General features: G+C 31.5%; 25 protein-coding genes, 3 long non-coding RNA genes, 5 other non-coding genes and 4 pseudogenes across 63 annotated transcripts; 24 read left to right on the top strand and 13 right to left on the bottom strand.

Annotated features, from left to right (window-relative positions):
- The first annotated feature begins 9,851 nt into the window (after positions 1-9,851).
- On the top strand, positions 9,852-11,008 carry LOC106799678 (uncharacterized). The gene is made up of 3 exons (XR_001389370.3): positions 9,852-9,935; positions 10,009-10,080; positions 10,799-11,008. It is a non-coding gene; the product is annotated as an uncharacterized lncRNA (long non-coding RNA).
- A 2,500-nt stretch (positions 11,009-13,508) lies between these two features.
- On the top strand, positions 13,509-17,102 carry LOC100803717 (GDP-L-galactose phosphorylase 1-like; annotated as a pseudogene). The gene is made up of 7 exons (XR_001389622.3): positions 13,509-14,200; positions 14,445-14,563; positions 14,938-14,997; positions 15,101-15,343; positions 15,440-15,625; positions 15,756-16,004; positions 16,502-17,102. The product of XR_001389622.3 is annotated as a GDP-L-galactose phosphorylase 1-like (transcript).
- A 9,401-nt stretch (positions 17,103-26,503) lies between these two features.
- LOC100802130 (disease resistance protein RPM1) lies at positions 26,504-30,371 on the top strand. The gene is made up of 2 exons (XM_006586030.4): positions 26,504-29,421; positions 29,995-30,371. The coding sequence occupies exon 1, from the start codon at positions 26,679-26,681 to the stop codon at positions 29,388-29,390; it is 2,712 nt and encodes a 903-aa protein (XP_006586093.1). The 5' UTR covers positions 26,504-26,678; the 3' UTR covers positions 29,391-29,421; positions 29,995-30,371.
- Positions 30,372-42,417: 12,046 nt separating this feature from the next.
- On the bottom strand, positions 42,418-43,235 carry LOC100801057 (glycine-rich protein 5). Its single transcript, XM_003530706.5, has one exon. It carries the CDS (start codon positions 43,131-43,133, stop codon positions 42,615-42,617), a length of 519 nt encoding a protein of 172 aa, XP_003530754.1. The 5' UTR covers positions 43,134-43,235; the 3' UTR covers positions 42,418-42,614.
- A 3,924-nt stretch (positions 43,236-47,159) lies between these two features.
- LOC100800515 (rab3 GTPase-activating protein catalytic subunit) lies at positions 47,160-55,689 on the bottom strand. The gene is made up of 14 exons (XM_041004740.1): positions 55,330-55,689; positions 55,090-55,157; positions 54,185-54,388; positions 53,742-53,839; positions 53,247-53,440; positions 52,950-53,122; positions 51,883-52,227; positions 51,733-51,797; positions 51,320-51,368; positions 51,050-51,206; positions 49,480-49,564; positions 49,326-49,395; positions 48,392-48,532; positions 47,160-47,755 (listed from the first exon to the last, which is right to left on the bottom strand). Exons 1-14 carry the CDS (start codon positions 55,430-55,432, stop codon positions 47,408-47,410), a joined length of 2,100 nt encoding a protein of 699 aa, XP_040860674.1. The 5' UTR covers positions 55,433-55,689; the 3' UTR covers positions 47,160-47,407.
- Positions 55,690-59,908: 4,219 nt separating this feature from the next.
- LOC100792257 (uncharacterized) lies at positions 59,909-64,056 on the top strand. The gene is made up of 9 exons (XM_003532089.5): positions 59,909-60,228; positions 60,964-60,989; positions 61,299-61,380; positions 61,459-61,668; positions 62,561-62,683; positions 62,762-62,819; positions 62,920-62,993; positions 63,410-63,498; positions 63,592-64,056. The coding sequence occupies exons 1-9, from the start codon at positions 60,145-60,147 to the stop codon at positions 63,659-63,661; spliced, it is 816 nt and encodes a 271-aa protein (XP_003532137.1). The 5' UTR covers positions 59,909-60,144; the 3' UTR covers positions 63,662-64,056.
- Positions 64,057-64,226: 170 nt separating this feature from the next.
- LOC100791734 (small heat shock protein, chloroplastic-like) lies at positions 64,227-65,092 on the bottom strand. Its single transcript, NM_001254302.3, has 2 exons — positions 64,822-65,092; positions 64,227-64,724 (listed from the first exon to the last, which is right to left on the bottom strand). The coding sequence occupies exons 1-2, from the start codon at positions 65,033-65,035 to the stop codon at positions 64,258-64,260; spliced, it is 681 nt and encodes a 226-aa protein (NP_001241231.1). The 5' UTR covers positions 65,036-65,092; the 3' UTR covers positions 64,227-64,257.
- Positions 65,093-66,580: 1,488 nt separating this feature from the next.
- Positions 66,581-68,447, bottom strand: LOC100791199 (uncharacterized). Its single transcript, XM_006586028.3, has 4 exons — positions 68,254-68,447; positions 67,877-67,984; positions 67,151-67,215; positions 66,581-67,047 (listed from the first exon to the last, which is right to left on the bottom strand). Exons 1-4 carry the CDS (start codon positions 68,374-68,376, stop codon positions 66,900-66,902), a joined length of 444 nt encoding a protein of 147 aa, XP_006586091.1. The 5' UTR covers positions 68,377-68,447; the 3' UTR covers positions 66,581-66,899.
- A 2,201-nt stretch (positions 68,448-70,648) lies between these two features.
- Positions 70,649-71,131, top strand: LOC102666770 (pentatricopeptide repeat-containing protein At3g62890). The gene is made up of 2 exons (XM_006586510.1): positions 70,649-70,978; positions 71,045-71,131. The coding sequence occupies exons 1-2, from the start codon at positions 70,649-70,651 to the stop codon at positions 71,129-71,131; spliced, it is 417 nt and encodes a 138-aa protein (XP_006586573.1).
- Positions 71,132-73,689: 2,558 nt separating this feature from the next.
- LOC113002428 (U1 spliceosomal RNA) lies at positions 73,690-73,850 on the top strand. The gene has a single exon (XR_003267990.1). It is a non-coding gene; the product is annotated as a U1 spliceosomal RNA (small nuclear RNA).
- Positions 73,851-74,785: 935 nt separating this feature from the next.
- Positions 74,786-74,980, top strand: LOC113002483 (U2 spliceosomal RNA). Its single transcript, XR_003268042.1, has one exon. It is a non-coding gene; the product is annotated as a U2 spliceosomal RNA (small nuclear RNA).
- A 4,481-nt stretch (positions 74,981-79,461) lies between these two features.
- LOC113002501 (U1 spliceosomal RNA) lies at positions 79,462-79,622 on the top strand. Its single transcript, XR_003268056.1, has one exon. It is a non-coding gene; the product is annotated as a U1 spliceosomal RNA (small nuclear RNA).
- Positions 79,623-80,713: 1,091 nt separating this feature from the next.
- Positions 80,714-82,779, top strand: LOC121172734 (uncharacterized). Its single transcript, XR_005886256.1, has 2 exons — positions 80,714-81,107; positions 82,333-82,779. It is a non-coding gene; the product is annotated as an uncharacterized lncRNA (long non-coding RNA).
- LOC113002487 (U2 spliceosomal RNA) lies at positions 81,326-81,520 on the top strand. The gene has a single exon (XR_003268046.1). It is a non-coding gene; the product is annotated as a U2 spliceosomal RNA (small nuclear RNA).
- A 1,940-nt stretch (positions 82,780-84,719) lies between the features above and the next one.
- LOC113002450 (U1 spliceosomal RNA) lies at positions 84,720-84,879 on the top strand. The gene has a single exon (XR_003268012.1). It is a non-coding gene; the product is annotated as a U1 spliceosomal RNA (small nuclear RNA).
- A 7,919-nt stretch (positions 84,880-92,798) lies between these two features.
- Positions 92,799-98,708, bottom strand: LOC100790670 (uncharacterized). Of its 4 annotated transcripts, none has more exons than XM_014779409.2 (9): positions 98,485-98,708; positions 97,198-97,374; positions 96,839-96,951; positions 95,992-96,070; positions 95,696-95,724; positions 94,848-94,941; positions 94,532-94,621; positions 94,212-94,401; positions 92,799-93,290 (listed from the first exon to the last, which is right to left on the bottom strand). In XM_014779409.2, exons 2-9 carry the CDS (start codon positions 97,339-97,341, stop codon positions 93,010-93,012), a joined length of 1,020 nt encoding a protein of 339 aa, XP_014634895.1. In that variant the 5' UTR covers positions 97,342-97,374; positions 98,485-98,708; the 3' UTR covers positions 92,799-93,009. The 4 variants fall into 4 exon arrangements, with proteins under 4 accessions (XP_014634895.1, XP_014634897.1, XP_014634896.1 ...); XM_014779411.3 differs by having other exon boundaries at positions 98,541-98,689; XM_014779410.3 differs by having other exon boundaries at positions 98,478-98,688.
- Positions 98,709-100,039: 1,331 nt separating this feature from the next.
- LOC100790145 (GDSL esterase/lipase At5g55050) lies at positions 100,040-103,835 on the bottom strand. Its single transcript, XM_003532086.5, has 5 exons — positions 103,277-103,835; positions 102,280-102,428; positions 101,568-101,801; positions 100,910-101,156; positions 100,040-100,467 (listed from the first exon to the last, which is right to left on the bottom strand). Exons 1-5 carry the CDS (start codon positions 103,524-103,526, stop codon positions 100,247-100,249), a joined length of 1,101 nt encoding a protein of 366 aa, XP_003532134.1. The 5' UTR covers positions 103,527-103,835; the 3' UTR covers positions 100,040-100,246.
- A 3,957-nt stretch (positions 103,836-107,792) lies between these two features.
- LOC100789612 (probable tetraacyldisaccharide 4'-kinase, mitochondrial) lies at positions 107,793-113,683 on the bottom strand. 2 transcript variants are annotated; one of them, XM_006586027.4, is made up of 9 exons: positions 113,413-113,683; positions 113,160-113,283; positions 111,847-112,080; positions 111,444-111,593; positions 111,073-111,282; positions 110,297-110,356; positions 108,674-108,754; positions 108,367-108,560; positions 107,793-107,943 (listed from the first exon to the last, which is right to left on the bottom strand). In XM_006586027.4, exons 1-8 carry the CDS (start codon positions 113,586-113,588, stop codon positions 108,393-108,395), a joined length of 1,203 nt encoding a protein of 400 aa, XP_006586090.1. In that variant the 5' UTR covers positions 113,589-113,683; the 3' UTR covers positions 107,793-107,943; positions 108,367-108,392. The 2 variants fall into 2 exon arrangements, with proteins under 2 accessions (XP_006586090.1, XP_003532133.2); XM_003532085.5 differs by lacking the exon at positions 107,793-107,943 and having other exon boundaries at positions 108,248-108,560.
- A 2,035-nt stretch (positions 113,684-115,718) lies between these two features.
- LOC100799986 (uncharacterized) lies at positions 115,719-121,224 on the top strand. Of its 3 annotated transcripts, XM_006586025.4 has the most exons (10): positions 115,719-116,327; positions 116,683-116,734; positions 116,874-116,952; positions 117,096-117,141; positions 117,233-117,331; positions 118,510-118,578; positions 118,683-119,016; positions 119,156-119,301; positions 119,403-120,744; positions 120,840-121,224. In XM_006586025.4, the coding sequence occupies exons 1-9, from the start codon at positions 115,917-115,919 to the stop codon at positions 120,738-120,740; spliced, it is 2,574 nt and encodes an 857-aa protein (XP_006586088.1). In that variant the 5' UTR covers positions 115,719-115,916; the 3' UTR covers positions 120,741-120,744; positions 120,840-121,224. The 3 variants fall into 3 exon arrangements, with proteins under 3 accessions (XP_006586088.1, XP_025985559.1, XP_006586087.1); XM_026129774.2 differs by having other exon boundaries at positions 116,883-116,952; positions 119,403-121,224; XM_006586024.4 differs by having other exon boundaries at positions 119,403-121,224.
- Positions 121,225-123,901: 2,677 nt separating this feature from the next.
- On the top strand, positions 123,902-130,197 carry LOC100799455 (uncharacterized). 2 transcript variants are annotated; one of them, XM_014779408.3, is made up of 9 exons: positions 123,902-124,510; positions 124,900-124,951; positions 125,159-125,228; positions 125,372-125,417; positions 125,508-125,606; positions 127,010-127,078; positions 127,185-127,518; positions 127,658-127,803; positions 127,903-130,197. In XM_014779408.3, the coding sequence occupies exons 1-9, from the start codon at positions 124,106-124,108 to the stop codon at positions 129,673-129,675; spliced, it is 2,994 nt and encodes a 997-aa protein (XP_014634894.1). In that variant the 5' UTR covers positions 123,902-124,105; the 3' UTR covers positions 129,676-130,197. The 2 variants fall into 2 exon arrangements, with proteins under 2 accessions (XP_014634894.1, XP_006586089.1); XM_006586026.4 differs by having other exon boundaries at positions 125,150-125,228.
- A 5,169-nt stretch (positions 130,198-135,366) lies between these two features.
- On the top strand, positions 135,367-161,245 carry LOC100798933 (disease resistance protein RPM1). Of its 14 annotated transcripts, XM_041004736.1 has the most exons (7): positions 135,367-135,502; positions 135,862-135,931; positions 136,413-137,397; positions 139,034-139,389; positions 140,010-140,117; positions 141,044-143,041; positions 160,250-161,245. In XM_041004736.1, the coding sequence occupies exons 6-7, from the start codon at positions 141,216-141,218 to the stop codon at positions 161,124-161,126; spliced, it is 2,703 nt and encodes a 900-aa protein (XP_040860670.1). In that variant the 5' UTR covers positions 135,367-135,502; positions 135,862-135,931; positions 136,413-137,397; positions 139,034-139,389; positions 140,010-140,117; positions 141,044-141,215; the 3' UTR covers positions 161,127-161,245. The 14 variants fall into 14 exon arrangements, with proteins under 14 accessions (XP_040860670.1, XP_040860661.1, XP_040860671.1 ...); XM_041004727.1 differs by having other exon boundaries at positions 139,034-139,150; positions 139,222-143,041; XM_041004737.1 differs by lacking the exon at positions 140,010-140,117.
- Positions 150,412-156,911, top strand: LOC106799813 (imidazole glycerol phosphate synthase hisHF, chloroplastic-like; annotated as a pseudogene).
- On the top strand, positions 155,688-180,924 carry LOC102661118 (disease resistance protein RPM1). Of its 8 annotated transcripts, none has more exons than XM_041004718.1 (4): positions 174,474-174,769; positions 175,110-175,219; positions 175,523-180,058; positions 180,637-180,924. In XM_041004718.1, exon 3 carries the CDS (start codon positions 177,328-177,330, stop codon positions 180,037-180,039), a length of 2,712 nt encoding a protein of 903 aa, XP_040860652.1. In that variant the 5' UTR covers positions 174,474-174,769; positions 175,110-175,219; positions 175,523-177,327; the 3' UTR covers positions 180,040-180,058; positions 180,637-180,924. The 8 variants fall into 8 exon arrangements, with proteins under 8 accessions (XP_040860655.1, XP_040860657.1, XP_040860654.1 ...); XM_041004719.1 differs by having other exon boundaries at positions 175,110-175,225; XM_041004721.1 differs by lacking the exons at positions 174,474-174,769; positions 175,110-175,219 and adding an exon at positions 155,688-155,798.
- Positions 165,587-169,294, top strand: LOC102660893 (transcription factor MYB97-like; annotated as a pseudogene).
- Positions 180,925-182,881: 1,957 nt separating the features above from the next.
- On the bottom strand, positions 182,882-186,154 carry LOC121172733 (uncharacterized). Its single transcript, XR_005886254.1, has 2 exons — positions 185,746-186,154; positions 182,882-183,419 (listed from the first exon to the last, which is right to left on the bottom strand). It is a non-coding gene; the product is annotated as an uncharacterized lncRNA (long non-coding RNA).
- Positions 186,155-186,937: 783 nt separating this feature from the next.
- Positions 186,938-190,522, top strand: LOC102661210 (transcription factor MYB120-like; annotated as a pseudogene).
- Positions 190,523-194,524: 4,002 nt separating this feature from the next.
- Positions 194,525-196,223, bottom strand: LOC100788195 (uncharacterized). Its single transcript, XM_003532083.5, has 3 exons — positions 195,809-196,223; positions 195,567-195,637; positions 194,525-195,335 (listed from the first exon to the last, which is right to left on the bottom strand). Exon 3 carries the CDS (start codon positions 195,323-195,325, stop codon positions 194,687-194,689), a length of 639 nt encoding a protein of 212 aa, XP_003532131.1. The 5' UTR covers positions 195,326-195,335; positions 195,567-195,637; positions 195,809-196,223; the 3' UTR covers positions 194,525-194,686.
- A 5,245-nt stretch (positions 196,224-201,468) lies between these two features.
- LOC100797879 (ATP synthase gamma chain, chloroplastic) lies at positions 201,469-203,600 on the bottom strand. The gene has a single exon (XM_014779400.3). It carries the CDS (start codon positions 203,138-203,140, stop codon positions 202,112-202,114), a length of 1,029 nt encoding a protein of 342 aa, XP_014634886.1. The 5' UTR covers positions 203,141-203,600; the 3' UTR covers positions 201,469-202,111.
- Positions 203,601-204,221: 621 nt separating this feature from the next.
- Positions 204,222-209,150, top strand: LOC100786583 (NDUFA12 domain-containing protein). The gene is made up of 9 exons (NM_001255562.2): positions 204,222-204,483; positions 205,488-205,544; positions 205,707-205,759; positions 207,199-207,250; positions 207,449-207,511; positions 207,599-207,658; positions 207,994-208,036; positions 208,683-208,727; positions 208,896-209,150. The coding sequence occupies exons 1-9, from the start codon at positions 204,372-204,374 to the stop codon at positions 208,957-208,959; spliced, it is 549 nt and encodes a 182-aa protein (NP_001242491.2). The 5' UTR covers positions 204,222-204,371; the 3' UTR covers positions 208,960-209,150.
- A 4,301-nt stretch (positions 209,151-213,451) lies between these two features.
- Positions 213,452-217,336, top strand: LOC100787129 (syntaxin-61-like). Its single transcript, NM_001254321.2, is given in 7 exon segments — positions 213,452-213,600; positions 214,151-214,261; positions 215,306-215,419; positions 215,541-215,734; positions 216,419-216,509; positions 216,721-216,786; positions 217,006-217,336. Coding segments are annotated over 7 exon segments (741 nt in total). The 5' UTR covers positions 213,452-213,546; the 3' UTR covers positions 217,117-217,336.
- Positions 217,337-219,291: 1,955 nt separating this feature from the next.
- Positions 219,292-224,655, top strand: LOC100786070 (putative HAUS augmin-like complex subunit 4). 2 transcript variants are annotated; one of them, NM_001255557.2, is made up of 13 exons: positions 219,295-219,519; positions 219,684-219,731; positions 220,505-220,630; positions 220,815-221,138; positions 221,258-221,357; positions 221,482-221,530; positions 222,133-222,226; positions 222,452-222,523; positions 222,602-222,660; positions 223,715-223,783; positions 223,864-223,915; positions 224,072-224,149; positions 224,441-224,655. In NM_001255557.2, exons 1-13 carry the CDS (start codon positions 219,391-219,393, stop codon positions 224,516-224,518), a joined length of 1,278 nt encoding a protein of 425 aa, NP_001242486.2. In that variant the 5' UTR covers positions 219,295-219,390; the 3' UTR covers positions 224,519-224,655. The 2 variants fall into 2 exon arrangements, 1 of the variants encoding a protein (NP_001242486.2); XR_415345.4 differs by lacking the exon at positions 224,441-224,655 and having other exon boundaries at positions 219,292-219,519; positions 223,677-223,783; positions 224,072-224,099.
- A 2,990-nt stretch (positions 224,656-227,645) lies between these two features.
- Positions 227,646-229,370, top strand: LOC100787664 (protein translation factor SUI1 homolog 2). Its single transcript, XM_006586022.4, has 2 exons — positions 227,646-227,803; positions 228,764-229,370. Exons 1-2 carry the CDS (start codon positions 227,715-227,717, stop codon positions 229,146-229,148), a joined length of 474 nt encoding a protein of 157 aa, XP_006586085.1. The 5' UTR covers positions 227,646-227,714; the 3' UTR covers positions 229,149-229,370.
- Positions 229,371-233,041: 3,671 nt separating this feature from the next.
- Positions 233,042-238,603, bottom strand: CDPK-GAMMA (calmodulin-like domain protein kinase isoenzyme gamma). Its single transcript, NM_001248712.2, has 8 exons — positions 237,403-238,603; positions 236,341-236,484; positions 236,041-236,193; positions 235,276-235,388; positions 234,812-234,979; positions 234,149-234,276; positions 233,514-233,634; positions 233,042-233,431 (listed from the first exon to the last, which is right to left on the bottom strand). Exons 1-8 carry the CDS (start codon positions 238,154-238,156, stop codon positions 233,357-233,359), a joined length of 1,656 nt encoding a protein of 551 aa, NP_001235641.2. The 5' UTR covers positions 238,157-238,603; the 3' UTR covers positions 233,042-233,356.
- A 10,148-nt stretch (positions 238,604-248,751) lies between these two features.
- LOC100797332 (NEP1-interacting protein-like 1) lies at positions 248,752-250,956 on the top strand. Its single transcript, XM_006586021.4, has 5 exons — positions 248,752-249,036; positions 249,485-249,636; positions 250,168-250,251; positions 250,352-250,531; positions 250,760-250,956. The coding sequence occupies exons 1-5, from the start codon at positions 248,889-248,891 to the stop codon at positions 250,889-250,891; spliced, it is 696 nt and encodes a 231-aa protein (XP_006586084.1). The 5' UTR covers positions 248,752-248,888; the 3' UTR covers positions 250,892-250,956.
- A 9,506-nt stretch (positions 250,957-260,462) lies between these two features.
- On the top strand, positions 260,463-263,459 carry LOC100785544 (reactive Intermediate Deaminase A, chloroplastic). Its single transcript, XM_003532078.5, has 6 exons — positions 260,463-260,805; positions 261,872-261,987; positions 262,084-262,128; positions 262,358-262,431; positions 262,511-262,560; positions 263,077-263,459. The coding sequence occupies exons 1-6, from the start codon at positions 260,622-260,624 to the stop codon at positions 263,169-263,171; spliced, it is 564 nt and encodes a 187-aa protein (XP_003532126.1). The 5' UTR covers positions 260,463-260,621; the 3' UTR covers positions 263,172-263,459.
- Positions 263,460-264,052: 593 nt separating this feature from the next.
- LOC100796806 (uncharacterized) lies at positions 264,053-277,878 on the bottom strand. Of its 2 annotated transcripts, none has more exons than XM_006586019.4 (13): positions 276,427-277,878; positions 275,208-275,940; positions 273,462-273,957; positions 273,014-273,165; positions 269,634-272,930; positions 269,309-269,521; positions 268,168-268,371; positions 267,870-268,067; positions 267,468-267,626; positions 266,098-266,448; positions 264,981-265,413; positions 264,791-264,887; positions 264,053-264,364 (listed from the first exon to the last, which is right to left on the bottom strand). In XM_006586019.4, exons 1-13 carry the CDS (start codon positions 277,521-277,523, stop codon positions 264,163-264,165), a joined length of 7,632 nt encoding a protein of 2,543 aa, XP_006586082.1. In that variant the 5' UTR covers positions 277,524-277,878; the 3' UTR covers positions 264,053-264,162. The 2 variants fall into 2 exon arrangements, with proteins under 2 accessions (XP_006586082.1, XP_014634885.1); XM_014779399.2 differs by having other exon boundaries at positions 275,208-275,917; positions 276,427-276,558.
- Positions 277,879-282,430: 4,552 nt separating this feature from the next.
- On the bottom strand, positions 282,431-283,210 carry LOC100527564 (uncharacterized). Its single transcript, NM_001251003.2, has one exon. It carries the CDS (start codon positions 283,082-283,084, stop codon positions 282,767-282,769), a length of 318 nt encoding a protein of 105 aa, NP_001237932.1. The 5' UTR covers positions 283,085-283,210; the 3' UTR covers positions 282,431-282,766.
- Positions 283,211-288,358: the final 5,148 nt, after the last annotated feature.

The following is a 288,358-nucleotide window of genomic DNA, read 5'->3' as shown; positions in this document are numbered from 1 at the left end:
TTTCTAGAAAACCTTTTTAGATTAGGATGTTCTTTATTTTGGACCTGGTGAGAATCTCTCTAAGCAGCATATCAAAGCCCCACTTGAATTAGTGGAGTGGTGGTCCCCCGAGACTCAGAGGTTGGGGTCTCTGTTCATGGTCTAGAGGAGTATGAAACACGATATACCACAAGAGCCCTATTTAAGTGGGAACCAACATGATGTTACTTACAATCCACATCAAATTCTTACATATTTTCATCATAAGAGGGAAGTGAAGATATTTCTTATGAAAAAGTTAATTATAGTTTCAAAATATTCATTTATATTGTTGGGTAATTAATGTTCCCACAAACAAAATTACTCATACTCACAAAGGATTGTGAGAACGCAATAAAAATTACGCCGTAAGAAAATTACTAACAACCACGAGAATTTAAGGTGATTTGATACCTCTAGTCTACGCTCATGAAACTATCTCAAAAGTATTTTACTCAATGATTATAAGAAATGATAACACTTTCACACAAAAACACTTTTCTCTCAACAAAGTGACTTTGTTTCACAATCTCTCTTCTCACACATTCTCTCTTCATATGTTGTTTCTCCACTAATTCTCTTCTCTATTTATAGTGAAGATTGTCACCAACTATAATAAATAAGTTCTCTTGAAAGTTGAAACAAAAACAACTTCCAATGCATTCATTCAAATAAACTTAATCTAGTAAAATGCAATCTTCCACTTTGCATTTAACCACCTAAACTTTAGTGATAAAATTTTAATTCTCATTATGCATGCACCTTATCTTTTGGCTTGGAACTCTACAATTCTCCCCCTCAAGCTAAAAGAGAAATATCATTCGATCAATTTGAAAGTGAACAAACTCCCGCTCCAATGGAAGTATCTCCTAACACTTCTACAACATTAGAAAACTTTAATTTCTTCTTCACTTTACTATCATGGTTCCTCTTTAAGGCTTGTCTATCTAAATATCAAAGGTTACTTTTATTTTTCTATCCTCACAACACCAAGTGTCTCCCCTTGTACACCTTGCATCCCCACTTTTAACCAACATACTTGTATCCTTGTGACGTTATCTTCCCCATAGAAATCATATTAACAACAACAGAAGGTACAAACCTCGCATTTGAGAAAGTTCGAATAGCACCATCATGGAACTTCATATTCACGTTCCATATGCCTTCAACCTTCATTTTTCCACCATAAACTAACTTGAAATGACTGAATTCTCCATCAGTTTTCAAAGTATCAAACATCTCTCAATCTTTGCAAATGTGCTTTGAGACAACAGAATTCATCACCCATTTTGTTTTAGCAACGTCATCATTTATTGCCAAAAACACATCATCTTCATCTCCAACACTTTTCACTACATTAGCTTGGGAGTTGGCACTATCTTTGTTCATATCTCTTAATTTCTTCAAATCTTCCTTCATTTGTTTGTACCTCACTTGCACATGATCATTCTCACTGCAATAGTAACATTGTATGTTTCTCTAAAAGTGACGATCACCTCATCCAAATTCGAAGTTGATCTTCCCATAAGCAATGTTTGAACCAAATTTTTGAAGGACCTTGGTAGTGAGGCCAACAACAACAACACCTGCTCCTCATCAGAGAGTTTATCATTTGCATTCAACAATTGACTTACCAATTGACTAAACTTGTTGATTTGGTCATGAAAATCTCCCCTCATCGCCATTTTGAGTTGATACAACTTCATCTTAAAACAAAGATTGGTTAGCAACTTTGACGCATAGGTATTCTCAAGCTTCTTCCACAAGGCCTTCGATATTGTCTCCTTCAACACATTGTGTTTTATCTCAGGAGTAAGGGCTAACCGAATCGTGCTCACAACCCTCCTTTGGATCTTAGTCCACTCGATTTCATTTACAGAAGTTGTCCTTTTATCTTATAATGTCTAATCAAGACCTTGTTGCACCAAAAGGTCTTGAATATAACTTAGCCAAATCATAAATTTTTTTTCCATTAAACAACAGTATCTCGCACTTTTGTGTGCTCTCGGTCATAGCTCTGATACCACTATTGAGTAATCAATGCTCTCACAAATAAAATTACCTACACCCACAAAGGATCGTGAGAACACACCAAAGATTACATCATAAGAAAAATAATAACAAACACAAGAATTTAACGTGGTTTGACACCTATTACCTATGTCCACGGAACCGTCTCAAAAGTATTTCCCTATCTCAAAAATGATTACAAGGTTATAACTCACCCTAAATAGTGTATCACTCTACAAACATGAATACCTTACTTAATGGTTACAAGAAATGATAACACTCTCACACTAAGATACTTTTATCTCAACAAAGTGACTTTGTTTCACAATCTCTCTTTTCACACTCTCTTTTCATGTGTTGTTTCTTCATTAATTTTCTTCTCTATTTATAGTGAAGATTACCACCAACTATAATAAATAAGTTCTTTTGGAAGTTGAAATAGAAACAATTTCCAATGCATCCATTCAAATAAACTTTATCTAATAAAATGTAATATTGTACTTTACATTTAAACCACCTAAATCTTAGTGATAAAATTTCCATTTTCACTATACATGTACCTTATCTTTTAACTTGAAACTCAACATATATGTCACTCAACCGTGGTTAGTAGTAGTAAAAATAAACAGTAATTTTAGCCACTTTATCAATAATAAGTGGGGGACTAAGAGATTAAAATAACAAGATAAAAAATAGAATAGGAGTGACGGGGTCAAATTGGGAGTATATAAATCTAATCACCGTAAGAGACAAGTTTTCTTTGTTTTGGAGGTTTCAAAGAATAATTTTTGTATTTAATTGAATCTAAAACTCAAATAATTGGTTTACATCATGGAAGAAACCCAAGTATATAACATTAGAAATTCAAATTTGTGAAATCATCTTTGACCTCAAAACTAGTCTCATGGTTATGCTTGCAAAGATGTCTCATCGTAGGAAAAAATTGACTTATTAACAAGTTTACCCACCCAAAGTAAACTGGGTTAAGGCATTTACATTTTGGTGAAAAATTATATTAGCTACATAATATTTAACCTAGAGTTTTGTTCTGCTTTTGCCATGGGTTTGGTTCATGCCCCATGCTGTTTTGTTATCTGATTTTCCTTTTAACTATTTTAATGAATATAGGCTTTGGTGTTTAGATTTATTGGTTCAGGTGATGTCAACTTAGTTGGGATTATCCTAACTAGAATAGTCTATTTTTTATTTAAAAAAGAAATATAATATTTAAACATGTTAATAAAATTGAAAAAGGACTTAATCAAACATTAATTTGATTTAACTCAATACAAAAATCATAATTAAGTATTTATACCAATCTTAAATAAATAATAATAATTTGAGGCCGAACTAACTACTAATTTGCATTAACTAATATAATATACAAGATGTTAGTTAATAGCTACATTTAAAAGAAAAAAATCATTCAACAAGGATCTGATGGAATTTCTTTGTAAAGCTTCAAAAATAAATATCAACCTAAACATATATTGTTATCTGGTTCCTTCCTCTTTATCTTCATTCCAAAAAGGAAAACAATAAAAGAATATCTACAAAAGGATTTCCAGGTTAGCAGAAAAAGAAAGGATCTTCTGTCTAAACTAGCAAACTTTAATAAATTGTCATCTAAGCATGGCCAATGACAAGAGCAATGGTTATTTTATTAATTATCATAATTCGTTAACCGTCGCTTTTTCACCTCAAAAGTTTGATGGATGACACGTAGGCTCACCCCTATTAAGGTCAATAAAAGTTATACGTCCACGGGATAGATAACTAACGGATATTTTTTAAAAAAGAAAAGGTTGTAAAATGCACTCCCTCTGTCTCTCACCCTATGTAGTCATTTTTCTCATGTATACAGAATCAATTTTAATTAATGGGATGGATAAGGATTGCAGACTTGATAATAACAAACATAAAGTAGTTTGAAACATGATTAAAAAAACAGTGTAGAGTAGGTGTGTCTTTTTTCTCAAAGAATATCTTCCAATATATTAAATCACGAACTATAATCTCATTTATGATTTTTTAATTAAAGAAATTTTACACATAATAAAAATTGAATATGAATTTTCTTACTAAATAATAGATTATTCTCACTCATATAAATAAAATAAAATTATTGATTAGAATTTTTTTCCATTATGCCATCACCCCAAACGCCACTAAAATGTAATTGAGTTGTGTTAAGATCTACACACACTCAATATAGAAATTTGCATCCCATTCACATTTCAATGAAGTTTGACACAATAAATTAATATCTAAAAACACAATTGATTAATCATTACATTTTAAAAATAGATTGCATTATTAATTAGGATTGTTTTTTTTATCATTACGAATCAAACACTATATGATATCAATGAAATTAAATTGTGATAAGATCTACACAGATAGATGGTGGTATGTCTTAATGCTTTTTCTTCCTCTCTCATATTCATTGTTTCTCGTTTACCTCTCCCAAAATTCTCTCTTTTTCACTATACACTCAAACCTATCTTAGTAAAATTATAATTTTGGATTCATTAATAGTTGGGTCAACATCAAATCTAAAAAACATGTTTGGAACCCATTTTTGCACATCTCCACCTTCGGGATTTACGAAATAATGTTTATGGTGAGAGAAATATCTCTCACATGTAGCTCTCTCTTTTCTCGCATACACCTAAACCTATCTTAGTAAAACTATAATTTCAGACTCGTTAATCATTGGATTGTTGTAAAATTTGAGAAAAAGGTTTGGAACTCATTTTTTTCACATCCCCACCATTCATATATGCGTAATAATGTCTTTGGTAAGAGAAATGTCTCTCGCACGTAGCTCTCTTTTTCCCGCATATACTCAAACCTATCTTAGTAAAACTATGATATCAAACTCGTTAACCATTGAAATGTTGTGAAAATTGAAAACCAGGTTTGAAACTCATGTTTTCACATCCACACCATTGGGATTTGATAAATAATGTCTATGGTGAGAGAAATATCCCTTGCATGAAGATAGTGAAATGGAGGTTCTAATTTCTTCTCCTTCTCTGAAATGCTTGAAAATCCTAGTAGAGCAATCAAAGAAAAAGCTCAAGGAATCTTAATAAGCCGCTATCACTATCGGACTATACATGTGAGTCCACTTAGAAGTAAGAGGTGAGTTTATCACAATTAAGGTTAAAATGAACATGTGTAGAGTTCCTTAGAAGATCAAATTGAGATTTATTTTGGAATGTTTATTGTATTGTGATTCTTTCTTTATAATTATAGTTATGAGATTGTTGTGTTTAACGGGACAATTGATGCCCTTATGCGAATTGGTTAAATAAAATTTGGTGCTCTTGGTGTTTTCATGTTTTTGACGTATGATTTTAATTTCTTTGATTTTGATATGATTATGTTAAATTATTTAAGGGGTTTAATTATATGAATATAACATATTAATATTATTATTGTGTGACATGTATATAATGCATAAGGCATGATAACGTGTTGTCTTAAGTGTGACGAATTATGTGTAAGTGACAAGTTGAGTATGTGTTAAATTGTGAGATCACACATGTGCATTGAAATATTGTGTGCATTAAATTGTGAACTATGAATCGTACAATTACACAACTGTAAGACCCTTTAAAGGCGACGAGTTAAAATTATTTTGAGAACAAATGAGGAGTTGTGTTTTATACAGTTCATAGATAGAGTCTGCACACTAAAATGTTTTCTGAGTTGGACTTGAATCAGGAGGGAGAAGCCCTGACGGACTCTTTGGAGTGTAGGCCTTGGGGGTAAATATACTTGGTTTGAATGTTCCTTGAAGTTTATGCTGATCTCATATGGTTTGAGCGTTCTCACGAAACAGAGTGACCATGATTGGTATCCCTATGATTTTACCTAGTGAGAGTAACTTGACTTACCAGTATGTGGTTTGTCTTGTCATGTATTCCTAGGCACTCGACGTGGTTTTTTCAGTGACATGATATCATATTACATATTTGATTGAGTTTTAGTATATTTGTTGCATAACACTTTGTATTGATCGATATTGATTGATTGAGTGATATTGTGTTTTGATCCTTGAGTACATGAATGATGTGAAAATGTGTGAGACATGTAGTGTTGAGATGTGATGTTACGTGATAAGTGGTGGAATGACATGAGTTGTGTTAAAATAAGTTTCATTTCATTTATATGATATGTAAATCTATATTGTCCTGTTTCTCTCTATTAGTTAGGAATGTGATAACTCACTCCTCGTGTACGGTTTGTGTTTGGATCCTGTGATGATCTTAAACTTTGTGTTTGTGGGACTAGATGGTTATCAGGATAATTATGGAGAATCTCATGATAGAGGACACTGAAACACAAATATTTTGATAGGATGTAATTAACACTGAGACATGAGTTTTTGTATTATTTGTATAATATTTTGAACATGTTACTTTATCTTATTTCGCTGCTTAACTTATTTTCTTTTGTAAAAAAATTGAATAATCTTATTTTGGGCCAGAGATGTTTTCATACCCTTATTTGATAAATTTTTGATTTGGTGATTAACGCGAATGTAAACCTTTTACTCATGCAAGCTCTTTTATGTTTATTGAATAAAATCATTTTAATTAATTTTGTATTTTTATGTATGATATGATATAAATATTTATGTCAGGATAAAAGATATCTGATATTTCATACATTTCCCAAGTTGATTCATGCACTCTTTCAAGAATGATTTTTTATGTTTCGAAAGAGAATGCAGAAAGCAAGTGAGGAAGCAATAACCCACTAAATGTTATTATCTATAAAGAGAAATTCTAGTTCATTCTAAGTGTTATTATCTATAAGAGCAATAACCCACTAAGTATTTGTTTCCTTTTTTAAGTACACTCTCCTTTTATTTTAATTTAAATTTTTTTATTATCATTAATATTCTCTATACCCAAAATATTCCTATACGTTGTTTAATTAGTGTTTCAAAAAATAGTTTCCGGAATGTTGTAAGTACTTTCTAGAATACAAATTGTAATACAAAATTCCAAAAATTACTTTTTGGAAATTAAAAAAATAATAGTTATATCGAATTTAATTTTTAATTTTCTTTCCTTTACAATTTTATTTCTTTTAATTATACATAAATCACAAAAAAGACACAAACACACGTGTTTGAGAGCTTGGAGGATGAAAAAATCCTAATGTTAAACCAAGAAACTAAACAAATAAGAAAGACCAGAATAAAATATTAAATAAGGTATTAAATCAGAAGTCATAAACACAGTGAAAGGGAGGGACTACTTCATCACCTTGGAATGAGCGTATTGTTACGGGAAAGGAGTGTGACACAGTGTGGGAAAAAAATAAGGTTTAAAAAAAAATCATTTAAGTCATAATCAAATTAAAATATAAGAAAGGAGAGTCTACTTAGAAAAAAAATGGCAGTGGATATAATAACATTTGCCTAAAAGAGGCCACCTCACCAATTTTTTTTTTCATAGACTACTAAGCAAGTTAGTTGGCCCAAACATACCCTGAGACCATCCAAGCAAAGGCAACCATGGCTGCAAAAGACCATTTTGATTGGCAAAATGCCGATAAAAAAAAAATAAAGAAAAATGTAAATCTCCTTAATGTATCAGTATAATTCTCCTCTAAATTATCTAAAGAAAAATATTACATCTAAAAAAAAAGAAAAATATTACATAGTTTTTCACCCCTAGAAAATTAGTCCTTTTTTATTTTGATTTCTATAAAAAAAAATCATTTAGTCCTCAGTTTTATAAAAATAATAAAAAATTTTAAGTGTTAAGAAATGATGGGACAAAATTAGGTTATATCTCGTGTCAAGGATTCGTACGTGTACTACATCACCTCTTAATATAACAAAACTATAACATGAACTAAAAGTATATATACTCATTCAAAAACAAAGTATATACTGTTTATATAATTAAAGATTAAAAAAAAGATTACAATTGGTAAAAAAAATAATTACAAGGAATAAAAATAAAAATTTAAGAATATTTATCTAACTCATTTTTAATACTTTTTATTTTGAGTAACTAGGAATATTTGTTAAAAAGTATCTGCATCTAATCAAATTCGTGTGTTGGATTGTGGTAAAACTAAATTCGAATTAATCATATTAATTAGTTTGATTGGATTCTGGTTTTGAAAATTTTCCGGCCAATCTAAACCAAACTAGTCTAATGAAATTGGGTTAAATTATTAATGCCAAAAAAAGTTGGGCTAAATTATGTTTTAAATTATTAGAAATCAAAATAATAATCAATATTTTGAAATTAAGTAAGTATTTATAGTCTTTATCTATGTAGAAAAAATAATTGAATTATTGGATTAATAAAATTTAATAATCATCATTAAATTATTAAATAACACAACTTAAACCCCAAGTAAATAGTATGCACGGTGCTAACTGCTCCACCTAGTTTTCTTCCTTTTAACTCTACTTTCTCCATTTGATTTTTCCCTTGCATTAGTACGAAGGATAATTCCTCTCTAACGAAGAAAGATGGAACTAATTAGGTTGTAAGTTAGGAACAAATTGCTCAAACTAGGTCCCTTTTAGAAACTAATTATGGGGGCTGTTTTGGAACTTTTTACGGGGAGGGGGGGGGGGTCTGTATCTGAAGGGGACTCGCCAGTGGAGTTGGCGAGTTGGACACGTGGCGGCGCCTGGTAGACTCGCCACTGGAGTTGGCGAGTTGCTGTCCATGTGGCGGGTCCCGCCACTCGTACTGGCGAAATACTTTTTTACGAAATTTTTTTTTTTAACTTCAAACGGGTATAACTTTTGATAGGAATGTCCGTTTGAGGTCCATAATATGTCAAAATGCTCGAAATTGAATGAAGAATCCCTTGGAAAATTCCCGAAGGGGATTTGGTCAACTCATTTTCCCAAAAAATGGATTTAAGATTCAACCACCCATTTTTTTTCATCTTAAATCCTATTTTTGAGCTACTTAGAGGCATTTTTTGGGAACTCGCCAATTCCACTGGCGAGTCCACCAGGCGCCGCCACGTGTCCAACTCGCCAACTTCACTGGCGAGTCCCCTTCAGAAACAGACCCCCCTGAAAAAAGTTTCAAAACAGCCCCCTTTTGAGAATTAGTTTTTAAAAGGGACCTAGTTTGAGCAATTTGTCGTAAGTTAGGATCCGTTCGTACCAGTTGATAGAAAGCAAACAAAAAAAAACATTAAAATGATATAGGATTTAGTGGTATTTGTGGTGCGATTTGATACGAGTTTAGGTTAAAATTAATTTGAACGAAACAAAAAAATTAAGTGTCTTGCAGTTTGGACTGATTTTTATTTATGAAATTCAAACTAAATCAAATCAATTTTTTTAATTTAATTTGGTTCATTTGTGATTTATAAAAATTCTGTAAGTATTAAAAATTTGTTATAATTAAATAAAATTTGAATGATAATTAATCTAAGTTACAATGATTAAATTTAGAAAAAAAATAATAAAACAACATTCATAATACTTGCTTTCAATCATAGTTTTAGGATTAAAAAAATTAATACAAAACTCTTTCCTTACCTTTCCCTTCATGGAGGTTCCTAGGCCTCCAACTCTAGGAAATTCACTGAGCCAATCCCAGCTCGTAACAGAAAAATAATAACTAAATCAAATAAATGTCCTTAAATTTAATGTGATTTGCGGTTTTTTGATTTGGTTTTTCATTTCATGTTTGATTTGGTGTGGTTCAATTATAAATATCTCTAATATTAGAACCCACGTTTTTAAACTCTACTTTAATTTAATTTTTTATCTTAATTTAATGAAATTAATAAGGTTTAAACTCTACCTTCTTTCACAGGCAGCCGCGCGTGGTGTGGAAGTTCTGACACAAGATAAAGACAATATAAGCTTTTGCAGTGTCGTGGTTCATAGGAAACAGGTAAAACAGTTACTTTTAACTAATAGTTACTTAGCCATGTGAACCGAGGAAAGAGTCACAAGGCAAATTGCAGGTTGCAGCTATATGTTGGGCACATGCAGGCTCGTGTGGGGTGGGGCAAACATTATCATGCAACAAACATTATGTACGTTCATGTACTATGTACTGCTGTGGTTTAATTTTGTGGCTGGTGGTTGGTACTTGGTATATGTTGTATGTGTCTGCTTATTCACATCTGAAAGTTTGAGTGGTTATATTTGGTCCATGTTTGATTTTATAAAATCAGTTAAAATAAAAGTTAAGGATATATACCTTAAAAAAAAACAGTCAAGGTAATTTTTTAACTAAATATTTATACTTGTTTGGTTTTATGTTCCATTCTCACTTCCTCAAGTCAATTTCTTGTGTCTAATAATTATTGGAGATCTCAGATCCTCTAAAGATATATGAACAAAATAATAAATATAAATAAGAAATTAATAACTTCAACGCCTTAACATATTTTTTAAGATAATATAAAAAGAAATTCTAATAAACTTTGTTGGATCCATCTTACTATATATCTGTTTGAGAAAATTTTGTAAAATTGAGTTAACCATTTAACCCCTTTTAAGAATAACAATTTTGAAACCAAGAATTCACGGTTCACATGTGAACATTCCAAAAGTTACCACTAGCTAGCTAGTAGTGTTTACTTGGAATTGGATATAAATTAATATGATGATGTACACCAAATTGTTTTATATTCACTCCAATGCATATGAATGTTATGTATAAAACATATAAATTTATTAGTTAGACAAGACATATATATGGGACTAACAAGTGACACATAAATTTTCTGGCTATATATGCCACTGCAGAAAGAAAGAAAAAAAAATAAGAGCAGGGAGTAGAGAAGAGCACATGCATGCTCACTCTGATATGAGTATGACCGTGCTGGTGGACCTCATGAACTTTCCACCAGGGCACACACACCACATTCCATTGAGGATAGGTCAAGGGTGCTTCTAGTTGTAACTTTTTTTTATTTTATTATTAATTGTAAGTTGTAACTTATATATTCTCCATTCATCAGGATGTTTCACGTGTTGGGACTGCATATTGTTTTGGGGGTACAAATTCAGTTCATAAAACGTTGAAAGAGTGGCAATGAGGCATGCCTAATTAAAGAAAAAATTTGATTCCTGTAATTGTAATAGAAAAACAAAAAAAATGATATTCATAAAGTAATTATTTAAACCAATTTTATTATGACAATATAATTTTGTAAAATAAAAATTATTTATGCTGAACATTTAAGTTATAATTAAAATATATAATATTAAAAAAATAAACTATTGTTTTTTTTGGCTTTACGTATAATATGATAGTTAATTGGATTAGCTAACATGTGCATGCGTGTACATGTTAGTAGTTTTATATATTACATACATTGTTTAAGAAATTTTTTATTTTTGCCTTAATCTTAAAAACTAATTTATTTATTTTAATTAAAAGATATGATTTTTAAAAAAAGTAAAGGATAATGTAGTAAGATAATTGGGAGACAAAAGAAAATGAAAGTGGTGATTTATTTGTTTTTAATTAAAAATATCAAATTAACTTTTAAGATTGAGATAAAAAATTAAAAAAATTCTAAACTAATCATATAATAAAACTATTTATGTGTTTGGATGCACACATTTTTTTTGCTTCAAGAGGAAAAGATGCATGCACTTATTGGTTAAAACTTAAAACCTAGTTGATTTATGATATCTATATCTTGGTACAAAACTGACCTATTCTTAAAGGGTACAAGCAGCCCTGTTCTTCTGCCCCAATTTGTGGGTTTTTCATCTTTCCGATTATGGCACCAATGGAGGCCACTTTGTGTACTGTCAAACCGCAACGCTGGAGGAAAAAAAAAAGGAAGGAACCATCAAAGAGCAAACCTTATATCTCTCTCTTTATTGTTGTCTTCTTTTCCAACAGAAATCCTAAACCGTGGTTTTTTTTTCTTTTTCAATTGAAGTAATTAACGACATTAATTCGTTCATTAAGTTTATTTCATTCCAAAATTTAATAACAAAAAGCAATTTTAATTATATGTTGGTTTTAAATAAAATAAGACAACAATTCAACTATTGTCTTAGCTTAATACACATCCTTTCTACTACGTAGTATTTTACTAGTTTAATCTCAAAATTCATTTTCTTTTTATTTCAAGATAATGTTTGAATAAAACGTGAATTTTTCCACTGAAATTATTAGTATAGGTTAATTTATTTTTTGATACCATGAAAAAATAAATTTAATGGGTTAATTTAATTCTTATAAGTGATTTTTTTTCTAACTTTAACAATGAATTAATACACACCAAAATCAACTTCTAAATCGTCAAAATCAAGAATTAAATTATTTTTTCAATTTAAAATTAAAAGGTAAAATAATCTAATAATTATTAAATTTTCAAACTAAATCAATATTAAAAACTCATATTAGATTATATCCTTATGTATAATTTTATAGGAACAACTATAGTCATGCACCACATAGAGACATAATTAATATTTAATTCAATAAGTTACAAGACATTCATAGTCTCTAACACATAAATAAAATTATTTTTTTTACTAATAATACCAATTTTAGAAACTAAGTTAATATCTTACTCATAATAATTTACCTAATAAAATATTTGAATGAAAAATTCAAAGTCCCAATTACTCTAAACGTCTCTTTCTATAATAAAAATTAATTAGAAAATGGCAGTTTCATTATTTTTCTTTTTTTTTCTTGACCCTTAATTTTTTTCCCGAATAGTCTTTTTTCAATTAATAAATAGATTGGTGATTTCCTTATAATATTTACCAAATAAAAAATGTTTGAATAAGAAATTCAAATTACCCAATTACTCTAAACGTCTTTTTTCTAGAAAATATTAATTAGAAAAGGCTAAAAACTCTGATCCTTTCTCTTAATTTTTACTATTTATTTTTAGTCTAGATCTTTATCTCTTAAAAAAATTACTTTTAGTCATTTATCTCTTAAAAGATTCAAAATAATCTTTTATTATTTTTTTAAATTTTACTTTGACATTTTATTTATCTCTTAAAAGATTCAAAATAATTATTTAATTATTTAAATATATTCAAAATAATCATTTTATCTTAATGTTATTCAAAGGATAAAATTAAAGATATTTAAATAATTGTAAAATCATTTTAAATCTTTTAAATAAGAATATACGATAAGATATAAAAGTAAAAATTTTAAAAGATAAAAGATATGAACCTTTTAAAAATTAAAGATCAAAATAATTTTTTTAAAGATAAAAGATAATTTTAAAAAATAAAATAAAATGAGAAAAATAATCATTTAGCCATTAAAAAATGACAATTTCATTATGTTCTTTTAATAATAACAATATTTTTTCTTGACTCTTAAACATCTTTTTTTTTTTTTTTTTTTTTTTTTTTTTTTAAAAAAAAACTAGAAAGTTTGTTAAGTGGTAACGTTCCCTTTCCACGAAAGCCACACCATTCCTTTCGATTTTATGATATTTGGGTATATATACGTACCCAATCAAAAGGTACGACCACAACCAAAACTCTCTCCTTTCTTATAAAACAAAACCCTAAACCACCACCATCAACGAAACCTTCCTATCTCATTTTCCCTCCAATTTCCTTCTGGGTTTTGCAATTTGGCCAATTGGGTCCCCAAAGCTGTGACCTTTTCCTCTGATCAACGCGAAGCGGAAGAGAAACACCCAGAGAGAGAAAGAGAAAAAGAAAAGTTGTTGTTTTCTTTTGTTCTTTGGGGGTGTTGGTTTAAAACCCGGGGTTGAAGCATTGCAGACATCACGGCTATTCAAGGAGTTCGCCACTCTCTTTCTCATGCCCGTTGTGTCCGACGCAAGGGTAGTGTGACGGAGAGAAATCCTTCAACGCACGGCGGGCGTGGCGCTCTGCCTTCCGAAGGTGGCAGCCCCTCTGACCTCCTCTTTCTTGCCGGCGGTGGTTCTTCTTATTAGGATTCTGAAGTAGTATTAGCCATTAACATAACAATAGAAGACAGCACCTTCTAAAGTTCTCTATTAGAGGTTTCTTGTTCCTTTTTTGTTCTTCTTCTTTGGTAGTTGTTAGGTTTGGTGAGGGCTAACATGTTGAGCATTAAGAGGGTTCCTACTGTGGTTTCAAATTATCAAAAAGAAGAGACAGGGGAGGCTGCTGCTGCCGGTGGATGTGGTCGTAACTGCCTCAAAAGTTGTTGCATTCAAGGTGGTTTTCTTTGGTTTTGGTTTTGGTTTTTCTGGTTTGAATGTGTGATGCAAGGTTTTAATTTAAATATCGGTCCGCGATCACAATTTTGGCTGCAAATCAAAGATGTGTGATTGTATTTGTCTGCAATGTTAAGGATTGTGTTGAAAATGTGATTGTGACCGCAATTTAAAACCTTGTGTGATGTGTTTGATAGGTTTTGGATTTGGCTCACTTGTGTTTTATGTGGTGTTTTGTGGGACAGATGCGAGGCTGCCTTTGTATGCTTTCAAGAGGGGTGAGAAGGTTGGTGGAAAGGAGTTGCCTTTGCTTGGATGCAAGAAGCACCCTGTGGACTTTCTGGACTCGCTTGTCCTTGGAGAGGTAGTTATGGATTTTTGATGGTTTTGTTTGTGTGTGTAGGTGTGGCATTGTGTTTTGAGTTTTTTAAGGTTTGCTGCTTTAATTTGTGAGTAGGGGTGTCATTATGTCATGTCATGCGATTTGAGTTTTTAAGCCTTGATGTTTTTGTTTGTGAGTAGGCCTGTCATTATGGTATGTGTTTTGAGTTTTTTAAACATTTGATGTTTTAGTATATGTGTAGGTGTGTCATTATGTTATGTGTTGAGTTTATGTAAGACTTGATGTTTTAAATTGTGTGGAAGGATATAATGTCAAGTGTTTTATGTTTTTTTTTTTCTGTGTAGCTGTGCCAAGATTTTTTTTTTTTTTGAGTATTTTGAGTTTTGATTGTGTAGTGGGAAGATCGCATGCAGAGAGGGCTTTTCCGCTATGATGTTACAACATGTGAAACCAAGGTCTGATTTGTGTACCCATTTGGTTTGATTCACTTTCTAGTTGTGATTTTGGTTTTCTTGGGTTTGCATGGATATTGTTTGATGTGTTTTGTTTTGGGTTTAGGTGATTCCTGGGAAGTATGGTTTCATTGCTCAGCTGAATGAGGGTCGCCACCTCAAGAAGAGACCAACTGAGTTCCGTGTTGATAAGGTCCTCCAACCCTTTGATGAAAACAAGTTTAACTTCACTAAAGTTGGGCAAGAAGAGGTCCTGTTTCAGCTTGAGGCTAGCAATGATGGGGAGGCTCAATTCTTTCCCAATGTGCCTATTGATGTTGAGAATTCTCCTAGTTTTGTTGCCATCAATGTAAGTTTCTTGAATTTTTTTCCTCCAGTCTTTGTCATTGAGGGTTAGTAAAATAGGTGTTTATATGATACTTTTCTGTGTACCTTTTTTTAACAGGTGAGTCCTATTGAATATGGGCATGTGCTGCTGATTCCACAGATTTTTGAGTGTTTACCTCAAAGGATTGACCATGCAAGCTTCTTGCTTGCACTTCAAATGGCCGCTGAAGCTAGGAATCCATATTTTAGGTTGGGTTACAACAGCTTGGGTGCATTTGCAACCATTAACCATCTCCACTTTCAGGTACGCATTACCAATCAACTCGAGATCACTGCAATGCAATATTCTTTATGTTGATTATTGGCTTGTTAGAATCCTTATCTAGTGTTCTAGCAGTATTCAAATTGACATTTTTTGATTTTGACGAACTCAGGCATATTACTTGGCTCTGCCTTTTCCAATTGAGAAGGCCCCTACTAAGAAAATTGCCAAGTTAAGCGGTGGAGTGAAAATATCTAAACTGTTAAACTATCCTGTCAGAGGCCTTGTCTTTGAGGGCGGTCATTCTCTAGAGGGTTTAGCAAATGTTGTTTCAGAAGCCTGCATCTGCCTTCAGCTCAACAACATACCTTACAATATACTTATTTCAGACTGTGGAAGGCAAATCTTTCTCTTACCACAGGTAAATTTGGTTTTCAACTCCCCACCCTCCCTAAAATCGAATTCCTTAGTTGCTTAAAATAATTATGTTGGCTTAAATATGTTTCTGGTCCCTATAATTTACCTATTTTATGGATTTAGATTTAATCCCTGTAGAATTTCTTTGTTGGTTTTGGTTCCTATAATTTTGTTTACAATGGTACTTGTTGTGCTGTTCACTGATGGCATGCCAACTATTATCTAATTGGACACAACAAGCGTGATTGATGTTTTGCTTAAATAATAGGGACTAAAATAAATATCTTCCAATATAAGAGGGATCTTTATTTAAAGTTTGTGATTTTATAAGGACTAAACAAACAACATCTGGGACTAAAACTGTAAAGCAAAATTTTATAGGGTCCAAAATAAACAAAAAATCAGTGACTAAAATCATAAAACGGATATATGATAGAGACCAAAACATGTTTAAGCATAAAATGTGTGGCCACTTACTCAAAAATGCAAATGGTCAAACAGTGTTATGCAGAGAAACAAGCCCTTGGAGAAGTGAGTGCCGAGCTTCTGGAGACACAAGTGAATCCTGCTGTGTGGGAAATCAGTGGTCACTTGGTGCTGAAGAGGGAGAAGGACTATGAGGAGGCATCTGAAGCCAATGCTTGCAGGCTTCTTGCTGAGGTCTCCCTCTCTGAAGAGAGGTTCCAAGAAAGTCACTGCTCTTGTTTTTCAAGCCATTGCATCGGTTGAGATGAATGTCAAGCCTCAATTACTTGAGGAAGTTGATGCTGTTAGCCCAAGCACTCAGCGTGCCATGGTGGCTGGTTCACATGAATGCCTTGTTCTCCAGTAACAAGGCTATGATGAACAAATTCGTAGTGATTATGGATATATATTGTGTTATGTTACGTTTCAGTTCTAATACCTGTAGTACCTGGGTTCAGTTACTGGAGTTTGAAGTATTTATTATATGCATGTTTTAAGGACTTAAAAAATTATGTGGTTTGTATTTAATTTATAATGGACTCGCTGTATGGTGCTTGATTGTCCGTCGTGATCTATGTGGAAATACAATTTAATAACTGTTCTTTTGAGCCTTATTCAGTGGTTAGTGTTTGTGGTTGATTAATGTCACATACTCATCACTCTATCTCTTAATTCTCTTCAACCAAACACTTTTAGCAGGAGAACCGTGTCAAGCATAATACTACCTCCATCCGTAAATATAATTTTTTTCATTTTTGTTTGTCTTTTTTTTTAATAGGATTTTGCTAACCAGCATCCTTATAATATTGATTAACGAGCTAAATAGAAATATTTTTATTGAGATGCTTAAAATTATGTTGTCTAGGTAAAAGAGAAATATTTTATCAAAAATAATTTTTTAACCAATATCCTTTTTATAAAAAAAATAATTTGATCTTTTGTATTAATTATTTTTTACTCAAATATTTTTAGTTACTTTATAATAAATATTATGTATTAAAAAATAAATGTATTATCTCTTATAAGGATTAAGTATGAAGATTATGAGTCCTAATACAAATTATGCCAAATTATGAGTCCTAATGTTTTAAAGAGAAATTTTGGTAAAATAATATAAATTGTTATTAAGTTTAATATAAATAATTATATTAGTCAAATTTTATTAAAGGATATGAATTAGTTAAAAGAATCTTATATTTAAAAATGAGATAATATAATATATATTTATTTATAGTTGATCATAATATTGATATAAATTAATTTTGGTCAGAAATCAAGAGCTTGTATAAAGAAAATATTTCTTTGTTTATACACGTTTGTTTAATACATTGAGAGATCTAACATTAATGAAAGAAGGTTCAACTCCTGCTGGCTCTCCAGTGCCACCGCGTCACGCTCCAAAAGGTTCGATCTTTGTGGAAAATTTTCAAATGGGGTGCTCACAAAAAGGAAGCTTTCAACTTCAAGCACCCTTCACAGTCCCACGAAATCATGGGCCTCGCTGCTCTTGCAAGTGGGGTTGTTTGAAGAAGCCGAGGACTTGCTCTTCACGGTGGAAAGTAACGAGATTTTTTATGATCTCGTAAAAGGGTACGTTGCTACGAGAGATTGGGAAAAGGGTGCTTTTATTTATGATGTTATGAAGGGTCGAGAGAAGGTTCCTTCGCGAGGGATTGTTATGATTTTTTGATTGATCTCTTGGTGAAGGTGAAGAGGACGGGTCTTGCATCTAGAGTGGCTTTTGATTTGGTGGATTTGGGTGTCCCATTGACTGGTGATGAGGTGAGAGCATTGGAGAAGGTTATGGTGCTGCTTTGAATTGATGGGAAGATTCAGGAAGCAAGGAATATGGTGAAGAAGGTGTTGGTTCTTAATTCTGAGGTTAGTAGTTTGGTTTATGATGAAATTGCGTCTGGATATTGTGAGAGGAGGGACTTCAAAGATTTGGTTAGTTTCTTTGTTGAGGTGAAGTGTGCCCCTAGTGTGAAGGCTGCTAATAGAGTTGTGAATTCGTTGTGTAGGAGTTATTGTTTCTACTAGAGCTAGAGGGTTTAGTTTTCATCCTGATGAAGTAACCTATGGGATGTTGATTGGTTGGATTGGTTGGAGTTGTCGCGAAGCGAAGATGAGAAATGCGTTGAGTTGTTTGTCAGTTATGCTATCGAAAAGCCTTGTGCCGCATGTGTATACTTATAATGCTCTTATAAGGTTGGTATGCTGGACCACACACGGGACATTGTTGACAAGATGATTGCGAGGGGGGCACTGCCTGATATTTCGACTTTCAGAGTTCTTATAGCAGGGTATTGTAAGTCTAGGCGGTTTGATGAAGTGAAAAAATTGATTCATGAGATGGGGAACTGTGGATTGGTTAAACATTCTTTGATGGAGAATCCGATTTAGAAGGGTTTTCTGATTTTGGGCTTGGACCCTTTTAGTGTGAAGTTGAAACGAGACAATGATGGGAGACTTTAGAAAATGGAGTTCTTTGATGAGGTTGGAAATGGACTTTATTTGGATAGATGTTGATGAGTATGAGAAACACATTACTTTGGATCTTGAAGAATCCATGGTACCCAACTTCAGTTCATTGTTAAGGAAGGAATGTAACAATGGTAACCTGAAAAATGCATTGATTTTGGTGGAAGAAATGCTTTGCTGGGGACAAGAATTGCCATTGCCTGAATCCTTGAACTTAGTGAGACAACTTTGTTCATCTAGGTCACAAACCAAGTCAGTGACCAAGCTGTTGGAGACAATGCCAAAGTCTGCCCATAAACTTGACCCGGAAACTCTCAATTTGGTTGTACAGGCATACAGCAAGAAAGGATTACTGTCCAAAGTGAAAATTATACTGGATGAAATTCTTCGAAATAAATTTCATGTAAAAAATGAGACATATACAGCCATATTAATGCCTTTATGTAAGAAAGGAAACATGAATGACTTTAATTATTACAGGGGTGTTGCTTGTAGAAAGAAATGGTTACCAGGCATGGAGGACTTTAAACATCTTGTCCATGTCTGCTAACAGAAAAAGCTCAAGGAAGCATCACAGTTTCTTGAAATCTTGCTTTTATCATACCTTATAAAAAATCAGACATATGTCATGTATTTCTAGAAGTAATTTCTAGTAGGGGTCTTACAGACACCACACTTGTAGTTTTAAAACAACTGCAACCTTGTTTCATCTTGGATCAAGCTGGTTATAATAATCTTCTAAGGGGCTTATGTAATGAGGGAAAATTTTGTCTAGCCTTTACAGTATTGGATGAAATGCTGGATAGAGATTTGGCACCTTTTTTGGATGTTTCAGTCTTGTTAATCCGTCAATTGTGCAAGGCTCATAGACATGACAAGCAGCAGCCTTCATTTTCTCATGCTGCAGATTGTGCATTGTGGGGAGCATAAGGAAAGCTGACACTCTGTTCCGTAATATGTTGTCTAAAGGGTTAAGTCCAGATGATGAACTGTGTAACATACTTATTCAGGGCCATTGCCAAGCTAATGACTTGAGAAACGTGGGGGAGCTACTTGGCGTTGCAATAAGAAAGGGTTGGGTGCTAACCCTCACAAGTTACAGGAATTTAGTGCGATTGGTTTGTATGAAAGGTAGAGTCCAATTCACGCTGAGCTTAAAGAACCTTATGCTTGCACTATGTCCACTTGATTGGCTTATCATATATAACATTCTTATGTTCTATCTTTTGTCTGCTGGAAACAGTTTGGATGTTAATAAGATACTAACTGAAATTGAAGAGAAGAAAGTTGACTTGATGAAGTTGGTCATAATTTTCTTGTCTATGGTTTCTTGCATTGTAAAGATTTGTCTAGTTCTCTGCATTATCTAACTACCATGATTTCAAAGGGACTCAAACCAAGTAACCGCAGCTTGAGGAAGGTAATAAGCAGCCCGTGTGATGCGGGAGATCTGCAAAAAGCCTTGGAGTTGAGTCAAGAAATGAGATTCAGAGGCTGGATACATGATTCTGCCATTCAAACATCTATTGTTGAAAGCCTTCTTTTGTGTGGTAAGGTACAAGAAGCAGAAACCTTTTTAGAATGGATGGGAGAGGAATCTCTAACTCTACTATCAACTATGATTACCTTATTAAGTTTTTTTGCCAGCATGGAAGACTTGACAAGGCAGTTCATCTTATGAACACAATGCTGAAGAAACATAATATTTCAATTTCCACCAGTTATGATTTTCTCATTCATGGGTTCTGTGCACAAAATAAACTGGACATAGCTTTGAATTTTTATTCCGAGACGTTGAATTGGAATCTCAAACCAATAATTGACACAGTGGAAATGCTTGTCCATAGATTCTGCCACGATGGGAAGACAGAACTAGCAGAACAATACCTAGTGGACATGACTCATGCAGGTGAAACTCTAATCAGAAAAATGTATTGCACTGTAATTAAGAGTTATGACATGGAAAATAATCTTAGGAAGGCATCAGAGCTCATGCAAGCCATGCAGGAAAGTGGCTATTAGCCTGACTTTCAAACACATTGGTCTCTCATAAGCAACTTAAACAGTGCCAAAGCAAAGGACATGATCAAGATTTCTTTCTAAAAGTGGATTTCTTTAAAAGAAATGATTCAAAGAAATAGCCCTTCTATTGCCAAAGGGGTATTTGTTGGTTGTATTTGTAAGTACACTGTATATTGGACTTCATTTTTTTGGGAAAATTAATTAAAGATAAAGGGGATCTGTTTTTCACTGAGTGCATCAATCCAATTGTAAGTTGACTTTATCCTCTTTCTATATTTGGATTGGGGACTTTATGTAAACATCAAATGGTTTTGGAACAAAATGCACACATCTTCTTTTGTTTCTATGTAGTATGTATTAATTCTATAGTTCTTCCTGGAAAATAAAATAAAGTTGTATAGAGCTGAGACATGTTTTGGACTATTCTAAACTTGTATTCTATTCAATATTGAACATGGTATATTCGTATGAGGACATACTGAAATGTCTAAGCTTTTAGATTTGTTCATGACCTCCGAAATTTTCGTTTTAAGAGCTGTTGCATTGACCATGCTCAAAATATGTCTCGAATTTCAGTTCATCCTTGTTTCCACTTCGCCCTCTTTGGCTGCTAATAATTGCGGTTCACTTTCTCTGCTGTTCCTAAGTTCTTCCTCAAAATAATCTATCTATTAGTGTTGTTGTTGCCTATTAGTAATCAATCCATGAAATAAAGAGAATCTTGCTCATTTTCCAAATTATAAGAGTTTGAAGTTATGTTATATTGGTGAAACTTCTCTTACACGCAAATATGAAGATCAAAGGTATGATGATTACACAAACATCACAAATAAAAATAGCAAAAGGCACAAATTTTACATGGCTGACATCTCTTGCTAACATCTACAGAACATCTAAAACATATTTACTATCTCGAATAAGATTACCCGTTATTTGAACAAATTTAAGAAAATCTTCACTATTATAAGTTTTCTTAACAAACTTGAAAAACTTCCAATTACAAGACTTCCTCACTTGGGTGGTGATTGCATCTTCAAGTTAGGTGGTTCTTCTATCTTCATATGATCCCTTTATACAGGGAAGGTCCATGACTTCCTTTATAATTTAGACTTAATGAGTTTTAATTATCCCTTTTCTTCACTTACCCCTCATAATAATGAAGTTTTTCAAGAGTCAAGATACATTCATCACCTCATAAAATGCACCTCTTGGCTTTTCACCTATCTGCCTTAATGTTTGGAAACTAAGATTGATTTTTCCAACATGTGATGGTCTGCAAGGCTAGGGAGAAGGGACCCATGCTCAGATTAGATAGTTCTTCATATGGTACTCCAAGCGGTTGTTGGTGCAAGGGTTTAGTATGACCATTGATTAAGATGGTGGTGATACTTGTAAAGACTCTATTACGTTGGTGTAGGGATTGTTAGGGTGTAGTTGAGCGCAAAGACCTTGCTTAGGAGATCAGGTCTAAGTTCTACTTAGACCAATGATATAAAACGGATAATTTTATTTTCAAAATTATAAAATGGGGGCAAATTTTAAGAAAATATCCATTTAGAGGTAAGTTGAAAAAAAATATCACGTCTTCATTTACAAAAGTCGTCAAACATTGGATCGATTATCTTCTTATTTTTTGCGATTATTTTTTGAAAGTAGTATATTGGTTTATGATTTTAAATTTTTATTTTCAATTAAGTTGAAGGTGTGACTCAATTTGTGACTTATTTTTTTTATTGACTAAGCACGACTTGTTCTTTTTTTAGTGTTTTGTTAATATTTGATAATAGTGTTGTTACCTATTTTTTTTTTTAAATTAGTTTGTTTTACAAAAATTGTGATGCAATTTTTATTTTTTTTTAGAAAATGGTGAATTTATTTTTTCTTTTTGATATTATGAATTATTATTTGTTTTCAAATTTTAACAATTATTTTTTATGAGTAAATTATTTTTTACCTTAATATTTTTGTTAAATCAAATTAATAATACTATCAAGGTCATAAATTATTCTTTTCCTTTATTTTATATTTTATGGCTCTAAATCATCTAAATTCTTACTCTAATAAGAGTCTAATTAATAAGAGGCTGATCTGACCTCTTTTAAGGTGGTCCTAAAGAATTATGCCTACTAATTGTTTGAATTTGAAGTAGGGGCTTCTTATGTTTGTACTCTATCATATTGAGCTGTATACAGTACTCTATTATGGTATTGGGGGTGGAGGGTGGGGGAGGAAATGTGCTCAAGTATGCAGTAGGGTAATTAGTTTCTAATTCGTTTCTAGTTAAAGTAAATAAGTTCTGATAGTGCTCTTTTATGTGAAATATATTAAATTTAAAAATATTAAAAAACCATTTTATGTTGTTTCAGGTCCAAATGGAGAAGAATATGCATGGTATCAATGTACAGTGAGTTTATTTTATCTCTTTGCTTAATTTTTTTTATCATGTCCATTAAACTAGATCTCTTAATCTAGTTTTCCTTGCATTTAAGCATTCTACCATGAAATAGTAGATAGTACTAGAGTGACAACTTCTAGAGAGGCTAAAAGAAGCATAACTAGTAAGCAGAGGTGTTAGATTGGTTATGGGCAAATGCATAACTAATGTGACCTTGAACTTGTAATTGTCAAGTTGTCCAGTCTGTCTAAGTCATTGGTATATAAGATGCCCTCTACTTGTATGTAATTAGTGCTGCTGGTTATATTTGCAATACTAGAAGGGGACCACGATCATCACTTTCCATGTGCATCTAGCCTTCTATTTTTTTAGTCAATGGTTGTCATGAGATTTTATTTCATGGATCTCTTGGAATTTCTTTTGATGTGAAAGAATGAAGATAGTTAGTCATTTGACTTCTTACTTCCTGCAGTATTTGTTTTCTTATCTCATTACTTATGTTTATTGTAAGGTTAATGGGGGACGAGAAGGCCGGCCAATTGCTGCTTACGAACTAGCAAAAGCAGTTGAAGAGCTTGGCGCTGGTGATATACTACTTAATTGCATTGATTGCGATGGTCAATATAATTCTGTATCCTTTAACTATATTTCACTATATTTTCTCTTCATTAAAAGCAGTTTGGTTTTTTCTTTGAACACTACGCCAAATGACATTGTGTAATTCATGTAATTGACCTCACTTAGTGGGATAAGGCTTTTGTCATTTGCTTGTAAGAGTAGTTTTTTTAAATTAATTTTAAAAATTGTTTATTATTTTCAAAATTTTGAATGTTGTCTGGACCATTTTCATCATCAATGAATTTTTTAAAATAAAATGACTTTCTTATTTGCAATATATGGACACTAAAGATGGATAAAAATGACTTTCTCTTTTCTTGAACACTTTTCAAAGGTGTCATGACTCATTACTAGTCCAGTCTTCCCAATTGAGGGGGAGTAAAATAAGATATATGTCCTCTACCTTGACCCTCAACTTGTTATGGGGATTAATTATCACTATGGGTATGTCCTCTATTTGATTCATTCTTAAGGCTGTTTTAATTATTTCTTATGTGCAATGAGATTGGGGTGTCTTGTTGCATTCATGAATTTTTTCTTGTTCTTTGTTATGTTTATGCCTCAATTTTCCTATTTCTGTATGATCTTTTATTCTTCCTCCTATTTGTACTTTCCCTTTTTTTACTCTTATAAACATTTTTCTATTTGAAAAAATGTAAGACCTTTTGGGGTAATTTGATTATATATTTAATAAAATGTTTCTTTTATTCTAATTTCTTTTTACTTTTGTCAATGTTTCAGGTCAAGGAAAAGGATTTGATGAAGATTTGATTAAGTTGATATCAGATGCTGTAAGTATCCCTGTTATCGCAAGTAGCGGTGCTGGTGCTCCTCAACACTTCTCTGAGGTGTTCTATAAAACAAATGCATCAGCAGCACTTGCTGCCGGCATCTTTCACAAGGAAGAGGTATTGCTTCTGTTTTGTTAATTTCTTAATGCTGATGGGAATGATTTTGATTTGTTAACTATGTTATGTTAGGGATCAATTATTGTATTGATTCATTTTCATTTATTATTATCATGTGTGTGTTTGGATAAGTTCTGAAACAAAAAATTTTATGATATGGATTTTTTAGAACTTCTTTGAGAAGATACTGTTTCTTTTCTTGAAAATACCAAAACTTTACTTTTTTAATAACTTGTCTAATTATCTGAAATTATTTTAGGTAATTTTCGGTTTTAAAGAACCCTTTGTCTTTAAAAAATTCCACAAACAAATGGAATCATTTGCTTTGACTTTGAATTACAAAAATGCTATTTTATTTTCACTTTGTTTTGTTGATTTTAAATGTTTGTACAGTAAAGAGTAAAAACAACTTATTATTTCCTGTTTTCACTATTTTCTATACAATTTGTTTTTTTTAAATGAACAAAGTGAAAGCAAGGTGACATTTCAAAAAATGAAAGCAAAACGTTTCCTCAAACCAAACGGATATTTCTGGAGTAATCAGTAGCAGATTTAGAATGTACTTAAGCTGATTTTGATTGATGTTATTCAGGCAGTGAAATTGAGTTTTCTATTAATTGCAGGTGCCTATTCAGTCGGTAAAAGAGCATTTGTTGAAGGAAGGCATAGAAGTTGGAATTTGATCATAAGCATTTAAGTGGTAAAATTTTGAGATGCACTTCATAATAAGCAGCACTATCACTCTGACCATTTGTTAGTACAAAATTGTTTCATGTGTCTCCTGTATGGTATAGTGTGTGATGTTTCTCGTGGGTTTGATATTGGTTATGGTTATTGGTTATGCATATATTTAAGATGACGGGACTGTAGTGAAGATATTTTTAAGGATAAATGTCCAATTTTGTCTTTGAAAATAATAAAATTATTGTACGTTCTGATGTCATATGTCTATGATTCCAGCCAATATATGCAAATGCAGCCAAAGATTTTCAATTTATGAAAACAGTTAATAAAACTCTGGTGTCACGTAGATATTAGTTAGGCTTAGGACTACGCAAACGTAATAATTTCATACTCTACCTATTTAGCAAAAGGACAAGTTGATGCAGTGTATAGGTACTTGTGGTATTCTCTTCCAATCAAAATTATAATTTATTTCAATAATGAACATAATAAAAGTTTCCATTAAAAGTTAACATAGATTATCAAACTAAAACTCTAATTCTGATTAAAGTGCAATACCAAAAATGTGAAATTATATACTACAAGTTTTGGGGGCAAACGAACCTTTAGGGTAATCTTTTTCTAAATTATTTAAGAACTCATAAAATAGAAAAGGAAAAAAAAATAAAAGTCATAAAATGTTTTTAGTTCCTTTCTGAATATTTTAGTTCCTTTCTTCCTAAGTTTTGTCGATTGTAAAATTCTACCCATAAAGTAAACAAAATAATTACATCCATTGGCAAAGAAAAATCTTAGAAAAGTTTTAAAAGATGCTCAGAATTACATGTATTTCCAAAAGCGTGACATTTTTTTTTTCTATTGGTAAATTACAGTCACAATCTCATTGGGTACGCTCCTGCAACTTGCTCCTCACTAATTCTATTATTTGTTTAATTACATTAACAGATCAGCAATAAGACAATCTCATCTTCCTCACTAATTCAATAATTGAACACTAAAGAATGACCAAGGGAAAGTGAATGTCTTCCTCTTGAAAGACACACTTTACTTTCTTCTTATCTCAATCTCAACACATACCAATAGCAGAAACTAGATCTAGACTAAGATGCAGAAATTGCAAGAAATTGCAGTGTCCTTGGCTGTTGATTATTTGCTTCCACCCTTAAAGAAAGCAGTGAATTCAGTCATGGAGGTTCCAAAAGATGCCGCAGACATGAAAGACAAACTTGATGAGATTCAAGCCATGATTCATGATGTGGACAAGATGGCAGCAGCTGAAGAAGGCAACTCACGTGATGGTCTAAAGGCAAAGGTGAAGCAGCTGGTGGAAACATCTTTTTGTATGGAAGATATCGTTGATGAATACATTATCCATGAGGAAAGGCAGCTTGCTCATGATCCCGGATGTGCATCTTTACCTTGTAAGGCAATTGATCTCGTCAAAACTACGGCCTCTCGTCTTCAATTTGCATACTTGAACCAGGACGTGAAATCAGAATTTCGTGGGATCAAGGAGAGGAACAAAAGTGAGGATTGCTCCCAAATTCAATCTCCTGGAGGACCCCAAAACATCACGTTTGACAACCTTCGAATGGCTCCTATGTTTCTTAAGGAGGCTGAGGTGGTGGGCTTTGACAGCCCTAGACACACATTGGAAAGATGGTTGAAAGAGGGGCGGAAAAAGCTCACTGTTATCTCTGTGGTAGGAATGGGAGGAAGTGGAAAAACTACTCTTGCCAAGAAAGTTTTTGACAAAGTCCAGACACACTTCACTCGCCATGTCTGGATCACAGTGTCTCAGTCATATACCATAGAAGGATTGCTGCTCAAGTTTCTGGAAGCAGAAAAAGAAAAGGATCCTTCTCAGAGAGTTTATTCTACAATGGATAAAGCATCGTTGATACATGAGGTGAGAAATCACTTGAGCTGCAATAGTTATGTTGTCGTGTTTGATGACGTGTGGAATGAAAATTTTTGGGAGGAAATGAAATTTGCTTTAGTTGATGTTGAAAATGGAAGTAGGATAATAATCACAACCAGGCACCGTGAGGTTGCAGAGTCTTGTAGGACATCTTCTCTTGTTCAAGTGCATGAGTTGCAACCTTTAACTGATGACAAATCTTTCGAATTGTTTTGTAAAACGGCATTTGGATCTGAATTAGATGGGCATTGTCCAAACAATCTTAAGGACATATCAACTGAAATTGTTAAAAAGTGTGGAGGTTTACCACTAGCTATTGTGGCCACTGGTGGCCTTTTATCTCGTAAAAGTAGAGATGCACGTGAATGGCAAAGATTTAGTGAGAATCTAAGTTCAGAATTAGGAAAGCATCCCAAATTAACTCCCGTGACAAAGATTTTGGGTTTAAGTTATTATGATTTGCCTTACCATCTCAAACCATGCTTCTTGTATTTCGGAATATATCCGGAAGATTATGAAGTTGGGTGTGGGAGATTGATTCGACAATGGGTAGCTGAGGGGTTTGTCAAATCTGATGAAGCGGCACAGACTTTAGAAGAAGTGGCAGAAAAATATTTGAATGAGTTGATCCAAAGAAGTTTGGTTCAAGTATCTTCATTTTCAAGGTTTGGCAAAATTAAAAGTTGTCGTGTTCATGACGTGGTACGTGAAATGATCCGCGAGAAGAATCAAGATTTAAGCGTTTGTCATTCGGCTAGTGAGCGCGGGAACTTGTCCAAAAGTGGGATGATTCGTCGCCTAACAATAGCATCTGGTTCCAACAATTTGACGGGAAGTGTTGAAAGCTCCAACATTCGATCACTTCATGTTTTCAGTGATGAAGAATTGTCAGAATCCTTGGTGAAGAGTATGCCTACAAAGTACAGGTTATTAAGGGTACTTCAATTTGAAGGTGCTCCAATGTATGATTATGTTCCGCCCATTGAAAGTTTGGGGGATTTATCATTTTTGAGGTACTTAAGCTTCAGAAGAAGTTCGAAGATAGTCCATCTTCCAAAATTAATTGGTGAGCTGCACAACCTAGAAACATTGGATCTAAGATACACTGGTGTGCGTAAGATGCCAAGAGAGATCTACAAGCTTAAAAAGTTAAGACACCTGAATGGTTATTATGGGTTTAAAATGGATAGTGGCATTGGAGATCTAACATCCCTACAAACACTACGTGGAGTGGACATAAGCCATAATACAGAAGAAGTAGTAAAAGGGTTGGAAAAACTTACACAATTAAGGGTGTTGGGCTTGAGAGAAGTTGAGCCAAGATTCAAAAGTTTTCTGTGCTCCTTGATAAACAAGATGCAACACCTGGAGAAGTTATATATTACTTCAAGAGATGGTAGTACCTATGGGAAGATGGATTTGCATTTTGATGTATTTGCACCTGTACTTCAGAAGGTTAGTCTTATGGGGCGGTTAAAGAAGTTCCCAAACTGGGTTGCCAAGCTCCAAAATCTTGTTACGTTGTCCTTGTCATTCACCCAGTTGACACATGATCCATTGCCACTACTTAAAGATCTACCAATTTTGACGCACCTTTGTATCCACCATATTGCATACGATGGTGAAGTTTTGCAGTTTCCAAACAGGGGGTTTCCGAACCTAAAGCAAATACTACTGTTACATTTGTTTCCATTGAAATCCATCGTTATTGAAGATGGAGCATTGCCTTCTCTCGAAAAGCTCAAGTTAAAATTTATTCCCCGACTGACAGAGGTGCCTCGTGGTATTGACAAGTTACCAAAGCTTAAGGTTTTCCATTGTGTTGATATGTCAGATGAATTTAAAGAAAGCTTTAATCTCAACAGAGGACAACGTGGTCAATGGATAATAGAATGATAGTGGGAATGAAAAAAGTCCGTCTTTCAAAGTGAGTGTTTTGTTATTCTTATGCTGAATATAAATGTTATTGCAATTGTCAACTCTTTATCCTATCTTTAAATGAAATTTTATTAAGTGGATTTTTTAAGTTTTTTTTTTCTCACAATATTTTTTGTGATCTTCAGGATTATGTTATTGTCAAAAATTTATATAAAATTTTACTTCAATGTAAGAAATTTATTTTTATAATTTTTTTTATTTCACTAAATTATGATATTGTTTGATGTTAAAGGTTATTTATGTATCATATCAATATTATTTTTTATTTTTAAGAAACAGTTTCTTTTAAAAAATATAAATTTTATTTCTAAAAAATTCATTTTTATATAAATTTACTCCCATGAAGAAACAACAAGAAACGATTTCTTCACTTCAAGAAATTTTCATTCAAAATGATATTAGCTTTTAACATATACGTTTTATTTGGTTCCTAAAGTATTTTGTATGCTTTTGCTTCTCATACCCTCTCTTTAATTTGGAGTATATGCATTTTTTTTTGTTTGTTTATTCTGCAAGCTCCTTTTCAAAATTACTCATAATATACGTGTTTTTTAATTGGTAGGCCCTGGGATTTAAGTGTCACGGACTTCTACTTGAATTGGTACTTTAGCAACAACAGCGTTGATATTCATCATGAAAACTGCCTTGGAATTCAGCATTGTTCCTTCAAGTCTCCAAATAAACAGAATATGTGGACCTATCTTAATTTCTTTAGCAAAGTGATAAAACTTCTGAATTAATGGTAGTGATGTAAGACATTTGGCTTTTTGATTCAGTGCCTTCTTAGATACATCATGTTTGCACCATGTTATGAGAATTTCTCTTTCACAGACTGTAATTCATTGAAATTTGTTTTCTATTTCTGAATCAGGAGAAAAACAATTTGTCACTGTGTAACTTTGGATGAGGAGAATTTTTTTTTAATTTTGTTAAAATTTCCTCTGCTAGTGTTTTCTCGTGGATGCTGCCATTCACTACACTAAAATCATTGTAACAATGCAACATTTTTCTAATAGGACTATGATATAGATATTGTTTTTAATTCCAAGATGTCAATCATTTTATTCTATAAAGATGTCTTTGTGGTTATACTCAAATTCTGAAAGAAATAACATTCTCTAGTCTTTATCAATCTTTTAATGATCAATGACTCATTCTACAAATGCTTTTACCAATTCTTAATTATCGTCACTTTTTTATTCTCTTATTTTCAAGTAAACCCTCATTGTAAAAGTCTAACCAGTAATCACCTAAGTTGAAGAGAATTGCAAGCCTTTTAGTTTGGAGTCTCATGGATACAATTTTGGTCCATTCTTTTAAGCACTTTGAAGACAATAGATCCAATGTTGACCATTTTTTGTAAAAATCATATTAATTATATATGTAAATTTTCAATAAAACTAAAATTTTCACAGATGGTTAAAATTATTCTGAAAAGAAAAAAAAAAGGAAACTTAAAATGAAAACATTACTAGGAACTTCATTTATGAGAAAAATTATAGGGTAAATTAATAACAAGAAAATTGTGACTTTTGTAACTGTATGTCATTGCATATAGTTGAACAATTGCTAAAAGTTAGAAACTAACAAGTGCAAACATCCTCTAAAAAAAGTGCAAACATTAATTATTTGAATAGGTATAGTTGGTTATATATACATTCATCATCGATCACCTGAAAACAAAATTTGTACAAATCAATGGGCCATAAATATGATTGTAAATATAAATATGTGGTGATACACACAACTAGCTACGTTTTTTCCTTAAAGACTATAAAAATGACTCAAATTTTTTAAGTTGGATTCTTAAATATGACATTTGAATGTGTCCATATGACTATTTCTAACCATAGTAGGTGAAGAATTAAGGAGAATGATGGAATTTAAGTGCATAGTAATGAGATACACAAAATTTGGTTGGCTTAAGAGTCACTTAGTAGGTTTTGGAGATTAAAGTAACACATTTAATATTAAATTTATTTTCTCTTCTAATGCTTTTTTTTGTGTTAAATTTACTATTAAAGTAACAATTTTGCTTTATTAAACTAGAGGTACTTTTTTTGCCTGTTTCTTTTTTCAGCTTTTATCAAATTAGCTAACATTTATCAAAAATATTGTAATAGTTTCACTTATAAATATAAATATTTTCATTAATTTATTTTAAAAAAAAATAATTAATTGCTTATCTGTTTTCTAAATTAGTATTATTAAAAACAAAGATTAATTGACATACTATATTTTACTTTGTCTAAATTTGTAAATTTTTATATGTAGATGTATTCCTAAATTTAATGTTAAATGTACATCTAAGATGAATTTTTTATATTATTTCTCAAGAAAGAATCGAGTTTTTTTAATATGTGGGGTTATTTTTTAAAAGAATAAAGAAAATTTTAACTATTGCAAAGAAAAGAAGATAATTTAATAACTCTACTATTATATATATATATATATATATATATATATATATATATATATATATATATATATATTATAATATCATGTTGTTTTATAACACTAAAGAATAACTACTTAATTTTTATTTCTAAGATCATGGAAATGATTTCACTTTTACTATTGGAGAGAGTGGTCTAAGTGACTCAACAAAGAGTTAAAAACAATGAATTTGAAAGAAACGAGAAAAAAATGAAATGAGGTGTTTGGTTATATAAAAGTTAAAGTCTCGTTTGTTTAACAATTAAATTTAATTTTTCATATAGTGTATTCATACCAATGAAATTATTAGTTAAAGTATCATCTTTATTATATTTTTTATTAATTAAGGATATAAATATTAGTTAGTTCAGAATATATCTTTCCTATCATTGACGAAGAAGGGTCAAAGGAGAATGACTTTTCAAAAAAGAATTTTTTTGTCAAGAGTTTTTTTTTCTTTTTAAAAAAGGTATTTGAAATTAAATATTAAACAATTGCCATATAATAATAATAATAATAATTAGTAGACTAGTAGTAGTATTAGTATTATTAAATGTAATTAATATGATTATCATACTTTTTTAGTTGTCCTTTAATGAAGAAAAAATTATACAAAAGTAAAAGAAGAATGAATTTGAAAAATAAATTACAGGAGAAAAGGAAATATAGAACATGCTATTTGATTAAATGGACACTAAAGTATTATACTTATTTTACAATTAAAATATTTTTTTAAATTGGACCAGTTATTGAATTACTCTAGACATTAATTTAAGGTTCAATGGTCATTAAACTATTATGTGTAATTAGTCTTAGTATATTAATATATAACAATTTAATAATACATAAAATAATATTAAAGAAGCATAATATCATAACTTTACACAAACTAGAAACTAAAAAATATTTTTAACATTCAAATTACACATGAAATTCCAAATCAAATAAATCATAATACTTTGGTATAAGTTTGAACAACACAACAATTTTTGCTGATAATAACAATTTCACTATCAATTTTTTATATAAAAAATGAACTTTAATTGTAAAATAAATGGGACTTTAGTAATTCCAACTTAATCAAACAACTTCTTCTATATTTTCTTTTTTCCCAATTTATTTTTCAAATCCATTCTTCTTTAACTTTTATCGACATTTTTCTTCATTAAAGGACAAAACTAATTTTTTAATATTATATTAATTAAATTTAATGAAAGGAATAAATATTATTATTATAAGGCAATTTTTTAATAATTTTAAAAAAATATCCTTCACAATTTTTTTTTTAAAAAAAAAGTCAACTCCCTTGACCATCTTTCACCATCGATAGAAACATATCTTCTAATTTAACTAAATTTTATCTTAATTAATAAAAAATGACAAAAATATATTTTTTTAGTAATTACCTTCAAATGAATACACTATGTGAACGTTTTATTTTAATTACTAGTCATTTAAAAAAGGCATATGATAAGTAAAATATGCTATGCTTTTATAACTTAAGGCAAACTCTGCCCTGCAAAAATCTCGCCTATTTTAACCTCTATTTACTTTTAACCATCAATCCCAATATATAGTAAAAAGAAAATTTCTTTCGTGATCTTAGAAAAATAAATAAGTAATTTTTTAGTATTATACAACATGATATTACTATATATATATATATATATATATATATAGTAAATTAAGTTATTAAATTACTTCCTTTTCTTTCAATAGTTAACATCCTTTTTTCTATTAAATATGAACTTGCTAAACTTTAAATGACTCAAATTCTTTCTTAAAAAATCCTTCTTAGATATGCATTCAACATAAATTTAATTTTAGGAATACATAGATAGAGAGAGATAGAGAGAAATTTACAAAGTTAGACAAAGCAAAATTTGGTATGTGAATTAATTTTTGCTTTCAATAATGCTAATCTACAAATCAGATAAGGAGTCAAATATTTAATTTTTTAAAAAATAAATTAATAAAAATATTTAGATTTATAAGTGAAATTATTACAATATTTTTAATAAATGATGTCTTATTATGATAAAAGCTTTAAAAAAACAAAGAAAAGTTCTCTAGTTTGTTTACTTTAATAATAAATTTAACCAAAAAACTATTAAAATAAAAAAATCAATTTAATATTAGATGTATTACTTTAATCATCAAAATCTAAAAAGTGACTCTTAGGCGAACTAATTTTTTTTTGTAACTCATTATATTATGCACTCAAACTCTATCATTCTCCTCAATTCTCCGCTTACTATAAATTCAATAGTTGGACTTGGATACATTCAAGTATCAAATTCAAGAATACAACCTCAAAATCTGAGTTACGTTTATAGATTTTTAAAAATAAAAGTAGCTAGTTAGTTATGTGTTTTCAAAGGCTATGAAGCATGAGGATTTTTTCTTTCACAATGACCAACATTTAAAATCAAGTTTTGGTAAGCACTTAATAGAAGAAAACACAAAATTTGTTATACATTAATAGAGATGTTTTTTTTGTATTGATATATTTTTACAAACTTAAATACCTATATGTTATTTTTTTTCATTTTCAACCGACATTACTACATTTATTTTGTAAAATTCCTTTTTTTAGTTGGCTTTCTGGATATACATGATATATATATATATATATATATATATATATATATATATATATATATATATATATATATATATATATATATATATATAATATGTTGGGCATAGGAAGGCTATGTGTTTGTTTATATGTTAATGTATATTCACTTATTTTTTAGAACTTTGATTAACATACCTAATTTTTAATCAACATTTTTTATTTTTCTTTTATATTTCTCTCTAGCGACTCAACATTCTACCAATTCCTCCTTTTATTCTTCCTAATATAAACTCTCCAAACCTTAAGTCCATGCGCTAGCTAAAGTATCAAGTAACCCTTTGGACCAAATGACCCACTTTTGTCATAAACAAAGTTTTTTTTTTTTGTATAGATCACAAGTATACTATAGTAGAGGCAATCCTATTTGTGCATGGTATGACCACTATGAGTAGTAAATATCTCTATTTGACTGTTTAATGTAACTACATACTAAAGACTCAAACTCAATATCATTTGTTAAGTTGAAACAATCTCGCTATAGTTAATTCACGTGTTCAATGGTTCATACGAGAAAATTGACTTAAGACTATGGAACTTACATATTCTACCCATGAAATTTCAATTGCTAATCTAGTAATTGGAACTTCATTATCATTATTGTTGTCTGAAATCAAAAGTAAAAAATTTAACATTTTTTAACTATTAAAATTTAATCAGAAAAAAAGAGGCTTCCACCTCTTAAATCAACAAATATAACTTCACTCTAGAAGTTAGGAGATGATGTCAAACTTGATTAATGTATAGAAGCTAGCTAAGAGAAAAAATAGGGGTGACATACCTGAAGATTTACAATGATAACTTTACGTCCATTATAAAGTGTTTTTCAAAGGAGAGTTCCACATTTAAGGGGGTGTTTGGTTTGACTGTTTTCTGTTTTCATTTTCACTGAAAATAGAAAATGGTGATGAAAATGTGTTTGGTTGGATTTTTGAAAACATTTTCAATGAAAATGAAAATAGGAAACAACCAGAAAATGAAAACAATAAAATCTCATTTCCAGTGTTTTCAATTGAACACAGGAACCTCATTTTGGGTAAAATGAAAATGTGATAACAAGGAATGCAATTTTAAACAAATCTAAAAATACAAAAAAGACAAGAAGTCAATATATCAAAAAATTTCAGTGTTTTTATTTCCTGAAAACAGAAAACAAGAAGTCAAACCAAACATGTTTTCAGAATTCTAATCTTTTGAAAATGAAAACAATTTTCAGAAAATGAAAACAGAAAATGAAAATACAAATCAAACACACCCTAAGTTATTTGTAAATTGCATTGAGATGTTAGCAAAACAAAACAGTATTTTCAAAAGCTATGGAAAATTGAACATGCATGACTCATATTTATACTCCCTTCAATGTCATTATTGTTGCATCAAATCAAAAGTAACAAATTTAACATTTTTTAACTATTAAAATTTAATCACAAAAAAATAAGAATAGAAAATAAGAGGTCTCCATCTCTTAAATCAACAAACATAACTTCACTCTAGAAGTTAAGATATGATGTCAAACTTTATTAATGTATAGAAGCTAGCTAAGAGAAAAAATAGGGGTGACATACCTGGAGATTTACATTGACAACTTTACGTCCATTATAAAGTGTTTTTCAAAGGAGAGTTGCACACTGAAGTTATTTGTAAATTGCATTGAGATGTTAGCAAAACAAAACAATATTTTCAAAAGCTATGGAAAATTGAACATGCATGACTCATATTTATACTCCCTTCAAAGACATGATATATGCTTTCAATAAACCATACAAATCCATCACAATAAATTCCAATTATGTTGCAAAATTGTCCTCCAAAACAATTAAATACCTAATGAATTTAACCACACATGTCATAATTGCTGAAATTTTACATATAATTATGTTAAAAAGGGTTTAAACTTAGGGATTGTTCATATTGGAAGAGACTAGCAAAAATTATACATCCCTTTCACTTTTCACTTTAATCCAAGAAGTTAGTTTATGAGTACACTTAGAAATTATTAGAGTAGTAAAGTTTTTGCCACAAAACTTGAGTCAATGTCTCAAAATTTAGGCTTAAGACCTAATTTAATCTCGCAAAACCTATTTGTAAGGTGAGTATTTAGGACTACCAAAACTTTATAAGGACTACATTAGTCATGTCTCTAGTCAATGTAGGGTCTCAACCTCTTAAGAGCCAATGTCCAAACAACTTTTTAATACACTTTCTATGCCTAAGGCTATGGGTATGAAGCATGGAGCAAGGCAATGCAGGTTGCCTAATAATAAATCTAGGATAGATTTTGATATCTTTTTAGAATTTGGGTTTATAGCCTAACTCAACTCCCCACAAATCTAGGTTGAAAGGTGAAGACCGGTCAAGCTTTATAGGACTATATCGGGCATATCTGTAGTCTATGTTAGGTATCAATCCCTTAAGAGTTGATATCTTGATGACTATACGTAGTCTACAAAACTTCACTCAATCTTTCTAGTTCCAATAGCTTTGTATATAACATTTTATAAAACATTGGCAACTAATTTTGATAGGTTGTAGTTAAGACAAGTTAGAGGTGACCACAATTAAGAAGACTTCTTACCATAATATGCTTATATATAGTGTTGTTAGAAATAGATTTATTCACCCATTTAATAATAAATAATTAAGTTCCTACAAGTATGGATAAATATATGAGGATAGAAATAAACATATGGACAACAAAGTACTGGAAAAAATAGATGAAAAAGAAAAAGTAAAATAAAATTGTTACAATGATGAGAGAAAAAAATCACATCATTACCTTGTCCCCTAAGCATAACGCTATACCTAGCTATTTGCAATGCTTCTTAGAAGGATTCATCAATTTTGGAGGCAATGCATATCGATCTTACTTATATTATTGTTGTAGTTGTCCATAATAATAATCTCAATCAATATTATGAGCCACAAACTTAAATGATCATGAATGATGACTCGTTTTCTTATTCATGAGTTAAAATAATAACAAACAAAAATAGTCTAAGACATGTGATAGCACTATCCTGAAGGACTAATCTACATGGTGCTCAAGTCTTTTAAGATATAACAAGCCCCTCCCAACATGGTTGGGGGAACAAAACTATAAAGCAAGATTTATTTTTTATATGAACTCAATAACTCAGAGAAAAGGCAAAAAGAAAAAAATGTGGGAGAAACTAGGTCTAACAACTTTTCAAGAATAGATAATTGCAAAGAAAAAATAGTTAATTTCAAAATAAATATCTACTTTTGATAAGGATTATCCCAACATGGTTAGGAGAACAAAACCAGATAACAAGGTTTATTCTTGATATGAGCTCAAAGACAAAAAATGTGGGAGAAAGCCAGCCTTAGAAATTTTTTTCAATAATAGATATTTATAAAGAAAAAATAGTGTGAGACCAAGTCAAAATGATATGGTGAGTCAAAGTCAAAATAAATATTTATTTTGGATAAGAACTAAATTAATTTCTAAAAGATTTTTTCAAATTAATTATAAGAGGGTCATTGACTTGTTTTAATTAACTTTTTGAAAAATTCATACGGTTGGTATAGTAGTATAAAATCTCATTGTGTTCATAAGTAAGAGAACGATCTATTTAGTGTGAGAATCCATGTTCAATTTTTACCATATGCAAAAAAAATAGATCAATGAAAATCATGCCTTGCGAATGAAATTAGTATTGGATCTAATGGATTGGGGACACCCGTGATATCTAATTTAGAACAAAAGAAACTTTTGAAATATTCAATCAAATTAAATATCTATTTTTGTAAGTACTAAATTAACCTTTTAAAATATCTAATCAAAATATACAACACATATATAAGGTAATTGACTTGTTTATAATTTTCAGGTAATAATTGTTAATGATTAATGATATGTATTATATATTTCCTTGAAATTTTTACACAAAAAAAATGATTTTAATTAAAAAATAAATGAGACTTTAATTTACCATCTAACCAAAAATCTTATTATGTATTAATATTAGCTTTTTCTCCAATTTATTGTCTAAATACATTATTTATTTTACTCTCAATGACATTTTTTCCTTCTTCTCACTAAGCAACAAAATGGCAACGTATAATATTTATATTAAGTATATTATTATAAGGTAATTCCTTAAAAATTAATTCAAATGATTTTTTCAAATAGTTAGATCACTTGATCTTCCTTCACCAATGGTTGAAAAATGACCTCTAAATTAACTAACCTTTAATTATTCTAAATTAACAAAAAAAGTTAGTGTGAATTTGCTGCTTTAGTAAGGAATTACCTTAAAATGCAAACATGCTGTCAAAAATTAGTTTTAATTTTTAATGAATGAGATTTTTATTTTTTTCATCTAATCAAAAATCTTATTTTATATTTCATTTTTCTCCAATGTATTTTCCAAATACATTTCCCTTTTACTCCCGTTGGTTGACTTTTTCCTTCCTTCTTCATTAAGGGACAAAACAACAAAAATATAATATTTATTTTAATTATATTTGATTATTAATATTATTGTTATAAGATAATTTTACTCTCATTAACTTTTTTCTTCTTCATTAAGGGACAAAAGGATAAAATATAATTTTAATTTATTTATTTTTATTATGAGATAATTGTTTGAAAATTATTTCAAATACTTTTTCAAAAAAATTAGCTCAATTGATCATCCTTCACCTATGATACAAAGATAACTTCTAATTATAATTGACTAACCTCTATACTTGATAACAAAAAATTGGGGAAAAGTTAATGTTCTATTAGGAATTATGTACATTTTCATTGTACACCATGTGAAAAATTGAGTTTAATTGTAAAGCAAATGAGACTTTTGTTTCCCATTTAACCAAACACTTTATTCAACATTTCCTTTTTTCTCAATTTATTTTTCTTTTACTTTTGTTAAACTTTTCTTTCTTTTTCATTAACTGAAAATTACAAATTACAAATATTTATTTTAATTACATTTATTGTTGATGTTGTTATTTTTAATGTTAATATTATTTCAAAGTAATTATTTAAAAATATTATTTCAAATATTTGTTCGAAGATCGAACTCAATTGATTATCATTCATCAATGATAGAAAAGTAACTTGTGAAATAAGTAAATATCATTCTTAATTAGCGGAAATCCAGGTGTCATTATGTATGTATATTTTCACATATCTATTGTGCTATTATATTTCTTCTTACTAAAATTTATTATTCTTTCAATTTATCTTGTTATGCATTGCATGGGTAATAATTCATAAAGAAATGTAATTGTTATATACACAGACAAATAAAAAGTTATATATATATTAAACTGCACATAAGTGTGTTGACATAAAAGTTAAAGAAAATACATTATTTATCTATAACACTGTTCTGTAATCATTAAGTCTTCCTTCTTTGGGAGACTTACCAATGATTGTATTTTAGGATGATTCTCAGTTATACTATAATGTATAAAAAAAACATTGAATTTGTTATTATTTCTAGCTATTCTGCAAGAGAGCACATCAATGAAATAAAAAGCAATAAAAATTGCATGGTTGTTTACCTTTCAAGGACTACATTGTATGCATTTTCATTAACCTAACACATTTTCATTAACCTAACGCAAGAAGCATTGAAGAGTTAGCCAAAAGCAAGGGGAAGCTGCGCAAAGAGAGAGAGATACACGATGCTTGTTAATTAGTCAATGAATTTTGCAATTAGAAAGAGAAGTATCTACATAGTCGGTGCTGAGTTAATGATTTGCCAATCATATATACTGTTCATTCTAAAAATTTATGATGGTTAGGTGATTTTGATGCCTTCGAATAAATGGTTTCCATAAATATTGTTTCACATTAATAGTTAATACTTTCGCATTTTGCTACTCAATCATTCACGTTGCATGTGCTACCAAAACAAATATTAGTACTAGTTTTGTGCATCAATTTCCTTTGTTTATTTTGCTTCTCGGTAGTCATTCTCTCGAACGCACCATCAACATTTTGTTTTTTTTTTAGTTTTTTTTATTAGTGAAATGGTTTCCATAAGAATTCTATGAGAACTATAATTAGTTTACATATAGAGATTTTATGCTTGAGTTAAGCAAATAAATAAGAGGTACAAATAAAATTCTAAGGTCAATTTTAATTTTATTGTTTATATTTAAGATCTAAATTTTGAAAATAAAAATTTATTTAATGTACTAAAATTTAATATAGTAGTATAATTACAAATTTTAGTTGATAATATATAAATAATAAAAATAGTTTTCCAATTTTTTTCTGTACTGGATTATGCTCCTAGCATTGGTTGCCTTAATTTAATGCTTCCTCCCAATCATTAATCATTGTTTTATATGATTTCTTTTTCTTAATTTTCTTATACAATCTTTTATATGATTTCTTCTTGGTTGGTCAATCCTCCTGTTTGGCCAACGACTTCTGTCACACCAACAACCATCTTTTGATGCCAACGACTTCTGTCACACCAACAACCATCTTTTGATGCTTCCATCCATCGCCTTTACCTGAAGGAATGTCATGGCAAAAACATGAGATGGACATTTTTTTTTACTTTTCAAATTGAGCATGATGTTGATTCTTTGATTTGATTCCTTTTAATTAAAACGAAGGGAAAGTTAATTAACCGTGATTCCGTGCTAATGAGTGATTGAAATTGTGATTAAATATATTCACATGCACAACAAACTATTAAATTGTATAATTTTTTTATAGATAAATGTATCTTTTTAAAATAATTATTATAAAATCAACTAATTAACTTACTGCAGATACATTTCAATTATAGATTATTTTGTAACTTTGTAAAAAAAAGGTATCCCAACACATTTACACTAAATTAATGCAAGTCAACAAAATTATTGTATTCTAGGGAGAAAAAAAAAAAGAAACTTGCCCTAAACTTTTATAATATCCATACATGTATACAAGATTTGTACTTTTCTTTAATCCTATATTTCTTTCTAGTTTTCCTTTTATTAACTTAAATTATTTGTGATACTTTTGGCTTTTCTCTCTTTTATATATTTTCTCTCTCCTTAAGTGTATACATGCATGCATATATAATAAGTGTATAATCATCACTTTTTTAAGAAAAACATATAAAACTTATAAACAACTGTGTTTTTTTATATTATTCCTGATGAATTGAAATTTTACTTCAATAATTTACGTAATAAAAAGTTAAATTTATGATCAACATAAATTACAGAAATATAACTTGTGAAAAAGTGAACACATCATTATTTTCTTTCTACATTTTTTTATGATAACATTAATATGAAATATTTATCAGTTTTATTTATAAATAATCTTTATTAAATAATTTAATTGATTATTTCTTTCAATATTTTTTTTTATGAATAAGACAGTAGCTCTGTTACCAATAACTTTTTAATTTTCTTTCAATATAGACACATGTTCATTAATGAAACTAGGACCAGGAAGTAGAAAGTTTGCAGCTAATTAAGTCAAAGATAAACGTCCATTCAACTATGTTAGCTGTAGTTACAATATTTATTCGTACTACAAGCATGAAACGACATTATCGTTGCTCTGTTTGTTTGTTTGTTTTTTAACTGTGTCCTTTCCCTAGCTTTTCCCTTTTCATCCTTTAATTAATTTCTTTTCTACCTGCTTTTTGCCAAAGAATGTATTGTAGCCAAACATTTCCAGCCAAGAACCGTTTATGTGTTTCAAGTTGTGACGGTTGCAAGTGACTCTTTTTCATTTGAGGACAGATTCAAAAATAAAAGGGTTACCAGATGTTATCATATTTACAGAATCTATGAATTTTCTTTTTATTTTTCCCTTACCAATATTGGTACATGCATGCAATTTTCACCAATGTGTGTACGTCCTTCCTTTATTTAGGAAATAGAAGTAAAAGGGTGTAGTTAGAGAAGAGTGAGGAGAAGGAAAACTAATAACGCTAAACAAGAGTTAATAACATTCAATTTAAGAATTAATTATTTTCACTTGAAACATAAATGCTTGAAACAAACAAGTGAATAAGTACGTGAACATTATGAAAGTTACATGTTATTAATGCTAAACACAAAGAATAGCTGCTTATCTAGAATGTCCTCTTTATATGGAGAGTGCAACAATATTAATGTTTTCATGGAAATCCACCACCAGCTCCAGCTCCAGCTCCAGCTCCAGCTCCACCACCAAATCCTCCACCGGCACCACCGCCGAGTCCACCGCCACCGCCGCCTCCAAACCCTCCACCACCACCTCCTCCAAGTCCGCCACCAGCACCGGCACCACCACCAAACCCGGCTCCTCCTCCAAACCCTGATCCTCCACCAACTCCACCTCCGCTGCCAAATCCTCCACCACCGCCTCCTCCAAACCCTCCTCCGGCTCCACCACCGGCACCGGCACCGGCACCGGCACCAGCACCAGCACCAAACCCTCCTCCTGCACCACCACCCAACCCTCCTCCTGCACCTCCACCCAACCCTCCTCCTCCGCCACCGCCAAAACCGCCTCCACCTCCTCCTCCAAACCCTGGACGATGAAAGAAGTTCTTCTCATCCCTAAACGAACCCTTCTCACTCCCAAGCTTCCTAGCATCAATAACGGTGCAAACAAGGGCACCAAGAAGAGCAAGAAGAAGAAACCTAGAAGCCATCTTGTGGTAGAAAAACCAAGTAATTAACTTGGACAAGATGGTTATTGATGAAGACTAAGAGAAGGAAAGTAGGGTTTATATAGCTAGGCAAAGGGCAAAGGGTACGTAAGGGTTAAAACAACTAAGAGCTACTAAATTATTATGATGTATACGAACATATGCTTTAAATTGGATCATCTTCTTAACCATGCAAACGCGTTGGGGTACATAAATGCTTCCAACTGCCTCTATTTGACAAAAGAGAAACACCTCAACCACTCATATATCTCTAGGGTCCCACTATTCGTTTATCTTCTTTCTCATTCACGTTGCTCAGACTCCTCTTTTGATCTGTTTTTGCATGGGCCTGACCTTGCAACATGCAGCTTTTGAGTTGCAATATTCTTTATATTCAATACAACTCTGACAAATAAATATGAATACATATATAATAATACAATTATATATATATTCATGGGTTTCTAGTGACTTCGTGTGAATTGATGCTTGAAGTCTGAGTTTTTTGTGATTCACATAACTGTAGCGCAAATTTTGAACGGGCCTCTCAAGTCTCAACTAAAAAAATGTTGTTGGGGTTATATGAGATCATGGACCGAACTCAGGATTTACTTTTTTACCAGAAAGAGCGTGGCTTTTAATTTTGTGGCAACCTTTAAAAGAATAACATTTTGAGGGAAAAAATTTAAGATGGCCTTTATTTGGATGTTTGGAATGTCTCTTTAGTTTTTCAATGTGATTTTTATCTTGTTTTGCTCATAGAGTAGGAAAAATGATTATTAATTAAAGTGTTGTTGTTTGACTCGTATGCAGAGAAAAATGATAGTAGTATATTCAAGTTTAAGAAACTTAAAAAAAGAAAAAAGAGGATTGATGGGGTTTGAGTTTCTAAAGTCAACTTGTAAAATGAAAGGGAAGAAATTAAAATAAGTGGAGCTTCATAAATACATTCTGACAACCGATTTTGTAAAGGGAAATATTTTATTCACACTGATCAATATGTTACATAACAACTACGGAGAAAGAAAAATATATATATATAAAAATGATCGATAAGAATTATGACGTGATAAGAAAAAAAAATTAACGAGATGTTAAAATAAAGAGAGATTCATATATTATTATTCTTTTGTAAACCATATTAGTAGGACAATTTCACTGTGTTTTGTTTAGAGAGGAGTCTACTGAATTAATTCAGATCATTGATGATAAAAAAAATAGATTAGATGTTGGTCTTGTTTTTTACACAATTTTTTTTTCTATTTTTATTCCTTTGAGCTATTTGTATAATCAGGGCCTTTAGGAGTTCACTTTAAATAAGAGTTCATTTAATTTGACTTATAAAAAGAAGATAGAAAAATTTTTAAATATGGATTTAGTGTTTGTGTATTGATAATGTAAAATAGTTGTACAATGTTATTTAATAAAAAATTAATGTTTAAATTACTTTAAAATAATTATTTTAAAAGTCAACAAACTTATCATACATACTAGATTATGATTGGATAATATAAAATAGTTGTACAGTCTCGTTTAATAAAAGAAATATTTAAATTACTTTAAAATAATTATTTTAAAAGTCAACAAACTTATTATCCACGTTAAAGTTAAATTATGATCAAATAATTGTAAAAAATCTACTCTCTTGAGTGTAATACTTTTTCTCTATAAATGTATACATAAAAAAAATGTTAGACAACATTATCCTTTATTTTTTTTGCCATTAAGTATAAAAGAGTACTAACAGCAATAAATGGGTAAATTATAAACGAAAATAAATGTCTAATATTTTGACTATGCATAATTTTGAAAACTAAACTTACATGAGCAAAAATTTGTGAGATGGGTCATGACTTGATTTCAGTCTCAAATATAAAAAAAAAAAATATTTCATACTTATTAAAAAAATTAGTTAACCTGGTTAAACTATGTTATTCCCAATTTAAAAAGATCTTTTTTTCCCTAAATGATCTCTTATTAAAACTTGACATGAAATATAAAAAAATATTTGATATTTATTAAATGAAAGGTATTTTGAGAATAATTTTATTAAATAAGACTTTGTTAATTAAAATTTTATTCATATTTGAGAAAAAAAATAAGAAATTTTTGTTGCTTATAAACAGCTTATATTGATTCAAATTGTATAATTGACGGCTTATATTTCTTCTTTTACCTGACACACTTTACTTTTAGAAAATGTTTTTTTTTTAATTCTTATGATTCTTTAAATTCGTGCTTATTATATTGTACTTTAAGGATCAGTTATAATATTTAACTATAAATATTATAAGAATCATATATTTCACTTAAGAAAAATATCACTAAGAAATTTGACTTAATTGCACTGACAATTAAAAACTGTCACTAAAAGCTTAAAAGCTAAAAAACTGTAGGTATTCATCCATTAAGAAAGGCATATATCCTTAATTGTAATTTAAGGTGTATGCTTCATTTGGATTCGTAGGTAAAAGTCATTGACCGATAGCTACGGTTTCTAGCTGACAAAAATATTAGCATTGGTGATGCATTCACTGTAATAGATTTACATTATTCAATCACAATTTATTATAAATTGATATACTTTTAAATTATTATAAAATTAATAATTTTATTATATATAATAATTTATAATTAAATAATAATATAAAATAATATATTTAATATTAACTCATTGGATTTATTCCTAAAAAATAATTTTATTAAATTTGTTCTCTAAAATTTTCAAAATTCTCCGGTTAAGTCTTTTATTTAACTTCATTAAAAAATTTCTATTAAATGTAAGTTATATCCAGCAGCTGTAGACAATGTGGATAAGATTCAAATTGCTACCATCAATGCACCTACTAATTTTTGTTCTCATAATCAAGTTTCACCAATAATAGAGGTAATATGTAAGTTTAATTGTTTGTACTCGATCGTTTTTTTTTACGGAATTGTTTGTAATTGTTAGAGAATAATAGTGTTATAATATACTTTTTTATTTATTTTTTACATGGCACGTACACTTAATGCTAGCTGATGTTGCCATGTTGGAAATGAAAATGTTAATGTTCGAACAGCTATTGCTGTAAACTTTTAACAAAAGTTTTTTTGCAAAGTTAAATAAAATAATTAAAAGGAGAATTTTGAAAATTTCATGAAACAAATATAATAAAATTATTTTTGCAGGAATAAAATCAATTTGGTAAATATTTGGAGCACTAAATTCATATTTATCCTTAAAAAATTCAAACCATGCATGCCACATGTAATGCATTGCATTTTATTCATAATTTATTACTTTTTATTTACATATCTTTCTACCACATGTTTTCTTAGGTATTTTTAATTTTAAAACTTTAATGTTGTTCAAGTGTGACTAATATTTGGATGATTTTATTTTATTTTAAGACTATGATACTCTTTTAAGATTTTTGAATGATATTTATGTATTTGAAACATTTGAATAAATGCTTTAATGATAATATTAGAGGCTTGAATGATTTTTTAAAACATTTGTCTGTTAATTATATTTGTATTTCAATCATTTGAATGTTTTTGATGAAAAAAATGTCACTTATTTTAAAAAAAAAAAAAACAGAAGACTAATTTTTTTAATCTTTTTTACTTTATTTTTATTTTTGACAATTTAATGAGTCAATTCATTAACCTATGATAGACTAGAATCGGACTCAAACTGAATTGGTATTTTCATAACTCACCAAAACTTAAAGGTGAGTCGGACTAGTTCAACCCATGGTAAGTCAACCCTTGTGGGTTAAAGTGACCCATTTTGACAGAGCTATTTGACATTATTAATTAGCTAAATCATAAAAGCTTCTTTAGGATTGTTTATTAATAAAGGGAAGTGATTGGTCATCTTATCTTGATTATCGTAGACACAAGGAGTTGATTATTAGATCTTATCAATAATTATAATTAGTTTATCTAAAAAGGAAGAAAAAACACTTTTGAACCAATGTTTACCATAGAAAACGAAAGCAAGTATTACACCTTGAGAATATGACCATGATGCAAAAGCAGCAATGAAGAACACTATATATTATTATTTTGATTGATCATCCTTGTACAAGCCCTCCCCAACAAGCAAAGCTAAACAAGAAAATGGATTGTAGGAATAATTGGGGTATTTCATAATACATTAAAATTTTCTATTCACAAATTAAGACTTGAAAAAAGAATAAAGGAATCAATTTACAGTTATCTGGATGCAGAAAAGGGGGAGAAAAAAAAAAGTATGTTGCTTATCCTAAATGGGGTGAAACTGAACTTGTCTAAATAACTGTCCTGTCACTTTCCAGAGAGAGAGGTTGCTCAGCAGGGTATAGGTTTCCAGGCTTAGGTGGCTTCTTTGAAAATAAAGATGACTTGCTGTCAAAGAAACTCGAGAAAGAATGTCGAATCTGCGTTTCTTCATCGTTTACCTCGTTTTTACAGACCGGCCTTGTCAACAGTTTATCCTTGCCACCAAAGATATGGCTAAGTCTCTTAAACCGGTGCTTTGGCTCACCAGTAGAAAACCGGCGCTTTGATTCATCAGTAGTCATAGTTGATTCTTCCATGTGCTTCATCTTCAATGCCTCATCTGGATTCAGCAACATTTTCTCCACTGTTTCATACATCTACAAAGAGACATGACCATTATTTTTTTCTTGGATAGAAGTAATTATTAAATAGTTGCAAATGAAACTATCAAGACCCCACCACTAATTATAATTATAGTCTGTCTACATTCCAAAGTAACTATTTTTTTCATCCTCGTGCGGGCACAGGCTGCGTTAATTTAAGTAGCAGAATGAATTCAAACACTAAAAGGGGCAAATTAAATATTCCCAGAAGGTAGGATTGATTAAAGTAAAAGGTACAAAGTGTCACAAAATTTGATCAGTTGTGTTTCCCTTCCTTTATATAGTTAATGGCTTCTTCAAATAGATGGATGAAGCAATAATACTGCAGTTGACTCCACTGGTTAAATTTTGACCATTTAATTAAGGAGCAAATTTTCAGCACTCCCAAGTACCAATTTTCTAACTTCAGAAAATTTTCTTTATTTTTATTTTAAAAGAAATTAAAACAGTAAAAAAATTAACCAAACAAACTCAAGTGTCAGTTTATAGTGGGAGGAGTATGTACTACAGAAGGACTGTAAAAAATTTCTTCCTTAAGGTGAGAATCAATGTTAGAGACGTTTCAAAAGGATATCAGGAGCTACATATAACTTCACAAAGTCACTTTAGTTTTATTGTATTGGTACCCACCTGAACAAGTTCATCGATTTTCTCATTGAATCTGTCACTCTGACACGTGGTAACTATGTACTCCTTGCAATCATTGAACAACTTTGAGAGATCAAGGTCGCCATACAGCATAGTTTCAGCAATTGCAAATCCAAAACTGAGCTGTATATTTAAGACCAGAAATTATGATTAGAAAGGAGTGAGAATGGTACAATCATTGATCAATTATTATTCAGTCATCTACCATTGAAATCTAGTCACAAACTCGAGCTGAAATTCTCTCAATAAACTATAAATAATTGTAAGATCATAAATAATTTCTCGGTTAATCAATTAGCTAACATACTACATAATCTTTTTTAAAAAAAATCAAATGATTAAAAGTTAAGAGCAATTATAATTATAACAGAAATTGATTATAAAGATAAGAGGAAATGGTTTAATCTTCATACAACTCAAATGGGCACATACAAGTTCATGATAAGAAGCGATTCTTACTTTAATCAGCAACCATGTTCTATTAAATGTTTGTCCATTTAACATCGAATAATCAACAGTAAATTAACTCCAGTGGAGACTATATCTTCTTCGATTGACGGAAGGTCCGATGGTATTATTCTTATGTGAGATAACATCCACAGCATATCAATACAATAAGAGGAATAGTGGAATACTCCTTTTCATCCTTTACATGCATATTATATTTTAGGCAGATATGTATGTTTCAAAGGTATGCTTTGCTTGTTTTTCTTTTTTCCTTTTTAAACCGACAAAATAGACTATTTTTGTATTTATAATAACAAATGTGTTATGCATTGGAAATTTTTCAAAAAATAATATTGATGGCAAATACAAGTTATGGTGGGTATTTTTGTCACAGAATAAGAGCATTAGTGGCTGAAAACCAAAGCAACCTATGTGAGATAAAAAGAAGAGAGGGTGAGAAAGAACTTACAAGAGAAACAAACAGCTGTCCAAAAAGCTCTGAAGGCTGGATGTCCTCAAATGCATCTAGAATGTCCTCCCTGCAAATAAATGTAAAATGCCATTCAAGAGAGATGGCTTTAAGGGTAAAATCCCAGTTCACAAAAATGGTTATTTACACTTACACTGCCAAATCCTCATCATAGAGAGGTGCCTGTTTAACAGCTGGAACTGGTTTAGATGTTTCCCACAATTCACGCCACAAATTACCTACCAATATGTAATGGAGAATTCAGCAAAGTTCCCTTATATGATATCAAAAAGACATAATGTGGCAAGTCGCCATAACAATGCCCATGTTTCTTCCAAAATATGCATCATAATTCAACCGAGATAACAGTCAAGATTCATTTATCTGGACAGCTTTTACCCCATATATGATATTCAGTACGGGCATTATATATCTTATTAAATGCTATAAAGATTGAGACGAAACATGCCTACACTTTCAACTTAATGGCTTGCCCAAGAAAGTTAGGAATATAAAACCTGAAGACCTATACAAAGTGCAAACGTCAATTGATTGACGATGAGATTACGAATTCAATAAATATTCTAATCCTACCATTTCACACTTAAACCATACTCAGCCTTCAATTCAGTGAATTTACACAAAAGTTCAGCAGGAACACATTAATGATTAACCACCCATGGTCAATAAAACATCAAACACCTTAGGCTATGGCCCAAAAGCAATCTAACAAGTGCTTTCTATACTAAATCCAATGTTTATAAACCAATCTATCATTCATGATTCAACAATAATTTAGAAATAAGCCAGAGTACACTTTATGGATAACATGGGGGCTGATAAAAAAAAAATGGATAACATGACGATGCATATGATTTAGATCATTGAGCATATCCAAACAAAGAAACTTTGAGAAATAATTTGGAATGATCCAAGAAAAGAAACAAAGGGTTAAAGAAATAATTCACGAAAATAAATGAACTTTAACAGACAAAAATTGTCACAATCCAAATAAATCTAACAATGAGGGTATGAAAAGCATCAAACAACTTTTTTAAAATTTTAAAAATGGGACAAATACTATGTAACAGTTTTTTTATACATCAGGCAATGAAGGCAAAAGGAAGTTCAAGAGAAATTAGTGAACCAGAGAAAACAAATAGGATTTCATAGCCCTAGAGTACTTGAAGAAAACATGGAGAAATAGAATTCCTTTACCATTTAGATAAGGAGCATTATAGAAGAGTTCAAAAGAGACATAACCACATGTCAGTTGTATTCACAAATTCTCAACAGTATCTGGTGATCATATATAATACATATACTTAATTATAGATCCTTATATATGAGAAAGATTAGATTTTTTTTTCTTTTAATACTCTCTTTCACTAGGGTTTTTAAAAGCACAAAATTTCCCTCACTAGCCTGCATTAAACAATTTCTGCCATATATAATGTGGATCTCATGCTTTCCTTCCACACACCTCAGCAAACTACAACCTTTTTTTTGACAAGCCAAGTTAATAAACATTTAAATGTTTGTCATTGTTAAAATATAGCAAAAGTTGTCACAATTGGTTATGAGATACAGGGAATAAATTATTCTTTTCAAGCCAAAATAAAACTGTAGTTTTATCATATGCAAAGGACCAGTTAATATGGATATTGACCACAATATTTTGTTGGATTAATCAATGACCATGGGCAAGAGATTAGTACACCTACCTTCTTTTTGCATTCGCAAACTTAGTTGACCTCTGGTAGACATTGACTCCCCACCATAAGAAGAATCTCTATCCTCAGTACTTCCCTCACTTTCACTCCAATCAGGAGGAGAGTACCATCTCACAAAATCTTCCAAAATGCAACCAGGATTTGCAGCCTAAATCATGAGGCAAAACAGAACTAACTTAGATAGAGCATCACTACATTAGATGCATTCCAAAAGAATTAAGAATATCAGTAAGAAAAGTTCTCTTCAAGGGAAAATCTGACCTTGAAAGCCTGCATATCAGAGAGGAGTTGAGAGCATCCAGCACCAACACTGGTCATACAAGGTAAAGAAAACTATCATGAAATGCCTACCCAATAGTAACTATAAGTCTAGAACCTATTAGATCGTAGATGCAGATAAGCAGTGAAATGAAGCTGTCATTTGCATACCAGACACATGAGATACAAATACATAGTCATCAATATATTGCAAAAATAAAATTTAGTGAATATACAACTAGTCCATCAGCTCAAAATCTAGAAATTGAAGAGGGGCAAAAAAAAGATCAAATTGGACATCACCGATAAGTGCATGTTAGGAAAAGATTCATTTTGGGGAAATAACTGCCTTTTTTCAAAAGCTCTCATGGAAAGCTCACTACAAAAAGCAATTATATCTCAAATAGTTTACATACCTCCCTGTCCGCAGCACAAACTCCTCTGTCTCTTTGATCAGATCTTCTGTAAGCAAGGGTCCCTCCTACATGAAATTGCCACAGACATGACACATCAAGCACTGAAGCAAGTTCAAATAAGTAATTGTATAATACAAATAGCTATCAAACCTGGGTGACAGGAGAGTATGCCGGCTCGCCAGTCTCCAGTAATGTCAAATCTCCAGATGGGCAATCAGCACCAAGTCGGAGAACAAGCTCTCCAGTTCTTAATCTTGCATATAATAAAGGGCCTGTAGGAATTTTGCCCGTGTAGTTTGCTGACTCTAATGCATTTGAATTGGCTTCCATCACCATAGTGTCCAGAGATTCAGTGGCAATAATATGGCGCTTTTTCCGAGAGATGCAACAATTAATTACTTGAAATTGTTGATACAGAAGACATGACTTCAGATCTGGAATGTCATCTGGGGGGATTCCAGGCAAATGTTTTTCTTCGGACCAATGTTTTCTCAGCTGTATAAGTAAAAAAAATAATTCAAAGCACACTCATTTAGCTTAGCAGGTAATAATTAAGAAAGTAATGCATTGACATTACCATATACTACTTTAGTTCAGGTTACAAATTCTAGAACAGAAATTCATGTAGGATCTTTCCATAAACGAGTAGATGTAAAATATAAACTTAGGTAAATAACTTGGCAATTCAGAGGTTTTGTAGAACTCTAAAAGTTCCCGATAATACAGCATATAAGTAGTTTACAGATTTTCTTTTCTTTTTTGGTTCTTTTTAATTATTTGCAAAAGGGAAATGAAGGGAGTAGGAGGAAGGAGACTGATTATACCAAAGTCAAAAATCAGATGATAACAAGGGGGAAAAAACCTACACCAAAAAAATTATAAAAAAGGCCCAAACTTCAAAAAATAAAATTAAACAAGATCAAAACAAAGAGAAAACTATTTTTCTCTTTCTCGATATGGCATCGCATCAGTTTGTATATTTATAGTGGTCAAAATCATACCAAAAAATTGGATAAAAATATTAAATTGATTAAGATAGTACAATCCATCAACAACATCATCCATCTAACTAACAGTTAAATGAGCTAAAGACAATAACTTATATTTTGTAGAAACTGAAAAATGACCTAGAGATTAAATGAAATCTAAAATTCTAGGTTCTTAATAAAAATATTAAATAGTATTAAAACTAGAAATTCTTATTGAGTTAAACATACTTCATCAACAACCCTGGACCAAAAAAGAGACATTTCTCGAAGCGTCTTGAAGTTTCCGATTACTTCAGCTAGCTTAACAACTAGGCTTTCAAGAGGTGCACCATGAATATCTCTTGGCAAAGATGATATGAAAGTTTCCTCTGGATCAGAGTTCCTTTTAAGGAACTCTCCCTCTGCAAATATCTTGCAAAGATTACAAAGGATGTGGAAGATCATCACAGAATAAAGTGCCCAAAAAGTATAAACATAAAGATTGATGTAATTATATCATAAGCAAGCCACCTAAATTTCATATACCTTGATCAAACAATGAATTAATCAAATACACAACTTTCTCATCACTACTAAACTCAGAGGTGAGTTTGTCCTCCTTTTCACGCAACACTAAAGCCTTCACTGAAGAGAGACTTAAGCCTGCCTTCTCTCTGGCAGGTGACGAACCTCTTGATGAAGCTACAAAATCTTTCATCGAGTTTGTTTGCCTTCCAGACCTGGTCAAAAAGCCCAAAATTTTAATAGGCTAGTTGTATCGTTATTCATTAAGCTGAAAATCATTCTGAATAACAAGAACAAGACACTCAAATATTTACACTACTCTTGCTTTAGTCATTATGAAGAAAATTTGAACAGCTATTAGTGTTGGGTTGAAAAAATAATGCATTAACCAATTGAGAGTAAGAAATAGACCTCTCAGTTGCGAGAATTTGGTTAACAGAATCTTGCCTTATTCGATAAAAAGAATCTTTAAGAAATTCATGGAATTGACGGGAAAAAAAGGAGAGGATAACTTACTCAATAGCTATAGCCAACTGCTTCAGGACAGATGATGGAGGAATGGGGTATTTGGTCGCAGCAGTTAAGCCTTCAACCGAGGGAATTGCTTCTGAAGCCTGAATTAATATTTTATATCACACATCATTAAATAAATCAATTTGTGTATTTGAATACAAAAAACATGCTCAATTTACTGGAAAGAGTTCTCGGGAAGTTAACCATGAGATTATTAAGCATGGAGTATTAACTCATCACAAGCATACCATGTACACATCAAATATTTTTCTAGCTTATGAATAATGAAAGTGACACATTCAGAAAGACACTGTTGAAAACTATGCTCATAGCTGACACTTGGCACTCATTATCAGAATTTCTAATATATTGGAAAAACTGCCTGGTTTAGAAACTTTCAATTGGAAGATAAAATCATTGAATTAAAATGTTCCAGAACTTCTTACCTTGGCATCAAGATCATTTTTCACATTGAGGATGTACATATTTTCATCATAAAATGGAGCAGAGGCCATGCTTACATCGCCAACTTTATCTGTTACTTCGACTTCCTTTCTCCCTTTTCGCATGTTGTTTATTCTATCTTGCCAGTCCTGCTTTGTTCCTATATGTGGAGGTCTCCACTTTATATGCTTCAGTTCATCAAGAAACTGAAACATCCCATTACAAAAATAAAATAAAATCAATTTTGCCTAATAAGTACCCAGACATAACACAAACAAATAAGTGATCTTATGCTAATCATCTTTAGACTAAGACACATTTCGGACTGTAAGCACCTGTCTGGTTCAAAACAAAACAAAATTTATTTTTCTCAATAATCATAATAATGTCACTTAATTTTCACTCTATTTCCTGCATTCAAAATTTTGTATAAGAAATGAGTAAACAACTTTTTTTATTAGTGATGAGTAAACAACTTTTCCCCAAGGGAAGTAACATACAAATACTACGGATTTTCATTAGTTTCATAGAGTGACACACATCAAAGCTTAAGAACCTAGTGCACGTGTATATATTTTTTAGCCAAAAAAAACCAAAACTGCATTTCAACCAACAACTATCTCTAAAATAAGCTAATCCAAACAAACACTCGTGATCTAAATTTTCATTTCCACAATTTAGCTTCAATTAAAACCAAACAAATATACTTCCCTTTGATAATTAAAAAAAAATAAAATCAGCACCACAGACAGAAGGGAATATATCAGTACGACATCCCCATAATTCCAAACCGCAAACGCAAATTAGATTCAAATAGTTAAAATTAAATTCAAAATCTATTTTTTTTTTCAATAATACCAATTACTCAAAAAACACACACTACAAGCAAATGAATGCATCTTCAAACCTTCTCACTCCGAGCAGATTCATCGCCCCGCTGCCTCCCAAACTCGTCGTGAAATTGCTTATCAGAATCTTCACCGATCAAAAAACCACGTCAATGCTAATTCCCCAAAAATTCAATAATAAAAAAATCGAAAATTCCGAAACAGAACAGGAAAAAAAAAAAGGAACGAAACGCATTCATTTCCACGCAACGAGAACGAGAGAGAAAAGAAGGGAAAAACACGCAATTACCATTACCCACCTAGATCGATTTTGAAGTCCATGAGAACACGCTCCGCTTTCGCGGCTGCGGAATGGAACGCAGTTCGCGCTTTGGACACGAAGGAGCTCGCGTGAGCCTCCATTTCCTGCACCGGGGGTGCGCACGTTAAGGTACAACAACAACACAACACAACACAAAACACTCTTTTTCTTTTTCTCGGCTAACACAAGAAGAAGAAGAAGAAGGTGCATAGATAGATAGATTATATAGAGAGAATGTGTGTGTAAGTATTTGTAGTGCGAAAGAAACAGAACAAGTCCAAGAATAAGAAGAAAGTGTTGGGTGATGGTGATGACCAGGTAGATGCTGATGCTGATGCTGCTTCAAAAACTTCACCTTTTCTTATGGTGGAAAATAAAATCAAAATGGTCAATGAATTTAATTACAATCAATTTATAATATTATTTTCTCTATATATATCATTGAATTATAACTACTCATATAAGTTAAGTTTATTAGTTTTATAATTTAATTATTTTAATAAAATTTATTAAGCAAATTTAATTAATTAAAATTATAAAAAAAATGCAAATGATGGAAAATATATTATTAAATAATTAAAAATCATACTAAATATAAAATTTTTTAGATAATTATTATTATAAAATCAACAAATTCAACCTGTAATTTATAATTAAATAAAAATGTAAAAATTCTGTATAATTTTAATGTATTTAAATTGAACTCGTGAATTTATTTTTCTTCTAAAACAACTTCTTTGCTTTTGAATGAGTTATAATTATTTTATAATCTTTAAGGATTTCATGTAATTATATTTACAAAATGATGTCAAATTAAATTATAAATTCAAAAAGTCTTATGGTTTTTTTTTACTGTTTTTTTTTTTATAATGAATAATACTAGTATAATATAGTTTACTGTATAGTTCCGGATCAGCACACCAAAAAGTCTCTGACTTTTACTTGCCTATTATTATTTTATTATAATTATAATAAAGTGAAAAACGGATAAACTAGCATTTGTACCGGGCCCATAGAGAAACAAAACATTAAATCAATAATGTAGGATATAATAAATGACATATACGTTCGAGCAAAATATCATACCTTCTATTTTTTTTGTAACATAACCGGGTTTATTTGTGCTTTTTTAAGATTTTTTTTAGAAATAAAAGTTTGGGAAACAAAAGCAGTTTATAATTGTTACTTAGTTGTTGATAATGTTATAATATATTTGTACTGCTATTGGTTTTATAATGTTTCCATTGGTGCAAAAATTTCTAATGAATAATTGAATATGTCACCTACCTAAAGGCTATGTAAATATTATAAAATTTTATGTAAATATTTAGAGTAAGAAAGGAAGCAACAAATTTTGTTGAAGTGGATTCATTAATTTACAAGATTTCAGTCCATGATTCTTAGATCATTTTTTTGCAATATTTGTAATAATTTTAAATTAATTTTTTACTAAGCTTGTCATGAACTAAAACCATAAGTCGTGCTTTTATTGTGTGTCCGGTTTCTGTCAAAAGATACTTTTTTTCTTTCACATTTGTTACTTGCTAGCTATAAATTATGTTGATTAAAATCGTGATTAATAAAATGTTTACAATTTGTGTAACTTGTCAAAATCGTGGTCAGTGACATTTAAATTTAAATAAGTTACAATGTGTTGGGAAGAAATTGTATAGCCTATGGGTATAGAGCCTTCAACCAATGGAATTAATCAAATGACTTTGTCTTAATTGAACAAGTTTTGTTTACCATGACTTAATTGACCAAGTTTAATCTTAGTGTATTATTATTATAAAAAATATTATTATACAGTAATGCATCATTAGAGAGGAATAGAGTATGCCGGTAAATTTACATTTAAAAAAAAATTGACGGATAATTAATAAAATATATCAACCATGAAATTGATTAAGTGATAATAAATTTGAATATTTTAAATAATTTTAAATTCAAGTGTTATAAATAAAAAAAATAATAGAAATTAAAAATTTCATTGATAGTGGACACAATGATGAAAACTAAAAGAAAAAACTCAAGTGACCCATTAAATTTTGTTGGAACTAATGCAAAACACATGATTGACCTTGTGTCAATTTAAATACAACCATTCAAGCAGTGGCGGACCCACGTGTATCCCAGGGTGGGCAGGTGCACCCCTGAATAAAGAAAGAGGCTTATGGTTTCTATGTTAGTGATGATAATTGGTGCACCCCCTCAATAAATTTTTATCTTTTTCTACCCTTCTCCCACACGCTTTTTGTTTCTCTTTCATTATTTTAAATTATTTGTCTCTTTCACTTCTACTTTCACGTTTGTTTTCTAGTGGACAGTTTCTTGTTTTCCTTTTATTATTTTAAATTATTTGTGTCTTCCACTTCTACTTTCACGATTATTCTCTAGTGGGCAGTTTCTTGTTTCTCTTTTATTATTTTAAATTATTTATCTCTTTCACTTCTATTTTCACGTTTTCTAGTGGGCTGTTCGGCTTTTACTTTAAACTCTCCCACATGTTTGCATAGAGGAGTTAGAAAAATAGAGAACTAATGAGGGTTATAAGAGGCTGTAATTCTGCAAGTCTACAAGAGCAAGGAAAATCACAACAACTCAACAAGCAAAGAAAGATTTAGGTATCAGATTACCGATAATTGTTATAACTTATAAACATGTCTCTCAGTCTCTGGTTATGTGTTTTTTCACAAATCTTTTTCTTTTTTTCCCCTTAAGTTTGATATATAAATAATATAATTATATATTAATTATGTTTGATGAATTTATAGATTGACAATGAACTGATCATTCAACCATTTCAAAACATGAAATCACATAGAGGACAACTATAAGGTATGTAATTTATTTGAATAAATACATTAAAATTTTATGATTTTGGTACTTATGTCTTTATCTTTATATGCATAATGATAATTATTATTAATTTATATTATTTGAAAAGTAAATTGCCCCCATTGACTGAGGGTCTTAGATCCGCCACTACATTCAAGTAAGTCAAAAAGTTTAAACAAGTTCACACATTGAAGTAAATTGGTTGAAGTTGACTCTATAGGATCCAATGGTGGTAATGTTATTTATTGTTATTGTGAAAGGAAGAGTGTGAATCAAACTTTAAAGGCAACTAAGAACCCAAGGAATCTATTATACACATGCTCGTTGCCAAAGGTTGCAGAATGTTTGCCTCAATGTGTATCGTTATTTCTCTTGTTTTTGTGTTTTTGTAGTAGTTGGTAAATTATATAGATGATTTTATCAAATTGTTGTAATCGTATTTTTCATAAAGCAAAACTTGATATGAATCAAGTAGACTTAGTAGAATGAAACCAATTGACAATTCAATCGCTAAACATTTTTTACCAACTATCAAAATGGTTCATATTTTTTTACACTTAATGTTAAAAAGGTCCTCAAACATTATACCTTATTGACAAAATACTCTATAACATAAATAATAAAAGATTCGTCACAAAATCTAAGTCACTTTCATCATTATCTATAAAAATAAAACATCACCTTCTTCTTTAACATCTTCATCATTATCTCTATCATGATCCTCCTTCACAAAAAGTCAATCATTACATTTACTACTATTGCATTCTCTTCTTTAACAATAAGACCAACATAATCGAGTGGAATATCAAACAAATAATTCATATTTTTGAGATATTTTTTAACAACTCATTTAGTCACGTTGGTATAGACATTGATCAGATAAAATGATCATTATAATAAAAAGAAATAAAAAAAAGTTATAGATAAATATATATTTAAAATGAAACAAAATATACGTCGAAAACTATTAAATAGGTTTTTTTTTTACCAAGAATGATTGTTTTTCATTTTCAAACAACAACAAAAAAAGCATTGTCATTGTTTGTATAGAAGTCATCATTGTTGATTTTTTGTCTAAGAGAATGAGAAAAGGCAAAATATGCAAGCATATTAGTGCCAACTTAATCCCTCTTACTTGGCAAGCATGTTTCATCCACCTTCCAGAGGTGTCAACAACGACATACCCCATGTGCACTCAAGTTAACTCAAAGGCTAAAAATTAACGACATGATTGAATTATCGCAACATTTGTATATTTTGATATTAGATTGATGATTTCAATCTATTGGAGATGGAATTATTTGAATCTTCTAGGGATCAAATAAATTTATTATAATGGTAAATGATAATTCTCTAGTCTCAAACAAAAAATTATTGTGTTTTAATTTCAAATATAAGAAAATCTTAATTATTAATATTTTTATTTAATAACTATCTCCAAAATGTCTTTTATTTAATAAGATAAAAAAATTTATACTTAATATTAAATTCCAATGAATAATGGTTTAAAAAATGTTCAATTTTTAATTGGGACTCACTTTTAATCAAAATAACTAATTATTATTTTTTAAATATGAAAACTAATTACTTGTGAAATATATATAATTTTTTTATAATTGAGATCGGAGAGAATAATATATAATTTTTTTACATTATCATCCGTATATAAATTACTTTATTATATTTTATTGAATACTTAAAAGCTGAAATGTTCTGAATATAAATAAAATCACCTCACAAGTTACCACTGCAAAAGAAAATTGAAGTCATCGAAGGTTAGACCCCAGAAATCAAAGAAAGGGGCTTGCCAATTATTCCGTGGTTTGCCACGTGGCAAAATCCGATTGGCTATAGCGTCGTGGCTGCACAGGGGGTTTCTGGTACCCAGCAGAGACTGCACAAGAACATTTTCGGTGCAAGTTTCAATTTTTTTCGGTTAGGAATTTGCTTTGAACGGAACAAGAATCCAATAGAAATGAAGAAGATGTGGGTTTCGGATCATAGGTTGTTTCTTCTCTGCATTCTTTGTGGCCTCTGTTTTTGTCTGCAGTTCACAACGGTATCTTTCAATTTCACCTGCTTCACACACTGACCATGTCATCATAAAAAAAAAAAAAATCATTCTTTTATGTGTTTTTTTCAATTTTCTCAAATTATTGAAACTACCCATTTTTTTTTCTAGTGAGGATTTTGCTGAATTCAATCATGGGCTGTTTGGATTGTGTGAATTTGGATTTTGATTATTTTTGGCATAGAGTGGAAATCCAAGTATTTGAGGATTTTTGGTTCATTGTCTGCACAAATCAGTAGGTTATTGTGTGATTTTTCTACTTGAGGAATATTGCATGCTGTATTTCTTTTTCTCATTATGTGGTTACCTCCTTTTTCTTCCCTGAAAGTTTCATTTTGTTGCCATGGGCTGTTATGATTGCTTGAATTTGGATTGCCATAGAATGGAATTGTGAATGTGTAAGGACTTGGTTCATTTTCTGGAGCAATCAATAGCTTAATTTGTGAATTTTTCTATTTTAGAAATATGAGGAGAAGTTCTTATTATCTAGCTACCTCCTTTTTCGATGTTAATATTGATCTGTATGATTTTTCAATGAAAAACCACAGAGCTAGTAACTCTTTAAATTAGTTTTGTGTGCTTTTTTTATTTATTTTGGAATTATCTTCTGCTACAAGGTTAGGTCCTTGCTTTGTTTGTTTTTGGTTCGAAACTTCTGCACCTATTTTTTTCTAATTTTCATGACAGTATAAAATTAAACCTTCAGTTGTTTATTTGTTACAGGGTCATGCAGGTTCAAATGCTGGAAGGTGAGTGAGTTTTAAAGTTTGATTGGAGGTATTTTGAACTAGGAGAACATTTTTAGTTTGCATTTTAGAGTTAATTGCTTCACTTATTGGTTATCCAATTGTTAGTAAGAGCGAGGAAATAAATAACTTAAAATGGTGTTTGACACTGTGACTTGTACATGATAAACTCCTATCATTTGTTTCATGTGAGCAATTGATATGCTTTGTTTATTTGTTTCCTTCTTTTACTTTCTTTTAGTCTATGTTTTCTTCCTTTCGTGCTCTTTGTTCCAGGAATTGATGTGGCTAATATATAATGTCAATGTTCAGAACTTTGAATCAGGAGGGTGGTGATCATCAAATACATTGCTCTAGAGAAAGAAGTAGAACAGCTTGGAAGATCATTCAAGAGGTATTAGAATATATCCAAGCAAATAACTCTCTCAATGATATTAGTGTGCATTCTCTTGATATATAATTTTTGCTGCAGTATTTGATGCCATTTGTGGAGAAAGAAAAATACCACATCTCAAAAAGGTGTATGCTTCACCCTGACAATGACATATACAGAGATCAGGAGCAACATAAGTCTCATATAGATATAAACGAATGGCAGTGTAGGTACTGTAAGAAAAGTTTCTATGAAGAGAAACATCTTGATCAGCATTTTGACAACAGACACTCCAATTTGCTTAATTTGGTATGATGCTTCTTGTTCAATACAATTTTTATTTTTTTTCAGTGGAAAAATGGCTAGTTAGTGGAATGTGGAGTTGTGAATTGTGATAGTGCCAAACTTAAGCTCCGTAACCGTGACTGCTTACCATTGCCTTGAGAAGATACTGCTGATCAAGCCGTGCAACATGGTTGTTTCAGACTTGTCTGAGCTCTAGCTGTGGCCATGCCTAACATTTAAGAACATATTTAATTCATGTCCAGGACAAAATAAAAAAACTGAAACAAGGTTGTGGGTTGGTAGTAAAACAAACTGAAATAGTTCAACCAAACCTTGAGACCTTACTTTCCCAAAAATAACAACACCTTCAGATCTTTGCTTTATTTTTCAAGTTTTAAAGCTCATAATTTGAGATGAGTTTCTTTAAGCTCTATCTCTCTCTGTTTTGTGAGTTATCCTCTCTTGACTCAGAAGCACCACAAAAAATTAGTTATTCATTTGTCAGTTATATTAGTGAGTTAGTTAGGGCTGGGATAATTAGAGATTAGAGAAATAAGGCATGTTGCCTATAAAGAGGAAGAGGGCTTGAAAAGAGGAGTTAGTTGGTTGATCGGTTGGTATTGTGGCTAGGGAGAGTCTTGGATCTCTCCAATATCCAGGGAATTCACTATTCTTTGTATAGTTCCGGTTCTTGGCAGTTGGTACTGTACGCACATTGGCAGTTTCAGTTCTTGGTATTGTGTGGCTGATTTGATTCTTTAACTTCCATTGCCAAAAGTAAATAATATTTTACAGCACTTAATTGATCTGTGATTCTAATAGTAACTCAAAAGATGAGAATTTTGGTTGCTTTCTCTGCTCAAACTGCGATACAGTAGCATTAATTACTGAAATGAGATAGTTGTGTTCAATCCAGAGTGAAAGCCAGTGCTTAGCAGATGTTTGTGGTGCTCTGCACTGTGACCATGAAATGAATTCTGGATCTAAAAAATCAAAGTGCAATCCTGCTGCTGCTGCAAAACATAAACATCTATGTGAGGTATGCTTTGTTCTGTCTATTCATTTGCTATAATGTAACCAAATTTATTTTTGTTTCTAATTTACCTGTTTTTCATAGAGCTTAGCCGATAGTTGTTTTCCTGTCAGTGATGGCCCTGCAGCAAGCCAACTTCATGGTATTATAATATTTTCTTCATTGTTGCAAAATATTTTATACTTTGTATTGTGTATTTATGGTAGTTTGTGAAATTGCTTTCTTATGTTAACAATTGGCAGAATTCTTCTTGCACCAATTCTGTGATGCACACAGCTGCACTGGAAGTAGGAAACCTTTCTCCAGAGGGCACAGGGTAATTCTAAAATCTTTAATTGAACTCTTCTTTTTTCAAATCACTTAACTTTGGATTTACTTTTATGGGTGCTTATGATATTTGTCCAACTCTATACATTATCTTGTATGAGCCACGTTCAATTTTCAGAAATCCTTATTTGTGGTAAAGGATTCAGAAATTGTGGAGAATGTAATTTGAAAATTTGTATGGCTAACTGGAAAGAAAATTATAAAAAATCCCATTTACTTGTTACAAGGGATCTTACTTAGGAAATAGATCTCTCAGTGAAGATAAGGCAATAAAGGTCAACATGATATTTGCAACTTTGTGGTGGAATGGTGGAAATATATCTGTAGGATGCAATTCCCTTGATGCCAAGATGTAGGGTCAAAATTAAGAGAATTTTTTGTTAACTGGTTTCTTGATATGTGCAGAAGAAGACAAATGTGTTCTACATCTTTGTGTCTATTTTGCTTGTGATACTGCTGCTACTATACTATCTCTACATTTACTTATATCAGAGGTATTTACTTCAAAACTTCCCAGTCACGACTCACGACCTTATTTTAGGAATCTTTATAATGGCTCCGATAAGGTTTGGTCTTTTGTATTACAGAGGAATGAAAAGAGAAACTCAAGTGCTGAAGCGCATCTCACAAGCCAGCAGAAAGAAAAAGCCATCTTAATTGGTTGTTCTTTCCACAAAAAGATCTCAACCTATATTTTCAGAAAGTAAAGGTGTCTCTGACGGATAGAGTGTGAACTGCATGTGAAATCAACCTACATTTTCAGAAATTAAATGTGTAACTAATGGATACAGTCAGAACTTCACTTGGAATCCAGTTTACGGCATTCTGCTATTTGCAAGTGTTCGTTTGAAGGCAGAAAGAGATTGTCAACTTCAAAAATGACTCCCATGTGATCTGCTAGTTTGTAAACTAAATTCTTGTAATCTTTGTAAACAAAAGGGAGGCTGCATGACTGAATTCACCTTAGTTGGCTATTTGCATTTGATTGTGCATGACATCACTAACAAGAGAAATAACATGAACATTTGCAATGTATTCTCTCAATTTCTTTACTGACTTGATCAGAATTTATCATGTTTCTTTTCACATCATCTAAAGTCATTTGTTTTAAATAATTTTGGAGAATTTTCTTCTGAATTTTATGTCAGCATGGTTGTGTAGAGGGAATAAGGTCTCATTTTATCCCTCATATAAAAAATTAGATAACAAAATCTTAAATGTAGCTGTGAACAAACTTTATCATGAGCTTAGAGTTACTGTACATCTATGCCAATTACTTTTGAAGAAGTGCTGGCTTTGGGAATTGTTACATAAAGAATCCCATCTTTGACCTGTGCCTTAATTTTATCAAACTCAATATTTTCTGGGAGGGCTATCCTGTGGTTATATCTACCATAGCTATTGGCAGGCCAGTCTTCGTTGCCGTCTGCTTGACCTTCATGGTTCTCCTGGAGTGCCTTCTCTGCCTTCACCACCAGCATGTTCTGTTCTACCCATACCTTGACATCATTCTTGTTCATTCCTGGCATGTTGAATCTCATTTTGTAATCTTTCTGGCCTTCCTTTATTGCCCAAGGAATCTTCCCCTTACTGTATTCATCGTCTCCCACAACTATCAAAGGTGAAGTGCTACCATAAACCAAGGGATCCTCCACCATCCTCTCCATTGTGTCCATCATTTGCTGCACAGTCCTTGCTACTGGAAACTGGTTCAACAGCACTGTATAAAGAGTCATTATTTGTCAGTTGTCAATTGTCACTATATTATGTCTGATGAAGGAATAAAAATAATTTGTGAAACATTAATCTTCAATAACCTTTAGGTGAAGCTTGTGGCACCTTCATCTTTGGTTGCACTTGCTGCTTTGACTTCTGCAAACTCGTTTCACCTCCTGCCATAGCCTTTACATTGCTGCAGAAAGTTCTATTCCTTTTGCTTGTCAATGGTAGCAATTTGACATTGGAAAATTTGTTCATTCTACTAGATGAAGTGCGGGCATGGAAACCTACATTTGGTAGAGCTGATGCCATTTTTTTTGTTAGACAAAGATGTTGGAAAGATGTCAATGCTATGATAAGGCAAAGGACATTGAGAAGCTGATGTTTGCATTAAAATTTATAGGAGGCATTGGACATTTCTGGACCCAGGTAAGCATTAAAAAAATCTTATCTTTTATGATTGTGACTTGGGTTCTTGGTGAGATCTAGAGTTTTCCATATAATTCTTTAGTGGCCTATCCTATTTCCATATTTGGATGGGGATTTGGAAACATATTCCAAAATCCAATTTATTTGTCCTTATGCAACTTACAACTAATTTAGTTGTCTTTTTGAGGCAATGGCAAGCGAAACCGTCTGGACCACAAAAGAAAGAAGGGGACAAAGACAAATCCCTTCCTTATTCCAACCGAAAAGGGTAATATTACTAACACTTTCTGAATGGTTTTAGGTGTAAATTAAGCTATATTCAGGTGTCGTAAAATTTGTAGGGGTAAAAAATATATACTTAGTGTCTTAATTTCATATTTTTTTGTCTTAACCTTTTGATTTATAAGTTAAAAAAAACTCTGACTAATTCAAAGTGTCAAACTTGATAAAGAATTTTTCACCAAGAATTGAACTTGAAAATTCCACATTAATACATGGGGAGTCATTTCTTTAATGCGTGTTTATTTTTTCCGTTAACGCTTTCTTATCTTTTTATGGGGAAGCTATAATTTCTTCTAATCCTTTTGATAGAAGGCCATAAGCATCCTCTAATTTCTTCTAACTCGTAAATATATGAAACACTTAAAAAAGAGAAATAAAGCAAAAGTATAAAGTATCTTGAGTTTAATTTTGATCTTCTATAAGTCTCTTTAAGAATATTTAGAAATAAATAAACATCAAATTATTATAATATATATTTTTATAAAAATAAATTAACATTACGAGTCAAATTTCAATTTAGCCGTCGAAAGATATACAAGGTGTCATTGCCAGATTCTCAAAGATTGTTTACAAATTTACACCAATTCAATTTTTATAAATGTAAATTAAATCATCATTTTTAGGGATCAAATTATTCAAATATAGGTTAGAAGATTTTTATTTTTAATGATCAAAACATTAGAATACTAAATTGATATTAATTTTAAACATTAAGGGATTAAATTGATGTTCAAAATCTTTATACTACCAGTATAACAACTCGTGTATCTTTAAAGCTAATTATGTTTAGTGTGATTGAATCGACTTATTTTGAAGAAATATTTGCCTTTTTTGTGTTAGCTTCTTGATAGAAGATAAAAAACTATTTCTACAGAACTATTTTTTTTAAAAAAAGAAAGAAACTGATGCTTTCTCCTCTCAATCATGCTCATTGGGCATTGTAAAGTGTATTATCCAAGTTTTAATAGCTGAAAGAAAATGAACAATTACGGATTTTGGCAGAATGACCAAAAGCCAAGAAATAAAGGTTTTGCCCTATCATTTTCAGAGCACTTTGCAGCTAAGTAAAAAGAACTTAAAAGATTACAAATTCTAATAGTACATGAATATGGCTAACGAAAAGTTGTGAAAAAGAAAGGCACGGTATAAATGTATAATAACTAAAATACAACATGATCCAAAATGGAATCAAAAGCTCTACAGAAAATACAGAACTGCCTTTGCAGATAATTAAATTATCCTTTCCTCATAAAAAAAGGAAAAAAAGAAAGGATGCAAAACATTCCTCTATTCCCCCTCTCTTCTCAAATAGTATTGGTGCCCGTAATTCACCAGTCATTCAATTCAAAACCTTCAACATTACAGGTTTCACTTTCAACAAATGAAGCTATCAGAGTGTCATGTTGATAATTGACAACTGCCACCAAATCTCAAATTACATTTGGGTGATTAACTGAAGTCTGCATCATTTCCTTCCACGTGGATCCCGACTAAGCCCATATTTCTTCAAAGTTTTAATGTAATTTCTCATAAGGGTAAACTTGTTGCTTCCTAGATGATAGAAATAATCCCAAGAATAAATACCAGTCTTATGCAAGTCATCAAAATTGAGCCTGGACCATCCGATTCAACAATCACGGATCACATTCTAGTTCAGATGGGCAATTAAATATTGACACTGAATTTTAGATGTAATATCAAAGCTTGTGGTAATACCTCACCCCATAGTTTCCTACTGGTTCTGCAGACATGATTCCCACATGGCGCCTCCCAGATATCACCTGGTTCAAGGAAGTCATTTGTTAAAAGAAGTATCATTAGAAATGAATCAATAGAATTCAATTTAAAATCTCAAAAAATGAAGAAAAGACATTGGTACTAGGTTAATTTGGGTAAATAACTTAAGTGCTTATTGAAGAAGCTCCATAAGCACTCATAGGAAAAGAAAATAAGTAGGTAAATTGAGTTAGACTTCTACAAGTTAGAATCAACTTTATGCACTTCAACTTTTATAGAAACTTTCTTGTCAAACTTTTCTAAATACATAAATGCATAAGTTGATTTTAATAATTAAAGGAGTTTGATTTATTTTGCTTATTTACTTTTCTTCTTCTATAAATACTCACGGGAAGGTTTATCCAAAGAGAGCCTAAGTGCCTATCATTAAAGCACTTATCTATTAGTTTCTATAATCGAAGAGAAAATAGGATTAAACTATTTTATAAGTTGTCCTAGAGAGCTTATTGAAGAAAACAGCAAGGAGACACATCAAAAGCTATTTTTACAAGCTGTCTCAATCCCTTCTACAAGTTCTTATACAAAAAACCATCCTAATTCAACAATAAATTGGTATCTGGTTGATCAAAGCAAATAATTTTTTAATGGTGAAGCTGAAAAACATTCCAAATTTCCAATTCCAAATGTTACAGCAAGTAACAATACCTTTTGACCTCCAATTGACCTAATCTTTCCATCAACTGCAGGACTACTTATTCTGAGAAATTCAGCTGATAACTTGAACACACTACCATTGCCAAATTCTACCTCTACCTGAAACAACAAAAAGATTCAAATTTGAAACCATTATGTACCGAGGAAATCACAGTTCCATCAACCAATATTTAAGTTGCAATAAACCTGATTCCCCCCCCCCCCCCCCCCCCCCCATCAATTTAAGGCATGCTCAAACGATATTAACCCTATCAATTGCAACCTAAACATGTGTAGATTTTAGAAAAAAAGGAATAAAATTTAAGAACAAATATTGAAAAAAGAAAGGTTAAGGGGAGTAAGGAGAGAAAAAAAAGTAAGTAACAAACGTATTTTGGGGCGTGAAGAGAGAATCTGGTTAGGCGCGCAGTTTCTTCTGGCATTGTGGTCATTCTCCGAATCGCCGCCAACATAGTTCTCGAAAGTGAGTTTGTGTTTTGTATTATCAGCATAACTAGAGATGAAAGGAAAACAAGAATACAACCGCTTGCTCCGATTCAAGAGCCACCCACAGTACAATACAACCGGAGTGGTAAAGTATAGTTTATTAGAAATTACTTTATATATATATTTAAATATTTATTATAAAACTCAGAATTTTAGTATATATTAAAATCATTTATAATTAAATGATAATATAAAACATATTTATAGTTCATATAAAAATATAGAAAAATATAAAAAATATATAATGAAAAATAAATACTAATTGAAAAACTATCAAATAAATACAATTTGTTTAATTTGTCTTCGTTGGTACTCTAGTGACTCGTGATTGTCATACTAATTGACACGCTGGTAGCATTATTACCTTTTTATTGGAAAAAAAATAAAGCCTTTTTTTAAGCAAAAAATATAGGCCATGCAATTAGGAAATAAAGAAAATTACTAGAATTTATTAAAAAAACAGCTACCACAATTTTATAATAATTTAAGTGCTCTCCTTAATAATTGGATCGATTTGGTTAGTCTAATTGCATCACGTTATTTAAAAAAATGGTACAATTAATTAATTTGGTGTGATCTGACTTATTTTATGGTTAAACCAACAACCTGATCAGGTTGAACTAGTGAATTGGTTTGATTAGATTAGTTGAACTGAAATTAATTATTTTTTTAAAAAATACGAAAAAATATGGTACATTGAAAAATTAAACCAAAAATCTAAAATTTATTTAGTCAATCAAGTTACCACCAAATTATTATGATTAATTATTAACCTTATAGTATAATTAATACATATATTTATATTTTATGTTGCTCATACGTTTTATGCAGCTCAATTAGTAACTCACCAACCCAATATCTTGACTGAATCAAGAGTCAATCTAATTTTAAGTTTATGCAATCAACTGATTTAGTCGCTCATGGATATACAATTAGTTTTATGTTATCTTTCAATCATAATCTATATAATATAAAATAATTTTACTTAGTAATTATCTTTTTTAGAGATTTATAATAATTATCTTAAAAATTATTGAATTGTACATTTCTATTTAGTTGAAATTGTAAAAAAAAAAAATACCATACCAGAACTTATTCATTAATTTTATTATGTGTTTTTATTTAATTTTGTTACTTCTTTTTTTTTATTATAATATTGCTACTTTAATGTTTGGAAAAAGCAATGTTACTTTAATAACATGTCTAGTAAAAAAAGTAGAGAGAAACAGTAATGAATGTAACAAGTGATAGAGAAAAAAATGGAGTGAAAGAATGAGTATAATTTTCTAAAAAAACAAATCTCTCCTTGAAATTTCCTTTTCTCTGTATTTTCTTTCCCAGTTCCTACTAACCATAATACCAAAACAAGTTAAAAAATGAAGGTTATTGACTTATTTGCCATCCTTCGCAGTTCGCACATCAATCTTAACTTTAGAAGATGTATAAATTTAGGATGACAAATAACCTTAGTTTCATAACATGCACTTATGCAGCAACGGTAGATATATGACTAAGCATGAAGCACGACACTAACCATGTCGGAGAAGGATGTTGTGTCTTGGAGTGCTATGATATCGGGTTATGCTCAACATGAATGTTTCTTGGAGGCTTTGGCATTGTTCCAAGAAATGCAGCTTCAAAGAGTTAGACCAGACGAGACTGCTTTAGTGAGTGTCATCTCGTCTTGCACCCATCTGGCTTCTTTGGACTTGGGAAAATAGATTCATGCTTACATAAGTAGAAATAAGTTACAGATTAATGTTATTCTGAGCACGACAATTATAGATATGTATACGAAATTTGGGTGTGTGGAAAATGCATTGGAGGAAAAAGGGAGTTTCTACCTGGAATATTGCTGTCATTCTTGGGTTGGCAATGAATGGTTTGGTAGAACAGTCACTTAACATGTTTGCGTCACTACTTTAATCCCATGATCCACAAACACAAAATAGAGGCTAATATTAAGCATTATGGATGCATGGTTGATCTTTTAGGATGTGCAGGTTTGCTTAAAGAAGCAGAGGAACTGATTAAGAGTATGCCAATGGCACCTGATGTTGCCACTTGGGGTGCTTTGCTCGGGGCTTGTAGAAACCACCATGACAATGAAATGGGGGAGATGTTGGGAAGGAAACTCATTCAGCTTCAGCCTGGCCATGATGGTTTTCATGTATTGTTGTCAAACATGTGTACTTCAAAAGGACATTGGGGCAATGTTCTTGAAATTAGAGGGGAGTTATGGCACAACATCGGGTGGTAAAGACACCTGGTTGTAGCATGATTGAAGCAAATGGGTCAGTTCATGAATTCTTGGCTGGAGATAAGACACACCAAGAAATAAATGATATTAAGCACATGTTAGATGTAGTGGCTGCAAAATTAAAGATTGAGAGCTATGTACTAACTACAAGTGAGGTTTCACTAGACATAGATGAAGAAGAGAAGGAAACTGCACTTTTCAGGCACAGTGAGAAACTTGCAGTTGCCTTTGGACTTATCACTATTTCTCTGCCAACTCCAATCAGAGTTACGAAGAATTTGCGCATATGTAATGATTGCCACACTGTTGTAAAGTTAATCTCCAAAGCATTTGATCGTGAAATTGTGGTAAGGGATCGTCATCGCTTTCATCACTTTAAGCATGGAGCTTGTTCCTGCATGGATTTTTGGTAGCAAATTGTACGGGCTATTAAAGTGAGTGACTATCCTATGCTTCAGGAAGCTGCACCAAATTTTCACAATGTTCTGGACTGGAACTAAGGTTTGGGATAATGCTGGCTGGCAATGCTACTGATTTTTTGCCATACACATTAAAGTTGTTTGCTCAGGCTATTGGGTTAAACGGACTACCCATCCCACCAATCTATGAGCAAATATTTGAGATTCTTTTATCACCTAATTTTTGCAAAAGAAACCCAAAAAAATGTTCCTTCCCTTTAGCATCTACTCCAGACCTTCTTCAAAAGGTACCAAAGGAGCCAAAAGAATGTCCACGGCATATTTGACAACAGGCTAGTTTCTATGCACTGTTAGTATAATTTTTCTTACACCGTCAACCAATTAAAAATGATGATTATTATAAAAGTCAACAAAATGATGATTATTATAAAAGTCAACAAATTTATCATATATGAAAAATTGTGACAGGAGTCTAAAAATCCTTTAAACTGTCAGTGCATAAACTATTTACTTCTTTGACAAACTTATACAATCTTCAAGCACATCCGAGCGAGATTTTATTTGCTTAACACTGACATTGAAAGTCTTCAGTATGATGTTATTAAACCTTATACTTGTCACATTTGGTCTGGCCTTATCGATAGCTCCAGAAAAGGCACACAGTAAAGCTCATTAAGTCTATTTTGTTATTTATATCATTCTTTCTATTTGAACATGGTTCCCCTAATGTTGTTTATACTCTAAAAACATGTCTCAAATGAGGTTCATACTACAAACTGTATCCAGCTTGATATATTAATCATTTAAGTGATCTGTATGGTTCTTGATTCTTTAAATTGTCTAAATCATAACTGGTTGGTTCATGTTTGTCTGGAAGGTAGCAAGAAGAATCTGCAAGAATGAAGATGATATGGCTTTGGTATCATCATTGGTCCTGTTTTGCGTTGTTTCCTCTGTTTTGATCTACAGCTCACTAGGGTTTCTTAAACTTCACCTGCTCTACACAATGACTGCGTAATTATAAAAAATAATTATCTTTCATTGAATTTTTCATTGTTTTCCAAATAATTGAATTTCCCATTTTTCTTATGGTGACAACTTGATTGGATTTAATCCTGGGTTGTTTGGATTATCATAGAATGGAAATCAATCTCTCTCAAGGATTTTTGGTTCATAGCCTGAACTAATTAATAGGTTATTGCATTTTTTTTTACTTGAGAAATGGGAATTGAGAGCTAATAGACGTGTTTTAGTTCTATTATGTAGTTACCTCCTTTTTATTTGCCGAAGGATTCATTTTGTTCACATAGGTTATTTGAATTGCTTGAAATTGGTTTATAGAATGGAAATGTGAAAGCTTAAGGACTTGGTTTATTTTCTGAAGCAATCAAAAGCTTAATTTTTTATTTTTTCCACTTGAGCTACAAGAGTAAGTTCATGCTGTGTTTTAATTTTTTTTATCTAGCTACTTCCTTTTTAAATATATAATGGTGATTCATTTTTTTTAATGGATTACAAAACAACTGTTAACGTTTTAGCTTAGTTTTGTGTTCCACTAAAGTTAGGCCTTCTTTTTTGTTCATTTTTTATTCCTACAGAACTGCCTTTGCAGACAATTATATGATCTCTTCCTCACTATTTTCTCTCAATGTAGGCTAATTGTATTGATGCACAAAACTCACATTTCATTCAACACGAAGGCTTCAGCTTCAACAAATGTTGCTATCACACTGTGTGTTATGTTTGACAACTAACAAAATAGATTTAAGTGATTAACTGAAATCTGCATCATTTCCTTCAATGCGGAACCTGACTAATTCAATATTTTGTCAGTATTTTAATGTAATGTAATTTCTCAATAGGGTAAACTTTGTAGTAAGCTTCCTAGATGGTAGAAATAATCCCAAGAATAAATACCAGCTTTATGCATGAAATCAAAATGGACCCTGCACTGTCCAATTCAAGAACCTTGCATCACATTGTAGTTAAGAAATTGGACACATGATTCCCACGTAACACCCGGTTCAAGGGAACAGTTATTTTAACAAGAGAATCAATTGAATTCATGTAGTTCATACCTAACTGCTGGCGAAATAACTCATTCCTAATTAACTTACACAGGAAACAAAAGCCTGTGAAATAGATTGATGCTATCATTTGGACTTGTTGCTGCTTCATTTTGGTTTGGCTTGACTGATTCATAGATGCTAAAATCAATGTAGAAAAACTTACATATTACACTGTTCAGCAAGAAGGTTTGCTACCTTTTTCATAGCATTTTTGGCTTTTAAAGGTACAATCCAAAAACTGAAAGAACAACATCACCTGCTGTGTAATCTTGAACCATTAAAAACAAAGAAGACACAAGAGCATATATGAAGAGAGTTCTACATGCCAAACCAGTAGTCAACCCCTCTCAAGCCAGCATTGTTTGTTTTCAGTTATGGTTCTGCAACAAGATTCAGCACAACACATGTTGATAATGACTCAAGTTTGGAAGGAGCATATTGCAACTTGAGAGTAGAGACCATGGATTAATTAGAAAGCCAAATCCCTCAGAGCTAGCCCCACATCGAAAATATGAGTCAAAGTGGTCTGACGAATGAGTTATAAAAGTGAAGTGTATGGCATTGAATAACATACTTACCTGGGCGGGGTCAATGGATGATCAAGAAGGTCTATGGCCTAGGAAAGTGACTTCCATTGCACCTCGGAGGGGTGCTTTCCTAAGGTCTGCCCAAGTGGCAGAGCCTACGTCATAATTTGTGGTAGTGGGAGCCTGCGTTCGCGCGGCTCCCTATCAATGCAACTTACAAGTTTTGTTATCATATTTAGATTTCTGAAACTTCCTTAATTTGATTCCTTCTGGTAAAGTGGAGCTAGGCTACAGGAAAAGCTACTCTTACACTAATTTGGTGTGCTATTTGTTAGTTTTTCTTTCTCCTATTTGAAAGAAGATTGTAGTAATTTAAAGAAACCAATCAAATATAAACAAATTAGTCATAATGATAGGTCAAAATACTAAGAGGAAGGAGATTGAATAAATAAAAAATGTCAGCCAATATAAATTAATTTAAATGAAATGTGTGCATTATTTAATAAAACATCAGCAAAACTCTCATGAAGTTGACACCAGTTTTAAATTTTTCTATGGACCCATGCCCGAGGGTCAATATATATCCATAACTTATGAAAACTCTTTTTTTTTCTTCCTTCTAATAGGCAATGAAAACTGAGAAAATTGTGTTGTTTTCATTGTCTTTTCTTTCGTCAACCTTAGTGTTATTTAGCAACAAGATGGTCTCAGGTGCCGGGCTGACATTTTTCAGAAATAACTAGCATGAATTTTAATTCACAACCTGTGTAAAAATTCATATCTGAACACTAAGAAATACATACAAGAGATCTTGTTCTTCTATTAGTAGAATTTTAAATAACCCTCTTCCATGCAGGAATCAGTCCTATCAGTTCTAATAATCCATGATGATTAGCAAAGTCAGAAGAATCAACATAGTACGTAATAGTAACATATCCAAGTAAAATATCAACGGGAAGATTATAATGTGTTTGAACTTTTATTAGTCTCAGGTTTGAACTTTTATGTTGCTGATCTAAATTTTTAACCATGTTGCTCTTGGCTAGGATGTTGGGATGAATTAGTCCCACATTTGTCAGGACTTTGTCAGGCAGCTGAAGCTCCCAGTATAAAATTTGAATACTTACATTGTACAAAGCATACCTTTCTCGGCCTTTTGGCTAAGATCAAGTGTAGTATCTGTTCTTATCAGTTTAATATCTGATATGTGAACCATTGGTTCACACGATATTAAATTTATTTTTTGAGGGGAGGGTCTATTACGGTAGCTTGCTACTGAGGCTCTCAAGTGTTGCTCTTGTTTTGCACTACTGCAAGGGCCTGGCACATCCCACCCAAAGATAGTTCAATAATTTTCAAAAGAGGCGAACCGAAAGGGAAAACCGTAGAATTCTCATGGTGCTGGAGGAGAGGATGTAGGATGTTGGGGGACCTTTGCTGGCTTCTTTTTCTTTTATCTTTTTAACCAAAATTACAAGCCTTGATGCTGACACATTCATCTAAGCTTTTCACTTATTTCAGAACACAATTTTTTATGTTCCAAGATTTCCACTGTTTTGTGCTCAAGATTTTCACTTATGAAGACATGATTGATCATTCTAAAAAGCGTCATCTCTTTTCTAAAATATTTTTCATGGATTTTAGACAAGATATTACTTTTTATATATATTCTTTGGTTTGGGTATCCTTATTTATGGTTTAATAGATTTTAGGTAACAACAGGCTAGTTTTCTATGCACTGTTAGTATAATTTTTCTTACACTGTCAACCAATAAAAAATGATGGTAAGTATGACTTTTAAGGTAGTCATGATAAAAGTCAACAAATTTATTATATATGAAAAATTGTGATGGATAGAAGTCTAAAAATCCTTTAAAGTGCATAAACTATTTACTTATTTCACAAACTTATACAATCTTCAAGCACATCTGAGCGAGATTTTATTTGCTTAACACTGACATTGAAAGTCTTCATTATGATGTTATTAAACCTTATACTTGTCACATTTGGTCTGCCGTTATAGATAACTCCAGAAAAGGCACACAGTAAAGCTCATTAAGTCTCTTTTTGTTATTTATACCATTCTTTCTATTTAAACATTGTTCCCCAAATGCTGTTTATACTCTAAAAACATGTCTCAAATGAGGTTCATACTACAAACTGTATCCAGCTTGATATATTAATCATTTAAGTGATCTGTATGGTTCTTGATTCTTTAAATTGTCTAAATCATAACTGGTTGGTTCATGTTTGTCTGGAAGGTAGCAAGAAGAATCTGCAAGAATGAAGATGATATGGCTTTGGTATCATCATTGGTCCTGTTTTGCATTGTTTCCGCTGTTTTGATCTACAGCTCACTAGGGTTTCTTAAACTTCACCTGCTCTACACAATGACTGCGTAATTATAAAAAATAATTATCTTTCATTGAATTTTTCATTGTTTTCCAAATAATTGAATTTCCCATTTTTCTTATGGTGACAACTTGATTGGATTTAATCCTGGGTTGTTTGGATTATCATTGAATAGAAATCAATGTCTCTCTAGGATTTTTGGTTCATAGCCTGAACTAATTAATAGGTTATTGCATTTTTTTTACTTGAGAAATGGGAATTGAGAGCTAATAGACGTGTTTTAGTTCTATTATGTAGTTACCTCCTTTTTATTTGCTGAAGGATTCATTTTGTTCACATAGGTTATTTGAATTGCTTGAAATTGGTTTATAGAATGGAAATGTGAAAGCTTAAGGACTTGGTTTATTTTCTGAAGCAATCAAAAGCTTAATTTTTTATTTTTTCCACTTGAGCTAAAAGAGTAAGTTCATGCTGTGTTTTAATTCTTTTTATCTAGCTACCTCCTTTTTAAATATATATTGGTGATTAATTTTTTTTAATGGATTACAAAACAACTATTAACGTTTTAGCCTAGTTTTGTGTTCCACTCAAGTTAGACCTTCTTTTTAGTTCATTTTTTATTCCTAACTTTTCATGAAACTATACAATAAACCATCAATTTTTTCTTTGTTACAGGGTCATATAGATTCAAAAGCTGAAAGGTAATTGAGTTTTTATCATTGATTGGAAACATTTTTTAATAGAACATCAATTTTAGTTTGAATTTCAGAGTTAACTTCACATCTTTTGGTGATCCTTCTTGTTATTATTAAGTTAAGGGTGAGAAAATAAATAAATTAAATAGTGCATCTCTCATTTATGATAAACCCTATCGTTTGTTTCATGTCAGTAATTGATATGCTTATTTTCATTTATTTCCTTGTTTTACTTTATTTTGGTTTATGCTTGTGCCTGTCTTGCTTTGGTTTCCAGGAATTGGTGTGGCCTTCATTTATTGCCTATGGAATCTTTGCCTTGCTGTATTCACCATCACCTGCAACTATGCAAGGTGAATTGTAACTGTAAACCAAGGGATGCTCCACAATCCTTTCCATTGTGTCGATCATTTGTTGCACAGTCCTTGCTACTAGAAACTGTTTCAACATCAGTGTATAATGAAAGTCAACATTTGTTAGTGTCACTATATTTAATGTCTGATGAAGGAACGACTAAAAAGAAATGGTGAATCATTACTCTTCAATTGCCTTATGGTGAAGCTTCTGGCTCTTTTAATCTTTGGTTGCAATTGCTGATGGTGCTTTGACCTCTGCAAGCTTGCTTCACCTCCAGCCATAGATTTTGCATTGTTGCAGAAAGTTCTGTTCCTTGTTGACAAATGCAGCAAATTGTCATTGGGAAATTTATGGTTCTGCTGGAGGAAGTCGAAGTAAAGCCTCATATTTGGCAAAGTTGAGGCCATTTTTTTTTTATTTGACTAAGATGCTAGAGGAATGTTGATGTTAAGCTAAGGCAAAGAGCATTGAAGCTGACGTTTGTTCTGTTAACGTTTGAAGATAAAATCATTTCTGAGTAGCATATTTCAATTATCAAATTATATAATAATAAGGTGCATAAAATAAAATCATACAAAATATCTAAGAGTTTAATTTTTATATACTTTCAAATTTTATACTACCAATCAATCAAAAATCACATTAGTATAATTTTTAATGTAATTAGTGTAAAAATTAACAAACTTACAATACATCAGTTTGTTTGTGATTAGATGACAAAATAAAAACTCTTTTTATCCAATCAGTATATTATTAATAGATAGTATTATAATTTGTCTAAAATTAAATTAAAATTAACAGTAAAATAAATAATCTTGAAAGATATACAAGATGCCTTCATTTTTACATGCATCACTTGAAAAATTAAATTGTTCAAATATATATTAGAAGACTATATTGAAGCAGCTTTCCTAGTGTATGGTAATTGTTGTTCAACAAATTTCCAACACGATTCAGGTTTGAATGCGGGTAACCTTGAAGGAGACTATATTGATTTCTATTAATTTTAAACATCGAGAGATTAAAATGATATCCAAAATCTTCATAGGACCTTGATATCTCGGGTATCTAGAATAACTTCTTTAAATATTTAGTTTAATTAGAATAACTAATTTTAAGAAACATAATCTCTTTTATAGTTAACTTCCTCAGAATTTTAGCATGGTAAGGGTTGGGCCTTGTGGCATAACATTTTTCAGAGAACTCTTGCAAGTTGCTACTAAGTAAAAGGAATGTAATAGATTACAAATGCTATTAAATGAATATGCTTAACAAGTTTACATAAACTTGTATAGTGAAAAAAGAAGACTATGAAAAAATTAAAATACAACCTGATCTAAAATGAAATTAAGATCTCTGCAGATATTATAGAACTGCCTTTGCAGACAATTATATGATCTCTTCCTCACTCTTTTCTCTAAATGTAGGCTGATTGTATTGATGCACAAAACTCACATTTCATTCAACACAAAGTCTTCAGCTTCAAAAAATGTTGCTATCACACTGTGTTGTTATGTTTGACAACAACAAAATAGATTTAAGTGATTAACTGAAATCTGCATCATTTCCTTCAGTGCGGAACTTGACTAATTCAATATTTTGTCAGTATTTCAATGTAATGTAATACCTCAATAGGGTAAACTTTGTAGTAAGCTTCCTAGATTGTAGAAATAATCCCAAGAATAAATACCAGTTTTATGCATGAAATCAAAATGGAGCCTGCACTATCCAATTCAAGAACCTTGCATCACATTTTAGTTAAGAAATTGGGCACATGATTCCCACATAACACCCGGTTCAAGGGAACAGTTATTTTAACAACAGAATCAATTGAATTTATGTAGTTCATACCTAACTGCTGGCGAAATAACTCATTCCTAATTAACTTACAGGAAACAAAAGCCTGTGAAATAGATTGATGCTATCATTTGGACTTGTTGCTGCTTCATTTTGGTTTGGCTTGACTGATTCATAGATGCTAAAATCAATGTAGAAAAACTTACATATTACACTGTTCAGCAAGAAGGTTTGCTACCTTTTTCATATCATTTTTGGCTTTTAAAGGTACAATCCAAAAACCGAAAGAGCAACATCACCTGCTGTGTAATCTTGTACCATTAAAAACAAAGAAGACACAAGAGCATATATGAAGAGAGTTCTACATGCCAAACCAGTAGTCAACCCCTCTCAAAGCCACTATTGTTTGTTTTCAGTTATGGTTCTGCAACAAGATTCAGCACAACACATGCTGATAATGATTCAAGTTTGGAGGGAGCATATTGCAACTTGAGAGTAGAGACCATGGATTAATTAGAAAGCCAAATCCCTCAGAGCTAGCCCCACATCGAAAAGATGAGTCAGAGTGGTCTGACGCACGAGTTATAAAAGTGAAGTGTATGGCATTGAGTAACATACTTACCTGGACGGGGTCAATGGATGATCAAGAAGGTCTATGGCCTAGGGAAGTGACTTCCATTGCACTTTGGAGGGGTGCTTTCCTAAGGTCTGCCCAAGTGGCAGAGCCTACGTCATAATTTGTGGTAGTGGGAGCCTGCGTTCGCGCGGCTCCCTATCAATGCAACTTAAAATTTTGTTTTTATCTTTATTTTTCTGAAATTTTAATTATTGGATTTGCTCTGGCAAAGTGGCGCTAGGCTACATGAAAAGCTCAGCTGACCTCTTCAACTAACTTAGTGTGCTAGTTTTTTTGTAGTAATTTGAAGAAACAATCAAATGTGCAAAAATTTAAATAATAATAATGATAGGTCGGAATATTGTGAGGAAGGTGACTGAATAAATAAAAGATATCAACCAATATAAATTAATTTATATGAAAAGTAAATAATTAGAAATAGGAAAATCAATTGTCACAGGCATTGATATAAATTAGGATTAAAGAATCAATAATAATTGAAGTGTGTATTATTTAATGAGAAAAAAAATGTTACACGCTGCTATAAAATAATTTTATATTTCACAAGTCTTAAAAAATGTATGTAATAAACATAATTAAAATATAATGAAATAATCGTGCATCCCATGGCCACTACTATACTAGTATTACATATTATTACTTGTCTCACAATTTAAGAAATGCTGGGTTTCTTTTGTCTTTCTTCAGTATGGCCTTTTTTCTATTTTTGTTGGTTCCTTACTTCCTTATCTTTGGGATGGAAAAGGTACCCTTTTCCTTGGTATGATTTGTATGGAAGTTGTAGATGAAATTAAACATAGACGAAAATTTTTCTGTTCTCTCTGGATTCCAACACATGGAAGCAAGTGAACATGAATATATTGACCCAGCAAGGTCCCATCGTTCTAGGTAAGCAAGCCTGATATTGACAGCAAGATAGGGAAGTTGTTGCCAAATATAAACTCAAGACAAAAACCAAAGAAAATAGGATAAACAGCATGAAATGGATGTGCATATACAAATGAGAGAAACAGTGACTAACAATATAAATTCCAACTTTTTGTTGTTACAAACATAGACACAAAATATCAGTCCCAAAAGTAACACTCTAGCTTTAGCCGATTTTGCTGGATGCCAACAAGTAGATGAATTGCCCTACCCTGCGATACGACACTTTCTTGCAAAATCTACTTTTCTTTAAATTTGAAAAGAAAAGGAATCAAAACATCAGCAAAACTCTCATTATGAAGTTGACACCACCTTTAAATTTTTCTATGGACCCATGCACGAGGGTCAATATATATCCATAACTTTTGAAAACTCAGATTTTTTTTCTTCCTTCTAATAGGCAATGAAAACTGAGAAAATTGTGTTGTTTTCATTGTCTTTTCTTTCGTCAACGTTAGTGTTATTTAGCAACAAGATGGGCTCAGGTGCCGGGACTGAGATTGTTCAGAAATAACTAGCATGAATTTTAATTCACAACCTGTGTAAAAATTCATATCTGAACACTAAGAAATACATACAAGAGATCTTGTTCTTCTATTAGTAGAATTTTAAATAACCCTCTTCCATGCAGGAATCAGTCCTATCAGTTCTAATAATCCATGATGATTAGCAAAGTCAGAAGAATCAACATAGCAGGTAATAGTAACATATCCAAGTAAAATATCAACGGGAAGATTATAATGTGTTTGAACTTTTATTAGTCTCAGGTTTGAACTTTTATGTTGCTGATCTAAATTTTTAACCATGTTGCTCTTGGCTAGGATGTTGGGATGAATTAGTCCCACATTTGTCAGAACTTTGTCAGGCAGCTGAAGCTCCCAGTATAAAATTTGAATACCTACAATGTACAAAGCATACCTTTCTCGGCCTTTTGGCTAAGATCAAGTGTAGTATCTGTTCTTATCAGTTTAATATCTGATATGTGGACCATTGGTTCACACGATATTAAATTTATTTTTTGAGGGGAGGGTCTATTACGGTAGCTTGCTACTGAGGCTCTCAAGTGTCGCTCTTGTTTTGCACTACTGCAAGGGCCTGGCACATCCCACCCAAAGATAGTTCAATTATTTACAAAAGAGGTGAAGCCAAAGGGAAAAAACCATAGAATTCTCATGGTGCTGGAGGAGAGGATGTAGGATGTTGGGGGACCTTTTCTTTTAGCTATTTAACCAAAATTACAAGCCTTGATGCTCACACATTCCTCTTAGCTTTTCACTTATCTCAGAACACAATTTTTAATGTTACAAGATTTCCACTTTTTTGTTCAAGATTTTCACTTCTAAACACATGGTTGATCATTCTAAAAAGCGTCATCTCTTTTCTAAAATGTTTTTCATGGAATTTAGACAAGATATTACTTTTTATATATCTTCTTTGATTTGGGTATCCTTATTTATGGTTTAATAGATTTTAGGTAACATTGTGGTTACCTAGTAAACCAGTATGCAGTAATTCAGACCTACGTAGCATTTACTAGACAAGGAACTATGTAATTTGTATCACTAAAAACCAAACAAGATGCAAAAACACCCTAACTAAGAATCATCCCTTTTTGAATGTTTCTGCAACCAGGTTCAGCACATTGCTCAAAGATTACTAAGATTCACCGTTGGAATCTGCATAATTTTCTGTAGTATTTAATTGGCTTTATGTTATGTAGTGTTAATTTTGCCTCCTTTTGCTATTATGAGTGTGGATTTCATTATGTCCTAAAATTCCCGCTTCAAACTTTGTCTCCCATATGGTAGACTCATGGGATATAACTGGACTCTGCTTTAATTTCTTGTGTCAATACAAGACATGTTAAGTTGAATACATATTACACAAAACTTTACTAGTCATGACAGGGTTATTCTTGCAGCTGTTTAGACGAAGCACACAGCAATTGGAGACCATTTTACTGTAACTTTTGAAGCACTCTGCTCAATAAATCCCACATCGAAATGATTTGTCAGAGTAGCCAGGGAGGATGACATAAAAAAGTGGATGTGCAATGTATTTTGGCATACTTACCTGTACGGGATCAATGCTTGATCACGAAGTTCCATGACCTAGGGAAGTACCTTACAATGCACTTCGAGGCCTGTGTTTGTGCAGGCCCCTTCAATTTTAATTTAAGTGCTTAGTGAGTATGAGATTATAAGAGAGGACTCTTATTATCTTGAAATTGATACTTAGTGATTGAGACCAAATGATATTAAATGTAAATACAGTAAGATGAAAGAACTCTAACATGTGTACTGTTAAGCGTGAAGCATGCAGTGGTATTTTGCCTATAATTGAAGACACTGCCTTTCAGGGTGCTAAACTTGTTTTCTTAGTTTGTAGTAGTTTGTTTGAATAACACCATAAGAGTAGAAGAAGTTGTTTATTCACTGGGAAAATAAACTGGCTGTGAAATTAATCCAATGTGTTATGTGTTTTGTGTTATTCATTCTAATTAAATCACATATCAGAGCCCCGTGCTTATAGTTTTTTTGCCCGTGGAGTTAGAGTTAAAACCTACTTTTCTTGCTTTATTAAAAGGGTTTGAAACTCATCAATAAATAGGTTGAAGTAATAGTTCTTAAATCCATGTTTTGACTGCCAGTGAAATAACTCATCATTGGCTTGCAAAAATTAAAAGCAAGTGAAATAGCATCTTTCTTAATGATGCTTTATTTGCTACTTGTTGCTGCTTCATTTTGATTTGGTCTCGCAACAGATTTAAGATGCTAAAATGAATCTGGAAAAACCTACATATAACTTAACTCTGTATTATCTTTGTTTTTAAATGGTGTAAATTATAAAGTATACGGAAATTTGAAAGAATAACATCACTAGCTGTGTGATTTGTACCATTAAAATAACTCATCGTTAAAGGGATTGAAATTCATTCAGCATACCCTGCAATAACTATTCTTGAATTCCTGTTTTAAAAGTGTGTTCATAGGTGAAATAACTCATTTCTGACTTATGAAAAAAAAATAGTGAAATACAATATTTCTTAACTATGCTTTAATTGCTACTTGTTGCTTCTTCATTTTGGTTTGGTCATGATGCTAAAATGAATGTAATAAAACTTACAAATAACGTTGTTCGACCAAGAAGGCTTACTATATGTTTTTGTATGTTTGGTTTTTATCAATACAAATTACAAAAGGATACCCAGAATATATGTATAAAAAAAAAATCATCCCCTGAAGCACTTTGTTTTCAACTCTCTTTCTGCAACCACCTTCAACACATTTATTGATGATGATTCAAGTTTTGAAGAAGCACTCACAAACTGGGTCCTTGCGATCCCTTCCTTTTCCTACTTTAAAGATTTTTAGTTGTGTATATAAGTTTCATTATTTATGTTGATGTTTGATATCATATTTCATATCAAAATAAATTTTTTCTAGTTGAGCAGCATTATCCTCTTGACAGTGAATTAGGGATTGAAATGTTGTTAGACTTTACTCTTCTTGCCTTCTAGGATTGAAATGAGTTTCATTTAATCTTTTAGATTCATTTTAAGGTTCTCAGGCTAGACACTTTTTCTTTCTTTCTGATGTACAGTATATGAACAATCTTTCATGTATTACAAGGGTTCTTGTAATTGCAGATTTAAACTCTGTAAAGTTTAATAATTTTCAAAAAACTTGCTCATTCAATCATTATCAGAGCCAGTGGACACAGGTGAAGTAACTCACAGCTGACATACAAGATATAAAAGCTAGAGAAATAGCTTCATTCTTAATGTTTTTCATACAACTTTTGTCTTTTAAGGTACAATACAAATCACAAAAAGAATACACAAAATATGTATCATTAAGGCTATGTTTGTGTACGCGTTGCATTCAGTTGGCGCACGTACCAAGGTAGCAGTGTTTTGTGAGAAGCAAGGATTTCTAGCTTTGCTTTTAACATCCGTTTGAGGGGTCCAAAACACAAACAAACACAGACACTAAACCATTACAGACTAACAAGATACAAGAGCAAGTGAACGTTTTCAATTATGCTTCCATGACCAGTTTCAGCATGTCTAGCTGATGATTATTCAAGTTCGGAAGAAGCATTTAACCTCTGGTTTATATTTCCTTCAATCATAGCCTTAAAACTATTAACCTCTGTTTTTGTTGTGTTTTTTTGTATTTTTGAAGGAAAAAAAATCCACTTGAAGCTACTCGCGTAAGCCTTATTAAATGTGTCCCACATCGGAAAAACTAGGAAATATAACTTGGAGGATGGGCTATAAATAGATGCATAAAAGAATATTTAAAATTACATACCTGGATGGGGTCAATGGATGATCAAGAAGATCCATGGCCTAGAGCAGTGACTTTCATTGCACTTTGGAAGGGTGCTGTTCTAAGGCCTGCCTAAGTGGCAGAGCCTACATCATAATTTGTGAGTGTGGGCCTGCGTTTTGCGCGGCCCTTTCCTATGTAAGTCCTAAAGTTAAAGGCCTTTTTAAAATTTTGTTTTTACGTTTGCTTGGTCATATGAAGTAATGATTCTTATTGTGTGTTGGTTATGTTTATCGTTTGTTTGGCACCTAACTATTTTAAACCGGAGATTTCTTTGGCTTTATTTTTTATTTTTTAAGGTTTAGTTTATGTGATTTGGCCCGTGTCAGCCTCTGTTTCTAGATTTTAACTGTGTATTCCTAGTTTAAGTCTCTTTCTATTTGAGCAACTGTATAATCAGATTGGTTTTTCGCACTTGGGCTGGCTAATGAAAATATTGTTCTCCCTTTTGATTTTCGGAATGACCAATTAGGTCAAAAGATATTCTTGAAAGAGTGTAGGACGTAACTTGGGAAGCAACAGTCATTCTTTTATAGGTAAGTTTTGATCCCTAAAAATTAGAGCCAATGACAAATTGGCCACTTAAAATGGAAAGATCAAATTTAATCTTGTAAAAACTATGACAAATTGATTAACTTTTTTATTATTAACTAATAACGTTCAGGACCTAATTTAATAATAATAATTTTTAAAGATTGATCTGCTATTAAATTATAAAATTAGGGATTAATTTATTATTAAATTATCCATAAAATTAATTTGATATTTTTTTTACACAAGAACTAAATTAAATTTTTATTTTTAAAATCAATTTGTTACCACTCATTTTCAGTGTCAAAATAAATATCTTACTCTTCTTTTATTAGTTAGATTGTGCAAAAGAGTTCAAACAAATGTTCCTTCCCTTTAGCCCCAAACAATCCATTTTGACAAAATATATCTTTTTTATATCAATTACTATTATACACTATTTAATTTAGAATTTTAATAAAATTATGACAAAAAAATATTTTTTTTTACCAAAATTATACTTTTTTACATCAATTCGTATTATGCATAATTTAATTAATGATTTATAATTGTGCGTACTAATTCATATTATGTATAAAATTTTGATATTAAAACATCTGTGACATTCGTCCAATTTGATTTATAATTCAAACAACCTTTTTAAATATCTTTAGTCGTTAAATATTTTTCTATCTACCAACTAAATTAAAATATGATGATGAGGCAATCTGTCATTTAAAACTTATAATGAATTACATTAATTTCTAATGTATATTAGCTACCAAATAACTTTTATTTACTTTTGTGAAACATAGTAGATAATTATTTATTTGAATTATTAATTTTTATTTATATTTTTCTCACTACCCTTAGTGATTAATGTCTCTCTCCTATTTCATTTATACTCTTTACCTTTAGTCCTTTATTTTAGTTAAATCTCGTAATTTTTGCAATTTTTTTTGCACTTCATTCACAAATATAATCTCTCCTATTATACGAAAAAAATTAAATCCATTATTAAAAAAATATATATTAACAGCATTTCATTTTCCATGAAAAACTTATTTTTTAAATGACATGAAGTATTTAATAATATTTTTTCATCATAAAAAACAACATTTTTTTTATCTCAACATAAACAAGTGAAAAAACCTTTCGGAACCATGATATTAGTGTGAAATGGAAGTTACCTAATTAGAGACTCACAACAAAAGAATCACCCTTACATTAGTGTGAAGATTTCCAAGGAAGACATTGCATGAAAAAGAAGTACAAGAATAGGACATAAAAACAGCAATAGTAGCATAAAAAAGTAGGAGAAAGATAAAAGAAAAATATTGTATTTGATAAAGAGATTAACACCATGTTTTATGTTTTTTGTGTACACTCAGGAATTAGCATCCTAGGAACTTTATCACTGTTATCTTAACCACACATTAATATGTCAAAACATGAAAAATTATTAAATATGGTTCATCTAATTTTTACTATTCAAGATTTATTTTGATAACTTTATCACATATTTTTTATTTTTGTTTAAAAAATTATTTTCTTTTATACCAAATAACTTATATTTTAATAGTTATGATAATAAAATAATTTTATATCATAAATTAATTATAAATAATTATTGATATTACTTTTAAACTAATTATTATAGAAGTTAACGAGAAATGAAACAAGCAATAAAAATACCTATATCAGTTTATACAAGTTTTTTGTCCTTCTAATCTCTCGGGGAACATTACCACGTTAATATCATCTCAATGACATTACATTAACGTGTGAAAACATGAAAAATTACTAAATATGATTTATTTAATTTTTTATTATTTAAGTTTTATTTTCATAACTTTATCACTTATATTTTTAATTTTTGTTAAAAAAAAAACTCATTTTCTTTTAATGGTCACAGTAGAATAGTTTTACACAGTAAATTAATTATAAATGATTATTGATATTACTTTCAAACTAATTATTATGAAAGTTAACGAACTTATCATACATAAATAAATAATTAGATGATGATATAAAACTATTTTATACCTTGTATACACTAATAAGGAAAGAGAGGGGGAAGGCGTGTTCTTGAAGCAACAAATCTTTCCTACAAGGGTTGGAAGACTCCTCTTTGTGTGTATCCACCACCAAGAGACCAATATTTGTTATTAACTCTTTAATGAATGAAATCTTAAAGAGCAGGTCCTCTTTCCTCCTACTTGTAAAATTAGGTGTTAACTTTTCTGATTATGTATTTTGTGTCAGGTAACTAGATGTTTCTATTTATGTTTATAATGTCAAAGAAACAAGGATTTGAACTTTTCTATAAAAAAATAAATAATTTAAAATAATTTGAATCTTTTATTTATAAACATAAACATTGCCTCATGTATTTTAGTGTAAGGAGTTCCTTGGAGATGAGACAGATCTAATCCACAATTAATCACACTCACATCCATAATAATAGGAGGTAGCAATAGAATATTACCCTTGTAACAACTCTCACATTTATGAAATAATCATTCCTTTGTATATTAATTATATTATTGGTGGTAGCAAACAAATAATAATATTTCACTAAAATATTTATTTGATTAAATTAAATTCTCTAATTTAATTATCAAATAAATTATTTTCTTTTGTAAAGATTAGAACACTGGTATGTGTGTGATCCGGTAGGTTTCATACTAAATTCGTAGTAATTCAATGCTAATTAATTTAGTAATCAAGATAGTCATCTAACAACACAACACTACTGAGTGTCCGTCCGTCCGCATAACATGAAATAACATTTTTTACTTTCGAGAACAAACCAACCAAGAAGAATAGTGTAATATTTTCTTCCATCATTTATACCTCAAGGTTAACTCTAGAGTGTAGTGTTATTGTCAAGCTTTAATAAATTAACACATCTTATGAATGACTTGTCAAGGTCTTAATTCTATCACGGAGCTCACACTTAACTTATTACTTATGATCTAGAGTTGATGAATTCTTTCTTGATTAATTATTAATTCTATAAATATTTGATCATATCCAATATTCATTGACATATCAAGGTAATATTAACTATTATTAAGTGTCCTAAGGTATTAAGTGTCCGAAATTAAAATATAACAAATAATTTGTTAATTACTCTAGTAATCTTAGGTCAAACAAAACGGTTGTATTTCTTTTTGAGAATTTCTCATTGACATATCAAGGTAATATTAACTATTATGAATTTCTAATTATGTAAGTTAATGATGATCTTTACATATACAACATCTATATATATGTAATTTGATAAATGAGATCTATTAATCGTTATCCAATAATGATCATTACATATATATTAATCTATCCAGATGATTAATGTTTTGTTTACAATAATCATATGATCAAGAACAATATAGATTAAAATTATAAAAGACTTATGTCTTATTGTCATAATCTCTATCATGATAACAAACCTTTAGTTTTAGGACGTGTCAAATTAATAATTTAATAAAATAATAAATATGATAATAAAATAAAGAATATTTTTTTTCTAAAATTGATAGTACCATGAATTGTATCTTTAGTATACATATTTATCCCAACATATATAAATTCTAGTTCCATGGGTAACAAAACTATAGGATGAAGTGAGAATCGTGTTTGATTTTACTTGAATGAATCACATTATTTCTCAAATCTTGGTTTAAATTCAACCTATTCGTTTGTTAGATAGTGTACTTGAACTTGAACCACGAGATATTTGGGAGACATGAGGATTTAGGGGTCTTTGCGCAATAATTTGGTTAGATTTTTTCATTAAAATTAAAGTCATTTAAATCAAATATAAAAATGATATACTATTCATTTTGGTTGAGACCAAATCATCCAATTATCATATGATTTCGATTAGTTTTGCATTTTTACTAAAATATTTATTCTATTAAAAAAATTTACTTTTGTTTGATCTTTTAAATTAAATTATAATAATTTATTTTGCTAATAACAATCTACAAAGCTTGTTACTCTGCTAAACATTTTATAATAAAAATCTACCAATTTTTTTATCCATTCTACACCAAACACCAAATGTAAGTCTTCTAAAAAAGAAAATAATATATATTATATAAGTATGGTATACATAACAAAGTAAAATATTATAAAGCACTATAATTAAAACGCAAGTGGTATACATTATATAAAATGCATAACACTAAAAACACTATCCTAAAAAAAACACTAAAAAAAAATACAAGTATTGTGGTTTAGTAATTTAAGCACAAAATCATTTAAACAAATCCAAACAAAGGTTAGATTCAATTTTTTAAGTAGTTTTTTAATTTTATTTTTCATCGATAAATTTGAATACTCTTGAGACACACCGTGGAGTGGGAATATTATGGAGTACCATATTAGTACAAGCTTAAACATTTGAACTAAAATAGTACCAACGCCTAATAATCTTTTTCTAAACTAAGATGTGATCCATGCTTGTTGAATTGGACGGTCCAGGCTCAATTTAGATGACATGCATAAAACTCATTTATTCCTGAGATTATTTATATCATCTGGGAAGCACCAAGTTATTTACCACTACGAAAAAACACCTAAATAATGCAGACTTTTAATTTCAATTTTTTTTTTTATCATTTTGTGACACTGATAGCAACATTTAATTTGTTGAAACTTAAGATTTTTTTGTGTTAAATAAAATGTGAATTATGGGCATCAATGCAATTAATTAGCCTACTTTTATATACGGAAGAGCATTGAAAAAAAAAATAAAGGAAGAGGAAATCTTTAAAGTAAGAAAGAGTGAGAGGATTTATGAACAAACACAAACATGGATAGCTCTCCTTGAGCAGTATGCCCTAGGCCATGGAACTCCTTGACCATTGATTAAGCCCCATGCATACACGTAAGTATGTTACTTAATTTGGTTGCAGAAACACAATAACTGCAAATTGTATTTTTGAAATTGAAATAAACATTAGGTAAAAAAAATAACAAATTGACTTCTTTTTAATACTAACTTTACTAACTGCGTCATAGTTAAGTCATCATCGCGTAGTAAAGGGAGCATCTTTGTCTTCATCTTCCTTTGGAAAATCCTTTGTAAAGTTTTATTTTCTTATCCGAGGAGAATATCAAAATGATCATCTTCATCAAAGTTGAAGTTCAGATACTAAAATTAATCAAGTTTTACCCTTTATTTTGGAAAACACTCTTGAAACATGGATTTAAAAATGAGTGGATTTCGTGGGTGAGGTAGGATCAACCTAACATATTTTTACGCCTAAAGCTAATTTTAAAATGAGGTATGTCTAAAAGTAATAATAAGTTTTTTTACAAAAAGAAAATATTTTAATAAAATAATTATATTTTGATTGAGATAAGTGATAAGAGATTCAAAATTAAAAGAATATAGATAGTGACTTTTGAGCTGATTTTGGTGAGAATTGAATATTGAGGAGGCTTCGTCAATTAAGAGATATTTTCACTAATTGAAATGAAATTAATGAGTAATTATTATTTCTTATTTTGATTTTCAGAGTAATTATTTTCTAAGTGAAAACAAATAATAAAAATTATACAAAATACTAATGTTAAATGACTGGGACCTAAAACAAAGACTTCATTTGCTTCATGTGAAGGCCGGTCCTAGGGTAAGTTAGAAATATACGTTATAATTTTTAAAAATTTAAAAATATATAAATAATATATTTATACATGTTTTACTTTAAAAAGAATACCATATAATAATTTTTTGTGAAGAAAAATTGATATAAAAATTAAAATTATAAATATGATACTTCTATCTCATATTCTAATGAAGAAAAATTATATGATATTTATATATGTTATCATTTAAAACAAAGCTTAATTGTAAATTTTACCATTAAAATTTAATTATTTTATGAATTTTACTACCAACTTTTAAATTTTTACGGATTTTATTATTTAAAAAAAAATTTCCACGAAATTTATCATCCAAATTTCAACATTCACAAATTTTATCATTCAAATTTTGGGTTAAAAATTGCTCTCCCTAGATATCTCACTTATAAATATATAGGTTGTATTACTAATGCATGAATCATGTTTATTTTGCATCTCTTTAGATAGTCATTGTTGGGTAAATTTGGAAGGACTCAAAGGAATCAAAATAAAAATTGACCCATAAACACCTGTCTAACTCTGTCTCAACTTTGAGGGGAAAAACCCACTTTAACCGAGGTTGGGATTTTTCCCGACTTGGAATAGCGGGGGTTGGGGCAGGTATGCCACTCCCTGTGCTCCCTTGTACTTGCCCCTTTACATATATTTTTAGAATTATTAATAATATAGTTATATATTTATATATAATTCTATTATTATACGTGTTATATGTAATTATTAATCATATCATTATTTCATGTTTTATTTTTTATAATTATAAAAAATATAGAACAATTATTTTAATAATTAAATAAATAATATTGTAATTATAGCAAAATTATAACAAAATTAAAAACTATACATTTAACTAAATATAATTTATTTTTTAAATATGTTTGCGTTATTTATTATTTATTAAATTATATATATATATATATATATTGAATTAAAATGTAATTGATAATTTAATGCATGATTTATTTAAAATATTTGAACAAATATTTTAAAAAAATGTGAGATGAATTCACCTTGGATTCCTCCAAACCCGATGAGAATAAAGTTGGATTCCATTTTTTGACCCCTGCCTTTTATGAACCCAAAGCAGAACCCATCCTGCCTTTTGCAGGGATGGGGATTGGGAAACCCTGCCTAGGACTCACCCCGTTTCCATGGCTGACCTGATTGGTACTGAGTTCGAAACAATTAAGGCAACAATAACGTCTTTTGAATCATGTGTCCAGAGTGTGGCGTCATGGAAAAAATGATTTACAAGAATAAAGACTAACTTCGGCTTAATTCCTATTTCCAGAGTCTTTCGTTTTGAAGGCTCACCACTACATGTAATACATTATAATTTCCAATAGTCAGCGTTTTGCTTAATTTTTGACACTTTCAAGAAAGCTTTTTTTTCTTCTTTGTAATATACAAATTTTAAAAGTAATTGCATTTGTGTGGAAAGTTAGATGAAAAATGTGTATTTACATTTGAGTTTCCATGTATGGATTGTGTATTTATGTCCTCCTTGAACTTTGTTATATTGTAATTTGTAGGCGAGGAGAAATTTAAGTCTTCTGCAATTGGCAAAAACTTAAATGAGTTTGTAACTTGTTTTGCTTTTTATCAAAGAATATAGATCAAATTAAAAGGTACATCTTTTATAGGGATAGTTATATCTTTTTGGTTGATGTTTTCCCAATTCATGTTCAGATAATTAATTCAAATATTAAATTAAGATAACTAACTACTTAGTTGGATATTTACAATATGTAGTGTGTTATCGTGGGGAGTAGTATGCCTCAAGAGACTTGCTAAGAAGCTAAGAAACCAAAACAATAAAACACACACGACCTTTGAGACATTAAGAATCTATAAAAAAAAATAAAATCATTTAATACTTTTCATGATCACATCCTCAATAAGAGCCCTAGAGAATTTTATTAGTTATTACCATTATTAAATCAAGATTTCCTAGCCTTGGATAAAGTTACCACCAAAAGTTTAACTACAATAGCTAGTCATGTTTGAAATTACCCTTTGCATTTACATCAGTAAATAAACTAGCAAGTGAATCCCCCATGTCATCCTTTGTTTGGTTACTTCAATTTAAGATTTGTGTCACGTTAGTGTAAGATTCTTGATTGAGACAAATGCCACCTTCTTCGACAAGAATGAAGTTTATCATTGGTAGTAGACGGCGATAATGCATGCAAACCAACCTCTGGTAAAGATTTGTTGATGGAGGCTTTCGTGATGCCTTGATTTTCTCCTTCATCATTATATATAGTCTCCTTATCATCATTTGGTGATGAGCCAATCAACAAATCAGTACTCTTATCATTGATATGACAGGGATCTTTTTTGGCAGCAACATCTGCTACTCTCTTTGGGACTAACCGATCATCTGCAAGAGACAATTTACCAAGACTTGTTAAAACTAACGACAACAACAAATTACAATTTAACTTTGGATATAAAATGGTGATGTCACAAGTAAAGGTGAGAGAAAAGTATTTCTTTTATATTTTGCAAAGCAACAAGGCCAGATCCTGAAAAGAAGCAGTTTATTTATGTGGTTTCTATTCAGCTTCATGAATACAAATCACTAATCACTTGCAAAAACTGTCAAATGTTGATACGCCAATTTTTAATCCTAATCAAAAGAACTCAGGAAACCAAAGTATAAAAAAACTTCGTACCCCATTGCCCAGAGGCTCTTCGCTATGCGAAGGTATGGGGGAGGGATGTTGTACGCAGCCTTAACCTTGCATATGCAAAGAGGCCGCAGGAAACCAAAGTAAAACAAACAAAATTGACAAGATCAAATTAACAACAACAAACAATAATAGTCTTGTCCCATTAGATGAGATCAGTCTCATGGGTCACACAATGACATTGGACTCCGTTAGAAAACAAATTCTCAAGGATATTATTCACAATGAGATTAAAAAAAATCACAATGAAATCCCTTATACTAATTTCTTCCAGTGTTCTTGGATGACAAGATCAATTCAATCAAACTAATTAGTTTTATGTCGCATTTAACAGCATTTGCATGTTTGAGATCCAGAGATCACAATAACAACTAAAAGAACAGGTTATTGGCTCCCAAGTAAACTTAACAAGTGATTGAGTTTGGTACTTTCATATATAAAATTGTTGAGTCCGAACATATAGTAATATGAAAAAGACAAAATCGTTAGCAGTACATTTGTTATAAAACAGTTAAATTGTCATAAACTGAAATACCCATCACAAAATTAAATATTAAAACTAATAAGACTTGGAAAATATGGAACAGCAGAAACAAGCACACCATTCTTACCCCCAAGAAAAGACACGATACAATTATAATTAACATTTGATGTTTGGACAAAAACAATTCCACCAGAGTCCACAGCTTGACTTTCATTCACCCTTTTATGCTTCCTCTCGAGTAATATAAACTTGTCTGATTTCCAAACACATTCTAATGTAACAAAATCATCACTAACAGGGTAGAAATCTCTAAAAACCTGCATCAATAGTATATATATATAAAAAAAGAATATATTAGCATGTAGAAATTAGAATATCACTTTAGATTCATATCCATGTCTAAGCATAAATATGTATACAACAGAGATTTTTGTCATACAAACAAACCTCGGTTTCATTGTGAGTTGTTTTTATTGATTGCTTCTTTATAGAGAGTATAGAAACCATGTTGAACAATGAAACAACATCAAGTAATATCTGCACAAGGGGGGGAAAGAAGGTTTGAGTAACTAAACCAATAGAGCTAGAAGATCAATTCACGATCACAGAGTTATACTATCTAGTGCTATCCTAATAATATCACGTTTACTTTCAACCTAATTTAAATTTTAGAAACAACGCCAGCATCAGTGTTCCACATTAAATAAATTCCAACTTAAAAATGATACAACCTGGATTAAATACATTAACTCAAGAAACTTACTTGTTGAACCAGAACTCGGAGACGTGCAAGCAAAGCCATAATTGTCACAGAAAATCCCATAAAAAAAGATTGAGCAAACAATACAGATACCTCACTATTAAATAGTCAAGGAAAGGACTTTGATGTAGCATATTTAAACAGACTACTCATAAAATGGTCAAGAAGAATACTACGGCCACTCGCAGTCTGACACTACTAGCAGTAACAATGATAAAAATTTCTTTGTGTATTCTACTTTTCCAAAGTATAAAGTAAAATAATGATCCCTGGATAAAATAACAGACCAAAATATGACATTAACAATAACCAATCATTATCTGAAAATAGCCTCCAAAAATGTAGAACACTGAAATAAACATAATCTAGGGCTTTAGAAAGGAAAGGGAAGAAGATGACATCAAAGTTGGCAAGTGTGAACTAAGAAGTCCATGTTTCAATGAAGATCAATAGCAACCAACAGACATGCAAAGGGCAAATTATCAACATAATTGAGTAACAAAAGATGGGCAACAAAAAAAATTCCAACATAAAATTATTATATACAATTTGTGTATGCAAGCAAACTCCTAATGTTTTACAAATGGTATTGTAGTTACACAGGGAAAAAAAAACAAAGCCAAAGAAAAAAGATTAATACAAGCAAATTATGGAGCATGTTATATCATTTGGCAACACCAAGTACCAATCAACCAGTACACATGTATGAAACGAAAGAAAAAGATTTTATATGTCTAAAATTTTGATCAGAGTATGGCCAATTAAGTAAACTATGAGCATATAGGATAAATAAATAAGCTAACCATTAAAACACAAATCAAATTAGACTATTAGCAGAAGCAGAAGGATATGATGCAGCCTTCAGTATTGGTTCAACCATCTGCATGAGAAACAGAACACAAATTGAGATAGGATAATGGGTTCCATAAAAATAAGCAATCCAATGTTAAATCTATAATGATGCATAGGGAAAATGATTCATATTAGAGTCATAAACAATTTGATTTTAGTGAGAAATACTCGTTATAGTCATACTATTAATGGAAAGAGGACGGCAAGTGAGTTACCACAGCATGAACACACTGATCTTAATGTACAAAGTAAGAAAGAGAGTTAGAGCAACAATAATATTTATCAGCAATTTCACCTCTACTAGTAAGTGTGCAACACCTAACAGACGCTCCATAAAATTATGCTTTTCATTATGACATTTTCTCCTTTTTAAGCTGTAATGAAACAGTAAGTAGAACAATATCATCATCAACAAGACAGGACTTGCAATATTATCATAAAGACATACCAAAGGGGAAATTTCATCACAAATATATTTTGAAAACCAAAAATAAATTCAAACAATGAAGTATGACTGAGATGTTCAATTATGCAAAGAGAGAGTAAGCCATCTCACAAAATTGAAATCGTATTTTGGAATAATAATGTTGCCACATCCATATATACAAATTCTTTAACCATAAGTCCACAATGTGCAGGTCAGAATAATGGTCTACTGTATCACTTCTCTTGACATGAAGATTAAAAATTGTCACTTCCCATTTTCATGAGATGTAAAATTAGAATTTCAAAGTTTTCCAATTCCTTTCTCTTTGCCTTGCACATACTACACAAAAGAAAAGGCCAAACAAAATTGAATTGAGCATATTGAAAAAAAGAAGGATCCCCATGTCAATGTGCTATACGCACCTGAGGCATACTATCCCCCCCTCCTCCCTCCTCCCCAGTCCCAAAAAAAAGTAAAATAAAATAAAAATTCAGTCATTAAGGAATACTGCTACTAAAATCAGGGGTTAGAGTTGGAGAGGTCATAATTGAAATATCACTGACTATATCAGCACTTTAAACACTACATATTGTAAGCACTAAGCATTCAATCATGTTACCTTGTTGGCTATAATAATTTTATATCTGAATTGATTCTTTGTACATGAATTGGAAAAACATCAACCAAAAACTTGTTAGAAATAAGTTAAACCTACCTCTCTAAAAGATGAAGCTTCTGTTTTGGTCTATCTTCTTTGATAACAAGCAAACATGATGTTACAAGCTCCTCCAAGTTTGCCAATTGCAGCAGCCTTAAATCCCTCCTTACCTGCAAATTACAATACAGCACAGCACAAAATCCAAAAAGGACATAAATACACATTGCATCATGAAAACTTAAATGTAAATACACATTTCCATTCAAATTTCCACACAAATGCAATTACTTTTAAAATTTGTATATTACAAAAAGAAAGAAAGCTTTCATGAAACTGTGAAAATGCCAAGCATTAAGAAAACTCATATTGAACAGCGACTGTAGAGAAACTATAATGTATAATGTGTAGTGGGGAACCTTCAAAAGACGCTGGAAATAGGAACCGCGTCGGTGCTGGTTCTTATTCTTGTATACCATTCTTTGTAGGATGCCACCCTCAGATTGGAGTTGGCCAAGCATAGACATTATGCTTGCCTCAATTGTTTTGAATTCTGTATCCATTGAATCCCTTCAAGTTCATCCAACAATTACTATCTAAAGTCATGCAAAATAAACATGGTTCTTGCATTAGTGACACAAACAACCAAGTTAACAAGAAAAAAAACGAGAATGAATATTCACATTTTAATTCATACAGAAAGAAATTAAGAATGAACAAGAAAGCACTTAATTCAGTGTTAATAATTAGTGCACATTACAAGGCAATCACATAAAAAACAGTCATGTCTATAATTGAAATAGACAAGCAAATGAGGCATAACCAACGCATAGGTCAATAGCTACTAGAATTAAACAAAAGTAAATTAATCATGATTCATGCATAGGTGATGCAAACAACCTATATATAGTTTATAAGGAGCATACATAGTAAGAATAGTTCTCATTTTAAGAATGTAAGAACCATAAATCTAGGTCATACAATGATACATGGATGGTATATGGTTAAAATTAAAAGTTAGTGGTCACATGACCAATTAAGAAAGTCACGTGCATTTATCTTTTAATCTTAACCATTCAAATATATATTTCTCTTTATTTATCCATATGGATTTGTTTTCCACATTGGAGGTAATCTAGAGAAATATTTTGATACATAAAGAGTCTTTTTAAATGTCAGGGCACCACAAATTAAACTAGTCAACAACTCCAATACTCTATCTCCTCACTCCTAAGCAAAGAAATTGAACACAGTCTAATTATAGGTAACTATTAAAATCAGGGTTTAATTTAGCAAGGTGTTGCTGGACCTGCCATCCAGAATGAATCACTTATCCGCCTTGGTTTTAAACCAAGCTACACAAGAAAACATGAAATTCATACTCAAGTGAATTTACTTAAAACAGTAAATGCATAACAGAGTCCATCACTCACACCAAGTTACAAGTTACACAGAACCAAAAGAACTGCAATTTAACGAGCAGCAACAACTTAAAATATTTTACAGGCTCATATCACAGAGCATGGTGTGAGATTAATAATAATAAAAAAAAAAAACAACTTACAAGAGAACATTAAGCAACACTAGGCATCATGGACACCAAACGCTTATTTTCACAGCACACAATTACAATAATTAATCATTAACCATCAAAGAATGATTATTGGCAGAGAGAATATATAGACATGAAAATTATTACACATTACTCGTTTGAATGGAAGCGAGTGCTTTCTGATTATTGGCAGAGAGAAGAGACCAAAACCTTAATCGTCGTTCACACAGTAGCGTCAGTGCGTGAATGTATGTGGCTCCGATCAACTTCACTGTGAGACTGATTAAGAAAAGTTTTCGGCGGTGGCGGGGAAGATTGGAGAGGGGCAGAAAGACCAGGGTTCTTTTTCACGTGTACGTGGCACGTGCCACCTTTCCCTTTTTTTATTAAGTATAATATATTTATATATGTTTCTATAAAAAAAATATTTAGTTATGTTATATTTCTTTCAAAAAAGCAATATTTTTTATACCATAATATTATTAGTATAAAATATACATTAATTTTATTAATGATTAATTTTCATCTGACTAATTATCCAACGAAAAGTCTTTGTTAATCATGTTTTTTACACAAGATTAAAAAAATAAAATTACTATTATCTATCTATCTCTTTTTTTTTATAGAAATCTATCTCTTTCTTTTATTTACTTATAAAATTTGTTATATTAACATAAATTCTCTTTTTAAAAGAAAAATACTATCTATCTAACTTGACTTTTGCATAAAAGAACTTATGTTAAATTATGTAAGGGGTTTCATAAGCTTGATTTTATGATAAATTATGTAACTGGCTTCAATAATATGCATTATGCAACATGTATGTGTTAATAATGTAGTTTATTTGTTCTTTTTGAAATGTTATTGGAGTAATTTGTCATATTCCTTGATTATTTTACACTGAGACGCCTCACTAATGTCATCATTTATACAGTTTGTTTTTGGATACTGGATTGAGTTTCTCCTGGCTACTATCTTTTGGGATTATAGTCCTTCTCTGCTTCCACTCACATTCTTAAAGTTGAACTTAATTTTACAAAACAGTTAGTAATAAAAAATTTACTATTTAAAATGAACAAAAATTGGTCTCAGTACTTGAACATCTTGTGAAGGTACAGTGTTGGGGATTATTCTATACTTGTTATCACCAATTTAACTACACATTTTCACAAATATCTATAGGGATAGAGAGGTTTTCTTTTTTCCTTTTTACCTTCAGTGGCACATTCACAACTAACACTAATCCTGTGATGCTTACAAGAAAATATTTAAGCATGAGTTTGTCAATAAAGTGACTGCCTATAAAATCACTGGATATGCTAGCTATTTGAAGTTTACATTCTACTCAAGTAATATTAAAGAAAAGTTTCACATTCTGTTTGTGTTAATGTAAACTAGCATATTTCAAACTTTTGTTACAGTTATAGAATACTACAAATGAGTGTGTTTTTTTTATATAAAAGTTCTGTATAATGTGTAATCTCCTTTTGATTGCATGTGACTAGCCAACAGTCTTAAAAAAGGCATATTTGCTGTTTGTTTTGAAACCTTTCACCTGCTTATTTTATTGGATCTTATTAAAATTTAGACTTAATTATATTTTTTGTCCGTTAAATCAGAAGTATATTTTTGTCAAAATCAGACGCAAATAATAGTGTATATAAAAAAAAAGAACCAAGGATGCAGAATTTAAAGCGTACGTCAAGACATTTTTAGTAAATATAAAATAAATCACTTGAGCTAAAAGTTCATAAACTCACTCTTTCGTACAATTAGATTAATCCAAATGTTTAATCTAATAAGATGTTTTTTTTTCTCTTCATTTTTTGGGTTCCAGTGTGTTGCTTGATAACAAGTAACCCCACAAAAAAGGAAAGCACATTACAAAGGACTAAGTGACTAATTTATTTGCCAATTCAAATGGCCAGTAACTGTTCCATATTAATAGGAGATATGTATTTTGAAGGTCCATTAAAAATTTCATCCACAAAGATGCGAGCAGCTGCCTCTGTAGGATGGAATGCATCCCAGAAAATATGGTCTTTTCTATTGGAACAAATGCTCGAAATTGGCAGGCATGGAATTTGGGCATTCAACTCACCAAGTCCACAACATGCAGCTTTCACATTAGCAAATCCTGAAAAAAGGGACATAGATTCCTTATAAAATTTTCTTTCTCCTCATTCCAATCTTAGCAACTTTCTAAACTTAATATATTCTCTAAAATTAGAAATTATCAGAAACATGAAATCAACCATAAGGATTAGTTTTTATAACAAGTTTTGTAAACTGATTATAAATATACAATTTAACATTAAAATTGTTGTGGTAACTTTTAAGTTTAAATATGTTTTTAATTATGGTAAATATGACAAAAGTTTGTTTTATTTCCTGAAAAAAATTATCAATTTTTTCCTATAAATTTATTTTTTATATATCATATTTACAAGGAGTAACAAACATATTAAACCTATTTTTTATCAAGTATTTTAAAAAAAGTTGTCTGTGTTATGGTGTCCTATCTCCCAATGTCTAGGCTAACAATGTAAAGGGATGTTGAACAATGTGTTAATATATACCGTAAGAAGCTGGATTGTGAACAAGGTCTTGGATGGCAGCATAAGTATCAAAGTAAGAGTAACTTATGTCTTTGTTCTCCAATTGCCATTCCTTTAACATGGATTGAAGAGCTTCATTATATTTAACCGACAAGTCATTGGCTTCAGAAACACATTCTGTTTTGTTCTTGACCCTGTATGCAGGGCAGCACCCAATTGCACCAACACCAGCAATCTCAAATTTCTTTGCACCATTGTTGTATAATCTCTGCCAAAAATTTGCCAAACCAAAAGGAAAAAATATATAAACAACACAAGTTTTAAGTTTTCACCCTTCCAAGCTTATAATCTTGATCATAGAAGTGGTAATTAGTAAGTACGTGTTTGGTTCCGTGTCTAGATCATCTAAAACTACGCTGAAATATCAAGTTAACATGATTTTAGAAATGGTTTCACAGTAAAAATTTGATTATGCGTCCAAAATTAATTTTGAGTTGAAGTAATTTTGGGTTAGATAAAAAAATATTAAGTATTACAGTACTATTAACTTGATTTTAAATAAAAACATTCAAATATAAATCATTTTAGTTCAAAATCAATTTTATTCGAAATCAATGTTAGAGCACTCAATCAAACACAATCTAAGTAGCTGCTTACTATTTACAACCATTGTGTTTACCTGTAGTTGCACTTTTAATGTGGAAGCCATGGAATCCACGTACTGCTGAGGGGTGTTTTTCTTTTGAAGATCCTTTGAGTCAAAGTAACCAAAGATATCATTGCCACCAATCACCACAATGAAGATGGACTTTGAGAGGTGTTTCCCGAGAGTAGATGCTCCTATTTGTTGTATCAGTTGTTCATGCACTTGTGAGTAGTAGTCCACTTGCTTTGGCAAAGGTATTGATTGCCTCTGCAAGAATTGTCATCCAGAAGGGATAGCTCAGCTGGGGGAAGATTTTCTTTATTTATTTTGTCATTTTCTTATCATTCTGGGAACATATGTTCTTTTTCTTGGTCGTGTACTTTCTTTTTAGGTTGAAAGAAAAGTTAGCAACATAATCTTTGATATGTTGTTTATTGTTTGGATGAATTTCATATTGACCTAACTAATTAAATAATGAATGAGAAAAAATTATTATATAATCTATGATCATTACATTCATGTTTATGGTTCTAGTCAATTTTCGCATGACATGTGATTAAGTTTTATTGACTATTTTTGGTAAATTGAAAAACTCAATTACATATCACAATAAGTCAATAAAATTGACTAAAACCATAGATAGACATGTGATAGACCGGACCATACAATAATCTCTCTGGATGAGGACATGATGAGTAAAAACAAAAATTGGAGGAAGAAAACAGAAAATTAGAACTCTACTTACAAATCCTTTATCTGAGGCATTAAATATTCCAGCACCTCCGGAGGCAAAATTAACACCACCCAAGAAAGATACGTTCTTCTTGTTGTTGTTGTGGACCTTAGATACTAGGGAGAGATAAGGTGGAGAAGTAGGTAGGCCCAAGTTTTCAGCTGCAACCCAACCATTCATTTGATGCAAATATTAGTAAAACACAATTTGTAATTTTGTATCACTATTATCAATATGCAATTATGCAAGCCTCAATAAAAACAACAATAAGACAATCACATTAACTTTTTTGGTTGTTTATGTACAATACAAGTTTTCTTTGCCTCCAACCTCTTGTCTCCTAATCAAGGAGAAAGTATGTCAATGTTTTATTTCCCTCCTTTCTATACACAAAGTGCCTTCTTTTTTTTCCTTTTGCTTGTGTCCATAAAGCATATATATTTAAATTATATAAACTTTTCTGAAGTCAATACACGAAAACATGTACTAATGACTCCCATGTTGATGGCCCTTTTATGCCTTTTGAGAGCCATCCCATCAACCATGATTTTCTTACAGGAGAAAACATTGCAGAAAATAAGGAATATGTGGCTTAAAGTGTTGCTCACAAATTTTTGTCCATGGCAGATATTTAATTCCAAAAAAAAAGTAGCCAATTAAAGATTCCTAATTATAAGACTTGTAACTTACTAAACATGTAGTAGAGGAGAAACATGCAGAAACTATACAACTTAATGACGTACAATACTAAGAAATAAATGAGATTAGATAGATTTCAATGAAGAAACATCTCACTTAAGCTGGCTTTAAAAAAGAAAAGTGATGATATTCTCAAAGTTTAATATTGAAATAGAGAAGAAGAGAAGCTAAATATGAGATTATAGCAAAAGACCAAGAATGTTCTTAAAAAGATTATCATATTTAAAGGTACTTACCTACAGTAAAGTGAACAATTTATTGTATGAAAGTTTTGAAAAACAATAATATAGTCAATTTTGAATCAACTTACCAATTAAATCTGCAGCATTCTTGCCATTGCTAAATCTCCCAGTGGGTTTCTTAGTTGGAAAATCAATGCCATAGTGAGGAAGAATTGCCTTTTCAATGGAGAGACTCAAGTAATTGTTGTTGCCAACATCAACAAGTGAGTCTCCAAACACATAAACTGCTGGAGCCTTTTGAGCCTCCAAGAAACTAAAGCTGAAGATGAAGAAAGAGATAAAGAGAAGGGAATTTCCCATAACAATTCTGTTGCCCATATTGGAATGATCCTGCTGATTAGAATTGGCGTGTGGAATTAGAGAAGGGTTGGCTAGAGATATAAAGATGCAAAAATCAAAAACTTGACAAGTGTAGACGATGGTGTGAAAAGAAGAATTTTTATTGAAGGCTAGTGAGAACTGAGAAGTGACACTGACTATAGTGACAGATTGTGGAGCAAAGACTACCCCAGATATTCAATGTCAACCAACTTTGGTTCATATTGTTATAAACTGGTGATAGGCAAAAATATAAATTGTCATTGTCATATGGAAAAAAAAATCTTTGTATACTTTCTTTGCTGAAATCTCTCAAGTTCTGGGTAAGTTAATCCTAATTAATGTTCTATGGTTCTATGTAGTTGGAAATCCTTTTTAGTACATAAATAAAGCATTTAAAGCACCCAATGCATCATTTGATACATTAAATTGATCAATTGGCCAAAGTTAGGTACAGATAAGTGAGTACCTTTACTTAATTTATTTTTTATGGTTTAATTGAATGAATGTGGTTGTTGTTTTTTTTTTTTTTGTGGCAATTGAATGACTGTGGTTGATAACCTGGGACAGCTTTGGGAAAATAACTAGAATTCCAATCCCAATAAAAAAAAAGGAAATCATTAACTGGTATCCCGGAAGTTGAAGAAAAAACGTACTTATATTAAAATATAAATTTATTTAACATTTTTTAATAATTGAAAATATTTAATAAAATATGGAGAATGATCAAGTTAGTTCGTGAATAACTCTTGATAGAGTTATTCTTTGTACATATAGAATGTTATTAATTAAACTACTAAATGAAAAGTATTTATTGAGTAGAATAAATCTATAATAAATTAAATATATATTTGACACTTAATTAAATAAATTTGATTTAACACGTAATATACTTTTATAAGTAAAAATTAATTATAAAATAACATAATTTAATTGATGTAACTTTATTAACAACATACATTAAATTCATAGAAGAGAATCTATATTGCATCCTATAAAATAATCTTTGGGAAGGAGTGAACAACTTTAAAGATAACATAACTATAAATGTTCGATTTATTAATGTACATGATCATTAATCAATGTCTACATATTCAACAATTAAATTTATAAGATTTAATCCCTAGGTAAGCTTATCTAGCAACACTTATGAATAGATGAGTTATCTCTTGCTCCTTTTGTCTTAAAATAAGTGACATCCTAAGTTATATTTGACAGAAATCAAGAAAAGTTAATAAATAAATCAAAGAGAATAGTATTTTAAAAAACTAATCTTATTAAATAGATGAAAGAAAATAGTATTAATATTAGATTAAAAAATTAAAGTGATATTTATTAGGGGTATTGATGGGAAAGAGCTATTAATGTTAATCTTAGGATAATTTTTCCCAACTATGACACTTATTTTGGAACAAAGGGAGTAATTGGTACTCTATTTTCTTGAAAAATCTCATCTCCTGACTTCTAGCTAGGGATGTTTACGGATTGGATTAGATCGATTTTGAAGGAAAAATCATCTTATTTAATCACTTTGGTTTTCTTAATTCATCATCCAATCAATTTTGTCTAAAATTATAATCTGATCCAATCCAATTCAGAACAAACTTCATGAATTTTTTAAAATTTACTCTATTTATTAATTAAAAGGATGTCATCTTTGTTTTTATTTATAAGACTCGAATTTAAAATTGTGTTTGTTCCTTTTTATAAAACTCAATTTATAATGTTCTTTGTGTTAATTATTTTTAGACTAAAAACATTTCTCATTAAAAGAAGAAAACATATTGACAAACCATTAAAAGAGATAGAAGCATTAATGATAATTATAGTTTAAAAAAATTATAAATTTAATCCAAATTTATTACTATCTACTAAATTAACCATTTTTCCTAATTTTAATAAATTTGGTAATTGAACCTTTTATATATAGAAATGGAGGGGGTGTAAAAGTATGATTCATATTCTTATTTATATATCCTTAACATTTTAAGGGAAGCAAGGTCTTGTTAATTAGGTATAGAAGTGAACAATGAGAAATGTGAAGCCATAATGATAATGGGACAGACCAACCCACTATATTAGCCACCGACATGTGTACATATAGAAGATGAAAAGGAAAGTGGAACTCATGTTTCCTGATTAATGTTTGACTCCTCCAGCAACGTGTCATCTACTGGCCAAAATTCAAATTCAAGTAGGACAAGTTTTAATACAAAGTCTCTCTATAGTCTACACTACTGTTTATTATGACGCGCCATCATTAATGCCATTTCAACTACAAATTAAATTCAACTTTTAAAGTTTCAAATACTCCGGAGTAATTTGTTATTTTATACTACTTAGTTAAGCTTTTGCATCATTTGTATTAAACACGTTATGATTTAACCTACTAAAATTGATCTAGTGGCGAAAGAATTGAGGTAAATGGACCAGGAGTTAAAGACGTATATTTGGATACGCATGATGATTTGTTTTGAGAAAATAATTATTTTTAATTTGCAGAGCCTTCTTTTCATAATTTCATATTATTTCTCAAAAATTCATAATTTCGTATTTAATTTGATGTGATCAGTGAATATTTAATATTCTATTAACTTCAACTCATACTTATATTTTGAGTTTCTTATTTAAGATTCAACTTCATATTCGGAAATCAAACCCCCAATCTTGGATTAAGGAATCTAAATACCAAATCACTTATTCCAATAATTTTTTATAATTTTTATTCTTCTTATACACATAATAAGTATCGGTATTTGTATGGATTTTATTTTATCATTTTCAACATAGATAAAACTATTCTATCTGTTTTTTATAGATAATTTTCGTTAATAGATGAAAGAAATTAAGTATAAATAAATCACTATTATTCAACTGGGTCAAATTAATAGACCCATTTAACAAAACTCCCGTAATATTGCAATATTGACGATATTAATAGAAGCAGAAGGAGAACTATTTAATTGTAATATTGTTATATGATTGAAAATTATTGATTTTTATAATAAATATTTTAAAGTCACATTTAAGGTAGTTTTTAATTAATATTCTAAAAAATTCACACTGATGTAAATCAAAATTAAAGTTTCCAATTTATACTGCAAGCTAAACTATATTGCTGCTAGTTGCTACTAACGTGATACTTTTTATTTAATTGAAAGTCCGCATAATTATTTAATTAAATATAGTAAAAAGTTAAAACATGTCCCATCTTGTCACAACTATCACTATCGATCAGTTGGATACATGTTACTATCATATTTTAAACCCAATGTTAACGTATTATTTATTATAACTTGTGATATCTATCTTGATGTGTATAAATATTGTGATATCCGACCTTAAGGATGCATTTATTCGTGGTCAATTACATTACTCCCCTCTCTGTCCCAATTGACAATTTAGGAGGTTTATAATGACACATTCCGCGTTGTTTGACTTTGCGACTAGTATAAAGAAAAAAAATATTTATTGGTTGATAAATAAATAAATAAGAAAAACTCATAAAATAAACGTTTGCTAATGATGTTGTTGTTGTTGATGCGATTTACATGGTGTTACAGCTATTTAATTAGCTTTCTCTTAAAGTTCGTTTTTCTACAACTTATGTTTATTCAATTACTTTCTGTAACTTTAGTTGAACTTATCGTGTAATGTTATTGGTATATAAATAAACAAACTTGTAATATTCAAGTTAGTCTGAATGACTGTTCAACGATAAATCCTAATTGCTATCCTTTCTACCTTGAGTTCTTGCAGTATGGTGTCAAAGCTTGAATGTTTAAAGTTTTGCCATGTTAATATGAGCCATTAAATCTTGAGAATCTTTGAGCCCTTATTTTCTTCGTCCTGATAAGAATTTATGCTTGATAGTAGTCTCAACATCTCTCATCAGGGGCAATTATCATTCTTGGTCAAGAGCGATGATTCTTGTTTTGAAGTCAAAGAATAACATCTAGTTTATATAGATCGAACTCTTCGCAAACCTACAGCTAAGGGTCCACTTTTTGCATCATGGGACAGGTGCAATATTATGGTCCTATCATAAACTAATCATGCCTTAAATCCATCAATTACAGTGTGTACTCTGGATGGAATTTGCTTTTGAGGTCTGGAAGGATCTCAAGGAAAGATATTATTAAGAACATGTGTTCAGAACTATTGAATTACGAGAAGAGGTTGTTCACACTCAAACAAGAAAGGGGATTAGATTTTGATGTTGTAGAATTTATGAATTTGATTGAACTCTACCTCATTTGGTCGTGTAGAATGGAGTAAAAGAGAATGGAGAATAAATATCTAGATTAAAATAGTATAATAAAGGTTTAAAATTCACACAATCTTCAAAATTTCCTCTTCTCTTTTACCTATTTCATCTCTACCAAACCAAGGGTCAGCGTCTCTGTCCTATTGCACCCTGAGATGGGAAACAACAATCTAATTAGCTCTAACTTGTAATGTAGACCTATATAATTGAATCAAGTACCAAAAAGATTAAAAATTGATATTTTACACTAAATTTAGTCCTTGAAGTTATGAGTATTGTTCAATTTATTTCATAAAATTACCAAAATCAGTCACTTTAATCTCTAAAAACTACCAAATGAGGCCCCTTATGAGTATTGTTCAATTTCATATACTAATAAAAATTATATATAAAGTAAGATCGGGTATTGAAAAAAATCACTACTGAAGTTGGTTCTTAAAGAAGAAAAAAAAAGTAACTAAATAGTCCCACGATATTATAAATTTGAGATACTTTATTTCTATTACATAATTAGTCACTAAAAAAAATGTATCAACTTTGTAAGGCCCCTTATGTAATTAGGAAAAAAATTACCATCAACAACATAAAAATATCCAAGACTAGTGACGTAGTGCTGGAGGCAATTCTAATTTTAAATGGTCCTTCAGAAATTTCTTAAAGCTATCCTCTGTGCTTCCTCTATAGGGCAGAACCTTCAATGCAGAACAGAGAACAAAAACTTTAAATGGGTGCAATTGCTTAAGAATTTCTGGGTCCCTATCATAATCCTGCAAAGAAGATATAATTAAGGGGTTGTGATTCCCGATACTAACAAAAAATATGTAACTAAACACATAGTTACATACACGAGAATACGAAAATGGGAAGTATGTCTACCTACCTTTTCAGTCATTACAACAATTGGTTTGGGAACAAACTTCCCATCTAGTTCTCCAAGTTTGGCTCTGATCATCTCAATATCCTGGATTAATTGAGAATATGGTATACTAGCATCTTAGTCAATGTAAAACTAGACCACATAAGAAAATGCTTAAATATGTTTTTCATCCCTATAAAATACATAAAATTCGGATTTAGTTCCTATAAAATTTTTCATCTATTTTTCGTCCCTGTGAAATTAAAATGTACTATTTTTTTGGCTCAGAATTAGGTTCGGATTCATCCGAACCTGTGTCTAATGACTAGGCACATAAGTTGAATTACCCAATCATACACCGACACGTGTTAAACACTAGAGCCCTCTCTCTCTTCATCAGATCTATTTTTCTTTTCTTTTTTATTATCTTCGTCCAACTCCTCCACCGATATCACCTCCTCTGGCACCGGCGTCTCGCCAGATTCCCACTGCTCCTTCACCGTCAGCCAGTCCTCCACCACCACCCTCTGTTGTCCCTCAATAACATCATTTTTCATTCCTCCCTTGCGCTTCCCGAACAGCCATTGCTGCCATGATCTTCCCTGTGACTGCGAGATCTGCTTCGTCTCCGTCTTCGCAACATTGTGCTTGCAAGGTTGATGGTTATGGTGAGGAAATTGATTGGAAGGAGGAGGGTTTGAGTGATGGGTCTGTGGTTGAAACGTTGAGGTTGTTGTTGATGGGAGGGGAATCTTTGATACTGGTGTAAAAGTGCAGATAGGGGAAAGTTAAAGAGGCAGTTGAATGGATGAACAAAGGGGTCAAAGCTGGTGCTAGTTGCTTTTAGGAGTGATCTCATGTTGAACAACAAGGTGATTGAAATGTATGGGAATTGTAAAAGCACGATTGATGCACATAGGGTGTTCGATCATATGCCCAACAGGAATATGGATTATTGGCACTTGATGATGCACGACTTTGCAAATAACACCAATGGAGATGATGCCTTGTATAGTTGTTGAGCTTATGAATGAGTTGAGTTTGATTTTATTTTGTTTTTTTTTTTCTTGTTCTTGATCTAGATTGATTCTAATTTGTTGATTTTCCTGGAGGTGAGTGGTGCGGTGCTGTTAGAGAAAGGGCCAAAGGGGTTTCTTGCACTTTTTTATAATTTGTTTCCTGCAATTTGTGGCGGTTTTTAACCCCAACAAATTGTGTTTTGATTTTTTCTAATGTAATTTGTGATGGTTTTAAACCACTAAAAAATTATATTTTAAAATTCAAATTGAAAAATGTCACATAGGTTTGGATTCGTCCAAACCTAACTCCAGACCAAAAAATCACATTTTAATTTTACAAGAATGAAAAAACGGACAAAAAAATTTGCAGGAACGAAAAAACGAACTTTAGTCATTTTATAAGAATGAAAAACATATTTTAGCCTATAAGAAAATTCAAAACAAATTAATAAATAGAAGTATGCAGGATTCAAATATGATCCTCAAGCAATTTTCTCACAAACTATTGTCAAGTTTAACAGCACAGCCGCAAAAAGAACGCATGACAGGTTTAAATGTTGATTTGAAATAACATGGTATTCATCGGTCAACAAATTAGTACTTTCAAATTCAGGAGAGAAAAATGTACCCTGGCATGGAATATGTGATGATCACTGAAATCTATTCGATCAACATAAAGTGCTCCCATCTGCATCAAGTTATCTGCAGTTTAGAGATCAGATAATAAACACAGACAAAAGGGGTTCATGTGTGTCACTCATTATGTCTAGGACACCCATTTAACCGTTAATGTCTTTCAATTCCATAGACAGTACTTTTCTAGTATATACTACTATAATATATAAATATATTAAACAGTTGTGACAAGAAGCTCACCCACTTAGTTAATCATTTTATTATTTATTGTTATTTTACTTATACTATAATCCAATGTTAAGAAATTTCACAATTTTAGATAAAATGGTAGATAAGCCTAAACATGTTAAAAACAAGGCTTAATTACTAATTTGATCCCTAAATTATTTAAAATGGCTCAAGTTGGTCTCTAAATTTCCAAACACTCCAATTAGATCCTCTAATTTTTAAAAAGGCTTCAATCAAGACCTTTTCGTCAAATTGAAACTGAAACCGTTAATGAAAACCGTCATTATTTGTAAGTAAAAATCGCCAGAATTTAGTGGAAAGGACCCGATTGAAGCATTTTTAAAAATTAGAGGACCTAATTGGAGTGTTTAGAAATTTAGGGACCAAATTGAATCCATTTTTAATAATTTAGGGACCAAATTAGTAATTAAGCCTAAAAACACAACAGGCAATGAATATGTTTGTGTCTAGATTAATCTCCAATAATTATCATCAAAATAAATTTCATTTGATTAATGAAAGATTACTAAGGAGGAATACCTTCTGAATCTGCTTCACAAAAGGCTCTGCAGAACCAATAGCAGAAACACATAATATATTAGTTTCATGAAGAGCCGTCAATGGTATTTTGGCATTGATAGTTCCCACCTCAAATAAGTAAGTTGGATCCAATTTTGTTAAGAAAATAGGAACAGACTTTTTAATCCCTAGGACCATAGATTCAATATACTTGAGAGTATGCTCAGAAACCTGTTCACCCAAAGTACAATTTTCAGTAATATGCCATGTTTCTAAAACTCAGTAACATGTCACCTAAATGAGCAAACCCACACTGACGAAAGAAAAACTTGCCCAAAAAATTAACCAATTTTTTACTTGAAAAAGGAACAACAAATATTGTTTTAACATACCAAGTCTGCATGATGGATTACAACTGCATCTGCTCGTCTAAGTGCAGTCAAAGGTTCCCTTAAAGGTCCACGCGGCAGCAGTTGAAGGTTACCCCAAAGAGTTAATCCATTAACCATTACAATATCCAAATCTCGCCACAAGCTCCAGTGCTACCTTACGTGCAAATAAATATGGTTTAGAACAAATGCCATATACAGGCAAAAAAATCTTAATTTCAAACATTTGTGTCACAAGCAGCAAAGCATTAGCTAATGAAATGAAAATGAACATAACTATTGGAGCAGATCTCAATAGGGGAACAAGGTGTTTTCAGGATCATGGATCGTCATTAAGAAGAAAATCATGAAATAGTATATCAACAAAGAAATAAAAAAAAAAACAGGTGGAGAAGAGTTGCATTACCTGCATAGCATCATCAAGAACTACAACTCCAATTTTTTCTGAATCAACAGAATCCTGGACCTTCTCATCAAGGTACTGTTTCTCATGCCATGAACTCTTACCAATATCAACGTAGCCATATTTTTGGATAAAACGACTTGCAACAGCAGCTCGATTGGCACCAACACCAAACTTAGTTGGTGTCCCAAGTAAATGCCTCCGAAGCATGTTGACTTCATCCCCACCACCATAACCCTGCATGAAGAAGAAACACAATAAATCAAACTAGGAAACTTAGCAAAATCAAAATGTTAAATGAACAGACATTGATTGATTCAGTTTGAATTTGACATGAGGGTGCAATATCTGCAATAACTCAAAAGAGCAAGAAAAACCAAGAAAACCAATCATAAGTCATAACCAATTGTCATTGTTTTAACATGGAAGCAAATCCTAACGGTATCACAAAACAATACACACTTCGGCCATTGTAACATTTACTTATTAACCAATTATCAAACTAAATTAATCATTCATGCACTTGCATTCATAGCTATCAAAACCGGTTAGGACTAGCTGAGTAGCTGATCAAACCGATCTGACTAAGAATCAATGATATAACTGGTGGTTGGATTGGAAATGTTATGAAACCAGTGTGACTTGGTGTAATACAGACAATTTTTTTCTTACTGAACTGGTAATCTAACAGGTTTTCAAGTAACCTAATACATTATTAAAAAATTGGGATTTTATACATTAAAAGGTTGTTTCAATTTAACAAGTAGTCTTGAATTTGTGAATATGCAATTGTCTTAAATACTGGCTTTGCCATTGACAATTGTTCTGCCTGGCTGAAATAGAATTATCTCTCTTGGAAGATATTTATGGTCTCTTAACAAAAAAAAAAAAAAAAAATACTAGTCATGAATTTTTTGAAAAAGTTTAACTATATGCTTTTTATGCTATTCAAGCAACGACTCACGTTTTGTCCAATGATTCCAACCTGTCTAGGTTCGATAAAATTGGTCATAGTAATCAACTAATACATAATCACAAAGGTACAAACAAATTTATTTTTATAGGCAAATGTTAATTTTTGCAAGCAAAGGGAATTGAACCCGAGATCTCTCCCCTCTTCCTTTCTCCCTTAACCATCCAACCAACCTTATATTCATCTAATCAAATTCATCATTGGTCAAACAAACCGTATGCTTTTTCAGCTCATTTTGGGAAGAACAGTCACTTGTCTTTCGAAATTTGAAGCAAGAAGAAACCGTGACAGCTAGAAAACAGGGGAAAGTAATAAAAAAAAATAAAGAAAAAGGAAAGAATACCCTAGAAAGAACGAGGGGTGAAATTCCGTAATGACAAAAGCAGAGAGCGATGAACTCCACCATCGGCGTCTTCCCATTGCCTCCCCAACTCAAATTACCAACGCTGATCACCGGAACCGGCAACCTATACACACAAAAAATAGTTATAGTTGGTTAGGTAGTTAACTAAGGTTATGTTTGGATAAAAAAAAAAAAATGGGAACGTATTTTAGGAATTGTCTCAAATTCTAAAAAATGTTAGTTAGTTAGTTACCGGTGGAGTTGAAAGAAGCGGCGTTGGTAAAGTGAGCAGCGAAGCGAGACAGCGAGTTTGTAGAGAGATGAGGCAATGGAGAGGAAAGGGACGAGAGAGCGGTGAAGAGGAGGAAGGTGAGAGAGTGTTTGAGCATAGGCTATCTCGTTTACCACTCTTCTCAACTTCTCCATCATCAACGTCTCCTCTCCTTCTTTCTTGTCATTTTCATTTTTTGAGGACCTTTTTTGCCTCACCCTACCCTAACAGGATCATTTACAGATTGTATGAGTGATCTTAAGGTGGAAAGTTTTAATGGATTATAATTTTAAAAGATTATTTTTGTATAAAAAAATTTCGTGCATTTTTAAAAATATATAAGAATGTAATGATTTTTAAAATTTTAAAAAAATATTTTTATGATTATGATTTTTTTTGAGATTGTTTAATGTGTATTTTCTCATAAAAGTCTCATAAAATTCATCATAAGAAATAATCCATTGAAATTTATATACTTTTGAATAACAAAAGATTTCTTCTAATTTGTAAAAAATTATATTAAAGGTACAAACTTTATTAGATTTTTAAAAAATCCTAATAATTTTAACTGAATACAACAAGACTTATTTTTATTATTGAAAAATCTTGATTGAATACACCCCCTTAAGGGGTGTTTGGTAGGGAAAAGTTTTTTCATGGTTGGATTCATGTTTTTTTATAGAAAAATAAAATAAAATATGTCTGGTTCACCATAAAAAATATTTAGATAATTTTTTTAGGAATTAAAAATTTATATGATTTTTATTAGTTATTTTAATTAGGTTAAATTAATTTTTTAGATTTAATTTGGTCCTTTAATTTTTTTTTAGGTTTAAATTATCTTTTAATTTTTTAAATCTATTCAATTTGGTCATTAAGTCTAAATGGTAAGAAATCAAATTTTGAAACAATTCAAAATTGTCCGTAAGTAGTCTTAAACCACAACAAAATACATATTTTCTAAAAACAAAATCAATTTAAAAGATTAGAGGACCAAATTGAAAAAAAAAACTAAAGGATCAAATCAAACTAAAAAAAAATTAGAAGATAAAATTGAATCTAAATAATAAATTAGAGAACCAAAAAATTAATTTACCTTTTTAATTATTCATCACACTAATAAGACTAATGTGATATTTTTATTGTAATAAAAAAATTAATCCTAAGAAAGAAAAAATTTCACCTCTCCCATGGAAAGTTTTTCGGGGAAGAGGGGGTGTTTGTAGTCTAGCTTGTTTTAATTTTTGTTAAAAAATCATCGAAATAAAATATAAAAATTATATGTTTTTAAGTTTGAAACTAACATCAAATTAGAACAGTTTTTGTGGTTTATTTTGGATCAATTTTGTAGTGTAAGAGTAAATTTAGAAAACTGATTTTAAAGCTAAAAAATAAATCAACAAGAGCATTATAGCTAAAATAGATATTTTTTGTCTTGTGCCAAAGATGAGAGTCTCTTTCAACTCATTGAATCATTGTTATGCATGACTATGACTTCCACAAGAAAATTTTAATACATAGAATACAAATCTTTGACTAAATAGATAATTTATCCACGTATAAATGTATCATAGCCTTGCTAAATTAGGTATTCTAAATTTCTAATTCATTAAGTTTCCCTAAATTCTCAGAATAATGTTATATAAACTTGAAGCAAGTTATACAAACAAAAATGGGGTCATTCTCTGGCATCAGTGACAATGTAACGATGACCTATGATTCCAGCCCTTATGCAATTAGAAGGGGTGGGGTAAGTTGAGCAGTTTGGCCATATAGTTTTCTTTTATGTGTGTAAGAGGATGGGGTACCCTTGTACCTTGTGCCTTGTGTTTTGGATGATAACAAAAGGAAATGTATACAACACTCCTTCAACACACCCAATGAAATTTAGTTTGAAAAATATAACAAATTTTAATTATCCAAAACTACATTTTCAAATAAAATTTTATTCTAAAACATACTGTTTAAAGTAACCAAATACAATTTTTAAACGATTTTATTCTCAAATATAATTTTAAAACACTAACCAAAAATCCAAGCATGTCTTGAGTTTAAAAAGAAAAAAAAAAAAAAGGCGCGTGACTTTACGCGACACCAAGAGAGACGCAGCTCAAAGTGGAAACTTGAAAGACAAAAAAGAACGAAATCCGGGCAGCAAGCAAAGCAACACGCAGGCCGTCCGGGCAACGGGCAGCACTAGGCGCCGTTTTCAGAGTTCAGACCCTTAAGACGAAAGAAAGAGCCATCATTCATTATTAGTATTAGGTACACCCTCAATCATCCGAGCCTCAGCTTCGCAAGTTCGGCTCCCAGGTTCGGGACCCGAGCCTCCGGTAGGACTCCAAAGCTGCGCCCCTCGAAAACCCCACTGAAAGAGATACGAAGCAAGGGGCAAGAGAGAGAAAACAAAACACAGCGCATTTCTAGAAAGAGAAAGAAAGAACCTATTCTAGAGAGAGAAAGAGCGGAGTCTGCACGCGCGCGCGATGGTTCAGATAGCGAGGAGGAAGAAGGGACGGCCGTCGAAGGCGGATCTGGCGCGCCGCTCCGGTGAGTCTCAATCCGATCCCCGGCGGAGCCTCCGGCGCCGGAGCGTGAGGTACAACATCATCGACTACGACGGAGATTACCTTGACGACGACGAGGAGGACGAGAGGAGGCGCGAAAAGAAGAAGCTCAAGCTCATGGCGAAGCTGAACCAAGACGTCGGAGAAGAAGAAGAGGAGGAAGAGCGGGAAGAAGAAGAAGAAGAAAATGAGACTGCACCGAACCACACTCGTGCCGAGTCGCGTGAGGAGCACGCGCCGGTAGAAGAATACGACGACGACGAAAAAGAACAAGAGGAAGAGAACGAAAACGAACAAGAGGAAGAGAACGAAGAAGACGAAGAAAGTGTGGTAATGCATTAGTGTCTCTCTGTGTGTAAGGTTTTAAATTGTGGCCAAAATTATAGTCACTGAGATTCTTCTTTGGTGTAATAAAACTTCTCTCTTTTCTCTCTCTCTAGATTTCTCTGTCTGTCTGTGTCGGGATCTAGAGAGAGATTAACTAACAAGTCAACTGTCAAAAACTAACATACACAGAATCTGATCTCTCTCTCTCTCTCTCTCTCTCTCTCTCTCTATATATATATATATATATATAGCTGTCTCTGTCTGTCTTCTTTGTGTCTCTATCACACTCTCTATTATATATGAGGGAAGTATTTGGCCTTTGGATGTTATTAATTGTGTTTGTTTCTCATGATGACAGGCAAAGGGCAGAAAAGTGGAATGGAAAGGGCTCCACTCTGTTTCTGCTTCAGGTTCGTGTGATTTTATTTGGGGTACTTGTTTTGTGGATAGTTTGAAAAGAAAAAAGTGATGACTGCTGAAAGGGTACTAGTGGTTGTGTTTCTGCATCGTCCTTTGTGTGTTTTCATCAATTTTTTTTTATACTGTTAGGAGCTCCAGTGATTCTTCAATCTGGGATTCCGTTGCCTGATAAGAGAACTCTGGAATTGATCCTTGACAAGCTTCAGAAGTAAGTGTTTCCGTTCCCCATTTTCCAGTGTTTCTTTGGGTTTGGTGTTTAACTGTTTGTGGTGATGAGCAAGAGGGTGAATGTTTTTGGGTGCTATTTTGTTTTCTGACTTGGGACTATTGTGGGGGTGTGGGTGATGGCAGGAAGGACACTTATGGTGTGTTTGCGGACCCTGTTGATCCAGAAGAGGTGCGTCGATTTTTCTTCCTGTGAGTTGGTAAATCTTGCTTTTGGAAGACACCCCTGAGTTGGAAGTTCAAATTCTGTTTTTGACATGCAGCTTCCTGATTATCATGATGTGATTGAGCATCCCATGGACTTTGCTACTGTGAGGAAGAAGTTGGGAAATGGATCTTATACTACCTTAGAACAATTTGAGGTATGCAAACTTGATATACTTTCGATGCTTAGACTTGAGATCTGAGACTCAAAATGTGGGTTGTTAGCAAGAGTCAGCCAAATGTAGTTAGTACTTAGCATGTAAAGAAAACAATTGGAATGGCTAATTTCTTGATTTATTCAGCATATTGTCAAGTTTCAACAGGTCTTTCTGTAGAATTACTTACACATGGTCATTGCATCATTTTATTAGGCAACTAAGTATGTGCTGCACAATTTAATTTCTTATTGGTTGATGCATCATCCCGTGTTTATTGTATTGTTAAATGAAGTCTGTCAGGATTTTGCTAACACGTGCTGAAAATGGCATATGCTACACATTAACTAAAGGATCTACAATTCTACATTTACCTAGAGGGTGGAGGAAAATCTTTTCATTTTGTGTTTGATTGTAACCCACTTGATTGTCATCGAATCATGATAGTCTAACACTCTAACTTGGTGTTAATATTACAGTTTAGCTCTTTGGAATGTTGAACTTTAAAACATTTTATCCTCATCATTTTATTTAGACTTTTTCTTGCAAAAAATGTTGCTTAATATAATTGATGAAACCATCTTCATATAATTATTGATTTTTTTGTCTTTTGCCAGAATTCTAAAAAGCAAATGATATTTTGCGTATGATTTCTGTTTCTTCCTGTTCTTCATGGGTATTACTCTTGTGCGTATGCCTGGGAGGATATGATAGCTTAGATCTTGGGTTGGAAATCTTGATTTTCTAGGAAAACAGAGGCAGTGTCTCTGGGAATACCTACAGCAATCTTGATTTTTAGTTAAAAATGTAGTGGAAGATTTCCCTTATTAAAGATAGTTCCTGCTCATGAAGTACAAAAATTTGTACTGGGAAGAAATTGATTTTATTTTATTTTTTTTATAATTTGTTTGTCTCTCTGACTAGTGTGGTTTTTCTTTCTACTAACAACTTGTAGATGCTTTTAAAACAATTGCAGTTATGATGAATGATACCACTATTCAATAAATGTGAGAATGAACTTGCTTCTCTGCTAATAGATCCCTCTATTACATAAGTTCCAGAATATTGTTTCCTTTCTATCATTTTGTCTGTGCTGTGCATTAATTGTCTTCCTAATTGACTAAAAATTGGAAGACAAGATTTTACTATAATTATACTGACTTGTGAATTGTTAAATGCAGACTGATGTCTTTTTAATTTGCTCAAATGCAATGCAATACAATGCACCAGAGACTATATACCACAAACAGGTATAAAGCTCAATGCTTCCCTGCATTCCCTTTCCCTCCCAATAAATGTGACATCAATAATTGTTTTTATTGTGCTTACTGTGTGACCCCTATATTTGTCACAGGCACGATCAATACAAGAACTTGGACGGAAGAAGTTTGAGAAGTTAAGGATTGGCTTTGAACGCTCTCAGAATGAGCTGAAATCAGAACAAAAAGCAGGATCCAATTATTTGGTTAAGAAGCAACCAAAGAAGCCACTGGCACGTGCCTCACAAGAACCTGTTGGCTCTGATTTCTCCTCAGGGGCAACTCTTGCTACTATTGCAGATGTACAGCCAACTTCCCATCTGATGCAAGGTGGTAGATGTGAGAGGTCTGGCAATCTTGATGGTATTTTGGAGGCAAACGCTTTCTGGATTGATGCAAATCAAGAGAAATCTGAAGATGTTTTGTCAGGTATGTCAGTAATGAGGTCATGCTATTATCTTTCTCCCGTTACATTTGCCCTCATTATTCCTATACATACTGTTAAAGGAGGATACTTATGTCAAAATCTAGTTATTCCATTTTTTATTGTGTTACTATATTGTTTCAGGGAAAGGTCTTCTCTCTAAGTGGGGAAGGAAGTCCTTTGCGCTTGATGAAAGTCGTCGTGCATCTTATAATATGTCCAATCAACCAATTGTTAGATCAGATTCAATATTTATGACCTTTGAGAGTGAAATGAAGCATCTGGTTACTGTATGTATTAAAAGGACTGAATTTTTTTATTGTATAGTTGGCTTGCTTTTACTCATATTGTCAAAACATTAAACATTACAATTTGTGATTTTTGGATACAGGTAGGACTTCAAGCAGAATATTCCTATGCTAGGAGTTTGGCTCGTTTTAGTGCATCTTTGGGACCTATTGCTTGGAAAATTGCTTCCCACAGGATTCAACATGCACTGCCAACTGGATGTAAATTTGGTCGTGGTTGGGTTGGAGAGTATGAACCACTCCCAACCCCAATATTAATGGTTAATAATCGTGTCCAAAAAGAAACTAGTTTGGTTATGAAGTTGCATTCCACTACTGAATTACCAAAGGGTAACCAAAATTGTAAGAATGTGGAATCCAGCATCCTACATCCTGTAAATGGACAGAAGCTTGAGGGAAATCATCCTTCAATACCTGACTTAGAAGGAAAACCTTTCTTTGGTTCTGCTGCAGTAAGGTTCAGTGCTCCTGTCAACATCCTTAATCAGGTGCAGAACGCCCAATCCAGGAAATTAGGCAAGTCTGAGAATAAGAAACAATTGGAGTTGAATTCTTTAACCTCAAGTAATCAGAATAATAATGATCTGGTTGCGAAGTTTACAAGTAATGCTCCTGCAGTAGAGTCCAAGCCCAGAGAGATGGGGCCAAGGAACATTTTTAAACATCCACATACTAATGGAGTTGTTAGTGGAGAGTTTCCTAATGGAAAAGTCACGAATACAAGTTTGATTAGACAGGTGACTGGTTCATCACCTGAAAGTACATCACATCAATCTAGCAGAGCTGCTCCTGCTGTTGTCCATGGGCAGGAGCAGGGTCTTAGTGACCCAGTTCAGTTGATGAGAATGTTTGCAGAAAGGGCTCAAAAGCAACACACTTCTTCCAATCATTCTCTTGTTGATACTCCGCCAGTGACACTATCAGGTCCATCTGGACAGAGAAATGACTCGGGCAATGCTTCAGCAGCAGCTGCCCATGCATGGATGTCTGTTGGGGCAGGAGGGTTTAAACAAGGACCCAACAATTCTAGTTCACCCAAAAATCATATATCTGCAGATTCTTTGTACAACTCAACAAGAGAATTGCATCAGCATATTTCAAGAATTCGGGGGGAGTTTCCCTCTGGTGGAATGCCTTTCCAACCATTTCAAGCAGTTGCTCCTCAACCTATTCACACAGGCGCTGTTTCACAGTTTCCCAACCGGCCTATGGTTTTCCCTCAGTTAGCATCTGCTGACCAATCTAGATTTCAAATGCAGCCCCCTTGGGGAGGTCTTAGTCCTCATAGCCAGTCAAGGCAGAAACAGGAAACCCTTCCACCTGACTTGAATATTGATTTTGAATCACCAGGGTCACCTGTTAAACAATCTCCTGGTGTCCTTGTTGACTCACAGCAACCAGACCTAGCTTTGCAACTATGATGAGGTATTGTTGTCATGGTATGGATATTTCCACTTGAATTGGACTGGTCATGAAATTTGGAGCTCCTGTAATCGAATGTTGAATTTTGATCCTTGAAGGTGTGCATAATAAATGTGAAAATGCCAAAGTCTACCCGGATTGGAATTTAGCACAAGGTAGTCCTGAGTCGAAATGACAGTGCTGGAGACTTCGGTGGATTTAACAAAAATAACTTCAGGACTTACCATAGTTTCCTGATGAGGATTACCGAATCCATGGACCATGTCTGTTAACCTAGGGTTGAAGTTGTAGAAAAAGTCGGCAAGTTGATTGATTATATTGGTAGCTGGTAAACTGCAAAATATTTTGTTGATGCCTTGTATGTATATTGTTTACAAATTTGATTAAATTTGGTTGCCTAGATATTTCATTCCATTGACGACTACTTGTGTATCTGGATTGGTGGTAGGGCATCACTTCTTAATCATGCTATTCTATTTGAAACACTAGCCAATCATGAGGATATTTTTTTTTTTTTGGTAACTACATGAGGATTTACATGTAGAAATGGAAAGAGAAATATGCACATTTCTCTTTTTTCCCTTTTTCCCGTAGGATAGGCTTAGACACACTGAAGCAATTATAAATCACATGAAACCATAGGATAGGCTTTAAGGCATTTGGTGGCAGTTACCAACAAATTTGGACACTCTTTGGACGTACAAAATTGGTTCTGCTTTGCAGCTTTCTGATGTATTTAGATCTTTTTCATTTGTGTTTCTTCCGATCCGTCAAAAGCATGCCATCACTGTAAGTCAATTGGATCCTGAAGATTCAGGGCAGTAACAAAAGCTGTTTGAGAATGACGAAACCATGAAAGTTTATATCTCCAAGGTGGTGAAGAATTTGCTTGTTGATTTCCTTTGTTTGCTGCTTGCCCTCTGGCTGATTGTTATAAGCCACATTTACAAAACAGTTTGGCTCATTGAACTTGTTGGAATGCAAATAATGGTCAACAATGGAGCAATTGAACTTGTAAGACAAAATCGGTTGCCAACTAAACATGTCACACTGGCGTGGTTGGATGAAGCGTAGAATTGAGGCAACTGTTTAGAAACTTGGTGATCCAAATTGACAGGGTGAGGGCTTTGAAATTATCAATGCTACATTAAAAAAGTTCTAACGTTATGTCATGGCATTCTCTTGGATTTGTAGTTCGATAGCACATGATGCTATCTTCTATATATACTCTATTTACCGACACAAACACATTCATTGAATTTTACTTGTGAAATTTAAACATTAGAATGATGTAGTAGATATTAGATGATGAGAAAGAGGAAACACAGGAATAGTTTTCTGTTCAATAATGGTGAAACATATTTTTTTACCACCGAATTTGGAGAGATCGTGTTTTATTGTGGAAGACTCAGTTGTGTATTTGGAATTATAAGAGTATAATTCAGATTAAAAAAAAATCGTTAGTGGAGGAGAAAAAGTTAGGGAGTCAAAGGTAGAATGTAATTACTAAAAACTAATAGGAAGAGTATATAATTAATCAAAGATTTGAGTATAAAAAACTTAATATAATTTTTTTTTGAAAATTTGAACATTGTTCTTTTTCCGTTGTACGGGCAACATTGCTTTTCTTCTTCAAATGGGTTCTTCCTCTTCATTTTTAATTTTTTTTAGTCCCAAATTAGAGTTTAGGGTTTGTGTTGTAACTTCAAATTTCTGCAATTAATTGGTTTTTTTTTGCCCATATCATCTTATTTAGGATTTTGTATTGAGGGATATTTGGGTTTAGGGTGAAATTGGTGTAATTTTTTAAGGGATCCAAGGTCGATTTTGAAGTTCCAATCATGAAATCACATGGTTTTAGTTCGAGGAAGTAGAGGGAACCCATCGAGGGCTCGAGTCAAAAGGATTTTCATGAAATTCTGAAAGATTCAGGACTCATTTCAGTGACTGCAAAGAGTATGTTGTTTTGCGTATTACTATAACAACTGACTACTTTGGAAGGAGATTCTAGGGTTGTCATAACTATATAATAAGGGAAATTTTTTCTTTATATTTTCCATATTCGAAACCTTATGTTGGATGTTTTGGTTGTGATGAATTTATTTCATTATTTTGTTTTCATGTTAGAAAGGGTAGAAGAACAATGGTTGTAGTTTTTTTTTTTTTTTTATTGACATAACAAAGAAACTTTGCATGACACATATTTGATTATTATGAGGCATAGGAGAAGAATTGTGATCCTCCATAACAGTTTAACTTTTAGTAGGTAATGGCTGAAGATGGTTGTCATTGGGTGTGCTGCCATGTTAGGGATAATTGTGATTCTTGTGTTTATGTTGTTCAATTTACTAATGACATACAAAAGTACTTGAAGTAGGATGTGAGTCTTCATTTACAATGTAATTTGGCAATATTTTATCCTAATTAAAGTGAGTTTGGCTGGATTTACAATGTATTGGTTTACAATTTGACAATGTTTTGATTTACAATTCCATTCTTCTAGTGTTAGTATTGACAATACTATTTAGCATATTTTTGTAATCTTAATGGACCAAACTAAAACAATTTTGTATTCATATTCATATAATTACTGAATATGAAAAACAACACAATCAAATATCCCAAAGTAAACAAATAACAAATCACAACACAATCAAATACTTCAAAAATCCATTTTGTATTATGCTGTCAAAGAACAAAGCACCACTTCCAAAACAAAATATCAAAAGATAACCCTAAAAACCCTTCCTTTATTACACCATTAAGCAAACACAAACAATTCCAAACCTTGAATAAAAAAACTTAGCAATCATCACTAGTGACCACAAAATCTCATTTTGCACTACACACCCAATAAACCCAGCAGCCAAAACAAAAATAGAAAAAAAAAAAAACACCACAAAAAGACGTATCTTTATTGATAACATCAATCTAAGTCTCCTCATACAAATCCTTAATTTTCCCCCACTTTTTTCTCATGTTAGGATATCTTTCAAAACGATGTTGTTTTGATTGTTACTTCAGCATCCCACTCAATGAGTACCAAACATGTCACACAATTTTGTTTTAAAATGAAATGTATCATAATTAAACAATTATGAAACATAAATGAACAAAAAATAACATTAAGTCTAATTATTATTAGGTACACCCCTGCTCACACGAGCCTCAGCTTTGCAAGTTCAGCGCCCAGGTTCGGGACCCGAGGCTCCGGTAAGATTCCAAAGCTGCGCCCCTCGAAAACCCCACTGAAAGAGATACGAAAAGGGGCAAGAGAGAGAAAACAAAACACAGCGCATTTGTAGAGAGAGAAAGAAGGAACCGATTCTAGAGAGAGAAAGAGCGGAGGACGCACACACGCGCGATGGTTCAGATCGCGAGGAGGAAGAAGGGACGGCCGTCGAAGGCGGATCTGGCTCGTCGCTCCGGCGAGTCTCAATCCGATCCCCGGCGGAGCCTCCGGCGCCGGAGCGTGAGGTACAACATCATCGATTACGACGGAGATTACCTTGACGACGACGACGAGGACGAGAGGAGGCGCGAGAAGAAGAAGCTCAAGCTCATGGCGAAGTTGAACCAGGACGGCGGAGAAGAAGAAGAAGAGGAAGAGCGGGAAGAAGAAGAAAACGAAACTGCACCGCACCACACTCGTGCCGAGTCGCGTGAGGAGCACGCGCCGGTAGAAGAATACGACGACGACGAAAAAGAACAAGAGGAAGAGAACGAAAACGAACAAGAGGAAGAGAACGAAGAAGACGAAGAAAGTGTGGTAATGCATTAGTGTCTCTCTGTGTGTAAGGTTTTAAATTGTGGCCAAAATTATAGTCACTGAGATTCTTCTTTGGTGTAATAAAACTTCTCTCTTTTCTCTCTCTCTAGATTTCTCTGTCTGTCTGTGTCGGGATCTAGAGAGAGATTAACTAACAAGTCAACTGTCAAAAACTAACATACACAGAATCTGATCTCTCTCTCTCTCTCTCTCTCTCTCTCTCTCTCTCTATATATATATATATATATATATATATATATATATATATCTGTCTCTGTCTGTCCTGTTTGTGTCTCTATCACACTCTCTATTATATATGACTGAAGTATTTGGCCTTTGGAAACAATTAATTGTGTGTGCGTGCGTGTGTTTGTTTCTAATGATGACAGGTAAAGGGCAGAAAAGTGGAATCGAAAGGGCTCCACTCTGTTTCTGCTTCAGGTTCGTGTGATTTTAATTGGGGTACTTTGTTTTGAGGTTTAGGGTGTGATATTTTTTTAGTTTTTTTTATATTATATATGGATATGGATAATTTGAAAAGGAAAAAGTGATGACTGCTGAAAGGGTACTAGTGGTTGTGTTTCTGCATGGTCCTTTGTGTGTTTTCATCAATTTGTCTTTTTTGTTTTTAACTGTTAGGAGCTCCAGTGATTCTTCAATCTGGAATTCCGTTGCCTGATAAGAGGACTCTGGAATTGATCCTTGACAAGCTTCAGAAGTACGTGTTTCCGTTTTCCTTTTTTCAATGTTTCTTTGGGTTTGGAGTTTAACTGTTTATGGTGATGAGCAAGAGGGTGAATGTTTTTGTGTGCTATTTTGTTTTCTGACTTGGGACTATTGTGGGGGTGTGGATGATGGCAGGAAGGACACTTATGGTGTGTTTGCGGACCCTGTTGATCCAGAAGAGGTGTGTCGATTTTTCTTCCTGTGAGTTGGTAAATCTTGCTTTTGGAAGACACCCCTGAGTTGGAAGTTCAAATTCTGTTTTGACATGCAGCTTCCTGATTATCACGATGTGATCGAGCATCCCATGGACTTTGCCACTGTAAGGAAGAACTTGGCAAATGGATCTTATACCACCTTAGAGCAATTTGAGGTATGCAAAATTTGTTTCAGCTGGTCATGATTGGAGGAGTTTTTTTTTTTTTTTTTGAGATTTTATTTGTTTTGCAATTTGGTACTGAATTTGGTTGTTGATTGCGCTCTTCTACTGAGATATTACTTGTATGTGTTTGAACTTGATATACTTACGATGCTCTGACTTGAGAGCTGAGACTCAAATTTAGGCATAACATAACCTGCTTTGCTTTTCTGTGATGGATTCAGCAAGGATGACTGTTGTCAATGATGTATCGAACTATCGGCAAAAAAATGTGGTTGTTAGCAAGAGTCAGCTTCATGTAGTTAGTACTAAGCATGAATGAAGATATTTGGAATGACTAATTTCTTGATTTATTCAGCATATTGTCATGTTTCAACAGTTCTTTCTGTAGTATTACTTACAAATGGTCATTGCATCATTTTATTAGGCAACTAACTATGCTGCATATTTTAATTTCTTATTGGTTGATGCATCATCCCATGTTTATTGTATTATTAAATGAAGTCTGTCAGGATTTTGCCAAGTACATGCTGAAAATGGCACATTCTACGTTGCAACTATAAAGGATCTACATTAACCAAGAGCGTGGAAGAAAATCTTTTCATTTGTGTTTGATTGTAACCTGCTTGATTGGCATTGAATTGTGATAGTCTAACACTCTAACTTGGTGTTAAAATTACAGTTTAGCTCTTAGGAATGTGGAACCTTAAAACATTTTATTGCAAAAAATGTTGTTTGATTTGATCATGCTTAAAAAATGTCTATTTAATATTGTCAATGACACCATCTTCATCTAATTATTGATTTATTCATCTATGCCTCCCATTTAGATATCATTTGTGAGGAGTCTAAAAAGCAACTGGTATTTTGCATATGGTTTCTGTTTCTTCCTGTTCTTCATGGGTGTTACCCAGGTGCTAATGCCTGGAATGATATGATGGATTAGATCTTGGGTTGGAAATCTTGATTTTCTGGGTAAACAGAGGTAGTATCTCTGGCAATACCTATGGCAATATTGATTTTTAATTAGATTTACTAAAAACTCTAGTTGAAGATTTCCCTGATAAAAGATGGTTCTTGCTTCACAAAGTACTATAATTTGTATTGGGGTGAAATTGATTTTTTTTATAATTTATTTTTCTCTCTGACTAGTATGGTTTTTCTTTGTATTGGGGAGATGCTTTTTAAACAATTGCAGTTATTATGATGAATGATATTCAAGAAATGTGAGAATGAACTTGCTACTCTGCTATTTTTTGTGCATCTCCAGGACCTATTGCTTGGAATATTGTTTCCTTTCTATCATCTTAACTGTTCATTAGTCTTCTTGAGTAAAAATTGGATGACCAGATTTGATGATAATTACTCTGACCTGTGAATGAAATTGTTGAATGCAGAGTGATGTATTTTTAATTTGCTCAAATGCAATGCAATACAATGCACCGGAGACTATATACCACAAACAGGTATAAAGCTCAATGCTTCCCTGTGTTACCCTCCCAACAATTGTGAAATCAATAATTGTTTTATACTTTTATTGTGCTTACTGTGTAACCCCTATATTTTTCACAGGCGCGATCAATACAAGAACTTGGACGGAAGAAATTTGAGAAGTTAAGGATTGGCTTTGAGCACTCTCAGATTGAACTGAAATCAGAACAAAAAGCAGGATCCAATTATTTGGTTAAGAAGCAGCCAAAGAAGCCATTGGCACGTGCCTCACAAGAACCTGTTGGCTCTGATTTCTCCTCAGGGGCAACTCTTGCTACTATTGCAGATGTACAGCCAACTTCCCATCTGATGCAAGGTGGTAGATGTGAGAGGTCTGGCAATCTTGATGGTATTTTGGAGGCAAATGCTTTCTGGATTGATGCAAATCAAGAGAAAGCTGAAGATGTTTTGTTAGGTATGTCAGTAATGAGATCATGCTATTATCTTTCTCCCGTTACATTTGCCCTCATTATTCCTATACATACTGTTAAAGGAGGATACTTATGTCAAAATCTAGTTGTTCCATTTTTTATTGTGTTGCTATATTGTTTCAGGGAAAGGTCTTCTCTCTAAGTGGGGAAGGAAGTCCTTTGCGCTTGATGAAAGTCGTCGTGCATCTTACAATATGTCCAACCAACCAATTGTTAAACCAGATTCAATATTTATGACCTTTGAGAGAGGAATGAAGCATCTGGTTACTGTATGTATCAAAAGGAATGAATTTTTTTCTTGTATAGTTGGCTTGCTTTTACTCACATTGTCAACATAAAACATTACAATTTGTAATTTTTGGATACAGGTTGGACTTCATGCAGAATATTCCTATGCTAGGAGTTTGGCCCGTTTTAGTGCATCTCTAGGACCTATTGCTTGGAAAATTGCTTCCCACAGGATTCAACACGCACTGCCAGCTGGATGTAAATTTGGTCGTGGTTGGGTTGGAGAGTATGAACCGCTTTCTACCCCAATATTAATGGTTAATAATCGTGTCCAAAAAGAAAATAGTTTGGTTATGAAGTTGCATTCCACTACTGAATTACCAAAGGGTAACCAAAATTGTAAGAATGTGGAATCCAGCATCATGCATCCTGTAAATGGACAGATGCTTGAGGGAAAACGTCCTTCAATGCCTGATTTCAAAGGAAAACCTTTATTTGGTTCTGCTGGAGTAAGGCTCAGTGCTCCTGTCAACATCCTCAATCAGGAGCAGAACGCCCAATCCAGGAAATTAGGCAAGTGTGAGAATAAGGGTTTGAAACAATTGGAGTTGAATTCTTTAACCTCAAGTAATCAGAATAATAATGGTCTGGTTGCAAAGTTTACAAGTAATGCTTCTACAGCTAATGCTCCTGCAGTAGAGTCCAAGCCCAGAGAGATGGTGCCAAGGAACATGTTCAAACAGCCCGATACTAATGGAGTTATTAGTGGAGAGTTGCCTAATGGAAAAGTCACGAATACAAGTTTGAATAGACAGGTGACTGGTTCATCATCACCTGAAAGTACATCGAATCAATCAAGAAGAGCTGCTCCTGGTGTTGTCCATGGGCAGGAGCAGGGTCTTAGCGACCCAGGTCAGTTGATGAGAATGTTCGCAGAAAGGGCTCAAAAGCAACACACTTCCAATCATTCGCATGTTGATACTCCGCCAGTGACACTATCAGGTCCATCTGGACAGAGAAATGACTCGGGCAATGCTTCAGCAACAGCTGCCCATGCATGGATGTCTGTTGGGGCAGGAGGGTTTAAACAAGGACCTGACAATTCTAGTTCACCCAAAAATCAGATATCTGCAGATTCTTTGTACAACTCAACAAGAGAGTTGCATCAGCAGATTTCAAAAATTCAGGGGGAGTTTCCCCCTGGTGAAATGCCTTTCCAACCATTTCAAGCAGTTGCTCCTCAACCTATTCACACAGGCGCTGTTTCACAGTTTCCCAACCGGCCTATGGTTTTCCCTCAGTTAGAATCTGCTGACCAAGCTAGCTTTCAAATGAGAATGTTTGCAGAAAGGGCTCAAAAGCAACACACTTCTTCCAATCATTCGCTTGTTGATACTCTGCCAGTGACATTATCAGGTCCATCTGAACAGAGAAATGACTCGGGCAATGCTTCAGCAACAGCTGCCCATGCATGGATGTCTGTTGGGGCTGGAGGGTTTAAACAAGGACCCGATAATTCTAGTTCACCCAAAAATAAGATATCTGTAGAATCTTTGTACAACTCAACAAGAGAGTTGCATCAGCATATTTCAAGAATTCGGGGGGAGTTTCCCTCTGGTGGAATGCCTTTCCAACCATTTCAAGCAGTTGCTCCTCAACCTATTCAGACAGGCACTGTTTCCCAGTTTCCCAACCGGCCTATGGTTTTCCCTCAGTTAGCATCTGCCGATCAATCTAGATTTCAAATGCAGCCCCCTTGGCGAGGTCTTAGTCCTCGTAGCCAGTCAAGGCAGAAACAGGAAACCCTTCCACCTGACTTGAATATTGATTTTGAATCACCAGGGTCACCTGTAAAACAATCTTCTGGTGTCCTTGTTGACTCACAGCAACCAGACCTAGCTTTGCAACTGTGATGAGGCATTGCTGTCTTGGTATGGGTGTTTCCACTTGAATTGGACTGGTCATGGAATTTGCAGCTCCTGTAATTGAATGTTGAATTTTGATCCTTGAAGACTTGCATAATAAATGTGAAAATGCCAAAATTTACCCAGATTGGAATTTTGCACTAGGTAGTCCTGAGTCGAAATCAGTGCTGGAGACTTCTGTGGATTTAACAGAAATAACTTCATGATTCACCATAATTTCCTGATGAGGATTACCGAGTCCATGCACCATGTCTCTGTTAACCTAGGGTTGGAGTTGTAGAAAAAGTCTGCAAGTTGATTGATTATATTGGTTGCAGGAAAATTGCAAAATATATTGTTGATGCCTTGTATGTATATTGTTCACAAATTGATTAAATTTGGTTGCCTAGATATTTCGTTCCATTGATGACTACTTATGTATCTGAATTGGTGGTAGGGCATCACTTATTATTTTGTACATGAGATTAACATGTTACTAATGGAAAGTGATTGCTTGCGTCTTTTTCTTTATTTAACTCTGTTTTGTACAAAAGTTCCAGGCCTATAAAGCAAAGATTTTTTCTACTTGATAAGGTATTTTTTGAACGGTTAGCAAAATATATTATTGAGCCATGTTAATTTAACATATGGCACCCATAAAGTTTTTCTTCTCTTTGAAACACTAGCCAATTATTCTTTTCTGCCATTCTTAATCACCTGTTCACAATAATGAGGATGTCTTTTTTGGTAACTACATAAGGATGTACATGTTGGAATTGAAAGAGAAAAATGCGCATTTCTCTTTTTCCCCTTTCCCCAAAGGATAGGCTTAGACACGCTGAAGCAATTATAAATCACATGAAACCATAGGATAGGCTTTAAGGTATTTGATGGAAGCTACAAACAAATTTGGACACTCTTAGGACATGCAAAATTGGTTGTGCTTTGCAGCTTTCTGTTGGATTTAGATTCTTTTCGTCTGTGTTTCTTCTGATCCGTCAAAAACATGCCATCACTGTAAGTCAATTGTATCCTGAAGATTCAGGGCAGAAACAGAAGCTGTTTCAGAATGACAAAACCATGAAATTTTCTAGCTCCAAGGTGAAGAAGAATTTGCTTGTTGATTTCCTTTGTTTGCTGCTTGCCCTCTGGTTGATTATTATAAGCCACATTTTGCAAAACAATGTGGCTCATTGAACTTGTTGGAATGCAAAATAATGTCACACTGGTGTGGTTGCACGAAGCCTAGAATTGAGGCAACTCTTTAGAAACTTGGTGATCCAAATTGACAGGGTGAGGGCCACAAGATTCTTGAAATCATCTTATGCTCCTATAACATATTGCTCCTAGACTCCAACCAGTGGGATCAATGCCACGTTAAAAAAGTTCTAACGTTATGTCATGGCATTCTCTTGTATTTGTAATTCGGTAGCACGTGATGCTATTTTCTATATATATTCCATTAATTATTACTTCTAGTCCTTTTTATTGGGAATCGTTTGAAAAAAAATGTCATCTTTTTTATAAGATCCTTTCTAAATTGTTTAATGTATATTTTTTTTTATAAAAATATCCTTGAGTGCAAATGGATTAATTAATTAATTAGGTGAAAGATAATTTTGAAAAAAATTACACAAAATGTTAATAAATTGAATATAAATTAAATTTCATAATTCTTTGTCAACCATTTAAAAGAATTTTATATGCTATAAAGTACGTAGTATTTACTAATAAATTGTTGGTTTGGATAGAATTGAGCTCAAATTCTTTAAGTAAGATTTTAAAGTTGAGTCTTATGGATGAAAAAAAATGTGATTAGAAGAAAATATTTTACTAAAGGGAATGGTTTAAGTTTCTTAACAAAAATTAATTATTAATAAGACTGATAGATATTTTACACTATTAATAGAATTAAAAAACAGTTCACTTAGTATTTGATAAAAAAAATTAGATATCCTTGTTAGTTTTTCAAGTCTTACCTTAAATGAATGTAGAAATGGGAAACATATAGAGCAAGGACTTTTATTTATTTTATAACAATAATTTATTAATAAATAAAATCTATTGAAGTTTCGAATTTTCTTATTTCAATTTTCATATTCTTCATAAAACAGTGTTATTTATACAATAATTTTTTTAACAATTCTTACACATTCACTTTTTTTCTCATTTAATTTATTGTATACTTTTCTCCTAATCAAGTGATCAAAGGGTACAAATCCCTGGTGTATGGAGAAAATTAGATTGAAAGAGACGCAACAGCTTTAAGTCTTGATGAACGATTGGAGATACTCCTTGCAATCAGATGCATAAAACAAGTATTCTTTTCTCTTTTCTTTTCTTATCTCGTATATAATAACTTGTAAAATATTGAGGTATACATTTTTGCTGCGTGGAAAAGAATCACTTGCTTTTGTCAATCAGTCAAGACAAAATCATTAAGGAACATATTGAATATTCAATAATAAACTATTTATGAATAAAAGTCATAGAATGAAGCAAGAAATTAATAGGCACAATATACCCAAAACAAAATTTTATTTTGCACAAGAAGTATTAGCCGGTTATTATCAAATATTCATCCAGAATCTTTCTCAGCTGTGTCCTACATAGACATGAGAATATATTCTAAGTAATCAAGGAGATATATGAGTGGAACAAAAAATTCTTTCTCCGATCTCCTTAGGGTGTGTTTACTTAGAGGAGAAAAAATTTAATTAAAATAAAATGCAAGAAATGCAAGTCTCATAAAATAAAATACAAAATTTCCTTAATGTATTATTTCTCTCTTTCATACCAAACACAACCTTAAAGATTTTACCATAAAACCAAAAGTAACTTGCACACAATCAAACAGCATACATAGGACATATAGTTCTAACTTGCATAACACCATCTTTTCTAATGCTTGTTGCTCTTGGATTTTTTGGCTTTGTACTTCTTCCTATCTCTGAGCATGCAAACATCACCATGGCATATAAACTCTTTGGATTCTGAGGACTCAGAGAAACAGCAACAGCGAAAGAAAGACAAAGCCATGGACTGATCAAGCTTGAAGCCACGTACAAGAAAGAAAGAATAACAAAGTGGCTTTGCTTATTTATTTGCATTCGTGATGGTGCTATAATATACTATAATATGAAGTCATGAACACACATTTTTGTGATGTAGTGGGTGACAAGTAGCATATGAAAAAGCATTAAAATAATGGTCAAAGATTGCACAATCTGTCAGTGTCAGCAATGAAAACACGTCTTGTTGCTTTGTTGACAACTTGTCATGGACAAGAGTAGTTGCCACGTAACGCAGTTGGACTACTGGCATGGTAGCTGAATGTCAAATGAAGGAGTAAATAAATAAAATAACCACTTTGTTCCTTGAAGACAGTGGATCCATGCTGTTACATTAATCTGTGAACCAAAGAAAATTCACAAAAAAAGTTCTTGAAAATATAATTCCTCACTTACATTAGTTTAAGTGTTTAACACGTGTGATTTGAGTGATAATATCATTGTTGCAAAAATAAAAAGATTTAAATATGTTTGAAGTTGATGATAAATGTTGAATCTAACTCTAATAATTTTTTTTTGCTGCTTTGGATATTGATATTGAAAAAGAATAAAAAAATAGAACCATTCATTCTAATTGGAGAATTATAAAAGCTCCAATATTTTTTTCTTCTACAGATTAGAGGTAAACGTTGAGTGTCTGCGTTACATATATATTTTAATTTGATGCACATGATAAAACGTACACAGACAGTCTCAACAGGTAACATTTAATATTTCAAACCTTTTCTATCTTAACATTTTCATAATGCCATAATCTATTTCATTTCGGATTATACTTCCACACACAAAAGCATGAAATTAATTTATTTGTCATTATTAACGCCACTCTTTGAGTTTACCATTTTTATATTGTTTCAAAATTGCTAAATCCTCAGTTCAGTAATTCAAGTGATCAATTTCACCGAAAAAAAAAGTCATTCAAGTGATCAAGACAATTTAATTATGAATCTATTCCATAATGTAGTCTGCAGTGATCGGTTCCTTTTTTTTTTTTTTTATTTCTTCTCCTACCTGCTGAATTTAATAGGATAAAAGTAGTGGATTAATTTCCAATCTATTCCATTGCTTGACTTTTTTTTTACGATAATAGCAATAAAGAAAACAATTTACATAGGGTAGAGTTGCATGGTCCTCGTTTTTGCTTTGAATTATTGAGAAGGATTGAAGAGCTAAAGAGAAAAAATGAAGCCTTAAAAAGATATTGACCACTGGTCAGCTAAAGTTGTTTTATAAAGATGAGGCAGGAATATCAACTTTTTTTTTTATAATGAAACATAATGTTAAATAAAAATAAATATTATCATAAAAAGAAGTGGACAGCCAATGAAGTTCTTTATGGATAAATCAATAAAGATGAACTCATTGAATAATTTCTATAGAGGAAAGCATATACAATGATATATTTGTTGATTCCTCTCTGGGTTTTGATACAGCCCCCCATGTTTTGGTTGAAGAGTATGTCTAAAGCATGTTAGTGATCAGTCACTTGTGCTTTTGTTTGTTGTCTCTTATTTTCTATCATTTATGTGTTCATAACAAAAGTTGAGACTGTTCTAATGATCTGAATGATGGATGTGTGTGAGAGGCAGAGTCCCATTGAGTTTGCAATAATTTTCAGTTTTCTGTTAAAAGCAAAATATAAAAAAAAAATCATTATTGTTTCACTTTACTCTTTTTAATTGCTTACTTGAAAAGCATGCCTTTGATAATATGGTGACAAGCAAAGTTTGGCTATATATTCCATTTCATCTACTGTTTTATTTTGAATACTTTTAATTTAATTAATTATTAAAAGGATGTAGCTTTTTCTATTGTTCTTTGGTTGTGCTACATGGCTGACATGGAATCATATCATGATTTTGGGCCAATCACATGCTTCACGCCATGTTTCTTGTTCAGATTATTCTCTCCTACAGCATCTTCAGCCACCAGAAACTACCAAATGCTAAGTATTAAAAAATGCATGACTCTTCCACTTTAACAAGGTAACTAATTAATAATTTGTGATACTCCTAATTTGACATTAGTTTTAAGTAAGAGATTATGTCATGATAGACGGTCATATCATGTCAGAAAGTGAGTTTAGGCTTTGATCTAATCCTATAAAACCGGCTTATAAGATAAGGATTGCTCCTCACTTATATAATTTATTTTGACACTATCTTTATTAGATATGAGACTTCAACATGTCCCATTTTTTCCTCATGGCTATCCGTTACGTGAAAATTTCAAGTGGTCACACCTAAATAGAGAGGTGTGTTGAAAATCTCACATGACGGGTAGTCATGAGGAAAGAATGAGGTATGTTGAAGTCTCACATCTAATGAAGTTAGTGTCGAGATAAACTATATTAGTGGGGAGTAATCCTTACCTTACAAGTCAGTTTTGTAGGAATGAGTTAAAACCCAAACCCATTTTTTGACATGGTATCAGAATTTATTCTAAATAAATCCTTATGTTTGTCAAGCTCTAGAGAGAAATTTTAAGCGTGAAAAGAAATATGATCGAATTTAGATAGATGGGTGTGTTGAAAGTCTCAGATCCAATAAATAAATAAATAAAAAAATTGAATCATTCATTCAAATTGAGATATATATAATGCCCAATTTCCTTCCCCCAATCTGCACACTAGAGGTAAACTTTGAGTGCCACCGATACATGTTTTGATTTGATGGGTATGAAATTATCTTTCTTCAGCAGTTCGAATATCTAGAAAATAGAGTGACAAAAACATACATAGACAGTCTCAATTGCGTCTCAGCCAGGTAATTAACAGTTATTAAACATATTTCTAACATTTTCTATCTTAAATTATCATACTGCCATAATCTATTTCATTTCGGATTATACTTCCACGCAAAATGTATTTTCATGAATTAGAAATATGGCTTAATTATTAATTTTTTTAAGCAGAAAAAATTAAACTAAGAACTTTTTTCTTTCTTTCTCTTTTCTCCTTTTTTCTTTTATCACCAAATCCACCTTATAATTATAATTCGATTAGAAACATGACTTAACCCTTTCTACTGCACACATCCTTTTCTCCTCACATTCTCATCTTGTTCTTTATATTTGGTTCATGAAAATACCATTGGTGTGGTGGTGGCTTTGTCTATGGATCAAGGAGAGGATTTTCAAGTCAAAAAGCTTCATATTTCTTTACAAAGTTCACTCCTTTCTTTAGATCTACAAGGGTAAGGGATGCTTGTCTTGTTTTTATTTTCCACCAAATATTAATATGTTTAAATGATATGTTTGTTTTGATTGGATAAATGTTCTTGCTTGATGAGTCATTGAGCCTTGTCAAGCATTTTCTCTGTTCACACAAAACATGCTATTTCATTATTTCAATCATATCTCAATATTATACAAAATGACTTTTGAAAAGGTAATTATAAATCTAGAAACTAATTAAAATTCTTTAGATTTATTTTTAGACACCAATTCCATTTAAAAATGTTAAGTTTTGACCTCTCAAATCTAGTTACAAAATGAACCTACTACTATCAGTGAATTTTTTCCGTCATTAGGGGGTTATTTCGGTGATTTTTCTTTTTCTACAAAACTTTGAAAACCAAGCATAAGTTTGAAAAGTAGACTCTATAAGTTTTTTATTTTTTTATTTGGTAGATCCTTTTATTAAAAATAAAAACCATTTGTTTCTTTTTTATGCAGCAGGAAAAAAAACCCTTTGTCTGAGTGGGTAAGTTTGAAAAGTAGTCTCTATAAGTTTTCTTTTTGTTTTATGGGAAAATAGGCCAAAATAATAATAAATTCTGTGAGGAACACCAATAATGTATAGAACACAAAATAAAAATTAAAGAAAACAGACACAATTTGTTTAATATGAAAAAGTTTTCAATGCAAGATAAAAATTACATATCGTCCAGACCAAAAAAATAAAATAACTTTATTATAATCAATGAAGATATAAAAGAACCTTCAACAAGTGCACTAAAACGTGCTACAAAGAAGCAAAATCAAAACAGACCTTCAATTTATATAATAGAGACAAGAAAATAAAATCTCAAAATATAGAGCAGAGAATACGACACACTTAACAAAATCCAGACAATTTGAAATATCACATGTGTAGCACCTTTTGCCCAAAAGTCCGATCCAACAAAATTCCGACAATTTGAAATATCACATGTATAGAACCTTTTGCCCAAAAGTCTGATCAAACAGGAAACGAATATGTAGTTATAATCTAAAGAATGTCCTTTGGGTATACAAAAATCATAATGATTTTCTCTCTCTTTCAAATTTGTAACTATTTTTTTCCTCTTAAATAAATCTTTCCTATTATATCTCGTTCTCTAATCTGATCTTTTTCTACTTAAATAAATGACACATACAAATTTTTCATTTAGACTTTTACTCCATATAAGGAGAGAGATAAAAAACCCAAACACTTTTCTGTCTCCTTGTGTTACTTAAGAAGCTAATAAAAGAACCACTGCTTCAGCTTTCTCTGAGTGGAGTTTCATTTGAAGTAAAAAAACCAGACATATCAACATCTATATATATGGAAATTTTCTCGCTTTTATTCGAAAGGATTAATCTGCTAAGACACAATCAAGGCTTACACGGAAGGGCTTCGATCACCGAGCGGGATAAGTCAAGATATGTGGATATCACAGAGGCAGATGACTTGCCGGTAAGAATTTAGTTTTTTTTTTAATCATGTTATTAATATAAAATATTTATTGATGTTACTGATATTTATTCAGTTAAAAATCGGATTGATCATTATAATTTTTTTTATTTTAATCTATTTTTTTATTCACAAAATTTGAATCTAAAATCTTATTAAAAAAAATTAAATATAATAATACTTAGACGAACAACTTATAATGAGAATTTGCCCCCTTACATTCATGAATGGGTAATTAAATTAATTTAGGGACAGAATTTTATTCTCTAATTCTAATGAAGTCATTAAATTTTATCAACAATTCTTAAAAAAAACTATATTTAAATGCTTCCTTCACTAATTTTAATTTTCATAACATATTAAGCTTTATATGATTTTAAATTATATTGAGTATAATTATTAATCTATGCGATCTGAAAAGACACATAATTTGTTCATAGCATACTCCTATAACTGAAGAATGATGTTCCAATGTTTTTGCGTGGCTATATACGAATTTCAAATAGAATAACATTCCTTGAATGCAAACACCAATATATTATTTAAAAAAAGATAACTTATTAATTTATAGAGACAAATTACAACCACCATGTATTTATATACGTATTTATTTCGATTTATTTGTTATTTTAAATTTTAAGATAATATTAATTATTGTTTTCTTGATTGTAGCAAAACAATATTATTTTTTTGATTATGCTCATATAAAAAGAGAGGTAGAAATAATCTACAAGATGTCAAATTAATAAATGAGAGAAATAAATATTAAGAAACTATACCTAATTTATCTACTATCTACTGAATCACGATGATGGTGAAGTATGTAAATTTGTGTATAATATGTATAATTTTTTTAACCCTTAGATTAATCTTTGATATACCACATAAGCCCTATATATCCTTCCTCCTCCTACTCTTGATCCCTTGTGAATTACCTCGACCCAGACAGAAGCTGGTGTAATCAATACTTCCACGTCTAGTACTATGAAAGTATGAATCCGCATCCAAACATGCAGTATATTTGGGTGATGCTTGTGTATGTTCAACCTAAATTCTAGGAAGCAATTCTTTTGTAATTTTTGCATTAATTGAACGTATTTTTAGAGGTAGAGGAATGAGTTTGCAAACATAGCTTTATATGTGCAAGCAGTCTCAGAATCGTCATATTTCATTTATGAAATTGAAACTAGGGAGAAGAATCAGGTCATTCATATGGATGAAGCTCATTATTTTTCTTCTGATAGGAAATTTGGTTTTTCCATGAAGAATAATGAGGCATATTCTTCAGGTTTTTCGGTGTTTTCCGGTTCCTTATTTCTGGCCATGGGAGAGGGATGTATATGGAAAACAAATTTAATAATAAGCTTTGGAGAAATGAATTAAAATTAAGAGATGGAAGAGTCTCGTCCAATTTGTTGGCGACTTTTAAGAACAAAACCCTGATGCCAATATCTTTTAATAAAAAAAAGTACATTTTATTTTCTAGTTAATGTCCTGAATACACTTATAATTCTTTAATTTTTTATTTTATTTTTCTCTTGATTTTTTCTCTTTCCTTAATCCTTAAACTTTGTTTAGAACATTTAATCCCAAGAAGAATTGTCTTATATATGTTGACGAATTACCTTGGATGGCACAGGTAACATCCACTCTACTTGAAGATGTCAAAGAAGTCACCAACTGCAATTGAACTTCCAGAAATAAACAAAATACATCTTGAAGACTTACCCAATCAAAAAATATAAAACTTTTTGGGGTAATTTGATTATATATTTAATAAAATGTTTGTTTTATTCTAATTACATTTTACTTTTGTCAATGTTTCAGGTCAAGGAAAAGGATTTGATGAAGATTTAATTAAGTTGATATCAGATGCTGTAAGTATCCCTGTTATTGCAAGTAGCGGTGCTGGTGCTCCTCAACACTTCTCTGAGGTGTTCTATAAAACAAATGAAACAGTAGCACTTGCTGCCGGCATTTTTCACAGGGAAAGCGGTATTGCTTCTGTTTTGGTAATTTCTTAATGCTGATGGGAATGATTTTGATTTGTTAACCATGTTATGCTACGGATCAATTATTGTATTGATTCATTTTCATTTATTATTATCATGTGTGTGTTTGGATAGTTCTGAAGCAAAAATTTCTATGATATGGATTTTTTAGAGCTTCTTTGAGAAGATACTGTTTCTTTTCTTGAAAGTACCAAAACTTTACTTTTTTAATAACTTGTCTAATTATCTTAAATTTTTTAGGAAATTTTCGGTTTTAGAAAACCCTTTGTCTTTAAAAAATACCACAAACGAATATGGGATCATTTGGTTTGAGAAAATGTTTTTTATTTTCAGTTTTTGCTTTCACTTTGAATTATAAAAATGCTATTTTATTTTCATTTTGTTTTGTTGATTTTAAAAGTTTGTACGGTAAACAGTAAAAATAACTTATTATTTCCTGTTTTCACTATTTTCTATACAATTTTTTTTTAATGAGCAAAGTGAAAGCAAGGTGACATTTCAAAAAATGAAAACAAAACGCTTCCCCAAACCAAACGGATATTTCTGGAGTAATCAATAGCATATTTAGAATGTACTTAAGCTGATTTTGATGATGTTATTCAGGCAGTGAAATCGAGTTTTCTATTAATTGCAAGTGCCTATTCAGTTGGTAAAAGAGCATTTGTTGAAGGAAGGCATAGAAGTTGGAATTTGATCATGAGCATTTAAGTGGTAAAATTTTGAGATGCACTTCATAATAAGCAGCACTATCACTCCGACCATTTGTTAGTACAAAATTGTTTCATGTGTCACCTGTATGGTATAGTGTGTAATATTTCTTGTGGGTTTGATATTGGTTATATATATATATATTTAACATGACGAGATACAATTATTGAAGATATTTTTAAAGATAAATGTTTAATTTTGTCAAGAAAAATAATAAAATTATTGTATGTTCTGATGTCACATACTCACATGTTTATGATTCTGGCCAATATATACAAATCAGTCAAAGATTTTCAATTTATGAAAAGAATTAATAAAATTCTGGTGTCACATAGATATTAGTTTGGCTTAGGACTACCCAAACGTAATAATTTCATACTATATGCAAAAGGACAAGTTGATGCAGTATATAGGTACTTGTGGTATTCTCTTCCAATCAAAATTATAATTTATTTCAATAATGAACATAATAAAAGTTTGCAATAAAACTTTTAATATTAAAAGTTAACATAGATTATCAAACTAAAACTCTAATTCTGATTAAAGTGCAATACCAAAAATGTGAAATTATATACAAGTTTTGGGGACAAACGAACCTTTAGGATAATCTTTTTTTAAATTATTTAAGAACTCGTAAAGTAGAAAATGAAAAAAAAGTCAAAATGATTTTAGTTCCTTTCTGAATATTTTAGTTCCTTTCTTCCTAAGTTTTGTCCATTGTAAAATTCTACAAAAGTAAGCAAAATATTTACATCCATCGGCAAAGAAACATCTTAGAAAAGTTTTTTTTTAAAGATGCTCAGAATTACATGTATTTCCAAAAGTGACATTTTTTTTTTCAATTGGTAAATTACAATGAAAATCTCATTGGGTACGCTCCTGCAACTTGCTCCTCACTAATTCTTTTATTTGTTTAATTACATTAACAGATCTGCAATAAGACAATCTCATTGACTATGCCCTACGTGCAACTTGCTCAATAATTGAACACTAATGAATGACCTAAGGAAAGTGAAAGTCTTCCTCTTGAAAGACACACTTTACTTTCTTCTCATCTCACTCTCAACACATAACAATAGCAGAAACTAGATCTATACTAAGATGCAGAAATTGCAAGAAATTGCAGTGTCCTTGGCTGTTGATTATTTGCTTCCACCCATAAAGAAAGCAGTGAATTCAGTCATGGAGGTTCCAAAAGATGCTGCAGACATGAACGACAAACTTGATGGGATTCAAGCCATGATTCATGATGCGGACAAGATGGCAGCAGCTGAAGAAGGCAACTCACGTGATGGTCTCAAAGCAAAGGTGAAGCAGCTGGTGGAAACATCTTTTTGCATGGAAGATATCGTTGATGAATACATTATCCATGAGGAAAGGCAGCTTGCTGATGATCCTGGATGTGCATCTTTACCTTGTAAGGCTGTTGATTTCGTCAAAACTACGGCCTCTCGTCTTCAATTTGCATACATGAACCAGGACGTGAAATCAGAATTTCATGGGATCAAGGAGGGGAACAAAAGTGAGGATTGCTCCCAAATTCAATCTTCTGGAGGAAACCAAAACATCACCTTCGACAACCTTCGAATGGCTCCTCTGTTTCTTAAGGAGGCTGAGGTTGTGGGCTTTGACAGCCCTAGAGACACATTGGAAAGATGGTTGAAAGAGGGGCGGGAAAAGCTCACTGTTGTCTCTGTGGTAGGAATGGGAGGAAGTGGAAAAACTACTCTTGCCAAGAAAGTTTTTGACAAAGTCCAGACACACTTCACTCGCCATGTCTGGATCACAGTGTCTCAGTCATATACCATAGAAGGATTGCTGCTCAAGTTTCTGGAAGCAGAAAAAGGAAAGGATTCTTCGCAGAGTGTTTATTCTACAATGGATAAAGCATCGTTGATACATGAGGTGAGAAATCACTTGAGCTGCAATAGGTATGTTGTCGTGTTTGATGACGTGTGGAATGAAAATTTTTGGGAGGAAATGAAATTTGCTTTAGTTGATGTTGAAAATGGAAGTAGGATAATAATCACAACCAGGCACCGTGAGGTTGCAGAGTCTTGTAGGACATCTTCTCTTGTTCAAGTGCATGAGTTGCAACCTTTAACTGATGACAAATCTTTCGAATTGTTTTGTAAAACAGCATTTAGATCTGAATTAGATGGGCATTGTCCACACAATCTTAAGGGCATATCAACTGAAATTGTTAAAAAGTGTGAAGGTTTACCACTAGCTATTGTGGCCACTGGTGGCCTTTTATCTCGCAAAAGTAGAGATGCACGCGAATGGCAAAGATTTAGTGAGAATCTAAGTTCAGAATTAGGAAAGCATCCCAAATTAACTCCCGTGACAAAGATTTTGGGTTTAAGTTATTATGATTTGCCTTACCATCTCAAACCATGCTTCTTGTATTTCGGAATATATCCGGAAGATTATGAAGTTGAGTGCGGGAGATTGATTCTACAATGGGTAGCTGAGGGGTTTGTCAAATCTGATGAAGCGGCACAAACTTTAGAAGAAGTGGCAGAAAAATATTTGAATGAGTTGATCCAAAGAAGTTTGGTTCAAGTATCTTCATTTACATGGTCTGGCAAAATTAAAAGGTGTCGTGTTCATGACGTAGTACGTGAAATGATCCGCGAGAAGAATCAAGATTTAAGCTTTTGCCATTCTGCTAGTGAGCGTGGGAACTTGTCCAGAAGTGGGATGATTCGTCGCCTAACAATAGCATCTGGTTCCAACAATTTGACGGGAAGTGTTGAAAGCTCGAACATTCGATCACTTCATGTTTTCAGTGATGAAGAATTGTCAGAATCCTTGGTAAAGAGTATGCCTACAAAGTACAGGCTATTAAGGGTGCTTCAATTTGCAGGTGCTCCAATGGACGATTTTCCGCGCATCGAAAGTTTGGGGGACTTATCATTTTTGAGGTACTTAAGCTTCAGAAGGTCAAGCATAGTCCATCTTCCAAAATTAATTGGTGAGCTGCACAACCTTGAAACATTGGATCTAAGAGAAACTTATGTGCGTGTGATGCCAAGGGAGATCTACAAGCTTAAAAAGTTAAGACACCTTCTGAGAGATTTTGAAGGGTTTGAAATGGATGGTGGCATTGGAGATCTAACATCCCTACAAACACTACGTAGAGTGAACATCAGCCATAATACAGAAGAAGTAGTAAAAGGGTTGGAAAAACTTACACAATTAAGGGTGTTGGGCTTGACACAAGTTGAGCCAAGATTCAAAAGTTTTCTGTGCTCCTTGATAAACAAGATGCAACACCTGGAGAAGTTATATATTACTGCAAGTCATAGTGGGAACATGGATTTGCATTTTGATGTATTTGCACCTGTACTTCAGAAGGTTCGTCTTATGGGGCGGTTAAAGAAGTTCCCAAACTGGGTTGCCAAGCTCCAAAATCTTGTTACGTTGTCCTTGTCATTCACCGAGTTGACACATGATCCATTGCCACTACTTAAAGATCTACCAAATTTGACGCACCTTAGTATACTCCTTCATGCATACATTAGTGAAGTTTTGCAGTTTCCAAACAGGGGGTTTCCAAACCTAAAGCAAATACTACTGGCAGATTGTTTCCCATTGAAATCCATCGTAATTGAAGATGGAGCATTTGCCTTCTCTCGAAAAGCTCAAGTTATTCAGGATTCGCGAACTGACAGAGGTGCCTCGTGGTATTGACAAGTTACCAAAGCTTAAGGTTTTCCATTGTTTTGGTATGTCAGATGAATTTAAAGAAAACTTTAATCTCAACAGAGGACAACGTCGTCAATGGATAATAGAAAGATACTGGGAATGAAAAAAGTCCGTCTTTCAAAGTGAGTGTTTTGTTATTCTTATGCTGAATATAAATGTTATTGCAATTGTCAACTCTTTACCCTATCTTTAAATGAAATTTTATTAAGTGGATTTTTTAAGTTTTTTTTTTCTCACAATATTTTTTGTGATCTTCAGGATTTTGTTATTGTCAAAAATTTATATAAAATTTTACTTCAATGTAAGAAATTTATTTTTATAATTTTTTTATTTCACTAAATTATGATATTGTTTGGTGTTGTCATCCATGTATCATATAAATACCATATTTTATTTTTAAGAAACAATTTCTTGTAAAAAATATAAATTTTATTTTTAAAAAATTTATTCTGTTATATAAATTTATTCCCTAAAAAAGAAGAAACAACAAGAAACGATTTCTTCACCTAAAGAACTCTTCAAGAAATTTTCATTCAAAATCATATTAGCTTTTAACATATAAGTTTAATTTATTTGATTCCTAAAGTATTTTGTATGTTTTGGCTTCTCATACCCTCTCTTTAATTTGGAGTATACGCATTTTATTTTTTTTTTGTTTATTCTGCATGTTCCTTTTCAAGATTACTCATAATATAAGTGTTTTTGAATTGGTAGGCTCTGGGATTTAAGTGTCACGGACGGCCTTGGAATTCAGCATTGTACCTTCAAGTCTCCAAATAAACAGAATATGTGGACCTATCTTAATTTCTTTAGCAAAGTGATAAAATTAACTTCTGAATTAATGGTAGTGATGTAAGACATTTGGCTTTTTGATTCAATGCCTTCTTAGATACATCATGTTTGCACCATGTTATGAGAATTCCTCTTTCAATGAATAAGGTCTTACCATACATTGAAATTTGTTTTCTATTTGTGAATGAGGAGAAAAACAATTTGTCACTGTATAACTTCTGGATGAGAAGAATTTTTTTTTTATATATAATTTTGGTAAAATTTCCTTTGCTAGTGTTTTCTCGTGGATGCTTCCATTTACTACACTAAAATCATTGTAACAAAATTAACAATGCAACATTTTCCTAAAGCGACTATGATATAGATATTGTTTCCAATTCCAGAATGTCGATCATTTTATTCTATAAAGATACCTTTTTGGTTATATTCAATTTCTGCAAGGAATAACACTCTCTAGTCTTTACCAATCATTTAATGATTAATAACTCATTCTACAAATACTTTTACCAATTTTGAATTACGGTCACTTTTTTATTCTCTTATTTTCAAGTAAATCCTCATTGTAAAAGTCTAACCAGTAATCACCTAAGTTGAAGAGAATTGCAAGCCTTTTAGTTTGGAGTGTCATGGATACAATTTTGGTCCATTGTTTTAAGCACTTCGAAGACAATAGATGGAATGTTGACCCTTTTCTGTAAAAAATCATATTAAATTATATATGTAAATTGTCAATAAAACTAAAATTTTCACAAATGGTTAAAACTATTATGAAAAGTAAAAAAAAAAAGGAAACTTGAAATGAAAGCATTACTATAAGCTTTATTTACCTGGAAAAATTAATAACAAGAAAATTATGATTTTTGTAACTGTATATCATTGCATATAGTTGAACAATTAAATTTAATTTTTCACAAAATGTATGCATACCAAGGTAATTACCAGTGAAAGTATCATCTTTATTATATTTTTCATTAATTAAGGATATACATATTAGTTAATTCAGAATATATCTTCCCTATCATTGACGAAGAAGGGTCAAGGAAAAATAACTTTTCAAAAAAGCATTTTTTTTGTCAAGAGGTTTTTTTTTCTTTTTAGAAAAGGTATTTGAAATTAAATATTAAACAACTGCCATATAATAATAATAATAATAATAATAATAATAATAATAATAATAATAAGTAGACTAGTAGAAGTAGTATTAGTATTATTAAATGTAATTAATATGATTATCATACTTTTTTAGTTGTCCGAAGAAAAAAATTCTATAAATTTAATTTAAGTTGTAATTTGAGCTTTAAGCTAAGCTTACATGGGTCTTTTCTTACATTTCTTTAAAATTAGTGTTAGCCTCTTGGAATAAACTCAAAAATAGAGATGTCATTATTCATTTAATAGACAAACTTGAATAAATTGAAGAGTTGCTCTTGTTAAAGTGTGAGTAGACCATTGCCCCCTCTTTTTGGTTCTCATCTAAGGTTTCAATACCTTTGTTGTGAATTCCTATTTAACTTATCACTTTCTAAGAGTGTAGCGCCTTCTTTCCCCTTTTTTTCTGTCTGTTCATCTTTTCTATTTTTTGTTGTTATTTCAGTTCTCTTGTTCATTATGTTGTCATAATATTAATTTTCGTTTGAAGTAGTTTCGCATTATTTTCTTCTGTTACATTGCTTCTTATTTTATTTCTATAATTCTTGACATGTTGGCCCTTAATTTGTATGTTCCTATATCAATACCTTGTCCAATTGTGCTTCAACCTTCCTCCGAATCCCTTACTGCACATTATCATACAAAACCAAAACACATCCTCCAACTTTTTCTCCATTTTTGAAATATTTTTCTCATCAATTCAAATCCAAAAGTTGTCCAAAAATATACATAAAATAATGTTGAGATACAAGTGTGAGGAAAAATTCCACATCGAATAGAAGTGAAAAGGTTGAACACCATATAAGTGAGGAGAAGATCATAAACTTGAGCCTTAACAAATAATATATCTTACTATTTGTCATTCTCCATTTTTTTTTCATATACACTCACATGCTAAGTCTTGTCTCTTGTCAATCTTGATCCTCTTGCTTAATTTCCATCTCCTCACTCTCAATGTTGTGGACCCCTCATCCTCACCACCACTCTTTCCCTCTGTATAATTTTCTCTCTCATCTCTTTACTCTTTTTTTTTTCTTCTAAAAATCACATTGTAAATTATTTTATGATTTTAGGTTAATATTATTTGTGTTTTTAATTATGTATGAAATATTTATAATATAATCAATATTCAAAATTTTAAATAGAACCGAATTGCATGAGTTTCAATGTCTATTTAATTCAAAATTGTTCAGAGTGAAATAGCGAAACTTATTCGGTGGCTAGTTGATACATTTAATCATGTCAGCAACCCAAACATATTCGGTCCCTGATTCAAATAAACAAATGTCTGTCTCAAAATCAATCGCTATAATATTTAGAATTCAATTTCAAAATTTAAACCACCTTGTGCTATAATTTCGGTCGCAGATATGGTCGCTATCTTGAACATATGATGAATTGCATCAGTTGCTAAAGCAGTCGCTGTTTGTCATCAATGTCTCAGTCGCTACTTCGCATTTTTCTACGTATAAAATAAAAATATTTTTCAAAAATTACATAACTAATAATGAAATATACAGGACCAAAATTGCTTAGCTAATAAAGAAATTGTACTTGAAGTCCATTATTATGTCATTCAAAGACATAAGCTGTGGGTATCTAAATGAAACGACAAGTAAATATATATGTATTGAAAGTTATATTATTGATACTATTATTATAAGTAAAAATAAACTTTTTTAACACATGAATTTAACAAATGATTTTTTACAAACTAACTATAGAAAAATACTTACATTATAAAGATAAAATATTTAAACATAAGAAAAAAATATCAAACTAATATTTATTTAAGCCATTGAGTGATTTACTCAAAAGTACACATACAAATTTAAAACAACCTTTTTGTTCCTGATCATCAATTTCTAGACGGCTCACACAATATTTCATATGGTAACACCTTACTCAACTATCTCATTGGTTAGAATTTTTCACCGGTCAAAATCTTCCGTAAGTAATCCTTTTCGAGACCTCGACAATCTGCTTCTGTTGCTTTCAAGATTAATTATTGTCCCCACAAACCAACACGAGAATTTTCAACCTATTTTATCCTCACTTACACACTTTCTAAATTTTTTTTTTTGGAAGTCACACATCTCATTACTATTTCAAATCAAACACATTCAATTTTGGAGTTTTTAAGTGATAAACTACCAAAAAATAGATGTATCTTCTTGATATAGATTATATCAATTAATTCCTTTAAATCATTCTTAACTTTATAATTTCATACCTATATAGTTGCTGGATTCCTCTCTTTTTAGTGTGATTCATCTTCGGAATGTTACTGTGTAGATATCACATAGAGAACAATGACCACTCGTTTAAAAAAATGATAATATTGTTAATATTGACAATTAATTCTTGGAGTAATTAATTGGAGGATTAATAAAAGAGCAATGAAACTTAAACAAAAATAACTAATAATATTATGTGGATGTTGTCCTACACAATTAATTATATGTTAAGTTATCAAGATATACACAATCAAAAAGAGTTGTGTTTTTTATTTGAGCAAAATGAAACGCAAAGTACATTGAAAATTTAGTCTACAACAAAATGCTAACTAAATTACTTCAGTAAAATAAAACATTTATATATATTTATTTTTCAATCATAATCTCATTAATAAATATTGACAATTGATATTATTTATCTTAACAAAATACACACATTATTTTAAGAATATTATTTACAAGAAATCGTATATAAAAAACTACAAATTAATACAAGTTTTATTTCTTAACATATTTTTTTTATAAATTTAAATTACATTTTTTAATAAATTCAAATGAGAATTCGTAAAACTCACGGGTATTGTATTTAGCTAGAGCAGAAAGAATGAATCGTGTCTATCAACTTGTGTCGAATTGAGCTGATAAAATATTGATTCGAATAAAATCATACTTATTTAGGCCAACCCATCATGCTGGAGTAAAAAATCATGGGTCTAAATTCAAACGGACATATAATTTTGACCCAATATTTTTTTTTTAAAAAATATATAAATTTAGTCTAAAAAAAGTAAAATAAATGACCCAATTTGAAACAGTCCAATAGGCCATCAACCATCAACCCTCACTGGACTTCTAAAAATAAGGTTTATATAGAATATGGACTAATTCAACTCAGTTCGTTTTTCACACTCTGAACCCACAGATCTATTTTGTGAGCTTTATATCTAGTTAAAGCATGCTTCTTTGGTTTCTTAGTCTAAGGAACGATTTCTTTCGAGTTCTTCAAAGTGACGTGGTAGAATTGATTTCTTCAACGTACACAAAAAAACCATTATTTTCATAGAATTTGTACTCTCCAACCACAAGAACAACAAAGTGAAGAAGCAAAGGAAGAAGGTGAATAGTTCCAATAAACCAGATTAAATAGATGAAGCAAACGCAGAGATGAAATTTCACAAAAAAATTACATTTTTTCCAAACAGATCAAATCACTCAATGCAATCTCATCTCATAATAAAATACAAATCAAATTAAAGAGTACCTACCATGACCGTGAACAGAGTATGAATAGTAACCATGACTCCAACGATGTCGTTTCGACCAACTTCGAACATCGTGGATTGCGCATGCCGGTAGCAAGGCAGTGGGTGGTGTTGCACGTGACTGACGTTGGGGTCTAGGTTGGGTGGTGGTGCGATGAGGGAACACGACGATGTTGGAGGACGGAGTGAGCTCTGGCTCGATGAGAAGTTTAAGGAAAGTGAAGAGATGGTGGGGTGGGGTGGCATTAAAAGTTTGAGAAGGAGTGGGAGGGGAAGGTTTCGGAGAAAAAAGAGACTAGAGAGAGGTCGATGCCGGTATGTCCAGGTTCCGAAAAAAAAAAAGCTTTTTGAAGGAATAAAAGAAAACAGTAGTGCAAAAGGATATGAACCCTTTTATCACAATTTTTTTTTTAAAATTGTGGATATTACTGTTGTCAATGAGGATATTACCGTTCTAAGACTATTTTTTTTTTTAATTCGTTACATACTCTTTCCTATAAATTTGAGTCTTGTTAATGGAGTTTTGCTCACAATATTTTTGTTCCTATTTTTTTTTTCTTGTTCCTATCAAGCTTCAATCTTTTTTATTTTTTCTAAAATGGATCTCAATCAATTTTTTTAATTGATATTTAAAATTTTCTTTAATTATTCATATTTATTATTTATATATATATATAAACTAAAAAATGAATTAGTTATTTTATTTGAATAATAATTAAGTTATAATAAGAATATATATAAATATGTAGATTTTTTAAAAATTTCTTAGCATTGGATTAAAATTTATGTATAATTTTTTTAGAAATAACATGACAGATGAACCATAAAAAGTATTACAAGAACCACAAAGTATTTTAGGCATGAGGTGTGCCAAAATCTTTCTATAATTAAAGCATTCCAACTCAGCTCATGCCACCTTAAAACCAACCCAGTACTATTCTGTGTAGTAAACTCAAAAGTAGTCACAACGCATGCCACATGTTTCACATGCAAATGCAAATTAAAGTTCTTCATCACCCAAGTGTTGTGTGATGGATTTGCTATTTTGAGCACCAACCCGTGTTGCCCAAAATGCTTGTCCCTTCTGTTCAATTTCCACAATGTCCTTTTGTAGCAGCAAATATCTGAGTTGTTATGAGCTTACATAACAGCTAGGACTTAGGAGGAACCATTGGCTCTTGGAGTTATTCGGAACCGCAAATTTAGCAACCACTCCACCACTCTTCGCTGCCATAGTTCGACCACCCCCCGTCGCAGCCTCCACCACCACCGTCATAAATTACTTCCTAGTTACTACACGGTAACAATTTTTTTTATGGTATAGTTTATTTGGAACTCAGGAATAATTAACCTGTGCATCAAGGAGTTTGATACACACACCCCATCTTAACGTGTATATGCATAGAGTATTATTATCTACCACGTACGTGGACAAAAAAATTAAGCAATTGGCCTATGGGGAGAAAATTTTAGCAAGAGGGGAGAAGTTGATCAAGTAATTTCTCTAATTGCCACCATTAAGATTTTGGAAGGAGAGTTGGAGTTTGATGGAGGGTATGGCAATTAGTGATGATGCAAGCAATGGTGAAAATGGATTCCTGGCAATGTTTGGTGGCGATGAAAGTGGTGGTGGTGGCAGTGGCGGTGTCGGTAGCGGTGGTGATCAGGGTGGTGGTAATGTGGAGGATGTGGCTCTGAAGAAGGGTCCTTGGACAACTGCAGAGGATGTTATCCTCATGGATTATGTGGCAAAATGGTGAAGGGAATTGGAATGCAGTTCAGAGGAACACAGGGTTGAATAGATGTGGCAAGAGTTGTAGGCTTAGATGGGCTAACCATTTGAGGCCCAATTTGAAGAAGGGTGCATTCTCACCTGAGGAAGAGAAGCTCATTGTTGATCTTCATGCACAGTTTGGGAACAAATGGGCCAGAATGGCTGCTTTGGTATGCATTTCCAGAAAGCAATTTTTTTAATGAATATATAGTATCTACAAATATATCTAAATTAATCAAAAACTCGAGATACAATAAAATTATGAATTATTTATTGACATGTTATGTTAAAGGTTTAACATGTTTGTCAGTGCATGGGAACCTGGTGAAATTTAATATTAGTCTTTCAGAAGAAAAAAAAAAAACTTTGTTAATTTTGATTCTGGTAATTTAATTGCCATTTACTAATAATGTGACATCTATTTAGATATGTCTTGTTAAAGTGATGGCTGGTGTAACATGTTTAATGTTAGACATGTCATATTAAAGTGATGGCTGGTAATAACATGTTTAAATATTAGACCTGTCATATTAAAGTGATCCTTAATGTAACTTGATTAAATATACTCTTTCATTTACCTGACATGTTATGGTCAAATTATGTTTCTGTCTCTTTCATTTGGTTTAACATCTGTTGAGAAAAAAGATATGCATATAAGTTGAAAATTTGAAACACATCAAGTTAAAAGTTAGCATGCGAAATCATATTTGAATTTAGATTTTGAACTGTGGTTTGTTTTGTTGTTGTTGTTTGTGACATAGTTGCCTGGGAGAACAAACAATGAAATCAAGAACTATTGGAACACAGGGATCAAACGCCGCCAAAGGCAGGGTCTCCCTCTCTATTCAGATGAGCATGATCAACACAATCGTTCCACAACACCAACCCCTCCAACCACACCTTTCCCATGCCTCACCCCAACAGGATCAAACCCCGACATTGCCACAAGTTTTGAGTTGTTCAATCAAAACCAACAACAACATCATCAACAACAACAACAATACCAATACCAACAACAACAACAATACCAACAACACCCTCTGTCTCCAACTGCATCTCATCATTCCCCTCTTAGTTCCCCTCTCCAACATAGACAACCCTTCACCTCTTCATCACCTCACAATTTCTTAGACCATTCACCTCTTCCACTCTCCTCATCCTATTCACCTTCCCCTCTCTCCTTCACCTTCCAAAGACCAGCACCAATGCTAAGCACCCCTCTTCGCTTCAAGCGCTATTGCGCCTCTCCAAGCTACAACAACAACAACAACAACAACAACCTCTCTGACCCTCCTCTCACCACCCAATTCCCTCACCTTGATGGATTCAGGTTCCCTGTTTCTTCAGGCTTCTCTCAGTTTTTTCAGCCCTCTTTGTTAGACTCCGATCGAGGCGTTTCTTCTTCCTCCTCCTCTTTGGCTTTCCAACCCAAGTTGGAGCTCCCTTTAAGCCAGTACTATAAACCATCCCAAGAGCAAGACATTAAACTTGACATTGAGTTCAATGATCCTTCTTTTCAAAGTAGTAGTAGTGGCTTGATGGGGGATCTTCTCTTCGAGGCTCAGGCAATGGCTTCGGGCAAGAACTCAAAGAAACGAGGCTACTTGAGTTTGAATGAGGGAAATAATGTGTTTAATGCATGCTGAAGCTTTGAGGACTTTCCATCTAGCTCTCTTTATGGACCTTCCTCAACTTCTGGTTGGTTTCTTGATAGATAGTTACTAGTTTACTACTTTGTGTATCTTTGCTTCATTCTTTTTATTTTTATTTTTATTGTTGTTTGATTTATTCGAGTTCATTTATTTGTTTTGGACAAACTGAACCACAGTTACTTAAATGTTTTGTAGTAGTGTTCTCCAATCAGAATTGGAATTTCATCATGGTAATCCACTTAATAAAATGTAAGTCATAAAGATGAAACTTCAATTCTGATTTATACAAGAAGACTAGTACTAAAGCACCTAAGAAACTACTCTGTTATGTTCTACTTGTTTTTTTTATGATGCATTGTTAATGTTACACTTTGCTTTGAGAGTTTGAATGTTGTACTCAGATCTTGTCTTTGACACACTAATCAGTAGTTTGGCTCTGATATCTAACATAGAAAATGATTGCGCTAATTTTTGCTTTTCATTTTCTTTTAGTCTCAACAACCTTTTCTACCAATAATGTGCTGTGTGGTGAATTGATTTTTAATTTGCGCTGCCAAGTTTAGTTTAGACGGAGAATCAAAGAAATCCTAAAATTGGAATGAAGTTGGTTTAATTAACTATTCCTTTTAGCTGTATACATGCTGAATGGATGGTAGTCTTCGGCATGTTGGAATACAAAAACATTACTTTATTGTGGAAAACAAGGAATGTACTATTTTTTAGTCTACCTAATTGCTACATGTGCCAGTACTATTATTAATTTCTTCTATGATTATTCTTAATATTATCTTAAAAACTTTTGAAAAACAATGGATGCTACTCTTGGGACAATTAACCTGGTCTCTGCTAAGGTTGATCCGGATTGAAATGGTTCCAAAGTTGTGTACCAAGATAATTTTGGAACCTATTTTATAATGTTAATGAAGAAGTTTCGTGTTTGATGCAAATGATATATGTCGTTGTTTGAAACCGTTAGACTAGCCATTGATTTTTTCTATATTACAGCTTATAACTTAGGACATATTTGATTCAAATTTCTTATTTTACGTAATTATTATAATCAAGGGATATATTTGATACAACTAGTTAACTAACTGATAGCTTCTGGATTTCGAGGTCCAGACCCTCCACAGAAGAGATGAAGAAGAAGAAGGTAATTAAGGAAAAATATCTTCTCATTGCCTTATGCTTTATTTACATGATATTATATAGATGGTCTAGTAACAGAATTATGCTGAGCTGTCTTTTCGGGAATAATTCTAGAATATGCATATAACAGAATTGCTTGTCATTATCCTTTGAATGAGTATATATTCGTAATTTTCCTATTTGTTAGGCATAAGGCTAAGTATGATGAAGTATTCTCTCCTAAACATAATCCTTTAGATAATTGGGCTTGAGAACCTTCCTTTTGGGCTTTCCTTCTCTTTGCACCCCTCTATCCTCTTCTCCCATCTTACTCAGATCATCTTCTTCCTCAGCGTCTTCCTTCCCAAACTCTGTGTTCTCTGTACTCGTATCACTAACTGTCTTGGGCATAACCACATCACATGACAAAAATTAGGAAGTGTTGTACTCCACTTGGCGATCAGCTTTATTAGATGTAGCTATTGGGTAGCTTGGATTGATAATTGGGATAAGCACTTCAGTTTATCTTTTAGAAAACTGTGGTACATGCTCTTATCTTATGTTTAGGAGAAAGTAAATTGTTAAATAATTCACTAAATTCAAATTAGACCTCGTCAAACTCATTGTACTCTAGTATTGTATTAAGTTTTTTTGGGTTCAGTGTCTATTGATAATAGATTATACTAATCCAAAGGGGATGAGGACAGGCCAATTATTTACCAGTTATAGTTGCTGTCATGCTTTTGTTTCAAATTGGTTTCATCTGGCATCTAAATTTCCTATCCCTTTTTCCTTTGCACCAACTGCAATTTGTTCCATCATCACTATATGTTGGCAAGAAAAAAATGAATTTAAAGTTTCTGTGAATGTGAATGATGACAAAAGAGTGATTACAAATACAAGTGTTGGATGTCTGTATCTTCTTTTAAGATTCTTGTAGAGGTAGGGCATATATTTTGACATTTGTTAATGTTTTTCAGGGAGATGTTAAAGAACCTCTTCCCTGAACTGATATGTAAATGATTGGCATTATTCTTTAACAATAGTTCATCAGTGTGTATGCATATATGGAATCAATTGTCTACATTCCAATTAATTTTCAATTTGCAGGCAGTGGTCGGTAGTATCGATCCCCATAGAGTGTATGTAAAGGATCATAATGATGTGCAATTGAAGACCATAAGGGTTTCAAATTCAGGTGAAGAGCTTGCTTTTTCTTTTCCTTTATTTTATATTTTATGGCTCTGAATTATCTAAATTCTTACTCTAATAAGAGTCTAATTAATAAGAGGCTGATCTGACCTCTTTTAAGGTGGTCCTAAAGAATTATGCCTACCAATTGTTTGAATTTGAAGTAGGGACTTCTTATGTTTGTACTCTATCATATTGAGCTGTATACAGTACTCTATTATGGTATTGGGGGTGGAGGGTGGGGGAGGAAATGTGCTCTAGTGTGCAGTAGGGTAATTAGTTTCTAATTCGATTTCTAGTTAAAGTAAATAAGGTCTGATAGTGCTCTTTTATGTGAAATATATTAAATTTAAAAATATTCAAAAACCATTTTATGTTGTTTCAGGTCCAAATGGAGAAGAATATGCATGGTATCAATGTACAGTAAGTTTATTTTATCTCTACTTGTATGTAATTAGTGCTGCTGGTTATGTTTGCAATACTAGAAGGGGACTACGATCATCACTTTCCTCGTGCATCTAGCCTTCTATTTTTTTAGTCAATGGTTATCATGAGATTCTAATTCATGGATCTCTTGGAATTTCTTTTGATGTGAAAAAATGAAGATAGTTAGTCATTTGACTTCTTACTTCCTGCAGTATTAATTTATTTTTCTTATCTCATTACTTATGTTTATTGTAAGGTTAATGGGAAACGAGAAGGCCGGCCAGTTGGTGCTTATGAACTAGCAAAAGCAGTTGAAGAGTTTGGCGCCGGTGAAATACTACGTAATTGCATTGATTGCGATGGTAAATATAATTTTGTATCCTTTAACTATATTTCACTATATTTTCTTTTCACTAAGTGCAGTTTGGTTTTTTCTTTGAACACTACTCCAAATGACATTGTGTAATTCATGTAATTGGCCTTACCTAATGGAATAAGGCTTTTGTCATTTACTTGTAAAAGCAGTTTTTTTTTAATTAATTTTAAAAATTATTTATTTTCAGAATTTTGACTGTTGTCTAGACCATTTTCATCATCCATAAATTTTATAAAATAGAATGACTTTCTTATTTGCAATATATGGACACTAAAGGGGGATAAAAATGACTTTCTCTTTTCTTGAACTATTTTCAAAGGTGTGATGAGTGATGACTCATTACTAGTCCAGTCTTCACAATTGAGGGAGAGTAAAATAAGATATATGCCCTCTACCTTGACCCTCTACCTGTTATGCGGAATTGTGGATTAATATTATCAGTATAGGTATGGGTATGTCCTCTATTTGATTCATTCTTAAGGCTGTTTTAATTATTTCTTATGTGCAATGAGATTGGAGTGTCTTGTTGCATTCATGAATTTTTTTCTTGTTCGTTGTTATGTTTTTGTCTAAATTTTCCTATTTCTGTATGATCTTTTATTCTTCCTCCTATTTGTACTTTCCCTCTTTTTACTCTTATAAACATTTTTCTATTTGAAAAAATGTAAGACATTTTGGGGTAATTTGATTATATATTTAATAAAATGTTTCTTTTATTCTAATTTCATTTTACTTTTGTCAATATTTCAGGTCAAGGAAAAGGATTTGATGTAGATTTAATTAAATTGATATCAGATGCTGTAAGTATCCCTGTTATTGCAAGTAGCGGTGCTGGTGCTCCTCAACACTTCTCTGAGGTGTTCTATAAAACAAATGAAACAGTAGCACTTGCTGCCGGCATTTTTCACAGGAAAGCGGTATTGCTTCTGTTTTGGTAATTTCTTAATGCTGATGGGAATGATTTTGATTTGTTAACCATGTTATGTTACGGATCAATTATTGTATTGATTCATTTTCATTTATTATTATCATGTGTGTGTTTGGATAGTTCTGAAGCAAAAATTTCTATGATATGGATTTTTTAGTGCTTCTTTGAGAAGATACTGTTTCTTTTCTTGAAAGTACCAAAACTTTACTTTTTTAATAACTTGTCTAATTATCTGAAATTTTTTTAGGCAATTTTCGGTTTTAGAAAACCCTTTGTCTTTTAAAAATACCACAAACAACTATGGGATCATTTGGTTTGAGAAAATGTTTTTTATTTTCAGTTTTTGCTTTCACTTTAAATTATAAAAATGCTATTTTATTTTCACTTTGTTTTGTTGATTTTAAAAGTTTGTACGGTAAACAGTAAAAACAACTTGTTATTTCCTGTTTTCACTATTTTTTATGCAATTTGTTTTTTTTAAAATGAACAAAGTGAAAGCAAGGTAACATTTCAAAAAATGATAACAAAACGTTTCCCCAAACCAAATCATTTTAATTGCAGGTGCCTATTCAGTCGGTAAAAGAGCATTTGTTGAAGGAAGGCATAGAAGTTCAAATTTGATCATAAGCATTTAAGTGGTAAAATTTTGAGATGCACTTCATAATAAGCAGCACTATCACTCTGACCATTTGTTAGTACAAAATTGTTTCATGTGTCACCTGTATGGTATAGTGTGTGATGTTTCTTGTGGGTTTGATATTGGTTATGGTTATTTGCTATGTATATATTTAAGATGACGAGACACTACTCAAAATATTTTTAATATAAAAAAATATATTGTACGTTCTGATGTCACATACTCACATGTCTATGATTCCGGCCAATATATATACAAATCAGCCAAAGATTTTCAATTTATGACAAGAGTTAATAAAACTCTGGTGGCACGTAGATATTAGTTTGGCTTAGGACTACGCAATCGTAGTAATTTCATACTATATACCTATTCAGCAAAAGGACAAGTTGATGCAGTATATAGGTACTTGTCGTATTCTCTTCCAATCAAAATTATAATTTATTTCAATAATAAACATAATAAAAGTTTGCATTAAAAGTTAACATAGATTATCAAACTAAAACTCTAATTCTGATTAAAGTGCAATACCAAAAATGCGAAATTATATACAAGTTTGGGGGCAAACGAACCTTTAGGGTAATCTTTTTCTAAATTATTTAAGAACTCGTAAAGTAGAAAAGGAAAAAATAAGTCATAAAATGATTTTAGTTCCTTTCTGAATATTTTAGTTCCTTTCTTCCTAAGTTTTGTTCAGTAAAAGTAAGCAAAATATTTACATCCATCGGCAAAGAAACATCTTAGAAAAGTTTTTTTAAAAGATGCTCAGAATTACGTGTATTTCCAAAGTGTGACATTTTTTTTTCTATTGGTAAATTACAATCACAATCTCACTGGGTACGCTCCTGCAACTTGCTCCTCACTAATTCTTTTATTTGTTTAATTACATTAACAGATCAGCAATAAGACAATCTCATTGACTATGCCCTACGTGCAACTTGCTCAATAATTGAACGCTAAAGAATGACCAAGGGAAAGTGAATGTCTTCCTCTTGAAAGACACACTTTACTTTCTTCTCATCTCACTCTCAACACATAACAATAGCAGAAACTAGATCTATACTAAGATGCAGAAATTGCAAGAAATTGCAGTGTCCTTGGCTGTTGATTATTTGCTTCCACCCTTAAAGAAAGCAGTGAATTCAGTCATGGAGGTTCCAAAAGATGCTGCAGACATGAACGACAAACTTGATGGGATTCAAGCCATGATTCATGATGTCGACAAGATGGCAGCAGCTGAAGAAGGCAACTCACGTGATGGTCTCAAAGCAAAGGTGAAGCAGCTGGTGGAAACATCTTTTTGCATGGAAGATATCGTTGATGAATACATTATCCATGAGGAAAGGCAGCTTGCTGATGATCCTGGATGTGCATCTTTACCTTGTAAGGCTATTGATTTCGTCAAAACTACGGCCTCTCGTCTTCAATTTGCATACATGAACCAGGACGTGAAATCAGAATTTCGTGGGATCAAGGAGAGGAACAAAACTGAGGATTGCTCCCAAATTCAATCTTCTGGAGGAAACCAAAACATCACCTTCGACAACCTTCGAATGGCTCCTCTGTTTCTTAAGGAGGCTGAGGTTGTGGGCTTTGACCGCCCTAGACACACATTGGAAAGATGGTTGAAAGAGGGGCGGAAAAAGCTCACTGTTGTCTCTGTGGTAGGAATGGGAGGAAGTGGAAAAACTACTCTTGCCAAGAAAGTTTTTGACAAAGTCCAGACACACTTCCCTCGCCATGTCTGGATCACAGTGTCTCAGTCATACACCATAGAAGGGTTGTTGCTCAAGTTTCTAGAAGCAGAAAAAAGAGAGGATTCTACAATGGATAAAGCATCGTTGATACGTGAGGTGAGAAATCACTTGAGCCACAATAGGTATGTTGTCGTGTTTGATGACGTGTGGAATGAAAATTTTTGGGAGGAAATGAAATTTGCTTTAGTTGATGTTGAAAATGGAAGTAGGATAATAATCACAACCAGGCACCGTGAGGTTGCAGAGTCTTGTAGGACATCTTCTCTTGTTCAAGTGCATCAGTTGCAACCTTTAACTGATGACAAATCTTTCGAATTGTTTTGTAAAACGGCATTTGGATCTGAATTAGATGGGCATTGTCCAAACAATCTTAAGGGCATATCAACTGAAATTGTTAAAAAGTGTGAAGGTTTACCACTAGCTATTGTGGCCACTGGTGGCCTTTTATCTCGCAAAAGTAGAGATGCCCGTGAATGGCAAAGATTTAGTGAGAATCTAAGTTCAGAATTAGGAAAGCATCCCAAATTAACTCCCGTGACAAAGATTTTGGGTTTAAGTTATTATGATTTGCCTTACCATCTCAAACCATGCTTCTTGTATTTCGGAATATATCCGGAAGATTATGAAGTTGAGTGCGGGAGATTGATTCTACAATGGGTAGCTGAGGGGTTTGTCAAATCTGATGAAGCGGCACAAACTTTAGAAGAAGTGGCAGAAAAATATTTGAATGAGTTGATCCAAAGAAGTTTGGTTCAAGTATCTTCATTTACAAAGTTTGGCAAAATTAAAAGGTGTCGTGTTCATGACGTAGTACGTGAAATGATCCGCGAGAAGAATCAAGATTTAAGCTTTTGCCATTCTGCTAGTGAGCGTGGGAACTTGTCCAGAAGTGGGATGATTCGTCGCCTAACAATAGCATCTGGTTCCAACAATTTGACGGGAAGTGTTGAAAGCTCGAACATTCGATCACTTCATGTTTTCAGTGATGAAGAATTGTCAGAATCCTTGGTAAAGAGTATGCCTACAAAGTACAGGCTATTAAGGGTGCTTCAATTTGCAGGTGCTCCAATGGACGATTTTCCGCGCATCGAAAGTTTGGGGGACTTATCATTTTTGAGGTACTTAAGCTTATGTTCGAAGATAGTCCATCTTCCAAAATTAATTGGTGAGCTGCACAACCTTGAAACATTGGATCTAAGAGAAACTTATGTGCATGTGATGCCAAGGGAGATCTACAAGCTTAAAAAGTTAAGACACCTTCTGAGTGATTTTGAAGGGCTTAAAATGGATGGTGGCATTGGAGATCTAACATCCCTACAAACACTACGTAGAGTGAACATCAGCCATAATACAGAAGAAGTAGTAAAAGGGTTGGAAAAACTTACACAATTAAGGGTGTTGGGCTTGACACAAGTTGAGCCAAGATTCAAAAGTTTTCTGTGCTCCTTGATAAACAAGATGCAACACCTGGAGAAGTTATATATTACTACAACAAGTTATCGTACGAAGATGGATTTGCATTTTGATGTATTGGCACCTGTACTTCAGAAGGTTCGTCTTATGGGGCGGTTAAAGAAGTTCCCAAACTGGGTTGCCAAGCTCCAAAATCTTGTTACGTTGTCCTTGTCATTCACCGACTTGACACATGATCCATTGCCACTACTTAAAGATCTACCAAATTTGACGCACCTTAGTATACTCCTTCATGCATACAATAGTGAAGTTGTGCAGTTTCCAAACAGGGGGTTTCCAAACCTAAAGCAAATACTACTGGCAGATTTGTATCAATTGAAATCCATCGTAATTGAAGATGGAGCATTGCCTTCTCTCGAAAAGCTCAAGTTATTCAGGATTCGCGAACTGACAGAGGTGCCTCGTGGTATTGACAAGTTACCAAAGCTTAAGGTTTTCCATTGTTTTCATATGTCAGATGAATTTAAAGAAAGCTTTAATCTCAACAGAGGACAACGTCGTCAATGGATAATAGAAAGATAGTGGGAATGAAAAAAGTCCGTCTTTCAAAGTGAGTGTTTTGTTATTCTTAAGCTGAATATAAATGTTATTGCAATTGTCAACTCTTTACACTATCTTTAAATGAAATTTTATTAAGTGGATTTTTTAAGTTTTTTTTTTCAGGATTATGTTATTGTCAAATATTTATATAAAATTTTATTTCAATGTAAGAAATATATTGTTATAATTTTTTTATTTTCACTAAATTATGATATTGTTTGGTGTTGTTATCTATGTATCATATAAATATTTTTTTTAAGAAATTGTTTCTTGTAAAAAATATAAATCTTATTCTTAAAAAATTCATTCTATTATATAAATTTACTCGCATACAGAAGAAACAACAAGAAACAATTTCTTTACTTAACAAACTCTTCAAGAAATTTTCATTCAAAATGATATTAGCTTTTAACAGATAAGTTTTATTTGATTCATAAAGTATTTTGTATGCTTTTGCTTCTCATACCCTCTCTTTAATTTTGAGTATATGCATTTTTTTTGTTTGTTTATTCTGCATGTTCCTTTTCAAGATTACTTATAAGTGTCACGGACTTCTACTTGAATTGGTACTTTGGCAACAATAGCGTTGAATCATCATGAAAACTGCCTTGGAATTCAGCATTGTTCCTTCAAGTCTCCAAATAAACAGAATATGTGGACCTATCTTAATTTCTTTAGCAAAGTGATAAAATTAACTTCTGAATTAATGGTAATGATGTAAGACATTTGGCTTTTTGATTCAGTGCCTTCTTAGATACATCATGTTTGCACCATGTTATGAGAATTCCTCTTTCACAGATGGTAAGACCTTATTCATTGAAAATCTGTTTTCTATTTCTGAATGAGGAGAAAAACAATTTGTCACTGTATAACTTCTGGATATAACTTCTGGATGAGGAGAATTTTTTTTTTTTAATTTTGATAAAATTTCCTCTGCTAGTGTTTTCTCGTGGATGGTTCCATTCACTACACTAAAATCATTGTAACAAAATTAACAATGCAACATTTTCCTAAAGCGACTATGGTATAGATATTGTTTCCAATTTTATGATGTCAATCATTTTATTCTATAAAGATGTCTTTGTGGTTATACTCAAATTCTGAAAGAAATAACACTCTCTATAGTTTTTACCAATCCTTTAATGATCAATGACTCATTCTGCTAATGCTTTTACCAATTCTTAATTACCGTCACTTTTTTATTCTCTTATTTTCAAGTAAACCCTCACTGTAAAAGTCTAACCAGTAATCACCTAAGTTGAAGAGAATTACAAGCCTTTTAGTTTGAAGTCTCATGGATATAATTTTGATCCATTGTTTTAGGCACTTCGAAGACAATAGATCGAATGTTAACCCTTTTCTGTAAAAATCATATTAAATTATAAATGTAAATTGTCAATAAAACTACATTTTTTACAGATGGTTAAAACTATTCTGAAAAGTAAAAAAAAAAAAAAAAAGGAAACTTGAAATGAAAGCATTACTATAAGCTTCATTTATCAGGAAAATTATAGGGTAAATTAATAACAAGAAAATTGTGATTTTTGTAACTGTATACGATAGCATATAGTTGAACAATTAAATTTAATTTTTCAGATAGTGTATTCATACCAAGGTAATTACTAGTGAAAGCATCATCTTAATTATATTTTTCATTAATTAAGGATATACATATTAGAATATGTTCCCTATCATTATTGACAAAGAAGGGTCAAGGGAGAATAACTTTTCAAAAAAGCATTTTTTTTGTCAAGAGGTTTTTTTTTTCTTTTTTAAAAAGGTATTTGAAATTAAATATTAAACAACTGCCATATAATAATAATAATAATAAGTGGACTATTAGTAGTAGTATTAGTATTATTAAATGTAATTAATATGATTATCATACTTTTTTTGTTGTCCTTTAATGAAGAAAAAAATTCTACAAATTTAATTTAAGTTGTAATTTGAGCTTTAAGCTATGCTTACATGGGTCTTTTCTTACATTTCTTTAAAATTAGTGTTAGCCTCTTGGAATAAACTCAAAAATAGAAATGTCATTACTCATTTAATAGATAAACTTGAATAAATTGAAGAGTTACTCTTGTTAAAGTGTGAGTAGACCATTGCCCCCTCTTTTTGGTTCTCATCTAAGGTTTCAATACCTTTGTTGTGAATTCCTATTTAACTTATCACTTTCTAAGAGTGTAGCGCCTTCTTTCTCCTTTTCTATCTATTTCATCTTTTCTATTTTTAGTTGTTATTTCAGTTCTCTTGTTCATTATGTTTGAAGTAGTTTCACATTATTTTCTCCTGTTATCTTGCTTAATTCTTATTTTATTTCTATAATTCTTGACATGTTGGCCCTTAATTTGTATGTTCCTATATCTATACCTTGTCCAATTGTGCTTCAACCTTCCTCCGAATCCCTTATTGCACAGTATCGTACAAAACCAAAACACATCCTCCAACTTTTTCTCCATTTTTGAAATATTTTTCTCATCAATTCAACTCCAAAAGTTGTCCAAAAATATACGTAAAATAATATATCTTACTATTTGTCATTCTCCATTTATTTTCCTATACACTCACATGCTCAGTCTTGTGTCTTGTCAATCTTGATCCTCTTGCTTAATTTCCATCTCCTCACCCTAAAGGCAGCTGACCCCCTCATCCTCACCGCCACTCTTTCCCTCTGTATAATTTTTTCTCTCATCTCTTCACAATTTTTTTCTTCTAAAAATCACACTGTAAATTATTTTATGATTGTAGGTTAATATTATTTGTGTTTTTAATTATGTATGAAATATTTATAATATATTCAATATTCAAAATTTTAAATAGCGACCGAATTGCATGAGTTTCAATGTCTATATTTAATTCAAAATTGTTCAGAGTGAAATAGCAAAACTTATTCGGTGGCTAGTTCATACATTTAATCAGTCGCTATAATATTTAGAATTCAATTTCAAAATTTAAACCACCTTGTGCTATAATTTCGGTCACACATGTGGTCGCTATCTTGAACATATGATGAATTGTATCAGTTGCTGTTTGTCATCAATGTCTGGTTGCTACTTCGCATTTTTTCTACGTATAAAATAAAATTATTTTTCAAAAATTACTTAACTAATAAAGAAATATACAGGACCAAAATTGCTTAACTAATAAAGAAATTGTACTTGAAGTCCATTATTATGTCATTGAAAGACATAAGCTGTGGGTATCTAAATGAAACGACAAGTAAATATATATGTATTGAAAGTTATTGATACCATATGGTATCAATAAACTTTTTTAACACATGAATTTATCAAATGATTTTTTACAAACTAACTATAGAAAAATACTTACATTATAAAGATAAAATATTTTAACATAAGAAAAAATATTAAACTAATATTTATTTAAGCCAGTGAGTGATTTACTCAAAAAAGTACTCATTCAAATTTAAAACAACCTTTTGCAATGTTATTGTTATCAATTTCTAGATGGCTCATACACTATAATATTTCATATGATGATACTTTACTCAACTATTTTATTGGTTAGAAGTCTTCACTGGTCAAAACCTTCCGTAATCCTTTTCGATATCTCGATAATATGCTTATGTTGTTTTCAAGATTAATGATTGCCCCCACAAATCAACACGAGGTCTTTTAGTATTTTGTCTTCACTTACATACACACTTTCTAAATTTTTTTTAGAAAATCACACATCCCATAACTACTTTAACTCAAATACATTTAATTTTAGAGTTTTTAAGTGATAGACTACGACTCTAAGATTATTTATTTTTATCATTACATAATAGGTGTTGATGGAGTTTTGCACACAATATTTTTGTTCTTATCTTTTTTTTTCTTGTTCCAATCAAGCTTCAATCTTTTTTATTTTTTTTAAAATGGATCTCAATCAATTTTTTTAATTGATATTTAAAATTTTCTTTAATTATTCATATGTATTATTTGTATACATAAAAACTAAAAAATAAATTAATTATTTTATTTGAATAATAATTAAGTTATAATAAAAATATATATAAATATGTAGATTTTTTAAAATTTCCTACTGTTTCTTAGCATTGGAATAAAATTTATATATGAATTTCTTAACAATAACCTGAGATTAGGGTGGACCATAAGTATTACAAGAACCACAAAAAGTATCTTAGGCATGACGTCTGTCAAAATCTTTCTATAATTAAAGTATTCCAACTCAGCTCATGCCACCTTAAAACCAACACAGTACTATTCTGTGTAGTAAACTCAAAAGTAGTCACAACGCATGCCACATGTTTCACATGCAAATGCAAATTAAAGTTCTTCATCACCCAAGTGTTGCCCAAAATGCTTGTCCCTTCTGTTCAATTTCCACATTGTCCTTTTGTAGCAGCAAATATCTGAGTTGTTATGAGCTTACATAACAGCTAGGACTTAGGAGGAACCATTGACTCTTGGAGTTATTCGGAACCGCAAATTTAGCAACCACTCCACCACTCTTCACTGCCGTAGTTCGATCTCCCCCCGTCACAGCCGCCACCACCACCACCGTCATAAATTACTTCCTAGTTACTACACAGTAACAATTTTTTTTATGGTATAGTTTATTTGGAACTCAGGAATAATTAACCTGTGCATCAAGGAGTTTGATACACACACCCCATCTTAACGTGTATATGCATAGAGTATTATTATCTACCACGTACGTGGACAAAAAAATTAAGCAATTGGCCAATGGGGAGAAAATTGTAGCAAGAGGGGAGAAGTTGATCAAGTAATTTCTCTAATTGCCATTAAGTTTTTGGAAGGAGAGTTGGAGCTTGATGGAGGGTATGGCAAACATTAGTGATGATGCAAGCAATGGTGAAAATGGATTCCTAGCAATGTTTGGTGGCGATGAAAGCGGTGGTGGGGGCAGTGGCGGTGTCGGTAGCGGTGGTGATCAGGGTGGTGGTAATGTGGAGGATGTGGCTCTGAAGAAGGGTCCTTGGACAACTGCAGAGGATGTTATCCTCATGGATTATGTGACAAAAAATGGTGAAGGGAATTGGAATGCAGTTCAGAGGAAAACAGGGTTGAATAGATGTGGCAAGAGTTGTAGGCTTAGATGGGCTAACCATTTGAGGCCCAATTTGAAGAAGGGTGCATTCTCACCTGAGGAAGAGAAGCTCATTGTTGATCTTCATGCACAGTTTGGGAACAAATGGACCAGAATGGCTGCTTTGGTATGCATTTCCAGAAAGCAATTTTTTTAATGAATATATAGTATCTACAAATATATCTAAATTAATCAAAAACTCGAGATACAATAAAAAAAATTATGAATTATTTATTGACATGTTATGTTAAAGGTTTAACATGTTTGTTAGTGCCTGGGAACCTGGTGAAATTTAAAATTAGTCTTTCAGAAGAAGAAAAAACTTTGTTAATTTTGATTCTGGTAATTTAATCGTCATTTACTAATAATGTGACATATATTTAGATATGTCATGTTAAAGTGATGGCTGGTGTAACATGTTTAATGTTAGACATGTCATATTAAAGTGATGGCTGGTAATAACATGTTCAAATATTAGACCTGTCATATTAAAGTGATCCTTAATGTAACATGATTAAATATACTCTTTCATTTACCTAACATGTTATGGTCAAATTATGTTTCTGTTTCTTTCATTTGGTTTAACATCTGTTGAGAAAAAATATATGCATATAAGTTGAAAATTTGAAACACATCAAGTTAAAAGTTAGCATGCGAAATCATATTTGAATTTAGATTTTGAACTGTGGTTTGTTTTGTTGTTGTTTGTGACATAGTTGCCTGGGAGAACAGACAATGAAATCAAGAACTGTTGGAACACAAGGATCAAACGCCGCCAAAGGCAGGGTCTCCCTCTCTATTCAGATGAGCATGATCAACACCATCGTTCCACAACACCAACCCCCTCCAACCACACCTTTCCCATGCCTCACCCCAACAGGATCAAACCCCAACATTGCCACAAGTTTTGAGTTGTTCAATCAAAACTAACAACATCATCAACAACAACAACAATACCAATACCAACAACACACTCTGTCTCCTACTGCATCTCATCATTCCCCTCTTAGTTCCCCTCTCCAACACAGACAACCCTTCACCTCTTCATCGCCTCACAATTTCTTAGACCATTCACCTCTTCCACTCTCCTCATCCTCTTCACCTTCCCCTCTCTCCTTCACCTTCCAAAGATCAGCACCAATGCTAAGCACCACTCTTCGCTTCAAGCACTATTGCGCCTCTCCAAGCTACAACAACCTCTCTGACCCTCCTCTCACCACCCAATTCCCTCACCTTGATGGATTCAGGTTCCCTGTTTCTTCAGGCTTCTCTCAGTTTTTTCAGCCCTCTTTGTTAGACTCCGATCGAGGCGTTTCTTCTTCCTCCTCCTCTTTGGCTTTCCAACCCAAGTTGGAGCTCCCTTTAAGCCAGTACTATAAACCACCCGAAGAGCAAGACATTAAGCTTGACATTGAGTTCAATGATCCTTCTTTTCAAAGTAGTAGTAGTGGCTTGATGGGGGATCTTCTCTTCGAGGCTCAGGCAATGGCTTTGGGCAAGAACTCAAAGAAACGAGGCTACTTGAGTTTGAATGAGGGAAATAATGTGTTTAATGCATGCTGAAGCTTTGAGGACTTTCCATCTAGCTCTCTTTATGGACCTTCCTCAACTTCTGGTTGGTTTCTTGATAGATAGTTACTAGTTTACTACTTTGTGTATCTTTGCTTCATTCTTTTTATTTTCATTTTTATTGTTGTTTGATTTATTCGAGTTCATTTATTTGTTTTGGACAAACTGAGCCACAGTTACTTAAATGTTTTGTAGTAGTGTTCTCCAATCAGAATTGGAATTTCATCATGGTAATCCACTTAATAAAATGTAAGTCATAAAGATGAAATTTCAATTCTGATTTATACAAGAAGACTAGTACTAAAGCACCTAAGAAACTACTCTGTTATGTTCTACTTGTTTTTTATTGATGCATTGTTAATGTTACACTTTGCTTTGATAGTTTGAATGTTGTACTCAGATCTTGTCTTTGACACACTAAGCAGTAGTTTGGCTCTGATATCTAACATAGAAAATGATTGCACTAATTTTTGCTTTTCATTTTCTTTTAGTCTCAACAACCTTTTCTACCAATAATGTGCTGTGTGGTGAATTGATTTTTAATTTGCGCTGCCAAGTTTAGTTTAGACGGAGAATCAAAGAAATCCTAAAATTAAAAGGAAGTTGGTTTAATTAACTATTCCTTTTAGCTGTATACATGCTGAATGGATGGTAGTCTTCGGCATGTTGGAATACAAAAACATTACTTTATGGTGGAAAACAAGGAATGTACTATTTTTTAGTCTACGTAATTGCTACATGTGCCAGTACTATTATTAATTTCTTCTATGATTATTCTTAATATTATCTTAAAAACTTTTGAAAAACAATGGGTGGTATGCTATTTTCATTTCTTCCACCATCCACAGTGTAGAACATATTTGATCAAGTTTGCTTAAAGTTTTGAATATTTTGATCATTGATTCCATTTGAATGATCTATGCAGAACCAAAACCAAAGGAAGAGGCACCGGACTTCAGCAAATTCATGAATGAGGATTTGTCATCATTGCTTACAGTGATTTCATCTTCCAATATGCAAGGTCATGAGTGTCACAACAACAGTGCCCGAGAAGTGTCCAATGTCCAATCCTCTGGTAGTGGCATGACAGATGACAATTTTGGACTTGATATCAAACCCATAGCTTCATTGTTTCCTCTCTCCAACACCAGAAACCATGATGAAAACCAAGGATGCTACTCTTGGGACAATTAACCTGGTCTCTGCTAAGGTTGATCCGGATTGAAATGGTTCCAAAGTTGTGTACCAAGATAATTTTGGAACCTATTTTATAATGTTAATGAAGAAGTTTCGTGTTTGAGGCAAATGATATACGTCGTTGTTTTAAACCGTTAGACTAGCCATTGATTTTGTCTATATTACAGCTTATAACTTAGGACATATTTGATTCAAATTTGTTATTGTACGTAATTATTATAATCAAGGGATATATTTGATACAACTAGTTAACTAACTGTCTTGGGCATAACCACATCACATGACAAAAATTAGGAAGTGTTGTACTCCACTTCGCAATCAGATTTATTTGATGTAGCTATTGGGAAGCTTGGATTGATAATCGGGATAAGCACTTCAGTTTATCTTTAAAAAAACTGTGGTACATGCTCTTATCTTATGTTTAGGAGAAAGTAAATTGTTAAATAATTCACTAAATTAGATTTAGACCTCGTCAAACTCATTATACTCTAGTATTGTATTAAGTTTTTTTGGGTTCAGTTTCTATTGATAATGGATTTTACTAATCCAAAGGGGATGAGGACTGGCCAATTATTTACCGGTTATAGTTGCTGTCATGCTTTTATTTCAAATTGGTTTCATCTGGCATCTAAATTTCCTATCCCTTTTTCCTTTGCACCAACTGCAATTTGTTCCATCATCACTATATGTTGGCAAGAAAAAAATGAATTTAAAGTTTCTGTGAATGTGAATGATGACAAAAGAGTGAATACAAATACAAGTGTTGGATGTCTGTATCTTCTTTTCAGATTCTTGTAGAGGTAGGGCATATATTTTGACATTTGTTAATGTTTTTCAGGGAGATGTTAAAGAACCTCTTCCCTGAACTGATATGTAAATGATTGGCATTATTCTTTAACAATAGTTCATCAGTGTGTATGCATGTATGGAATCAATTGTCTACATTCCAATTAATTTTCAATTTGCAGGCAGTGGTCGTTAGTATCGATCCCCGTAGAGTGCATGTAAAGGATCATAATGATGTGCAATTGCAGACCATAAGGGTTTCAAATTCAGGTGAAGAGCTTGCTTTTTCTTTTCCTTTATTTTATATTTTACGGCTCTGAATTATCTAAATTCTTACTCTAATAAGAGTCTAACTAATAAGAGGCTGATCTGACCTCTTTTAAGGTGGTCCTAAAGAATTATGCCTACCAATTGTTTGAATTTGAAGTAGGGGCTTCTTATGTTTGTACTCTATCATATTGAGCTGTATACAGTACTCTATTATGGTATTGGGGGTGGAGGGTGGGGGAGGAAATGTGCTCAAGTATGCAGTAGGGTAATTAGTTTCTAATTCGATTTCTAGTTAAAGTAAATAAGTTCTGATAGTGCTCTTTTTTGTGAAATATATTAAATTTAAAAATATTCAAAAACCATTTTATGTTGGTCCAAATGGAGAAGAATATGCATGGTATCAATGTACAGTAAGTTTATTTTATCTCTACTTGTATGTAATTAGTGCTGTTGGTTATGTTTGCAATACTAGAAGGGGACTACGATCATCACTTTCCATGTGCATCTAGCCTTCTATTTTTTTAGTCAATTGTTGTCATGAGATTTTAATTCATGGATCTCTTGGAATTTCTTTTGATGTGAAAGAATGAAGATAGTTAGTCATTTGACTTCTTACTTCCTGCAGTATTTGTTTTATTATCTCATTACTTATGTTTATTGTAAGGTTAATGGGGGACCAGAAGGCCAGCCAATTGGTGCTTACGAATTAGCAAAAGCAGTTGAAGAGCTTGGCGCTGGTGAAATACTACTTAATTGCATTGATTGCCATGGTAAATATAATTCTGTATCCTTTAACTATATTTCACTATATTTTCTCTTCATTAAGAGCAGTTTGGTTTTTTCTTTGAACAGAAGGCCAAATGACATTGTGTAATTCATGTAATTGACCTACACCTAGTGGGATAAGGCTTTTGTCATTTGCTTGTAAGAGCAATTTTTTTTAAAAATTAATTTTAAAAATTGTTTATTATTTTCAAAATTTTGACTGTTGTATAGACCATTTTCATCATCAATGAATTTTATAAAATAGAATGACTTTCTTATTTTGCAATATATGGACATCAAAGGTGGATAAAAATGACTTTATCTTTTCTTGAACTCTTTTCAAAGGTGTCATGACTCATTACTAGTCCAGTCTTCCCAATTGAAGGGGAGTAAAATAAGATATATGCCTTCTACCTTGACCCTCAACTTGTTATGTGGATTAATTATCAGTATAGGTATGGGTATGTCCTCTATTTGATTCATTCTTAAGGCTGTTTTAATTATTTCTTATGTGCAATGAGATTGGGGTGTCTTGTTGCATTCATGAATTTTTTCTTGTTCTTTGTTATGTTTTTGCCTAAATTTTCCTATTTCTGTGTGATCTTTTATTCTTCCTCCTATTTGTACTTTCCCTCTTTTTATTCTTATAAACATTTTTCTATTTGAAAAAATATAAAACTTTTTGGGGTAATTTGATTATATATTTAATAAAATGTTTCTTTTATTCTAATTTCTTTTTACTTTTGTCAATGTTTCAGGTCAAGGAAAAGGAGTTGATGTAGATTTAATTAAGTTGATATCAGATGCTTAAGTATCCCTGTTATTGCAAGTAGCGGTGCTGGTGCTCCTCAACACTTTTCTATAAAACAAATGAAACAGTAGCACATGCTGCCGGCATTTTTCACAGGGAAAGCGGTATTGCTTCTGTTTTGGTAATTTCTTAATGCTGATGGAAATGATTTTGATTTGTTAACTATGTTATGTTACGGATCAATTATTCTATTGATTCATTTTCATTTATTATTATCATGTGTGTGTTTGGATAAGTTCTGAAACAAAAATTTCTATGATATGGATTTTTCAAAACTTCTTTGAGAAGATACTGTTTCTTTTCTTGAAAGTACCAAAATTTTACTTTTTGAATAACTTGTTTAATTATCTGAAATTTTTTTAGTCAATTTTCGGTTTTAGAAAACCCTTTGTCTTTAAAAAATACCACAAATAAATATGGGATCATTTGGATTTAGAAAATGTTTTTTATTTTCAGTTTTTGCTTTCACTTTGAATTATAAAAATGCTATTTTATTTTCACTTTTTTTTGTTGATTTTAAAAGTTTGTACGGTAAACTGTAAAAACAACTTATTATTTCCTGTTTTCACTATTTTCTATACAATTTGTTTTTTCTAAAATGAACAAAGTGAAAGCAAGGTGACATTTCAAAAAATGAAAACAAAACGTTTCTCCAAACCAAACGGATATTTCTGGAGTAACCAATAGCAGATTTAGAATGTACTTAAGCTGATTTTGATTGATGTTATTCAGGCAGTGAAATTGAGTTTTCTATTAATTGCAGGTGCCTATTCAGTCGGTAAAAGAGCATTTGTTGAAGGAAGGCATAGAAGTTCGAATTTGATCATCAGCATTTAAGTGGTAAAATTTTGAGATGCACTTCATAACAAGCAGCACTATCACTCCGACCATTTGTTAGTACAAAATTGTTTCATGTGTCTCCTGTATGGTATAGTGTGTGATGTTTCTTGTGGGTTTGATATCGGTTATATATATTTTTAACATGACGAGATATTACTACGGAAGATATTTTTAAGGATAAATATTCAATTTTGTCAATAAAAATAATAAAATTATTGTACGTTATGATGTCACATACTCACATGTCTATGACTCCGGCCAATATATACAAATCAGCCAAAGATTTTCAATTTATGAAAAGAGTTAATAAAACTCTGGGGTCACATAGATATTAGTTTGGCTTAGGACTACGCAAACGTAGTAATTTCCTATTCAGCAAAACGACAAGTTGATACAGTATATAGGTACTTATGGTATTCTCTTCCAATCAAACTTATAATTTATTTCAATAATGAACATAATAAAAGTTTGCATTAAAAGTTAGCATAGATTATCAAACTAAAACTCTAATTCTGATTAAAGTCCAATACCAAAAATGTGAAATTATATACAAGGGCTTTTGTCTGTAAATACACCTTTTTTTTCTTCTTTTTTTTCAATCTATATTACTTTTCAATTTAATTCTTAATATATACTATATGAAACTTTCTCTCACCTTTTTTATTTTTCTTTAATTTAAAATATTATAAAATATAAATATTATATAATGTAATTTTTTAATTGGTTTTTAAAATTACTTATTTATTAAATTAAATTTTATAAATTTTTTTTAATTATTTTAAAGAAAATGATATTATTAAATATAATTATTTTTGTTTTATTATTTAATTTACTTAACATATTTTTTAGGTGAATATTTATATTTTTTATATCTTTTGGATTTGTTTTGCTTTTCTTTTCATATTGGTAAGCCATATATAAAAAAATATCAATTCATATCATTTAAGTAAAAAATAATTATTAATTAAATATTTTTAAAGATATTTTCAATATATTTTTAATTATAAAAAATATTTCATATTTAGCCGTTATCAGATATTTTAATCTTTTCTTTTCATACCTACATAAATAATAAAAATATCAATTCTTATCACTTAAGACAAAAATAATTGTTAAATAAATATTTTTAAAGATATTTTTGATATATTTTTATTTAAAGATATTTTCAATAAATATTTTTAAAGATATTTTCAATATAGCATTTACTACTCTTTAAGATTTTATGTCTATTGTATAAGATAGATGTATCAATTATTTTTTTACTGTATTTTTTAGTTTATTTTAATACTACTAACTAATTTTCTTATTTTTTTAATTAATAAACATAATAAAAAAATATCAACAACACATATATTTAACTATAAAAGTATATACAAACTAATTAAAAAATTGTACTCTAATGTTACCCAATTTTTTTATTTGTCTTTATATGTATATTTTTTTCTTTAGAAAATAAAAAACAAAATTATAAAATTTAATTTAATAAATAAGTAATTTTAAAACCAATTAAAAAATTATATAATATTTATATTATAATTAAAAAAAACAAAAGAGGAGAGAGAAAGTCTCAAGTAGTATATATTAAAAATTAAAGTAAGAAGTAGTGTAGATTGAGAAAAAATAGGAGCAATAAACTATATTTATGGAAAGAAGGGAGGAAACCAACCTTTAGGTAATCTTTCTCTAAATTATTTAAGAACTCGTAAAGTAGAAAAGGAAAAAAAAAAGTCATAAAATGATTTTAGTTCCTTTCTTCCTAAGTTTTGTCCAGTGTAAAATTCTACAAAAGTAAGCAAAATATTTACATCCATCGGCAAAGAAACATCTTAGAAAAGTTTTTTTTTTAAAGATGCTCAGAATTACATGTATTTCCAAAAGTGTGACATTTTTTTTATTCTATTGGTAAATTACAATGACAATCTCATTGGGTACGCTCCTGCAACTTGTTCCTCACTAATTCTTTTATTTGTTTAATTACATTAACAGATCAGCAATAAGACAATTTCATTGGCTATGCCCCTGCAACTTGCTCCATGATTAAACACTAAAGAATGACCAAGGGAAAGTGAAAGTCTTCCTCTTGAAAGACACACTTTACTTTCTTCTCATCTCAATCTCAACACATAACAATAGCAGAAACTAGATCTATACTAAGATGGAGAAATTGCAAGAAATTGCAGTGTCCTTGGCGGTTGATTATTTGCTTCCCCCCTTAAAGAAGGCCAGCCAATTGGTGCTTACGAATTAGCAAAAGCAGTTGAAGAGCTTGGCGCTGGTGAAATACTACTTAATTGCATTGATTGCCATGGTCAATATAATTCTGTATCCTTTAACTATATTTCACTATATTTTCTCTTCATTAAGAGCAGTTTGGTTTTTTCTTTGAACAGAAGGCCAAATGACATTGTGTAATTCATGTAATTGACCTACACCTAGTGGGATAAGGCTTTTGTCATTTGCTTGTAAGAGCAATTTTTTTTAAAAATTAATTTTAAAAATTGTTTATTATTTTCAAAATTTTGACTGTTGTATAGACCATTTTCATCATCAATGAATTTTATAAAATAGAATGACTTTCTTATTTTGCAATATATGGACATCAAAGGTGGATAAAAATGACTTTATCTTTTCTTGAACTCTTTTCAAAGGTGTCATGACTCATTACTAGTCCAGTCTTCCCAATTGAAGGGGAGTAAAATAAGATATATGCCTTCTACCTTGACCCTCAACTTGTTATGTGGATTAATTATCAGTATAGGTATGGGTATGTCCTCTATTTGATTCATTCTTAAGGCTGTTTTAATTATTTCTTATGTGCAATGAGATTGGAGTGTCTTGTTGCATTCATGAATTTTTTTTTGTTCGTTGTTATGTTTTTGCCTAAATTTTCCTATTTCTGTATGATCTTTTATTCTTCCTCCTATTTGTACTTTCCCTCTTTTTACTCTTATAAATATTTTTCTATTTAAAAAAATGTAAGACATTTTGGGGTAATTTGATTATATATTTAATAAAATGTTTCTTTTATTCTGATTTCTTTTTACTTTTGTCAATATTTCAGGTCAAGGAAAAGGATTTGATGTAGATTTAATTAAGTTGATATCAGATGCTGTAAGTATCCCTGTTATTGCAAGTGGCGGTGCTGGTGCTCCTCAACACTTCTCTGAGGGGAATGATTTTGATTTGTTAACCATGTTATGTTACGGATCAATTATTGTATTGATTTATTTTCATTTATTATTATCATGTGTGTGTTTGGATAGTTCTGAAGCAAAAATTTCTATGATATGGATTTTTTAGAGCTTCTTTGAGAAGATACTGTTTCTTTTCTTGAAAGTACCAAAACTTTACTTTTTGAATAATTTGTCTAATTATCTGAAATTTTTTTAGGCAATTTTCGGTTTTAGAAAACCCTTTGTCTTTAAAAAATACCACAAACAAATATGGGATCATTTGGTTTGAGAAAATGTTTTTTATTTTCAGTTTTTGCTTTCACTTTGAATTATAAAAATGCTATTTTATTTTCACTTTGTTTTGTTGATTTTAAAAGTTTGTACGGTAAACAGTAAAAACAACTTGTTATTTCCTGTTTTCACTATTTTTTATGCAATTTGTTATTTTTAAAAATGAACAAAGTGAAAGCAAGGTGACATTTCAAAAAATGATAACAAAACGTTTTCCCAAACCAAATCATTTTAATTGCAGGTGCCTATTCAGTCGGTAAAAGAGCATTTGTTGAAGGAAGGCATAGAAGTTTAAATTTGATCATAAGCATTTAAGTGGTAAAATTTTGAGATGCACTTCATAATAAGCAGCACTATCACTCTGACCATTTGTTAGTACAAAATTGTTTCATGTGTCACCTGTATGGTATGGTGTGTGATGTTTCTTGTGGGTTTGATATTGGTTATAGTTATTGGTTATGCATATATTTAAGATGATGAGACACTACTCAAAATATTTTTAATATTAAAAAAATATATTGTACGTTCTGATGTCACATACTCACATGTCTATGATTCCAGCCAATATATATACAAATCAGCCAAAGATTTTCAATTTATGACAATAGTTAATAAAACTCTGGTGTCACGTAGATATTAGTTTGGCTTAGGACTACGCAAACGTAGGAATTTCATACTATATACCTATTCAGCAAAAGGACAAGTTGATGCAGTATATAGGTACTTGTCGTATTCTCTTCCAATCAAAATTATAATTTATTTCAATAATGAACATAATAAAAGTTTGCATTAAAAGTTAACATAGATTATCAAACTAAAACTCTAATTCTGATTAAAGTGCAATACCAAAAATGTGAAATTATATACAAGTTTTGGGGGCAAACGAACCTTTAGGGTAATCTTTTTCTAAATTATTTAAGAACTCGTAAAGTAGAAAAGGAAAAAAAATAAGTCATAAAATGATTTTAGTTCCTTTCTGAATATTTTAGTTCCTTTCTTCCTAAGTTTTGTCCAGTGTAAAATTCTACAAAAGTAAGCAAAATATTTACATCCATCGGCAAAGAAACATCTTAGAAAAGTTTTTTTAAAAGATGCTCAGAATTACATGTATTTCCAAAGTGTGACATTTTTTTTTCTATTGGTAAATTACAATCACAATCTCATTGGGTACGCTCCTGCAACTTGCTCCCTCATTATTTCTTTTATTTGTTTAATTACATTGACAGATCAGCAATAAGACAATCTCATTGGCTATGCCCGTACACGCAACTTGCTCAATGATTGAACACTAAAGAATGACTAAGGGAAAGTGAAAGTCTTCTTCCTCTTGAAAGACACAGTTTACTTTCTTCTCATCTCACTCTCAACACATAACAATAGCAGAAACTAGATCTATACTAAGATGCAGAAATTGCAAGAAATTGCAGTCTCCTTGGCTGTTGATTATTTGCTTCCACCCTTCAAGAAAGCAGTGAATTCAGTCATGGAGGTTCCAAAAGATGCTGCAGACATGAAAGACAAACTTGATGGGATTCAAGCCATGATTCATGACGTGGACAAGATGGCAGCAGCTGAAGAAGGCAACTCACGTGATGGTCTCAAAGCAAAGGTGAAGCAGCTGGTGGAAACATCTTTTTGCATGGAAGATATCGTTGATGAATACATTATCCATGAGGAAAGGCAGCTTGCTGATGATCCTGGATGTGCATCTTTACCTTGTAAGGCTATTGATTTCGTCAAAACTACGGCCTCTCGTCTTCAATTTGCATACATGAACCAGGACGTGATATCAGAATTTCGTGGGATCAAGGAGAGGAACAAAACTGAGGATTGCTCCCAAATTCAATCTTCTGGAGGAAACCAAAACATCACCTTCGACAACCTTCGAATGGCTCCTCTGTTTCTTAAGGAGGCTGAGGTTGTGGGCTTTGACAGCCCTAGAGACACATTGGAAAGATGGTTGAAAGAGGGGCGGGAAAAGCTCACTGTTGTCTCTGTGGTAGGAATGGGAGGAAGTGGAAAAACTACTCTTGCCAAGAAAGTTTTTGACAAAGTCCAGACACACTTCCCTCGCCATGTCTGGATCACAGTGTCTCAGTCATACACCATAGAAGGATTGCTGCTCAAGTTTCTGGAAGCAGAAAAAGGAAAGGATCCTTCGCAGAGTGTTTATTCTACAATGGATAAAGCATCGTTGATACATGAGGTGAGAAATCACTTGAGCCGCAATATGTATGTTGTCGTGTTTGATGACGTGTGGAATGAAAGTTTTTGGGAGGAAATGAAATTTGCTTTAGTTGATGTTGAAAATGGAAGTAGGATAATAATCACAACCAGGCACCGTGAGGTTGCAGAGTCTTGTAGGACATCTTCTCTTGTTCAAGTGCATGAGTTGCAACCTTTAACTGATGACAAATCTTTCGAATTGTTTTGTAAAACAGCATTTAGATCTGAATTAGATGGGCATTGTCCACACAATCTTAAGGGCATATCAACTGAAATTGTTAAAAAGTGTGAAGGTTTACCACTAGCTATTGTGGCCACCGGTGGCCTTTTATCTCGCAAAAGTAGAAATGCCCGTGAATGGCAAAGATTTAGTGAGAATCTAAGTTCAGAATTAGGAAAGCATCCCAAATTAACTCCCGTGACAAAGATTTTGGGTTTAAGTTATTATGATTTGCCTTACCATCTCAAACCATGCTTCTTGTATTTCGGAATATATCCGGAAGATTATGAAGTTGAGTGTAAGGGATTGATTCTACAATGGGTAGCTGCGGGGTTTGTCAAATCTGATGAAGCGGCACAGACTTTAGAAGAAGTGGCAGAAAAATATTTGAATGAGTTGATCCAAAGAAGTTTGGTTCAAGTATCTTCATTTACATGGTCTGGCAAAATTAAAAGGTGTCGTGTTCATGACGTAGTACGTGAAATGATCCGCGAGAAGAATCAAGATTTAAGCTTTTGCCATTCTGCTAGTGAGCGTGGGAACTTGTCCAAAAGTGGGATGATTCGTCACCTAACAATAGCATCTGGTTCCAACAATTTGACGGGAAGTGTTGAAAGCTCGAACATTCGATCACTTCATGTTTTCGGTGATGAAGAATTGTCCGAATCCTTGGTGAAGAGTATGCCTACAAAGTACAGGTTATTAAGGGTACTTCAATTTGAAGATGCTCGTAGGTTTTATGTTCCGGGCATTGTTGAATGTTTGGGGGACTTATCATTTTTGAGGTACTTAAGCTTCAGAAATTCAACCATAGACCATCTTCCAAAATTAATTGGTGAGCTGCACAGCCTAGAAACATTGGATCTAAGACAAACTTATGAGTGTATGATGCCAAGAGAGATCTACAAGCTTAAGAAGTTAAGACACCTTCTGAGTGGTGATAGTGGGTTTCAAATGGATAGTGGCATTGGAGATCTAACATCCCTACAAACACTCCGTAAAGTGGACATAAGCTATAATACAGAAGAAGTACTAAAAGGGTTGGAAAAACTTACACAATTAAGGGAGTTGGGCTTGAGAGAAGTTGAGCCAAGATGCAAAACTTTTCTGTGCCCCTTGATAAACAAGATGCAACACCTGGAGAAGTTATATATTGCTATAAGACATGATAGTATCATGGATTTGCATTTTGATGTATTTGCACCTGTACTTCAGAAGCTTCATCTTGTGGGGAGGTTAAACGAGTTCCCAAACTGGGTTGGCAAGCTCCAAAATCTTGTTGCGTTGTCCTTGTCATTCACCCAGTTGACACCTGATCCATTGCCACTACTTAAAGATCTACCAAATCTGACGCACCTTAAAATCGATGTTGCATACAAGGGTGATGTTTTGCAGTTTGCAAACAGGGGGTTTCCGAACCTAAAGCAAATACTACTGTTAGATTTGTTTGAATTGAAATCCATCGTTATTGAAGATGGAGCATTGCCTTCTCTCGAAAAGCTCGTATTAAAGCGTATTGACGAACTGACAGAGGTGCCTCGTGGTATTGACAAGTTACCAAAGCTTAAGGTTTTCCATTGTTTTGGGATGTCAGATGAATTTAAAGAAAACTTTAATCTCAACAGAGGACAACGTAGTCAATGGATAATAAAAGGACCGTGGGAATGAAAAAAGTCCGTCTTTAAAAGTGAGTGTTTTGTTATTCTTATGCTGAATATAAATGTTATTGCAATTGTCAACTCTTTACCCTATCTTTAAATGAAAATTTATTAAGTGGATTTTTTAAGTTTTTTTTTTCTCACAATATTTTTTGTGATTTTTAGGATTATGTTATTGTCAAAAATTTATATAAAATTTTACTTCAATGTAAGAAATTTATTTTTATATTTTTTTTATTTTCACTAAATTCTGATATTATTTGGTGTTGTTATCCATGTATCATATAAATACCATATTTTATTTTTAAGAAACAATTTCTTGTAAAAAAAATATAAATTTTATTTTTAATGTTATATAAATTTATTCCCTAAAAAAGAAGAAATAACAAGAAACGATTTCTTCACCTAAAAAACTCTTCAAGAAATTTTCATTCAAAATCATATTAGCTTTTAACATATAAGTTTAATTTATTTGATTCCTAAAGTATTTTGTATGCTTTTGCTTCTCATACCCTCTCTTTAATTTGGAATATATGCATTTTTTTTTGTTTATTCTGCATGTTCCTTTTCAAGATTACTTATAATATAAGTGTTTTTGAATTGGTAGGCTCTGGAATTTAAGTGTCACGGACTTCTACTTGAATTGGTACTTTCGCAACAACAACGTTGAATCATCATCAAAACTGCCTTGGAATTCAGCATTGTTCCTTCAAGTCTCCAAATAAACAGAATATGTGGACCTATCTTAATTTCTTTAGCAAAGTGATAAAATTAGTTTCTGAGTTAATGGTAGTGATGTAAGACATTTGGCTTTTTGATTCAATGCCTTCTTAGATACATCATGTTTGCACCATGTTATGAGAATTCCTCTTTCAATGAATAAGGTCTTACCATACATTGAAATCTGTTTTCTATTTGTGAATGTGGAGAAAAACAATTTGTCACTGTATAACTTCTGAGAAGAATTTTTTTAAAAAAAAATTTTGATAAAATTTCCTCTGCTAGTGTTTTCTCGTGGATGCTTCCATTTACTACATTAAAATCATTGTAACAAAATTAACAATACAACATTTTCCTAAAGCAACTATGGTATAGATATTGTTTCCAATTTCAGGATGTTGATCATTTTATTCTATAAAGATATCTTTTTGGTTATATTCAATTTCTGAAAGAAATAATACTCTATGGTCTTTATCAATCCTTTAATGATCAATGACTTATTCTACAAATACTTTTACCAATTTTGAATTACCGTCACTTTTTTATTCTCTTATTTTCAAGTAAACCCTCATTGTAAAAGTCTAACCAGTAATCACCTAAGTTGAAGAGAATTGCAAGCCTTTTAGTTTGGAGTCTCATGGATACAATTTTGGTCCATTGTTTTAAGCACTTTGAAGACAATAGATCAAATGTTGACCCTTTTCTATAAAAAAAATCATATTAAATTATATATGTAAATTGTCAATAAAAATAAATTTTTTACAGATGGTTAAAACTATTCTGAAAAGTAAAAAAAAAGAAACTTGAAATGAAAGCATTACTATAAGCTTTATTTACCAGGAAAATTATAGAGTAAATTAATAACAAGAAAATTGTGATTTTTGTAATTGTATACCATTGCATATAGTTGAACAATTAAATTTAATTTTTCACATATTGTATGCATACCAAGGTAATTACTAATGAAAGTATCATCTTTATTATATATTTCATTAATTAAGGATATACATATTAGTTAATTCAAAATATATCTTCCCTATCATTGACGAAAAAGGGTCAAGGGAGAATAACTTTCAAAAAAGCATTTTTTTTGTTAAGAGGTTTTTTTTTCTTTTTAAAAAAGTATTCGAAATTAAATATTAAACAATTTCCATATAATAATAATAATAAGTAGACTACTAGTAGTAGTATTAGTATTATTAAATGTAATTAATATGATTATCATACTTTTTTAGTTGTCCGAAGAAAAAAATTCTACAAATTTAATTTAAGTTGTAATTTGAGCTTTAAGCTAAGCTTACATGGGTCTTTTCTTACATTTCTTTAAAATTAGTGTTAGCCTCTTGGAATAAACTCAAAAATTGAGATGTCAATATTAATTTAATAGATAAACTTGAATAAATTGAAGAGTGTTGACTCGTTGGCAAGTGCACCAATTGTCACAAGTAGTAAAGTACTCGGAAGTTCGAGTGTCGAATCTACAGGGACTTTGTTTGTACTTATATTAATGTAAATCCAATTTAAAAGCAAGATATAAGAAATTTAAAATAAAAAATAGAAAAAGATAGAAGATAAGGTAAAGAAAAGATAAAAGATTTAAAGATAAAATTAGAAGATAAAAGAATTAAAGATAAAATTAGAAGATGAAGAAAAAGATAAAAGATTTAGATAAAAAAAGATAAATTCAAGATAAGATAATATTGGGAACTGACTTGCCTAGCCTGCCTAGGATGTATGAGTTTATAATTTTCCTTTACCAATTCAGGTGATCCTATCCTACCCACATCTATTCATTTACTTGCCCCTGATGCCTCAGGATGACAAACCTATTTTACCTATCTATCCCCCAAATGCCTTTGCAAAGACTCAATAGATAAAATGCATGAAGTTCTAATTCTAGATGTTTGCTTTGACGCATGGGCATAATGCAATCGCTCTATGCCTAACAACGATTTTATTATTATATCTTTTCTTCTTGTTCTATTAGAAGTTATCTTCTCCTGAGCGTTTAACCCCTAAAACTAATGCATGCATATCTTCTCTAAATCTTATTTAGAAGTTACCATCTCCTGAGCATCTAACCCCTAACAGAATATAGAGATGAATATGCAAGATAAAAACAGAAAAGAAGATAGGAAAGAAAAACCTGGTATTGCATTGATAAATAGTGAAGAGTACATCATACATCGCATTGGCTTCTAGGCCTGTCAGGCCCTAACTAAGGGTTTCGCCACTAATGGCCATTGAGGGTTTTACAATGAGAAGGGGGTGAAAGAAAAAAAGGGAATAAATAAAACCCCTAGGAGAAAGGGTTCTGTCGTGGTGTTCTTGTGTTTTCTCCCTTGGACTGACTCTCTGTTTATAGTTGTTGAAGTGGGCTTTGGGCGTTCGTAGGCACGCTTAGCGCGACACCTCGTGCTTAGCGCGTTCAGATCGCGCGCTCAACGAGCGCTGCAGGCTTAACGTGTGTTTCTGTTGGATCGCGCGCATAGCGTGTGGCTCGCGCTTAGCGCGCGTAACGGATTCTGCATCTTCGAGCTTAACGCCTCGCTTAGCGTCTGTGCTGCTTTGCACGCTCAGTGCGCATATTGGGCTGGGCCTACTTCAAATTTGCTTCTTTTCTTCAATTTTTCTGACTTTTTTTGCTTGTTACACCTTCAGTTTTTATATCTGCAGTCAAAATTCAACAAAACATTAATTCTTTAATATTTAAGCGCAAATAACTACTAAATAATTATTTTTAAAGACAATTTTGCCTTATTTTCTATTATCAAAATACAATTATTTAGCAGTTATCAAAGAGTTACTCTTGTTAAAGTGTGAGTAGACCATTGCCCCCTCTTTTTGGTTCTCATCTAAGGTTTCAATACCTTTGTTGTGAATTCCTATTTAACTTATCACTTTCTAAGAGTGTAACGCCTTCTTTCCCCTTTTCTATCTATTCCATCTTTTCTATTTTTTGTTGTTATTTTAGTTCTCTTGTTCATTATGTTGTCATAATATTAATGTTCGTTTGAAGTAGTTTCACATTATTTTCTCCTATTACCTTGCTTCTTTTTTTATTTCTATAATTCTTGACATGTTGGCCCTTAATTTGTATGTTCCTATATCTATACCTTGTCCAATTGTGCTTCAACCTTCCTCTGAATCCTTTATTGCAAAGTATCATACAAAACCAAAACACATCCTCCAACTTTTTCTCCATTTTTGAAATATTTTTCTCATCAATTCAACTCCAAAAGTTGTCCAAAAATATACGTAAAATAATGTTGAGATACAAGTATGAGGGAAAGTCCCACATTGGATAGAAGTGGAAAGATTGAGTATCATATAAGTGAGGAGAATATTCATAAACCTGAGCCTTAAGGTTTTGGATTAGAGTATGATGTCAAATTTCCTTATGTGGTGACTCGTGGTTTCAAAAATTACTTAACTAATAATTGCTTAACTAATAAAGAAATCTTTCGTAGCTAATTTATATATCATATATGCTTATGCTAATTTGAATTCATTAATAGTACACACTAAATATAAATTATACTTTTTTTTTTATTTTTTATGGGTAATATTATTTATTCAATAAATTTGATTGATTGATACGGGTTGATTTTCTATTACAATAAATTTTCGAGACCTCGACAATCTGTTTCTGTTGCTTTCAAGATTAATGATTGTCTCCACAAATCAACACAATAATTTCAACCTATTTTATCCTCACTTACACACTTTCTAATTTTTTTTTTGGAAGATCACACATCCTGTTACTATTTCAAGTCAAACACATTTAGTTTTGGAGTTTTTAACTGATAAACTACCAAAAAAATAGATGTATCTTCTTGATATAGATTATACCAATTAATTTATTTAAATTATTCTTAACTTTATAGTTTCATACCTATCCAATCGTTGGATTCCTCTTTTTTCGGTGTGATTCATTATCGGAATGTTACTGTGTAGATATCACATAGACAACAATGACCACTCGTTTAAAAAATGATAATATTGTTAATATTGACAATTAATTCTTGGTGTAATTAATTGGAGGATTAATAAAAGAGCAATGAAACTTAAACAAAAATAACTAATAATATTATCTGGATGTTGTCCTACACAATTAATTATATGTTATGTTGTCAAAGTATACACAATAAAAAAGAGTTGTGATTTTTATTTGAGCAAAATGAAACGCAAAGTACATTGAAAATTTAGTCTACAACAAAATGCTAACTAAATTACTTCAGTAAAATAAAACATTTATATATATTTATTTTTCAATCATAATCTCATTAATAAATATTGACGATTGATATTATTTATCTTAACAAAATACACACTATTGATACAAATAAGGCCAACCCATTATGCTGGAGTAAAAAATCATGGGTCTAAATTCAAACGGACATATAATTTTGACCCAATATTTTTTAAAAAATATATATATAAATTTAGTCTAAAAAAAGTAAAATAAATGACCCAATGTGAAACAGTCCAATAGGCCACCAACCCTCACTGGACTTCTAAAAATAAGGTTTATATAGAATATGGACTAATTCAACTCAGTTCGTTTTTCACACTCTGAACCCACTGATCTATTTTGTGAGCTCTACATCTAGTCAGAGCATCTCCAATCAGAGATGCTTCTTTGGTTTCTTAGCCTAAGGAACGATTTCGATTTCTTTTGAGTTCTTCGGCGTTGGAGCAAAATAACATGGCAGAATTGGTTTCTTCAACGGAAAGTGCATTCCTTTATATAAGGAACTGTTTCTTACACAAAAAAAACTATTATTTTCATAGAATTTTTACTCCCCAACCACAAGAATAACAAAGTGATGAAGCAAAGGAAGAAGGTGAACAGTTCCAATAAACCAGATTAAATAGATGAAGCAAACGCAGAGATGAAATTTCACAAAAAAATTGCATTTTTTCCAAACAGATCAAATCACTCAATGCAATCTCATCTCAGAATAAAATACATATCAAATTAAAGAGTACCTACCATGACCGTGAACAGAGTATGAATAGTAACCATGACTCTAACGCTGTCCTGCCGACCAACTTCGAACATCATGGGTTGCGCATGCCGGTATCGTGGGTTGGGTGGCGAGGCGGTGGGTGGTGTTGCACGTGACTGATGTTGGGGTCTAGGTTGGGTGGTGGTGCGATGAGGGGACACGACGATGTTGGAGGACGGGGTGAGCTCTGGCTCGATGAGAAGTTTAAGGAAAGTGAAGAGATGGTGGGGTGGGGTGGCATTAAAAGTTTGAGAAGGAGTGGGAGGGGAAGGTTTTGGAGAAAAGAGAGACTAGAGAGAAAGGTCAATGCCGGTATGTCCAAGTTTCGAAAAAAAAAAAAAGCTTTTCGAAGGAAGAAAAGAGAACAGTAGTGAAAAAGGATATGAACCCTTTTATCACAATTTTTTTTTCAAATTGTGGATATTAATGTTGTCAATGGGGATATTACCATTCTGAGACTATTTTTTTTTATCGTTACATACTCTTTCCTATAAATTTAAGTCTTGTTGATAGAGTTTTGCACATAATATTTTTGTTCCTATTTTTTTTTTCTTGTTTCTATCAAGTTTCAATTTTTTTTATTTTTTCTAAAATGGATCTCAATCATTTTTTTAATTGATATTTAAAATTTTCTTTAATTATTCATATTTATTATTTATATAGATAAAAACTAAAAAATGAATTAATTATTTTATTTGAATAATAATTAAGTTATAATAAAAATATATATATAAATATGGAGATTTTTTTAAAATTTCTTACTATTTCTTAGCATTGGATTAAAATTTATGTATAATTTTTTTAGAAATAACATGACAGATGAACCATAAAAAGTATTACAAGAACCACAAAAAGTATTTTAGGCATGAGGTGTGCCAAAATCTTTCTATAATTAAAGCATTCCAACTCAGCTCATGCCACCTTAAAACCAACCCAGTACTATTCTGTGTAGTAAACTCAAAAGTAGTCACAACGCATGCCACATGTTTCACATGCAAATGCAAATTAAAGTTCTTCATCACCCAAGTGTTGTGTGATGGATTTGCTATTTTGAGCACCAACCCGTGTTGCCCAAAATGCTTGTCCCTTCTGTTCAATTTCCACAATGTCCTTTTGTAGCAGCAAATATCTGAGTTGTTATGAGCTTACATAACAGGTAGGACTTAGGAGGAACCATTGGCTCTTGGAGTTATTCGGAACCGCAAATTTAGCAACCACTCCACCACTCTTCGCTGCCATAGTTCGACCACCCCCCGTCGCAGCCACCACCACCACCGTCATAAATTACTTCCTAGTTACTACACGGTAACAATTTTTTTTATGGTATAGTTTATTTGGAACTCAGGAATAATTAACCTGTGCATCAAGGAGTTTGATACACACACCCCATCTTAACGTGTATATGCATAGAGTATTATTATCTACCACGTACGTGGACAAAAAAATTAAGCAATTGGCCTATGGGGAGAAAATTTTAGCAAGAGGGGAGAAGTTGATCAAGTAATTTCTCTAATTGCCACCATTAAGATTTTGGAAGGAGAGTTGGAGTTTGATGGAGGGTATGGCAAACATTAGTGATGATGCAAGCAATGGTGAAAATGGATTCCTGGCAATGTTTGGTGGTGATGAAAGCGGTGGTGGTGGCAGTGGCGGTGTCGGTAGCAGTGGTGATCAGGGTGGTGGTAATGTGGAGGATGTGGCTCTGAAGAAGGGTCCTTGGACAACTGCAGAGGATGTTATCCTCATGGATTATGTGACAAAAAATGGTGAAGGGAATTGGAATGCAGTTCAGAGGAACACAGGGTTGAATAGATGTGGCAAGAGTTGTAGGCATAGATGGGCTAACCATTTGAGGCCCAATTTGAAGAAGGGTGCATTCTCACCTGAGGAAGAGAAGCTCATTGTTGATCTTCATGCACAGTTTGGGAACAAATGGGCCAGAATGGCTGCTTTGGTATGCATTTCCAGAAAGCAATTTTTTTAATCAATATATAGTATCTACAAATATATCTAAATTAATCAAAAACTCGAGATACAACAAAAAAAATTATGAATTATTTATTGACATGTTATGTTAAAAGTTTAACATGTTTGTTAGTGCCTGGGAACCTGGTGAACTTTAATATTAGTCTTTCAGAAGAAGAAAAAAACTTTGTTAATTTTGATTCTGGTAATTTAATCGCCAGTTACTAATAATGTGACATCTATTTAGATATGTCATGTTAAAGTGATGGCTGGTGTAACATGTTTAATGTTAGACATGTCATATTAAAGTGATGGCTGGTAATAACATGTTTAAATATTAGACCTGTCATATTAAAGTGATCCTTAATGTAACATGATTATGGTGAAATTATGTTTCTGTTTCTTTCATTTGGTTTAACATCTGTTGAGAAAAAAGATATGCATATAAGTTGAAAATTTGTAACACATCAAGTTAAAAGTTAGCATGAGAAATCATATTTGAATTTAGATTTTGAACTGTGGTTTGTTTTGTTGTTGTTTGTGACATAGTTGCCTGGGAGAACAGACAATGAAATCAAGAACTATTGGAACACAAGGATCAAACGCCGCCAAAGGCAGGGTCTCCCTTCAACACCATCGTTCCACAACACCAAACCCCTCCAACCACACCTTTCCCATGCCTCACCCCAACAGGATCAAACCCCAACATTGCCACAAGTTTTGAGTTGTTCAATCAAAACCAACAACATCATCAACAACAACAATACCAATACCAACAACAACAATACCAACAACACCCTCTGTCTCCAACTGCATCTCATCATTCCCTTCTTAGTTCCCCTCTCCAACACAGACAACCCTTCACCTCTTCATCACCTCACAATTTCTTAGACCATTCACCTCTTCCACTCTCCTCATCCTCTTCACCTTCCCCTCTCTCCTTCACCTTCCAAAGACCAGCACCAATGCTAAGCACCCCTCTTCGCTTCAAGCGCTATTGCGCCTCTCCAAGCTACAACAACAACCTCTCTGACCCTCCTCTCACCACCCAATTCCCTCACCTTGATGGATTAAGGTTCCCTGTTTCTTCAGGCTTCTCTCAGTTTTTTCAGCCCTCTTTGTTAGACTCCGATCGAGGCGTTTCTTCTTCCTCCTCCTCTTTGGCTTTCCAACCCAAGTTGGAGCTCCCTTTAAGCCAGTACTATAAACCACCCGAAGAGCAAGACATTAAGCTTGACATTGAGTTCAATGATCCTTCTTTTCAAAGTAGTAGTAGTGGCTTGATGGGGGATCTTCTCTTCGAGGCTCAGGCAATGGCTTCGGGCAAGAACTCAAAGAAACGAGGCTACTTGAGTTTGAATGAGGGAAATAATGTGTTTAATGCATGCTGAAGCTTTGAGGACTTTCCATCTAGCTCTCTTTATGGACCTTCCTCAACTTCTGGTTGGTTTCTTGATAGATAGTTACTAGTTTACTACTTTGTGTATCTTTGCTTCATTCTTTTTATTGTTGTTTGATTTATTCGAGTTCATTTATTTGTTTTGGACAAACTGAACCACAGTTACTTAAATGTTTTGTAGTAGTGTTCTCCAATCAGAATTGGAATTTCATCATGGTAATCCACCTAATAAAATGTAAGTCATAAAGATGAAACTTCAATTCTGATTTATACAAGAAGACTAGTACTAAAGCACCTGAGAAACTACTCTGTTATGTTCTACTTGTTTTTTTTATGATGCATTATTAATGTTACACTTTGCTTTGATAGTTTGAATGTTGTACTCAGATCTTGTCTTTGACACACTAATCAGTAGTTTGGCTCTGATATCTAACATAGAAAATGATTGCACTAATTTTTGCTTTTCATTTTCTTTTAGTCTCAACAACCTTTTCTACCAATAATGTGCTGTGTGGTGAATTGATTTTTAATTTGCGCTGCCTAGTTTAGACAGTCAAAGAAATCCTAAAATTGGAATGAAGTTGGTCTAATTAACTATTCCTTTTAGCTGTATACATGCTGAATGGATGGTAGTCTTCGGCATGTTGGAATACAAAAACATTACTTTATTGTGGAAAACAAGGAATGTACTATTTTTTAGTCTACCTAATTGCTAGATGTGCCAGTACTATTATTAATTTCTTCTATGATTATTCTTAATATTATCTTAAAAACTTTTGAAAAACAATGGGAGGTACGCTATTTTCATTTCTTCCACCATCCACAGTGTAGAACATATTTGATCAAGTTTACTTAAAGTTTTTGAATATTTTGATCATTGATTCCATTTGAATGATCTATGCAGAACCAAAACCAAAGGAAGAGGCACCGGACTTCAGCAAATTCATGAATGGGGACTTGTCATCATTGCTTACAGTGATTCCATCTTCCAATATGCAAGGTCATGAGTGGCACAACAACAGTGCCCGAGAAATGTCCAATGTCCAATCCTCTGTTAGTGGCATGACAGATGACAATTTTGGACTTGATATCAAACCCATAGCTTCATTGTTTCCTCTCTCCAACACCACAAACCATGATGAAAACCAAGGATGCTACTCTTGGGACAATTTACCTGGTCTCTGCTAAGGTTGATCCGGATTGAAATGGTTCCAAAGTTGTGTACCAAGATAATTTTGGAAGCTATTTTATAATGTTAATGAAGAAGTTTCATGTTTGATGCAAATGATATATGTCGTTGTTTGAAACCGTTAGACTAGCCATTGATTTTGTCTATATTACAGCTTATAACTTAGGACATATTTGATTCAAATTTCTTATTGTACGTAATTATTATAATCAAGGGATATATTATTACTTAGATAGGTGATAAGTTGGGGTAATTAAAAAACTAATTAAATGAAACTACTTAATACAAATCAAATTATATTTAAAAAATCTAAATAATATAAATTGGTTTTAAAATCAGTATGATTTATAGATTTTCTTTTATCACATGTATGACTCGTAATTTGCCTAATTTTTCTATATTTGATATCAATCTAATTCGACACAATTGATAAATAATTAGATCTATAAGTATGTTACAAGATTTTTGGTAGAATCATTGTAGTCAATAAAGATATTTTTTCTGATATTTAATATACATTTAATATAATTGTATATGGAGTATTTAAACTTGAAACCTATGTTGATAAATATTTGACTCTTGAATGAGCATATAGAAAAAAAAATTCATTGGGGGTGGGGTTAATTTTTATGTAATGAAGGAATTACTATTTGGTTATCAATTAACAAATATCCTCAATGAATGATTTCCTTTTAATTTCTTATTCATAAAAATGTGTTAGCTGTAATCTCTATCTTTTCCTTCAACTTAATTAGTTAATAGTGTCACTAAAAAGACTTTTGACTAGCCTACTTTAATCATCATATCTAATATATTTCCTTGAATACAAAACTAAAAAAATAGAGACTAAAACAATATCTTATTTACAAGTACCAAAAAGATATTTGACCCAAAGAAAAAACCTCTAACCGACTCTAGCTAACCGTGAACGAATTGGTTATAAAATTTTGGATAAATAGTCACTTTTATCTCTCAAGTTGTAATTTGTTGATAAATGCATCCATGAAATATAAAAATACAAAATTTAGTCCGTGAAAGTGTAAAAAGTGTACTAACTTTCATCCGTCACCATTTATAAAATAGTCTACGTGACACAAAGGGATAAATTTGTCACTGAAATGATTGTCAACGTGGATTGTCAGCATAGAGACATATTTGTCCTACTATTTTTTAACTTTTCATCTTCCCATTCCGCTGACAAATGTGTTCCTCAAAGAATAAATTGTGACTTATTATTATTATTATTATTATTATTATTATTATTATTATTATGTGTTTATAATTTACTGTTCCTATTTGTTTACTCCTTATGCAATATATTTTTTAAATTTCCTTTTAATATATATATTTTTATTATTTTAATTTCCTTGTCAAACCTTAATCGTTGCTTTTTAAAAAAATTATCTTATATCTTATAATTTTATCAAATTTCTACTAAATTTCTCACTTTTAATCTTTAAAATTATTCTATATCACAATTCCAACTTAAGTGTCCTCATATTTAGATTGAAAATAATATATTAAGAGTTTTGAGTAGAAAAAATACAATCGGTCGCGGGACCAAATTTATTTATTTATTTATTTATTTTAAAAAAGAATTTAATCAACTATTTTTTTAAAAAAAACTCACAAAATTTAAATTAGATAAAGCTAAAGTGGAATTATAAGTCTTTTTCCTTAATCAATAATATATATATATATATATATATATATATACACATCAAGTATGAAAGAATCTCTTGAATAAACCTTACGTGCTTCCATTCGAAACAACATTTATTATACATAATATGAATGAAATAAAAACAGTTACTAACAAATAAAGAACTCAAATAAATTTAAATAAAAAATACAATAATGTTCAAACTAATACAGAGGTTAACTTGAAAAAAAACAAAAAAAGCACTAATACAGAGATTTCTTATTTGCCTTCGAGACGTAGAGTTGTATCTCTCGCTGATTTAGGAGCTACAGCAACCTTGCATTCCATTTGACAATACTGTGATAAAGTACGTAATAAAGATTAATAATTAATTGAAGAAACAAAAATTTTCAAGAAATAAAAGGCTTTCATTTTTTTAAATGGTAACTCAAATTTTTTATATCATAAAACTAAAGAATTTTATTTTATTTTAGAAAATAAGTATTATATTGATTAATTAAAAAACTAATTAACAATTTGATAGATGAATAAATAGATAGATAATCAAAGTATATGAATTTAAATTTTAAGCTGTATTTTATTGATTTTAATCCATTTTTTCATAGTTTCTCTCCTATACAATTCATTATTAACGTCCGGATATATTTGTCGCACTTCTTATATTTTTGGGGACTAAATTTTACATTTTCATCTTTCACGGACGTATTTGTCAGCGGAATGGGAAGATGAAAAGTAAAAAAAAAATATTATGACAAATAGGTCTCTATGTTGGCAATCCATGTTGGCAATCATTTCAGTGACGAATTTGTCCCTTCGTGTCACATAGACTATCTGATTAACGGTGACAGACGGAAGTTAATGGCAGGATATATTTGTCGCACTTTTTACATTTTCAATGACTAAATTTTGTATTTTCATCTTTCAGAGACGCATTTATCAGCAAATTACACATTGATGGACAAAAGTGACTATATCTATCCTAAAATGAATGAAACTTCATGTATAAATTAAAAATTAATTTATATTTGTCAGCTTTTAAGAGTTAAATTTAAAATTCTCTAAAAACAAGTTTATATATATCTCCTATAAGTACTTGTTACAAAGTTCATCCAAAACTCTAGCCAATCATAAGTGCCTTTGCGTTTAATAATTATTTAGACATTGAAGTAATGAGCACTAAATTTGAACTTTGAAAGTCAATAGTGTTTATACAATGCGTAGGTGTAAGAGATAAAACATCATTAAATTGGAGAAAGTTTATAGAAAGCCAACTCTTCACGTACGTAGTTTATTTGGAATTGATATTTCTCTTTTTGGATCAACATTTGGAGTTGATAGAGACTACTCACTCTTTTCTGTCCCTCCCTTATCACATATCATTAGATAATAAACATTTGTTCTTTTCAAAATTAATTGAAGACAATAAGTTGGTGGCAGGTCTCTCTCAACTTCCCACATTATGTATGATTCAATAATTGTAGAACTGTAAGTGCAATCAGGTTAAGTTATTTGTGAACTTAGTAATGCGTGTTTCATCTAAATTGGATTTACTAGTGTTTCAACTTTACATCACACCGAATTTTATTCAATTTCTCATTATTTAAAAATTCGCCTAACTCATGCATTTTTTTTATTCTTTCTAGAGCTCGTACTTTTAAAATCAATGATTTTTTAAGTCATAAAGCGCATAGGCACTACACAAATTAGTTCAGTACTATTAATTCCAGTTCAGTTGGGTCACGAGTTACTCATTGGACCAACTAACATTCGTTATGTGGATTTCATTCAACTAAGAGTGCTACCAACACTTGTTTAACACACTTCTGTTATTGAATAAAATTTGTAAAAAATTTACAAAATCATGAATGTAATTCATTAAATTTAAAGATACTCAAAATGATGAGATTCTCAATAATTTCAACTAATAATAAAAATATATATTTAAAAAAGTTGATCAAAAAGTGTGTTGCAAACATTCTTTCAATTCAATTATATCTTCTAATAAAAGAGAAAACAGAAATGGAAAGCATAATAGGTGTCAAAATTTTGAATAAGACTACTTTTAGCGCACGAAAAAAGTTCACAAATGAATGTTTAGATTTAGTTTTATTTAAAGATAAAGATCAACACACCCCTATTGTTTGGGTGCATGAGTGGAAGAAAGAGAGAAATAGAGAGAGAAGTAATAGATGCCACAAATAATTTAATGGAAAACGAAGGTAAAAATAAAATAGGATGGAAATAAGATGGAAGAGAAAGAGTGTATGAATATAAGAACATTTTTTTTTTAAATGCATCATGATTAACCAGCTAAAGTGTATAAAAGTAATTGAAACAAATTCACTTCAGAATCCTTTTTATCAAAGATTTAGGGAATAACTTGGACATCTATATGACGTTGGTCTCAAAAACACTTCTGTACTTCTAAATGGTTAATGCCTTTACGATTCAATTTCAATACTCACTCAACACATCCATCATTTTGTCTGTATGGATGCTCTGAACAATATACCACATGCCATAAATTTCAAACAAAAGCACTTTCAATTGCCATAACCAAGTTGAATCATTGCATTTTTCATGGTAAATGCCTAAACGAATTCTTTCATACACAACATGCACACAATCTCAATAACTAAGCAACCACTACCTACCCCCTACCCCTATACATCACAAATTTGATTCATTGATTCATGGAAACCCCTTTTATTACAATGATTCAAGGAAACCAGTTTTTGAGAGAACAGCATTCCTCACTTCGCTAAGATCTCTACCCTTGAGGGTCCTTCCAACACCTTCAAAAACTGAAAATGAGGATATCTGACTCCTTGCAAGCCTTCTTGCAATAAACTCATGAGGGGGTAGTTTTGTATCATATTCATTCTCTTCCTCTTCCTCATCATCACTATACCCTCCACCATAATTGACAACACCAACACCATCACCATCACCCTCATCATTAACAGAATGATGATAGAAATCATCATAGTCCTCACCAAACCTTGAAACACTCTTGGGGGTGGTCTTGTTTGGCTTGTTCCTATAAATCTGTGACCAATCAGGAATGTTGAGAGGTGCTGATTGCTGAAGAACCTTGGTTTCATGTGAGGAACTAGCACTACTATTGCCACTACTAGTCCTTGGGATCATCCTTGCTGCACTTGGGAGAGTCCTAGGGACAGCTTGAGGAGAAAAAGACCCTTTTTCCCTTGTCTTGTGAACTCCAGAAATGTTGTAATCAGGTTTTTCCTTGAAAACAGCCCAAACTTCTTCTTCTTCAAAGTCTCCATCTCTCAAGCAATTCCATATTCCACTCCTCTGCCTGTTTAGACTATACTTGTTCTCCATCAATCACTTCCTACATAGTGCAAATCAGAAGAAACTTTTCACTTAAAATTTTATTTATTTAATCAGAATTTGACTTTATCCAAACTCTGATTATTTAACATTATTGAAAAATAAAAGAAGAGGAATTGGAAGTTGAGGAGAGAGACATTCAAAGATGCATACACATAAAGAGAAATCTCAAAAACATGTTATTATGAAGAAGGATATTTTTTATATTGCATTAAGGTAAACATTAATATACCTTCCCTTGGAATCAGAATCTCCAGATGCCTGACTTTATGTTGATTCTAGACGTTTTTTTTTTCTTCTTCCCTGAAATATGCAATATATATATATATATATATATATATATATATATATATATATATATATATATATATATATATAAGTTGAAACTAGAGATGAGTCTCTTTTGATTCTGATATCAGAATTTGAGGTTGACAAAAATACTAATAATATTCGCCAAGTCCTAAAATTCCATACCTCTAAGTGTTTGAAGGAGTCTATCTTATGAAGCAGAAGGGAACCCCACAAGAGAGCTTCACAACAACAGCAAGGCCCCAAGGGGTAAGAATAAGACAGACCCACTTCTGCTTCTGCCCGTAGAGATCCTCTAAATGATGAATCTCTCCATGTATTTAACTCTTCAGACCTGAGGGGACTAACTTTTTGACAAGGAAAGGTAAAGGGTGCAGTAAAAACCTTTTACTCACTTTATCTGAAATTTGTATCTGTTGGAATCTTTAATGCAAAATAGAGGAAAGGAACAAGAGATGTTGAATTTCATGTGACATAGTCCTAGTCCTGAATAGTGGTGGATGCTTAGTTGTTTTTTATCATTTTAAAATTATAATTAAAAAAAAAAGGTGTGTAACTTTACCTTTTCCTTGTGGCATTCTCAAGACTCAGGTTTCCTTTTCTTCTCCATTTATAGCTTTCACAAGGCCACTTGTCATGACCACATCCATGTCACACTTTTTGTACTTCAATTTTACTTAATTGATAAATAATTTTATCCTTTAAATATATAATTAGGTGTTTTTTTCTTAAGACTAGATCTGCATGCAAAAAAAAATATCTTATAAGAAATAAATTTTAGTACATAAAAAAATTAGTCATTGATTTCCAGATGAAAAATAACTTAGATTCACCCAAAAAAATTCGCCATTTGATAAATTTTTTTATGGAGCACTGAATAGATAAAGAACTGAGATAATTATTGGTTGTGGCAAATTTCTAGAGCCTAGACTCTGCTAAAATATGTAGTAACTATGGTAAATAAGGGACACAGAAATTATGGTATTTAGGTACATGGTACATCCATTGCCTTGTGAATGGACGGCTAATAGATAAAGAATGGTTATTGTCAAGGAAGCAGACAAAGTGCCCAAGTTTGCAACGGAAGAATACAAATGCTATGCAATATATTTGTACAATAATAAAATATATAGGCACACAATCATCTTTTGTTTTTTCTGCCCTTCAATTTTTTTATGTGGTAAGAGCACATCAAGTGGAGCAAGATATACCACTATCTATAAAAATAACAACTATAATATCTTTATTAAAAAACAATAATAATATTTATCAGAAAAGCATATACTGTGGACGTACAGAAATAAAGAAAGAAAATTGACACACAGAAAATTCTCTGACGTGGCTTTAAAAAAAGGATCTGACAATATTAAAAACAAAACACCAAGTCACCATATGTGGTTTTGATTGGAAGTGGCCTAGATCTCTTAAGACATGTGGTCTTCGATTCAACTTTGAGATTATACGTAAGGAAAAATACGAGGGATCCTAGGTTTAGTGCCATGTGTCCTAAAATACGGTTATTCGTGAGATGAGTTTGTCTTTATCTTTTTTTAGCTTAAAATTTGGATATGATATTTATGTGCAATAATGAATTTAATCGACTTAGTTAAGATCCAAAATATAAGAGATAAGATTAGATCGATGTGATTTGCTCACATAATATATTAATCTTAAACAGATATAGCTTAGATGGTTTAATTTGGAGTTGACTCCGCAACATTGTTAATTTTTCTTTATATACATTTATAAATTGCTCATATAATTTGAGTGTAGTTAAAAAAAATATGAGTATTGTCTCCCACTAATTTATGTATAAGAGTATTTTTGTCCTCACAACTTAAAATTTTTTAGATCTATCATTCAATCTTAACACTAGATCATAGAATTATATAAGTATAGAAATATGATTACCATATATTTTACGATATATATTTTAAGAACTAGTAACAATATAAAGATAATATCATATTGTATAAAATATTTTTCACTATATCAAGAAATTTTATTATTAATATTAATTATTTTTAAAAATAATACAAAATACATACTATCAAACTAGGTTGAGACAACTCAAAATATAACTTGAATTTGTCCTAAAAATATATTGATCTAATTTCTAAAATTTTAAATTTGATCAAATTAAAGACATAGAAAGATATTTTGGAAACAAAAATAGATTAGTCTAACTAGCAGATAGAAAGATATTTTGGGAAACAAAAATGAAATACTATTAAAAATCAGAATTAATTTATATGATAGTTAAAACCTAATTACTAATGACGTCCTTCCTGGAAGTTCCTGATGCTGCACAACAACGTGACCCACATGCATCAATTACCAACCCATTATTCAGCGTATTTAGATATACACCTATGGCCAAAGTTGGAGAAAAAACAAGAGATAGTGGTTGTAGACTTGCACCAACCTAAACAACAGTCTTAGATTACTTCAATATATAAGATTCGAGTGAGAATAATTATAACCAAAGAATCTGAAAAACAAAAAGATTTCCAAAGGTGGAACAGGATCATGTTGCTGAGCTGAACTCTCAAGCTGCATCCTGCAACATATTAGAGTGGCGGCAGTAAAAAGTGAACAACGTGGACCAAACAAGTAGTACAGTGCTGTTCTGGTACTTATCTGACGTTAAGGAGTGTAAGCATACTTAAAATAATCATGTTAAGGTTGATTTCGTTTGTTATTGGTGTAGACAAACTAAGGTGGAAAACTTTCTTTTGTGATATCTTAATTAAACTTTATAACAAAGATTAGAAAATTTGACACATATGGGGTTTTATATTACACTCACTTTTTTTGCTAGTTGGTGTTAACTTAATGTGAATTATAGGGCAATGTGGCTAGCCATTATTGAAAGATGTGCATTATGGAATCGGATACAGACATCTCAGCCTGATTTCTGGAGCCTCCCCCCTGAATTATGGCCTATTATACTTGAAGTGTACAATTTTTCTTTCAACAAGAGGTGATATACAAGCATTTCATTTTCAACCATGTGTTCTTTTTTTTCTTCTTCCCCAAAGTAAATATTCTAGAAGAGTTATTGCTATCAAATACTCATGGTATATCATAGAAGGCCATGTAATTAAAAATTATTGAATGTTATAACAAGAATTTAATTTTTACAATATAAAGATTTTTACATTTTCAACTAATTAAAAATTATTCACTTCTAAAAAATTGATTTTCTACGACGGTCCAAAACAACATATAAAGACGGTTGTCAGTCATCATTGAAGTTAATGTTATTGAAAGTGTTAACTTTTAATGATGGATAAAAACACACCGTCTTAAGTAAGCAGCATCTTTGAAAATAAGCATTCTAAGATAATGCTTACTTAAGCATCATCTTGAAGTCTTGTTTTCTAAAATGATGATTACGTAAGCACAGACTTTAACTTTTAAACTAATTATTAATATTATAATTTATAATTAAATGATAATATAAAAATATTTGTGATCATAGTTTAATTAAATTTTTGCAATGATTACTTTAAGAAAATGTTTGGGTGATTTTTAATTAATAGGTATAAAAACATTTGAATTTAATGACTATGTACTAATACAAAATAAAAATACAATATCAAACAATGAAAAATATTATTATTTATATATCTTTTAAAATGATTATTGTAAAAATCAATAAATTCATATATAATAATTTATAATTGAATAACAGTATAAATAATTTTAATTATATTATCAATAAATAAACTATTTTCTCAAAATCTTTATATTAACCATATGTATTAAAATTAAACTCTACTAATAATACCCTATGAACAAGATGCCATATTTTCCTGAAATGTTCATAAAATATCGGGTTAATGCATATGACAAGATAGCTGCCATGTATAATTAGTTACTGGTGGAAGCCATTCCCACATTCAGCCAAAACTTCATATTTAATTTGATGATGAGAATATATCACCAGACCACATGAATCGAGAAAGATAGATTTGTTTCACGCTGAGACCATTATCATCTGAGTCAATTTTGGCGGAGGCTGATATATGTTGTATTATAATCCATGTGCAATGAACCAATTTTATTTTTCACCTTTTTTTTTCCTACCATTAGCAGTTTATGTATTGTATTATCTATACAAGAGTGGGTGAGAAAACATGAAGAAAAGTCAACGTTATTCCAATTCTAATGCAACTAAAGAATATTTATCTGTTGTGAAACCTGAATTGTGCTTCTCACTTATCCTCATTGAAGATCCAAGAAGGTTACAAGGTTATAATTCAGAAATTGTAGTACTTGTGGTCCTGGGACTTATCCTAGCAGGGAAAATCCATCACTAGATATTGAAGAATAAGATGCTCAGTTAACTTGTAACTTTTTTTTTATAAATTCTATTTAACTTATTTCATTTACCCAAAAGTTTATCAAAATATTTTTTTAATTAACACATATTACAATATGAAATAAACATTCATTTGGTAAAAACTTGTCGTACAAGAACTCAATGAATTGATCGAGTATATTCTGAAATGCAACATTAGTGCATGTCTCGTGAGGCTGGAACTTTCTTTCGTTACTCTTCCATTCAATAGAGCATAACTTCTAGTTAATTTGGTCCACCGATTTCAATTTCATGCAAATAGCATATTTTAATTGTCAATATTACATGCATGTGCATAATAAATCATGGATATATTAAAATTTTAACCATTGATTTCTCAACAATAATTAAGATTTGTTACCCTACTTTCTAAAGTGAATTGCTCACTTTAGAAAAACCAAACCTTTCAATTTTTTAAAAAATTCTAACAACATATTTTCTAATATATTCATATTACACTCTTCTATTAGTAAAACATTATTGAAAACTATGAAATGATCATTGAAACTCAATAATTTTAGTTAAACCTACAAAACTTATGATTAAATTTCAGTCAATAATAATCACTGATATCAACGACGGATGACAAAATATAATAGAAGGCTAAAATTTTGTTATATAACCACGCCATTGCAGCCTATGGCACCTCCATAATAGACTCCATCTCAAATTGTCTATAGCGGTTGGCAAAAAAAAATCACCATGGCTCCACCATTTAACAACACTGATAATAAAATGTATTATTGCTAGTATTTTTCAGACTTGCAAGTTGCTAAATCTAAGTTATACCTCCAAGGTCAAATTATAGTTGAAGAGCCCTACCCAAACTGCCAAGTTGCCAACCAAAACCAAGGAATGTGGGTCATGTATAGGTTGATATAGACATCCAAACATTACCAAAGCACGCGTGAAGATCTTGTCATCTCAAGGTACCCTATATTTCTATTCATCAATAATAATAGGCCCCAAAGACACTTCACTTCATGGGAAAAATTTTCGCTTTTTTCAATCAGCACCACTTTGATGCATGAATCAATTTCATTCACGTACTTTAATTCCATCAATAATTCAAACAGAAAAGTAACTTTATAATATTGAGTTTCTTTTGAATCAATGTGATATTTTACGTTGGTGTTAATGCATGGCAACAACCATAGACAGTTGAGGGGCCAAAGTTCTGCTCTGATCCTACAAGTTTTCTTGAAAACACAGATCAGATGCCATGGTTTTGCTTTGATCTTGTAAGTTTTCTTTAAACCGAAGTTTTATCTCAGACAACCAACCTACCAACAATTCAATTACTAAAAAACAAGAATCATGCAACTATAATGCATTAGCATTGATAAGATGTTAAAGAAAAGCAATGCACTTTCTTGAAAACGGGTCAAAACTCTCCACATGTATTTCTCAATCAACTTTTAAGACTATTAGTAAAGTTGGGAAACTCCTCAACCACGTATTGTGTAAACCCTCATTTTGATATCCAAAATTGAAAGCAGCATTCACTTTAATCCTAACTTTACAAAACTCTAATTTCAATCACTGATGTTGCAAAATGTCATTCTCCTAGTCCTTTTTCACTAGTTTTCAACTTTTCATTGGCATGAGGACTAAAGTGAACAACACTTTGCAACATTTTACAAATTTTAAGACTAAAGTAAAAGTTTCATAAATTAAGAACTAAAGTTAATAACAGCTGAGCTTGGGTCCTCTCCAACTTGATTTCATCCAACCGAGATCCAAGCTGTTAAATTTGGCATTACTCAACAAGCATGGAGAAGGAAAAGGTGATGCACAGTCAAGATTTCAAATAGAGAGAAATCTTGCAGGGCAAGCATGGTAGGATCCAAACTCAGTTGAAAATACCGTCAAGTCACAATTAGCGCTTCTTATGTTCACATTGTAAGATTTCTCTCCCGCAGGATTTCTCTCCAACCAAAATCTCCCCCATGATCACATTTTCTCTCCTCTCCTCCCTGATTGCTGTGCAATGACCAATTCAACAACTTGGACCACGACCGAACAAAATCCATCGTAAGAGTATATGCAAGCTAATTCTCAACACCACAATGGTAAGCAAAACAAAAACCAAGTCCCACTCATCAGTCATTTTCTGCTAATGCCTCAGCTCCAGCCACAATCTCCAACAACTCCCCGGTGATCTTTGCCTGCCGTTCCCGATTGTACTCAACCGAAAGCCTCTTGCTCAAATCAACTGCGTTATCCGTGGCATTTGACATGGCCACCATCCTAGCAGCAAGCTCACTGGCCATAGACTCCTGCAAACCCCTCAAAACCTGACTATTCAAATAAAGAGGCAACATGGCATCAAGAATCATAACAGGATCCTGCTCAAACTCCATGAGAGGAAAACACATCTCACCCTCTTTTTTCAACTTCACAACATCCCTCTCCACAGCTAACTTACCCTCTTTACTACTCAACCTAAAAATCTCATCTTTCACATCACAAACCTCTCCCAAAGGCAACAAATTCTGAATCACAGGCTCAAACCTAACCAATGAAACAAACTTAGCGTACACAAGCTCAACCTTATCAACCTCCTCACTAACAAACAGTGAAAAAACATCATCGGCGATAACCTGAGCCTCCTTTGCGGTAGGAAACCCACCAATTTCGATAAAGCTATCAACTTTCACAAAAGGGTGTTTCTTATTTATACTGTGAGTGAAAAACGAGTTACCCTTTTTGCCAACGCTGATCACAACGCACCCCAAGTTGAGTTTTTCCAGTTCCTCGATTCGTACGAGGGCTTTTCGGATAACCGATTTGTTGAAGCCGCCGCAGAGGCCGCGGTCCGCGGTGACGACGACGAGTGCAACGGTTCTGACGGGTCTGGCGTGGGTGAGAGGGGTGGAGACGTCGTCGTTTTGGAGGCGCTGGGTGATGTCGTTTAGCATTGCGGCGAGGTTTGAGGAGAAGGGGCGGCCACTGACGACGGCCTCCTGGGCGCGGCGGACGCGCGCGGCGGAGATGAGTTTCATGGCTTCGGTGATCTTTTGAGTGGTTTGGACGGTCTTGATTCGCTCGCGGAGCTCGCGGGACCCGCAGCGAACCGGAGGGAGGGTGGGGCGAACCGGAGAAAGGATGGGTTTTGAGAGGGAAAACATTGAATTGAATTGGGGAATGAGGTTTTGGGTTAGGTTGGGTTTTTTTTTTTCGGAGAGGTGGTTGTGATGTTGGGTTGTGCTTTTTCGTTATTGGTGTTTTGTTTGTCTGAATTGTAGAAAGTCAACGTGGTGATGGCGGTGGTGGTGTCGGAGGAAAGTTTTACTGTTTTAGCCTTTTAGGACAGGGAAATGTGAAGAGGGTGTATGTGGTATTTTGGTGGTTGGGTTTTGAAAATGGGGCTTCTTGCTTTACAAATGGGGGAAGAAAGAATGGCTTTTTGCACCTCCTCTCATAAACTAAAGAAAAGAATTGAAAATTCATTTTGACGAGTAAATGTTTCAAAAATTAGTTTTTAGAATTTATTTCATGTCAATCTTTTTCTTGTTTCATACTCTCGGGAACTTGAAGTATTGTCATTTTATCCTCGATGAATTCTCCAATAACTTTCTTTGTATCTGAAAGCTTTGTCCAATTGTTTATAAATAGGAAATAATCTTAAGAAGCCGTTGATAAATAATTAAGTGACCAAACTAATCTTCATCTTATAAAATAATTTTGTAAAATTGAATTAAACTTAAATTCATATTTTAGATTCTAAGGAGGTGATATGGGATAATTGTTTAATACAAGAAAACTTCCAGGATTTTTTTAAACTAATATTTTAGTCTATGAAATGCAAATGATGAATATTTATTTTTATATAAGTAAAATTTATAATGAATATTTTTTTTGAATTTATCAATTATATTGTAATCAAAGTTATACTAAATAAATATTTTTTTGAACCTGTAGGTAAATATTTTTTCTTACAAAGTTGTCACCTTATTTTTAATTTGTTTCCTATTTTCAAATATTTGTCCGAAAAAAATTGTTATCAGTGTTTCTTGTACAATTTTAAAAAAAACGAACAAATTAAAAATAAAGAGACATTTTTTAGTTAAAAAGTAAATATTTGTGTTCACCTATTTGTTTTCTTGTTTGTCTGTATCATTTTCTATGAGTGCAGGAAGCAAATCTAGGAGGTGCAGGAAGAAATACCAAAGTCATTATTATTAACTCAACATTTTCCGTCTCCCACACACTCCCTCTCTGGAATCAACGTTGAATAGAACGAACAAATCATATTCTAACTTTCTTTAGTTCCAATCTCCAACGTTGGATTGTTCCAACGACGATGCTGCTGTCTCTGCAACACATTTGAATACTACGCAATTTTTTTATTAAAAAAAAATGCGAAGGCTGCTCGGGAAGATTTCTGGGTTCTTGAGCAATCGAACTACGGTGGGAGTGGACAAAACAGGGAACAAATACTTCACCAGAAATGAAGAGGTTGATGGTATCAGTAAGTGTCTTTCTTTCCATTCTCTCTCTCTCTATACCCTTTTTATGTTGTTATTATTGTTATCACTGTGATTCTGTGTTTTATTGTGTTTTGAGATTCTGAGTTTGTACATGTGTAGTTTGCCTTGTATGAACTTTTTGTGCCATATAAGATTAAAAGGGTTGTTTTTTGCATTGCAATGATTAGCTCACTGTCAACACTTTACTCATACCATATACCTGATATTTTTAATTTGTTTTGCTTTTTTTTTTTGTAGATGTGGTTATGAACCAAAAAGGTTTAGTGTTAGCCAAGGGGGTTGGTCTAGTGGTCACCAAGCTAGTCTGCAGGATAAGAATGTGTATAGGAGTGGAGTATAAGGTTGGCTTGGTGGTAAAGGGTGAGAAAGGGAGGGATAGGTCGTGGGTTCAAATTCTCACATTAACAAAAACTAACAACTAGCATTTGCTGATCAGAAAATAAAAAAAGATTGTGTATATGAATATCCTCAAGTGGGAGGTCTTTGGTTCGAATCATGTGAAAATACAATCCTTGGGAAGGGGGTGAATTGGTACAAACCCCCTCCGGAATATTTCCAAAGGAGGCGACCTGTGGATTATACATAAAAAGAAAGGTTAAGTCTCGGTCTTTGAGATTGATCGAGGTGGGAGCTAACTGTGCAATTGCCATAGGTTTTTTGAGGTTATTAGTTCTTGTTCGAGGTCTACATTCTATAGCCTACCGTAGAATTTGGTGAAAACTTTGAACAAGGTTGAGACTGATCTGGTTTTAAGAAGTAAAATAATTAAATAAATAAAATTGATTTATTGGCAACTAAGTTTTGGCACTATTTTCTTTGGGTAGGTTGAACCACTTAAGAATTGATATCATTTTGGTTTGAGTGTGAATTTGGAAATTCAAAACTCAGGTTCTTTATTATTTTTTTCTTCTGTGTGTGAGTTTTGCTTTGTAGTTCATTTTACAATGAATCTGTCTGATTCTGCTATTTTGTTTTGGTTTACTAGTGAAAGAGAAAAGATGGGTGATATTTAAGGGAGAGGAGGATCCTACCTCTATTCCAGGTATATATTTTATATTGGCCATCATTCAACTGCTAAATTAGTATGCCTATTATTATAGGATGAATCCAATTATTTTATATGTTGAATTTATTCAGAAAAAAATCTATGATTTTTTATCCTATTTCCCATTCTTAATAGATAATTACTGTTTGATTATTTTAGTTGAATGGATATGTTGGCTGAATGGGCAGCGTAAAAAGGCTCCAACTCCAGAGGTAAATTGCAATACATCTATGTATATCCTTTTGCTAGTACCATAAAGTTATCCAAAGACAAAGTTATTGATGTTTCTTTACATTTTCAGATCATGGCTAGGCTAGATAACATTATGTTGCTTACAATGGTTTTCCTTTAAAGTTTTGTTTATCTTCAAGGATTGATTTGCAATTAATAAGTTTTGTTTATCTATTGTCAAAACTCTCTGACTCTTCTTTCAACTACAACAACCAAAACCTTTCTCACCAGGCAGGGATACTTACATGAATCAAAAGAGGCCATAATGTTCTACTGTGAATCATGTCTATAAACAAAACATTGGCCTCTAAATCCTTCTTAATGGTTTCACCTATATTTTTTTTTCAGTCTCCCTCTATCGATAGAGATATCCTCCTATAGTTTATTCTCCTTACTTGGGCTTCTATAGGTTTTTTCCACACATGCCCAAATCACAAAAAGTGAAATTCTACCATTTTTTCTGTTGTAGATGCTATTGTAGCTTTCTCTATGATACAGTAATGGATTCATTCCTAATCCTATTTTGTCTTATATGCCCACTCATCTAATGCAACTTTTCATCTCTGCAACATTGAGTTTATTCTCTCATTGGCTTTTCACTGCCCAAAACTTAGTCCCGTACAACATCACAGATTTTGTAGTTTTATGAAGTTTTCCTTAATAGGGCAAGGTCGCAAGAATAAGCTAATCAGATAAGACAATGTTCTTGAAACATTCTGTTATTGTAAATTCCTTACATTCAGTGCAGTCACTTTAAAAACAGCATAGGCAATTTGATTGAAACTATATGTCCATTGTTTATCAAATTGCTTCTAAGATAATAATATCTTTATAGCACCAATGACCCCAAACTAACTTCTTCAGCTTAATTATTGTAAAAAAAATAACTTACTCTGCCATGAAGAGTTCTGAAGAAGGTGCTTTGTTGACATTGGAATTATGTGACTTTAATAGTATAATCAGATGAATGTAGAAAAAGGAAGTTTAAACTTAAAGACCTGGTATTATAGTGACTGTTATTATTGGTTTTCTTTCTCTTTTTAATCATTTGGGGAAATTATTATATTTCAATTCTTTCCCCACTTTTCTTGATCTGCCTTTTACTTTTTTGGTGGTGGTTTTGGGGGGGCGGGGGGGGGGGGGGGGGGGGGGGGGGGGGTGTTAAATTATGTGATTATCTTTTGTTAATTTGCCTGCATCTTTGACTTGCTGCATTTAAATTTAGTTATTTAATTGATTAGTTTTGCATCAATTCTATGCAAAACATATTCAAGGATTGTTAACCCCTATTTGCAATGGGATACCAAACTATTAAGCTAACCCTTGTAAGTTGTAATGTTTTATGGATGTTTTCCCGCGAAGTGATTTTTTTTACAAAGTATGCTATTTCAGTATTACTTGACAATACTTTCCCCTTCAGGAAATGATGGAATTGGAAGCAAGACGTGAATGTGTTAGACAGAATGTTGCTCGTATGTGCCAATTATACTTCCACGTTTGCAAATCAATTTGAATTGAATACTTTGCTCTGATTTAGTTATATTCTCACTTAACCTTGTCCTCAGCATTTCATGTGATAGTTCTAATTCTAAATATAATGAAACAACATTATTGGCCAAGTTTAGTTCTTTACAGAGACCTTAACACAAACTCTTTTTTTTCCCACAAAGTTCTCAAGAAAGAAGAAGAAAGGATAGCCAAAGAAGGAAGCAAAGGAAAACGTGTCAGCACTGGTCAGATGCTTAAAATTTTATTGGTTTTTCTATGTTCTTCTTCACTTATTCTTGGAAGTTATTGATTATTTTATAATTGCCATACAGGAAAAGTCAGTGGTCCAGACTTGAAAAGTTTTATTCAGCAATTTCCAGTTCCTTCAGAAGGTTATCTTACTATTATAGTATTATGTTCTTTTTGACAGAAATATTGAGTTCTTTTTGTTTTCTTTTTGAAACAAAAACTATTTGGATAAACTGAAATTAAGCATATAAAGTGGTTATCTTGATTTTGAGGGAGTAAAATGTTCCCCTAGCAAAATAAAACAAATAGAATTTTTATTATTCCATGCAAATGATTATGTTTACTTTTGCTTGTTCATAAATAGCATTCTGAGATTTTTTTATCCTAGCCCTTGTAAAAGAAGAGATAATGCCTTCCAGAAACAGGGGATTCTTGCTATACATCTATAATTTACCTATTCTTTGAAACTCCACTCTAGGTAAAGAGGTTGAAGAATCACCTAGTGCAATGGATGGCTTAAGGTGAGTCTTTTGAAATTGACTGTTTTTTTGTTTTTAATGCATGGCCTTTGTAGTACTTACTATCTTGCAGTCTCTGACCAGCATAATAACGTTCATTCTTTTCTTATGTCTAATTTAGTTACCAGAATTTGATGGCGATTTATCCTTTTATTAAAATATTGTTAGGAAGTCGTTTAGCTGTATTCTGTTTATTACTGTCACAACATTTTAGTAGTCTTATCTCATTAGGTGAAGTGAGTTGCATGAATTGTATTAGGCCATTGGACTTGGTTAAAAACCAAATTCTCAAGGCTATCATTCGCAATGACATATATTTTTAACAAACTTCCAAACATAACTTGAGGAATAAAATCTAATTAGCGAGTAAATCCAGTGAGACTGTATACAAACTCTTAGGTTATACAGTAAAAACAATTCATTTCTGATAATGTAATCTGGAAATGACTTTCTTTGATTGAAGGATTTTGATCTTCATTGTCATGGTCTTGAAGTCCATATTTGTTGCCTTGTTCTGTTTTAGATGTTCTTTAACCTGCAACTGTTGTTAATGTCTTCTATTTGCTGTGAAACCATATTTTTTTCTTTTGCAAAAACTAGTTTAGGTGTAGTTATTCAACTTAACAGTAATTATGTGATTGTTTTGCAGGAATCCTCAGGATGGCTTAGCCGAGAAAGAAAAAGATGAGTCTGAGTAAGTCCAGATGTGCATACTCTTCAGTCAATGAACATTATAATTGAGCAAAGCTTCTATTAATTTTAATAATTTTAGTTAATAAACCAAAATCTATGTTAAATGGTTTTTATCAGAAATACCATTCCCCTAGTTTTCAACCCTGATATCTGTTTGTAAAATTTTCAGGTCTTCAGAGCCAACAGGATCTGGTGCATCTTTTAGACCAGGAACTTGGCAACCTCCAACTTGAGCTTTCATCACAACCAAGGGCCTTGCTGAGCTTGTATTAGCCATGCGCTGTTTTGAAAAATCCAGGCGTGATATATATTTCTCCCTCAAGAATTTTGATATAATTCATGTGTTATCAAGTTTCTAGAAATCTTAATTCATTGATAAACCTTTGCTTAAAGAATATGGCCAATAAAACAACCTGCTTTATGCATTTGCAATGAGTTTGCTTACTGTAGTGAGTAAAGGGGATGTTTGGTTTGGTTGTTTTCTATTTTCATTTTCACTAAAAATAAAAAATGATGATGGAAATGTGCTTGGTTGGATTTCTGTTTTCATTTTTAGTGAAAATATTTTTTCAAACAAACCAAAAACTGGAAACAATAAAATCTCGTTTTCAATTGAAATCAGGAACCTTATTTTGGGTAAAATGAAAACGCAGTGACAAGGAATGTAATTTTAAGCAAATCTAAAAATAATGTTTTTATTTCTTGAAAGCAGAAGAAAACAAGAAGTCAAACCAAACATGTTTTCAGAATTCTAATCTTTTGAAAATGAAAATAGTTTTCAAAAAATAAAAACAAAAAATGAAAATACAAACCAAACACACCCTTAGTTCTTCCCAAATAATCTTTGGGTTTGGATGCATTATGAATTGCCCTCAAATCTCAGTTTTGTTAACCTTGCATCTCATTAAGAGAAAGGTATTTAACTCAAATCAAGATTAGTTACCTTAGAGTCGTTTGGTTAGAAAAAATGGCTTTTGTTTTTATTTTTTGCTTTCACTTTTTTATTATTTTTCTTTTTTATTTTCAATATTATATACAAAACTTATGTAAATAGGAAATAAAGATAACATAAGACAACATTTTCTATTTCATATAATATAAACGTTTGTAAAATGTTATAAAATAAGAATAATATAATTATATATAGTCACAGTAAAAACATAACTCAAAATTCATCTCAATTCTTATATTATAGAATTTTTTTTTCATGAATGAAATAATGTGGTTGTATGTAAAAAATGGATTTGGTGTAATAAGTTTTATAGTTTAAATATTATGCAAATTATATAGTGGATAGACATGTCTAGGATGATGCGAAATCAAAGACGATCACTTGCGTTGGAGGGTGAGATGTCACTTTCATTAATGTGTGTGATCTCGTGTGTGAAAATGAGTAATGGATTTGTGAGAAGGGAAGAAAGAGAGAAGAGGAGAATTAAGTAAATTAGAAAAGAGATAAATAAAAGAAAAAGAAGATTATCTCACACAACAAATCTACGATCCTAGAGATGGTATGTAATTCAGTTCTTATTTTTCTTACCATGATTCTTAAATTTGACCATTCAATTTAATTTAGTTCTAACTTGATTTTACCATAATGCATTATTATCTTGTAGTACTTTTCTGACCGTAGATTCAACTCTTACTCTCAAGATCAAATAGATAAAAACCAGGGAAGAGTGGTCTTCCTACGTGTTCAATCATTGTACCTATTTTCTTCTTTACAGGTATAATGTGTATAGAGAGCAAGAAATTAGCTTCTCTGTTGTCTCTTTTTAAGTTTTTCATTCGTTTTTATGATTTTCATGGAGTGTGTTCATCATTAAATATTAACACAACTGTTATACGTCGTTTTGATTGGACAGGACAACTTAAAAAGGGACAACAGAAAAGTCAGATCCTAAAGAGCAGTTTGTTGCTCTTCTATTAGTGTGGACTTGAGTTTTTTAAGAGACAAGGCTGGCAGGCAGCATTAGGATCATCATCTTATTTGTTCTGTCAATTGAATCCTAGGATTCCAAGACATTAACGTTTTTATTCAGATATTTCTTTTGAGAATGTGTAGAGCATGGCGCAGTGGAAATTCCTGCAATGTCCATGAATCTGTATCTAGACCGGGTATTTCATGGATTAGTTTTTAACTTTGGAATTGAAGTGAATGGATTTAGGCCTTTTCTTGACGTTTCCCCCTGTACCATGTACTAAATTACTAAGAGTCCATTTTAGTGAAATTCTCAAAAAGCACTTCCGTAGAAAAAAAAAATAAGTTTCTCGAAGAACGGCTAAAATTCTTATTAAGGGAATCCTACACTAGGCAAAACGACATATAGAGGGCAATTTTTTTTCAAAATTATTAAATGGAGGTAATATTTAAATTAATAACTCGAAAGAGATAAGTATTAAGTTATCTTACACTTTCTGAATTGAAAGTCATAAATAGTGTTATGATTTTTTTTTATTTTTCATTGAAGTCATAATTTTTTTTAAAAGGGAGTTTTTTTTTTTCTTTTTCCATTGAAGTTGTAAAATAATTTACAACTTGATTTTTTTTTCAACACGACTTTAAAGTTGTAAGGGATTTTTTTTTAAGTCATAAATATTTTTTATTTTAATTATTTAATGAATTAATGTTTAACAAAGAAGTAATAACACATGACACAACCTTATGTTTTTTATTCACAAAACATTAGTAAAAAAAATTAAATCTTTTGTTAAACAAAATATTTTAATATTTTTTATTTAAGTTTAAGTCTTTTGCATTATTTTTTAATTTATAAAACAAATAATAATTCTTAACATCATTAAAAAATATATAGAAAATATTAATTAAAATTAAAAAAGAAAATATACATTAATTCACTAAATAATTAAAATAAAAAAATATTTATGATTTTTTGAAGAAAAACAATCCTTACGAATATAAAGTCGTGCTAAGGAGAATAAAAAATTAAAGTCATAACTTTATGAGTTCAATGGAAAAAAATATCATATGACTTTAAAGTCGTGTTAAAAAAATAAAGTCATAAACTATTTTACTATTTCAATGAAAAAAAAATATTCCCTTATAACTTTAAGGTCGTGTTTAAAAAAAAAAAAATTGAAGTTGGAAAATTTTTTACGACTTTAATGAAAAAAGAAAGTTGTAATATGATTTATGACTTTCAATTCAAAAGTAATAGGTTATTTTAGACTTATATATTAATTTAAATTTTATCCCATTTAATAATTCTGAAAAAAAAAATTTACTCCCCTCATTCGTGAGTATCCGTCCATATCTTTCACTTAATGTCTTGTGTATCTGTATAGAAGTTGTGCTAGGGTTCAAACCTAAGTGTGAGTTTTATATAGTGGAAAGAAAAAAAAAATATTAAAGAAATATTTGAATAAAAGTATAGATGTGAGACAGACACTAATATTAAAAAATTATTTTCCTTTTCATTCTATTTCTTATCTCCCAAAACCATCATGATTTAGAAAACACAATACATTATAAAAATCATGTCACTATCATTATAAAAAGGCTTAAATATATTTTTAAAATTTTTGTTCATGTAAATTTTTTTTCATTTTTGTCCTAGTAAGATGTGTCTGCTTTATTTTCTATCCTTAAAATATTTTAGATAAAACTTTAAAAAGTAAAAAAAATATTTTGAAAAGTAAAAAGAAAAACACAAAAGTACTCTAAGAACTGAAAAAACAATAACATTTTATAAGGACGAAAACATATATATATATATATATATATGAAAATAAGATGATTAAATCTTGATCATATAATAAAATATTAACCATTAAAATTTAATTACATATAAATAATTAAAAACTCATGTGACTTTTTAATTATTTCAAAGAGTTAAAAAGATTGGAGTAAAAAAAACAGTGTAAAAAAAAAGTCTACAAATCCTATAGGTCTCATTCCTTTGGTTTTAATTATTAATTATTATCTTAAAATAATGAATTGAGTTATAGACATTATATATGCTATTATTTTTTAGGCCTTTCTACCCATTTTATAAAGTGTTTTCTAGGTGTAACAACGACTATCCAAATTTGAGAGATCTTTTCTCAAACCCAAATGCATTTTTTTACGTCTTATTGTAATTGGTTTGTCTGAAAATATGCATACCCATATTGGTAACGGTCTCTGACCCTATCTAATAATCGTCTTTTATTTATACTTCTAAATTGAATTATAATAATTTTTAAGAACTAAATATGTTTCTAATTTTTATAATATATTTTATGCTTTTAATTCCTATTATTTTTCTTATAATTCTGGTCCTTATACAATTTTATTTTGCAATTTTAATCCTTGTCACTATTTACCGATGCCGTATCAAATAGCATTTTAAAAATAATTCCTTTAAAAAAACATTTTTAAAATAAGAGAGGTCGATATAAAAAATTTACAGTTTAATAAGGACTTAAAATAACGACTATTATTGCAGTAAAAAAAAATAACGACCATTATGGAATCAAACCATAACACAAAATTTGATAGGAGCTAAACAACGTTTTTTTTTTTATAAGAACAAAAATCATAAAACGGGTACATTACAAGAACTAGAAGTATTTAAGCAATTTAAAAAATATATAAGATTGTTTTTAAATTCTGTAAATCAAAACTAAACTCTAATTTTAAAACTATTAATATAATAGTTTATTTGTTATATTTTTGTATTTTATTTATAAAATTAATTTGTGTTCTTAGCATGAAGAACTAATAAGTTGAATAATCAAAGGCAAAAGGAAGAAGCAAAACCAAACGCAGTGCGTGTGTTCTTCTCTGAAGTCTGAACCATTCGTTCCTCTCTCATAACATGCCCTCTGCTCAGGATCCATTTTACGTTGTCAAGGCCGAGATTCAAGATTCTGTAACTTTCTTTTTCTCAATTCACCTAGGGTTCGCTTTTAGTCTAATTCGGATAAGAAATTTTCAATTTTCCTTGAATAATTTGTGCTCTATATTTGATTGATTGAATGCTATTTTTTTAAAAAAAAAAAAATTTGCTTTAGTGGTGTTATAGTTGTTTAGATTTCATTTTCTTGTCTCTTAGGTTATTAATCTGATTAGGCTTTTTCCTACGTAAATTTGGGATTTTTTAAGGAAACCCAATTCCGATCTGTGGCTTTATAGTGTGTACACTGCACGATTTCTTGTGGGCGTATATGTGATTGGAGCAGAGAGCACTGGAAAAAAAATTACTATATGTGGATTTGGGGTTTTGATTAAAATTTGAAGTGGGATCTGCAACTGAAACAGGATATTATGCTAAACAGAAATGTGAATTGATGAATTGTTGTGGTGTTAGGATTTGTGTTTTGATGGGATCAGTATTCAGTTTTTTTCTTCTTTTTTTTTTTTTTTTTTGAAGTGGGAATGTGTTTATTTGATTGTCTGATTATTTGTTAATTTCTGTGAAGATTGATAAGCTGCAATCTACTTTTCACCAATGGGAAAGCAAGTCTGGAGCTGCGGAACAAGGACATCTTACAAAGGAGGTTCTTGCTGGATGCGAAAGCATAGAGTGGCAGGTAGACCTATTGTGTGCATATGCAGAATCAATGACAGAATGGATTATTGTTAGATGAGCTTTTTCATTCTTCGAACATGTTCTTGCCATAAGTTGCATGAATTCAGAATTATTAGACTTTAGACATGCTCTTTGGTGGCTTTTGGTGCTTCAATACTTGGTGATTTCTTGGCTGGAAGGACTTGAATGATTTCGTTTAACTCTCTAAAATACTTCAATCCTTACCTTTTGGAGTTCCTCGATTTTGGGGTACTTTGAAGGAAAAAGAAACCAGGTTATTTGAATGCCATTGGAAATGTTTCTAAATTTAATCTAAATATCATTTTTTGGAATACTATATTTTATAAGGTTAATATATCTGATTGTTAATGAATATTAAGTTTGTAAAAATTATCGTATCTAGTTAATTAATTAATTTCATTTAACTCTTCTTTTCCTTGCCCTTTATAAACAATAAATGCGGGAGAGAGAACAGATTGAGTTGAGGTGGAGAGAACAAATCGTGTTCCAGAAACTTATTTTCAGAATGTATAAAAATATTAACTTCCAAAATTTAAATTCTGGAACTATGAATTTTTTTTGTTTTTTCTTAGTTCCAGAATTTAAATTCTGGCAGTCATTTTTTTACTGTTCCGGAATTTAAATTCTAGAACAATGAAACTACACCTGTTGATAAAGGGAATTATTGGGAAAAAATACAAAAAATTAAGGGGTATGAATAGAAAAAAGTGGGGGGGAGGTGCCAAAAGCAATCCCCTTAAAATAGAGTTGGATGGGAAGATTTTGATTTTCACACATCTATGCTTGGTAAGGAGTGGAAAATGGATAGAAAGTCACTTCAGTATTTTTTATGCTCTATACAAAAGTCCGATGATTGTAAGAGTGGAGCAAAAATGATTTTCCCTCAATCACTTTCAACTATTTTATTATTTTGTAGTACTAAGCTAGTTTAAAGTGATTTTCATCCAAATTTTACCTGCTTTGACAAGCATACTCTCAGTCTATTATTCCCTCAATTGCTGAAGTCTGATTTTTTGATAGAAAGGTAGATGAATTGGATAAAGCAATTGCTGTAGCGTCTAGAGATCCTTCTTGGTATGGGATTGATGAAGCTGAGGTTGAAAGCCGAAGGAGATGGGCAAGCAGTGCTCGTTCTCAGGTATCCAAAAGTTTTATAGGGAAGACAGTAATTTTTTTGAATCTAAACATACAGCTGCTGTTTATTATCATTATTTCCTTATTGACATCATGCATAAAAGATTCCTTTTTGACATTATTAGGTTGGCACAATGAAGAAAGCAATGGAATCTGGCAAGGGCTCAAGTACCACAAGCCATGCTAGTGTAAATGGGATGCGCCGAGAACTGATGAGGCTACCAAATTCTCATCAAACTGATAGCTCCAACCAGTATGCTGCCAGAGATAATGATGATTTCATACAATCAGAATCAGATAGACAGACGCTTCTTATAAAGTACTTTCCCTCCTCTCTCTTGCTTATAGAACTGGATTTTGCATGTCTTTTGTTCAACTATGGCATAACACTATTTTTTTTAATCGACTTTTGCATATCTTTGTGAGATTAAGCTCTAATAGTAGCCATTTTTCTTCAATATTTGGTGGACAAGAATGACTTTTTGTTTGGTTGAGACCTCTTAAGTGGATTGAATTATATCGGTCAGTCCTCCCACATGCTTTCTAAGACATGAGTGAAATGCTTTCTATTTAGATGAAACTTGTACAGAAGTATTTTTTTGAGCTACCCCTATTGAATAAACTTTGATGTTAAATTTAAGTGATTATTCTGTGTCTGTATGATTGCATGCAAATTTTCTACTCTCATCATTGTAGATTTTTCTTTGTGAAGAAATTTTCTCATTATCATTTTTTAGAATTAGAGCAATGTTTGGATCTACTCTTGGTATTTACTTAGACTAATTAATTACTGAAATGGTTGATTCCTTTTTTCTTTCTTGTGGAACCAAAAAGAAAAAAAGAATAAAGCCAATTGTAGGTAACCTTAACAAAGGAAAAATCATGAAATACACTGCTCAAGAAATTAGAAAACCTTATTCCCATGGTTATCCTTTCTGGAAATACAATCTGCCTCTGGTTGCTATTTTTGTTCTGATTTATATTATATCTATTGTGGTGATAGGAGACAGGATGAGGAATTGGATGAGCTCAGTGAAAGTGTACGAAGAATCGGAGGTGTTGGACTCACAATACATGATGAACTCACTGCACAGGTAATGGTTTGAGAGGTTTTACCTCCATGATTCTTGCTATTTTGCTTCAAAAATGTTGACGACTAGGTAGTAGCACTTTGGTCTTTTATGTGTTTCCTTCAATTTTCTTGAATAAAAGTATTTTTCTTTTTCTGTTTTTTTTTCTAACTCAATCAATTTTATTTGTCTGAAATTTCTGATTCTTAACACTGTCAAAATCTTAATGCTTCAGGAAAAGATTCTAGATGAGCTTGGTTCTGAGATGGACAGTACAACAAATCGTCTTGATTTTGTCCAAGTAAGTTTCTGTGTCTATTTATCATTTCTCCTTCAAATCTTCTAGTTTGATTTTATCTTTTCATTCTTTTGTGAAATTTATTATTTGAAAGGCAAAAATTTCACCTCTAGGATTGCTGTCATTGATTAATAATATTTAAAGGAAAAAAATATTGTAAAGTTGATTGTGATATTATATATCTTGAAGAGGTGAAATGTTGCTCTTCTATTATGTTTGCAGAAAAAAGTGGCAATGGTTATGAAGAAGGCTAGTGCAAAGGGTCAGATCATGATGATATTGGGTTTGTTGGCCCTGTTCATCTTCCTCTTTATCTTAGTATTCTTCACCTAGTCATTGAGATGGGACCAGTCTCTCTGCTGTTTGTACATGAAAAGAGATCTCATTTTTTTTTGTTGAGATTCAAGATTAATAATAGACATGCATTTAACTATTCAGTTAAATGTAAGTCATTTTGTGCTATGTATGTTTCTGGAAGGTTGTAGAAAGTTCTGATTGTGATGAAAATGGGAAGCAAATAGTTAAGGATTTATAGTAGGATTTTGATTCTTGACACGGTTGATTACGTGAATGATGCTAGTGATATTCGTTGCTTAAACCATTTTTCTGCTGCATGTATTGTTTATTTATTGTTTGTCATTGCTTTGCAATTGTAAATATAGGGACACAAGATAGTCTTGCAGTGGAATTTATTAAGTAGATTTTAAAATAGTAAAATATATCTATTTGATTTCTGAAAAGCAAATTTAGTTTGGTTCCTAGTGTTCATGTGTTTCAAATATCTACCATGAAGTTTTTGATGTGGTATGTTAAGCGCTAATGTGGTACTTACATAGTAATCTACATATCAAATGTGGTACTTTTGTTGGCAAAATGCACAGATGCTAAATGACATGATTTAACTTTGATAAGTACCTACTGTAAATAGGGGTGGTTGACGATGTCTTTTATTTTCTCAAATCTTAAAACACGAAAGTTTTCAAATGAATGAACTTTTCAAATAATATTTTAAATTACTATCATGAGGCAGCAAGGAGATTAAATTTTCAAATAATAATTTTGAAATTACAGTTGAAACTCATAATAAAAAAATAGTTTTATTTTGTAAATTAGAATACTGAATTGTGAAAGTGAAATTCGTATTCTTTCAATTGGACATTTTCAATATTTTATTCTTCTTTAGAGGTGTAATTTACATTACTAGCCAAAAAAACCATATATTAGACATCTCCAACTCATACTTTTATCTTTATTTATATATTTAATTTTGTTAACGATTATCTCTTTTAATTTACCTTCCTTTATTTTCATATCTAAACAAACATCTACATTTTTTTAAAAAGAACTTGTTAACAACTTAATGTTATATGATACTTTAAGGATATATTTGATAAAATTAATTGAAAAGTTAGGTGGAAGTTGAAAAAATTAGAAGTGAGTAGTTGAATATTAAATTAGAAGTGTTCGATAAGATTAACTGTTAAAATACTTGAAAAGTTTAAAATGATATAAATAAATATATTTATATTCTATTATTTTATGTTATATTTTTTCATTTTAAGTATTTTATTATTAATCTTATATTATTTCTTAAAATATTTTTAATCAAGTTTAAAATAATATAAGAAATACACTTAAGTAGATATTAAATGTTTATTATGTTAATTAGTGTAATAATTAAAAGAAATCATCGAATTATTCAAAAAATAATAGATAAAATATAGTGTTGAAATACTAAATTAATTATTATAAGTGGTATAATGGTTAAAATAAATATTGCAACATAAAAAATGTAAAATATAATAACAAAAAAAAAAATAAACCTATCATCTATCATTATCAATGTCTTAATTTATAATGCTAAATTAATAAAATAAATAATATAATCATTAAATTAAGAGTGTAATATAAAAATATCCAAAACATAATATAAAAAATAAAATAAACTAAAGTAATGACCTATTATTTCACATTAAATTAGTTATATTGTTACACACTTCTTTTATCTCACTAGATATATCTTTCATAATAAATATTTTAAGGATAAAAAATATATAAAAAAAAACTAAAAATTAAAAAATGCTAGTCAAATAATGTTTAAAAAAGCTAAAAGCTACGTAAAAACTATTTAAAAAAATTTACTTATGCAATAACTAAATGAATTTTTCCACTAATAAAAAAATTTAAAAGTTAGTTAAAATATTTTGCCGAACATAATATTTATTCATTATAATTTAAAAATAGTATATATATTTTAAAGATATTTATTTATTATAAATTTTAATTACAACATAATTTATTTATTATACATTTTAATTATATAAAAATAAATTGCAAAAGAGTTAAATTACTAACTTACTCTGTCATTAAAAACACTTAAAAGTTAAAAGCATCCCATTCAAATTTATATAATTTTTTTTATAATTTATAATTAAACATCATTGTGTATGGATCCAACGGTTGGGATTATCTTTGCTTTTCATATTCGTATGATTGGATGGTCTGAGAAATTGAAATGTTCAACTTCCACTTGAACTTGCCGCTTCTTCAAGTCGAAGACAACAAACACACAACAGAGACTGAAACGACAGCATTTTTTGATCTATTATGGTGAAGGGGTTGCACGGGCAGAACCTCCCCGCCCACGTGGCACAGCTGGTTGATCAGCTGGAGCGCCACTGCTTCGCTCCCGATGGATCTCTCATCTCCAAGCCTCTCTTCAACGATCTCCAACTCGTATCCCTCTCTCTCTCTCTCTCTCTCTCTCTCTCACCACAATTTTCAAATGGGTCCTCCGGTCTTGTTTAAAAATTTGAACTTTCTCAGACCCATTTTGGCAAATTTCCAAAAAACTTGAATAAACTCGAGTTGGGTGTTGAATTTTGTGTGTTGATTTGCAGGCCAGAGAGGAAATGTGCAGGGAAAGACTGCGTTACCTGGAAGCCATGGTAAATGCTTATGTATCTATATACAATGAGTAGTAATAATAATAAGTGTTTGTAGAAATAAATAGATATTTGTTTATATATATATATATTTTATGTCATGTTATATTTGGATTGAGAATTATGATCTGGGAGTGAATATTTAGTTTTTGGTATTGATGAAATGTGTTGGTTAAGTTAGTGTAATTGCCTGCCTATAACAACAACAATGACAACAAAAAATAAAAAATAAAAGAATTGTCCTACTAGGTGAGATCTGTTACATGGATCATATGCTGTCATTTGGGTCAGTTAAAGACCAAAACTTCAGAAATATTGTTTACTACTACGTCGTTACTTTTTATCTGTCTTTTAATATTGTTGCGTAGAAGCCAAGAAATGCAATAAACTTTCATGATTCTAATAAAATAGTTGTGGACTTTCCTATTTCATCCCCTTTCTCTTCTTTTCACTCAACGGTAAATGTATGTATAAATTAATTAAAAAAGATAAGGAAATAAGTAAAGGTATAATTGATAAAAGAGTAATTAATGTGATCTTGAACTTTGGAAACAACAGATAAATAGGAACAAAAGTTCTCCAAAAATCCAGCTATTAAAAAGGAATTGAGGGAGTATAAGATTCCTCTTAACAACGTCCTCTGCTGTGTTTCTTGGTCTCCTTCTTCCCCTTTTCATTGGATTAAAAGTCATGCAATGTATTCTCCTTACTGGTGCTTTGAGTGACTTTCTTTGTACTTAATGATTTGTATTTCTCATATCGGGGTATGGTTGCAGGCTATATATTCTGAGGCTATTGCAATGGTGGAGGAGTATCAGCAAGCCATTTCTGTGTCTAACCTTGGTGGAATCAGAGATACTGGCAATCTTTATCCACAGCTTGGGTTGAAGAACTCTCCTCAGGTTTTGAATTATTATTACTGGAAAGTTGGTTTGATTAATGAACAAATATGAGACCTCTGTGAAAATGCTGTTGATTCTGGTCTTAGAAACTTTGAGTCTGCACATCATGTGCTTAAATGCTTTTTTCTTTGGCACATTGGTCTACGTTGATTTAAACATAACTTACATGTATATATAATGTCAGGTTTATCAGACTTTAGAGCATCAAATGGTTGTTGCTGAAGCAGCTCAACGATTGAGACTACCTCTTATCTCCAAAGATGGGGAGGTTCATGATGAAGACATTGAAAAGCTAAGTGTAGTGTCTCGAAGCTCTCTTGACAGTACTGTTAGTGGGGCTAATTCTTCTAACTATAACACACCAAGCAGCTCTGTTAGTGGGGCTAATACTGCCCTTGCTGCTTCGGATCCAGTGGAAGTCGGAGTTGGTGGTGTTGCCAATCGTTTTTTGGGAATTACACCTTCTTATTTGTGGCAAACTCAGCATCAAAAAGCACCATTATCCGTGGTATACTATGTAACAACATATGAAAGTCAGCTTCTAAGCATGCTTTTTCTGTGATGGATTTTTTGTTATGTGATTAACTGTTATGTTTTTCATTATTGATACAATAACAATATCTTTAGGATATGACTGAATATCGCCTGTCTGTTTCACGGGAGGTAGAGGCTCGCTTGAAGATGAAATGTGAAAAATTATCAGATGCCTTTGTATTGGATGACAATGGTAAGTGTGAACTGCGTATTACTGATATAATATGGAATTGTGATGGAGAATTGTTGATTTTCTTTGGTTACCATTTTGATTTTATGCGCTAGCTGATTTCTCATTTCCTTGTTTCTTGTTTCAGATTCTTCATCATCTGGAAGTCATAGTTCAAGTTCTCGGCTTCCAGAAAGGTTTATGTTCATTTGAGTAGCCTAATCCTTTTAAATTTTTGGCAATATAGTCACTTGTAAGTTATAACATAATAATCCTCCTGATTGTGTTTGTGTTGAAGTTTGCGACTTAGACTTCTACATGAGAGGTTAAGGCCAAAAAGGCTACTACCCAGTTTCAATTTTTCGTCTCAACTCTCAGGAGATTAGACATGTGATTTTTTATACATATAGTAAACTACTAAAGTTTAATGACCCTCAAAATCACGTCTATATTTTTTGTGAAAGTTCTTGGATGAGTCAGATCTGTATTTGTACAATTTTAGATCAGTGTAATGATGAAAATGACAAATGTTACTGATATGACTAATAGGCTAAAAGTTTGCTTTATTATTGGTGATCTGAGTGACATGGGTCAAGGTTGATTTGATTTCTGGTTTCTTTAGCTCCACAAGATGGAGGGAATTTTTACTTTTAAAAATAATATCTTATTGTTTTGAATTCCAAGTGAGGTCCTATCATATATTTTGCATTGCCTGTATCCTATGATAACAAAAAATATTTGCACTTGAAATATATCTGTAGACTAAAGTTACTTGCTTTTCATACTGTTACTTTACCAGGGTGAAACTGTTGATTGAGGAGATTGAAAGAGAAGAAACAGCGCTGCGGGATGACCTTTATTCTGCAGATAGAAAGTTTGCTGAATATTATAATGTATGTGCACAAGCATATAGTACAATAACCATCTTTCTTGTGGACACGAACATTTTCTGAAACTCCCACACTGATAGTGTGTTTGGATAACACATATAATTGATTTCAACCCACACTGAATTTGTTTGCATGTGGGATGTATCATGCATTTCAAGTTGTATTTATTTTTTGGTAACATATTCCCATGGTGGCGTGTATATACTGAATGTCATGATTTTTAAATAGGTCTTGGAGCAGATACTTGCAGTGCTTATTAAACTTGTCAAAGATTTGAAGTTGGAGCATCAACATAAATATGTCAGTATTTATTATTTAATTATTCCACTATGTTGATAGCTATGGACATATATCTTCACTTACCCCACGTATTTGTAGGATGAGATGCAGAAGACTTGGCTCTGTAAAAGGTGTGAGACCATGAGTGCGAAATTGAGGTTTGTTTATTATCTGCTATATATTTTCATTGTTCTTACTGTTGAGGTTTTGAAATTTGAAATAATAAGAGATGAGATGATAAATTGAATAATTGAGAATAGAAAATCTCAAATGAGATTCATTTGGTAAGAAGATAACTTTGCTTTTCTTTTTTAATAGGTTGTGTTTGAAATTCCAAAATGGATGTTTTCTTGTACACAAGTTGGATACAGAACATTGCTTCTACCTATGGGTTAAGATAATAGAAAAAAATAAATTAAATATTGTATAGTATAACATCTAGACAATGTAAGACTGGCTTGAGCATAGTTTTGTTGTTGTGACACATTGTTAGCACCCAACCCCTAGCTAGTTAGGAAGGTTTGCAGCAGGAGACCTGAGGATTGGCCCTAGAAATCATGTAGGCAGTCACTGTTAGTTAGCCTTGTCAGTGGAGTGTAGGCCTTGTAATTTGTTAGAGTAGTTAATTAGTTATGTTGTGATAAATAAAGGCGGTGGAGGTGGGTTGAGGCAATTAGTTGGTTAATGCGTGGTAGGGAGAGACCAGTTTCTAGAATCCCAGAGAGTGAGAGACAGTCTACATTCTACAATACAATCATTTTTTCTCCTGCTAAACTGGGTTTCTCCGTTGATCCAAATGGACCTTCGTTATATTTTATTGAGGACAAAAGGAAAAAGTACCAAAAGAATTGGATGATGTTGAGCCTAAACAGAGGGGGTTGAATCTGAAACTCAAGGCATAATTCTTGAAATTAATTTGTCCTAAATTAAGATGACAGGATTTATATTCTAAGAAGTTTCTAACGCCTAAGTTTCTTTTATTGTCAACAGTTTTCATTTATGATTTACAACATTTTTGTACCTCCACCTTGAAGCAGAGGGAAGCATGATTTGTTGTCCAAAATGATAGTCAGATACTCAGATTATAAGTTTAGCTATTAGCTGGTTTAATTCATACATAGTTGCATGGCTTTTGTTTTCTGTTATATTAGCCTCAACTTGTTAATTTTTCCAGGTTCTATCATAATTGTGATATTTTCCATTACATGTCAGTGTTCTAGAGCACGTTCTCTTGCTCGAAACTTACACTAAGGACTCTATACCTGCCCTTCATAAGATAAGGTATGAATGACAAAACCTTTGTAATTGTAAGCACTTTCTTCTTTGGTGTTAATAAACCATTTTTCCGTTTTTAATTTTAGGAAATATCTTGTTGAGGCAACAGAAGAAGCTTCTATTGCATATAACAAAGCGGTATGTTCCTATTCCAAATATTCATCCAAATATACACTTATGGAATAGTTGTGGAGAAATTTATCCAAATAGAGCATAAATTTATGATTGTCTTTTCCTCCATTATTTCAATCATTCATCATGTTTGTGCTAGTTATATTTTGACCCTTGTAACAGGTTACCCGCCTGCGGGAGTATCAGGGTGTTGATCCTCACTTTGACAACATTGCAAGGCAGTACCATGATATTGTGCAGGTGACACCAGCTTTACTAAAATATTTACCTCATTCGTACCAAATATTTATATATTGATATCAATATCCATTTAATTCTCTCAAATGTTTCTATTCTGTTTGTCCTGAAGCTTTCCTCATTTGGGATGACAAAAATGAAGGAATATGAGGATATAATAATGGATATAAAAATATACTAGTCGAATAAATGTGAAACTCTTTGAACTTCAAGGAAAAGGCGCAGATTTATCATTTCAATTTCCTAGGCATGTTTATTTTTTTTCGAGTTTAATATGTTGATGATATTGTGCAGAAATTGGAGAACATGCAATGGACAATCCACCAAGTTGAAATGGATCTGAAACGTTTGCCAGATAAACCCAGCACATAGAAGTTTTATGCTTTGTCTCCTTGTTCTTGGTTTGAATTCTTTTTGTAAATGGTATTAAAGGCATCACCCTCAATTAACCTAACATTCAATCTGTGAGCTTTTTTTTAAAAAATAAAAAATATTTGGATTATTTTGCATTACCTTACCTGATAGAGGAGAAAAAGGAAACTCCAAAACCTGCTATTTCTGCTAGTTTAAGATGTCAAATAGTATTGAGGTCTTTATTCTTTTGTATTTAATCAAAGTATTTTTGTGTGCGTAGGTTCTAATACTCAGCTTCTGAATGACACAAATATGGGTGGATGCAATGTATAAGTAAACATGCACTAAGGGAATTAAAAAATCGTGCTTGCTTCAGTTTTTAAAGCTAATTATATAATAAATTACATTAGAAGTTTTTTTTTTTTATTACTTTTGGAGGTGTGTCATCAAATATACATGTTGTGTGGTGGGATGCTTGCTTCATGATTGATGAGTTTTAGAAAGTTAGATTGACCAAAATATCTTTTGTTATGTTTATATTATTAATTTTGAGAGAAATAGAGCAAAATATTAACCATTTGATTAAAAAAATCATTTTTAATTTATATTAATTATATAATATTTATCATACTCAATTAATTTAATTTGTGACTTAATACTATCTTACAAAGACATTATGCCTAACTTATAAAAAATCTGAGAACAAAATAAATCAGAATGTGTCCCACGTTAGGGGTCCTTCCCCTTTACTTAGAAAAAGGGTTTTTAAATTGGTCGGCCATTAAATTCTGAAGACAATGATTCAAGATTAAGTAGTTTAATTGTAATTGAAATAGTCATAATTTAATAAAATTATTTTAACTTTTAATGTAATACATTAAGAAATATTAAATGAAATATATAATATTAAGATAGTTTTTTTAATCATGACCACTTATTGAAATTTTAAAAGATTTTTATAAAATATCGATAATTATGAAGTACACATTACTTTAAAAGAGTTTTAGGAATACATTAAGTTATAATAATTAATCAAACAAAGTCAATAAAATCTAAATTCATAGGTGATTTTTGATTAGTAGGTTCTTATCGGTGACTGAATGATTTTTTCTTAATCAGAACCTATTTATTTTTAATTAGACCTTCATAATTCTTTAAATTGATAAAGGAAAAACTATGTGATAACTTAATATATTGAGATCATAACTTTCTTATAGCGTGTTAATCTAATAGAATTACTTAATCAATTAATAATGTAATTTTTTTAGTTTACTTGTGATATATTTTTAGTATAAAATTTGTTTATACCAGCAACTAATTACAAATAATATTAAATATGATTTTTATATTATGTTTGAATCAAATGATTTAAGAAGAGAAATGGGAGAGTGAAACGAGAAAAAATATATGACTAAAATAAAGGAAGACAATTAATTCAATGACATATCTTCAGAGAAGCTAAATTAGCTTAGAAATGATTGATAGTGATAGAAATTTTAAACACATTCCCTACTCTCTCTCTCTCTCTTTTGTGGTTAGCAGACAGTTGTAGTATTGGATACTCGTAGATTTTAATTGATGTTACTTTTCCTATAAAAACTATGTAATTTTACTGTAATTTTGTTAAAAAAAAAACTATGTACTATTCCATAACTTTTAATTATTATAAAAAAAAACTTTTAATTGAATATTTTAACGACTTAATTATCCTAACTATGTTTTTCGGTAGTGAAAGTGAAAGGTGAAAATGAGGGATGCAATGCAATAAAATAAGTAGAAAATGGGATTTTCATATATGTTTAGTACGAGTTAAATGAGGGATGAATGTTATCGAAAAATGAAAATCCCACATATTTTAATTTCACTTTAAAAATGACAGGAGATACGATAAAATTATACACTTGATATGTTATTTTTATTTGTTTTTGAAACTGTCCTTTATCTCGTGACATGAAATAGATTGTTGTAATCTAACTATCAAAATGATAATTAATTCTACATATACCCTAAAAAACTAAAAATCTATTATGCTACATACATATTCGAGTATGCTAAGCATAATCAAATGTGTTTCTTTCTATAATCGAATGATATTGAAAACATAATCAAAGAATCTTTTTATAACACAACACCTATGTCAAATTCATTTTCTTGCAAGGGCATATTCCATTATGCATTTTGGTATAATTGATTATGTACCTTTTTTTTAACAATTGAAGATCAATGTAGAATCATAAAGTAAAAAAAAAGAAGATTTTGTTCTAAAAAAATGACAACATGAATAAAATTCGAATTGTAAAAATACTTATTTTTATGCCTACTAAATTACTTTAATTCAACTTTTTCATTTTTTTTATTGAACAACTTCAGACTAGTTATTATTTATATATCTTTATTCTATATTTTATCAAAACTCTCATTATTTAATTATGTAGGCGCAATAAATGTTTCAACAATATTTTCATTCTCTTTCATCTATTTTTTATTTTTTTTTCTCTCACACCAATCAAAGTCACTTTAAATCAGCAAAACATGTTAAAGAACTAGTAAAATAATATTACACAAATCAAATAATTAAATACAAATGATTAATATATTAAAATTAAGATTAAATCATTTAAAAATTATTCAAAATTAAATTTTAATTAGATTTTATTTCACTTTCAAATTAGTCCATATCTCTTCTTCTAATCAAAGGGGTAACACCAAACACTAATGAAACGCACAAATTCCAAATACGGCTATGGACGTAGAATAACTGCCAGTTCACAGCATCTGACCAGAGAGGTGACAGAATCAACAAACCAGTGACTTTAAGGAAAGTTAACTAATTTAACAATAATCGATTATGTCATTTTTCTCGTTCTGGATTCTTCTGCATCTTTCTCTACCATTCCCTTCACTCTATGGGCCCCACTTCGCGCTCTCGAAATATTATTACCTGTTTGGATGCACTTTCCCCTGTCACTCACCACTTCCGCGTTCAATGTACGCAATCGCAGGCACGCGTGTGCCTTATTCTTATCCGGAATAAGAATAGGATCCTCTTATCTTCTCACCCAAAAGCACCTCCCGATTTTCCGCACGTCAGCGCAAATCACTTAATCGCCGTCCACGTGTATCCTCCAAGTCATCTCGGCCGTTCAAAAACTTGCGGCCCTCACACACTTGCACCGGCTCTGCCCCACGCACTAATATATATATATATATATACATGCGTAAACCCATCTTCACGTTCTTCATACATATCTTTCTTGTTTGCTTCCCAAGTCTCTCGAAGCATCTTTCTTTCTCTTCCTGCAGGTTCGTTTCTCTCTCCTTTTGGTTCTTGTTTCTTAGGATTTGGTTGTGATCTTTGGTGATTTATGCTTCTGTTTTGTGTTAAACGGTGGTCGTGTGTTTTAAGTAGTTTGAAATACGTTTAATGAACTATGTTTTACTATGTTGTTATGTCTTGTTTATTTAAATGATAGATAGATATTAGATGGTTTTGTGAGTTCGTAGATTAATTTTGTTAAGGTTTTGTTTGTGGATCGTGAATCTGCTTATGATTTATTTCTTAGGTGTAAAAAGTATGGGATTTTGTTAGTGATTTTAGTATACCATAACAAAAACAGTGAACTTTTTATTTTCTGTTTTCTACAATAACTCATTAACTCATGCACCTAATCATCCACTGAGTTAGGTCCCTCGACATTTTTTATTTTCTTGTTAAGGTTTTGGTTTTGATTTTTTGTTTTTTGTATGGATCAATTAGGAATTACCAAATTACACCTTCCCATTGATTCCTGATTCCGGGTATTTGATGATTGGCCATCATCATTAAGTTATAATTTGTGAATATGATAATAATTTCTTACAACAAATATGAATAAATTATATTTATGGATAGAACTTAGATACCGCTTCTATTCCTAGGTGTTTTTTGGTGCTTTTTTCAATCAAAATTGGAGTTCACACTGGTAATCTAGAAAATTAAGGTTACGTGATTACTTCAGATACCGAAGTGAAACTCTAATCCTGATAGGAGAGTGTTAAGTTTGATGCATGATTCCCAATACCATTTTTTTTATCAGTAAATGTTAATTATTAGCTGCTTTATTAATTTTTGTTAGCAGAAAGAATGGAGCAATCTTTCTCGCTTTTTTTTTCTTTCTTAATCTCCCAACCAACCTTATATCTTGGCCCAATATGGTTGTTGACTAGAGTCAATTTATGAAATCTTGATTTCTTGTTGTATTCTAAAATTGGCATGTTTTGCAGAAGCTATCCGTGTTACTTGTTCCCAAGTCTCCAACAAGCAAAGTACATGGTTGATTTGGAAATCCAGGTCCCCAGCGCATTCGACCCGTTTGCCGAGGCGAGAGAATCAGATGCCCCCGGGGCAAAGGAGTATGTGCACATACGAATTCAGCAGAGGAATGGAAAGAAGAGTCTGACAACAGTGCAAGGGCTGAAGAAGGAGTTCAGCTACGAGAAGATCCTCAAGGACCTCAAGAAGGACTTCTGCTGCAACGGGACTGTGGTGCAGGACAAGGAGCTTGGCAAGATTATCCAACTCCAAGGCGACCAGCGCAAGAACGTATCCCATTTCCTCGTTCAGGCCGGTCTTGTCCGGAAGGACCAGGTCAAGATTCATGGTTTTTGATTTAACGATTGGTCTTGTTTATGTTGTGGTAGTAGTAGTAGTAATTTGAAGTTGTTGAGTTTTGAAAAGTTTGGATTGTTTCTTTTGTTTGATGAGTGGTGTTGGAATAAGTTTGGTTTGGTTTTCCAATTTTTAATGATTGGATTTCATGGATGTTGTTAGTGAACTTGAATTGCTCAAGAGCAAGTTGAATATAATAAATGATGATTTGGTTTTTCAGAAGATGGTGGAACCTTTTCTACTATGTTTTTACTTTTAGCTGATTTTGCTGCAATATGATTCAGTTCAATGTCTCAATGGTTGGCACTGTTTTTCCTTGACTAGATAACCAATCGACCATCAAAACTGTAACTTAAATTACACCAATAAAAAAGTAACTCATCGGTCTTTTTTATGTTGTAGTAGTGGCTTGCTAGTGCTATAATTTGAAATTGTTGTTGGTGGGGTTGTGAGTCCTGAAGTTTGGATTTTTCTCCGTTTGATGAGTGATCGGATTTCATGGATGTTGTTGTTGAGCTTGAATGCATGCTCTAAGCAAATTTACACAAGAATTTATGATTTGGTTTTTAGAAGATGGTGGTGTGTTTTTGTTTTGAGCTTATTTAGCTACAATTGTGATTCAATTCAGTGTCTCAATGGTCGTAATTACGAGGCTAGGTTAGGATAACAACAATCAATTAAAACATGACTACAATAGACAAATAATAACGAATGATAGAACATATATAAATTTCTCAACATGATCAAAGAATAAATGTTGAGACAAGTGTTAGAATGGTGAATGATTTTATTATTTGAATGTTCAGTTTTAAATATTTTATTCTTCGTATGCACATGCTTTGAATATACTTTGGAATTAATGATAGATCTGTTCATTTTGGTTCTAAAGTAACTCAAGTCTTTACTTTCTTTTGATGTATTTTGTAATTGTCTCTTGACGTGCAAGTACAACCAAACGTTCAATATACATATATATAATAATAATAAATGTGTACTAATAGTGCGAAGTATTTTTTTATAACACTATAATAATAATTGTTATGTAAGTTAATTTGATAGATTTTTACAATAATTATGCTATAATTTATAATAATATAATAATTTTTTATTTGTCGATCATAATGAGAATAATAAAAATTAAACTCATTAATTATTACTTATTATGCGGGCAAGTGGTTAACAATTTGTAATATTTTTTTATCATGGTAAAAATTTATTGATACCAAATAATTTTTGCTAGAAACGATAATAAATCTTAGACGAATGGATAGAAGTTGAATATTTTATTTTTAATATAATTTATTTTATATCCAAACATTAATCATAATTTAAATTATAAATCATTTATTAAATAACACATTATTATCATTTGTGTTATTATCTTGTTGGTCAATTTGTAACAAATAAATATGCTTTCGTGAGATTATCTTGAAACAAATCCTTTGCTCTCTAACCAGTATTCCATTATTCTGTAAACATTGTTGTCGTTTCAGGATCATTCTCGATAATCTTGAAACAAATCCTTATACGGACATTACATGACTATGTCTGATTCAAATCACACGTATTGCAATTTGCAACCTCCACATTAGTTTTTTCCAACCAACTCGATGAAGATCAATTAAAACTTGTTTTTTAGTGACTCGGTTTGATTCTTCGTCAGGATATACTTCTATTAAAAAAGTAATTATTATCATTATTATGATGATGATATTATAGTCAAAGAAAAATCAAACGCTCTTGTACAATTAGGTAATAGTACCACATTAAAGTATCACCACTGGAATAGTGTGACGTGACAGGCAAAGTTTAAGAACCGTTTCATTATTTTCTTTTTGTCCAGGAATCGTCTCTTCTTACTTAGGCAATGTTGCTACTTTCTAACCAAGTGAAATATGCCCAACTGTATAATTTGCAGCAATAAACGTTAATTTTGGTACTTTCTTCAACTATTTCTCGAAGTCTGATGTTTGTTTTCTTTCTTTCTATTTTTCAAAAACATTTCATAAAAACTTCGTCATAAACTTTAAATATAAAGGAGTTAATAATTTCAAGTTGAAATAAAACAAATATTAGTGACATATGAAGATGTAAAATATTTGTGAGACTCATTTGGTAAACTTCATATACATATAATCATTTAGTAAACTTTTATTTTAGAGTTAAGTGAAGAGTTGCTTAAATATCACAAAATATAAAATAAGAGCAATGTATCATAGTAAAACTTTTGCAAATATTATAGATCAGAACTTGCATGGACTAAATTAGAGGTTGTCTTTCCAATTATGAACAACCCGCGAACCTAAACTCATAAAAAATTATTAATTAGTTTGGTTCTTTTTGAGAGTTTGGATCATATTCAACTCAATTCTTTCAAATTTGTTTAATGCAAGCTGGGTAACAAGTTCTGTTTTTTTAATTTATGACCTGATTCAACCCGTAGCTTTTAATTAAGTTTAATTTATATATATATATATATATATATATATATATATATATATAATATAAATTAAATTATTAAATACAAAAACCTATAATTTTTTAATGACTTATTAAATTATTCATAAAAATCTATGTTTTCTCATGTTAAATTAATATTAAATAGTTTAAATTTTTTTAGGCTCAACTAACCCAAGATAACTCAATCCATTTATGATTAGGTTAATTTGATTTGAGTTTATTAATAAAATTATACAAATTCAATTCAATTCATAAAAATTTCATCAAATTGAATAACAAATTTAATATCTAACCCAATTCAACTTATAAACACTCCTAAAATTATACTTGCATTCTATGCAAGGTTTTGCAAGGATGTTTCAAGCTCCTTGACATTATATTGTTTCTTTAGTTTTTTTTTTTTTTTTTAATTTAAACAGGATCGAGGATTACAGTTTGAGAAGATCATGAACCAAATTCATGATGTTTTAGATGAGAAAGAAACATGAAATTCATGGCAGGCATAATTGAGCTATAGATTAATTTTGACACGTGATAAGATTTTTCTGCTTTTAATTAGAAATCATTCTAGATATGATTTGTAAACTAATTATTACAAAATTCAACAATATTACTATCCATTGGAATATGTTATTGGATGATAATATAACCCAAAAAAAAACATTTACATTGATAAATGCATTTTAATTAAATTGATTGAACTATTTGAGTTTGTTTCTTTCACTTCTTTTTTACAACTTGCGCGGAGAATCAGACTCCAAATATTTTCAACCACACCTGTGACTAATACACAAGGATTCAAGTGATTTGAATTTGATAAAATCATGGAAAACAAATCTTATGAAGGCTGATAGACGTATTCTGCCATTCCCAACCTAGAATCATTTAAACCAAAACCGCTAAAATAAAATGAAAATTCAAATTGAAAAGAGAGAGATACGGTCTAAGTTTTAAAACCTGAATTGAGAATAAAAATTTATAATTTAAAAGAACAATTCAGCTCAAACGTTCGATTATTTTTAAAATATGACTTTGAAATACTCGGTAAAGGAAAAGGTATCTTCAATTTAATGAATTAAGAAAAAAGAGGCAAAACTGTAAATTGACGATTTGATATGGATGTAGTTGCAAAAAAAATGTTTTCTTTCTTCTTGCTGATTCACGATGGATTGAATAGGTATTGGATTTTCACTCTGTCTTTTCCAGGTTTATTGTCGCTTAGATGTACTAAGCATTATGCAAGCACAATCTCACTTTCAATGTTCATACAAGGAAAATGAGAAGGCATTGTCATGGTCAGAATCCAATCCTGTTAACTCCAATCAATCTTGCTGTGCCATAATGGGGTTGTCATCAGATAATGTGGTTTAACTAAACAAGGTTTGATTTGACCACTAAACCACTCTCTTTGTAGCATGAAAACTTCACACAAATTTCAAGCGCAAAAACTTGTATAATCTTATTGAGATATCACCTTTTTCTATGTGAGTTTATACTTTGTGTCCAAAACAAATTCAAAGAGGACTCGGAAATGGAATCTCAGTGAAAAGCAAAAAAAGGTCCCAGAAATGAAAAAAAGGGAGTTGACTAACAGTCATGAGGAGCATAGTAACTCAAAAACATTCTAAATAGAAGCTTTACATGCCTATGAGTGATACAAACTGTTTGGAAGTACTTCTCAGAGGTATAAACCTTTTCTCTAGAGGGGTTTTGGATACCAGGCCCTCAGACTGGTTAGATGGTGTGATTTAGAATAGCTTGCCTTGTTGTTGGTTCCCACTCTTCATCATCGCAGAGAATTCTTCATAGTTGATTCTACCATCCTGTGAAACCACAAGATTGAGTATCGAATATGGAACTAGAATAGAAACTTGTAGCAACTCACTTAATAGAAAATAAGCTTACATGATCTGTATCCACTTCAGATATAATTGTATCAACTTCAGATATGATTTCCTTGATTGTTGCATCATCACCCATACCATATTCTTTCATGGCTGATTCCAATTCATCTCTTGTAATAAACCTGTAATGAAATCAAATGAAAACCAGAGAAGATATGTCATTGCCCCTGACTCTCTATCCTAGTAATGCTAATCATCAATTAATGATTGTTTAAGTGCATGTTTGGCTTCATGTCAAGTTTTTGAGAATCATGTTGAAAAACTAGTAAGCTTGGATTTTAGATAAATGTTCACATGCTTGCTTGCACATTGAGGAATTGATTTCACGTCCATAATGGATTTTTGAGTTCAAACAATTTTTAGGTATAATCAATTTTGAAAAATCAATTTCATTTAAAAAATCAATTTGCCGACGTTACCAAAGCAAACGCTTAATGAGGTTGCTGGCCACTGTGCTTTATTATTAAATTCTCAAACAAAATGCATGACACTTAGTTGATAACCATGACATTGACAATGAACTTAAAAATTGGACTCAGTAGTTGAAGGATTCATATGAATGGCATAATGCAAAGTCAAATGCAATTGGAGGAAAAGACTAGGTTGGACAAGAAATCATGATGATGAAGGACTTACCCACTGTTGTCTTTATCAAAATATTGGAAGGCCTTGAAAAGTTGGTCATCTCTTTCTAATTTGTGTCTATGCATTGTAGCAGTGATGAATTCTATGTAGTCAATTGAGCCATTTCCATCTACATCAGCCTATAATTTTGAGCCAAGAAATATAAGTTTGGAAATCCTTATGCTTTGTTTGGATTAGGAGTGAAACAGAGAGAAAAGAAAAACGAATGATAGAAACAAAGATATGTTGTATGGATAAATAGAAATAGGAAGGAAGTGGAAGAATTTATCTATTTATTTGAAGGGGTGAAAAAGAAAGTGGAAGGAAATAAATGAATTATATAAAGAAACTTAACTTTTAATATGATTGTTTTTTCTTAACATAAAATTATTTCTTATTTTTGAAAAAAATTTATTATAATTTTTTTTTTAAAAATTAAACCAAAAAATGAAAGAAAAAGATAATTTCCTTCCCATTTCATTCTTTTTTTTTGGGGGATGTTTTATAGTGTATCTCACATAAATAATTTCCCTCCTTCCTATTTCCCCTCTCAAATAAACAGTGAAAATTTAATATTTCTACTTGTCTCCCTCCTTATTTCCTCCCAATCCATTCTATTTCTCCCCAAACAAACAAGGTAAAAGAAAAAATATAGAGGACAAAAGAACAGCTTACAGCTTCCATAAGTTGCTTCACTTCAGCCTCTGTAAGCTTTGAGCCAAGTCTATGCAATCCTGACTTAAGTTCTTCATAGGTGATTGTACCACTCTTGTCAGTGTCCATATTTGTAAACATTGCCTTCAAACCTTGGATCTCTTCTGCAGACATATTCTCAGCAATGACCTAAAAGAATGTTCAAAATCAAGTTAGTTTTTTGAATTGCAAGACCTAGATAATCCTTCACTATAAAGTTACATAGATTGGTCTAACTCAGTCATAACAGGAACACTAGAATGAAATTTTTCACATCTCAATGTTGTAACTACTTTAATAGACATTTTAAAGAAGTTATGGTTTAAAGTTAACCTTTGATAATTTTTAGCAATCCATAGACATAGAGGTACTTAGTATGCTATCTAGGGAAACAAGTATTAAAGATCACTTTGGTATCTCTTCATGCAGATTGTGGATGGACATACCTTCAAGGCAAGTTTCTTTAGCTTATTCATTGCTCTAAATTGCTTCATTCTGGAAAGGACTGCACTGTCTATCGGCTTGTCTGAAGCATTTCCATCTTTAATCCATGGGTGCTCTAATCATTCATACAATATATAAATCAGTTACAAGAGAGAATAAAATCCAAGAACCAAGAAATTTCATAAGGATGCTCAACCCATGTTATCAGTCAGCAACAGTTGCAAACAGCAGCAGCTGCTGATTATATCAGAACATTGTTATTATGTTCCCAAAAGCACATGCGCGCACGTGCACACACACACACACACTATTATTTATCAAACAAATACCTAACAAATAAATAATTTACATCCTTAAAGATAACGGAAGGACTTGTATATTTGTGATAAACTGAGGATACAGTTTTGTGATGTAATATATCTTGTCTGACAAATCTCCAGTCTTAACAACTAGTAAGTTCACTTGCAGAGTATGTTGGCATACCTGTATAGATATAGCATAATATACAGATATGAAATAGCCTTTGAAATCTACAAGCTATTAAGTGAATTCAGTTTCTTCATGCATTACAATTAACAATAGTTATTTGTACATACTACAATAGCTCACAAACTCCTCTTATAATTTATCTTCTAAATCTTACACTACCAGTACACATAAAATTGACCAGTAAGCAGGAAGATACTATCAGGAGTTTTGGATACATTTTAATAAACTTCAAGTATTTAATAAGATTAAGGAGAAAACACATGAAAAAAGTTATATACCAAGAACTTGAGCAGAGGTAATGCGTTTCTTTGGATCCTGTATAAGCATCTTACGAACAAGATCCTTGGCACTGTCTGAGATGTTAGGCCATGGTTGACTTTCAAAATCAATGTGACCTTCCAATATGGCATCAAATATTCCCTTCTCAGTCTCTACAGAACATATTTGATAAAAACAAATTAGACAAGTCTAACAAGTAAAAGGGAATAGAAAACAAAAAGAAAATGTATGTTTTAAGTTTTCAATATAAGTTGATAATTCCTCTATTCTATTATGAAGATCAAAGTCTCAGTGTTTACCAGCCCAAAATGGAGGGACTCCACTAAGTAAGATATACAATATGACTCCTGCACTCCATATATCTATTTCCTTCCCACATCTGCGCCGCAGAACTTCAGGAGCAACATAGTAAGCACTACCAACTATATCCCGATATACCTTTCCTGGAAATAATTAATCAGAGAAATTTAAGTACACATTCCAAAAGGAAGATAATCTTGCTTCTATTTAATTTCAATAAATCATCTGATTGAATGATAAGTAGTTTCAATAGATATTTAAGTGCATGTATTGCCCGTGAATGATGTGATTACAAATGTGTGAAGCACTTCAAAGCTAATTACAGAAGTAAAATGGACCAACAAGCAATAACTTTATTTCCTAAAATTTGACAAAACATCTCAAATTAAGTGAAATCTGAAACGAAAATCTGTCTGCAAATACTAAGTCTGCATGCTTGTGATTTTTGGGTATAGCCAAAGCTTATCTGATAGATCATGGACCAAACTGGATATCAAAGACACCACAATTAGGTATAGTGATGAAATGCTATAAACCAAATGCATAATCGCAAACAGATGGAGGAAAAAGAACAATGATATGAAGCTTTAGTTAAATTAAATGATGGAAGTTAATTCCAACCTACATCTTTTAAGAAAATTGTGCTGTAAAGCACATGCTATGGTTCTCAAACTTTCTAGCCCAGGTTTTGACAAAACAGGGCTGCCAACAAGTAAGGACAATAAAGCTTCTTTGTACTAAGGCTCCCTCACCTACCACACCTACCTATTAGTTGTTGTATGTAAAACACTGGAACCAATACAGCTAAAATTCTAATTTTAAAATTTCATGAATTTGCAAAAACATTTCTAAAAAGCATAATCCAAAGGTAAAGTTTGAGATAGAAACGTTTAAAATTTTTCACTAAAACTTAGCAGCATATTCATTAATATTTCAATCCTAAAAATAAAACTAGCATATTTTCCAATGAAGACTCCATCTATTGGTTAAACTGGAATTCCACAGCATTAAGATGCCAGAGGAATTAGAACTAATGACCATTGAATGAATCAAAACTTTACCTTCTTCAATGAAAACTGACAAGCCAAAATCGGTTGCCTTGAGAAGTGCATTTTCGTCCCTACTAGATAGCAAAAAATTCTCTGGTTTCAGATCCCTATGCATCACACCCATGAAATGACAGATATGAACAACATTTACAATTTGTCTGCAAATTGAAGCAGCAGCCTTCTCACTGTAATGCCCCTTGGCAATAATCCTATCAAAAAGTTCCCCACCTGCACACAGCTCCATCACAACATGAACTGAGCTCCTATCCTCATAAGCCCCTTTGAACTCAACAATGTTGGGTTGACCACTCAAATGCTGCATAATCTGAATCTCCCTCTTTATGTCCTCCTTATCAGATTTGCTCGCAAGTTTCCTCTTGGAAATGGACTTGCAGGCATACTGCAATCCGGTCGAATTCTCAGTGCAAAGATATGTCACACCAAATTGCCCTCTACCCAACTCCTTCCCAAGTGTGTAGAACTGCTTCACATCCTCAAACTGCTTCCCAAGAATTGTGTCTTGCCTAACACCAACAACAGGTTTAGGACTAAGGGCTGGACCAGGAGGCTTCCATGGCATATTTTGAGGCACTGTCTGAGCAGTGGATGCAGCATGCTTTTCATGTAAATGATAAGGTTGATTTGCAGGTGCTCTTGATTGGTTGACCAAAGGTTCATGAGTCTTCTGGTTGTGCACACCACCAGTCCCAGCATGTCTGTAACCATTGTGTTGCGGCTCTGACTCTTTACTTGCACAACAACCCATGTCTCCAGATTCTCAAAATCCAAGTCTTGTGACAAAGAAACAAGAAAAAGAGCTGAATCTTTTATGTTTGGTATCAGATAATCACCACTATTTCAAACTGATTCAGTCAAAACATCAAACAGGTTGAACCCAGATGAGAATTCAAGGAAACTATAACATCTTAAACCTTGGATCAGAAACCTATAAGTAAATCATTCTGAAATTTAAAAAATAATAATAATAATAATAAAAACTTGTCCGGAACAAAATTAACCCTTAGATGAGGATTTTGGAAGAATATATCATATATGCAGAGGAAGTAAAAGGAGAGAGAGAGAAGACAAGTTTGATACTTTGATGAAGAAATTACAAGGAATTATAAAAGTGGAGCCTTGAAAGAGGGTGAAAGAGAAAGAATGTATAAAAAAAAAAAAGGGATAAATGCTAGTAGTACATAAGGTGGAGTTCATTCACATACTTTATATGAATGGATGATTGTAGAACATTAATGTTGGCAAATAAAAGAGAAAAAAAATTGAATGATGACGACTGAGATGATACCTATACCTATTTTGGAGAAACTTTATGGGTAAGTAATATATTAATGGAAAATAAATGTGATAAAAAAGATTAGTGAAAATAAACAACAAAAAAGGTATATAATTGGTCAACTGTTTCATATATGTTAACGAGTGAAAAGTTGGAAGTCTTGGGTTTCACAGGAAGCAACCGGTCACAAGAAAGATAGAGAAGCTTCCTTGGCAGCTGCTAATGACCGAATGAAAGACTGCACCAAATTCAAATATTGCCAACACGATTTATAGGTTAATTCTGCTCACCGTAAGTGAGTCAGATAAATTTTGTACAAAAGAAAAATCAAACACAGAATTTTCTGATAAATAAATTATTTTTTTAAGGTATAACAGAATTTTATATCATTATGTTAAAATCATAAATTTAAGAAAATTAATTTATGATAAAAATATTCATATTTAATATTTGATCCGTTTTAATTAGGATTTTCTCGAGAGAAAAATGTATATCAATCTAAATTTTGTTTAGAAATGCATCAATGGTACATTATTCTTCTAGTCAGCCCATACACCTAATTAATGCATCATATGCATTTAAACAAAAAAAAAAAAATAGAAAAAATAACAATAAGATTGCCATCTTTTTCCACATTAGATCTTCACCACCACTCATATGCTTCATCAAAGAGAAAAACATGAACATTTAGATTTTAGCCTTTTCCATATCCAAGGTTTTGATTTTGGGATCATGTGATTTGATTACTAATTTTTGTGTGCATAATGTATATAAATTACATGGTTTTTTTTGTCATGTATTGAATGATATTTTTATTGAATAAAAAATAAACATCAAGAATAATTTACAATAATTCACGTAATCTTTTTAACTAATGAACTAAATCTCCTGCATTTAAAATTTGGGAAAAAATCTTTTATTATTTTTTTTTGAGAAGGAAAGAAAATTAATCCAAAGCCAGCGGGAATGGATCATGGATAAGACATACACCCTACATATTAATTACTTATAACGCAAAATGTATTCAGCATACCAACCTAAACTTTCTCAATTTCAAATAGTGGTGGCCAATTTTTTTCTATTTACCCAATTCAACAAAATTATAACATGTGCATAACATAATTTTGTACGTTGTTTTGAAAATTGATATGGTAACGAGAAAAGAAGAAAAAATCGTCTATGTTTTGAACATGTTTGTTTTTTTAATTTAAATACATGTAAAAAATCAAATAATCAAACAAGATAATTGTAAAAATAAATTTGATAAATTAATTATGAATTAAGGGTAGCTTAATGAGTAAAATTAATAACTAGAGTATCAAGTCTAATATCCAAATTTTTTCTGATTCAGTTTCTCCTTTACTTTTTACCATTTTCTTAGGGTTTTTCAAGAGTATTAATATTAATAAAGGAAAATTATAAAATATCAATAAATATTTTTATTTGAAAATTCTGAGTACTCGTGGTAACTTGAACAGGTCAAGTGTTTATCTATCTATTGATTGACTCAGAAACAAATCATGATTTGCTTGATCATCGCCATGTCAGGGCACACGGAAAAACATGTGACGGAGTGGTCAAAACAAAATTGTGTTTTATTTTTATAAAAACAAAGTTGTTGAGATGACGTTAAATTTGGATCATCAAATATAAGAGTGAAGTGTGCGTTCAGAGCCATAGGATACAAGAAAAAAAGGTAGAACCCAAAGAGAAAGCGTGTATACAACAAGTGTTGTGTTGTTTTGTGCTTTTAACAGCAACAAACAACAATTGGCATTTACGCGCTTTTCGTTGGAATTTCATTCTTTTTCTTCCTTTAAGATTGAACTATACGCCAGCCATTTTCTTTCTCCTTGAATTTTGTGTTCAAAAACTATAAAGAAAAAAAACCACATTTTCTTTTGAGAAAATTTTACGCCTCCTTGAATTTTGTGTTCAAAAAATAAAAAAGAAAAAAAATCTTTTGAGAAAATTATACGTGTACAGTACGTACAGACATTTTCATCAGAATAATATTATTGAGTAAAATATTTCTAGATATATGACTCCCGTGTATAATATGTATTACTAATATCTCTAAAGTTTACTAGTTTACTTTTAACAGAGACCATGTTAATTTTTTAGACTCATCATATATATTATGAGTGAAAAACTGAAATTAATTATTTCTTTATGTGTAAAGTTTTGTATTTATAAATAAAGTAATGTTTAAAGTCTAATCTACATGTGTCTAAAAGACTCTTTTGTAGCAGTGTTAGAAAGAGAATATTTAAATTGATGTTAAAATATTTGATCAACACCATTTTATGAAAAATTGATGTTAAAATAAGTTTATAATACTGTTCCTTCTTGAATGGACATTTATAATACAATAGTTATATTTAATTTTAAAAATCTCATCACACCTCTTTTAAGATTTTATAAAAATTGGTGTAGTATTAGTAATGTTAAATGTATTTTATAGGTGATATTTTACTCAATATTTTTGTTGGTTAAAATCTTTTTTAGGTATTCTTTTATGAGATCTCGACAATTAACTTTGTTTGTTTCAAGGATCAATGATTGACTCCATAAATCAATACAAGACTTTTCACTTAATTTGTCCTTAAACCATCACACTGTATTAGAGAAAGATGTTTGCTTTGATATTATTTGTAATGTCCATAATTGACAATTTCTTATTGACTCAGACACTATGACACTTCACATGGTGGTACTTCACTTAATATTTTCGTTGGTGAGAACCCTCCACTAGTCAAAATCCTTTCGTAAGTAGTTATTTTTGAGATTTCGACAATCAGCTTTGTCTGCTTCTAAGATCAATGACTAATCCCACAAACTAATACGAAATTTTTCAACATGTTTTATTTTTACTTACACACTTCCTTTAAAGAACTTCTCAAAATCTCACTCATTCCATAATTACTCCAAGCTAAACATGCTTAACTATAAAATTCTTAAATAATAGATTATCGAAATATAAATGCTTCGTGTTGGTAGTACCAATTAATATCTTTAAGTCATATACTCAATTATATAGTCTCAAATCTGTAAAGTCTCTAGATCTCTCTTTCTGGTGTGATTCATTGAAATGTTAGAACCAGAATCATTGCCTCCACGCTCACTTCGTAGGTCCAGCATTATTATCGATGTCATTTATCCCTTTGTTGCCCTTTGTCTTCACCAAACAGGCTAGAATAAACACAAGTAAGTGGTGATATGTAGGGTTTAAATTTAAGAATTAGTGTTAATTAGTTTTTTTTTGTTTTTTTTAAAACTATATTAAATACGACCTTAATCATATGTTGGTAATCTGACAGTAACCTTTTGAAAACTTGTTTTTCTTTAGATAGAAAACACTTTGGATAAGTTTTATTTTATTATTATAATCGATTGTGAAAAAATAAAACTCAAGTCGAATCTGTAGTTTACTTGTGCTTTACATAAAGCTCTAATACAAGAAACTCGTTTCTTTAGAAGCAAGTGTTACTCGATCAATCCTCTATCGCGTGATTTGTGTGAATTGGCCTTTTTACTGGCTTAGACAAAAGTTCTTCTTGCTTTGTCTAACTCTTTTGCGTCCATGAAATGCTTATGCCTTAGAGACTATAGAAGAACATAGCTTTCAAGTCATAATAAACTTTTTCGACTCCACTAAGGTTCTAAAGCAACTTTGTTTATTGTCCTTTTGTGGAGATGGCACTTTTGTATGGTGGTTTTTTTTATTATTATTATTGGAGTGTTACTTGAGTATTTGAAAAATGAATTAGCAAAAGTGGTTGTTGTACTTACTTAATTACAATCAGGAAAAACGTTTATGCCAAAAAAAAGAGAGGCAAAAAGTAGCTTGGTTTAACTATGCTCAGCAATGTTTATGATACATAAATTTATTTGATATTTAATTGTTTATTCCAAAACCCAGATCGGCATGTTTGTTAATTAAGAGTGGAAATCTAACTAAAATGTCTACCTGCATTCAAGTTGACCTTAGTGTTGTTTGCAGATCTTCCATATTTCTTTATATTATTTCATTATGTCATTATGTTAGTTATAGGCATACGCTAGCAAATGCATGTTATTGTAGATGATATAACACGCATTTCCATTTTGGTAAGTTATAGAAAGTTTCCATATCACAGTTTTACAGTTATCAACATGGATAAACAAGAATTGGTGTTCAATTTCCCTAACTTTCACTATGTGCACCCAAATTAAGTAGCTAGGTTTTGAGGATAATATAATTTTTCAACTTATTACTTTGTCCAAGTGCATTTCATCTACCATGTGATATGATGCTCGCTATAATGTATATTACTATATTATATCCCTTGTTAGTGCTGTGGTTATGTTCTTAAAGTAATAGCAACATTAATGATTTGTGTTCAGAAGGGATGATCCAAAACAATCAATGCCCCTGCCATTGCAACTACTTTAGTTGTAGCTTCTAATAATTCACCAGCCTTCCTAAAATCACTTTCTGCTGATCAACTACCACTACCACATGCTAAAACATGTACACCAAAGTGCTCTAATCTGATGCATATATAAAGGGTCCATCTCATATTAATGATGAATCTTGACTATACCTAATTTGATGCTCCCACATAGTGTAACACCATAACCCATGAACCGGACCACATAGTGTGGGAAGTGGTGCATTCATATATATATATATATATATATATATAGTCAAGCAGCCATGTCATATTTAATTAATTAATGTGTCCATGTCATTGGGACTTATTGTGAATAAGAATAGACTCATACAGTGAGATCCAATTACCAACAAACAAATTAGCAGAAGTGAGATAGTGAAACCGTTCTAATAGTTTCAATGGCTGGTATGACTTACATTAGCATATGCAGAATTAAATATATTTAATGTCCATTTTTTTATACAGTCAAAACCAATCCAAACTCTATCATCCATCTCTTCTTATATAAGTCAAATATTGCAGCAGCATCCAATAACAATAAACTTTAGTGCAGCTTACCAATAGCATATATGCTCTTTATGTACAACTTCATCAGTGACACTAAAACAATATTATTGAATCAAAGACCAGGAACTGAAACGCATTCACTATAACTACATCATAAAAAGCAACATAGAGCTGGACCATCCGTGACTGGATATACTGTTTAGTTGGATATGAATATGTAAGAAACGTGAGAAGGGGAAGATTTTATAAATTTATTAGTTTCGCATATGTTCCAGATCAGAGTTCATTAATATTAAACTCTTAATAATTTGTAGTATTTTACTTTTTCTCTTCACCTGTTATAAACCAAACATAGTTTTCTTTCCTACACGTTATTTAAAATTCTTTCCCCCCTTCAAAACACTGCATATATGAGAACGTGCACTCTTCATGTCTTCATCGTTGGCTCCAATTGCTAAAGGAGATCTTCGAGCTGTCAGATAGTAACACTTTGTAACAAATGTTGAAAAAAAAAAACGAAGTCTACAACTATTCTTGAGGTTCTTTCTCTCGAATCAAATTTCTGATAGTATTCACTTTCATTGCCATAATTGATTGATATATGCTGTCTGTCATTGTGTAATCAATGATAAAAGCTTTTGTGTTGTTTTTTTGAAGCTATGATTCAATCTCACATTTAAGCTTCCCTATCCCAGAGTGAACCCACAGATTGAGGGTAGTGTATGTTTGGTAAATAATTATTTTTAAAAATAATTAGACTAAATGTATTTTTTATCTTTCATATATATATATATATATATATATATATATATAACTAATATTTTGTTTTGATTATTAATAAAAAATATTTTTTTGTCTATAATAAATATTTATTTTATTTTATTTTCCATAAAGCGCTACCTAATTAGGTTTTTAAAGCGCTATCTAAATAAATATGGAAACTAAAAAAATAAAAAAAAAATTATTAGGACCAAAAAATTAAAAAAATATATTGGGGACAAAAACAAAAAATTGGTCATTTATTAGAGACAAAAAATAAAATTAAAAATTCTTTTGTGAAATTAGTAAAAAATAATTATATTTTTGTAATAAAAAAATTTGTTTAGAACGCTCTAATCAAAACCCATCGTATTTTGGTTAGGGATTTATTATAAAATAATTCCTCTAACTTTATTTTTATTTTCAATTTTTTTTTGTTTTTAATTTTTCTCCTAAGTTTATTGTATAACTCGTTTTTTAATTTGTAACATGATCTTAACAATGCTATTCTTGCATAATACTACCTTCATTTCATATCTATTCAAATTTAAGGATCATATGTATATAGAGAAAGAAATATTTATCAAGGGGTCTAATTCAATTGGTTGAACAGGATATGTGATTGTTATAAATCTTCTAATATCATGTTTAATTTCAACGGATAAAAAAATTTAAAAATATATAAGGGAAGTAATCTATTATTATTTTTGGACCTTTTTTTTAATATTATAGTTGTGAAGTGTTTATTGACATTGTTGATTATTAATTTTTGGCAAAAAACTTATCTCATCACCTTTGTGTGTTTACTCTTTTAATCATATTTTTTTTATGCATAAGACTCAAACTTGGAAACTTATCTAAACACTCATATCAACAATTTTTTTCCAAAACACCCTTATTTAAGTTAAAAAGGGGTAAAGGTAAAAAAAAATATAATAATATTTTGAATTTGTAAAATATCAATAGTTTTGAAACCAAAAGAAAATGTTAAAACATAAATATAAGTAGCAAAAGCATTATGTTGACTTAGGGTATGTTTGGTTTAAAGAAGAGATAGTAGGAAAAGAAAGAGGAAGAAAGAAATAAAAACAAAAAGTTAAAAGATTTTTTAAGTTGTTCTATAAGAAATAAAATGAAAGGAATGAAGATTAAAAAATTTATTTTTCTCTTATTTAATTGTATAAAAAGTAAAACAAAAGAAAAGACATGTATATGAAAAATGATATAAATATCCTTTTTTTTTACGTCTGACATAAATATCCTTAAAAAAAAGAAGTGTAAAAAATTAAAGACAAATTTGATCTTTTTACAAAAATCAAAACCTTCCTTTACTTTTCTATCTATTTTTGTACCAATGTATAGTTTCACTATTTGTCTTTCATCCTCTTACTTTATTTTATTCAATAAATCAAACGGATAAAAAGAATACCAATAACGATCAGATGAAGTGGTAGGAATTTGTGTTCTTCAACAAATAATCTAGAATTTGAATCCTAATTTAATCTTAGGTTAATAAATTATGTTGAGAGAAAAATATATATTTTATGTATGTTTAAGATCTCTAATAAAAATTTGTTATTATTTTCAATGAAATAATTTCGTATCAATATCATGATAAAAAGAATTTGAAATATATATTTTTTTTTATCTTTTATGATTCCTTCCTCTCATGATGCACCTAATCAAACACATCATTAATGAAATAATGGATTTAATTAAGGGAACTTTAAAAAGGAAATGATTTTGATACTCTTTCTTTCATTATAAATTTTGTTAGAAGAAAAAATATGTATCATTTTAACATTTTAAAATAAATATTAATTTTTTTTACATATACCCCTCGTAACATTTTTTAGAACTATTGTTGTCTTGCATTGTTTCTAGACAAGACAATTAATAATGAGTTTAATTTTATAAAATTATTATGATCTTTTATCTATTTACTGATTTTTCCTAATTTGTGAAAATAAACTTAGAGATATCAAAATCTCACACAGTATTCAAATTAGCTGAAGGGAGTCAAAACTAAAGAGTCTTATTTCATTCATTGACATCTGACCTAACCCTTGTCTGCATTAGTATTTTTCTTAAATAAAAAAAATTGAGAGTAGGTAATCTGAGAGGAAGAGAAGATATTTTTAGCAAATCAAATAAATTGAGAGTAGATAAACAGAGAAACCCACGTTATTAGGCTAAAAAGTATAAAGCCATGTATCTACGGATCTACCCATCATTTAATGCAATTAAATCACTTATTCTTTATTGATCCACCAGGAGGAACCACCTTTCCAGCGCCCTTGTTTTGTCATCCTGTTTCTCTGTGGTGTCCTAAGTGTTGAAACTACCTAAAATTAGCCACTGAAATTCCATAGTTTCCAATATTACAAAGAAATGACATTAAATGACAACCGGAAAAAGTAAAATAGTCAATTCCAACATGCATTGCTGAATTTCTCCATGTGATGGCATTTGCTAAGCTCGAACTGGTATTGATTTAATTATTGACAACAACAGAATCACAACAAATTCAATGTAACAGGTTTGAACTTTGAATCTCAATTAGTCCAATGAGAAATTGGGGAGTCCAGTGAAGTACTAAAACTTGGTTTAATAGGCAAAACTTCATTCCACATCATGATTTAGAATTCAGGGTAATAGTGAAAAATAATTATTAGATGTAGATCCCTTTAGAGATCAACTAACGGCTATTTTGCCCATAGTGCTTAAATGTTAATTGTTGTTTTTTTTGGAGTTAATGGAATAGTTTATACTTTATACTTCTGTGTTTAGGCCTGCACCCAGCAAGCCCAACTTGGCAGGCCCAAGAAAGTTCAAACAGCCCAGTTCCCTATTTGTGTTCAGCACTAATTAAGTATGTGTTATGTCCTATTAGTGTAAGTTTGGTTCATATAGTTGAGCAACTAATTAAGTATGGTCTTGTTAACCTGGTCTTTTAGATTTGGTCTCACCTACTCCCCTTGACTTTCTCAAGTTGTTTTATGAACGCTACTTTTTCTTTGTTGTAAATATCAATAGTTCTTAAGGTTTTCTAAGAGTTTTCTCCCTTGCATCTTTTCATTCTCTTTTTTCTTTGTGAATTCATGGGTGATTCTCACTTAAAAGCTTGTTAGTTCTATTGTCCCAATGATAGTTGGGAAGAACAAGTTATATATTGAAAGATTTGCGAATCACACAAATAAGTTCTTGATGACAGTGTAAATTCACATGTCTTAATTTGTTAGTGGCTATATTGGTTCATACTTGATTGTGATCATATTGATAACTAGAATATCAGCTCAAACATCCGAATTCCTTATGAGTTGAGAGACTAAATTGAAGGGCAAAAGCATCACATCAGTGAATGAAATCTTAACTATAGACACTTCAAGCGCTAATAATCATCTACTATTCGAGAGGTAGATACAAAGAGCATTGGAGGGAGGGGACATGAACCTGACCCATGAAAAAGTTAAACTATTTGAATCTGTAATTTGAAAGGAGTGTGTGGCTGTGCATTAGTATAATTTTGGTTGAAATTGATTTTGCTATGTTTGGATACTTTTATTTTAAAAGCAAATAAATAGTAATATTCACTACAATATTTTTTATCAAACACAAAAAATATTTCATAATTGTTTGTAACTCAAAATTAATTTTTGGATTGAGAATTAATTCTTCAAAATTAAAACAAGCATATAAATATATTTATTTTAAACCACATACCTAATTCTAGATAATCCAATGAAAATCCAAACACATAGGAAGTCTAATACATCAATAGATGTTTGCACAACACATGATTTTCTATACCCAAAAGTAGAAAATCTAAGTGCATGTTTGTTTCACCGGTGCCTTAGCTCCCACCAACGTCTTGAGAAGCATCTCATGTGTCACTTGTGCAGTGAAATATATGGCAAAACAAACATAGTTTAGGTCATTAACTCACTAATCTCACATGAGTGGTAGAATTTTTAGACTCATCCATGCAGAAACTATCTCATGGTTGGTGTCAGGAATGTTACTCGGCCTCATTTGAGCCATGTAAGCAAAGACACTTTGCACATTATTTCATAAACTTTTTGCATATATTGCTTTTGGAATTTGGAGTGTCTGTAGATATCTTCACTTTCACTAACTCATTGGACTAACATTCTCACCCTATATTCACTGAGGGGCCTGTGGGCCTTTGAATACTAAAGCTCAACTAGATCACTTTGTAGTGCTCCCTGCAGTAACCTCTCTTTTTCTCAAAAACCATGTGGATGTTCCATCTACTCATTAAAGGGGCATAAATGTAATCAATGCTTTGCCGTTACATACTATATATAGTCCTCAGATTCTGGCAGCAAATATGTACCTTCTTGAAAGCTAATCAACGTGTCTTCTCTCACCCTTTAATTGCCACCGTGTAGCTTCATTATTTTTAAGGCAATATAACTCTAGCATTTTCTTATCTTTTCAATTTGAAGTGTGTATTTCTCAATCTCATCCTTTCATCAACTATGACCAAGTGGTTTTCTGGGATAATGGGCGCAACAACATGGTGTAAGGAAGTTTTTTCTTTGAGGGTTTTAGCTGGCAGTGTCGGTTATGCAGTTGATCTTTTCATAAAAGTTGTTATTGCTGAATTTACTTGCATTCTGGCACTAGGTAATGTGTTGAATTGCTAGCTATCTTAGCCTTTGTCTTGAGAAATTACTGATTCAGAGAATTCTGGCTAACTAACACATTGTTATATTATGTTGCACACTTCATAAATTAGGCATGTAAGTTGAGGTCTAAATCAAACATTCAGTTATATCATTCTTACAACCTTGCTTTATAAGATAATAATTAGTGCTTAGCATCAATCCTTGCAACAACAACAAAAAAGTCTTATCTCATTAAGTGAATTCGGTTATATGGATCACACAATGTTATTGGACTCAATTAAAGACTAAATCTTCAGAGATATTATTTATGGTTAGATTCTCCTTAACCGTTTTCCTCTAGTGTCATTCTTGATCTCCTTCTCCTCCATGCAACCTTTATCATAGAAACATCGGAAAATAATACATTCTATGGTGTTGTAAGTAGTAATGTTTGATCTTTGGTACAGGAGGGTCCATAATGGGGATAATTGCAGGAGCTATCAAAGGCCATACAAGAGGAGCTGGTTTTCTTGATGGAGCTTGCAAAGGAGCTGTCACAGGGGCCATTGCAGCACTAGAATTGCCAAACATTGCTGCTTGTGATGAGCCACTTTCTAAGGTGTAATACTTCATTCAAGTTCCATGGTTTGGCAATAGGATATATTCATATAATATCATATTATTTCACCAATGGCTAGTAGCTACACACACTTTTCATTTGTGCTATTGATCACTCACTAGTCTAAGTCCAAGGGCTCTCTGATCTGTGCCTTTTCTAGTTGTTTCTACTTTCTGCATATTACTGATTCAATAGTTAGGTCTGAGGTAAAGTTACTTACATATTTTGTTTGTTTAAGCAAATATTTGACTCAAAGATATGTTTTAAAAATTACAATAATTAAAGTAACATTTTAGAATATAGTGAAACTTGAAATGAAGTCTAAATAAAGTACATATGTGATACTTAAGAAATTATTTATGAAACATGAAATGAAGATAACAAAAAAAGATTTTCTCAACATATTCTAAATATAACAACTTACAAAAAAATCCTAAAAATATATATCATAGAATCAATGTTTTAGGCTTATGCCAACTAGCAATAACATCCTCCCATTTCTGAACTCTTAAATTTGATGTTGATATGTAGGTTGCCCTGTTGAGAAGTTTATTAAATGGAAAGATATTTGTGGAATGGATATGTCCAGCTGTTGCACAAGCCTATCAATGTCATGTAAGGATAAGTAGACAAAACTTATATAAATGTCAAATCAGTAGGCCCCATTAGAGTTCTTGATATGATAACAAAGCTTTGATTAAATTATTTTTTTCAGATCAGTGCACATGCAACATCTTACGGAGAAGAATCAGATATTTACAATGACGATATTGTCAGGGGAATCACAGTCAAAGGGATGGCTTGGAATATCATTCAAAAGCTTCCTGTTCAACAATTTAATTCCAGTAAAATGTTCAAATTATACAACGACTCATGCTGCTCAATTTGCTTCCAGGTGAGAATTTTTTTTCTGAGCCTGTGAAAATGCACGAGTTTAAGAACCAAAAGAAGTTAAAAAAAAATTTAAGATGTTCCTAAACTCTGAATTTAACATACAGATACCCACATGTATAGTATATAATTTTCCTTCATTTTTTGGTCAGGTATTTCTGGTGACTAGTTTATCATTACCTTGCCATACACAATGAAATTAACCACATTATCTTAAAATTATATTCTGCAGGATTTTGAGTATGAGGAATTTGTGAGGACACTTCCCAAATGTGGCCACTTTTTTCACTCAGTCTGCATAGACAAATGGCTAGTCCAACAAGGATCATGCCCCATGTGTAGAATTTTTGTTTCAGATTTATGAGTTTGCAGTTGAATTGTAGTTGGAGATATCGCTTAACATTTTCAAAGAAAAAATTGGGCACGTAATATTCTAGTGTTATTATTTGTTAATAATCTATTTTTTTCTGTTATCTATTATCTATTATATAATATAGTGTTTAGAATAAATTTTCATGTGATATTTTTAAAAGAATAAATATAAATAAATATACATTTGACAATGTTACTAGTTTTTTAATACTGTACTCAATCTCTAATTATCACTATTAGTGATAAAGTTATTGACTTTTAAAAAGTTAATAAAAATAATTTTTAATTTGATTTTCAATTTATAAAAATTTACACTGCATATATATTGATTTTTTAAGAAATTTAATTTATCAATTAACTTAGTATTGATATATATTTTTCTTCATTCTCCAAATGTGCGTAAAACATAAATAGAAGAGTGTAGTAAATGTTTCAAATCCTTTAATTAAAACTTAAATTAATAAATTTATTTTTTCTAGTTATTCTGTTCCAAAATACTATGAAAAATAATGCATTTCATTCTCCGAATATACATAGTTGGGAAACAAAAGAACGAATAAATATTCCAATCCCCATTTTTATAGTAAAGACCACAGAGTTTTTCATCCCAATTATTAGAAAAACTTAAAAAATTACCCAAATAATATAAGTGAAAAATTTGTTTACCAAGTGAGAAATTTCTCACTTCTATATTTTGGTTTACGTTTATTCGATGATTTCAAGGTTTATGATGTTGTTCCTTCTTTTATTTATAATGTCATCAGGCTGATATACAGTCTACCATGTTTCCCGTACGTGGACCTTAGTTTTTTCTGGGCTGTTAGCCCTCTTTATTCACAAAAAAAAAAAAATGTGTTAAATAACACAATATTAACACATCATCATTTAGAGTGATAACAGTAAAATTTGTTAAATATTTGAAAAAAGATTAATGGGAAGATCGAAAGTACACAATTACGCTACATGAAAGAATAAAAAATACAATTAAATCTTCAAACTAATAACTAATTATGAAAAAATATATATTGCTCTCTGCATTCTATCATTCTCATGTGTTTGCATAATTGAAATTTTCTACGTTTTGAAAAAAAAGAGAATTATATTTACCAAATGAAAGTATCATATTTTTCTACTGTATAGGATTTGAAAGCATTATTTTCTAGAGAGAGAAAAAGTCACAATAGCAAGACTAATAGGGAAAAAAAATGAAATTTTAAAATAATGAGAATCAAATAGTCAATAATTTTTAATGGAATAGGAAAATTTATATGGTAAATCTATAAATAGGAAAATTTATATGGTAAATCTATAAATCTATGTATTGCTCTCTGCACACATGATAAAAAAATAATATTTATGGACTATCTAGTAACCCAAAATCTGGCAGAATTTCTCCCAAAAATAGAATAAATCTCGTATTGAATAACCTATAAAGACATATCATATATATATATATATATATATATATATTAACTAATAGGGATTTTGGTCATACATACTAATCATTAAGATGTCTTAAAATATGATTATTACACCATAAGCATATCTATAAGATAAGATCATCAAAATTTCAAAATAAAGTGATTTTTCTTATATCTATGACTATCCTTATTTTTACAACTGTATTATACTAGAGTTACAAAAATACTCTTTATCAAACATAATGGAGGTTTACTAAAAAGATAAACAAATTCAAGTTAGCAAATCCCACGAAGTCACCTACTCCCACTATCTATGTATATGAGAAAAATAAAATGAAATAAGGGCTAAGTCACAAAGACTTAGTGAGAGCATAAAATATAAAGCGAATAGAAAGGAAAATGCAACATAACATGAGTCTTTAGATTCAACAAGAATTTAAATGACATTAAATAAAAGCGAAATAAATACAAATTACTTTTAGAAACTATTGTATACTCCCTTGAAAACTTTTACAATTACATATAAACTTGTACTCAAGAATATTAATTTTATAAACAAACTTTCATTCCACTATGTACACATAGACTACATTATTTCTTCGTTGCAACAAACGGACACTCATAGTTACATCATCTCTTCGTTGGAGCAAACAGAAAGTATATATATACTATAGGTATTCGACTCATATGTTACATTATTTCATCGTTGTAGCCTATGAGTATTTGCTCTACATTATCTCTTCGTTGTAAGGAACGACAATAAATCATAAACTCACAATAAATAAAATAAAAATATAATCCAATATTCACTCTTAAATATCTCACCGAAAATCTCAAAATAAATTTCAATCAAGTAAAAATAAGCATCTCACTTTATTCTCAAGTACTCATAGAATTTCAAAGATCACAAAAGAATATATTTTAGAGTTTACTTGTTTCTTTTTAAAGAATTTAAAAATTCCACTAAATAGATTAGTTACTCACACCAAGAAAAAAATATAATTAATGTCTTTCAATGCTGTTGGGAGGATCAACCACCATATTTTTCACAGGATTTAAGCATTTAAAATAAAAAGAACAATAAATTAGACAAAATTCTCAACTTTAGCATACATAGAATTTTGAGGAAATCACAATAATCCCTAATACTTAGTTTTATAACCCTTCTCACATAATCCATAACTAAATTAAACTATGTTATAAAATACTCATTCCTTAAAGAGATCAAATAAAAATTTTAAGAAAATGAGTAGTGTTTCCTTTTACTTCAATCAGTTTCCCATGCTTGAGAGTGATACAAGGATACAATAAACTTGATGAATTTTGGAACAATGGAGAAAAATGATTGGAAGGTTGAAAGATTAAAAAAAATGGAAAGAAGAGGAAGGTTTTGAGAGATGAGGGTGGATTATTGAAAGAAAAAAAAAAGAGAAATTAGGAGAGGGGAAGAGAGGACTCTCTAAAAACAAAAGGGAGAATTGTTTTTATTTTATTATTATTATTATTATTATTATTATTATTATTATTATTATTATTATTATATATATATATATATATATATATATATATATATATATATATATATAAAGTGAAACGGTGTGTTTCAATTAATTTATTGACGATTCAACTGTTCAACTGGTGGTCGCCTTAGTTTTTATTATAGCAAGATCTATTAATGTTAAGTTATTTAGAGGTAACATAAAATGACAAAGGAATCAAGAAGCAAAATCAACATACTTAAAATCAACGATTTATTGAAGCATTACAATGCTTGTAAACCAAGCTATAGCCCAAATCGTCAATAGATTGTACCAAGCTTTAGCACAAGATATACTTGAGGAAATGGGATGAAATGGAAATAGATTGTACCAAGCACAGTTGAATACGACAATATCCTTTTCCAATAGGTTTTCCAACATTAACAAGATAAACACCTTGCATGTAAAACCTTCAAAAGTAAGGGGTTTATTTGCTCGGAGGATTGAAATCCCGTGCAATTCAACATCACAATTGTTTGAACACATCCACACCAGTTGCTGACAAGCACAGTCCATTTTTTCTTTCCTTCCATTATATATTCGGACTGAAATTGACCTACATGGATATCCTTTAATGAACATTGGCTATAGCCTAACATCATAAAGCATAGAAGTTAAGAAAAACGATTTATAGAGATTTTATGTTTTATACATTGAGAGGAAACATCCCCTTGAGAAATGAGGACAAAGAAGAGTATTATGTTGAAAATCTTGATAGTTGAATTAGTCATTTCAGATAACACAAATACAAGGTACAGTTCTTGAATTTATTTAAGAAAAGAATAACGTTGTATGTTTGTGTTGTTTATAGATGAACTTGTTTGGTCAATATGATTTCTGTCATATATTCAAGAACGGAACCAGAAAAAGTTATTAAGGGAGCAAAAAGTAAACACATGATAACCAAAATAATAAAAAAATGATTCATTTTTATTATTAATAATGATCTAAAATTAGTTTAATAAAAAAATAAAATGTTTTGTATCTTATAAAAAATCAACATTATTCATTTTTTTCTTAGTGAATTTTTTTATACAGGAGTAAGCTAAAATAGATTAAAAATAATTAAAGAATGAAAAAGAAATTAATTTATCTACCAATAAAGAAATTAATTTATCTACCAAATTCCAAATATTGAAAAAATTTAGTTAACAATAAATGGAATTATCGGTAAAATGAACTAAAAGCAATTTGAAACAAAATCACTAAAGTATATTATAATGAAAAAGCAATTTAAAAGCAAATAAACAATTAAAATTAAAAACGTATGTAAACAAAAGTAATAATAATTAAAAACGTATATCTATAACATATATCCATAAAAAGTAAATAAGCCATTCAAATTGTAACGTATGCTAAACATTTTTAGTACATACAATTTATTATTTTATGTATTTTGAGTTTTAATAGATAAAACTTATAGAAACTTAATTGTTGGGAGGTTTGAAATGGTGCTGAGAATCAGGAAAGCAAAAGATGAGAAGAGGGGATCATTTTTTTTTTATCTTAACCCTATTTATCAAGGAAAAATAAATTTTGACTAATCTAAAATTCAATTAAAATATAAATAAAATATAATTAAAAATTATTTTTGTAAAAAATTAAGAAGGTGGAAAGATATATTATATTAGTACACGTTCAATATATATTTTTTAACCGGAGGCACCTGTCCATAAACCATGATTCTGCCCCTGCTGATATGCAAGGTCATTCAACATTAAGGCTTATTAATTTTGACTAGAATGTTAATCACTTTTTTATAATAAAAAAATACCTCTCTTCTTATAGATTTAGTTTCATACATTTTCTCTTTTTTTTAAGTAAAAATAATGACTATTTCACTCTCATTTCTTAGAGTATTTTTACTAGTAGATATCAAATTGAAATCTTTGATCACCTTTTTGTGAACCTCATAACACACCACGTAAGATTTAAGATTTCTCTCATTTTTTTTTAGTGGTAAATCTCATTTTGTAATCTTAGATAATTTGTAAAAGGTCTCACATTGACTTCACTTTTAAATATTTATTAAATTAAACATAATTAATTAAGTAATTAAATTTAATAAAATATGAAAGGAAAAATTTATAAATATTTAGAAATAGGAAAATGAACATAAATTTAATTTTTATTTATGACTAAATGTTAAGCAAATGAAAAATATATAATTTGATAATAAAAAATGCAACACATTAATGCCAAAGAAAAATTAAATTTCATTATTGTTGTGACGATAAGTTCCCAAGTATGTCCCGCGAGTTTAAAGTTGTTGATGAATTCCTCTTGAATGCATAACAGGTCTTGTTTGCAAGTACGTAGCAAAGTTAGGAAGAGAACCAAGAGACACTTCAACATTTGAAATGTCATTATCTACGTGATCATAATCAACATCGACATTACCATTAAATGTATATCGTTCGTCTTCAACAATCATGTTATGCAATATAATACATGTCAACATTATATCATTCATTGTATTCATATTTTAGGCATACAATGGACCACATATAATTGTGAATCGAGATTTAAGCACATCAAATGTTCGTTCCACATCCTTTCTAACTGCTTCTTGACATTTTACAAATAATTTTATTTTAGGAACTTGTGGTATTGGTATGGTCTTTACAAATGTGGTCCCTTGTTGTTGTGTCGCACGTAAATAGCTCATGATTTGTTCATCATTATCGTCATCAAGTGTTCCATAAACAATTTGTTTCCAAAATCTTTCAAAGTCATTATTTTGATTCATTGTATGAATGATTGATTGCATAAACGAGTGAAAGAAGAAGATTGTTTAAAGGAGACGTGCAAGAATGAATGAGAATTGAAAAATTAAATAGCAAATTATACAACGACTAGTTTTGCAATAACTAGTTTTATAACAGTTACTTATGCAACGATTAGTTTTATAACGACTACTTATGCAACGACTAATTTCATAATGACTAGCTTTTCCTTATCTTGATAATTGTTGGATTGATCGAGGAGGTCCTTATTCAGTTGGACCAGATCATTTTGGAAGATGTATCTCATCCTTTTGTTGTTTATCAGCCTTAATAAAATCTAGTAATTCCATCGTTAAAAAAGTAACTCATTATTTTTTTTCAACAAATATTAATAATTAATTTGTTAGTTGTTTTAGTAAAAAGATCGAATCCGCTACTTTTCTCTCCTTCTCTTTCTTGTTCACTATCCAACCAATTTTATATCTCCAAGGTAACAAATTATTGATACATCATCATCAAATGCCAAATTAATAAAATTTGTTAAATGTTTAATAGAAAACTAGTAGACAAAATTGCATAATTAGGGAGGCAAAGTTCTTTTTTGTTTTAAGTGGCCTTAATAGTATTTAGAGCAAGATCTATTAATGCAAGTTATTGTATTTTTTTTCCACGCGTCTTCTCCTTTATAAGAAATTTTATACAAAATATAGTTGGACATTAAATATGGACACTTCTACTATTGGAGATTGAAACCTTGATTCATCACTTTATGGGAGATTAACCGCTTCCTCTAGGTCCAATCCCATGAGTTGCAAGTTATTGTATTCTAGATAATATAAAATGACATAAATGAATTGTGAAGCAAACTCAACGTACTTAAAATCACATTTTATTGAAGAATTACCGAGCTTTGTAAACAAAGCTAAGCTAAAGCCAAAACTCATTGGTTTTACATTTAAGAACAAGAAATGACTGAGGAAATGGGACTAAATGGAAATGGAACGTCCCATGCATATTGGAATTCAAAAACATCTTTTCCAATAGGTTTTCCGGAATTAACAAGACAAACACCTTGCAATGGTTGAAACTTCAAAAGTCTTGGGTCTATTGGTTCAATGGATTCAAATCCAGTGCAATTCAACATCACATTTGTTTGAACACATCGACACCAATTGGAGACAAGCACATTCCATTCTGGCATTCCGTTCACTATATTTCCTGATAGAAATTGGCCTACATGGAGATCCTTCAACGAGCATTGGCTGCAACCTAACATCATCATGCAGCATAAGAGAAGTTATCAACAATAAATTATAAAAATTTATGTTTCATACCTTGAGAAATGAGGACAAAGAAGAGAATTATGTTGAAAGTAATGATAGTTGAATTAGCCATTCTAGATCACACAAATGCAAGGTCTAATATTATTGAATTTATTAGGAAAAGAATAATGTTGTATGTTGTATTATTTATAGATGAATTTGTTTAGTCAATAGGATTTCTATCTTGTAAGGTTCAATAAGATAAGGCTTATTAATTACTCACTTTTAGTTCATTTTGACTAGAATATTTTTTTAAGAAAGAATTTTGACTAAAATATTAATCACATTTTTATTTATATATATATATATATATAAAAGCCATTCTAGATCACACAAATGGCAAGGTCCAATATTATTGTTTTTTTGGAAAACAATAATATTATATGTTGTGTTATTTATAGATGAATTTGTTTAGTCATTATGATTTCTATCCGTTGCAAGGTTCAACATGATAAGGCTTATTAATTACTCAGTTTTATTTCATTTTGACTAGAATATTTTTTTTAAGAATGAATTTTGACTAGAAAATTAATCACATATTTATGTTTATCTTTACATTTATATACATACAGGACATATCATATGAGAGAAATATATATTATATGAGAGTGAGAAAATTAAATCTAATCCGTATAACTAAAATATTGATCATCATCATTTAATGTCATTTGACCCCTTAAGAAGTCATGTGACTTTTTGACATTAAATCTCAATTTTTTATATATGATTATATAATTCAAATTTAATCATTTCACTCTCATATAATATGTTTCCTCTTAAAAGATATGTCGTATATATATAAAAGGAGAAGGGTGGGATATTTTTGACATATAAAAGGAGATGGTGAGGGTAGTTTTGAAAGAAAATCAAATTCATGAGGAGCACTTTAATTTATGAGAAACACATTTCATTATGTTAATTGTCACCTAATGTAAATTCAAGATTTGGGTAACACACCAAGGAATAAAAATAAAAAATTTAATATATTATGTACTTAAAACAACACAAAAATTATTAGGGACTCAGAACAAAATTCCATCATTTATTATAGGCTTTAAATATGTTTAAGCCTAATTTTTTATTAAATGTTTGGGTTATTATAATGCCAAAAATCAAGTTCTGAATACGAGGTATTGTTAGGGTATGTTTGGGTAATCATTTGCATTTGCAAACGGACTTTGGCAAAAACATCCACATCCTTCCTTTTGCACGAACAGTAAGTCAGACGAACAACCAAAGTTGCACTTAATTATTAAATAGACATCTTTTTATTACAATCTTTAATAAAAATGCTTGAACCATTTTCTGAATATAGGTACTATTATAAATTACATTAATTTTTTGTTAAATAAATTAAAAAATATTTTTAAAAAATCATATAAAGGTAAAATTAAAAATATTAAAAATCACAAAACCCATACCAACAACACCCACCGTAGAAAATTGGATTAGTTTGATTAGATTCGAATTTGATATTACATTCAAATTGAATCAAACCATATATATTTTTTATGTTTAATTTGAATATTTTTAAGCAAAAACCAAACTAAATCACTCTACAAACATCTCTATGTATGTTGGTTGCACTTCTTATGGGTCACATGTAATCATAGACAACTTTCATGAATTAGATTTGGTATCACATTCCTACAAAATAGAAGTTAAGGAAAGCTTTGTATTGTATGTGCACTTACTTATGCATGTATTGAATTTATTAGAACTATGCATAGAAAGTCATTGTTGATTTTCCTTACCATGTATTAAGTTTTTTCCATGCCCCCTCACTAATGAATTTTTCAGGTTCCTTTCCTGATTACAACATAAACATGTTTTCATTGTGTTGAATTTAGAATGGAGAAAGGTTTTCGTTAAGAGCATTTTTTTTTCAAAAGAAACACAAAAAGGTATTGGTGTGAACTAAAAGAAAAGAGGCGTGAGAATAACAAAGCCTTGTAGAAGGGTTGTTTCCGCAATGTCTATCTCTCATCCATATCTTATAAAAAAAAATAACACAACGGAAATTTATTCCTATTGTTCCTTTTATAATAAAAATATATTTTTGTTTTAAAAAAAATAATACAATAGAAACTTGTTTTTGTTATTTTAATTTGATGTCTCTCTCTCATCCATATCCTATAAAAAAAATAACACAACAGAAATTTATTCCTATTGTTCGTTTAATAATAAAAATATATTTTTTTGTTCTTTTTTTTTTAAAATAATACAATATAAACTTGTTTTTTTTTATTTTAATTTTTTTATTAAAGAATTAACACATAAAACATGTTTTCATTATGTATTGAAAAATGATAACCTACCACATAATAAAAATTTATTTCTATTATGTATTGCATTACTCAAAAAAATAAACATGGTTATCAGGTATCAACTTACATAATTCAAAATATATAGATATATATATCAACTTACACTCCCTGCCTTAACTTACAAGGAATGACTTAAAAAATTGGAATTTATAAAGGCAAAACATGTTTCCGTTGGAAATATTTAAAAAATAAATAAATAAATCAAACTTCAAAGTGCAAGAATAGAGAAAAGGGGTGTGAGAATGGCAAGGGTAGTTTCGGAAAACCGATATCTCACCAATGTTACGAGGCAGAGCACAATGAGTCACAGACAGTGTTTGGGAATTTTTTATAATGTCACAGACAGTGAGTCACTGACAGTGTTTGTGTGTGTCTAAGAGAGAGAGAGATGGCATCGTTTTGTGCTGCAAGGACTTTCAACATTCCGGCGATGAACGCCGGCGTTCTTCGCCGCCGGGCATCGTGGGCCGCCGGAATAGTCGGAGCCTCGGTGGCCGGCGCTGCACTTTTGCGCTCTTGTTCGTCTAAGCGCTCTGCGCCATTCGCTTGCATGAGCCTCTCTACTGATACCAGTAAGTTCCGATCATTTTCTCTATGCGTGTTTTTTTTCTGAAATTTATTTATTGCAGTTTTTTTTAAAAAAATCTTTTTTTATCTTTTTAATTTTGTGGGTGAGTAAAATATTCAATTTAGTGTGAGAAGATGGTAGTTGCATTGCTTTGTTTGTTCCCCAAAGTTTTTAGCGTATATGAAATTGCAATTTGGTTGCTGAAATTGTTGTTTTACCTTGCTAACGAGTTGACCACTTGGGTTATAATTTTGACTTTTGACTAGAACTTCATGACTATATACAATGTATAAAGTAAATCTAAACTTACCATATAATAAAAAGTTAGATCATAAGACAGAATTTCTATTTAAAGAAAGGATATGAGTCACCGACTCACTTTAGCCATGGCGAATTCGTAGGTTCAATTCTTATTAGATGCACACCAATGGAAATCTCATTTGAACTGTCAAGTTCATCCTTCGAAACCATATCACATCCAGGATATGATGATGAAATAGGATGAATTGAAATGGAATTTTGTAAGTACATTATTATCTTGAGAAAATTCACTATTTCTTTGTTTTCCAATGTCTTGAAAGAACAAGATGTTTCAGTATAACACAATTTTATATTGTTGAGTGTCAGACGAATCAAAAACCATCATTTATATGACTTATAGTATGATAGTTATTGTAAAAGTTAACAAACTTACTGTACTTGGTAATCTGTGATAGGATCTTTTAGTGGGGGTACTGCATTGCTTAGCTAGTTAACTGCATTGAAGTGTATTTACCCTTTGATAGACTTTCATGTTCTCTGTTGGCAAACTAGTATGGTTACTGCTTGTTTGAACTAATGTATTGGACCTAGTTGAGATGCCTTTTGTATTTTGGCAGAGAGATGCAAAGGGAGAAAGATTATATTGTTTTCATGAAAAACCTTTGCATTTCTATTTTTATCTTTATCCAAATCTTCTGCTGCCAATTGTTTTTTCTTTTATCTTTATCCAAATCTTCTGCTGCCAATTGTTTTTTCCTTTATCTTTATCCAAATCTTATGCTGCCAATCATTTTTTTCATTGATTGCAGGTTTAAAGGAAGCTGTTCAAACTGAAAAGGCCCCAGCGGCATTGGGGCCATACTCTCAAGCAATCAAAGCCAACAACCTTCTGTTTGTGTCAGGTGTTCTTGGCCTTATTCCTGAGGTTTGATATCTTCCATCTGAAGTTCACTCTTCTGTATGTGTGTGCAGTTGTGCATTTATTCTGGCTGCCTGATATATGTTTTGCTCTCTAATGCAGACAGGGAAGTTCATCTCTGATAATGTTGAAGATCAGACAGAGCAGGTACATATGCCTGATAATGTTGATAATTTTTGCAACTTGAGTACATTCTTTGAACGTCATTAATCATTGGCTGGTAGATGCATTAATCATTGGCTGGTAGATGCATTTAAATTCCTCTTACTTTTACAGTAACATATGCTAGTAACGTGTCTTGATATTGTTGCGTTGTTGTAAAATGGCACTTTGCTGATTTTGTCACCAACATTTGTAAAATAATTGCACATTGCAGGTTCTCAAAAATATGGGAGAGATCCTAAAATCTGGGGGTGCCAGCTATTCATCAGTTGTTAAGACAACTATTTTGTATGAATCATGTGCTCTTCCTTACTTTGAATTGTATTGAGTGCTGGCAAGCTGACTATATACTGCTTATTTCCTCCAGGTTGGCTGACTTGAAGGACTTCAAGAAAGTTAATGAGATCTATGCTAAATGTGAGTTCTATGGTAGTGATTTTGATGTTTCCTTGACAATAATAATAGCTCACATTCTTGCTTAAAGCTAGCAATAGATTATCTAGTTGTAATGACAAGTACCTCTGTTCTAAACTTTTTTTATTTGTTATCTCTTTTGATAACAGTAATTAGCCATCTGTTTAATATTGCAGACAAATAAATTATATTGTGCTACAATCTACACTGCCACTTACCAATGAATTTCACTTCTGATAATAAATTTTATTGTACTGTAAAAATTAATCCTTGGTCCATATGTTAACTTCTAGATTTTGTAATTGAAGATTCATATGTTGGCTTGTGATGGCTTTGTTTATGTTTTATCTTGAAAAAATAAAACATTATTAATGCAAGAAAATCCACTCTTCTACTCTTGTTTGAGTGACAAGATCTTTGTTTAGTGCTACAATTTACCCATTTTTATAATTTATACTTTTTAAACTTTTGCTGGTATTGGTGTCAATAATCATTTAATTATGGCTCAAATGGTTTCAGACTTCCCTTCACCTCCCCCGGCTCGGTCAACCTATCAAGTAGCTGGCTTGCCAATGGATGCCAAGATTGAAATTGAGTGCATAGCCGCACTTTGAGCACCATTCTAATAGTATATATGAGTCTTCAACAAACTCAGGTAAATAATACGGGAGGGACATATCCAACCAAATTGGATTGTTTGTATCTTGTTGGATGATGATGCTCATGTCCTTACAAAGCGAACCCACTGGAAAGGACTCCAATTCCCATATTCTCTCATAAGATTTTGTTTCCATTAAATCTGAAAGAAATTATGAGAAAGGTTTGCAGCTTTTTGTAATGCCGTTTCACTTTATCATGGACCATGTTTGGATGTCAACTCTCCAATAAAACCATTTCTACTACATGTTTCAATGTAAATTCTCTTGCTCACTGCATAAATATTTTCCTTCCACAACTAGATTGAAGAGAGATAAAAAGAGACTAAAAAGGAGTTTTTGTCCATGAAGTAATTTAATAAAGTTGTAACCAACCCAATATGTAATTGCAAAAAATAGACAGGTCAGTGTATTCACCTGACCGAAAATATGCTAGTTAAGGCTATGCAAAAATTGGATTTCTTTAAAAATCCAAACCCTTCCACTTTTTATTCACTTTATAAAAGCGGTTCTGTTAACCAAACCATTTTATAAAGTGATTTTTTATATAAAAAAAAAAAAGTTATGTTCAATTCAGTTATCCATGTTTTATCATATATGGATTGATTTTTGTGAAGAACCAAACCAAACCTTTAAAAATTGTTCGATTAACCAAACTGCTTTCAAGTAATTCGGTTTAGTTTTTTCTCCAAAATGGTTTGATTTTTTCAAAATGATTCAGTTCAGTTTAGTTTTCGATCAGTTCGGTTTGATTTTTTCTGCACACCTTTTAGTATATATAAGGACCATAATTTTAATTTAACTTATATAATGCCATCAAATACATAAAAGATGGCCTGTTTTCATTGGCAAAATTTGCATTTTCAAATATATCGATACTTTGACACTAGCTGTACACTTACTAACGTACAAAAAATAAAAATAAAAAGCTAACGACTCTTGTATAAACTTAGTTTCTTAGTAAACTTATTTCCCATTGGAATAAGCCAGATCTCTCTAAATCTACAGGGGATAAACTAGCCGACTCTAATTTCTTTGCACCAAGAACATTAGAGATAATAACTAACAAAGTTAGGCAAGCATGATATTCCTCCATCTTCTGCGAGTCAGTGAGCTCCAGAGAATCATCCTTCCATGGCTGATAAAACGACCTAAACAACAAACCGGTCCAATATGATAATTTTTTAAGCATAGATAAATACTAAAATCCCATTAAACTTCGTTGTGATATAGCAGTAAAATACACATTCTAGTTCATTTAAGTTCACCTACAGAAAAACCAAAGCTAATTTTAGGTGGGCAAATTTTTTACTGAATCAATTTCGCCCAATTCCACTCACCAGATCAGATGCTGATAATCGAAACTCAAATCCAATAATTTGTTAGAAAAAATCCATATAATTAAAGTGCTTTGAGCCTGACACATAAAATGTTCCCCCATAGTCTCCAAAAAAATTTAGAAGTGACCAAGAATTATAAAATTAAGCTAAGAAATTACGTTTTCCTTATTTAACATCATGACTACAGACCATATAAAGAAGAAAAGGATGAGAAATTAGAAGACCAAGAAAAATTACCATCTCCAAGTTGGATTAGCTTCAGGAGGACACCGTACCCTTGAACTGTATGATGATATTAATGTGTTGTAGTCTTTCAATAAATCAGTTCTGCTGACTATAGAATGAAATAAAAAGCATAAATAACTGGCCAAAAGCAAGAGTGTCGATAATTGCATTCAGTAAACCATAATTAAATGTATGAGCATACCTGCAAATTTAGAGGCACCAAACATCAGGAGACAGAGAGCACATACAACTGATGGTAGCACTTCATGATTGACACCAAGACGCAGTTGGAGATGGAAGATTGTTGAAGCTAGTACCTCCTCAGCACCAATATCAATATCATTTCTTTGTCCAGAGGTATTTTCAACATGCACCAGCAAAGAATGCAGGGATTCAAGGTTGTGCGTTTCAGCAAATTCTGAATCCCAATTATAAGATTTTTTATGGAGCTTCCCATTGATTACTGATGCTGTTAACCAACGTAGAAATGTTGAAACTACTGAGTTCTCTCGAAAATCTTCCCTTGAATTATTTCTTGAGAACTGAGACTCATTGGACCCCAGCCTTTGTAAAGACTCGGACTGTAAAGCAGTTGTAGTTGCCCAGATAAGAAAGCTTTGTAGCCTTTCCTGATTCTGTGTACATACAAATGTGGTGGTTATTCATACCCACTCAAAAAAAGTCAATATAACAAACAAATGCAAGCATTTGTATCTGTATGACAGTCATTGCATGATAGGATCCACCCACTCATTTGCCTAAATCCATAATTATAAGCAAATTGGTCAAAATATAGAGGAAGTAATTGCTTAATCAGAATTAGAGCTTTAGCCTGATGAACAGGATTTCTCGGAGGAATGAACCTTTATTGTTTTTTTTGCTCAGCAATGAACCTTTATTGTAAAGTGAGAAAAACCATAATAAACAAGCCAAATCTAAAACCCACAGCAATTACAAATGCCAAAATTATTTTCAAAGTTAACTCTTTCGATAGAGTAAAATAATTTATTATATACAGCGCAAGTGTAATCAAAACATAATCATGTAACATTTGTACAACTTTAAACACTACGAAGCATGAACAGTGAATTGTTTATTATTTTCATCTCCAGGTATCATAGTCAGTACACAATAAATAACCAATACATTGCATGAAAATCAATTGCATTGGTGTAGCTAAAGTCAAATAAAAATATAAGCAAGCCAAGATTTTATTGTATGCCTTTGAACAATTCAATTTAATTAAATATGCAATAGAGTATCAGTGATCAAGGTTTAATAATAAAAAAAGTAATAAATGAGGGGATCAAAGAAAGTACCATCATGAAAATGGAAACAGGAGGTGCATTCATAAGTATGGCTTCAAGTGCAAGCTCTGGTTTAATGCTTTTTATGGCTTGATTACACACACTGCCAGCCTGGTACATCTGATACAAGCCCTCAATTGATAGGGTAAAATGTGGCTGATATATTTTCCTTTTTTGAGATAATTTCAACACTGATGCTATCATTCGTAGAAAAGGATTAACTAGTACTACAGTTTCATTTGTCAATGTTGCATCCTGGAATAAGAAATTAAATAGATTTGATGAAAGCTCCATAAGCTGCTCAAGGCCATGATTTTGCAACCACTTGGAGATGCCTCCTGATGAAATAACATCATTGACAACCTAAATAATAATAGGGGTACTCAGTGTAAAGGAAAAAGAAAACTGAAAGTTAAAAAATAAATTAATAAATATGGGCATTTCTCAAACATAAACAAGGTTACAAAATTTAATAAACATTACATTAAAATATCATTAGCAAATCAGTAAATATATAATTCCGGTCAAAGGAATCAAAAAGACAGCTTGACTAACAATTTTAGGTAATAACCTTTATGGTGTTGAAGCTAATCCAAGCTCATAGGTAGACAATAACAGGTAACCCTTCAGATAAGTGCTAAATGATCAAGCATGCCAAGAAAATTAGGTGGGAGTTTAGGTGATCAGTTTTAGCTCACAAATACAATTTAACATCACAGAAGACAAGTTATTGTTTTATGATTTGAACTTCCTCATTTTTGTTTTTAGAAAAACTTTTGGATTATTTTATAGGGCATAAAACCAGAGGGATCAGCTTTTGGCTCAACACATTATGGGGCCAAGGATTTGGAGAGTCTACAGAGGAAAGAGAAGAAGAGGGACACATGGCAGAGGAGGCAGTTATGCAAAGTGGAGATTCTGTTGCAGCTGAAGCTATGATTGAAAAAGGAATATTTGGGAGGGGGGATATTCAGAAATTGTGAGTAATGGCCTGGGGCCTGGCACCTGCAGCTCTGGGATCTGAGAGGTATATCACTTGAGATCCTAATCTTTATTCTACAGTCTCTCTTTCTTTTGGTGTGTGCATTGTGAATTGATAATTTCTCTCTGTTATGTGAATTGCTGTGAGATCTAGTAGTTTGGTTTAACTCTAGAGGTAGAGGGTCAGAGGGGTGCATGTGTTGATAATTCCATCATTATCAAACTGCTTCTCTTTTACCCTCTTCAGCACAATGATCAATGAACAATCTTGCTAAAAAAATATGCAGGCTGACAAGTCATAATTTTAGAAAACCCCCAACACATTTCAAAGGAAAATCAAAGAGGACCTTCCTGCATCCAACAAGAAATACAAACCGAATGAGAATCAAGCGCTTACTTACCTTCAATGCTACCAACACATGCTTCAAGAAAAGTTTATTTTCATTTCCATTAAGCCTCTGTCTGGCAACGGAGATGAGAGACGAAAACCATGAAAATAAAGAACAATGCTTCACTAGATGACGGGTAATCTTGTGCAATTTAACAGATTTATTTATCACCTGCAAAGTAAATAAAATAGCCCAATGTTATATTGGTAGAGGAAAAAGGAGTAGTCACAGTGAGAATCACACATAGGAAAAAAGCATGTTTCATCAACATCTCAAACCATTGGGTTCAAAATCAGAAACTCCTTGACATGGATGTCATCACAGCTATGAAACATTCAAGCTGATAAGAGAACAATAAGTTAAAGTAGGATAGACTTTAAAAAATAAAAACAAATTTTAAGTATGTGTATTTACCTCAATAATCAGGTTCTTAGACTCAAAATCTGAAAGAGAAGAGACGTAAAAACTCATTAGCTTCTCAAGGATAGAGTTCCTGATATATATCGCAGCATCATCATCTGAGTTCATCCCTGCATATACTAGGCGAAGCATCCAAGACCTCTCTGCTTTGAAATTGACAGAGGTACTCCAAAAAAAGTTATCAAACATAACCTACAAAATTGAAGCAAATGGATTTTTCAATAAAAAGCAAAAAATTCCATTAAAAAAAGTCAACAAATTGTGAAAGAAATTTCAAGCCATAGATATATACCCTCATATTCAACTTAGATGAATGTATAAAAAATGTACTTATAGCTGCATAATGATCATGTGCCGGATCTAACAATACACAAGATGCCTCTGCAGCAAATAAAGCAATAACTGATGGGATTCTTTGCCATGGCTCTTCTATGCTGTTTTGAACAGAATTTAATAGAAGCCGAAGTCCCATTACATCCTTCCTCTTTTGGCACTTCTGTAAGACATTTTGATTGCTAATCAAACATAATCTTTGAACAAGGAATAATATGTATATACACAAAAACAGAAAGGCAGTCATTAATATGATATAATATTTGAATTCCATAGAATCCTATCCAATACACTATTATATTCTCTAATAATGCCTCATTCAGAGAGCACTGACCCCTACAAATCAGCCCCAGGAAAAAGTCGAAGCCCAAAAATTCAACAAATATTCACTTTGGCCCTGGCTTGCAAACGGTTTTAGAGGCTTCCACAACCTTACAGTCTCATAAGATTCTCTAGCTGAACTTTCCCAACAGGCATTTTTTGGACAAAATAAAAAGAAACAGCAAAGTTGTCTAATCTCTTTCCATATCAATAATAAAAGTTTTCCCACTATAACATGAGCAAAACAACAAAGAGACACTATAAACACAACTCAATCCCAAAGCAGATGAAAGAGAAATAAAACACCCATAAAAATACTGACATTTTTATCTAACCAATTTACCAAATTACAGTAATACTATAAAGAATTAACAAAAAAACATACTGGCAGATATTTAGCATTCTTTTTCTTGCTAAAACATCAGAAATGAATCATGAGAAACGGCCCCATGGAAAATGACCAATTGAACAGTCAACATACAAAATACAGTATTACACAAAAGACCTCACAAAAACATCCTTGTTTTTGCCAAAACATCTGAAAAGAAGCATGAGAAACTGCCTCAGGGAAAACGAACAGCCAACATACCCATTTTCACAAACCCAAATCAGATTATTCCATTAAAAAAAAAAATAGCTCTCCATATGGGAATAAAAAAAGTATCAACAATATAGAAATAAATAAATAAATTTTGAGTTATGGAAAATAATCTGGTATTTCCAAAATGAAATTTTATATGATAAAAAAATAAACATAAACTGATACACATGTTACCAACCTCTACTGCATTCTTAAATTTATCAAGAGTGCCATACGCTAATCTTCTTATCCCTTGGTCTGGGGAAGACAAGCTAACAAATGCAATCGCAAGCAACCCTGAACCAGCAAACTCCACAGGCGCTACATAAGCCTTTGAGAGACTATGAATTGAAAATCGCAATATAAATACAGGATCATAACGTTCTTTATCTTCAACATGAGAATAAAGTACCTGTATAGGATTTTATGCAGTTAGTTAACATAATGATAAATAAACTAGAACAGGTACAAAACTACAGACAGGAAACACAGATTCAGGCAGGTAGCTTAAAATGTGCTTGAACCTTTTTCCTAGGAGTATCTGGTTCAATCTTGTTTATAGATGGTAGCTCATCAGAGAAAGTTCTATCATACGGAAAATAGAGAACTGTTGACACGCATATGTCAGGGTCAATTGGAAAGTTGTCTCTATGCTGGCTTTTGTACCATTCTTCAATTGTTTCTGAATCTAACTTGGCATTTTGAGACAGCAGGCCACTCATAGACTCAATCTGTTGCATCAGATTGTATATTTCCAAATCAATCCAGTTGACTGTTGCACCATAAGAATGACGAAGCAGTGCATGCAGTTCTTTTAAATTTACATCAATGTCATTTCCATTATCTGAGTCAATTTGACGAGCCTTAACCAATAAAAGTATCCAAAGTATTTTAACAATTTCCAATGGTCCACTAGAGAGCTCAGTCGTTAGCCCTCTGTGTTTCACATCATTTTCACAATGATCAAGAGAAGGAATCACAAGACATTTCAGAATGCTGGATACAGGCTTCAAAAGGGAACCTGCTTGTTTGCGCACTGAATGGAGAGTGGGAGCAAACTGAGAATGAGCAAGCAACAACTGAAGATATAAATCATATGATAGCCTCCCCTCACTAAGCTGTGATAATATAACCCGGACAGTTTTCATTGTTGTAAAATCACCAAACCTATAGAGAAGAGCAGATCTGATTAATTGCTCAAGGAAGGAAATGGCTTGCAATTGAATAAGATCATTTTGCATTTCTCCAGCCAATTCAAGAATACTCTTCAACAAAAAACCCTCCAAGTGATTATATAGCAATGAAATGTTAGTGCCTTTTGCAGTTCTACATTGATAAGAAGCTAACGAAAATTTCTTAACAATAAACTGCCAAATATCCACCAAAATATTTATGAAATGTATCCTGCATCTACCTAATTTGCTTTGCATTTTCACAGCAACATCTTTGAAATCCCCACCTGCTTCATGAAACAATAATATTTTACAAAGTGATATCTTTGCAACAACACAATTGATGATGTTCAAAGACTGACGCAGGGAATAACTATCAATAACTTGACAATCACAGTTCATCAGATCATCATGTGAATCAAATTTTGGGAAAATGGATTTGAATAGATTTAATCGCTTTTTCAGTTTCATCATATCCCCATTATGAGCAAAGTGATACTTTAACATATGAATTGATTTCCCAAGAAGACTAAGATCAGTAAGACACAGAAGTTCTTGAGCAGATGATGGAAAGAATTCCCCATATTGTTCCTGAAATATATCTTTTGAGGAAAACCTCTTCCACTGACTGAAACCTTTTAAGAGAATTTTTGAATAAAAGTAAGGTAAATGTTCAAAATCTCTGTGACTCTGCTCTCTAAGTCTCTTAGAAATTAAGCTGAAGTATGACAAAGAGGCCGGCAGAAGCAGCAAAAACTGATCTTCTGAGAGAGTAGGATCAAAGGTATGTTCCATCACACCAATACCATGATGTAAACTTCTATTCACTGTACCCAAAAATAAATGCCCAAAGATCAACGAATGGAGGGAACTCAATTCAGAAAGAATATGTAAAAACGTAGCTTTCTTAGCATTAGTCTTGTAAATGCAATGGGAAAGCACTTTCAATGGAGTAACCATTATAATTTTCCACATGACCAACAGCAAAGGATGAAACGTTTCTTGTTGCAAATGTTTCTGCTTATACAAGAGATTGACAGCTTCAAGCAAGCATCTATCTGCACTATCTATTTCATAACATACAGAAAAGTCAACTACCTTGAGGTAAATCTGCTCAAAAATATCAGCTTTCATATTCTTTTCACCCATCTCCCAAAACAAATCATACGGTGCCCTGTTTTCAGTTGACTGCTGAAAATAAATGGATAAAGCACTGAAAGCATCAGCAGCTAAGGAACATCCAACAAATATTGAGGATTTCTTAATTGGCAAATCATCAAACTCATCTCTACTGAACATCCAATTCACTAATTCAAGGAGCTGAAAAGGGGATAAAAATCGATGCAAAGAATGTAAAGCATACAATGTTGGAAGAAGAGGCATCACATCTTCAGTACGAATGTACAGCTCAAATCTGTTTCTGACATCCAGAAATAGTTTTTGTTGAAGGCGTTTAAATGCCTTCACAATATTATTAGCAACATCTTCAGCTGTTGACACACAAAGGTGGGCACCAGATAAAGACCACATGGACTCTAGAGTCATTGTTAATATCTTTAAAACTGGATTACCAAAGTTGTGAAACCCCTCATTGGATACTACATTTAGCATATTGATATCATTCTCTACATTTCCATTTGAAAGATTCTGACAACTTCCCAAAGAAAAGGATAATGAGATCAAAACACAAGGATGACAAAAAATGGTTTTAATCACTTCTTGAATGTTATGTCTTAATGAATAAAAGGCAGAGTTTATAGACCAGTCAGAACCACTTTCTGGAACCAATAATTGAGCTAACAAGCTCCCTACAAGTATAACACACAGATTCAAAAGTTGTTCAACTTCAGCTATTGGGTTAACTTCATAACATAACTGAATCCGATGAGTCCAGAACAGAATGAGTTGCAGATTGGTAAGGAGCAAGCTATCATTTGACTCAGATAATTTATGCAGTAAAAACTCTTGTATTTTAGATAGCTTTGATATGTAAGGACCATTCATACACATCATCGCAGGAAATATCACATGGAAAGGCGCCTGTTTTAGAAAGATACTAAATGTAACAGCATCAACTTCAGAAGCATCTAAAAGTTGGCTACAAGTTAGAGAATCTGGATGCAATGTAAGATCAGAAGTCTCAACAGGAGCTGCATTTTGACCATCAATACCAAGATCTGACATGGCCATATCCAAGGCAGCATAAAACATTACAGGCCACAACTTAGAAGCATGGTGAAGAACACTATAATCAAGAAAAAGTACTGATAATAAGAGTGAGAAAGGAACTCCAACTAAGTCACGTGGTATGACCACATGTGATGGCAGATTTGTCAATATTTTATTGGTGCCTTCCAATATAATGGAGGATATGAAAGCTATGGTTGTTTCAGCAATACCATGACCAGACCCACAATTCAACAATCTATTTACACTACCAAGCGCACTTCCCAAAGAACTATCAGGAAGGACAGATTCTTCATTTTTAGAGAAAATGCAATAATTCCTTTGGTGTAATATGCTCTCCACAAAGTCCAATAAATCCTTCAGTGGCTTCCACTCAGGAAAGACTTCATCACATTCATAACTTCCACCAAGTCTCTCTGTCAAGTCTGCATGAACTAAAGCAGATAACAATCCTGCGTTGACCTATCAGAAACACAGATCTAGCATTAGATGCACACAAACTGCAAACAAAATTAAGCAAAAATGTACAATGATGTATTATGTACCTGTGTTTGCAAGAGATACTTGACTGTATTGCAAGTGTATAATAATACCATTGATTTTTTAGGCAACGAGCAGGATCCTGTTTTAGGTCGGATCACCTTTAGACACTTCTCTAGCACACATATGATAAAAGGGCTAAATTGAGGTGATAAATCTGCAAGGAAAACCACTAAATCAGCAATAACGAGCCAAAACTTACTAACAATTTTGGCAATACCAGATAGTAACATTTCCAAAGAAATGCCAAAAAAAAAAAAAAACAGCACCCCAACTGGATACTATGACCCTACAAAATGAGCTCACGCATTATGCTGATCATATGAAATTTATAGAGCCAGATCAAAAACTTATGCAGTAGAACAAAATGGAAAATAAGCAGTATATGATATAAGTGATTTTAGAGTGAAGTGTATACAAAGAATTGAAATAAGAGAATATAGAACTAATTACCTTCACCACCTTCCAAACAATGGGCATGACTCTTAAGAATATCCCAATATTTAATCAAATTATTTCCAAGTGTAGAAACAGCATCGCAAAAGAATGATATGACAAATAGAGTCAAACTCTGTAATACATCAACCTCCGAGATTTTGACAGGGGGTTTCTTTCCATGATAACCTGGTAAAAATAAAAACCATGCTTCTATCTCGTGAAGATTCCCATCAAAAGCACCAGTACTGAACATAGCTGCCAAGGCCAGCTTGTAAGCCAGTTCCCTTGTTTCATTGTATGGAGAAAACATTAACAATTTAATGAATGGTTGTAAGTATTTGTACAACATGGGTGGAGTTCTGATAGGAATTTCATCATCAGGACACCATTCAATGTATTCCACAAGCAAGGACAACACTGAGACCTGCAGATGACTTGTTAATTCCAATGGGCTTTTGAGAAGACCCTTGAATGTTTCAAAAGAATTATCCAAAGAAAAAGGCAGAGCCCGCTGCACAAGAAAAACAGAAAAGGAATTTAAGATAACATCATATATATTTGAATTACTTAAGTAAAACTATAAATTTCTATAAAAACAAAGTAACAATTACAACAGATTTCCTTTCCCTCCTTCATTAGGATGGTTTAGCAAGATGCTAACCCATTGGTTAGGGACACGTCCTTAGATGCAACAAGTACATTTCACACAACAGAAGAGATTTTACCTCAATTCACATTCAACTATTCTTCTACTTCTAAAATGACTGTAGAATTATAGATGTAGAGTAAAGTCAACACAAAAAATATAATTTCACAGACATTTAAAGTGAAAAACTAAATTCCAACGCATACCTAGTTTAAACAGTAAGTTTACTATTGTTATGCTGAGTCTGTCTGAATCAAATTAAGCATTGCTAAACACCACAAAGATGTATAAAAAAGCTAAGAGCTCAAATAAGCGAGTTGATTAAAACAAATGATGCACCAAGAATGGTTATAATACAGTGAGCAAAAGACTAGAATATAAAATTGCATTTAAGAGAACAAAACCATCATAGGAAATGTTTATTTTTTAAAAACAAAATGCATTTTTTTTAGAAAGAAAATGAGATAACTATAAGGCATGCCAACTACCCCTAGACAGTAGCAATTTATTAGGTCTTCAAAGGAATACAACTTAAACTGGTTTAATCAGGACCATTCAGCAAAAAATGCATAAGAGGACGCACAAGTTGATGCTAGTCGCCAAGAAACCAACTAGGAATTTCTCACAGAAAAAAGAATAACTGAATAAAGACAATATCTATGAAGTTTACAGTTTCTGATGGATAAAGTTTGTAACTTAAATGGCTTAAATTGGTAGGTGAAAGACCAAAAACTAGTTTGTCTCTAAATCATTGAGTGTAATAGATCAAAAGCAAATGAAAAAATTGATTTCCAGTGCATGGAGACAAATGAAGTTCTTGAAATAAACAACACTCTTTTACAATCATCATAGAAACTTGACGATCAAGCCACCATCAAAACCTTTGCTTAAGACATCCTTAATTTAGTTAATCCAACAACATAGTATTCCAGACATAACGAAAATAGCAAAAATGCTAAACAAACAGAAAATTGTCTAAAGGAACTAAGTAATAAAATAATTCAGTAGAAGCATTTATTTTTGGTTAGATCATGAGATATTTTTTCTATTACTTAACAGTATTAATGACACCCAATAGGTTCAATAAAACTAAGATTATAAAAAAATGAACATACGCGGTAATATCTGAGAGCATCAAGCAGTTTAGACAGCAAGTATGATTCCACATCTTCAAATGTGTTAATTTCCATTGAACGAAGGTCCACGCCCCAAATTTCCCCTATGCTATTCATGAGATCCTCCTCATCATCCAAAGCATCTGCTCTTGGTCCACCATCAACTGTTCCACTGTTGCCAGTTAAATCAATATCTGGAGTAGAACTTATCCCAGCAACAACTATATCTATATCACCACTCTCCGAAATGTCAAGTTTTAACTTCTTCCTACTGCTGCTATTATGTTCATGATGGCATGCATTTCTCTTTAAACTTGAGTTACAGGCTTCAGAATTGACATCTAAAGAGGAAAGTAGATTTAATAAAACCTGCAGATCGGGAATAAAAGCTTGAACATAATTCTGGATTTCGTCCTTGATAGACATCATATGTTGCATGAATGGATTGTTGGTATTAGAATTACGATTCAAACCACCAAAAATAGAGTCCAGCAATTTCAGTAACTCCAGAAGAAGCCTTAGAGTACCATGTTTCACATAAGGTTCAATGTGAGGCATTCCCTTATTAAACAATGATCTGCTGAATGGACGAGGAAACAAGCACTTCACAATACTGTGCAAATCCATATTGTCAAACAGGTGCGGACCATTTGATCGAAAATTGACAGATTCTTTGGAAATGCCATTACCCACCAATGAAACCAACTGAGCTGCCACAGATATTGCAGAAATCCTGCAAATACATCAGTCACCAGCCGAAAACAGGGAGAATGAATCAAATAACAAAAAAAAACATACATATCAAAGAATTGCTTGCAACACCATCTTCTGACTCACTCTTTTTAATACTGTCAATATTATTATTGGGCAAAATCTCATGCTAGCCCCCCTACTTTAGGAGAAGTTATCAGATTATTAGATAGTTCTAGACCATAACGTGTCCATGTTTCCAACCAATCGCTAAGTCACACGTAATCGAGTATTTTAATTTACGAGATAGAATTAATAACACTTGATTACGTGTTATGTGGAGGTTGATTGAGACCAGGGTGATCCCGACCATGTAATAATCCCCTCCTACTATAGGGTTGGCCTATGTATTTTCAGTTTTCATCTAATTTTTATGGTTGAGTATTGAAAAGCGTGTCAAATATTGCATTGCCAACAAAGTAGCATTACCACAGCAACAACAAAAAAGATCCACATAAACAATACTAACCATGAAGAAGACTTGAAATTATCAATGTTGTAAGGAAACTCCTTCAAATACGACAACCCAAAAGAAGCCTTGGCCTCAACAATAGCCAAAAGCAAATCCTTATGATACTGAACCTCCGTAACCCGCAGCTTCTTCATGAGATCCAAGATTCTCTTCGTATTACCCTTCAACCGCATTTTTGAGTCCGGCATCAAACCATTACTAGGATCAGTACAAACCCTAAAAAGCACCCCAAACGCCACCTCAGCGGCATCACCACCACCTTCCCTTGCACAAACCTCAACCAACTGCTCCAATGTGGCACTCCCAAACAAAACACTCCGAAGCCACGGCTGCACCAGAGACTCTTCAACAAGAACCCTATCTCTCAACACCGTTAACACAAACACCACAGTTTCATCATCATCGCTCCCTAACCCTCTCAGAACGCCGGAATACATCTCTCTCTGCTGCAAAACCCACCGCAACAGCCACGGCTTCCCGACCTCCAAAAACGACATCGCAAATCCGACAAACGGCTTCCTCAACAACCCAACCCTCGCCTCCGGCTTCCTTCTCCGGTTCGCCGACGCAATCCTCCCGAACTCGGCGAGCTTGAAATCGAAGCTCTTCGCCACCTCCGACGCCAAGCTCGCGCCACGCCGCGCAATCGAAGCCATGAGTAACAACGCCGCCTTCTGTCTCCGCCACTCTTTGCTGTTCACCTCCTTGTGGATATCACTCAACCGTTCGGAAATAAGTAACCGCGCGAATTTATCCAAATCATTAGTGATATTCACGCTTTCGATGTCGCTAGGGTTGTGCTTACCTTCTCTGTGGCTGAGAATGGCGGAGATTAGGTCGAAGACGTAGTGCATGCCCTGTTTGCCTTCGCGAAGCTTCCACGCTTCGAGAAGCTCCGAGCACTTCGGGGAGCCGCGCACGTACTCTCGGAGGAGGTCGGCGCCGGTCTCGGACCTGAGGAGCTTCGCGAACTCTTTGGCGCCATCGGAGCATAGCTTTATCTCGAGCGAGGTGATTCTGTGGAGCAGTTCTTTCAGTTTCGCTTCGTGGCTGACTTTAGGTTGCAAGTTTGGAACTGCGGCGGGTTCCGCCATGGATGACGGCGGAAGACGGAGGAGTGAGTGCGGCGCAGTGAGGGAGGTTGGAGCGCCACTTCGCACCCGCCACTAACGTCTAGTGTTGTGTGGGACTGCGTCTTGCGCCGAAAGCGGGCAGGGACATAGGTTAAACTCTAAGTCATCAAACGGCTTCGTTTTGGCTAGTAATTTAAATATTAATCATTAAATCATCAATTAAGTATTTGATTATTATTCTCTCTCCTAATCCCTACATAGTCCTTAAGGGCTAAGGCCCTACGGATTAAAAGAAAATAGTCCTTAAGGCCCTATTTGATTAGTTAGATATGATAAGATAGGACTGAATAATTAACAATTCTATTATTCTAATTTAGTTGTTTATTGCGTCAAAAAATGTTAGTGTTATTTATTTCTCCTTCAAGACTTTAATAACTAATTTTTTTTAAATAATATACCGTGATTAGCTTTATATTTTAAAATAATATCGTGATAATTAAATTTTAAATGAAAGAATATAAGAATAAATTACAATAATATTTCATATGTTTTACACAAGACATTCTTCCGTTTGAAAATATTATTTTGACAACTTTCGTATAATGATATTAAATTACATTACATTTAGTTTTAAGAATTGAATTACATTTAAATTCTCACATGACAATTACATGTGCACTCTTATGTTTCTACATATTACACATGTATTATTTGTTGTTTGGATCTAGATTGTCAATCTTAACTACCATTGTTCCTACCAATATAGATAGGAGGAGTCATGCGCCTTGATACGATGGTCACCTCAAGTGATGGAGTTGAGTTGGCGATCATGATGAAGAAGAATGAAAGGTAAAGAATGGCCTTGAGTTGGTTCAAATATTAATGTGATTTAGTTGGATCCAGGCGAGGCAAATCTTTAGGACAAAGAGGTAGAGGAGGAATGTTGTGTCAACGAAGAGAAGGAAAAGAAAGGAGCACAACAAAGTAGAGAATGCAATGATAATGATGATGGGGTGTTTTGGGAAAAAAAATACTTGAAAATCACATCACATGATCAAGCCAAGTTAATGATGTTTGTGATACAAAGGTGCCATTGTAATGAAAACAAAAAAATTAAAGAATTTTCTTGTATTTTGAAAAAAGGAGGGTGGCTCATGTAGTTAAGTAAAACAAAATGGGCATTTCTATAATTTGCTCAAAATATTATGGGAATTTTTTTTCAAATCTTTTATTTTATACATATTTATATATCCTTTATTTTATATCCTTTTTAGTTGGAACAAGCTTTAATGAATAATAGTAAGTTTAAGCAAAAAGGACAAATTGTATTTTTTTTATCCTAGAAATCAATCAAAAATAAATATAAGCAAAAAGAATAGATTGTATTTTTTTTTTTACCATAACTCGTACTCTTTGTTCAACCAATTAAACAAGACTTCTTGACAAAGAATAGACTTTAAATTAACAAACAACATTGTATATGTATACCAATCCACACATTACATAATAATTCTTTGTTGATCAATTACCAATTAAATTTTGATAGCATTGGTGAGCAAATTTAAATATAGTTGCCAGATGAACCTTTCTAACAAACAATTTTGAGTTATTCATCACACGTTTTTACTCACCGGAGATGCAATTCTGACTTGGTATCTTGAGGTACCTAATCCAAGTACCATATACAAAGTTACAACAAGTCTCTTAACTATTAATTAACGTAGCACTTCGCCCAATCTTCTAATGCAGTGGCAAACTTAAATGTTTTTTCTTTTCCAACAAAGCTTGTTAGAGATTTTTTGTAAGACAAACCAATGCATGTTCGATGTGTCGTTGGAATCAACGATTGCAGAAGGAAGTCTTTTTTTTTTAATCCTAAATATCACTGTGGTCATATTGTGATTTCATCGTATTTACTAATGTCATGGCAAATTATGGATAAATGTGACCGATGCGGTCATAATTGCGATCGTATTGCTATCACGGGCAATTAAAAAACCTTGATTTTATGGTCTAAATGAGGGAAAAACATGTCAACACAATAACAAACTCTGTAATGTAACAGAGCAATAGACAGTAAAAAATAAATTTCTCCACAAACTTGCAAAAACATGTGAGAAGTACCAATAAAAATAGAATGCAAAATAGAAATTAAGAAAAAAAAAACACACAAGAAACACAATTTGTTTAGCGTGAAAAATCCTTCAATATAAAGGTAAAAAATACGAATCGCCCAGAACAAAGAAATAATTTCACTATAATCAATAAAGATATAAGAGAGTCTCCAACAAATGCACTGAAATGTGTTACAAACAGCCAAATCAAAACAGACCCCAGCTAGTACAATAAACACCAAAAGATAAAACTCCAAAATATAGAACTGAGAATGTGAAACACTTCTCTCTCTCTCCAGAAATCTTTTTGATGATCCAACCAAACAATTTGAAGTATCACGTGTGTAGAACCTGTTGTCCAAAAATCATCCTGATCTAATGGTGAGCGAATTCGCAGTTGTAATCTAAAAGATATTCTCAGTAGGTGTGCAAAAATAACAATAATTTTTTCTCATCTCTCTTAATAATTTGTAACTAGTTTTTTTTTTCTCAAAATAGACTCTTTTGGGCCTTTTTACTTAAATAAATGAGACAAAATAAGTCTTTTCATTTGAGCCTTTACTTTATATAAGGAGAGAGTCCAAAAAAACTCAACAAATCACAATACTATTTTTTTAAACCTTGGATTCAACATACATTGAGGGAGGAAGCAATGGGTTTCTAAACATAGCTCTAACTACTAGAGGTCGATTTTAGGTCATCTTGTCTTGAGTTGCAGCTGAGCACAGATAGATTCAAAAGGAACAACAAAGAAGAAGGGAGGAAAAACTTATGCTCTTTTTAGGCTTCTTTGTACGTAATAGAAGAATGCGTTTTCTATGTTTACTGCTACGTTAATAGTTAAGAGATTTCAAAAGCTTTTACAAAAACAAGTCTTGTGTTATTTCGGCTATAATATATATATATATATTCTCTAAGCATTATATTTATAGGTGTTGCTTACACTTCTTTCTCTTTCTCTCGAGTCATATATATCTGACCAGTGTTAACGAATTAATTAATTTATAGCTTTGATGTTTTGTCATTTAGATTCGTCCAGAATAACTTATATATCATATTCTGAGGAATTTTATAATTTCAAAATTACATCTACCAGGTTAATAAATCCTTAAAAAAAGTGTTATCACGCGTCTCAAGCTACATCTTATATCTTACTATTTCTCTTACTTTTATATATATATACTATTCAAAATGTTGTGGAATGTTTAACCAGTTCAAACATAATAATACATGTATATTCAGAAATACGAGTGACGGTATGTTTGAAAGGAATTTTATATTAATGGCATCTTATTATTATTTTCGTTGATAAGTTAAGATAGAGATAGCTTGCATTTTTTGTCTAAACTACAGATTTTTTTCATTGATGAGTTGATATAGATCCGTTTGAATTAGAAACATTTACAATATTGCAAGACTAATTCCCTCTCGATCAGGAGATTTTTTTTCTATACACACACAAACTAATAAACTACAGATTTTTTTTTCTATACACAAGGTTGAAATCCGAAAATCAATTATGACCACCTAAACCACCTGATCATGAGACAGCTAGCATTTGAAACATACAAACGATACGTCATGTTACAAAAGGATAGTTGGAACTTGGAAGGATTTCATTAAAACAAAACAGGATTTAATTTGATATAATTAGTTTAATAGGCATAAATACTCATTGTCATCAATCAATTAAAAAATGATATTATGTACGACTAACAGCAGGCTCAAACAATTATATGATCAAGTATCAAGGAGTAAGGCCCTCTCATCGGACGAATTTTTCTATACTTACAAAAAAAGTATATTTTATATGCTAAATTTAACCTATGTATAGATTAATTTTAATTTATAGAATAATTTTTATTTTATTTTATTTTTCTTCTTTTGTAAGTTTTTTCTTAAAAGGACAAAAAATTTATTAAAAAAATAGAGGCGTTGGATAACCACATGATCATACCAAGCCAAGAGCAATACAGCATAGCTAATTTGCCCATAAGCATAAGCAACAAAATATGACACCCCTGCCACGTAATTCGATCCATGACTGCAATCCTCTTGTATAAGTGTTTATACAAAAATGTATAACAGAGCTTAGTTGGAAGTCTAAATTAAAAATGAGTATCAAGATTTATTAGGAACCAAAATCGAATTTGGTAAGCATGCATGGTCAAGTCAATTACAATAACAAAAGCATGTGTATTATTTTTATCTTCCTTCTTCTTTTCCCATAGATTGGAGAATCTCTAAAGAGCATGGCAGTTCACAAACTTTACAGCTAATTATTAAAGAAAGGTTACTAAAGTAAATTTGCTTTATGCCTTTATCAAATCCATCAATCTAGCTAGATGGGTATTCGTAATCCAACATTTCGACAAGAAAACGCGCAATTAGCTAGGGAATAATTAACTCCAAATCAGTTAAAAATTCTAAATGCTTTTAGATTTTTAATGCAAAATAGTCAAAGCAGATCCCAAAGGGGGTCCATATCCATATGCCATTCAACCTGATGATGAAATATTGGTAGCTTTGCCACACCCTGGCCACCACAAGGAGGAGCATATGCAGCACATCAGTCACCATAAAAAAAATTAAATAATTATGCAAATTAATGAATTGAAGAGATTTCCATTCTAATTTGAAAAGGTACAAACAACATTGTTGTGTCTAAGTTTTGTTCAAAATAAAATTGTTGGTTTTTAACGTTCACAGGTCCATTTCCTCACACAATTTGACATCCAAGAAACTTTTTTTTAGAATTGACATCCGAGAACTCCAAAATGAGAATATGTAATTAAAAAAGGAAGAAAAATAAAAGAAAAAGGGAAGAGAGGAAGAAAATTAATTAACCAACAATAAGCCTCAAAGTAGCACAAAGGGTACTCCCTTGTTTTGTATGTACAAAGAACAAAAACTGCATGCACCCTTGTTTACAAAATACAATAAACATACAATTAACCCTCAAAATCCCAACCTAGAATCACAAACCCTCTTGCATGAAAGCAAGAATCAGGATTGACCAAGTAGGCCAATTCTCTTTTTCATCATCATCAACTCCATCATGCACTCAATAACCACTAACACAACCTAATTAAGCTGCATATATATGTGCACATATATATATATATAGAAGAAGCAAGCTAGCTAGCTAGTTCAATTGACCTCAGGGATGCTCTGAAGTGCAGGCCTCCATGGTCTTTGAAATGATTGGAACCCTCCACTACTATGGTTCATCAACTGGGACAAAACCTGCTCCACCCTCAACTCCCTCACGTCCACTTTGCTCAACAACTCCTCTAGCTGCTTCTTCGTGATCTTGATCTTCACCTCCGTCACCGTTTTGGCAGCGGTGGCGGCCTTGGTGGTGACAAAAGACCCCTCCTCACCTGTCAGAAAATCCCAATCGTCGTTGTCATCGTCGCTACCACCATCGTACTTTGTGGGTGATTGGTTCTTCAAGCAGTTTCCCATTTTGCAAAAGGCTTGCTTGAGTGTGGTTATGCAAAATAGAGGGAAAGAGAGAGAGAGAGAGGAGGGAGAGACAAGTAAGGTTTGTTATTAATTTATGAATATGAGATTATGAGTTTAGAAAAAAAATTGATAGAAAGATAGAGAGAGAGAGGGGGTTGAAGGAGTTGAATGATATATAAGAGTTGGGTGGTGAAAGATGATGGTTACGTGAGAAAGAGTCAAACCTAATTTATTCTACGTAAGGAGGTGTATGTGTGTTTGTGTTTGTGTTTCTTTCTTTCCATGTTCTTACGTGGAAAAGTTGTGGTCAAATGGATCCCACGATGAAATGTGGCTGCTTTTGGCTTTTCGGTTTTCGCTTCTGTCTCCAAACTAAAAAATGTACCTGCTCGTACGGTTTAACTTTTTTTCCTTTTAAAAAAATGTTTCTTTTTTTTTTCTTCTTTTGAAAAGTTATATATATTTTGAAGGAAATTTATTTGTTTTAGTTGAATAAATCATTATAAACGATAACTCTATATAACTATATATTTTGAAACTCAAATTTAAAATCATTAAGTTAGAATAATCCTTATATATTATATGATCTATGTGCTCAAAGAAGTTTGGCTTAATTAAAAGTTGAGTGAAATTATTTGAATAAAGTTAACTTTAAATTCCAAAGTTTGATAGAGCTTTATATTTAAATCAATTTATATTATGTATGTATAAGTTTAATTTTCTTGCATGATCATTATATATATATATATATATATATATATATATATATATATATATATATATATATATATATATATAAATATAAATTATATTGTTATAATTAATTAGGATAGCGTATTTAAATTAAATTCATTAAACTTATATTGAAATGTTATTTTTTGTTAAAAATTACAAACAAAATAAATTTTAATTTTAAAATAACAGGAAATTATATAGTTTGAAATCGATTAAGTGCCTTTTGTATGAACTAATTTTGAGGTTAAGAATTTTTTTAGTCAAAGGACTTATTGGAGAATCAAACAAAATATGTATATATTTAAACGAGTTAGCAGGTATGACTATGTGAGTATGACCAGAAGCTAATGTTTTCAGTCTTTTGACAACAGTATACGTTAGTAATATTCTTAACCTTTTCCAACGAGGAAAATAATACTTTTGTGCTTAAATTTTTAGTATTGACTATATTAATTCTTAAAAAATATTAATAAATGTTAACATCATTTTGTCTCTGAAAGATTAAAAGGTTGATTATTTAAGTTTATTTTTAATATCGATTCAGACTCTAAACATAATTAAATTGATAAATGTTTTTATTTATCCTTTACAAACAGAAGAACATCTTTCAAGAATGCAACTAATTAATCTCAATGTTTTAGAGACCAAAAATATTGGTTTACCCTGTTTCTGCTACCAAACTGTTTTGCTGAACACGTGATAATTCATGAGAATAATTTCGCCCATCAGGTTGGAAAAAGTATATACTGAACTAGTTTATATTCAATTTTCTTTTGTAACAATTATTGATATTTTTAAGTATTTCCATTATTAAAATGTTTTGTGCATGGCATACACCATTTTAGTTTTTCTTTTACAAAAACTAGTTGAAATTCCTAAATTAATTAGGTTTGGCTATGTTTTTTATCCTTTTAATTAGTTTGGAATTTATATGTTTTTTATTTCCCAAGTTTTTCCAAGTAATTAATTAAGTTCTTTATTTCAAAGTTAAGTAAATTTAATTTTGTTGTCGATTTTCAAGTATTTAAATATTTGGAATTTATAATGAATTTGAGATATGGAATTAATAATTTTAAAAGTTTCTACGTCATAAATTTGAAATAAGTTTTTTTTAGCGAAATTAAATGTTTTAGTTGTTGCTAGTTAATTTTAAGTAAAGAATGTTAAAAACAATTTAAACTATTCAATTTATGATCATTTTGAATAAAAAAAAGAGAATTAGAAGGTTTTAAATATAAGAAAATTGATAACAAGATCATATTTATTTATTTAAAAATAGACTTAATTAATTTGGAAAAAGTAAGAAACCAAATGCGCGCATAAACTAAATTAGAAGAATCAAAATACAATTGAACCTGATTAATAGATTAATTATTTGTTTTAAATTCATGTTTTAAATATTAATTAATTGAAAACTATAAAATATATATAGTACATTATGTAAATATGATTTTTTTAATAAACTACATGTAACTATTTATCGCAGAAAAGCACAAAAATAATGTATAACATTTGATGTGTAAATAACCGGACTACTTTCAAATTAATAGAAACTACTTTTTATTTAATATCCATTTTAGTATATTTTCTATAAATCTATTTTTTCGACTTAAAGAAAAAAAATAAGAGTCGAATTGTCTTCTTGATGTTAATGGTTCAGAAATTGAAAATGACAATCAGAACAAAATCTTATCCAATATACTTTGCCTTATGTAATACCTTATTTTTATGTTTATATATATAGTGGCCTCTCGTTAGTGAAGTCACCATATGATTCTAATAATATATAATAACATAATTAAAGTCTGTCTTTGTTCAATAATTAATCAGCACATTATAATTTTTTTATAACGACCATAAGAGTTTTTTATTCTATAGTAAAATTCTGATACACTTTTACTAATATTTCATAATAGGAATTGATTTAAAGATTTATTTTTGATTTAAAATTTAGTCACATTTAAAATTTATCACTTTATTTTAAATACATATTTCAAGTTTAAATTATATCCTACAAACACCAACAAAAATTGACATATATAAATAATAATGACATATATTTTTTATCAAGTGATTTAGAGTGTGAATCTTAAGTGGTCGTTGGATATAAAATGAATATTTAAAGAAAAATAATTATTTTACATGTATTTATCATTCACGAAAAAATAATCACCATATTTGATATAAATTACTTCGAATTTCATATCTATTATGATAAACAAAAAAAAAAATTATATCCATCAAACTGAGTGTCTAACCTTACTTATTTAATGCACGGTTATTTTTTTTTACGTAAACCACTTATATCTTTCACTATTTGAGACCTTTATTTAAAATGAAACAAATGTTATGTTAGCTAATCAATATGTATGGTATTAAATACACATTTCTATTTATATAAGTATACACATACATAATTTAATGTATACCACACACAACTTAGAAGAGTGTGTGTGGCTAGAGTTAATATCCAAGCCCCAAGGTAGCAGGTACAGTAAAGGTGGAAGTTGGGGGAGTTTAGGTGTGAAAAGGGCAAAGTTAGGAATATGAAGACATAAAAAGTTCATATTTGTGAGTGTGAACACAAAGGAATCTTTGAAGGGAAGGTGGGTGCTGTTTGGGAATTACCTTGCTCAACTCTCTTCATTAAGCTGACCCAAAAGCACTTTTCCTTCATCTTAAATCCCAATCATCTATCAAGCTTGTCTATGCTCACGTTTTCGCTGCTCTCCTTTTAATTCGAATAGTTTGTCCTTACTTTGTCTGCACAACGTAGATAATTATAAAAGTAACAAAGGATGGAAGCATACTTTTTAGAAAAGAATCCATCACTTTTTCTACAACAGATGTTTTTTTATTTTCTTTACTACAAAATATATATATATATATATATATATATATATATATATATATATATATTCATACAATAAAATTTTTTATGTTATTATTATTATTATTTTATCCTTTTCATTACATGAATAATTGTATTTTATATATTTGATTTTCTTATTTTTTATTCTATAAACAATTTTGCAAAAAGAAATTATACCAATGACTCAGGAATTTTAATTAAGAGGTGTATTGCATTAAGATTTTAAAAGATTATTTTAGTATAAAAAAGCCTTGTGAATTTTAAAGATTATATTGAAATATTATTACTTATTAGATTATTTTTGTAAATTTTTTATGATATTTTAAATTTTAATAAATTTATATCATAAAAATTTAAAAGATTTAAAAGGAATTTATATATTTATAAGATTTGAAATAATTTTGTGAATTTTTAAAAACATATTCAAAATTGCAAGAGGTAGTAAAAAAAATTAATAAGAAATAATGAGATTTGGATAAAAAAAAAAGAAGTAAAACCAATAGAATTTTTCTTAATTTAGTTATATTCATTCTAGCTTTATGTCCTTCTATATTAACATTTTTAACAATAATATTTTTTCATTCTCACTTTTGAATTTGAACAATAAATTTAAAATTACACGTTAATTTTGATTTTTTTATTATTACAATTATTTCATAATAGATCTAATAACATGTTTAAATTGGGATACAATAACAAGCATATACTGAATGAAAATACTAAGTTATGTGGATGACGAAATTAAGGATGACAGTCATAGAAACATTGTGTCGAACATGTGATAAGCATAGTCAATATAAAAAATATATAATTAGTCTTAGCACATAAGACAAACATTAATTTTATTTAGAAAACAAAAGAAAAAATGCATAGGGTCGAAGTATATTTAACATTTTCTTATTTCAAAAGAATATGAAAAATATATGTTACACAGATCTTGAAAACTATTAAAGAGATAAGAGAGAAAAAAAGAAAAAAAATCTAACAAAATCTTAAGTATTTTAGTGAGATTGTTTAATAGATATTTTATAATAAAAAAGTCAAATGAAATCAATATTTTTTAATATCAACAGACTTTTTATAATTTATAAAAAATATTAATTGAATATCACCAGATTTTTTTATTTTCTTTAATAAATCTTAAAATTTTTAATTAAATATCATAAGACATATTTATATTATTTAAAAATTCTGATTAAATAACATAAGACTTTTTTATAAAAAAAATCTTTTTCAATTTTTAAAAATCCTAATTTAATACCTCTTTAATTGTTTAATATTTCTGATGTGAAGAACAAAACAAATTAAAGAATGATCAATATATAAAAAGTAAAGCGATATGGTCTGCTTTAACTTTAAAATCCAAATCTACAAAAGCAAGGTTGGTAAAAAGCAAATCATGCTAACTTAGATTATCTTTTGACTCGAAAACATTCCTTTTATATTATATTAAATGGATAGTATTGTGCAATTTAAGGGGTAAATATAAAAAAAAAATTATCCTAATAAATTATAAGTAATTAAATAAGTAAATCTGATATCATATCTTAACTTAAAGTAAATTAAGTTTTATGAATTTTCTTTTCACTCATATGATATTCAATTTTTTTATTTTTATTTAATATGAAATTTCATCTCACACTTAAACTATAATAATTCTTCCATAC

This window comes from Glycine max, chromosome 8 (genome assembly GCF_000004515.6).
Source record: "Glycine max cultivar Williams 82 chromosome 8, Glycine_max_v4.0, whole genome shotgun sequence".
NCBI classification, from domain to species: Eukaryota; Viridiplantae; Streptophyta; class Magnoliopsida; order Fabales; family Fabaceae; genus Glycine; species Glycine max.
This window is presented reverse-complemented; position numbering and strand designations above follow the sequence as displayed.

Excerpts from the sequence above, each read along its gene's own strand:
- LOC100788195 (XM_003532083.5), bottom strand. The coding sequence starts at position 195,325 with ATGGAGAACAAGTATAGTCTAAACAGGCAGAGGAGTGGAATATGGAAT.
- LOC100785544 (XM_003532078.5), top strand. The coding sequence starts at position 260,622 with ATGGCATCGTTTTGTGCTGCAAGGACTTTCAACATTCCGGCGATGAAC. Across the intron at positions 261,988-262,083 it reads TTCTTGGCCTTATTCCTGAG|ACAGGGAAGTTCATCTCTGA; the intron begins GTTTGATATCTT and ends TCTCTAATGCAG. Across the intron at positions 262,129-262,357 it reads TTGAAGATCAGACAGAGCAG|GTTCTCAAAAATATGGGAGA; the intron begins GTACATATGCCT and ends TGCACATTGCAG.
- LOC100796806 (XM_006586019.4), bottom strand. The coding sequence starts at position 277,523 with ATGGCGGAACCCGCCGCAGTTCCAAACTTGCAACCTAAAGTCAGCCAC. Across the intron at positions 269,522-269,633 it reads CAGATACTCCTAGGAAAAAG|GTACTTTATTCTCATGTTGA; the intron begins GTTCAAGCACAT and ends AATCCTATACAG. Across the intron at positions 264,888-264,980 it reads TGGTGCCTCTAAATTTGCAG|TCAGCAGAACTGATTTATTG; the intron begins GTATGCTCATAC and ends TTCATTCTATAG.
- CDPK-GAMMA (NM_001248712.2), bottom strand. The coding sequence starts at position 238,156 with ATGGGTTGTTGTGCAAGTAAAGAGTCAGAGCCGCAACACAATGGTTAC. Across the intron at positions 236,485-237,402 it reads GTCAGTTTTCATTGAAGAAG|GAAAGGTATATCGGGATATA; the intron begins GTAAAGTTTTGA and ends AATTATTTCCAG. Across the intron at positions 234,980-235,275 it reads TAAAGAAACTTGCCTTGAAG|GTCATTGCTGAGAATATGTC; the intron begins GTATGTCCATCC and ends ACATTCTTTTAG.
- LOC100792257 (XM_003532089.5), top strand. The coding sequence starts at position 60,145 with ATGAAGAAGATGTGGGTTTCGGATCATAGGTTGTTTCTTCTCTGCATT. Across the intron at positions 60,229-60,963 it reads TTTGTCTGCAGTTCACAACG|GGTCATGCAGGTTCAAATGC; the intron begins GTATCTTTCAAT and ends TATTTGTTACAG. Across the intron at positions 63,499-63,591 it reads TACATTTACTTATATCAGAG|AGGAATGAAAAGAGAAACTC; the intron begins GTATTTACTTCA and ends TTTGTATTACAG.
- LOC102666770 (XM_006586510.1), top strand. The coding sequence starts at position 70,649 with ATGATTGAAGCAAATGGGTCAGTTCATGAATTCTTGGCTGGAGATAAG. Across the intron at positions 70,979-71,044 it reads CATTTGATCGTGAAATTGTG|CAAATTGTACGGGCTATTAA; the intron begins GTAAGGGATCGT and ends GATTTTTGGTAG.
- LOC100791734 (NM_001254302.3), bottom strand. The coding sequence starts at position 65,035 with ATGGCATCAGCTCTACCAAATGTAGGTTTCCATGCCCGCACTTCATCT. Across the intron at positions 64,725-64,821 it reads GCCACAAGCTTCACCTAAAG|TGCTGTTGAACCAGTTTCCA; the intron begins GTTATTGAAGAT and ends CTCTTTATACAG.
- LOC102661118 (XM_041004721.1), top strand. The coding sequence starts at position 177,328 with ATGCAGAAATTGCAAGAAATTGCAGTCTCCTTGGCTGTTGATTATTTG.
- LOC100797332 (XM_006586021.4), top strand. The coding sequence starts at position 248,889 with ATGACCAAGTGGTTTTCTGGGATAATGGGCGCAACAACATGGTGTAAG. Across the intron at positions 249,037-249,484 it reads TACTTGCATTCTGGCACTAG|GAGGGTCCATAATGGGGATA; the intron begins GTAATGTGTTGA and ends TCTTTGGTACAG. Across the intron at positions 250,252-250,351 it reads CACAAGCCTATCAATGTCAT|ATCAGTGCACATGCAACATC; the intron begins GTAAGGATAAGT and ends TATTTTTTTCAG.
- LOC100787664 (XM_006586022.4), top strand. The coding sequence starts at position 227,715 with ATGCGTAAACCCATCTTCACGTTCTTCATACATATCTTTCTTGTTTGC. Across the intron at positions 227,804-228,763 it reads CTTTCTTTCTCTTCCTGCAG|AAGCTATCCGTGTTACTTGT; the intron begins GTTCGTTTCTCT and ends CATGTTTTGCAG.
- LOC100802130 (XM_006586030.4), top strand. The coding sequence starts at position 26,679 with ATGCAGAAATTGCAAGAAATTGCAGTGTCCTTGGCTGTTGATTATTTG.
- LOC100791199 (XM_006586028.3), bottom strand. The coding sequence starts at position 68,376 with ATGCTGATAATACAAAACACAAACTCACTTTCGAGAACTATGTTGGCG. Across the intron at positions 67,985-68,253 it reads CTCTTCACGCCCCAAAATAC|GTAGAGGTAGAATTTGGCAA; the intron begins GTTTGTTACTTA and ends TTGTTGTTTCAG. Across the intron at positions 67,216-67,876 it reads GGTCAATTGGAGGTCAAAAG|GTGATATCTGGGAGGCGCCA; the intron begins GTATTGTTACTT and ends TCCTTGAACCAG.
- LOC100789612 (XM_006586027.4), bottom strand. The coding sequence starts at position 113,588 with ATGATGGAGAAGTTGAGAAGAGTGGTAAACGAGATAGCCTATGCTCAA. Across the intron at positions 112,081-113,159 it reads CACCCCTCGTTCTTTCTAGG|GGTTATGGTGGTGGGGATGA; the intron begins GTATTCTTTCCT and ends TTCTTCATGCAG. Across the intron at positions 111,283-111,443 it reads TAATCCATCATGCAGACTTG|GTTTCTGAGCATACTCTCAA; the intron begins GTATGTTAAAAC and ends TTGGGTGAACAG.
- LOC100801057 (XM_003530706.5), bottom strand. The coding sequence starts at position 43,133 with ATGGCTTCTAGGTTTCTTCTTCTTGCTCTTCTTGGTGCCCTTGTTTGC.
- LOC100799455 (XM_006586026.4), top strand. The coding sequence starts at position 124,106 with ATGGTTCAGATCGCGAGGAGGAAGAAGGGACGGCCGTCGAAGGCGGAT. Across the intron at positions 125,229-125,371 it reads ATCCTTGACAAGCTTCAGAA|GAAGGACACTTATGGTGTGT; the intron begins GTACGTGTTTCC and ends GGATGATGGCAG. Across the intron at positions 127,804-127,902 it reads GAATGAAGCATCTGGTTACT|GTTGGACTTCATGCAGAATA; the intron begins GTATGTATCAAA and ends TTTTGGATACAG.
- LOC100527564 (NM_001251003.2), bottom strand. The coding sequence starts at position 283,084 with ATGGGAAACTGCTTGAAGAACCAATCACCCACAAAGTACGATGGTGGT.
- LOC100800515 (XM_041004740.1), bottom strand. The coding sequence starts at position 55,432 with ATGGAGGCTCACGCGAGCTCCTTCGTGTCCAAAGCGCGAACTGCGTTC. Across the intron at positions 53,840-54,184 it reads AAAATGATCTTGATGCCAAG|GCTTCAGAAGCAATTCCCTC; the intron begins GTAAGAAGTTCT and ends ATATTAATTCAG. Across the intron at positions 47,756-48,391 it reads AAATCGATGAACTTGTTCAG|ATGTATGAAACAGTGGAGAA; the intron begins GTGGGTACCAAT and ends GTCTCTTTGTAG.
- LOC100798933 (XM_041004738.1), top strand. The coding sequence starts at position 141,216 with ATGCAGAAATTGCAAGAAATTGCAGTGTCCTTGGCTGTTGATTATTTG. Across the intron at positions 143,042-160,249 it reads GGGGACTTATCATTTTTGAG|GTACTTAAGCTTATGTTCGA; the intron begins GTACTTAAGCTT and ends ATCATTTTTGAG.
- LOC100790670 (XM_014779409.2), bottom strand. The coding sequence starts at position 97,341 with ATGGATACAGAATTCAAAACAATTGAGGCAAGCATAATGTCTATGCTT. Across the intron at positions 96,071-96,838 it reads AAGCTTCATCTTTTAGAGAG|CTTAAAAAGGAGAAAATGTC; the intron begins GTAGGTTTAACT and ends GTTTCATTACAG. Across the intron at positions 93,291-94,211 it reads TATCGTGTCTTTTCTTGGGG|ATGATCGGTTAGTCCCAAAG; the intron begins GTAAGAATGGTG and ends TGTCTCTTGCAG.
- LOC100797879 (XM_014779400.3), bottom strand. The coding sequence starts at position 203,140 with ATGTTTTCCCTCTCAAAACCCATCCTTTCTCCGGTTCGCCCCACCCTC.
- LOC100799986 (XM_006586025.4), top strand. The coding sequence starts at position 115,917 with ATGGTTCAGATAGCGAGGAGGAAGAAGGGACGGCCGTCGAAGGCGGAT. Across the intron at positions 117,332-118,509 it reads CTACCTTAGAACAATTTGAG|ACTGATGTCTTTTTAATTTG; the intron begins GTATGCAAACTT and ends TGTTAAATGCAG. Across the intron at positions 119,302-119,402 it reads AAATGAAGCATCTGGTTACT|GTAGGACTTCAAGCAGAATA; the intron begins GTATGTATTAAA and ends TTTTGGATACAG.
- LOC100790145 (XM_003532086.5), bottom strand. The coding sequence starts at position 103,526 with ATGGGCAACAGAATTGTTATGGGAAATTCCCTTCTCTTTATCTCTTTC. Across the intron at positions 101,802-102,279 it reads ATGCCTCAGATAAAGGATTT|AGGCAATCAATACCTTTGCC; the intron begins GTAAGTAGAGTT and ends CAATTCTTGCAG. Across the intron at positions 101,157-101,567 it reads CATTAAAAGTGCAACTACAG|AGATTATACAACAATGGTGC; the intron begins GTAAACACAATG and ends AATTTTTGGCAG.
- LOC100786583 (NM_001255562.2), top strand. The coding sequence starts at position 204,372 with ATGCGAAGGCTGCTCGGGAAGATTTCTGGGTTCTTGAGCAATCGAACT. Across the intron at positions 207,251-207,448 it reads TGTTAGACAGAATGTTGCTC|TTCTCAAGAAAGAAGAAGAA; the intron begins GTATGTGCCAAT and ends TTTCCCACAAAG. Across the intron at positions 207,512-207,598 it reads AGGAAAACGTGTCAGCACTG|GAAAAGTCAGTGGTCCAGAC; the intron begins GTCAGATGCTTA and ends ATTGCCATACAG.
- LOC100786070 (NM_001255557.2), top strand. The coding sequence starts at position 219,391 with ATGGTGAAGGGGTTGCACGGGCAGAACCTCCCCGCCCACGTGGCACAG. Across the intron at positions 221,358-221,481 it reads CTTTGTATTGGATGACAATG|ATTCTTCATCATCTGGAAGT; the intron begins GTAAGTGTGAAC and ends TTCTTGTTTCAG. Across the intron at positions 224,150-224,440 it reads AGTACCATGATATTGTGCAG|AAATTGGAGAACATGCAATG; the intron begins GTGACACCAGCT and ends GATATTGTGCAG.